Below are 212,982 nucleotides of genomic sequence, written 5' to 3'. Positions count from 1 at the left end.
AAAAAAAATGGCATTATGCAATACCCGTAATTGTGGAATCTAGTGAAATGAAGAATGAAGAATTACTTGAGGTCAACAATTTTCGTAGATAGATTGAAAACATTTATAATTCTTGCAATTGAGCGTGATCTATGTAGGACATATATAGGCCTATATATATATATATATATATATATTTTATTGATATTGATACTGTATGACTTCGCTACATGCAAGGCTCGTAACGTAATTCTGTACGTAGTAAAGAATGAATAAAATGCAAAGACGAATTTATTTTCTAATGCGAACTATTAATTTTCACTTATTATCCATATCCGTACCCACACTTGGCCCCGCGAAATCCGTTTCGCATAGGCCCCACAAGGTTAAGTCCAGCCCTGCTATTTAGTGACGGGTGAAGAGGCTCCTACTTGTTCTCCCCCCCCCCCTTCTTTTTCTTTCGCCTCTAAAATTACGTGGGATAACTCTAGTCCGTCCGACTTGCAGAAATAAAAGAGTGATCTTTCCATTATACTTGGTGTCCAAACTCTTGAGCGATGAAGAGAATTATATATATATATAAATAAGGCTTGTCTTCGAGCCCGAAGATTAAAGAGGAATGCAGTTTTTCCCATGGCTGCGCAGCCCCAGCAGTGACCTACATATTTTTCCACATCCAGAGCAAGCATAACCATTGTCCGCAGGTGGTCGATTTAGATTTTCTTTTCGCCGTCTGCATTTGTCCTCGGCAGCGATTTTCTTTTGGTCTCAAATGTGTATCCCGCGGCCTTTGTGAGTGACATCCAGCTGTCTCGTTCTGAGGCCGCATGCAAACAGGTGCCCTATCTATGTCAGCCTAAGCAAGTTGACGCCTAAGCTGGTCTTTGAAGCGTTTCCGTGGGGCGCATCTGTTACTCTATATGCCTATAAATAGACAGCAGTGCACTTGATCCACTATATATCTTCTTTGGGTAATGTCGATTCAAATGAGGTAGCGTTAGAACTAAGGCATCTACGTCAGGTTCCGCTCAGACGACAAAATGTTCAATCTTCGGCGCCAACTTTCACATACAAAGGACATGGCCGTAAGATTTTCTCTATGCCGACGATTGTGCCCTACTTCCCGCTCACTGTCAACGCTTCTTTTGGTTTAACATAATAAACCTCGGAAAAACAGCAATCATGTTTCAGAAGTCAACCCCCAAAAATCTACTTAGAACCCATCTAATGAAAAAATGCGACCCATGTATTGCATGTTGCTGAATTTCGCTCTATGAGATGACGCATTATATTAATACATTCTAGTAGGGCTACAATAATTAATTTCTTTCCCTTGTTCGAGATACCAAACAAAAAAAAATACCATTAGCTAATTAAAGCTAATAAAGACAGTGAGTTAATACAAGCTTTGTAAAAATATAGCGATTCATTGACACTGGTAGCTAGGCTACTTCAGTTTATTGGTATTTGGTGCATAAAGTGGTTTGCAGTTTTTTAAACTTGGATATTAACGTTATTGATAACTTTATCTTTAACTAAACCTGAACTTTTTCCGCGTAGGCCAAAGTTTTTTGCTAATCAAACATATTTTTGATGTTCAAAATAATCATTCTACAATAAAATTATAAGACATAAACTTATCACAGATAAAGTCTACTTGACTATAAATTAGTAATAGAAAGCCAAATATAGACCCTTAGCCCGATAGACAGAACTGTATTTGCATTCGATAATAGGCATCATGGGCGTAGCTAGGGGGGGGGGGGTTTGGGGTTCAAACCCCCCCCCCCCCCCGAAATGAAATCGGAATTAAGTGAATGATTTTTTGCTTTGATTTTGTTTATTTTAGGTGAGATTTGAATACTAAACCATCACTTGTCCCAGCACAACCAATGGGGTTTTGATTTTAAAACCCCCTACCAGGGGGTTTTTAGTTTTAAACCCCCTACCAGGGTGTTCCAGTTTAAAAAACCCTACCAGGAGTTTTGAGTTTAAAACCCCCCAACTAGGGGTTTTGAGTTTTAAACCGCTTACTTGGGGTTTTTGCATTTAACCCCCCCCCCTCTTCTATAAAACAAAACAAAAAAAAAATGCAAACGAAAATCCCCTAATTCCAAGAGCACAGTTAAGGGAGATTTTGATTTTAAAACCCCCTCCAAAATTTACGATAAACCCCCTCTTCAATATAAAAAAAAAAGCTAATTAGGCAATCAAAATGTTATGAGCGTAGCTAAATGGGTTTTGACATAGTTTTAAGTTTAAACCCCACTTAAGCGGGGTTTGAAGATAAAAAATACCTCTTTAATAATAAAAACAAAGCAAATTATACATTTAAAATGTTATGAGTGTAGTCAAAGGGGTTTTAAGTTTAAACTCCCCGCCAGTGGAGTTTGAAGCTAAAAAGTACCTCTGCAATATAAATAAAAGCAAATTACTCACTCTAAAATCTATGAGCGCAGCCAAAGGGGTTTTGAGTTTAACCCCCCCCCCCCGTCGCAGCCAAAGGGGTTTTGAGTTTAACCCCCCCCCCCCCGCTAGGGGGGTTTGAGGCTAAAAAATACATCTTCAGCGTAAGAAAAAAGCAAATTACGAACTCAAAATGTTATGAGCGTTGCCAAAAGAATTTGAGTTTAAACCCCCATTCAGAGGGGTTTAATGCTAAAAAATACATCTTCAATATAAAAAAAAAGCAAATTACACTAAAATTATTTGAGCGTAGCCAATCCAATCGGGGGTTTTGAGTTTAAACCCCTCTTCCACAGATGGAGTTTGTTTAAACTTTAAAACCCCTCCAGATGGTTTTGAGTTTAAGATCCCCCTACAGACACTGGCGGATCCAGGGGGGGGGGGGCGGTAGGGGCGATCGCCCCCCCCACTCGGCCGACCCCCCCCCGGGGGTGGGGCGGACGAATTTTAGTATAGAATTCACAAAATTTGTATACGAATTTATTTCTTATGTTAATAATATATACCAATTATTTATATTTCGACCTATTTTTCGATTATTTCGCCTCCCCCCCTTCTAGTATTTTTGCCGATTTCGTAGGGTCGGGAGGGGGAGATGGCATCAATCCGCCGCCCCCCCCCCCGCCACCATAAACTTTCGAGTGGGGGGGGGGTGCGGTACCCTATTTATTTGCAGAAATCACAGCTTGGTAACAGAATCAATTAAATATCTATATGATTAAAACTTGTTATTGGTATTTTAACCGGTCTTTATATTATGTTGTTCATCTTTGGCCGATTGGAAGGGGAGGATCGAATACCTCTACTGCCCTTCCCATCTAAACCCTTTGAGTGGGGGGCGGTCCTACTTTTATGGAGAAATCATAGTATGTGAACAAACTTAGTCGAATATCTATATAATATAAACAGGTGGAAGTGCGATACATGCAATTATCTTCCCCCCCCCCCCAATCGGACAAACCAATACTTTTTCTTTTTGTATTATAGTAAGAAATTACAAAATTTAAAAAAAATCTGTCACTAATATAATTTATATATGCCAGTGATGCTCAACCTAATTTGACCTGCGGGCCAATTTTAATTTCTGACACTCTTGTCTCGGGCCACATGAACGAAAAAGTTCAAAAATGAAATTGACCTGAAACTATGTGTAATAGAAGCCTGTGAATCTAGTACTTAATTCATGGGATATTTGAAGTTAACCTTCATTTAAGCTTCAGAGAAAGGCTTCATTTCTCTACTTAAAATGTGAGCAATATTGTATCTAGCTTCACCATTGACTCATTTTCTTGTCTCTTTTTGGTGAATATTCCCATCTATCTTCCAATCTCTAGGCGTAGTTGAACGAATCAAGAATACCGTCATATTTTTATGTCAATAATCTGTTTATATATTGTTTGTTTTTAAAACAGCCACACTTTCTTTTCAAATCAAATATGTTGGTTTATTATCATTTTCTACAAAAAGTAAAAATCCGTTCACTTCTCCTGGTAGATTCCACATTCAGGGTCCCATTTTAGAAATGCACAAATGTTAAAGGTCATGGTACCAATCCGTTAGAGAAAGATTGAAGCCCTAATGAAGGTAAATATACATTTTTCAACCTTTTTTTCTTTTTGTAGGGTGATTTTATACAATTTGTGCCGACATATCGGCGGGCCGGATGGAACCACCTCGCGGGCCGGATGTGGCCCGCGGGCCGTATTTTGGGCATCACTGATATCTATATTATAAAGTAGAATGTGAGGTGTATGTATGTATGTATGTTACTTATAGACATCAAAACCGCTTGACCAATCTTGATAAAACTAGGCAGGAATGTTCCTTGGGTACCAACTTAGACCGTAGTGTATGTATTTAAGCCCTAAAACAAACTTAAGACCCTCAAAAAAAATAAAGTTGTCCGACTCTATTACAGCTATAGTATTTTATGGATCTAGGCCATGTCTACAATGTTGACATGAGAAAAGATAGAAAGGATTTAGACCTAGATCTAATTTTAAGAAATACACTTTGCGCAGATAGTTTTTTACTTTGACACATGAAAATACAAAAGAAGATCCATTGATTTCATTATATAATAAAATTAACCTTCAATTTTGTGTTTCAAAAGCATTTTTTACATTAATTAGTTCCTTATATCTGTGATTACAGATTTCCTGACGAACATTCTTTCATTAGACAATTCAGTAATGAATCGCGTACTAAATATTAATTCGTTTAATTGTTTACTTTATAATCCCATCCCTAGATCTAAAACTCTAATTCAACTCTAAGATGATAAAACTTCTCTTCGCACAGATAGTTTTATACTTTAACACATAAACATGTTAATTAAAGTCCATTCATTTCATATTTTGATCAAATAAACATTCAAATTTGGTTTTCTAAAGCTACATTCGTTTACGAAAGCTGCGAAGCCGAGTTAAAGGCCTAGATCTATATTCATTCATGAATCGCGTACTAAAAATTATTTCGTTTTATTGTTACTTTATAATCCCATCCCTAGATCTAAAACTCTAATTCAACACCAAGATGATAAAACTTCTCTTCGCACAGATAGTCTTATACTTTAACACATAAACATATTAATGAAAGTCCATTCATTTCATATTTTGATCAAATAAACATTCAAATTTGGTTTTCTAAAGCTACATTCGTTTACGAAAGCTGCGAAGCCGAGTTGAGATAGTCCTAGATCTATATTCATTCATGACTCGCGTACTAAAAATTATTTCGTTTAATTGTTCACTTTATAATCCCATTTATTTAACAAAGCTATCGCTCTTTTCGTTTTTAATAGATAAGAATGTATCGACTTCGGGTAAACCATTTTCGCAAAACTAATTTTATTTTCGTAGAGAAAGAGAAATAACGTGAAAGGATCATTAGCTACGTTTAACATACATCTAAATCCAATCCACTAGATTATTCAAAAGCAAATGTTTTAATTTAAAAAAAAAATGGATTTAAGCCTATTAGCTATTTTTACATTGACACATTCGCTTTACTTATTACATTATTATTTCGTTTAATTGTTTACAAAACACTCTCAGTGACTATATCGACAGTAATGCGCAAATAAAGACCCGCGGGTCGCGGGTAACATATGTCTAGTATGCTATAAAGTCGCCCAACCTCTATTCGTTAATGCAAAATGCAATCATTAGCAGAAATTATAAAAAGGAGCGAGGATTAATCGTTTTCATTTTACCGCCCTTCCCCTTTCCAGACAGAGTTTGTGTAATTTCACATGAATTTATCATAACTATTTTAAGAAAGACTTTGCTTTGGAAAAGTTATAATTCAAACAAAATCTTTCAATAAAACAGTCATGGTTGAGATGAGTTCAAAAGCCAGATAATCTTTTCCTAGTCGACTTTTTCCAACCTTTACTCTATCTCATATTTTTCAAGTTAAATAAATTTAGGACTATAACTCACAATTTATACTTTTATTCAATATTATTAATCGGATTTTTTTTTCGGCGGCGATCCTCAAAACCTTAATCTAAATATGGTTTGTATCTAATCTTTTCAAAGAACAAATCGGTTGTATTTGCAATGTATTTAAGGGACTATAAATTCATATTAGAATATTTTTCCACATTATTCAAATGGTCCTTTATAATAGAATGAATAATGAGCTGTAGGTCAGGAGAATGCGTTACTGCAGTGAAGAATGCCAAAAAACGCTCTTAGCGTCGAGGCTTCACCCCGAACCCCACTAATAATTAATGAGCTGTAGATGTCAGGAAAATGCCCAAAATGCGTTTCAGCCGTGAAAAATTCAAGGAAACGCTGTTGGCGTTGGGGCTTCGCCCTGAACCCCATTTATAAACAATGAGCTGTAGATGTCAGGAGAATGCGTTTCTGCAGTGAAAAATGCAAGAAAACGCTTTTGGGTGTCGGGGCTTTGCCCCGAACCCCACTGAGGAAACTTGCAGCGCTTTCCCATACCCCCAAGCTTGCAAGAGAAAGGCCTCAACATTACTTTTTTTTCTGTTGTTTTTTTTCGCCGAAGATTGAGAAACAGTCTTATTTTTTTCTCACATATCGAATATATATATATATATATATATATATATATATGCTGTACGCACGTTTATGCATAGGGTTAGGGTTTACTAGGCGTTAGGGTTAGGGTTTGGAAAAAAATCGCCCCCCCCCCCCCACTCCAAAGTTTTGGATCCGCCAGTGCCTACAGAGCATTTTGAGTTGGAAAACCCCCAACAGATGATTTTGACGATAAAACTTCTATTTTCGTTATAAAATCTAAAGCAAACTACAGTCACTTAATTCCAAGAGCGTATTCAAGAGAGGTTACACATTTTTACAAGTGGCAGGGCTCCCTTAATAAACTGCAGTGAATAGTCTGCCGAAATTGAAAAACACTAAATGTGGCTCAACAAAGATGGCTAAAACAGATTTTAGGAGTCAGTTATAGAGATCGGGTTTAAATCAAAGAAATCCTATGCCGAACTGGGAGTTGACCCCTTAGTAAGATTGTGAGAGAGCGACGCATGAGGTTTGCGGGACATGTTCTCCGACAAAATGAATTACGCATAAGAAGAGTTGCAATGATATCCTAGTACAACTTGACGCCACTCATTCATTGAGGTCCTCATGGCAGTTGGGAAGAGGCTTCAGACATTACAAGTGACAGATTTTTATGGAAACAGTTTATCGTCAAATGCTCCGAACGGCGCGGTAGGGTCTAAGTCAGTAAGAATAGCACATTAGGTTTTTGAAATAAAACTTTTTAATAGCAGGAAAATGCACTGTAGATACCTCAGAACATGCATTTTGTTGGCTTTCAAGACCAGAAATAATGCTTGGCGGCGGGGCTTCGCCCCGCGCTAGGGGAGCTCCTAGCGCTCCCCCAGACCCCATTGCTAGTAATAGCTGGGAATCTACAATTTTATGGTTTTAGCTTGACTACAAATGCGCCGAACGTCGCGGGAGGGTCTAAGTCAGTAAGAATAGCACATTAGGTATTTGAAATAAAACTTTTTAATAGCAGGAAAATGCACTGTAGATACCTCAGAATATGCATTTTGTTGGCTTTCAATATCAGAAATAGTGCTTGGCGGCGGGGCTTAGCCCCGCGCTAGGGGAGCTCCTAGCGCTCCCCCAGACCCCCTTGATAGTATTGGCGGGGAATCTACAATTTTCCCACTAACTCATGGAAGAATGATGGGTCAGAATACAATAAAGATTATGTACACACACACACACACATAAATATATATTTAAAAAAAAATTCGCGGGGGGGGGGGGGTAAAAAAAATCCCCCCCAAACCCCCCCCCCCAAAAAAAAAATAAATCATGGCTACGCCCATGATAGGCATATAGGTATTATAAGCATACTACAAACACAGTGCAGATCACATTTAAGCCATAGGATTATAGGTGTATATTTATGCCCATTTAAGCATATAACAGTCAACTAGCTAGGCCTACTCATAGTCACAACGCCATTCCAGACTGGAAACATTTAGGAATAATACTAGTGTTCCATTAATAAACACTTTAAACTAGTTTAAACTGGCATTCCCTAGTTCATTTTCCTTTTTACTGAATTCGGTGATCTAATTTACAAGCTTTCATTACAGAGTGTGGATTAGGATTAGGGCCTACTCCTTACAACGGTCGCGTTAAAAATATCCACAAAAGAACGAATGTTTACATTGATCGAATTAAGTTCAAACTTCCGTAAAATTCAATTTAAATATTCCTTTTGTGAAATTATTTTATTTAATTTTATAAATATACCGCCAAACCAACATTTTTAGTGCAAAAATGTTTAACATACTAGCGCTATTCTTAACTAAAGCCAATAGATTATAAGACCAGAAAGACATTACAGATATAAAAAAAAAGCTTATATTAATTTTCATTGAATCAATTAGTTTGGGTCAGTCTTAATTTGTAATAGATCTAGACTAATACTAATCTGTGCGATTAGAAATATTTTTACCAATTGCTTTTTCTTTAGCACAATTTCATACGTTTAGCTTTCTCAGTGGGCTATGATCCTATCACCTGTCTGAACCAGTTCGAAAAAGGAAGGCGGACGTAAAGGGATCTGTGTGAATGATGCCGTAATCGCTTTTTAAATTCATTGAAAAAACACACAATTGATCGACTTGAATTCGTACTCGAGTGCGCAAGCCTCTTCAAGGAAACAAATTCAACTTATACCACCACACATGTCAAGTACTATTTCATCATTTTGTTCGATCGATAATAATAATTTAATTACCGATACTTGGTTAATAATTTTTTAAATTTATTCATGTTTTGTCAGGTGTAAGAAATAATTGTGCACAATTTTCACTTGATACGAGATTGGGTGTGGGGGAAATAACGAGATAGTTGAAAAATAGATTTGAAAAAAAGATTTATAACAGTAAAGGATTTAAAACAAAAAAGAATAAAACAATGTTTATCTCATTATTTTATTTACCAAATAGACTTTATTTTTTAAATCCTTTATGTGTGCGGTCATTTAGACATAACGAACGATTACATTAGGTGACACTCTCATCATTTTTTTTTTAATGTTTCGTAATTTAAATCTTTCGAACTAGCATGCCTACAGAGTTCGTCTTGTTGTCACTGTTTCTGTTGTATCTGTCATTCAAACACGGTGAATGTCACTATAAGCGCTATGACCAGAATCACGACGAAAATAAACAAAATCGTCAGAAGTACATTGTTGGAGATGAAGGTCGGCGGCTTTGGGGGCGGCGAGAACTTGGTGGGCCGCAGAGATCTCAGCGATCCCCTGTGCGTGGAGGAGCCACTTTCGTTAGGCACGCCGAGTTGGTCAGGTAATTCTTCGCCGCTGCTGATGCCCCCTGTCGGATCACTAACGTTTGGCCATTCCGCTCTGACCTGCGAGTGTACAGGAGGAGACTGATCCACGGTGGAAGTCAAACTGAAACAGAAAGAAAGAAAAAGTCATTCCTTAAAGTGTTCATGACAATGAAGACTTATAAGCGGGGACGAAGTTTTAATAAAAAAAAACGCATGCTAACAAGACAAAGTGACATTCCCATGGATCAAGTTTGATTGACACACCCATGCTAACAAGACAAAGTGACATTCCCATGGATCAAGTTTGATTGACACACCCATGCTAACAAGAAACAGTGACATTCCCATGGATCAAGTTTGATTGACACACCCATGCTAACAAGACAAAGTGACATTCCCATGGATCAAGTTTGATTGACACACCCATGCTAACAAGAAACAGTGACATTCCCATGGATCAAGTTTGATTGACACACCCATGCTAACAAGACAAAGTGACATTCCCATGGATCAAGTTTGATTGACACACCCATGCTAACAAGACAAAGTGACATTCCCATGGATCAAGTTTGATTGACACACCCATGCTAACAAGAAAAAGTGACATTCCCATGGATCAAGTTTGATTGACACACCCATGCTAACAAGACAAAGTGACATTCCCATGGATCAAGTTTGATTGACACACCCATGCTAACAAGAAAAAGTGACATTTCCATGGATCAAGTTTGATTGACACACCCATGCTAACAAGACAAAGTGACATTCCCATGGATCAAGTTTGATTGACACACCCATGCTAACAAGACAAAGTGACATTCCCATGGATCAAGTTTGATTGACACACCCATGCTAACAAGACAAAGTGACATTCCCATGGATCAAGTTTGATTGACACACCCATGCTAACAAGAAAAAGTGACATTTCCATGGATCAAGTTTGATTGACACACCCATGCTAACAAGACAAAGTGACATTCCCATGGATCAAGTTTGATTGACACACCCATGCTAACAAGAAAAAGTGACATTTCCATGGATCAAGTTTGATTGACACACCCATGCTAACAAGAAAAAGTGACATTTCCATGGATCAAGTTTGATTGACACACCCATGCTAACAAGAAAAAGTGACATTCCCATGGATCAAGTTTGATTGACACACCCATGCCAATAAAGAAAAAGTGACATTTCCATGGATCAAGTTTGATTGACACACCCATGCTAACAAGACAAAGTGACATTCCCATGGATCAAGTTTGATTGACACACCCATGCTAACAAGAAACAGTGACATTCCCATGGATCAAGTTTGATTGACACACCCATGCTAACAAGACAAAGTGACATTCCCATGGATCAAGTTTGATTGACACACCCATGCTAACAAGACAAAGTGACATTCCCATGGATCAAGTTTGATTGACACACCCATGCTAACAAGAAAAAGTGACATTCCCATGGATCAAGTTTGATTGACACACCCATGCTAACAAGACAAAGTGACATTCCCATGGATCAAGTTTGATTGACACACCCATGCTAACAAGAAAAAGTGACATTTCCATGGATCAAGTTTGATTGACACACCCATGCTAACAAGACAAAGTGACATTCCCATGGATCAAGTTTGATTGACACACCCATGCTAACAAGACAAAGTGACATTCCCATGGATCAAGTTTGATTGACACACCCATGCTAACAAGACAAAGTGACATTCCCATGGATCAAGTTTGATTGACACACCCATGCTAACAAGAAAAAGTGACATTTCCATGGATCAAGTTTGATTGACACACCCATGCTAACAAGACAAAGTGACATTCCCATGGATCAAGTTTGATTGACACACCCATGCTAACAAGAAAAAGTGACATTTCCATGGATCAAGTTTGATTGACACACCCATGCTAACAAGAAAAAGTGACATTTCCATGGATCAAGTTTGATTGACACACCCATGCTAACAAGAAAAAGTGACATTCCCATGGATCAAGTTTGATTGACACACCCATGCCAATAAAGAAAAAGTGACATTTCCATGGATCAAGTTTGATTGACACACCCATGCTAACAAGAAAAAGTGACATTCCCATGGATCAAGTTTGATTGACACACCCATGCCAATAAAGAAAAAGTGACATTCCCATGGATCATGTTTGAATGACACACCCAAGCCAATAAAGAAAAAGTGACATTCCCATGGATCAAGTTTGATTGACACACCCATGCCAATAAAGAAAAGTGACATTTCCATGGATCAAGTTTGAATGACACACCCATGCTAACAAGAAAAAGTGACATTTCCATGGATCAAATTTGAATGACACACCCATGCTAACAAGAAAAAGTGACATTCCCATGGATCAAGTTCGAATGACACACCCATGCTAACAAGAAAAAGTGACATTTCCATGGATCAAGTTTGAATGACACACCCATGCTAACAAGAAAAAGTGACATTTCCATGGATCAAGTTTGAATGACAAACCCATGCCAATAAAGAAAAAGTGACATTTCCATGGATCAAGTTTGAATGACACACCCATGCCAATAAAGAAAAAGTGACATTCCCATGGATCAAGTTTGAATGACACACCCATGCTAACAAGAAAAAGTGACATTTCCACGGATCAAGTTTGAAAGACACACCCATGCCAACACACGTTGCCAAGAGCCTTTGGGGGGGGGGGGGGGAAGAGACGAAGGAATAAACTTGTGTTGATACACAAACTAGGGCACGCGGGCTATATTCTACCAGTGGCGCTATGATAACTATCCCCTCTAAACGTCTGATCAAAGAGCATAATAAAGTTTCCATTTGACAATTTACGCCAAAGCCTGCACAACAGAGGACACGACCCCAAAAAGGAGAATATGTCCTACTTTTTCGAACGACTGGAAACCCTACATATGAGGTGATAATTATTTAAATCAACGTATTGTGAGCTAGATAATTAGTCACTATCAAATTCTTAATTTCAGTCATTGTTTTGTCTTTACGGTGGCTTATCGTTAAACCGCCTGTTCTTCCGAACCGGAGGTCCCGGATTCGAATCCTGGTGAAGACTGGGATTTTTAATTGCGGGATATTTTTGGCGCCTTTGAGTCTGTTCAGCTCTAATGGGTACCTGCCACTAGTTGGGGAAAACTAAAGGCGTTTGGTCGTTGTGCTGGCCTCATGACACCCTCGTTAACCGTGAGCTATAGAAACAGATGATCTTTACATCATCTGCCCGATAGATCGCAAGGTCTGAAAGGGGAACTTGACTTACGTGTACTACTTTACATCTGTGTAAAACCTAGTTAGGTTTGGAAACTTCGCTATGCCGCCGCTATTCTTGGCTATTCTTGTGATTGACGAACGTTAAAGTAGTTCATCCTTGCAACAGTCAATGATGCATTCATGAAGGTGGCGGAGCGACAGAATAGAAAGTGATGTATTAGAACTTGGCCGTTGATTGAATAAGAATGCCAATTTATGGTATGCGTGTCAACCAAACTGCCGGAGGATTTCCAGCTACCCGTCGCCTCAGCGTGGCGCCTCCGGTGGAAACGTCTAGTAGTGGAACCAGGCCTTCTAGCAGATCTCCCTGGGTGATATTTTTTTTTTTATATCTCACTCGGGGTGGGGATGGAACAAGTAACCTGCACCCCAGTCCAAAAAGTCCGCCACACCGTTCTACAAAGGGTGTCGTCATCAGAACCGGATTGCTGTAGTGGCGACCCTCGCACGGAACAGTGGCTGCCACAGTATAGGAATATGAGACAAGCTCCCCGCGCGCTGTTCTCGGCCACTTATAGGGGGAGTAAGTATCGGGGACGGTGCGCTGTGTACGCATGTTTTACACATATGTGTCCAATCCAGCCGCATTAGCTGTAGCGTCTTTTCATTTCTTGCTTTATTGGTTTCAGACAAGCTGTAGTTACAAACTTTATTCGGTTATCTAAGTTCTATAGGATAGATCTGTTAAGATCATCTGTTTCTATGGCTCGCGGTTAAAGAGCGGGGTGTCAAGTGGCCAACATCGACCAACCGCCTTTACTTTCCCCAAATAAAGGCAGGTACCCATTAGAGTTAGGTAGACTCAGGGGCGCCCTAAAAATCCCGAAATTCAGTCTTCACCGAGATTCGAACCCAGTACCCCAGGTTTGTAAGCCAAGCGCTTAACCACTCAGCCACCGCGCCCTCTGTTCGGTTATCCAACAGCTATTATAAGCTTTTTGTTGTGAATATACAATGATCATTTTTATTGAATCCTTTAAATGGGGGTAAAGGGGGCCTTCATAAAAACCCTGTATAGGCTACATCCTCCACGTACTTCAATCCTGTCCTTATTAAGCCCTTCAATGTATAATGACAGATATAGCGCATAAAACATTCAATACGAATCACTAATATCACTAATCACTTTTTTTTTCCTCGCTGAAACTATTTTAACATGGACCACGCCCTAACTAGTTATGAAAAAAAAACAAGAATGGGAAGACAAAAAGAAGGGTTCAGGTGTCTCTAATTTACATATTTGGAATAACTGGGAAAGATAGTAGGACTTTGGCAGCCCACACTATTCACAAAAACATAGCATAGACCTATACCTATACATATACACTAATACAGTTAATACAGTAAGACATAAAACATCCAAAATGATCTAGATACGTCTAATAACATACGTTCCGTTTCGGACCAGTCTTGGTTGCATATCTTACTCAACCTCACGTCCTACATGACCGTTGGACACTTCAATTTTAGGATATCAAGAATATTACAAATTATGTCAACAAGTTGTTTATCTAGTTATGAATGAATAACTTCAATGCAAATCTCTACGATAGGGAATTTTAAGATTCCGTTCTAGCGAGGTGCAAAGCTGTGTGACGATAGTTTTGTACATGTTGCTTTCCATAAGAACGCACAATTTATAACATTTGATTATTTATAATTATTTTCTAGTTGATATAATGGTGTTTTTATAAATGGATTATCCGGTGTTTACAATACAAAAGTATCTATAAGCTAATATATTTTAAAACTGCATTTAGGAGAAAGATAAGCTGGTTTGGTCATACTGTAAGATATAGATATGTGGGACATGTAGAGCACAATGATCATCCACTGCACCCCAAGCCAGCTCCAGTTGTCTGGACTCTGTTCTGCCACTGGATCCGACTGGCAAGGGGCGAGAGAGTGAGGCTGATGCAGCGCAAATCTCCCTCACTTGAATAAATTTTCATCGCGCAAGCCACATTCTCATTTCCCTTGTTCATCAATCAAAAAGCCCTGCGGCGATAGGCAAGTGGCAAAACGGTTGCCGGTGTGGATACACTGACAGCTATAGCTACAAACCTACACGTAGGCGGCCCAGACCATGTGGTCGCTTGCCAGTGACTTGGACAGCACTGGAACTCGGCAGCCGTCTGAGCGTCTAAGCAGACCTTTTTAGGAATGCACTGCTTACCTCCTAAGCATGAGGAACGGGCTAGAAAAGGTACCCTAATCATTGCCTGTCCTCCATGACCCTGGCCAGTCTCCAGCGACTGGAGGGGATCCCACTAATGCGGGAGAAACAAATCAAACACAAACCTCAAGAAAAAACAAATCAAAACACATGAACTCACACTCTGCGCCTGGAATGTCCGCACTCTACTTGACCGTACTGAATCAAACCGTCCTGAATGTCGTGCTGCTCTCGTGGCAAGAGAACTAGCCAGAAGATATAACTAACTGTCAGAAGTCATCCTTTGTGGTAGGTCTACAGTGGAGGAGAGCGAAAACAAAAAAGGGTCGTCAAAAAAAAAAAAGAAAAGCTGGCTGGACAACGTAAAAGAATGGATCGACCTCTCTCTTGATATCCTGCTAAGAACAGCAGCTGTCCGGTAGAAGTGGAGGGATTCTTTTTTACACGCACTGTCACAGCACCCTTACGACGAAAGTCAAGGAACAGATGAGATAAGAAGAGATGATAGGAGAATCTCATATAACCTGATTTTTGTTCATATTGTTACAAATGAACAGTGATAGGTAGAGGTCAACGTATGACCCCAGCGAGATGACACAGCAGCGAGTGTTCTCTGGAATCTACATGTAAAAACAAAGACAGGATGTGACGTGTCCTCACGTGTTGTTCCAGGGGACGAACAGATCTACTAATGGACAGTGACAGATAGATGTCACTATGTGTGACCGCGGCTTGATGACACTGCAGCGGGAGTTCTCTGGAATCTACATGTATAAATAAAGACAGGATGTGACGTTTCCTCACGTGTTGTTCCAGAAGATACAAACAGTGTTTGTGGAACTTTGGAGGAGCGATTAGGGACTCGATATAAGCCAGAGAGTTAATGTAAAAAGTCAGTCGTGAGTGAGTCGTATGGAGCTAGTCGTAGGTAGATTCGTCGGTACAGTCTTCGTTACTGTTGTCTACTGTGCGAGACAGTCGAAGAGAAATGTGTACGACTCGATGCAAGTTAACTAGGGTAGAGTGTCGTTAAAGTCTATACAGCGAACTACAGTGGACTTGAGCCGTTACAGTCGATACAGTCGATGTAAGACGTGTACGGCTCTGATTCGGTAGACTTGAGTACGACTTGGTTCAGCTTTGGGACACCTGGAGCGACACTGGGAAGTGTGTCGTTGGTCTGTTCTGTGGAATACGGCTCGATTCAAGTTGAGAAGAGATGAATTGCAACGAAGTATAGCTAACTGTAAACTGACAGATATTGTACAGTCTTCTACGCTACATGTTACAGTGACGAATTGTTAGAGTTAATTGTCAATAAAGTTATATGAAGCTGGAAGTTGAGTCGTCAAGTTCTTTGCAGTGTTTTTATTTGTATACCTACTAGTACATTTAGCCAGAAGATTCAGAAATACGTAACAATGTATTGTTCTTTATGGATTCTTTCTATATTATGTAACTATCTAATAATCAAGCCAACTTTTTTTCACTTTTTTAGCACTAACAGGATCATAGTCTATTTACTAAATCAAAGGGTGCCCCCGTCAGACTTGGCGAGTCAGAGCTTGAAGAGGTGGACACGTTCACATTCATAGGCAGCATCATAACAAACGATGGGGCCTATGGAGGCCTATTTGGAAAAACCAAGTTATTGGACTTGAGATGAAAATACACCTGCTTAACACAATCGTCATCCCAACAGCAATGTATGCACGTGAGACATGGAAGTCATGTGTCGAAATTGAGAATGGGTCAATAAAATGGCTAAGACAGATTTTAGTCAGTTACAGAGATCGGATCTCAAACAAGGAAAGAGTTGCGATGACATGGAGGTCAATACGGGGATAGCGCAAACAGGGTTCGACGTCCTCGTATAATTTGGCACCACACTTTCATGGGGGGAGAGTAGTGGACACCTGGTGGGAAGAGGCTTCAGACATTGCCAGTGAAAGATCTTCTTATGGAGACTACTTGTCGCCTAATGCACCGAATGACGAGGGGGAGCTAAGTGCAGAATCAAATTTCTAGGGTGGTTTGCTATTTGTCCACTTTAAGCTTCCAATATTACTTATTTGACATTGTATATACACAATTGAGAACCCGTAGTTACTGTTTTTTACTAGGCCTTTAAAGGCCCTGCAAATTTGCTGTAACTATTTATAGGCCAATATTTAGCATCCATGTTGGCAGCTCCTTCACCAGAGAAAATTCGTACATCTCAAATCTATCGACCTGGAAGTTCTAGAATATTTGCAATTAAAAAAAAAAAAATAATAATAAAATAAACCAAACTCTGGCGTGCACCATTAACTGTTAGAGGCCCTAGACGGTCACCTAGTTTTCCAATCCTGACGTCCCTCTCAATGAGTAAAATCGTTTTTAACTCTTAAGTTAAAATGGATGGAGAAATTCAGGATCAATTTACAATTTGCACCTTATATGTTTTTTTTTTGTGCACACACAAGGGAAAAAACTTACAACTCACACAAAGACGCCGTGTTGTCATAAGCCAATAGTTATGAACCGTCGTCTTTCACGGAAGGAATATCGCCATGTTACAATTGTTACGTCTTAAGCAAACACAAACATGTGACTGGCCGAACGTTATCAAAGCAAATCAGTTCAATTTTAGCCCGAGATATCTGTGTAGAAAATAATAGGGCCTACTATAGCCAGCGTGCATTTAAAAAAAAAAATGTATAACAGAATTAAGACATTGGTTTGAACACTACTCTGTACACCGGATACACGATGGATTTGTTTCCATGTATACAAGTCAGTCTCCAATACTTATTCGGCTATTAGGTGTATAGATCTAGTCAACGATACAATGTTTTTCAAAAAGGGATTCTATATCATTCTAATTTTCTAGCGCTGGGCCTAATCATCAAAATAATGCAGTGTTTTAGATTCTAAGGCCTAGTCCGCCTAGTATCTGTCCTAAATATGTCTGCCCCGAGGGGACATTGGGTAGGATATGTAATAATCGCCCGACATTTATAAAACTAAAATATAAAACAAGTGAGAGAAATTAAAAACTCGGAAAATTAGAGTATTTTATACAGTGGCGTAGCTAGGGTGGGGGAGGAGGGGGGAGAATTTTAAGATCCCCCGGGCCCCCACTTGAGGTGGGGCCCAAACGAGTGTCCGAAATTTGTTGTTAAATAAATTAAATATTACGTCACTGTCATGTAATCTTGCTTTTCGCGTTGTTAAATAAGCTAGTGATCCTGTTGTATGTATCACACAGAGTATTAACTCTTTCCGTGGTGCGAGGTCACTTTCAATTTCAATAACTTCCATAGCGCTGACTATTGCCGTATTACTCTTAGGAAGTAACTTATAAAGTGTAGTTTATTTCATCATCCTTATCATTTAAGAAGAAACATTACAAAAGCACTGAAAACAAAGGAGACCACGAACGGGTCGAATACAAGTATCGCTATTCAGATGATTCATACAAAGATACAGCAGTCGAAGAAGGGAAAATGTCTCTTGATGAGAGAAGTAGTTGTGAAAAGACTCCAAGGTTAACACAGTCAGAGAAAACATCTGAAGTAATTGCTACAAATAATGAGTCAAGTGATGGTCACCCAAAATCACTTTCTCCAGAAGTGGAAGAAGCTGTAATTAAGTACAAATACTTCGGATATATCCAGCCTGGAATTTTATCTGAGGAACTGCTAGCATAAATTCTGTTAAAGGGTAGCTTATTTTTTCCAAAAGTTGAGTTCTGATGTAGGACTGTCAATAGAACTGCAATTCAAACGTGTTGCGACAGAAGTGCTGGACAGACTTCATATGGAGATGAAGGACAGATTCCAACGCCGGAAAACCATGTGGACACCTTTGGGTTTCTTCTTGGACCAAGACACCTCTTTAAGTCTATGGATGATTATTGATGATTACGCTGATGAAAAACTGTGTTACTTTTTCCTGTTTGTTGAAATACAGGTAAATCTCTTGTTTAATGATGTCATTGATCATTGATGCACGAGCACTTTTTATCAACAAACCAGTGCCACAATCACCAATTGACATATTAAGGAAGCTGGTAATGGTGTGTGCTCAAACCTAGTAACATCCATTCGAATACTGCTAACTCAGGTCACTTCCATTGCTTCATGTGAGAGCTCATTCTCAAAGCTCAAGTTCGTCAAAAACTATCTCAGGAGCACAATGACGAAAGAAAGACTTAGCATGGCTTTAATGTCAGTGGAGTCACAAATACTAGACACTATTGATGTAGATCAGGGGTGGGCAAATTACGAACAGCGGGCCACATGCAGCCCGCCAGAGTCTTTTATGCGGCCCGCGAACACCTACAGAGTTCAGGTGTGCCCACAGATTAAACATATAATAACGGGAAAAAAATATATCTTCTTATCTCTTATGATGAGGAGCGTAAATAAAAAGTGTCTCTGCATTCATTCTAAAAAGTTTAAAACAAATGAAGATGATGCTTGTTTGTAATATTTCAAACCATTTAGTCAAAGACATTAACTCAAGCCTGTATTTATTCAATGCTATGAAGAACTGGGTTGAAAGTGTTGGTTTGGCTTGGAACAAGATGGCAAGTGTAACAACTAATGGAGCCCGTGCTTTGAACGAGTAAAGCGTTTTTAAAAAAAATAAATTAAAGAACAATATCCCAACTATAAACTCTACATGGGAAAGTTTGCACAAAAACTGCATTGAATGGCAAACATGTTATTGACCCAATTATCAGCGATCAAACTTATCAGAGCTAGGGGACTTAACCACACGCAGTTCCGAGAAATAGGCTACTTGAAGGTGTGAAAACAAAACATTCCGATGTTCGGTACCACAGTAGTATCCGCTGGGTCAGCATGGGCAAGGTATTGAGAAGATTATGGGATCTCAAGGAAGAAATTGTTATGTTCTTTGAGGGACATCGACTGTGAGTTTGTTACTAATATTTCTAATGAGGAGTGAAAGACAGACTTCATGTTTTTCATCATATGTATTGTAATGTGTTGCTTGTATGTAGGCTACATCTTTCCAAACAAAACTTTTCCATTTCTCCAGGCAAGCAAATGAAAACAGGTTTAATCATTTTCCTTTGCTGAAAAGTTTCTAGTAAAATGTTTGAAAAGTACAAGACTTGTTGAATTTGCAATGCAAATTTTAAGACATCAAGATCTTGAAACCAGTTTTCAATATCCTCACTTCACCATTTAGTGCAGAAGCTAATTCAGCTCCAGACGAAATAGGGCCTACCTCCAAGCAAATTAAGACCTTCCACGGGAGTTGTATGGGTGCCAGAAGCTGTATTTCCACACTTTAAAAAAAACTTGATGCTAATTTTTTTTTCATTATTTGGCTTCACATAAATCGTGAACAAGCCTTTTTTTGTTTGAAAAAAAAAAACAAACAAGTGTAAGACTAACTCGATGCTGACAGACTGTAATTTGACAGCAGTCACAAGGATAACAACTAGTTAGCTAGTTCCACCACAGTCCAGAACATCATGCATGAGTGTAAAATTAAATATTTTACATTATGTAAAACAGCACAACCGAATTGTTGTGATGAATTATTGTGATGTAAAAAGGCAATATCAAAATTTATAAAAATATTCGTAAAATTAGTTTCAGAAAGAGCTAGATCTTGTTGTAATTCTTCAATTGGTAGTGTAAAAAAAAAAGATGCAAATGTTTAATACAGTATAATATACATGTATATTTTCTAAGTTGTAAATACATATTATAGGCCTATATGTATGCGCCCCCCCCCCATTCCTAAAAATCTTTTAATGCGGCCCTCTATAGAAAAAGGTTGCCCACCCCTGATGTAGATGATGTTATAGGTGCCTTTGCTGTACAGAAAGCACGACGTGAAGTCATATGAATTGAGATTAGTCCCTTTTGCATTATTTCGCCAATAAACAACGTTATTATTCATTAAAAGGAGTCTTAATGATTATTTCTTGTTAAGTTTACTGATATACTGTACCTATTGGAATCTATGATTATTCCGATTATATATTTATTTAGTACATTATCTCATGTCATGACGTCGATTGCAAGGGGCCCCCAAAGAGGTCAATCCCCCGGGGCCCCAAATCCCTAGCTACGCCCCTGATTTTATATGTAAAGGCGTTATTTTTGTTGTTTGACCATGAAACTATACTAATAGGGCCTAGTTTTATGGTTAAAATAATGTGGGAATATTTTCTTTCTCAAATGGAAGTTATAGCTACCCTTATTAGTTACCCTTAGTTATACCCTTTTCGTTAGAGCGGAAACAGTTCGAATACCAACTATATCATAGACTACATATAATATAGTCTATGATCTATATTAATCTATAATATCTATATATGCATCATTCTAAATCTAGATATGTATGTTTTTTTTATTTTGATATATTAATATGTAGAAGAAAGTAACCGAATTCTTTTTTTCAAGCTGTGTCATTCTGTCACGTGACTTTTGGTCACATGGCATAGCGTCTATATCACATGACAAACAACTGCTGTTATTCAGATATTGCTGATCATATAGGTACTGAGCCTACGCTGTTAGTGTTAGATCTATAAAAGAGAGAAGGGACTCACAAACGATTGATTGTGGATCATTCATTGCACACAACAATGCTGAGTTTAAAAATATCTGTTCTAAGCTTAATGCTGGTGTACATCAGCGCAGATACACCAGCCAATTGTACATATGAAGATGTTGCTGGTCAATGGATATTTGACTTAGGATCAGGAAATAATGATAGAACAATTGACTGCTCAAGTTTTGGAGGTACATTTATGAATTTTATGATTTACTGATTTAGAATAATTTAGTTTTAACATGATCTAATTATTAGACATTTACTAGAAAAATTAAATTATTATTATCTAGAATGATTAGATTCTATTCTTGATGTAGTCAATTTACAATATGAATATTATGTCTTATGATCAAGTGGGAAACAGTACTCGGCTCAGACATGTTCGCTGGATGGATGACAATAGGTTGAATAGGTGATTAGCATCCCATAAGTCATTCTCTACTGGTAACTAGCATCTAGCTCTAAAAATATTGGTTGCCCCCACCACCTTTATGTGGATGCAATAAAACTGGACCTCAAAACAGTGACCATTTTATTGATATACTGGCCATTGGGAAGACATAGCCATAGTAGACCATACGAGATGGAAATATATAGGGCATATATAACATGGGCATCAGCTCTGGAAGAAAAGCGTGCCATACGAAAAATGGCTGGCTCCTCTACCACCAAAGCGAAAGCTACCTTAACCTGCAATATATATGCCGGACATGAATGTCTCCAAAATAGGGCTCCACTGTCACTTGAAAAAATGTTCGAGATGAACCATAGTATAGTCTTTCTACAACTGAAGGAGGCCTGAAAACAGTCATAATATGATCAGTCCATGTGATACTACAGTGACTAGATCTGTATCATTATACCACAATGCATGACACTCAAATCATTACTATTTAAATGTGTCAAACTGGATGGCTGCCTGATCATGTGTGGTATATATGCATTCTGGACTGTTGCCTTGATGGTCCCGAGTTTGAACCCTGGTTGCTACTGTCCTGTGGGAAGTTAGGGTAGGAAGTAGATCTCTAATAAGTTTTAATAATCTTCAATCAATTCTGAAGAAACATTTAAACTTTAGGAGAAAATAGATCTAGATTACAATCTAGATCAACAGTCAAAAGTCTTTACTTTAGATCTACATGTACTTTTTTAAAAATCTAGCTTTGATTTTAGACCTAGAAAATATATAGATTTAAGATAACCATCCATGCATATATATAGTAAAGTTCCCCTTTCAGATCTTGTGGTCTATATATTATAGGCTTGTAAATATATATTTAAAAAAAAATTTATTATACATATCCCTAGATATATTAGTTTAGATTAGTTGCTGTTTCTGAATTTCCTTCGAAATGACATAGCATAGCACATAGTATTAGAGGTAATGATTATTATTCATTAACTTTCTTGCCCTAATTGACTTCCTATAAGAGGTCAGGTGATGGCAGCACACAGAGCTCTAACTCATAAAAATGTTACAACACAATGTATATTATGTTATTATTAGCAACAAGCCACATGTCTTATATAATCTATATATCTTATATATATATCTATATATTTATCATTTATTTCTTATTTCATGAAACAGTGCAGAACAGAATCAAAATTAATCTGATTTATCCGGATGTTGCTGTTGATGAGTTCAACAATAAAGGTTTCTGGACAATGATCTACAATCAGGTAATTACATTTTAATAACAGTTAAAAAGACAAGAAAAAATATTCTACAGAATTTTTTTTAACGTTAAAATAAAACTTAAACCATATTTTGTTTTTATGATCTAGAACAAAGTGTGTATAAATTTATTGGAAACATTTTTATCCTCTTTGAAATATTCTATTATAATGCATATTTCCAAAAAGAAAAAGAAAAAAATCCTTTTTTCAAAAAGACAATTCCACCTTTATACATCTTATAGAGCTAAGGAACAATGAGCTGAATGCCTTCAGAAAATTTTATACAATTTTTGCATTCTTGATATTCTTTAGCCTTCTTTGAGTAAATGGTCCTACTTATACCTACTATTTAGTAATTTCACTTTAGTAGGATTAAATATGACTTTCTTTTTTATTTAGGGTTTTGAAGTTGTTGTGGCAGGTCGAAAATATTTTGGGTTCTCCTACTTTGAAGGTAATGTCAGTTTTTGTGACACTATCAAAGGAGGTTGGTCACATGATGTTCTTGGTCGAGACTGGGCATGCTACAATGGTAAAAAGACTCAGAATGTTAGGAAAGTCTTGAAAACATCTGATTTAGACAACAGCCTCAGATATGGCCATGGGTAGGTTTGTTGTTTAGGGATATTATATCTATAGAGAAAACATTTAATATAGAATCTTAAATAAATGGCAAAATTTGGAAACTTATTTATTTGGTGTATAATTTATATGTTTTTCTAAAACCCACAACAACAAAAAAATTGTTTGAATCTATTGTTTTTTTTCCCCAAATTTTTGTTTTAGTCCAATATTTACATAAGTTTGGAATATTTTGCATGCCATTTGAAAGTAAATAAATATTATTAAATCTTTTAACTATTTTTTTTCTTTGAATGTTATAACTTGTCTAGATTGAATTCCAATGCTAAGGTGTGGGCTATCAACCATGCTCAGTCTTCCTGGAAAGCAACAACTTATAAACAATTTGAAGGATTCACCGTTGAGGACTATTTAAATCTGGCTGGTGGTAGAGGTTCACGACTCCATACGTAAGTTATTGGATAAACAAACAAAAATATGTCTTTTTTTTTTTTTAAAGATAAATGTGGATTACGGGTAATTGAATAGATACACTATAGCCTAAACAACCTATCATTTTTTTGAAAAGAATATGCACAAGATTTTTATTTCATAGTTTACAATAAGTTGGGCATGGTGGCTGAGTGGTTCAGCTTCCAAACCAAGGTGTTTTGATTTTGAATCCTGATTAAGACTGGAATTTTTAACTTCAAGATTTTTAGGACACCCCTCAGTTCACCAAATCTAAAAAGTAAAAGCTGTTGGTCATTGTGCTGGCCACATGAATTCCTAGTTAACCATCGCCATTCAAACAGATGAGCTTTATGTTACTGCCCTCATAGATTGCAAGCTCTGAATGGCACACCAACCTACCATATTTATAATGAATGTGTTAGGTATGGGCTTGATAATGGTAATGCCACAAACTTTAACATATACTACAAAAAACTTAGAAAACTATACCTAAATTGCATTTACATTATTTTATTTTGTCTGAAATACTGTAATCTTATTGAAACAATAATACTGTGTTTAGATATCAACTAGGTTTATTTACATATCTTAATTAGGCTCTTAAATTAAGTGCTGTACTCTTGACATCATGGTTTTGTTTGTTGTTTGAAGTCTTAGCTTATTTGAATATCTTAAACTTTGGTATCACTTTATCGAGACAAATTTAAAGATAAGTTTTTTAATTATGTTGATTTAAGATATCTTTGTTCAAATTACATTAGAGGGCACATTGAACATTTAAGCTGCCTTTTTAGAACTCCTTACTCAGCTTTTTCAAAAGAATTTCAATGAATATAAAGAATCAGTGTCTTTAGTTGGGAGAAAAAAATGTAACGTACTTGTTTTGTTTATTATTTCTTCTCAACCCCCATTACCCCACTGTCATCTGTCAAAGATTGACATTTCAATCAAGTTGAATTTATGAACTTGTTTTTTGAAGTTTAACTCTCTTGTACTGAATTCTTTGTGTCTGTTTTTTTAAGTAAAAGAAAGTTTCTAATTTAATTTTAATCTAATTCTTCATCTGTATTCTGATTAAAGTTCAAGTTGACAACTGTTATTCTCTGACATGCTATATAACTAGAAGATATTGTTATTCTATAAATGCTTTAACATATTTGGCCAATTACAAAAATGTTTCAGTGTATGAATAAGGCTAGATTGTTATATGGATAAGCGTAGGATGTAATTGTTGTCTTCTTTAAGGAACATGTGTAATGTATAAGATAGAATAGATGATAGTTAACATTTGTATGAGGTTTCTATTACAAAGTATTGTTTGTAGCTCACTGAGACCCCACCCAAATCTTTACATGCATTTTAGAATGACTATGAAAGGGAATATCATTTACTAATCTTCCTTCTAATTTCTTTTTTACTCCTAAAGCAAATATATCTTCATACATGATATTTAAAATCCTTGAAGAAAGTTCTTTTAATAGCTCATGTAGCAGGAAGTACTTTTTCTAATGATTACTTTAAGGAAAGTCATGCACATTTTTTGTTGTAATATGTATGAAGCCCTTGATACCCAGTGTACACCAAACAAATGTCTATGATTTTTATAAACAGGCGTCCAAAGCCAGCGCCAATTACAGCCGAGCAAAAGAGACTAATGGCTACTCTACCAGAGAGTTTTGATTGGAGAAATATTGATGGCACCAACTTCGTTTCACCAGTTAGAAATCAAGGTAGATTATACTTAATCAATATTTATATTTTATGATTCAATAAGTTTAGACTCTAAATTTATTGAGAATTAGATCTAGATGCTCAACCTGCGTCTTCAGCTGTGTATCAAGGATTGGCCTCTTTAGTCACGCAAGAAGTTGCAAAAAGGGAAAAGGTCTCTCGAGATGTTTAATGCAGCAGGATAGGTTTAAGAAAATAGCAACATATAAAACACAAGACTTATGAATGCTGAAAATCTGTTGCAAACATTCACAAGTATTAACACTAATAGGCCTAGAATTATTATTTTTACAACCATTTATGTTTATTACATGTGTAACATTTTGTCAAGGAAAGTTTTGGGAGTGCCAGGATAAGATGATATATTTGATGAAAAATAGCAATGTAGTAAAGTATGAATAAATTGTTGTAAGTTTAGGGAAACAAATCTCTTATTAGTGAAATGAAAGATATAAATAACTGACAAAATAAGGGGGGGGGGGGAAATTTCTAACATACAGGGGAGATAACCAATGATATTCTGAATTAAAAAAAAATTATGACCCTTTTTAAGTTATAAAAAAATCATTTCACATAGTTTCCGAATAGCACAAAGCATCTAGAAATGAGAAAAATTTTTTTTTTGAGGATGATTTTTTCATTAGAGTAACTGTGCATCTTTGGTTTTCTTTTAGCATCTTGTGGTAGTTGTTATGCTTTTGGATCTCTCGGTATGGATGAGGCAAGAGTCAGAATTCAAACCAACAACACACAGCAGCCAGTATTTTCAACTCAAGATATTGTAGAGTGCAGTCCCTACTCTCAAGGTACAGTCTTTTTTTTTGTTTTTAAATAAGAATATATATAGATATATATATATTTTTTTTTTTATATAAATTTATTTATCATCTCTTATTTCATAAAATATTAAAGATGATTATCTTCAATGTGAGTCCCTAGGTCAATCTAGTCATGCATGTTTATCAATGACTTAAATTCTGCCAAGTCTTTGGTTTTCCTGGCTGACTCAGGCAACCCATTTCATGCTCTAATAGCACTAGGGAAAAAGAAGCATTTGTACAAATTTGGAACAATTTGGAATGTGCCTTTATCTTTGTCTTTACTGAAAGAACAGTGGCTTATTCTCAGTTGTATGGTTTGCTCATACATTTATTGTATTCTATTTAGATGTAAACACACTATTTAAAATGTCTATATCTAATATTGACCCTTGTCTAATACAAACCACACATGCAATGTTATAGTGTTTTGTTATTCCAAAGTAAATGTATTTTTTTTTTTTTTTGCAGTATTCTCTATGCTCATTCTTCTCATATAGACATAAGATGCATTTACTTGTCCTGATTTAGCTTTTTCTCAAACCAAAGGTTGTATGCTAAATAAAATGTTACACAAAAAAATGATTTTCACAAATATTTTCTACTTAGGATGCAATGGTGGCTTCCCTTATCTCATCAGTGGTAAATATGCCGAAGACTATGGTCTTGTTTTGGAAGAATGCAACCCTTATAAAGGTGTTGATGGGAAATGCCAGACCAATCAAAAGTGTCCCCGACACTACTTTACCAGCTACAAATATGTAGGAGGCTATTATGGAGCGTAAGTATAACTTACATATTGTTAAATAGCTTGATAGATATGCATTTAAAAATATTAGCACATTTTCTGTTTGTTTGTTGTTTTTTTTTGCATGGGGCTTTGGCAGGCTATTTTTTTTTTTATATAATGTAAATAAACTATCAAACATGATGCTATAAACTGAATCATGCAAGGGCGGCCCTATATTGTATTATAAAATGCTATGAGTTAGGACTTGTTAATAAATCAACATATTTATCAGTTTAAATGTCATTATAATGTTTTTCTGGGAAGCATGGTGTTGTGTTAAAGCCTTAGCTCATTTGCCCGGGCCCCTGACATTCAACAGGCACCTTCATGCTTGCAATAAACAGTCAACGAGATATTAATATAAATGTTTAATGAGATGAATAGACTCTATGATGACAATGTGATGAAGTAATATCCTTGTAGTTACACGTTTTACAACTTAATAGTTATATTACTTAAATAATCATTCTCCACCTTGCTGTCCCACTACGTAGCACATTAATATTCACAATCACAGCACAACACACTGCTGACTAAACTCTAGTATGATAAGTATATAGTGTAGACTTCGAATCCCATACTAACTCCCTGTAGAGACAAGAGTAAAGACAAACTAAAAAGGTCTAGTATACTATGGCATCGAAACAACTGTGAAATGCAGTCATGCCTTAGATACTCACCCTAAACAGGGGAACACAGAAGAATCTCAATAAACGTTACACCAGCATAACAAAACCACTCCATAAACTTACAAGCAAAGCAACAAAGAGAGTGCGTTAAAAAATTGTGCACTTAATAAACATTGGTGCTATAATACTATAACCTACGCACTGACATCAAGTATCCCATAACTTTCAGTAATCTTGGTTTCGTTAAACCTAGAGTATGGGAATTTTGATATGGAAACATATGATATGACTGTATTATCCATTAGGAATTGGAATGTTAAAGGTCCCCTTTTAAAAAACAAGATCTTGTTACATTCATAAAGTATTAATTGCTACAATTCTATCTATATTTGGGGAATAAATGAAAACATCCCAAAGGGAAATTGTTTTTTAGTTTATTTCCCGTAAATTTATCTTGTCCCTCCTTGTTTCTATCAACTGTACAAAACCAAAATGGCCAAGTTTTGTTGTGTCCCATACTTCAGCTGCAACGAGTACCTTATGATGGAGGCCATCTACAACCGTGGACCCATCGCTGTCAGTTTTGAAGTCTACAGTGACTTTATGAATTACCAGTCCGGGATATACCACCACATCACTGAGGAAAACCTCTTAGGTGGACGGTTCAATCCTTTTGAGATCACCAATCATGTTGTTGTTGTTGTGGGCTGGGGCGTGGACTCAGCCAATGGGGAAAAATATTGGATTGTGAAAAACAGTTGGGGTGAATCTTGGGGCTTGAAGGGATTTTTCTGGATTAGACGAGGAACAGATGAGTGCAGTATTGAAAGTATTGCTGCAGAATCCACACCAATATACACTTATAATAACTAAACTTAATTATTGTAGAGGCCCACATTTTTTAAAATAGTTGTTTATCACTTTATGACAAAGTTTATGTAAGAGATCAATTTTTTTTTAGTGGTCTTCATTGTTTTTACATCTATTTAATAATAATTCTATGATAAGTTTTTCTTATTGCATTAAATTGTTTTTCTGTTCATTTGTATAACTTAATAGGGACTTTTTTTTGTGTGAACGGTATTATTTTACATTTTTTTTAAAGGTATTGGAATAAATAATTAAACAATACTTAAGGACAAGCATTTATAGCTGTAAATATGATGTTAATTAGTTTGTTGAACGAATGAAAGTACTGTGATTGCTACAGTATGCTGATTCGAATATTAATATATATGTAAATTGTTCTACGTAGTTAAAGAATATTTGTGTGGTGTTCTTATATTACTATGGCTGCTATATCTTTTTTTTGTTGTTGTAACTCTTTCTCTACTGTCATGTTTTTTGCTTCATAAACTTTGATTTGTGTTATATAAAAAGGGCATGCATTTATCTCTACCAATTATAACATTGTCTGATTAAAAGAAAAACGTTTTTGAAGTTTGACCCTAACAGGCTAGTGAAATACAAATGGGAAAAATGAAAAATTACTTCGAGCATGGTAAATAATTATGGAGAGATAGTTAACATTATATGCAGGCTACTAAAGTGAAAGGGAGGCATGGTGGCTGAGTGGTAAATCACTTGGCTTCCAAACCGAGGATTCAGGGTTCAAATGCTGTTGAAGATAGGATTTTTAATTTTGGGATCTTTAGGGCGCCTCTGAGTCCATCCAGTTTTTCTTCATCTTAATGTCAAATTATTATTATTTCTATTTTTATATTTTCTTATGAACTTTTAAAATCTTTTAGTTGTAACGAAGCTGCCATGATGGAGGCTGTTTATAACAGAGGACCTATTGGTGTTGCCTTTGAAGTTTACGATGATTTCTTCAACTACCGCTCAGGAGTTTACCACCACAATTATGCCTCCCAGCTCAACAAATTCAACCCATTCCAGCTGACCAATCACGCTGTCCTGCTTGTCGGCTGGGGGGTCGACAATGCCTCTGGGGAAAAATACTGGATTGTGAAAAACAGCTGGGGTGAAGAGTGGGGCCAGCAGGGCTATTTCTGGATCAGACGAGGCACTGACGAGTGTGCTATAGAAAGTATAGCTGTTGAATCAACACCTATCTATTCCACAAACTAGAACTTTCCTTGTTGCCAAAGCTTTGATATAAACTTTACACAACGATTGTGCTGTGTATTATGAATAGATGTTCATAGTGTTTTGTATGAATGATGCTATTAAAAGTTGCTGCTTTTTCATTATATAAATAGATAGTATACAATTTTTGCCTTTATTATTGAAAAACGTTATATTGTATGATCTATGATGTTTTTATTCCATGGAATACAAAATTCATCTGTTTCACATGCCTTTTTTTTTTGTTTTCTAATATTGTTAAATGTGTTAGTATTGTAAGAGACATCATTTCAGTACTACCTTCTGCCATTTCTTTTGATCCTTGGTTGCCTTCCTTAGGCCTTAGAGATGAGTTGGTTCAACCTTATCTTGTTTAATTCTAAGATAGCCGGGCTGGGTATTTGCCTATTTCTATTGGCAGGTAGCTATGTCTAATCAATTAATTAGAAAACTAAAAAAAAAACTCAGTTGGTTTTGAATTAAATATAGTAAAATAAAATTTGTTATAATAAAAAAATGTAACTGCTAATATAGTGTCCATCGCGACACATCTGTAGGCCCCTTTATATTTAAATATTTTATCCTGGAGCTTCCTGCTATTTCAAGTGGACCATGCCGGCCCACCTGGCATTTTCCAAAATATTCACACAGCCAGTCCACCTCTGCCTGTTATTGTTTTTGTTAGTTGACAATGGCACAAAACTGATCGAAGATGCCAACTAGATCTACCCGTCTGACGTTAAAAAGCTTCACTGATACATGGATTAGAACCATGATACTGATGTTATTTATGTGTAAAGTCTCTATCTAGTTAGGAATGGAGGAATGGATTGTTCGTTTGGAACAAGAGTTTATTAGAGAAACTTTGGACGTTAATTATTTTAGTTCCCCACTTTTAGACTCCCTACACCTTTTTTTTGTTTTACTTTTCTTGGTCATCAAACATTCACAGATAACATTCGATATTTATCTTCTAAAATGTCGCTATATAGGTCTAGAGAAGTTTATGCTATTCGGACACCTATAGGCCAAAATTTCAAAGTTTGACTTTGACAGCGCATTATTTGATAATGGTTTGGCATAGAAAAGAAATGAAGTATCAAAATCTTCTTTACTTTAAGGACAACAAGGATAACTAGCCTACTTATATTTGTACCCCTACCTTATATTTGTTATTATATTTTAGGTCAAAGAGGGCATGTGTTTTCATTTAATTCAAATAAATTTGACACACATTGATTCCAGACACCATAATTTATTTCAGAGTCAATATATTTTGGCATCAATAAACTCAGATTTTAATTCTATATTATTATTAACTATATTCTAAAATCCCCAGGCATAACCCCTCACATGAAATCATTAAGATGTTTTCAAATTATGCATAAATACGAACACAAAAAATAAAAATATGAACACACTTATTCTACCAAAATTAGGTCACTGGGATAGTGACTCCTACATAGACTTTTAGACTTATTTTATGTTTGCATGATTAGATATGTGTGGAATGTTTGTGTTGTTTTATTTATTCATTTAATAAATTTCTAATACAGATGATCTTTTGTAGTATAGTACGGGCTAGGATAGCCATTTTAGCCTAAATAGCTGAATCCTCTATAGTCTCTCTATATAAATCTAGATCTATCTAGTAGGTCTAGATCTAGGCATTTAACTTCATTCAATGTACCAAGCTCACTCCAAACATTTGTCCATTTATTATCTATATAAAAAATCAGCAAACAAACAAATATCATATAAGATCATTAACACTGGTGTCCAAAACTGGCTGTTAGAAATAAATTTTGGTAAGAAAATCGTAATTTAATACACGCACCCTATTCATTTTTAGCGGCCCCCGTAAGGGGAAAAAGCCGCTATTAGGTTTGTGCAAAATGTCCGTCTGTCACACTCAGATCTCGAAAACTAGAAGAGCTATGAAAAATATTATTTCATCATTAAATCCGGCTTGAAAAGTTTAGGTGCAACGGCTACTTTTGGTTTTCTAAAAGCAAACCGTTTAATTTATAAAATTAATTATGCAAGCGATTTTTTCATAAAAATACACCAATTCTAAAACAATTACGTAAATGTAAGGGAGGCAATGTTACAATATGCTAACAAAGATGGACAATTTTTGTGTATTTTCAGTATCACTAAGTCAAATATATTATTAAAATGTACAGGAAATGTTTACAACAAATACAAATAATAGTTAAAGACGTTTTTTCTGGTTAACTAGCTGCTAAAATTAAAAGAAAACATTTCTGTTTGTTTATAAAGGCTAATAATGCACTTTGTATGTAAATATCACGCACATTTTTTTAAATGGACTTTTTATGCAGCGATTTTCGTGCAGTAGCGTAACGTCGCAACATGATCAGGAGCTAAACCAATTCCTTAAACTTTTTTTAAAAATCAGATTTTATTTATTTTTTGTTTAGTGCCCCATCCGAATAAAAGAAGCTTATTTTTGTGCGTTTTGTCTGTTGGTCGGTCTGTCCGTCACGATTAGATTTAAAAAACTAGAACTCTAAAAGCTATTGAAAATCTGATTTACCCTTTAATGTTCCTCCCATAACATCTCAATAGTTTTAAGTATCTAAAATTGATTGTTCCGGATTTTTTTGTGCAAAACTAATCAACGCCAACAAATGTTTGTTTGCTCTTCTAACTTATATTACATTCAATTTCCATGCTTAAACGTTGCAAAAACACATTATCAATAATATGTTGTTCCGTTTTTTATGTAAATAGCATACTAATGCTAAATCATAATCTCTATACTGACTTATATTTCATTAAGTGTAAAAATGTTCCGGATATTGTTTTATAAAACATGAATTATGCCTAATGATTGTTTGAAATCGCATAAGGCTTTTAAAAAAAGTAATTTACTAGAATTGATTACTGAAAATTACTTTTTAGACATTTAATTTTCTTGTAAAACATAACATAGAAGTTTTGTAATCGATAAAGAAAGTTCCGGATTTTGTTTCTTACAAATCGTCGCCAGAAATTTCCGAATTTATTTAAAAATGTACTAACGCCAAATAATTGTTTGAACTCCCTCTTCTAATTAATAAACAAATAATCTTCTCATTTACGAAATAATGTTTTTACGGATTTTTATGAAAAATATTTTAACTCACTACTCTCTTACAGTACATTTAACTTTCTTCCTAAAACATTAAAAAATCTAATTATCGTTAATATTATGTTCCGATTTTTAAGGAAAACAGAATCCAAACACCAAAGTAAGGTATGAAAATCTCTCCACGTGGCTGTAGTACATCTAATTTTTATACGAGACCATCCAAAAAATTTAATTAACGGTATTACATTTATCTGAAATTCTCTTTTTCTTTTACTATTTATACAAACATCCGGAACAATCTATTATATAAACTTTTCAATTGTGTTCATACCTAAAAATTATTGCGATGTTTTGAAACGTAAAATAAAGGTTAATCAATTTTTAATAACTTTTAGTTGTTTTTTTTATATCAAGATAACGGACAGACCGACTGACAGACAAAACGCAAAAACAAAGTGGCTTTGATCCTTTTTAAATAATATCTATTAGAACTCAGTGCACCAATGTCTATGAACCCTCGTTAAATATCTCGTGTAAATAAAGACATTTTTTTTTATGGTACCGGTACTAGCCTATTGCGAGGTAATGGAATTTTTTTTCTTTGACGTCATATGAATGGACTCTTTAAATGTAATGTTAAAAGAACGCACTCTGTGCACCAATGTCTATTAACCCTCGAAAAAATTGCTTGTATTAATGAAAACATATTTTAGTCTAACTAAGCCGTGTGACGTAGTGTTTTTTTTTCCTTTGACGTCACATGGAATGAATTCTTTAAATGAAATGCTAAAAGAACGCACTCGGTGCACCAATGTCTATGAACACTTGAGAAATGGCTCGTGTTGATAAAGGTGATTTTTAGTCTAGCTAGGCCTTGTGACGTAGTGTTTTTTTTTTTCCTTTGACGTCATATGGAATGAATTCTTTAAATGAAATGCTAAAAGAACGCACTCGGTGCACCAATGTCTATGAACACTCGATAAAAGGCTCGTAATGATGAAGGCGATTTTTATTCTAGCTAGGCCGTGTGACGTAGTGTTTTTTTTCCTTTGACGTCATATGGAATGAATTCTTTAAATGAAATGCTAAAAGAACGCACTCGGTGCACCAAAGTCTATGAACACTCGATAAATGGCTCTTATAGATGAAGGCGATTTTTAGTCTAGCTAGGCCGTGTGACGTAGTGTTTTTTTTTCCCTCTGACGTTATATGGAATTAATTCTTCAAATGAAATGAAAAAAGAACTCGGTATAGTAATGTTTATTAAGCCTCGTTATGTGACTCGCGTTTAAAAAAGGAATGATATCTTGATTTAGATCTAATCTAGATTTTTTAAACTAGATCTAGATTTTTATTACAGTATATCTAGATCTGGATTTATATTCTAATTAAAATTATTTTAGAGTCTAGATCTAGAATTTCTAGATCTAGTTTAGACTAAAATAGACTAGATTAAGATGTAGAATTTCAATTTCTAAACTTAAAGTGTAAAAAAAAAGTGTAGATTTTCATTTCCAAACGTTTTGATCAATATTGTAATGTTTTAATATACTAAAACTAATCTACTATTTTTTTAATTAAATTTAAATTTACGGCAAATGAATCTTTGAAACATTATTACTTTTGACCATCGGATGGCTGCCTGGTCGTGCGGTTTGCGCGCTGGACTGTCGTTCAGATTTATGGATGGCCCAGGGTTCAAACCCTGCCCGCTCCCATCCCCCGTCGTCCTGCGGGAGGTTTGGACTAGGAAGTAATTATCTTCATCTCTGAAGGAACATCCGAAACGTGTAAAACATTTTACATCAAAATTAAATCACCTCTTGAATATTATTTGCGAATATGCAGATCCGACAGGGATCCGACTTCGACGGGGGCCGCCTCTGAGTTTGTGTAACACAAACTCTCTTTGTAATCTTGTTTTGTTGTTATATGGAGTCAAACAACTTGGCTTATGAATCAAATAAATCAGCTCCAAAAACAGAATAAATATTGCCGGGCTCATTAGCACAGACTTAGCCAACCAAAAAAAAAAAAAGTTTTAACCCTAGGAAGAGATAAAGTCATCCTGGACAACAACCTGACTTAGATATTTGAAATTCTTTTTTCTTACATAAAAAGACAATTAAATGGAAGGAAATTGAGTCAGAATAATTGGAAAATGGACAAGCGCATTATACAACACGCTAGTTTCATATTAAATATGAAAATAAAGATTTAATGACCACAAAAACAGCGAATTCATGTAATGATCGGATTAAATAAACTACTCTATATATGGATATGCACGAACAAATAGTGGGCCTATCCATACTATCGATACGTTTTTAAAGTCCTACATTCACTGCAGAATTGTTTTACTACCTATAAGAGTTGATCAGACTCTTGAAACTCTAGGCACGTAAGCCTGATTGAACAAAGCGCTCTGTCTGGAAGAGGTCCAAGAAAATTACCTTATTTAACACTATTTCCAAATGGTCGGACACACCAGACGCACGCACTAGAATTCGTGACCGAAGGCCGAGCACACCGGGAACCTCCATTTCCCTACATTTTTACCAAACTAACCTTGCAGGAGTTGCCGTTGATGAAACGGTTCCTTGAGGAACGGCGCCTGGATTTTGACAAGGTCGTGGAAGCTCTCTTTGCAATAGCAATGCTCTCGAACTCCCTTAGACACTCCCACAGAAGTCTTGTGTTACTCATCTTTGGTCAGTATATCTGCTTTGTCATTGACTTCCATGTGTGCCCAAATTCTAGTTTTATAACAGCTAGGCTTTTAACGTGTGTAAAATTGAGATTTTTAACGTGAACAATACAAATTGATGTACATGAAGAAATCAACAAAAACTCAATATTACATCAAAACTTAGTTCTTAGTTCTTCATTGTAAAACTTGTTATAAATAAACACAGCGACGGAATAAAACATCATATAAATACATTGCCAATAGCTTAAAAAAAACACACACACATAGTGTTGTTCTAAATGTTAACAAATGCTAAATGTCTATATAAATATTTATAGTTCATTAAAATGAAAACAAAGGTACATCAAGATTTCTTATGTCAATCAGTCATAGAGTCCTTATATTCTTATGTTAATCAGTCAGTCATAGAGTCCTTATATTCGTGTTTCAATTAAAAACAATTGGTATTACGTTTTCATCATCAATCGTGAGCTTTGACTAAAGTGTTCAAATGTTTACATGTAAGAAAAACAATTCTATGCCTGGAGGGACAGCTATGTCTCAAATTTACATCTGTTTGCAAAAGACTGCAATAGTCTGCTCCAAGGCCAAAGTCTTCCCTGAGTGTTCACATTGCATAAGCCTGGTTTGTTTTCTATAGATGGCTTCGTGGATGAAGTCTTTCCAGAGAATATTTACACTGCATTCGCCAGGTTTGCTTTCTATAGATGGCTCCATGGCCGATGTTTTCCCTGAGAATGTCCACACCGCATTAGACTAGACTGCTTTACTTTCTATAGATGATTCCGTGGCCGAAGTCTTCCCTGAGTGCTCGCATCGAAATAGACTGCTCTGATAAATTCAAACTTCTCTAATAACTTTATAATTATCCGTGGTTGAAGTTCTTTCCTGAGTGCTCACACTGTGCTCGATTATTTTGGTAACTTTAGACTTTTATGATAATTTTAGAGGGCTCTAATAACTATACTGCTATGTGGCCGATGTCCGCCCTGAGTTCTCACATTGTAATAGGTTGCTCTGAATGCACGATACCGCATTTATCACAATAAGCTACGACAACAGATATTATATGAACCTTACTTCTCCGATTCTACCCGAATGGTCGAACTTTAAAAGGATTTAGATATGTTGACAAAGATGGTTAGGTCGAAACAATTGAGTTGACTAGTTTAGACACATTCTTTTCAGTTGCTTGGACATTGATGTTACATTTTATTTCTTGCACTTTGCTTTGAGATTTCAGTTATATTGTAGATTTTTTCCTGATGGTCTCACAATAATCACTTGATCTAGTAACGGCTCGATCATTTAATTTGTAGCTCTCGCCAGCCAGTGTGAGAAACAACAAGTCATCTTCTCAGATGATACTTCATTGTCAATAACTCTTTATCAAATTCTGTTTAGATAAACCAAACGACATTGGGAGACGCAATAATTCGGTTTTGTCTTTCTTAAAAGCATTATAACTTCTTTCTTTTCTTCATATTAATTGTGCAGTTCACGAATATGCCACGTCTTCATACGTAGGAGGGGGGTATGTTGGAGGATAAGCAAGACGTTTATGGCTACGCCATCTATCGAAGTCATTTCTGTGTGGATTTCTGTTCACGTGATGCTTGTATTCCACTAAATTCCTCGGCGACCTGGTTTCGTGATCTCTGCAGACTTCTCTGTATATTTGGGGCTTACACTGTCCGTCCACCATACCTGGCCGAACGTGAATGACTGTTTCCTTTGGTTTTGGAGTCGCTTTAGTTTTCTTCAAAATGCTTTTGATCTGTTTGTACTCTCCACAATTAGAGTCCATGTTCTTAGATTTGTCGGTATAGGTCCCAATGAAGCGCCTAGAGCTCTCATCGTCCTCTGGTTCGTCATTCAAACGCTCAAAGCTTTGTCCGCCTCCTTCGTCGGTCCATTCCATCATCGGTCTCTGACCAGACATATGTTGCCTTTTTTGTTGCCGGGCTCTGTAGTTTTGGCCAGCAATCTCTGTGCACAAATGCATGCTCTGCGGGTCCCTGCACCTGCCACCAGCGTCGCTCTCTGACAACCTGCTTGTGGAGATGTAGCCGTCATCGTCAAACTGCAGGTTCGTGGCGTGGTTTTCATCCTCCGAACTTTCGCCCATGTTCTCGTCTGTGTCTCCGCAAGCGGCTGAATATTCGCTTTGATCCATATCTAAGTTATCTATGCAAGGTTGGCGATTCGTATTCTCCCACCAGGTCGACTGCCTAGGGCGAAAAGGAAACTGCGGGCTCAAGGCCCTGGAGTGTTTGGTCTTGATGACTCGCCTGTTCTCACGGATTGCCGGCACGCTCTTGGAGATGTAGTGCGTTGGCGGTTTCCGAGGCTTTTTATCTGGGGTGACTCTCTGGAATCCAGGCAGGAGTCCCCTGGGGGCCTTTTTGAATGCTGTGTATTCATCATCCGTGTCTTCGTCACTGTCTTCGTCACTGTCATCATCATCGAAGTCGTCGTCGTAGTTGATGGGTATCAACTGTTTCTTTTTGTAAATGTAACGCCGCCCGGAGGATTTCCGTGAAGTCTGCTGCTGTCTAAGGAATTGCCTCGGCTCCCTGCCTACTTTGTACTTGTAATTTCTGTTGTAGTTTTTATACATTTTGTTTTCGTTCACATTTGGAGTTGTATTCGGCGAAAGTCTTGGATCGTTGGGATCTTCAAAGGCGTAAAATTCTTTACCATGAACAGGGCTGGGGGTGTACAAAGCAGTAGGTTCTGGAGAATCTGTAAATCCTATTAAAAAAAAAAGAAAAAAAAGGCCTCCCTAAATTTTGAATCAAAATGTTTATTTTTTTATGTTTTACATGTTTCGGATGTTCCTTCAGATTTAAAGATAATGACATCCTAGCCCAAACCTTCCACATGACGACCGGGGATGGCAGTGGACAGGGTTCGAACCCGGGACCATCGAGTCAGCCGAATGACAGTCCAGAGCGCATACCATACAACCAGACAGCCAACCATGAAAGACAAAGTTCTTCTTGTTTATATATATATATATATATATATATATATATATATTACATAATTTAGATATTACGTTAACAAGATGTTTTAGGCTAAACCTGGACACAATTGTTAGATCAAATTTCCTGAAGTTGGGAATCAAGGTAAAAGAGAAATTCTCAAATCTGGTGATAATATTGTTATAACTCTCTACACATCTCTATCCAAATAGTGCATTCTAAGCAAACAAATCTCCCCAATGTGCCTCAAAGTAATCAGATCTCTGCAATGTGCCTCTAAGTAATCAGATCTCTGCAATGTGCCTCTAAGTAATCAGATCTCCCCAATTTGCCTCTAAGTAATCAGATCTCCCCAATGTGCCTCTAAGTAATAAGATCTCCCTAATGTGCCTCTTAGTAATAAGATCTCCCTAATGTGCCTCTTAGTAATAAGATCTCCCTAATGTGCCTCTTAGTAATAAGATCTCCCTAATGTGCCTCTTAGTATTTTTGAGGCTCAAAACGAAGGACTCGCTTGCTAGAAGAAGGGGGAAACCTGTCTCTCAAATATTTCCTCTGAAAGAACTTTTTTTTTTTCGTTTGGGGGGACGCCACCAGTAAAAGTTTGAGAATCACTAGATTAAAGGAACGATCAGCGCCCCTATTCCACACTAGCCTTTTTGTACACTCAAGGTTTCTCCTGTGAAACCATTTTTTTTTAGTGTAGTAAGATACTGTAGCACCCTCTTAACATTGTTGATTCAACTGGAGCAATATCTATGAAACCTACATTACTTTGAATACTTTCTTTTGCCATCAAAGAAATTTAAGTCTTCATCCAGTCCAACCAATGCTAATTATACCACTTACGTGTTCGGTGTGAGTAGGGCGAATGACGCTCTCGGTCATGAGGTGTGAGGGGCGAATGGCGCTCTCGCTCATGAGGTGTGAGGGGCGAATCGCGCTCTCGGTCATGAGATGTGAAGTGGGTACTGTGCGCACGATCGCTAGATGTATAGGGTAGGTCGTACTCTCGGTCACGGGATGTGAAGTGCGTTTTATGATCTCGGTCGCTAGACGTATAGGGTAGGTCGTAATCACGGTCTCGTGATGCGTAAGACACGAGCTCTCTGTCCTGTGATGTGAAGGTCTGATTGTCCACTAGGTTACGTTCTCTGATAGCTGTGTCTCTCTCAGGGGCTGAAATGAAGCTCGGTATTAGAATGAAATAGCCAGAGCAGGACACACATTTAGAACCAAAAGTCATGAAATATAATTATATCAAGTAATTTGACGTTGACGAGAATAGTATGCGACGTTTTAGTGTGTCCATATTGGCGCGGCTATTTTGACGCGGGCCGTTTTGGCGCTAGAAGGTTTGATAAAACACAAAAACATTTTTTTTTTGTAATATTAAAAAAAGTAAAGTTCCCCTTTCATACCATGCGGTCTAAAAGGCAGATGATGTTAAGGTCATCTGTTGCTTAAGCCAGTGGTTAACGAGCAGGGTGCCATGTGGCCACCACAACTACCAACCGCCTTTACTTTCGTCAATTTAAGTCAGGTAACCATTTAGAGTTAGGTGGACTCAAGGGCGCCATAAAAGGCGCCACAAAAATCCCGAAATTCAAAATCCCAGTATTAATCAAGTTTTTCACCCAGGACCTCAGGTTCGGAAGTCAAGCACTTCACTTCTCAGCCACCGCGCCAACCTTTTTGTTATTGTAAATTATAATATACATGATCCCTCCCCCAACCAAAACAAATGATGACCTCTTTATAAATGCATAGTGCGAACCATGAATGGCAGCTTGGTTGTGTGTTATGTTCTCACGACTGTCGTCTCTATTGAGCCGGGTTCGAACCTTGCCCTCAGTTTTCCCCCGTCCTGTGGGAAAGTTTAGGTTAGGAAGAATAACCAGTTCTGTAGAAAGATCCAGAACATTTAAAGCATACAAACTATGAAAGATCAGACTCCTACCTAAGACCATGATTGTGACAATATCACCCCCCCCCCCCCAATAAAAAAATAAAATCCTAAACTCGCAGTGCACAACGCACATCATGACATTCAGTGTTTTCTTTTGAATCATTTTCTTTTAGTTGATAATACCAGAATTTAAATAAACCATTTTAGTGTACACAAATATTGTATCCTTGTTTCTTTTCCATGTTGTTTTTGGACCCCCCCCCCACTCAACACACGCTTTGTGTGGTAGTGATATAACAATTATTACACATCAAACTTAAATCCCAAATCTAATGAACAAAACTAAACGATTGATCTTTACACGAAACATACATTAGAAGCTATTTAAGCACAAACTGACACAAATAACATAGATATGCATCATTGATTTAATTAAATAATAAAAATGAACACATATATATAATGTGTCTAAAACATTTTGCGCCAAAACGTTCCACGTCAAAACGGCTGCACCAAAACGACCATAGCGTCAAAATGGTCGCGCCAAAAAAGTTCTGCTGTGTTTAGAAAAAAAAATCATACATTTTATTTTGCTAAGTCAATTTTTAAATTTCCAACTCGGTGTATCATTGCAAACACGCCCATTAGTGCTTTAAGGTGAGAGACGTCGTTAGAATTCTCTTAGGCATTTACAAAGCTAACTACCATACTACCAATAACAAAGTATGGCATAGCTTGCAATGTAATAATAAAGGACTCCGAATCAACATCTGAAACAGTACATCCAGGTGTACACCAAGGAGCGGTATTAGGTTTATTTATTGTTTCTAATTTACACAAATGACCCATCTAATTGCATTAGCTTAAGAGCTAGGCTATTTACAGATGATTGCCTAAACAACAAAAGATGGTGACATTGTATCAAGTGAGCTAGAAGAAAGACATAAATGAGAATCGAATTACATCATGTCTTTTCATTCATAATTATTAAGAGTAACAAAAACAACAACAACAACAAAGAAACAACTATGTATCTTATTCATGGTCAACCAGATACACAGACCAAAAGCCATAAAAATATCTAAATGTTATAATAAATGAAAAGTTATCATAATAATAATAATAATAATAATAATAATCTTTATTGTCCGTAAGGAAATTTGTCTTACAATTTGTGCATTACACCAAACAAAAAACATTATAACTATAAGAAACCAAAATGTATATTCACACCAGACGCACTCATAATTTACATGTGACAAAGTTTATATCAGATTGTTCTTATTTAATGATTTGATTGCCAGGGGAACAAAAGAGTGTTTGTGTCTGTTTGTCTTTGCTATCGGTGTCTTGTATTTTTTTTGTGATGGTAAAATCACAAAATCCTGACACAAAGTGTGATTCTTTATTTCAAGGATCTTGTTAGCTTTTTTATATAGATGTTTGTCAAACAACTGCCCAAACGGAGTGTGGAATTCACATTATTGATAACATTTTTAAAAATCAAAGAAAGCATTATTGTTTATAAAAGAAATATTTGAAAATCAAACCGGAACATACAATTAAAATGCTTTTTAACCATAACTACACCAATATTAAAATATGCATCTTCTGTTCGGCACTTCTCAAATCAAGAAACCACTAAGAAACTAGAATAGCAGCAAAATACAGCCGTGATATTTATAACTTAGGAATAGTCACAGTAACACAATTAGTAAAATCATTAAACTAAAAAACACTTCAAGATAAAAGACTTAAAAAGTAAAGTAGCTATAAAACATAAACCATAATTTACCAATTATAAAAACACAGCTTAATAAAACACTTAGACAGACACAAAGATACAAAGGCACATTTCTTATACGATATAGGACAAATTCGTACAAATGCTGCTTCTCCATTAGTGTGATTAGATCATGGAACGGGTTGCCTGAATCAGCCAGGAAAACCAATGACTTAAAGAGTGTAAGTCACCGATTAACATGAACGACTAGACAGCCCCATGGATACACGCAATTATCCTCTGTTATAAAAGAACGTCTGTAATTTTAAAGATAATATAATTATAATAGTAGTAATTAAAATAATATTAGTCCCCTGTAATCAATATTGGTTTAAGAAGACTATTGCCATTTGAAAAAGGGAACTCACTCAGGCAGAGATAACACATGCATTCATTACACAACTTGTTACTTGTCTCAAGCCATCCAGGCAGCGGGGGTTGTGGAAGGCCAGCAGCCCTACGAGCTTTCTGTGCAAACATAGACAAAACAAGAAAACTATTTTAAAATACTTTTATATAAAGTGTAATTGTATCAATTAGTCATGTAATTACATTTCTAATACATCTAGACTTAACAATAATAAATCTGTTTGATTAGAAATATTTTACTATTTTTGTTTAGCGCAATTTCATTCTTTTAGTTTTCTCGATAGGCTATGATTCTAACACTTGTCTCTAAAATTGTAAGCATAACAATACACCCTCTGTTTTATGATTTTAACATTTTAGCATGACAAAGGAGATATAAGACACCTATCACAACAATACAGAAAGACACAAGAACTCTTCTGTTCCTTAGGCGCTTAAGTCGTTGAACAAAATGCTTGTTGTTAACTAGAAAATGAAGGTAAGAATGTATATTTTGTGTGCTAACGTATCAATTATATGCTAATATTGTATTGTTATTTGTAATGGACAATTGTAAAACAAATTTCCTCCTGGATAATAAAGATCACTATTACAAAGCTTATATTAATTCAAGATGTCTGTCTGGCAAAAGGTCTAGTAGACGTTATTTCTCCCACTCCCATTCTCGGATCAAATGAAACTTTGGTCAAATATTCATTGACATAGAAAATACATTAATAAAAAAGGATTAACCAATTAGTCATTGAACTACCGCTAATGAATTATTTTGTTTGGTACTGAAGACAAAAAATAATCCTTCAGTATTCAGATATAGCTAAATATGTAGGCTTTGGTCCCCTAATATTATTGTTTCTATTATTTTTTCTCATGCCCATTCTCGGATCAAATTGAAATAATTTTAAATAGTTATTCATTGTACCTAACCAAAAAAAAACGAATCAATTTAAGAAAAACAACAACAACCTATAATTCAATTAATTATTAGTAATTAATAATTTTGTTTGATATCGAATTAAGGAAATTACATTTACATTATTGATAGAAATTGTTTTGTGTGTTGCGTTCTTCCCCTTAGATAATCTTGTTTTATATATCTTTCGCTTGTTGTTATTATTTGTTCCACTTTTAATTAAGTGTTTCTTATGAATTTTAAATTACCCAAAACAGAATCGTCCTCTAAATTATTGTGACAAATTCATGCCAAAGGATAAAAATGTTGGAACCTAAAGCTGTGTAACATAATATACGATTGAGTTAAAATGTAAATAAGTAAAATATATTATATAGATATTGAACAAATTTTGTTCACAAACTGGCAATCTCCGTCTATAGAAAATTAGACCGTCCCGCCTCACACAGAGGTTTAGGTAGATGCAACCATCCCGCCCCCACCCAATCCATCGGTCAACATACTAGAGAAGGAGGCGACGTAATATGAAATCAATGGAGTATTGATGGAGTAGTGGGTGGCGATCACTTGTACCACTCCCCCCCCCCCCACCTTTGACTGGAAGTTCTTTGTTGAAGTCCGGTAGGGAATCGGCGCCGAAGGAGCCGTTATCCTCAATGATCGATAGAGAGGCTTTTATCCAACGAACAGGCTTGGGCACGGAGTTCTTCACCCCATGTCCTGTCTGAGGGCCCCCAGCAGTGACGGCCATTTACCAAGTAAGGGTGACTTAGGCCTCCGCGCCTCGGTCCTGGGTCTACTCACTATAAGTGGCCGAGGGCAGCGCTGACCATGGGGAGTTTACCTCATATTCCTATACTGTAACCACCACGTTCGGTGCAACGACCGTTACTCCAGCTAACGGGACACTGATGTCGGCCCCCTTTGTGGAATGGTGTGGCGGACTTTTTGGACTGGGTTGCTGGCAATTTGTTCCATCCCCACCCCGAGTGAGATAAGAAAAAATAAAAAAAACTCACCCAAGGTATCCTGCAGGGGCCTTGTTCACGTCCCGTTCTTAGCCTTTCTACTAGACGTATCCACAGAGGCGCCACGCTGAGGCGACGGGAGCTGAATCTTGCGTGACTGGGGGTTAGTTATGTTCCCTATCCGCTCTCACTGACGGACGTTTTCATAAGGGTGCCACCATGAAGCTACATAACATGGGATTCCTCTGCCCTTAAACCCAGACTTAATTTTTGAATCAAGGATGACTTTTAACTTTATTAGACTCGATGGAAAAGCAAATAATTGAGGGGGGGGGGAGTGGACTTTGGGTATACACACACACAAACATAAATTAGAGGTAATGATCAATGACAACAGAGCCAAGGTAACAGCATGACTGGGGGGTCAAGGACATCACATCTTCTCACGCGCTCTTCACGTGCCTTCCACTCACCCGAACGTTGACGATCTTGGTCCTCCGTTTGTAAACTCTGGAGCAGTGTATGCACAGTAAGAGCAGCACCACTACGAACAATAGGAAGAGGACAAAGAGAGAGATGAGCATGTTCCGGATGTCCCAGGTCGCCTTCTCGTCCACCGCGGCAGCAGCCGATGGTTTGTCGCCATCTTCGGCCTCCTTGGCTTCAGCCTGACCGGTTGATAGAAGAAAGATCAAACAACAAGAAGGCAGTAGATCAATTAATTTTTGCATGTGTGTGTGTGCTTTTATATATATATATATATATATATATATATATATATATATATATATATATATATATATATATATATATATATATATATATATATATATATATATAAACACTCATCTCTAAAGTAACTCCTGCCATGTTCATGTATTCAAACCAGCTAGTTATTAAAGTCTACAATAATTGTTTTAATAACTGCAGCTATTCAATCATTTTCAAGTGTGGATACTAAAGTTAGGGGTGGAGTTGATTTTATTATTTTTTCAGTTTACTGTGGCAATATAGATCAAAATTATAAAATGTATTCAGCTTATATTTCTTCATCCAGGCTTTATACGGGTCCAGCTATTAACTAAATGGCAACCAGTCCAACTCTTGGCATTCATGTATAACTCAAATATTGGGTCCGGCGGAACAGTTATCACTGACAAGAGATGGGGCAAAAGCGAGCGATCGGCGTCCAAACCAATAACATTCATGCAGGAGGGGCTCGTCAGCCTTTGCTGGCTACCCAGAAAGAAAACTGTAATCCAAACTTCAACTACCAGCAGCTTTACCAAAGAAGGGGAAATCCTTCGGGGGTATAACCTGAGGAACGGCAGGAGCCAGCGACTCTTAGGCATCTTGCAGCACAGTGCTACACCCTTGCAGAGCCAGCGATTCAGCTGATCCTAAACTGTATCAGCACTTGCCGTTCCATTGGATACATCAATGCGTTGAGATGGGGGAACTGCTGTGTAGGCAACATCGTTCCGACCATAGCTGATGCCTAGACATTCATCTCTTTTTTTATGAGATCATCCATGACATATATTATTTGTATAATCAATAATATATTTGTAAATACCACTGACTCACTCACTGATTCATTGATCAAGAAATCTCATCAACTGTCGAACGGATCAGTATGAAATTTAGTACTCAGGTTTACCTCCTAGACGCTTGCTACGAACCGGTTGAGACAGATTCGCAATCTGACGACTGCTATTCACGAAAACCCGCAAGCTTTCTATCAAACCTTTGTATTTTACTTTCGGTATTTCCCCAAAAGGCTACGAAGGACTAACTGCGTTTGTGGAGGAAGCGGATAAGTAAAAGTGATACTGGAGTCAATGGGCCCAAACTATGAGTGCGCATTATGAAACGGGTCTTTCCAAATAAAGTTAAAAGTCTATGTCGGAGAAATTGCGAAGCGCAGATTTAAAACAAAAATGGGGTCCCTGAGAGAGAGAGGGAGAGAGAGAGAGAGAGAGAGAGAGAGAGAGGGTAAGAGAGAGCGGGTCGTGAAATTCAATTGTAACATAAACTAATTCACTGTCTAAAAAAATTATGTTAGGTTGATCATTAAATTGTGGCCCGTCTAATAGAATTCTAAAAAAAAAAATAAAAAAATTGAAGGAAGGGTGTACCGACCAAAAAAACAATACAAAGCCTGCGTGAAAATCAACGGGTGTAGCCGCTGTGTATTTGTGTAATGTATAAAATTATGTTTTATATCTCACCAAAATCTTTCTTAACGTTAGAGAACTAGTTGCTTCGTGTATACATTGTACAACAGTTTTGAGATATATGAGAAGGCTAATTCGAGGTAAAAATCTTCACATTAAAAAGTGTATTATTTAGAGAAAAATGTTTATTACATACTTTTGTTTTAAAGCATTTGTAAAGGAATCTTGATTAAAGTCAATTAAACGAATACAAACTTATGATCATGGATAGCTACAGTGCACATTTTATTCTAGTGTTTAAATAAAATCAACAGTACAGAAATAATACGATGGAGCAGAGGTTCTCAAATTTTTTCGACCCGGGGACCACATTATATAGTCAAAGTCTCCCACGGACCCCTAAGTGAAAAAAGCTACATAAATGCTTATTATCTAATACAAATTAAAACTGTAAAAGAAAAAGAATTGTTGAAGGATATTTAAATTGAAAATATAACTTTTGTTTCAAATAAAATTGATAACAAAAAATAAAGACTTTGATAAACTGATGAGATTTCGGATATTTCAAAAACTGCTTCTCTATTAGTATGGAGTCATATTTGATTGGAATATGAGTATACCCACGCACATAAGGGTTCAAAATCCAAGTCAGAAATATCCAAGTAAATAATATCTTCAAATCTTTGGTTTAGTTCCTCATTAAATAGTTCTTAATAGACATAGCCTATTAAACAATAATAAGGAGCGAGTTGATTAGTCTTCAAATTATCCGATCGGATAAACTGGCTTTTAGCGAAGAAATTATTTTAATTGTAAACAATTTTTATCTTTTTTCGGACCCCCTACGGTCTTCTCGCGGACCCCTGTAGGGACCGCGTACCACAGTTTGAGAACCACTGCGATATATATGATAGTCCAGAAAAGGTAAGGCAGACGTTAGAAGTCAGCAGAAGTACGCAAAAGTTTGCAGAAGTCAGCCGAAGTTTGCAGAAGTCAACATATGCTAGCATTAGTCAGCAAAAGTTAGTAGGAGTCAAAAAAATTTGCAGAAGTCATCAGAAGTCAGTAGAGGTTAGCAGAAGTTGTCGAAGGCTAGAATAAGTCAGCAGACGACAGCTTAAGAAACGTGAGTAGAAGTCAAGTAGATGTCTTGGATGATGTATGAAATATCTACTTGGGCTTCTACTTCAGGGTCGGCCTTCTCACACCTAGGCCCCTGGTACCCGGGGAAACACTCACAAATAAAATCATCATTGACCATTTCGCACACCCCGTGAGCACCGCAAGGTTTGTCGCTGCATGTCTCCTTGACGAACTTCGATGTGTCGCAGTTTTTACCTGAGGAGTGGAAGAACGGTTGCATGTGAGCTTTATTTAGAGATACTCTGGAATGTGAACATTATGATGTTATCAAAGTGTGAAAGATAAATTATACCAATAGAAAACTTGGTAATGATGGACTATACATTTTATAGTACCGTAGGCATGTGACCTCAAAACTTAAAATGAACAAAAGTCTGTGAATGGAAATGAAATAAATGACTTTGCTATTATTGAATACATTTAGCATTGATTACTATTATTGTAATCTCCCCTTTTCATTCTCTCCCCCGCCGCCTTTGTTCTACCCATCCTACCCCTCCCACATTTCCAACAGAAAAAAATAGCTAATTTCAGGCTCGAAGACCCTGATTGAGCAAGATAATAAGTTGATAAATTAAGCTCTATGGGAGACGACTCAATATTCTAATAATCAGGGCTTTCAACATTTTCCATATGTTAGTGACTTCAACTTCTTACAAAGATTATATCAACTCTGTCTGTCTGTCTGTCTGTCTGTCTGAAAAGAATTTCATACACGTTATTTCTCCCATTCTCGGATCAAGTGGAAAGTTTGCACAATTATTCGTTGTCAACACATGAATCAATAAAAAATTGACCAATTATTTGATCAATTAAACGTAATTAATTGTGTTTTATGCGAGACAGAATTAGCTAAGAGGAGATAAGCCTGTTGTAGAAAATTAGTTCGTCACCTAAAAATTTGAAACTAAACAAAAGATAACAATAAAGCCTTTTATTTTCAGAAGCACTTGTTTAGCTAAGTGACTAATATATCAGCTTTCCACCAAGGAGGCTTTAACCTTCTCGTTAGAATTCAAATCCACACAAGTTATTTGACCTTAGCGCACTAAGCATACTAAAAGCATGAAATTGCACTAAACAAAAACAAAATGGTAAGAATATTTTCTATTGCACAAAATTATTATTGTTATTCTAGATTTATTTCAAAGCAATTACACGATTGAGTCAAAATAATTGAGACAAATACTCTTAATACTCCGGCATACTTTATAACTTTTTTTTTTTAGTTTGACCATATCAATAAAAAAAATCCCCCCCCCCTCCCTGGCCTAAATCAAACAATAACATTTGCATTGTCTGTATTTGAGATATTTTTTTTAGTTTTCCTAAATTGTTAATTTGTCCAGACATATTAACTGATAATTTTAGGATTCCTATGATTCAATGCAAACAACAAGAACAGGTATTATTCAAACAAGTTTCGGCCCACCTTCGAAGTTTTCTTTACAAACGCAGTGATAGTGTTCCCCATTGGGTACGCAAGAGCCGCCGTTGAAGCAAGGTTCTTCTGCGCAAGGTTCGATTCGCTTCTGACAAGTCAAACCTCTAAAACCTTCTCGACAAGAACATTTGAACTGGAGGAAGAAAGAGTAGTGAGGATTTGATAAACATTTGAACTGGAGGAAGAAAGAGTAGTGAGGATTTGATAAACATTTGAAGCTCAGTTGATTGGTAGGGACATTCTCAATGACAGGTTGGGACATTCTCAATGACCGGTAGGGACATTCTTAATGACAGGTTGGGGCATTCTCAATGACCGGTAGGGACATTCTTAATGACTGGTTGGGACATTCTCAATGACCAGTAGGGACATTCTCAATGACTGGTAGGGACATTCTTAATGACAGGTTGGGACATTCTCAATGACCGGTAGGGACATTCTTAATGACAGGTTGGGACATTCTCAATGACCGGTAGGGACATTCTCAATGACTGGTAGGGACATTCTCAATGACCGGTAGGGACATTCTTAATGACCGGTAGGGACATTCTTAATGACAGTTGGGACATTCTCAATGACCGGTAGGGACATTCTTAATGACAGGTTGGGACATTCTCAATGACCGGTAGGGACATTCTCAATGACAGGTTGGGACATTCTCAATGACAGGTTGGGACATTATCAATGACTGGTAGGGACATTCTCAATGACTGGAAGGGACGTTTTTAAAGACTGGCAGGGACGTTTTTAATGACTGGCAGGGACGTTTTTAATGACCGGTAGGGACATCTTAAATGACCGGTAGGGACGTCTTCAATGACTAGCAGGGACGTTTTTAATGACCGGTAAGGACGTTTTTAATAACTGGCAGGGACGTTTTTAATGACCGGTAGGGAAATCTTTAATGACAGGTAGGGACGTTTTTAATTACCGGTAGGTACGTCTTCAATGACTGGCAGGGACGTTTTTAATGACCGGTAGGGACGTCTTTAATGACTGGCAGGGACGTTTTTAATGACCGGTAGGGACGTCTTTAATGACTGACAGGAACGTCTTCAATGACTGGCAATGACGTCTTTAATGACTTGCAGGAACGTTTCTTATGACCGGTAGGGACGTCTTTAATGACTTGCAGGGACGTTTCTTGTGACATATATGTGTGGTTAAGTGAATATTCTTTTATATTGGATTTACTTTATTAACATGGGAATAAACCTTTCGGTAAGTTGGATTTTTACTTCATTTTTTCGAAAAAAAATTTTTTTGACACACTTCAAATTGATATAAAAAATATTTTATTGAATTTTTATTTATCTAATACTTTAGCGTTTTACACATTCATTTACACATACCAAATCTATTCATATATTTTGAGAAATAAAAAAGTTATAGTAGTTTTTGTAGCGCCACCCTCTCTCCCATTTTGGTTCTTCCTGAAAAAACTCCATTTTTTCAGTGAAAAAAATTCGCACTCAAAGAGTTAATGAATGGTAGGGACGTCTTCAATGACTTGCAGGGACGTCTCTTATGACCGGTAGGGACGTCTTTAATGCTTAGTAGGGACGCCCTCATCACTAAGACAAGTTTAGTATCAGCGATTCTCAATTGATGGGGTGCCTTCATTAAGTGGTGCGATGTGCTATTAAGTTATGCTCAAATTCAATCATTTTTTTGTTCATTACTTTTGTTTGGGTTGGGGGCGGGGAGGAGTGGAGGTAGTTGTATTCGTTTTGTTGTTCTATTATTTATCAATGTATCAAAAATGAAATGAAACATAGTTCCACCTTCCGGGTGAGCGTGTTTTAAAATCTCTCACAATTTCGTATTGGTCAGTCTCATCTCTTGTTTTTTTTTCACTCTATTTCACCTGCACTCCTGTTAACAATATGAAGTGTACACTGCAGACGCCAGGAGAATGCGTTTAAAAAAAAATCTTTTTATCACTCCCCCTTCCCTTTTTAAAATCTGGCTAATGTCTGGGGAAAACGTTTTTGACACTCTGCCTTATGTTATTGTTCTAAAAAGAAATGTCCCCGTTTTTCTGATTGCAAAGCAATTTTCTTCAAACAATCTTTAAGCTACTCACCTTTTGTAAATTTGAAACTTAACTATATAATAATGTTGTGTCTAGTATTCTAATAATTGTCTAGCAAGTGTAAACAAATCGTGCAATGGAAAAGGACAAAGTTCAATTGATAATATTGTGATACTTAAAACTAAACAAAAACTAAGGGAAAAACCCCAGCAATCTAAAGAAAATGGGATGACGCATAGGCAGAGCGTTCTGCTGGTGAACTCAAGGTCTGGGGTCAAGTTCTATATAATGAATAGTCAATTTGTTTTAAAACCCTGAATGTATGAAAGTTCTTGATTTCCGCTAGCTGTTCCTAAGTATTACTGATACCTTTGTCAACGTAGCAGTGGAGCTGGCAAGTAAAACGTTGAAAGATGTTTGGTCGATCAAACTGCATTCTGGTTAGACCGTTACTATCAAAATCTGGTTATTTTTTTTTTTTACTGATTGACCATAAAGACACATATCTGACCGTGATAGCTGACAAATAAACCGTAAAATCTCATATCCGACTGATTCATCATATAATTGTCTAATAATAATAACAATAATAATAATAATAATAATAATAATAATAATAATAAGTTCTCACATATGGCTGAATGAGCATAAGGTCTCATATGAGACTTATTGAACATAAAGTTTATACATGACTGATTGAACGTAAGGTCTTCTACATGACTAATAGAACATATGGTTTCATATATGACTGATTGAACATAAGGTCCCATATAGAACTAATTGAACATAAGGTCTCCTATGTGACTGATAGAACATAAAGTCTGCTATATGACTGATAGAACATAGCTGTTATATCTGATTGATTGAACATATTTCTAAACGACCATAAAAGGCTTCATATCTGACTGATTGACCAGCCAACCCATAGGCTTTATTTTCACCAAATACACTTTCACATGTTTCTTGCAAACGAAAACAACGTACATTAGTGCGGTCAATACCTCTTGAGGTCCTCCAGGATAGCTTAGGTCAATGCACTGTCCTCCGTTTAGACAAGGAGTGTCGTCACAGACTCCTTCTTCTCCTCGTACTGTCACGTGGTCGGAAACGATCATGACGACAACCAGGCACAATATGGCGCCTGTGATGTCCATCTGAAGTAGAGGAAAACATGGCGAGTCAATCAATTCGGAATTAAGGGCAAACTGAAATCCAAATATCTCACGAGAATCAAAGAAAACATTAACATTGACGGACGCTGTGCAACGCAAAAAGTAGTCCATCCTCTAAAATAACAAAGAAAAAAAAACACCCCGTGGAAGATATCCACATGTGGAGATTCAATAGGGATCAATAGCAATTTATTAGTATTAATGGTACATTTTCTTTTCTCCACTTTTCTTTAAACTAAAGAATAAAAAGAAATTGAATTGAAATTAGAAAATGAAGTCCTGAGGCTAAAATCAAAAGAGTTGCTTGAAGCGTAGACATTTCAAAACTAACAATCAGTAGGGCGACATTATAATGGGCCTGTTTTCGTTGGACAGCTGTTATTGAATCTCGGAACTACTTTTTTTTTGTCTTTCATGCGCTACATCAGTGAACTAAAATTGAATCTAAAGTTTACCGCCTTAAAAATAATTTTTTATAAGCCAGTGTTTCTCAAACCTTCATTAGTGAATCCCCCTCTATCCATATCCAGAAAAATTACATTTGTGAACCCTCACCCCCCAAATCTCAGCTAGCTAGCGCTAGCTAGGGGTCTGTGAGCTTCACTAATGGGATCTGGAGCGGAGCCCCGGCGCCAAATGTTTTACCTGCATCCTCAGCTTTAAGAATTTCCTTTTTCTCTGTCAACAACGCACTGACCCTCTAGTGGAAAGCGCCGGTCAATAAAAGTTAAACTAAGTAGAGTTGTGGGTACGGGCCGATGTTAAAGTGTGAGAAACATTCAAGGTAGTTAATCATAAGTACATTTGTGATGGAGGTGATTGTTGTAAGAACATCAACAAGTCGTCTTGTAGCGGGCCTGTTTTGTTCACGTAAACAGAACGATGGTATGTCGCCGCTCGGTAGAAGTTTTACCGTTTTAGAGACTATAGAATCGCATTGGTAGCGACGTATTACAGTGTATTCTTAACAAACACAACTTTGATTTGGTTTTGTTGGAGATAAAAGGGGCCTCCATTGAAGATGAAATAATGTCACTTTAAATCTTTAAATATGGGTAATGATTTCGATTTGACTTGACGAATGAACTCTTAGAAATGCATGTAAATACAAGAGATTTAAAAAAAACGCTTTCAAGCTTCCCTTATTAGCTTGTCGCGCGCCCCTGGGGTCGCCCTACAGTTTGAGAAACACTGGTAGACGCCCATACACTCAACAAAAACAAAATCATTATTATTTATCTTTTTGAGGTCGAATTTAACATGGGGATGGCCTTTTGGTGACTTTTCACATCTGTGACTAAATTTAACATTCTTCGTCTTTGGAGTCTTAATCTTATTCAAACCTCATTGGGACCCCTCAACTCAAGAAAACACAAAGAAGCTAGAACAAATACAAAATAGAACAGTGAGATTTATAAGTAACGAATATTCCAATTTGATTAGAGTAACACCATTAATAAAATCACTAAACCTAGAGACTCTTCAGGGGAGAAGAATAAAAAGTAAAGTAGCTATAAATGCTATAATGCATAAAACACCTAACCATAATTTACAAATAGAAAAACTAAATGAAATACTCAGATAGCCACAAAGATAGAGGCGCAACTCATATTCCATACGATAGAACAAATTCGTACAAGAGCTCCTTCTTCCCTGGTGCCATTAGAGAATGTAAAGAGTTGCCTGAATCAGCCACGAATACCAACAACTTGGCAAAGTTTAAGTCATTGATTTACAAGTATGACTAGATTGACACATGAAATGCGTAGAGTGTAAGTTTTTTTTAAAGTAACGTCTGTAATATATAAGATAAGATATTAGATATAATTATTCTTTTTAAAATCTCTTTTTGAAATCATTTTTTAAAAAATCTTATACTAAAAACACTTTACATTTAGATCTAGACTGGATTTGTAAGATATAGATCTACACTGAAACATTGTTTTGTTTAGTATCACTGTGACTGTTCTCAGCTAACGAGCCTCAATGTATTTTAAGACTCACAAGTTATGCAGTGTGACTTGTTCCCAGCAGCGACAACATCGTGGAGAGACTGGGGAACGTTGGACTACAGCCGGGAATAACATTGAAACTAGTGAGCTTGCAAGGAAGATAAACCCATAAAAACATATCTCAGTCATTTTTGAACTGGGTTATCGGCCATTTTGCTTGCACATCTTGATGCTTTCAACGGAAGTGCGTTTCAGAGCATTAAATAAAATGTTGCTGACACGCCTTAAAAGAGTGTATCTCAAACCTTTACCTGTCATCCCGCCACCCCAAGACGAATGAAATTTTCCCTTCTGTATATATTTACAATATGTTTGGAATCAAAATTTACGTTATAGTTCTAGATCTAGATCTATTTTTAGATCTATACCTAGACTAAAGACTCTAGATCAAGATTTAGATCTAGTCTAGAGTTTGGTAATTCGATAAAAATTTCAAACTAAAAATACAGTGATAAAACCTATAATGCTATATGGTTGAAAAGGGCTTGAAAAATATTTCCAACCACTCTAAATTTATCACTTATGGAAAGGGAGATATTAATTTTTATTTGCGAGGGGGAATGTCGAAATGTGTGCTCTAGCTCACTACCGGAAATTAAATTGGGAAGTAGGGAAGTAGGTCAATAATAGTTTTTTTTATTGTTTCGCCAATTTATCTAATTCTTTTGTTAAGTTTCTCTTTGTTACATGTAACATTTTATTACTTTCGAATGTATAGATAAGGTTAATAATTATTATTTAAAGAAATATAAGTGCACGGTAAATAAATTTATAGAAGGCGCGGTGGCTGAGTGATAAAGCGTTGGCTTCAGGGCGCCATCCTGCCCTAATGGGTACCTGACATTAGTTGGGGAAAAAGTAAAGGTGGTTGTTCGTTGTGCTGGCAATATGACACCCTCGTTAACCATGAACCTTTATATCATCTGCCCCATAAATCACTTGGTCTGAAAGGGGAACTTTACTTAATGAATATATTTAGAAAAAAACAAAAAGAAATTGAAATTGAAAAAGTACTTTTGTTTGATAAAAATTCATTTTGAAAGAGTTAAACTTTAAAAGATTTTATTACTTTAAACAATCAAAACAAGACTATGGTTTGAATATTCCTGGTCCATTGGTGAATTCGATGGGGGCCGCCTCACACAAACTCTCTTTGTAATCTTGTTGTTTTTTTAAGTTTTGATCTTTTTGTAGACGCGTCTAGCTAGAAAAATAAAATACATTCTACCAAAAAGGTGAAACGGTCTTTAAAGTATTTCCATTTCTTCAACGTTGATTTGAACACGGATTTTTAACTTCGCCACCCCCCCCCCCCTCACTACAACCTGCGGTAAAATCTGTAGAAAGCATTGGTTGACAAAAAGATATAAATAAAAGGTCTCTTTGACCACACATAATATTTCTATCAATATAATGCGAAAATACTTTGGAACTAAAATTTAGCCAAGATGGGTCAGGCTGACCAATCAACGCCCACACCTCTCATGCACCTGTCTTTTCAGAAGCTCGCCAACATCAAAGTGTAAATAATGAATACACATACAGATTGATATACACAAAGTTAACAAACTAGAAGACAAAAAACCCACACATAAACACACACACTCTCTAACTCTCACTCACCTAGCACCTCTCTCTCTCTCTCTCCTTCTCTATCTTTATTCTCTTTTTCTCATCTCTTTTTTTCTCTCCCTCTCTCTCTCCCCTTCTCTCTCTCTCTCTCTCATGCATCCAGTCTTCATCGACTTGTCTAGAATATTCAAATGTTTGTATTTCCCCTTTCCACACTCAATGAGAAATAAGTTTATGAACAGAAGTGTTTCATTTTCACACACCCCCTTCCTCCCCACAACACCTCCATCAACCATGACCTACTTCACCGAGTTTTGTAGATAATTACCTTGTCTTTCCGTCGAAATGAAAACATTTTGTCCAGAACAAAATAACAAAATAAGTCGATTTGTCATGGCAGGAGGTCACGGCGCGTCTTTTTTTCTAGTTTCCTTCCCGTTGATATCATTCTATCAAATTAGTCTAACACCTAAAACATACTTACACTTTGACATCTTATGTAACTGGTCCAGGTACGCTTTACCTTCAACTGGTAACAGATTACCACGGTATTTATAGACTAATTAAAACGTCAAGTTGAAAGGACTAACACGATATATGGTAAAGCAATGGTAATACCTAGCAGATCTAGCGATACTCTTCAAAACAAAGATTAATGTACAATTTCACATACCAATGTAATCTCACTTTTTCTATTTTTAAAATGATTAAATAGCGATATTTTATGAGAAGGAGAATAGTCGGTAATAGTTTTGTGTCGTCTGTCTGTCCGCCCGTCCCGTTTAGATCACATAAACTAGAAGAGATATTGAAAATCCGACATAATGATATTTAAGATCTGTCAAAGATCTGAATCAACGGCGACATGTTTTACTTTTCTTAAAGCAAAATTTTTAATTGTTTAAAATTAAAATATGCAAGCAGATTCTCATAAAATATAGGCCTGCCATTTTTACAACTATTCAATATGAATTGTTAAATACAAAGGACACTATATTAATAAGGACTTCCTTTTTCTTTTTTCTTTTTTTTTTTTTTAAACAGTATTTCGCATTGATTTGACCATTTAACAAAAGACCATTTTAAATAGACACTTCAATTACTAAAATAATCCTTCAATAACATCAATTAAGGCCAGGCTTACATTGAAGTATATCTTCTTTGTAAACAGTTGATTGAATACGTAACAATATTAACAATGTAAAATTATAACATTAACCCTTCTCTGGTACCATGCACTCCAGCCCTCTTTGGACCAACTTTAAAAAAATAAATTCTAATGTTTAGTGACCTCACGTGCCATTTATTTTGTTGGCAAAGCCTTCCCGTTACGTTACACATGTTGGATAAGATCAAAGTATTGCCGGTTATTTATTATTACAAAGATTATATCAACTCACTCTGTCTGTCTGTTTGTCTGAATGTCTGTCTGGTAAAAGTTTGTACACGTTATTTTTCCCACACATGAAGTTAAAACTTTGCCTAATTATTTATTGGCATCGACAAAACATGAATCAATATTTAAAAAAAAAATATATATAGTTCGTCCATCGTGGTTCGATGATGACCACTTTGTCATCCAGGGGGCTGAGGGCTTTGCACTGGGGTTTTATGCCTCCTCGTGTGGCTGGTGAGACCTATGTGAGCCCGGAATATTCGGCCGCACACTGGGCAGGTTATTCCAGCTGGAGCTAGTGTCGTTTGCCTTGCTTTTCTTTTCTGGCGTTTTTCTTCTGCCAGCGTTGTTCTTTTTTCCTCAGCAACCTGTGCGCCAGTTTTCACAGCGTGACGCCATGATGCTCTGTCATGTGCCTCTGTCTCCCAGGTGCCTGGGTCTATGCTGAACGCCTTCAGAGAAGCTTTGAGGGTGTCCCTGAAGCGCTTTCTTTGACCACCTTGCGAGCGCTTTTCTTCGCTTAGTTGGCCATACAAGAGTCGTTTAGGGATGCGGTGGTCTTCCATTCTATAGACGTGACCTGCCCATCGCAGCTGGGACTGCATCAGGATTGTGTGGATGCTTTGCAGACACGCTCTTCGAAGAACTTCTGTATCTGGTATTTTGTCTTGCCATTTGACATTTACTATTTTTCTCAGACATGTCATGTGGAAGTGGTTCAGTTTTTTTGCATGTTTACTGTACACTGTCCATGTTTCTGAGGCATAGAGCAATGTAGGGAGGATGACGGCTCTATAGATCCCTAGCTTTGTGTTTGTGGTGATGCCACGTCTGTTCCAGACAGTTTTAGACAGTCTGCCATAGGATGCACTGGCCTTGGCGATACGCAGGTCGATTTCACTATCGATTTTTCCATTTCTGGAGAGTGTGCTGCAAAGATATGTGAATTTGTCCACTGCGTTTATATCCTGTCCATTTATAGAGATGCTTGGATCCGAGTAGGCTTTCCCAGGAGCAGGTAGATATGAGACTTCAGTCTTGTTCGTATTGATGGTAAGGCCAAAGTCTGAGCATGCTCTTGAGAAGTCACTGACGACTCAGAAGTATTGTTTATTGAGGGACAGAATGTCAGTGCTCTTGAAGTAGCTTCTGCTTTTGATGACTTGGTTCAGAAATGCTCGAAAAGAAGCAATAAATAAGTTTCTTCCCAAAGCAGCACACATGCGACTTATTATTTTGGATGTTAGAAAAAGTAATGTAGAAACGACAGGTTTTAACTGCTACGAAAATAGTACAGAAGCGACCTATTTGACAGTCTGAACGCTTTCAAATGGATCGCAGTGAAAGATGTTCTATCTTGGAAAAACGTTTCAGAAAGCCTGCAGTTATTTAAATTATTGAGTGTGTACATTGTGTGTACATTGTGTGTACGTTGTGTGTACATTGTGTGTACGTTGTGTGTACATTGTGATGTAATAAAGACTAAGTTGTTGAAGGCTCGAAACAAACTCTAAGTCATGTCTTTTTTACGTGCCATGATTGAACACGTGTCCCGCATTCGCTCCCCAAATATCTGGTCACCTTTGTTAAAGGGAGATAAGCATTGTGTACAGAAGAGGATTAGGCAATAAGAAATGAAAGATAGCTAGAGTAAAATAAAATAATGAAATTGTAATGTAAAGATTATCTAAGACTCTATGTATATTCATTAATTATAAAAAGAACTTTGTAACGAATTTGTTATTTAACATTGTCTTACTTACCATTCACAAATCAATTCCCTTCTACAAAATATATTTTTTCTTCTTCTTCTTCGTTCTCATCAATATGTAAGAGTACTCCACAGGGTAGACCAATACATGAGATAAACTGCGCAGTGGTTTCCAAATCAGGGAGCTCTCCATATAGTATTCTTTCTATTGGGGTGATTTGGGGCCAATGTCTTATACGGGCCTCTTGGTAAAGAGAGCAGTTTTGGAGGACGTGGTTGGCATTCTCTGGTGATACTCCACATGGGTAGATTTTACTGGTTCCAATTTTGATCTTCCGGTACATGTGTTGTCGCATTCTGTTGTGTCCGGTCCTGAGTCGAAAGATTAGACGTTGGTCTTGTCGGGATAGCTTATAGTAAGCGTCATCTTTCTTGTGATTTGGATGAGAGCTCGTCCATTTCTCATTTATTTTATTTACAATTAATTTCTTCAATTCTTCTGGATAGAGTGCAGAGTTTATTAGTGAGTTAGTTCTCCCACTCTTGGCGAGTGTGTCAGCCTTCTCATTTCCTTCTAGTTCTATATGAGCTGGGAACCATTGAATAACAGTTTTTTTGCTTTTGTTGTTGAGCTTTGTAAAATATAATGACTTACAAGACTCTTAGCATATGATATGTACATCATGCAATGTTATGATACAATTAAGAGACTCTGAAACAGACGAGCATCAATTCTGATCCCATAAACAGGCACTGTTCGCAGAAGAATGTTGCATTGTCTATGAACTTAAAAGGAGGAATATTTATTTTAATACAGGCCTTAAAAAAGGGAGACTTAATTTTTCTGTGTTTATATGTGTGTGTATGAGAAAGACTATATGTTTTTGAAAACAAAATTTACTCCAAATCCGAAAGTTAAAACCAGCTAATAGATGGTCTTCTAGAGTTGTATATTGAAAGTTATACACAAGAAAGACAACCTAATTACCACGCAGCTTTTATATTGTGGTCTTTTTAAATGGAGTCTGCGTGCAGTGTCGTAAAATATGTCGGCCATGGTTAGGTCTGCACGTCCGCATGAAATCCATATAATTTCTAGCATTAATTAAGATTGTCATGGCTTTAATTGATTAGACACAGGTCGGGTGAAAGCTTCGCTAATGACGACACAATGGCTTCTTTAAAATGGAGTTTTGTGTTTGGTCGTTCTAAGGAATTGAACATTGAAACGTCTCTGTCCATCTAGAATGTAGCATCACTACAGCAAGCAGCTTTTAATGTTCTTTCTTTCCCCTCTGGACACTGGTCACCCACCTGGTCACCACCAAAATGTTTCAACATGTAATACTTGAGGTGGTGGAATAGCCCGTCACGTTCATAGCCACTATACAAACAATGTTCCGTAGTGAACGGCAATGAAAAAAAGTATTTGAAAAACGCAAGGGCATTAATTAGGAGTATGCTACTCCAAAATGTCAACTTTTTGTACTGAATGTAAAAAAAAAAATTTGTTTACATTTAAAATTTTATTGTTATTGAAATTATCAATTATTTTCAGATTTGAAATAATCATCTAAGGCCATTGTGAGCATTAATTATCCTAATGTAAACCTACAAGAAAAAAAAATTCTTAACAAATACTTAAATATTTTTGGGATCTACATAACACGAAAATGTATATCATAACACTAGTGGATATTTTCGAAGCCCCTACCGTCGGTGGTGTTAAAGACCCCTCGTAGGTGTAAAAGACCTGTCGGTGGTGTAAGAGACCTGTCGGTGGTGTAAAAGACCTCTCGGTGGTGTAAAAGACCTCTCGGTGGTGCAAGAGACCTGTCGGTGGTGTAAAAGACCTCTCGGTAGTGTAAGAGAACTCTCGCTGGTGTAAAAGACCTCTCGGTGGTGTAAGAGAACTCTCGGTGGTGTAAGAGGTGTAAGAGAACTCTCGGTGGTGTAAGAGACCTGTCGGTGGTGTAAAAGACCTCTCGGTGGTGTAAGAGGTGTAAGAGAACTCTCGGTGGTGTAAGAGACCTGTAAGTGGTGTAAGAGACCTGTCGGTGGTGTAAGAGACCTGTCGATGGTGTAAGAGACCTGTCGATGGTGTAAGAGAACTCTCGGTGGTGTAAGAGACCTGTCGATGGTGTAAGAGAACTCTCGGTGGTGTAAGAGACCTGTCGATGGTGTAAGAGAACTCTCGGTGGTGTAAAAGACCTCTCGATGGTGTAATAAGTGAACTCTCGGTGGTGTAAGAGACCTGTCGATGGTGTAAGAGAACTCTCGGTGGTGTAAAAGACCTGTCGAAGGTGTAAGAGAACTCTCGGTGGTGTAAGAGACCTGTCGGTTTTGTAATAAGAGAACTCTCGGTGGCAATAAAAGAAATTCATCAAAAGTAACGAAACCATTAAGTAGCCAGTAGACTACATTTCTTAGTTCTGTTTACTAATGATCATTTCATTTCAGCCACAGAAGGGGAAACTTCGCACTTCCTTTGACACCTTTCTTTTCTACCTTACATATATTCATTTCATATACTATTGACAACAAGCGTGACTTCAAATAAACTGTACCTATTTGTACTAGTATGTGTGTATATGTTTTATGTATAAGTGTGTATGTGTGTGTGTGCGCGTGCCTTCCAGCGTGTTACTTTCCAAAGAAAACAAAGGCAATTAGTTCTAATAAAAGTGGATATATTGGGAGGAAGTACTATCTGAAACTGTTTTGTTTCCTTTAGTTTCCGATACGTTTTCTTGGTGTGTGAGCTCTTTCTTTCGTTCGTGAGTTACATCATTGCTCCTTACATTTTGTTTGATGAATGGCTGGCTTAAAATAGTCTTTCAAAAACACGTTGAAGTTGACACTTTGCTACGTTGGTAGAAACAGACAAATTTGTATGTTGATAGAAATAGACAAATTTGTATATTGGTAGAAACAGACAAATTTGTATGTTGGTAGAAACAGACAAATTTGTATGTTGGTAGAAATAGACAAATTTGTATGTTGGTAGAAACAGACAAATTTGTATGTTGGTAGAAATAGACAAATTTGTATGTTGGTAGAAACAGACAAATTTGTATGTTGGTAGAAACAGACAAATTTGTATGTTGATAGAAATAGACAAATTTGTATGTTGATAGAAACAGACAAATTTGTATGTTGATAGAAATAGACAAATTTGTATGTTGATAGAAATAGACAAATTTGTATGTTGATAGAAATAGACAAATTTGTATGGTGATAGAAATAGACAAATTTGTATGTTGATAGAAATAGACACTTTGGTATGTTGATAGAAACAGACAAATTTGTATGTTGATAGAAATAGACACTTTGGTACGTTGATAGAAATAGACAAATTTGTATGTTGATAGAAATAGACAAATTTGTATGTTGATAGAAATAGACACTTTGGTACGTTGATAGAAATAGACAAATTTGTATGTTGATAGAAATAGACACTTTGGTACGTTGATAGAAATAGACAAATTTGTATGTTGATAGAAATAGACAAATTTGTATGTTGATAGAAATAGACACTTTGGTACGTTGATAGAAATAGACAAATTTGTATGTTGATAGAAATAGACACTTTGGTACGTTGATAGAAATAGACAAATTTGTATGTTGATAGAAATAGACAAATTTGTATGTTGATAGAAATAGACACTTTGCTACGTTGGCTATAATCTAAATCTTTCTACTAATACTCTAAGTACTTAATTTGCAAGATCCCCAATTCCACGATTAAGTAGTCACTATAGATGTACAAAGAATACAGACAACTGTTCTCGACTCAGACAACCACATATTATGGGAACAGTTCATTTCCAGTTCATTAAGAATCGCTGGTTTCAAGGGTCATAAATAGTGGAGGAAAATAGAGCAGCGGGAGATAATGTGACGTGACGGAACGCTGGGTAGAACTAAAGGAAAGAGTTGCTGGGTTTGATTCAAGAACATTTCTTAAGGGAGAGCTTGAACAGACGACGGTAACACAAGGATTATAGGAGAATGATTGAACATAGTTCAAAGTAAAGCGCTTGGTTTCCTAACCTAGGGGTCTCTAGTTCAACTTCCGGTGAAGACTGAAGAATTTCGGGATTTTTAGGATGCCCCTGAGTCCACCCAACTTTAATGGGTAACTGAGGAAGCAAAAGCGGTTGGCCGTTGTGTTTACCACACGACACCCTCGTTAACCCTGACCAAAGAAAAAGATGAGCAATACGTCATCTGCCCACCATAGAGTGCAAGGTCTGAAAAAGGTATATTTACTTTACTTTCACTTTCCCGTACGAAAACTATAAAAACATTTATTCCCATTTAGCATACAGTGGTTAGGGGGCGCGGTGGCTGAGTGGTTAGGCGCTTGGCTTCCGAACCTGGGGTCCTGAGCTAGAATCTCTGTGAAGATTGGGATTTTAGACTTTGGTACTCTAATGGGTACCTGACTCTAGTTGGGGAAAGTAAAAGCGGTTGGTCGTTGTGCTGGCTACATGACACCCTGCTCGTTAACCGTTGGCCAAAAAAACAGATGACCTTTACATAATCTGCCCTATAGATCGCAAGGTCTGATGGGGGAACTTTACTTTTTTACTTTTAGGATACAGTGGTTACATCCTAATTAAGAGGAAGATTCAGATTTTATAAAAAGACAGATTTATAATCTTTAGCGACTCACAGACCGACATTTAAGTAGCAACGCTGTAATACAACATCATCAAACAAATGTGGCACAACAACACACAGTGGTTGTAGTCTTAGCTCAATGCATCAGAAACAACAAATTACTCTTGGTACTGAATGATTCGTTTTTCTCAATCTTTTTTTTTTCTTCTCCTGACGGCAAAGCAAACATACGCTCCGTCTAAAGACTTGTTGGAAGAAACTCTTCACAGCGACTATCCCTTTGTATTTTTATTGCTATTTGCCAGTGTCTTTATGTGGGCGCCCCCTAGATCAGCACGGGAAAGAAACAAAGCCTTTTTAATGATGGACATTATTCGAAAAGTTGAACCTTTTCTTCTCTTTTGTGTTTTGTTTCGATAAACTTTTGGATCCAGCAATTCCTTTTTTTTAAATATCCGCCATTTCTTATCAGTGTTTTTTTTAACTGAGTTCCTTTAACTATTTTCTTGGCAAAGAAATGTTTCTGGGTTTTTTTTTAGTCATTTTTTTTTCTTTCGTTCTTTTTCCCCCCGCAAGTTAATGTGATCAGAAAATTTAATGCTTAGAATAAAGGAGAAGACTGGTAGATGTTTGGTTCGATGTTGGATTAGTACACTGGCTTGTATGAGCAGACAGGATGTACACAATGATTCCATGAAGTGGGAGAGAAGCTTTGATAAGTTACTCGTTGAATCAAACTTAGGCTTCACTTAGCGTCATTTCTTTACCATCAGACAGAATCAAATAATGATGCATCTACAATCTGTGTGTCTCACTAACGCTATCTCTTCATAAAAACCAAGTGATGTTTGACATCCTAGACCTGAAGCGAGAACAACAGTGAATGATGTGCACATCTCTGTGACAACCACTTAGTGTCAGGCGGAAGGAACAGAGCCGACGATGTAGACAGAACGCCCGCGACCTGGATTTATAATGGTGAATTTTCTCACTGACTGGATCATTAAAATGTAAGTAGTTTTCAGTTTGCTTGTATACTAAAAAAAAATTGTTTTTGAAGACAAAAAATTGTATGCTTTTTTTCCCTTCTTGTAACTCTCTCTTTTCTTTAATATGTTTTGTTAGGCGATATGTTGTGCTACACGCGAAACAGACACATTGATTCTACAGTGCTGAAAAGTGTACACAAATTATTTTAATGTTTCTTAAATTACCTCGCTTCCTATTATTTACACCAGATACAAAAAATAGTTCTATTTATAGATTTGCCTCCATGTTTGAAAATCTCAACAGAACCATATCCGTGTATACTTCCGCTTCTAACACAAAGTAATGTAACTATTTATTTGACGACAATGCTTTGTTAATATGGCGTCTTCGACATTGTTTATTTTGGTCTATTTCTTTCAAAAAAAATGTTTCACAACATTCCATATTTTCTCTAGATTCTTTTACATCGCCACCACATTTCTAAAAATCGCTTTATATTTTTTTGTTCACTTACTGAATTCTATTGCTCAGAAGCACAAACAAAATGTTCATGATGAGCGACGGAAAATTAATTTGAAAATGTGGTAAAAATTGGCGATGGAATACTGCGATTTCAATTTATATCATTGCTATATGGAACAAACCTAAGTAATATTCAAACGTTTAAAACCATTAGGGGGGACAATTACATTGACTCTTGTTGATGAGACAAAGTGCACCCTTCACCTCCCTCCAGCTCATATATCACTGACCTATGTGACAGGTAGGCTGTTCATCTGTACAATAGGTAGACTCTTGCCAGGTAGAGGGAGTGTTAGGGAAAGTGGGGTATTCAGAATGGGGTAATTGATGGCTTTGAGTGTCTCTCTCTCTCTGTTTATTTTTTTTTTGTTCAAGAATTTGTAGATCTTTGCCTTTGAGCTGAAGTACTCTTGTAGTCAAACAAATTTATAATTATGTCAAAACATTCCATCTCTATATTGACAACAAAACACTCGTCCAATAATGTCTATACAATTTGTTTAATGAGCTTCTACAGGTAGAAACACATAACAGTAAGTCAGAATGTCAGAACCTTGAAATATAGGCAGGTTCTGTATTGAGGTCTATAACGATTCATCTCGCCCAGTACGGCCTGTGACTGTCGCAAGACGTAATAGAGTATGTGGCCAGATCTCACTGAAGCCAGTGACAAAATGCTTTTATTGTTTTTTTCGAATAATTCCCCCCCCCCCATTTAGTATTTAAAAAATCGCTAAACGCTGTCCTATAAAAGTTATAAAAATCATATTGAATACAATTTCTGTACATAGAGAAAAAAAAAAAGAAAACTAATATATATTGTTGTAACTTTGCTCCCGCGCCACACTGATGGTGCGCATCAGAACACCATTCAACACAAGTAGGAGAAGACATGTTGATTCTACAGGAAGAAGGACTGTGGTAGATCCGGCTGGAGTTATGGGAGTCTGAACAGTCTGGGGCTAAGTGCTGTCCTGTGTGATACTAGTCCTAGGGAGCCTGGAGCGACACTGGGAAGTGTGTCGGTGGTCTGTTCTGCTGTTCTGGTATAAAGTTGGACTCTTAGAACTTATAGTCATATACCATTACTCCCTATGACTTGATAGCGAATGTCCAAGTCTAACAATTTGTTGATAGCTGTAAATAAATACATCGATTATTGTTACCTCCTACCTTTCGTTGAGTGATTGCCTTGGATTTACAACAATATATATAGGCTATATATATATATATATAAGAGAGAAAGAGAACTGGACATTTACTGCAATATATCTAAATAATGCAATATTTATCTACCTTTTGTCTATATAACCAAACCGTAGAACAAGAGTAAGAATATAATTATCTAGGTACAACCATCAACAACAAACTGAAACGGAATGAACACTGTCAAAACCTTAACAAAAATTCATAAACATCTTTTCTATCTTAGAAAGCTAAGGAAGTTTAACATCGACAAAATAATAATTAAACTTTTTATACAGCAACCATCAGCAGTCTAACTTTGCCATCACCTGCTGGTATAGTAATACTTCACTTGCACAAAGACTTAGACTAAATAGACTAATTAAAAAAGCATCGTATATCACTCGAACACAGCTACCATCTCTTGAAGATCTTTTTCATGAAAGATGCCTTCCCAAAACTCTCACGATTCTTAAAGACAACCTGCACCCATTAAACCACTGTTACATAAGATCTGAACGAAGTGGTCGTCTCCTTTCCATTAGGACTAAAACAGAAAGATTTAAAAACTCCTTCATCCCACTGTCGGTCAGAGTGTTACAAGATCATCTGTCGTCATCGAGAAGTTCATAGAAGTCTAATTCATAAAGCGCTGTGAGTGTGTATATGTTTCGTATGTGAATGTTGTTCGTATTTGCATCTATAATGTTATTGTTACAGTAGTTAAGCTGAGGTTGTCAATTGTCGTCAAACTGAATTTCCATTTGATTGGATCAATAAAAATTATCTTATCTTATCTTATTAAAAAAAATACCAAAAACAATACCACTTATAAATGAACTTATTAATTAATGTTTGATGAATTCATGTATTGTTTTCGACGATGCTGTTTCACCTCCGAGAATAAGAAGTTTGAGAAATAACCTCTAAAAGATTTGAACCAGACAGTTGATATAGGCTTTATAAAAAGCTTTTCGGGCACTTAGGAAAATAATCTCGAGGGCCTCTTCGGCTTCGAGACCCTGTGCTGTCCTACAGTTCGTACATCCCTAGACTGCATCCTAGCACCCATCCAGGAAGTTGTTTTATTTTCAGGTAGCCCTTCTCCCGTCTCGGATCAGTTTGCGATAATTCCCTTTAAAAGATGTTTCAACTTTAGACCATTACCTGAATGAAAATCTGAAGCTATTCGATTATTATCCCATTGGTACTGTTAATCCAAGTTGAGAAACACTGTATTAGGGATTGTTACAAGAAACGTAGACCCGAAATTGTGATTTTTTTTTTTGTTACATGGGACACAACTCCATCAAGGAAGGAAAAAAATCACCGATTTGTAAATATTTCTTACTTCCCTTTGACAATAAAATAACAACTGGAACATAATTTATGTTTTTCTGCTCTTCTGTGGAGAACATCAATAAAGCTATGAAAATGGACGCCATCTGCTGAAGCAGAAACAGGACTGATCATGGCAGGGGAAGTAATATCAAAAAGATTCGGGGGAGAAGGGGGGCGTTGTCAATGAAAACGTGAAGTACTTGTTTATTAAAGGACAGCGCAGCATAAAAGGGGTTTTGAAGATAAAAAGAAAGCTTGCTCGCCCACTGGGCAGTTTAATTAAGAACTTTAACACTGGATTAGGCTGTTTACTGAAGAAACGTGCGTTGGAGTGCCGTGGTGTAGTAATAATACAAGTGATGGCGCCTGGGGGAAAAAACTTGACGGTAACGTGAGAAATAAACGATTTCTTGAGATATAAACACAAACTTGAATAAGAAACTTAAGACATTACAGTAAATACTGTTTATGTATTGCAATTCTCTAAGCACCAATATTATCATACTGTTATGACTTTGCCATGCGCACCGCCATCCAAGATAGTGCAGAAAGAAGGTGCGCACTATCAGTGACCAGACAAGTCGGATGTTGACATAAGAGACTAACGATTTCCGCCCAAGTAGAGAGCCAATATGGAGATGCTGTGCTCAAGGCAGATGTCCTTTGTGTTTGTCATGTCTCCGTGTAAATAAACGTCTATGTCCTCGTTGAGTTGCCTCACTTAAGTTATTACAATTGGTCTCAGAAGTGGGATTATAGGCAACTCAACGAGAGGAGGTAGGATTTACAATGGCAGCTTTGAAACGATTAGACCAACTCTCAGTTAGAGAGCTTAGGAAGGAACTTCGTAACCGATATGAGATAATTGGTGGTACCAAGGAGGTGCTTACAGCTCGTCTCCGGCAAGCCTTGATAGATGAAGACGAAGATCCAGATACCTACTTATTTGAAATTGAACCGGAGATTTATGAGCTTATTGGCAAGATAAATGAAGCAATGTGTGAACAAATTAACAGTATGGGGAACAAGGTAGATAAAATGGTGTCTCGAATGAAAGAAGGGGTAGACTCGTTGGTAAAGGAGCAGTTGCCTGTAGACTCGTTGGTCAAGAAGTTGCGTGGTCAAGACTGTGGTTGCACAAACAGTGGTGACGGAGACGCTGGGGATTTGAGCGCCGTCTGTGTCTGTGTTGTGGGCAAGTCTTGTGGTTGCGACTTTCAAGACGAGAAACGTGATGGCGATTGCTGTGATGATCTCAACGGGATGTACCGAGTCGAACGGAAGGAGACAAATGAAGTATTTGTTCCTGTTGTACCTGTTACCAGTACCTTAACTGAAGTTTGTTATGTGCCTGAAGCGTTTGTTCCTGTTGTACCTGTTACCAATACCTCAATGAGCCGGACAGATCAAGACAACGTTGGGTCTGCGTTCGAGCCTGTTGCTGTGGACTTTAAAGACCTCTGCCTATCTGCCGGTGCTCACGAGGGAAATTCGAAGCTTGACAACAGCATCCAGAAGTTTAGCATGAACTGTACGTGCGGCGCTTCACACATAGAATTTAGATGCCAAGAAAACCACCAACAGCGCATATGTACTTCTACCATCATCATCGACATTGGCATAGATGAATGTCAATCAAATCACTCTAAATCTGAGCTGTCAAGAGAAAGACATTTTCCACTTGAACCTGAAGAGACCTATCTTCTGGACGTAAGACTGTTGTCTGAGGATGACTTCGGTGCATTGGACTTTGCTTGCAACGTGGCTGCAAGCGAACCTGAAGCTCCCTTGAGAGGCGTCTGTCGGGAAGGTCTGCTGAGACAGCGTGTCCGATCAACGGCTGTGCTGAAGAAAACAGTGCTCGACCCTATCTCTTTGTGTGGCAAACGGCCACGTCATTATCGCAACAACAGCCTGGTCAACTGGAGAAAGAGAAAGCGGCACTGGAAGAAAACAATGCGGATGGCCTCGTGGGGAACACGCTCCCTGCCGCCTGTGGCTCCCACTGATCGACCTCCACCTGAACTGTCAAACCTCAGCTGCAGTGTTTCTTTTCGGGACGAAAAGTGCTAAGACGGGGGCAATGTTATGACTTTGCCATGCGCACCGCCATCCAAGATAGTGCAGAAAGAAGGTGCGCACTATCAGTGACCAGACAAGTCGGATGTTGACATAAGAGACTAACGATTTCCGCCCAAGTGAGAGCCAATATGGAGATGCTGTGCTCAAGGCAGATGTCCTTTGTGTTTGTCATGTCTCCGTATAAATAAACGTCTATGCCTCGTTGAGTTGCCTCCCTTCAGTTATTACAATACACAACAGTGCCAAAACTCATTGTAATCAAAGATAAATCAAGTAACAGTTCCCCCCTTTCAGACCTTGCGTTCTATAGGGCAGATGAGATAAAGATCATCTGTTTCTATGACCCAAGGTTAACGACCAACAGCCTTTATTTTCCCCAACTATGTCAGGTATCCGTTAGAGTTTGGGTGGACTCGAGTCCTAAAATTCCATAAATTCAAAATCCCAGTCTTCACCAAGATTCAAACTCAAAACCTCTTGATTCAGAAGTCAAGCGCTTTACCACTAAGCCATCACGTTGCCCTCAAGATTGAAAGATTTTCATCCAAGCGTGAAAGCAGAGAAGATCTAGCGCTGCACGAGAGAGGAGGACCGCTATGTGTATGCGCCTGTTGTCAGTCATCTCATGATTCTCATTAGTAAATAAATATCCTAATCTACACTGATTCCATTTCGTTAGGTAGCTGGCTTAGCTCGACCTGCAACGTCACAACCTGTTGGCAGTTTAGACCAATAGCCCTTTACCACGTCGTGGTGACGTGGCAACAAGCTATTGGTCTAAACTACACACAGGTTGTGACGTTGCAGGTCAGTGTTCAGGCCTTCTAACGATTGGTCTCACTTAACTCCTACAACAGTATGGCAAGCGATTCAACCAAAGTTACGGACGATGAGTTATTTATTGATGAGTTATTTATTGACGAGTTATTTATTGATGAGTTATTTATTGATGAGTTATTTATTGACGAGTTATTGATGAGTTATTTATTGATGAGTTATTTATTGATGAATTATTTATTGACGAGTTATTTATTATTGAGTTATTTATTGATGAGTTATTTATTGATGAGTTATTTATTGATGAGTTATTTATTGATGAGTTATTTATTGATGAGTTATTTATTGATGAATTATTTATTGATGAATTATTTATTGACCCAAAATAAAGCCGAAAAGAGGAAAACACAAACATACAAACTAGTCCGGCTTAGACGCCAACATTTCTTCTTAGCTACCATCCCAGCTATCATCCCAGCTACCATACTTGGACGGCCGTTGACACGCAAAACATTCCATATTAGTCACGGCGCCTTTAGTGCACAAGATGGCGCTCACATTCAGCATTATGTGGATGGCGGTGGCGAGTTATAACATTATACCAAAAAAAAAAAAAAAACTAAACTAAAAATTGTTTAAACGTCCACGCTGTTTTTTTTTTGTTCGTAGTCAAACAACTAGTTGGGGAATCCTTAAATATTAGACCTAATTACCGGAAGTCCAATCACATGAAAGCGACCTGTTTTACGACATGATTTTTCAAAACATAATCATCTGAAACAAATATATATGGCTTTGATGGAGATCAACCAAATTTTATTATATTGACAGTCTTCAGTGGGAATTACCGCACTTCTTTCACTAATGAAACCTTACATGAAATAAATAAAATGAGAAAAGATGGACTGGGGATTTATTCAGTTAAAGAAGGAAGGAATTTATTTATAATGTAAGGTTTAGAAATGGTAAAAGAAAATAAAAAAAAATGTTTTGAAATAGTTCTTTACAATCAACCTTTTTAGAATCGAAAATTTTTGGGGGCTCTAAAAAGAGCCATGAAAAAGTGGTTTGGTTTATAAGCCAGGGTGGTGGAGCTTAACGCCTCCTTCGCCTTCGCCTTCGACTTCTCCTCCTTCCTCTTCGCCTTCGACTTCGTCTTCGTCTTCTCCTACGGCTCCTTCGTCTCCGGCTCCTTCGCCTTCGGCTCCTGCGTCTTCGCCTTCGGCTCCTCCTCCTCCGACGAGAGCGCCTTCTACGTCTTGGTCTAAGGTCGTCGTCATCATCGTTTCGCCTGCGTCTCCTCTTCTTACTGCCTTCGTCGTCGTCTTTCATGCTCAAAGCGTACTTGTAGCCGCTGACTTTGGAAATCTGGCCATCCTTGAGGCCTTTCTTGAGTGCCATATTGACCTGTTTGGTGATATCCGACTTGTTCAACTGCTCTTTGAAGTTGGACGCGATGTACTTCTTCAGAGAGGTGACAGTGCAGCCCTTGGCTTCCTTCAGACCTTTGATAGCTTCCACGACATTCTCCACGGTGATGCGTGACGGTTTAGCCGCCTGCTCATTTTCCGATTCAGATTCAGAGGCCATGGTGTCCTGATCTAGTCCAGGACCTGTTTACACAAGGTCCAGACTTTCCTTATTCTCTGATGCGCGAACGTCAAAGTAGAAATAAATTTGTACGAAAATAGAATACGTAAAACTAAACGAAGTTCACTTCACGCCTACCGAATCACGCACAACAAATAGATGTTACCTCCTGATACCCTCTTCTCGAAGTGTCTTAACAAAGCTTATAGCAACGTACTCTATGTGGTGTAAGACGTTTGTACACGTGATTTCTCCAACACCATTCTCAGATCAAACTGAAATTTCGCTCAATGATTTCTTTTACCAGACAACACAAGAATCAATTAATCAATAGTTAACTAACTGTTAGTAATTCATTGTTTTGTTTGCTATCTCGAACAGGGAAGGATGCTTTACTTTGCTGAAGTGGTGGTATAGGCTGAGTTAGTCCCCTTAATAAGTGGCCGTTCTAAATTGTAATGAACAATATATAACTTTACAATCTTCTCTAGTCATAAGTATAACTTTACAATCTTCTCTAGTCATAAGTATAACTTTACAATCTTCTCTAGTCATAAGTATAACTTTACAATCTTCTCTAGTCTTAAGTATAACTTTACAATCTTCTCTAATCATAAGTATAACTACAATCTTCTCTAGTCATAAGTATAACTTTACAATCTTCTCTAGTCATAAGTATAACTTTACAATCTTCCTAGTCATAAGTATAACTTTACAATCTTCTCTAGTCATAAGTATAACTTTACAATCTTTTCTAGTCATAAGAACCTCATTAGCAGAATGGTTAACAATTGCTCTCCCAATTAACGGTACCATCGTTGATTTGACCCCCATCAAATTAAATTAATTTTTGGTTTTATAAATTTATATTTGTGTTATATAAGTTCTCCTATAATTCTATAACAAAAGTAACGTTTGCTGATTACAAACAAAATGTTTTTGAAGTTTAAAGATAACAGGGTAGAATGGACAAATGTGAAAATCGAACCATTCTGTCACAACGTGGAAAATAGTTACAGATATCAAGAGTTAAACTGTTTAATGGCTATATTATACTCTTGCACTATTTTCAAAACAAGATTGAAGTCTTACTTATCTAAAGAGTAAAAAGTATAGAACCCCTTTCAGAACTTGCGATCTGTAGGTCAGATGTTTCTATGGTTAACGAGAATGTCATGTGACCAGAACAACGACCAACCTCTTTCCTTTCCCCAGGTAATGTCAGGTATCCATTAGAGTTTTGTTGACTTACGAGCGCCCTTAAAATCCCTAGATAAAAATTCCTTTCTTCTCCAAGATTCGAACCCGGGACCCCTCGGAAGCTAGCGCTTTACCACTAGGTCGCCACGCACAATATCTTCTAGTAGTGCTCTAGTTGATTTGATTTGATCTATACGTTTCGTACGTACTTTTTTTAAAAATGGTTTTTATGAAGTGAAACTTTTCACTCTTAGTGCTATTTGCTTTTGTGGACCAGTGGGAGGGGAGGGGGTGGAGGGGGAATCTGGGAGATAGTTTCCGTGCTGCCTTTAGGCGTTCAGAAAACACAACTCTGCACGAGTCTTACATTGGATTGGATTGTTACGTCCTAGACCAGACGTCCTGCAGGAGGGCAAAGGTTAGGGCTTGGAAAGCCTAAAACACTTGGCACACGACAAAACACACATTTCTGAAGGAAAACTGTCCAACAATTGTGTCTTAGTCTGCTACTTGGTAACACGGGACGCTTCCGATAGGGGCCGAGAGCTTCATAAGCAGTTGAGTAGACCAGACCGAAAGGACGCATGATGAGAGCTCAGCCTTGAGGATCAGGCCATCCTAGCCCAGTTCCGAGTCGGACACTGTCCAATTGGCGTGTACTTCGGACGGTTAAGGGAGAGCTACGACACACGGTGCCGCCACTGCGTCGAGTAAACCACATTCTTTACGAATGTCGCTTTTTTAGGGACGATCGGGACAAGGAAATGAGAGAGATATAACTGGTCTATGTGCCAGCTTCCTATTCCGTGCTCTAAGGGAGTAATTCTCAGCATGGTTAACTACCAATGGGATTTCTGATTCAGTATTTGTTAACGAAGGTATATTTAAGGCTTTAACGGGGGTATGGTCCAGGCCTCAGCTTGGCTTCACCGTGGAAACGTCAGTAAGAACAGACAGGTAGGCTACATTGGTTAGAACACTGCCTCCATTGGTTTCCTACAGCACTCCCTAGCGTACAAGCAGAGCGCGGGAGAAGGAGAAAAGTATTTCGACGCTTACCCGTAACATCCGGTAAGCCGTTCCTCACGAGTGCCATACGCTTTGGCGATTGCTCTTTCGTTGTCAGTGGCGGTACTGTATCGAAACCTCTTCCGTGCTCTAAGGAGCAGTAGGAATCCCTCAGGCACGGGAACCCAGGCTGTGGCTCAAGGGACTGTGTCTCACAACAATAAAAGGATTGGTGAAGAGCCATCTTATTCATATCTTATCAAACAGAGATGTTACTTCAACGAAAAGATGATTACGTCCTATGCGTTTTCCCAGGCCACTCTAGGCATGTTAATCCATGACTTAAATTCTGCCAAGTCATTGGTTTTTCTGCCTAACTCAGGTAGCCAATTCCATGTTCTAATAGCACTAGGGAAGAAGGAGTATTTGTACAAATTTGTCCTAGCATATGGTACAAGGAATTAATTTCCATCTTTGTGTCTTTATCAGTATTGTTATGACTCTACATTGCACGTTGTCATTAGGTGTGAGACTGCGCACCATGAGACACGGGACAGAGACAAGAAATAAGTGTGGAAGTCAAAAGATGGCTGATGTAAACAAGTGTTGTTATTATTCGAATGTGTAATTGTTATCCGACTATTAGTCTATTATTAAATTGCTGTTTTTACCTATCACTTTCGTTGAGGTTCTTTGGGCTCGCTGTAGGCAGAGTTACAACAGTATTTTATTAGGTTATGCTTTTGTATTTGAACATTATGGCTCGGTGTTTTATGTATAATTTTCTACTTTACTTTTAAGTCTTCTACCCTGAAGGGTTTCTACATTTATTAATTTTACGAAATCTCTTACTCCTTGCTTCTTTTTAAAAATAATTTGAAGGAAAAAACAACAACAAAACGTACATGTAATTTCGTGTGCACTTTGATTAAAATACGTAAGTATGTATATAGTGCACCACCACATATCTGTTACATTGTTCATCTGAAGACACAATCTTTTCCGTTTGTGACTAAAGAAGACAAAAGTAGATAATTGCATTCAATCACTTGACTTTGTAAGCACATTTACTCTTCTGTCTGTCGTCTGCAATCCAGGACCCTTCCTTTATACTTACTCTCCAACAGGGTCTATTTTGAAGAGCGCGAGTCTAAAACCAAAGGGTTTTGAGGTAATAACTCCTCTCTTGAATGGTCGCAGCGCTCCTCAGACTGGCAAGGGAAAGGTATCTACGGTCGTTCCACTAGCTTTAGAAAGAGCCTCAATAGTATGTGTGTGTCTGATATATGTGCGTGTTCAGATAAAAGTTTTACAAAAATATCCTCAATAGTATGTGTGTGTCTGATATATGTGCGTGTTCAGATAAAAGTTTTACAAAAATATCCTCAATAGTATGTGTGTGTCTGATATATGTGCGTGTTCAGATAAAAGTTTTACAAAAATATCCTCAATAGTATGTGTGTGTCTGATATATGTGCGTGTTCAGATAAAAGTTGTACAAAAATATCCTCGATAGTATGTGTGTGTCTGATATATTTATGTGTTTAGATAAATTCACTCCTCCCCCCCCCCCCCCAAAAAAAAAAATCTCCTGGCTAAGCCCAACTTTCAATGTCTGTACTCACACCTGGCAGAGTCATTGAGCGAGAGAGGATGAGAGGCTGGCAGCTGTCTCTGATATTTCGTAATTTTCAAAGCGATAACTCTGGAAACAATTAGTCTACAGGACAAACGCCTGACACGGCTATTAGTCAATATGACCTATGTAGTTGCTGAAGTTTGTATTGTTCATGAACTTTAGAAGACTTTCAATTCAACATTACCATTTAGTGTGGGGTTTTTTTTGTTCAGAAGAATAAAAGAGAAATGAAATTTAGAAAAATAGAATAATTCTTTAGATTAGATAGATTAAATAGATAGATTAGATAAATTATTTAGATTAGTTAGATAGATAGATAGATAGATAGATAGATAGATTAGATAGATAGATTGATTGATTGATTGATTGATTGATTGATTGATTGATATATTGATTGATGATAGATAGATACATAGATAGATGGATAAATAGATAGATAGATAACCTAACCCTAACCACAAACTAGTAACAGTATTAAGGGTGAAAAGGCTTTTAAAAAATTTCAAGACATACCATACCAACTACAAAACGTCTCCTCTCTCTCAAAAGCTCATTGATTCTACCCCCGATTGTCTCTGAACAAGTTTATGATAAGAGGTCCGATAATTTTGTAGTTACCAAACCTTGCAAATAATTCTTTCTATAAAAGATTACTTTAAAGTAAAATTGTTTCTTGATCTAGTAAATTATAATTTCCTTCATGCGCGCAAATATACAAATATGTAACCCATAGTAACATATTGACATTATCTATTTACAGTTGCTCACTAGCGCGTCTGTCCAACACCGCTTCTGTTCACGTAATAAATGTAGTTCTTAATATGTCTTCCCTCATCAACACTTGTTTGTTATTTTGTATAACACAAATATTTTACATCCATTGATTTAAAAAAACAACAGCATCAAAGTTTCGAAAACTGAACAGAAGGAACTGCGACTTAACGACTTAACACTAATCTATCAAAAGTTTCAATTTTCCTTCTTTTTTTTTAATATATATTTTAGGACACGTCAATTGTACCATTATTATTTCCTGCAAAATTGGCAATCATGTATCTGATGTATTCTCTCTATTCGCCTGAAGTGTTTCCTTATTTCTGTATATTTTTTTCTTTTCGCTTTTTCTTTTCTAACTAAAAAGTCGGCAGCCAACATGGTAGTTAAAACACGTCTTTTCCCATATTAATAATCTTACCGCCCCCCCCCCCCTTTTTTTTTCTTTACCAAAAAGAAAAAAAAAGTTAATAGTTAACCTTTTCGTAACACGCAAGTAGCTCTAGACATGTCACCGATACATTTAACAGTGCTTTGAAACATACAAACGAACGAGAGGAAAAAAAAAAGTCTGTAGAATTGAAAATTAACAATAAATGACTCAACAAAACACCATACTTTGTAGGACTTTGAAAATACGCCAGACTTTCTCACCACACAGAGCGCGACTGTAATCTATGACATACACATGTTGCCACTTAAGAAATTCTTCTCCAGTCATTAATATTCTCAGTTTTTCTTTTTTAGTAAATTGCGAGGTCCATTTGAAATATTGGCGCGTCTGCTCCTGAATGTTTCCTCGGTGCCCATGGGTTCTGTTGTTTCTAATCAGCGTTTAGAGTGTTTAGATATAAGAATGGTTAATGTTGTTTCTAATAAGCTTTTTTGAGTGTTTAGATATAAGAATGGTTAATGTTGTTTCTAATAAGCTTTTTTGAGTGTTTATATATAAGAATGGTTGATGTTGTTTCTAAAAAGCTTTTTTCAGTGTTTAGATATAAGAATGGGTACTGTTGTTTCTAACCTGCTTTGAGAGTGTTTAGATATAAGAATGGCTAGTGGTTGTCGACTAGAAGTAGAAGTAGATGCAGTGACTGTCAAAGTGAATGTTTTGGGCTCGAAAACAAGCTAAAAACTGATATACATTTTTGGTCGTTCCTGAATGTAGCAACGTGTAACGGAATTTTTGTAGCGCTTAATAAATATTGTAATAGCTCTTGAGACGCTTATGGTGCGCAGAGTTCAATACAGAAGATGGACGCATTGTTTCGATGCGCAAGGAACACAGCCTAAGAGCCCTCCTTCATGCCTTAGAACTGGACTAGGGACCTGGAGCGTCGAGGCGAAGGGCGTCGATAAAGGTTTCTTAAGACGTTATATGTAAGCTAGGGTCTTTATATCGAAGGATGACTTCATGGAGCGATGGTCGTTTCGGCGCAGGACGTTGAGGCCCAAAAATGCTTTAGTCTCATTTTGTCTGCTCGTTTGATTTTGTCTTTATAAGGAAAGATTTATATTTATGTTTTGAATGTGTGTTGGTGTTCAAACGTATTTTTATGTAAAAAGCAAACAAACAGAAGTTTAGTTTCGTCTATTAGATTTGGGATTTAATTTTCTTTTGTCATTATTATTCTGCCACTTACATTATAATATTGTAATAAATCGACAGGAAGGCGACTCGGCGTACACAGAACTTTATTCACGGGGCATCACAAACACTTCCTCAGTGGCTCTAGACTTGGGAGGAGCTTCGTTATCTTCTATCTTAATGTCACCTTCCTTCTCACTCTAGTCTCTAGCAGTGCGCACCTAATGCACGGCTTGGATGGCGGTGTGCATCACAGGGTTATTGTTCTGTTGTCACCGTTAAATAAATTACTGTAGACATTGATAATAACAATAATAATAATAATAACAACAGAGACTTTGGGTTTATACAAGTAGACATAGAAGACTATCTTTTTTATTTCTCACACCCTGTTACGTATTTTCTCACAAAACATTCGCAACAAACAATGACGTAATATACACATATTAGCACACTTATCTTCTATACTATAAAGCAGAAAGTAAGGCGTATGTATGTGTGTATGTCCCTCATAGAAATCAAAGCCGTTTGACCAATCTTGATAAAACTTGGCATGCATGTTGTTTGGATACTCACTGGGTCCGTAACGTATGTATTGGCCTAATAGCCCTAAAACAAACTTAAGTTGCCCAACTCTATGAAAGTATTACTATTTCATGGATCTAGGCCATGTTTACATGAGACAAGATCGAAAAGATCTAGATCTAATTTTAAGAATTACACTTTGCACAGATAGTTTTTTACTTTGACACATGAAAATTCCAAATTTAGTCAATTGATTTCATTATTTTATAAAATCAACCTTCATATTTGTGTTTCAAAAGCATTTTACATAAATTCGTTCCTTATATCTGCGAATTTAGACGTACTGACGTACTTTATTATCCCATTCTTTGAAGAAATCGGGTAAACCCGTTTTAATTGTACTTTATAGCCCATTCACCTCGTGCGTCTTTCATTTTAATAGCTAAATTTATCTCTATTAAAGAAGCTTTTAACAAATGGGGTAAACCCGTTCCATATATTTTATATTTGATATGGATATATCGGCTTAACCAGTTAAACCCGATTTCGCAAAACTACTTCAATTTTCGTGGCGAAAGAGAAAAACTTGAAAGTAACATTATCTAAGTTTGACAGATATAAATCTAACCCACTAGATTAGTAATACACAAACTAAGGCCCGCGGATCGCGGGTAATGTCCGGCTAGTAACAATATATTGGAAATTTATTATTCTGCATTTCTTAAAAGTACACACATGTACACAAAAGAGGCTGCCTACGAGTTTTTTGTGAAAGCACTAACTCCCTTTTTTTTAAAAATTCGTCTTGTATAAATTATTAAAATCTTTAACACTAATCCGTTTTTTTTTTGCAAATTCAACCTGAGCAGTTAAAGTAGAACATGATCCTCAACACGTCTGCTAATCCTTCCAGTGTCTTCTCAGACTACCGGACGTTCAGATGTAATGACGATAAAGGTGAAAGGTTAATTAGCTACAGTGACACTAAAAAAAAAAAAATAAAACAAATGAATGACGTTTGGCTGGTGAAACTGAGCCAGCGCAGCGACGTGGCGAAGCGCTGATACTCGCGAGTCTCTCACCATGCAAACAACATACCAACTGTCCCAACTGGCAATTAATAAAATGATGTGAAACAACAAGAGAAATGCGTTGGCCAGATTTACTGCTAAGCCGAGACACATTATTCTGTCCACTTCCGCCAAAAGTTTAAAAAAAAAAAAAAAAAAGAAAAACACGATTTCGCCGTAATGGCGGAGCGGAATATCTGAGCAGGCGAAGTCCTCCCTGGTCATTCGTTTGCTTTGGTCGTTTTGACGGCAGCCGAGACAATTACATCCCTTTACGATAATTGGAAAGCTTTGTTTTTGGAGAACAGCTGTGATAGGACTGTAACGAATGTCAGACGACATGTTAGTAATGTGAGAACATAGGTTCAGTCTACTTGGAACTACATTTAGTTGCCAGATAAACACAATCGTGGGACACGCACATTCGCCATATTGCTTGTAAAACGTCAGTTCAGGGTTTCTCAACCTTTTTTTCTCTTTATTATCCAGTGGCGTAGCAATTATGTCGTGCATCAGAGCTCAAAGCCATTAGGGCCTACCAGATCATCGAAAGAAAAAAACAACAACATTATGACTGTACTTGTATAAATGCATCAAATATATTATCCTCTATTTGAATATGGGAGGCGCGATGGCTGAGTGGTAAAAAGCTTGGCTTCTGAACCAGGGGTCCCGGGATCAAATATTGGTGAAGACTATGGATTTTTTATTTCAGGATCCTTAGAGCGCATTTGAGTCCATCCAACTCTAATGGATACCTGAAAAAGACACGGGAAAAAGGAAAGGTATCTGGTCGTTAACACAGAAACAGATGACCTTTACATCATCTGGCCTAAAGCATCCACACAATCCTGATGCAGTCCCAGCTGCGATGGGCAGGTCACGTCTACAGAATGGAAGACCACCGCATCCCTAAACGACTCTTGTATGGCCAACTAAGCGAAGGAAAGCGCTCGCAAGGTGGTCAAAGAAAGCGCTTCAGGGACACCCTCAAAGCTTCTCTGAAGGCGTTCAGCATAGACCCAGGCACCTGGGAGACAGAGGCACATGACAGAGCATCATGGCGTCGCGCTGTGAAAACTGGCGCACGGGTTGCTGAGGAAAAAGAACAACGCTGGCAGAAGAAAAACGCCAGAAAAGAAAAGCAAGACAAACGACACTAGCTCCAGCGGGAATAACCTGCCCAGTGTGCGGCCGAACATTCCGGGCTCACATAGGTCTCACCAGCCACATGAGTAGGCATAAAACCCCAGTGCAAAGCCCTCAGCCCCCTGGATGACAAAGTGGTCATCATCGAACCACGATGGACGAACTATATAGCTCGCACCTATAGATTGCCGGATAAGACCCACGGGCCTTAGTTTGTATATCACTTATCAAGTGCGTTGGAATTAGAGGTATGTCAAAATGTCAAACATGGCGAGATGTTCCCTTAAATCTTTTAAATGTTCACACGAAGTGGACTGTGGAAAGGGGGTAAATTTAAGGTTTTTATTTTAGGGGCCTTTCTTGGGGGGGGGGGAGGGGGTCGGGGGGAGAGACATTTAACATACATTACGGGCTCCGCCATATTCTAAAGAACATTAATGCCATGATTGGTCAAACGGTTTTGATTTTATTTCTATAAGTAACATACATACCCACATACATACATTCTGCTTACATTGTACTTTATATATTAGATATTACTTGTTAGAAGTTGAGCTCAATGCCGTCAGGCCATGGAGTGCAAATGTACTGGCCATAAAGGATGACTCAATTGGGCTTTCATCATCATCACTCCTTTGAGTTCCTCATAGAACATAGGACCTCGACAAAAACACGCCGATCTCCACGGTCTCTTGCTAGTTCCTCATGGAACATAGGACCTCGACAAAAACACGCCACTCTCCACGGTCTCTTGCTAGTTTCTCATGGAACATAGGACCTCGACAAAAACACGCCACTCTCCACGGTCTCTTGCTAGTTCCTCATTGAACATAGGACCTCGACAAAAACACGCCACTCTCCACGGTCTCTTGCTAGTTCCTCATGGAACATAGGACCTCGACAAAAACACGCCACTCTCCACGGTCTCTTGCTAGTTCCTCATGGAACATAGGACCTCGACAAAAACACGCCACTCTCCACGGTCTCTTGCTAGTTCCTCATGGAACATAGGACCTCGACAAAAACACGCCACTCTCCACAGTCTCTTGCTAGTTCCTCATAGAACATAGGACCTCGACAAAAACACGCCACTCTCCACGGTCTCTTGCTAGTTCCTCATGGAACATAGGACCTCGACAAAAACACGCCACTCTCCACGGTCTCTTGCTAGTTCCTCATGGAACATAGGACCTCGACAAAAACACGCCACTCTCCACGGTCTCTTGCTAGTTCCTCATGGAACATAGGACCTCGACAAAAACACGCCACTCTCCACGGTCTCTTGCTAGTTTTTTTTTATGGTTCCCATCTCTTTCCTGTCTTCTCGGCTTCTTCAAATACACTGCGTCGCCATGTTCTTTTTGGTCTTCCTCTGCGTCTTGTTCCCTGGGGGTTCCACTCTAAGGCCTGCCTAGCTCTCTTGCTGGTAACTTTTCTAAAGGTATGACCAATCCATCTCCACTTCCTCTCTACGATCTGCACTTCTATATTTTTCTGTCCACTATCTCCCACAGTTTGGTGTTTTCTACTTTTTCATACCAGTGTATTTTTAGGATATTTCTCAGGCATCTGTCGATGCAGGTCTGTACTTTTTTTTTGTTGTCGCTTCAGTTGTTCTCCATGTTTCAGAACCATACAGTAGGACAGCCTTGACATTAGAGTTAAAGATTCTCAGTTTAATCTTGTTTGAGATGTGAGGAGATTTCCAGGTTGGTTTTAGCTGTGTAAATGTCTGACGCGCTAGATTTATACGGCGTTTAATGTCTTCATCTGTTCCACCTGATATACTGACTACACTCCCAAGGTATAAAAAATTTTCTACATGGTCTATTGTCTGAGAATCCAGTTCTATGTCTCCAATTTGTTTGTTGTTTACTTTAAGTACTTTTTTTTTTTTTTTGGTGGTTTATTTTGAGGCCTACTCTTTTTCCTAATTCGCTTTAAGCTGTGACCTTTTCTTGCATATCCTGTAGTCTGTGTGATAATAGGGCTATATCATCGGCGAATTCCAGATATTCCAGCTTTTGTGGGCTTTAGTTGCACTTAAATTCGGGCACCGTTTTATTCTTAAACCTATCTACGTTTCTAAATCGGCCCCCCCGACCCCAAAACATTGACTCATAGAAGGACCCTTGTCAGAGACAGGCACATTAGATGATAAGACAACCTTCCCCCCCCCCCCAGACAACCGCTTTTTCTGCATTAGATGTGACAAAATATGCAGGTCGCAACAGGGTTTGCGTAATCTTAAAGAACTCAATTATTTAAGATTCGGAATAAAAGACAATGCCATTTATTAAAAAAAAAGTCTTCAAATTTTAGCCATGTACTGAGGAGCACTAGCGTACCCTTATGTACTGAGGAGCACTAGCGTACCCTTATGTACTGTGGAGCACTAGCGTACCCTTATGTACTGAGGAGCACTAGCGTACCCTTATGTACTGAGGAGCACTAGCGTACCCTTATGTACCGAGGAGCACTAGCTTACCCATATGTACTGAGGAGCACTAGCGTACCCTTATGTACTGTGGAGCACTAGCGTACCCTTATGTACTTTTTTTTTTCAAGAAGAGCGCCTCCCTTCGAACAAGATTCTCAAAAAGAAATAATTAATATTTAAATTCATTTCTTATCTCGCCGCGACACACTGCGTCTTGAGAGATCATCTTTCTGACTCCTTAGGAAGAACATTGAGCTGTTACTCTTCTGCCTGGGAAATTAGTTTCTCATCTGTTAAAAATCAATCTAAATCTTCTTATCTTATGCTATACAGACGTTACTTCAACGAAGAAGATAATTACTTCCTACGCATTTCTTGTCTCAATTTAGTCACGTATGTTAATTAATGACTTAAAATCTGGCAAGTCGTTGGTTTTCTTGGCTGATTCAGGCAACACGTTCCATTCTCAAATGGCTCTAGGGAAGAAGGAGCACTTGTACGAATTTGGTCTAGCGTATGGAATAAGAAATGTGCCTTCAGATTTGTATCTTTCTATAATAGATAAGATCTGTTAATTTCATTGTAAAAAACATTGTTGCTTTTGAAGAGCAATTTAGAAGTGGAGGTTCTAGTGGATGCCCCTATCTCGTCAAAAAGTAAGTAAAGTTTCCATTTCAGACCTTGCGATCTATGGGGCAGATGATGTTAAGGTCATCTGTTTCTATGGCCAACGGTTAACGAGCAGGGTGTCATATGGCCAGCACAACGACCAACTGCTTTTAGTTAACCCAACTAAAGTCAGGTACCCATTAGAGTTGGGTGGACTCAGGGGCACCGTAAAAATCCCGTAATTTAAAAGCGCAGTCTTCAGCGATATTCGAACCCAGGACCCCAGGTTTGGAAGCCGAGCGCTTAACCAGAGCTCAGCCACCACGCCCCATCTAACTCTTCAAGGTATAATACAAATGTAGTTTACAATTTCAATCAATCCAAGAGCATGTTATCTATGTGATGAAAGAAATAGAGAACTTGTGGAGTTATCTCGTTTCCTGTTTTTTTTAAATACTTAATATGCATAATTATTTCAAACGATACATTTTTTCAAATGCTTGAACCCCTGTAAGGGTGAGGTCCAGTGCGGATGTACAGTATTGCACTAGGGTAACTCTGGCTTTGCTTATTACTTACCATTTTGTTGAGTTTGTGCCCCTTTTCTTTATCTTTGAAATGTTGTAGTCAATACAGTATTTTCTTTTACATAGCTTATGTCTACTCGCTCTGTCTGTCTGTCTGTTTAAAAGTTTGAGCATGTTTTTTTTCTCCCATTTTACATTCTTGGATCAAGTTGGAACTTTGCACACGTATTCATTGAATCTGACAAGACAGGAATCAATTAAAAACAACAAAAAAATAATTAATTAGTGAACTGATTATTGATGATTAATTATATTTTGACATCAAGATAAGGCGAATAAATGCTACTTAAATGAGAGATGTTGATTTAAATATGGATTTAATCCTCTTATTACATTTTGACACGTTTTTTCTCCCACTTCCATTCTTGGATGAAGTTGAAATTTTGCACAATTATTCCTAGTCGATAACAATACTCAAATCGATCCTAAAATTAACCGATCAGTAGGCCTACTAATTAACTAATATTGTTTTATATAGCAGAAAGAGAGCTAAACCCTGCCATTTTCAGATAAATTTCAGTAATTAGCGGTTCTTTCCCTTAGAATGACTTTATTTCTCTTTCTAATGCTTGTAATATTTTATTTACATAACTGTATGCTGCTGAAAAGAAACCTGTTATCCAAAACCACTAATTTTCAGTGATTTTTTTTTTGGTTGCATTCCAGAGCGTAATGCTATGGTTGTTACTTCCAAACAAATGACACTTACATCCTAAGCGTATCAGGTCTCAAACTAATCCTGCATGATAATCATAGACTTAAAACTCTGTCAAGTTTTGGTTTTCCTGGTTTATTTAGGCTACCCATTCCGTGCTACAATGGCAGCTTTAGCGGATCCAAAGCTTTGGAGTGGGGGGGGGGCGATTTTTTTCCAAACCCTAACTCTAAAACCCAGTAAACCCTAACCCTAAGCATATACGCGCGTACAGCATATATATTGTTATGACTCTACATTGCGCACTGTCCTTTGGCGCGACATTGTGTACCAGAGGACACGATAGAGAACAGAGGAAGGAAGATGGCCGATGATTAGAGATGTAAACAAGAAGGCCCGAGATATGACTCTGGGTTTGGCTCTAGATCCAGTTTATAATTGATTATTAAACGTTCTGTTTTATATCACTTTCGTTGAGGTTAATTGCTAAGTTATAGCAATTGGTGTCAGAAGTGGGATGGCGTCAACGAAAACACATGATCAGCTTTCGTTGATAGAACTTAGACGAGAACTCAGATGCAGAGAACTGAAGGTAAGCGGCAACAAAGAGGCGCTCATGGAGCGTCTGAAGCAAAGCATCATAGATGATGAACAGGATCCGGACACCTATTTATTCGAAATAGAACCCGATACGGGGGAGATTTGGAAATCGATGAAAGAGCAAATAAAGGAAGACCTGAAATTGGTGAAGGATGAACTTAAAAATGAATTAGGTAATAAACTTAGCTCTATAGCATCCTTTGTGTCTGAATTGAAAAATGACATAGACAGTTTCAAACAACAATTAAGAAATGAGGTAGCTAAATTAAGGTCCCAAATGGTGGGAGATGTTGATTCTAAAATTCAACAATTACGAAATGAAATGAAGGCGGAGCTGCAAAAGAAACAAGATGCGGGTGCCACTGTGACTGAAATGACGGGGAAGATTAAACCACCGGTGTTTGACGGCTCTGTGTCTTGGTCGGTGTATCGATTACAATTCGAGGCGGCGGCGCAAATCAACAGATGGGATACCCAGGCAGAGAAAGCAACTGGTCTTATGTTGGCACTCAGAGAAAAGGCAGCCGAATTGTTACAAACTATGACGGATCGGACGAACTACGATGCCATGGTCAAAACAATGGAACTACTATACGGCAATGAACACCTGCAGGAAGTTTTCAGGATGCAATTAAAGAATCGGAAACAGAAGAGCGGAGAGACATTACAGGAATTAGCAGCAGACATAGAACGTCTCACCCATCTTGCTTATCCATCGGCAACACAGGAACTTTTGGATGTTCTGGTCACAGATGCCTTTATAGATAGAATGCGAGATTCGGAACTTAAGAAGGCCATCCGAATAAGCGGAAAACGGAAAATCAACGAAGCCCTCATCTATGCCATGACCTACGATGCGGCCGAAGTTTCAGCGAGGAACATACCCTATTGTCGGATGTTAAATGTGGCGGAAGAGGAGGATCTGCCGAGGCTGATTCGAAGAATGGTGGAAAAGGCTTTAAATGAATGGGAACATTATCAGACCTCAAGGCGTAGTAGAAAGACTTTTCGTTGTTGGAATTTACGGAGGAATTGTAACATGTTGTTCCAAGGCCAAGGTTGTGCATCAGAACGTCAACCGCTACGATTCTACGGGCTTAGGGAGCAAGGACTGGCAACCCAGAAAATCGAAACTCCGAGAATAAAGACTCCTTTCAGAGTGTTAGAACAAAGCAGAACCTTGAGAGTGCAGGGAAAGATTGGCGCTGGTTCTTATAGGTTCCTCTTGGACACAGGGGCTACGCGGTCGATAGTTGGACCCAGTCTGATTGGTGATCAGGAAATAATACGAGTGAATGGCTACACTCTTAAAACGGCAGGTGGCGAACTGTTACCTATACTAGGACAGGTACGGCTTAATTTTGAAATAGGAAGTCAACCATTTAGTCATGATTTTCTGATCGCAATGTTGTCGACGATTGCATCCTTGGTCTGGATTTTATGCAGGAATTCGGTTTATCTCTAAACATTGGAAGTGGAACTGTACAATATGGACACATAGAGTTCCCATTGCTTGATGATGGTGTGGAAGGCGTTCAGGTGAAACGAATCGAACATACGACCATACCAAAATGGTCTAATCTGTCAGTAAACAGGTATCATAAAAGGGACAAACTGAAGTGGAACAAACTGGAAGGCCAGCTACATCCTAGAAGAGCGGAGATTGAAACATTAACCAATCATTGTTGTGGCTATACGGGTAGTTACAAGGAAAGTGTTGGTGGTGGCAGCGCCGTCGATGATCATAATGACAAATCAGATGCGTCTAGCTTTCAAGATAAAGAAAGTGGCAACCTTTTTAACGATAAGCGCAGACCCGAAAAGAAAACGCTAGATGAAGAAACTAGAGGAGTGACCTATAGGCAGAGTGAAACTATTGCTTTCGATGTCCGTGATATGAGTGCTTCAATGGGCATGACCAAATTAGACAACGTTGGGTCTGCGTCCAATACACCTGTCCAGTACTAACTGCAGACAGAAATCTAATAAGAACTGTACGGGCGGCACCTCGAATGAACAATACAAATACCAGAAAAACCATCAACAGGTCTGGACTTGACAAACGTGTGTACGCCTTCACAAAACAGAGTAAAAGATGAATCAATTTCAGTGGAAACTGGACACTGATAATGTGGTTAATGGACATGTGTGGAAAGGCCTACCTTCTGGAGATAGCGGGAAATGACTGTGTGTTTTATGGCCTGGCCTCCAGTGGGATTATAACTTTCTTGCCAGAACTTCATCTGCACTGACAATTCTGCTGCCCTGTCGAAAATCTGGTCATGTTCGGGACGAACATAACTAAGGAGGGGGCAGTGTTATGACTCTACATTGCGCACTGTCCTTTGGCGCGACATTGTGTACCAGAGGATACGATAGAGAACAGAGAAAAATAAGATGGCCGATGATTAGCGATGTAAACAAGAAGGCCTGAGATGTGATTCTAAGTTTGGCTCTAGATGTAGTTTATAATTGATTATTAAACGTTCTGTTTTATATCACTTTCGTTGAGGTTAATTGCTAAGTTATAGCAATATATATAAGATATTTTTTTATAAAAAAAAGTGTTTCTCAAAATTTGGCGACAAAAAATAAAGAAACAAAAAAAAAACAGCCATGTTGAGGTCTTTCTCTTGACAGCTAGGGAGTCTGGGGGAGCGTTGCAATCTCCCCCAGTGGGGTCCGGGTCCGGTCCATCTACAGCTCATTATTTATTCTATTCAAAAAGGACCTTTTGAAAATGTTTTACTTGAAAAATATTGTTATAACTTTGCAATGCGCACCGCCATCCAGGCTAGTTCTAGAAGGTGCGTACAGTGATAGACTAGACCTAAAAGGATGTCATTATTAGTAAGAGAACCATTTCCGCCCAAGTAGAGAGCCAATATAGAGAGATTGTGCGTAAGATAGATGTTGTATTGTGTACCTGTGATGTATAAATAAACATGTCTCGTTGAGTTGCCTCACTTAAGTTATTACAATATTTTAATATGAATTTACAGGCCCTTACTACATTGCAACTACAACCGATTTGATAAGATACCCAACATATCTAGATTAAGAATTTGAGGATCGCCGCCGAAAAAAAAATATTCGAAAAATAATATTGAAAAGAAAAGATAATTTGTAAGTGATACATTTTGTTCCATAGGCATGTTTGTAGCTTTGTTTTGTTACAGAACTATAATTCAAAGCTTTAAACAAAACAAATTCGGAAGTGGCAAAAGAAATTAAGTAGACCAATTAGATTCTACTCAAAATTTTTTGCATATTTAGGATTCAAGTGTATATTGAAAGTTATAGTCTCAAAATTTTTTATACAATAGAAAAATATCAGTTTGAGTAAAGGTTGGAAAAATGTGATTAGGAACATAATATCCAGAATCAGAAGTCATCTCAATTGTTACTCTTATTATGAAAAATTTCGTATGAATTCTAAATTTTCCAAAACAAAGTCTTTCTTAAAATAACTAAGATAAATTTGTGTGAAATTATATAAACTCTGTCACCATTTTTGACTATTCTGTTTTAAAACGTCATGTTTTCGTCTGGAAAGGGGAGAGCGCGGTATAGTGAAAACGTTACTCCGCGCTCCTTCTTATAATTTCTGCTAATGATTGCGTTTGGCATTAAAGAATAGGGGGTGGGGCGACTCGATGTAAGAATTTAATTTATATATAAATTATATTTGTGACAATGTTTTATTATTTTTGTGTATTATTAGCGGCCCCCGTAAGGGAAAAAGTCGCTATAAGGTTTGTGCAAAATGTCCGTCTGCCCGTCTGTCCTTCTGTCACACTCAGATCGCGAAAACTAGAAGAGAAATGAACAATATTTTTTCACCATGCGATGCAGCTTGAAAAGTTTAGGTGCAATGGCTACTTTTGGTTTTCTAAAAGCAAACCGTTTAATTTATAAAACTAATTATGCAAGCAATTTTTTCATAAAAATAAACCAATTCTAAAACAATTACGTAAATGAAAAGGAGGCAATGTTACAATATATTAACAGAGAAAATGGCTAACTATGTATTTTCAGTATCACCAAGTCAAAATGTAAAATGTACAAGAAATGTTCACAACAAATTTAAATATTAGTTAAAGGTGTTTTTTTCTGGTCAACTAGATGCTAAAATTAAAAGAAAACATTTATGTTTGTTTATAAAGGCTAAGTATGTAAAATGGACTTTTTATGCAGCGACTTTCGTGCAGTTGCGTAAACGAAGCGGCAAAACACGGTACTAATCAGTTCCCTGAACATTTTTTAAATAATCAGATTTTATTTATTTTTTGTTTAGTGCCCACATCAGGATAAAAGACGCATATTTTTGTGCGTTTTGTTTGCCGGTCGGTTTGTCTGTCACGTTTAGATAACAAAAAAAAACAAACAAAAAAAACAACTCTAAAAGCCATTGAAAATCTTTTTTAATCTTTTATATCTCAAAAGTTTTAAGTATCTATAATAGATTGTTAGGATATTTTTGTGAAAAACAAATCAATGCCAACCAATGTTTGTTTGCTCTTATAACTTATATCACATTTAATTTCCATGCTTAAACGTTGCAAAAACATATGATCAATAAAATGTTGTTCCGTTTTTTTTTAATGTAAATAGCATATAAATGCTAAATGAAAAACTCTATACTGACCTATATTTCATTAACTATAAGTTGTTCCGAATATTGTTTTATAAAAAATAAATTATGTCACTTGATTGTTTGAAATCGCATAATTGAGTAATATTACACTTATATTCTCAACAATACGTCACTATAGTTTATTTATCGATATAAAATTGTTCCGTATTTTCAATTTAAAACAAATAAAGTTGTTCAGGGTTTTAAAATAAGAAAGTAATTTACCACAAACGATTATTGAAAATCACTTTTTTAGACTTATTTTAAGTATAATTTTCTTGCAGAAACATAACAAAAGTTGTTTAATCGGTAAAGAATGTTCCGGATTTTGTTTTGAAAAAGAAATCGACCTACAATACTTTAATTTTCTTACAAATCGTCGCCAAAAATGTTCCGAGGGAAAATTGAAGCACACGGACGAGGAGAATGAAAATGTAGAATGTGTGTTTTGGCTGGTGCACTGTTGGAGACTAGACTTAGATGTTGTGGAGGATTCCAACTCCCGTCGCCTCATCGTGGCACCTCCGTGGAAACGTCCGCCCAGTGTAGTGGATAGGCCAAGAACGAGAGCAAACATGTCTCCCAGTGAGCTACCACTGTATGCTCTAGCCAGTGTACCTGCACGTGGTGGGGATGAGACATTGCTCCCAGTGAGCTACCACTGTATGCTCTAGCCAGTGTACCTGCACGTGGTGGGGATGTGAGACATGGCTCCCAGTGAGCTACCACTGTATGCTCTAGCGAGTGTACCTGCACCTGGTGGGGATGTGAGACATGGCTCCCAGTGAGCTACCACTGTATGCTCTAGCGAGTGTACCTGCACGTGGTGGGGATGTGAGACATGGCTCCCAGTGAGCTACCACTGTATGCTCTAGCGAGTGTACCTGCACGTGGTGGGGATGTGAGACATGTCTCCCAGTGAGCTACCACTGTATGCTCTAGCCAGTGTACCTGCACGTGGTGGGGATGTGAGACATGGCTCCCAGTGAGCTACCACTGTATGCTCTAGCCAGTGTACCTGCACGTGGTGGGGATGTGAGACATGGCTCCCAGTGAGCTACCACTGTATGTTCTAGCGAGTGTACCTGCACGTAGTGGGGATGTGAGACATGTCTCCCAGTGAGCTACCACTGTATGTTCTAGCCAGTGTACCTGCACGTGGTGGGGATGTGAGACATGTCTCCCAGTGAGCTACCACTGTATGTTCTAGCGAGTGTACCTGCACGTAGTGGGGATGTGAGACATGTCTCCCAGTGAGCTACCACTGTATGCTCTAGCCAGTGTACCTGCACGTGGTGGGGATGTGAGACATGGCTCCCAGTGAGCTACCACTGTATGCTCTAGCGAGTGTACTTGCACCTGGTGGGGATGTGAGACATTGCTCCCAGTGAGCTACCACTGTATGCTCTAGCCAGTGTACCTGCACGTGGTGGGGATGTGAGACATTGCTCCCAGTGAGCTACCACTGTATGCTCTAGCCAGTGTACCTGCACGTGGTGGGGATGTGAGACATGTCTCCCAGTGAGCTACCACTGTATGCTCTAGCCAGTGTACTTGCACCTGGTGGGGATGTGAGACATGGCTCCCAGTGAGCTACCACTGTATGTTCTAGCGAGTGTACCTGCACGTGGTGGGGATGTGAGACATGGCTCCCAGTGAGCTACCACTGTATGTTCTAGCGAGTGTACCTGCACGTGGTGGGGATGTGAGACATGGCTCCCAGTGAGCTACCACTGTATGCTCTAGCGAGTGTACCTGCACGTGGTGGGGATGTGAGACATGGCTCCCAGTGAGCTACCACTGTATGTTCTAGCGAGTGTACTTGCACGTGGTGGGGATGTGAGACATGGCTCCCAGTGAGCTACCACTGTATGTTCTAGCGAGTGTACCTACACCTGGTGGGGATGTGAGACATGGCTCCCAGTGAGCTACCACTGTATGCTCTAGCCAGTGTACTTGCACGTGGTGTGGATGTGAGACATGGCTCCCAGTGAGCTACCACTGTATGCTCTAGCCAGTGTACTTGCACCTGGTGGGGATGTGAGACATGGCTCCCAGTGAGCTACCACTGTATGTTCTAGCGAGTGTACCTGCACGTGGTGGGGATGTGAGACATGGCTCCCAGTGAGCTACCACTGTATGCTCTAGCGAGTGTACCTGCACGTGGTGGGGATGTGAGACATGGCTCCCAGTGAGCTACCACTGTATGCTCTAGCGAGTGTACCTGCACGTGGTGGGGATGTGAGACATGTCTCCCAGTGAGCTACCACTGTATGCTCTAGCCAGTTTACCTGCACGTGGTGGGGATGTGAGACATGTCTCCCAGTGAGCTACCACTGTATGCTCTAGCCAGTTTACCTGCACGTGGTGGGGATGTGAGACATGTCTCCCAGTGAGCTACCACTGTATGCTCTAGCCAGTTTACCTGCACGTGGTGGGGATGTGAGACATGTCTCCCAGTGAGCTACCACTGTATGCTCTAGCGAGTGTACTTGCACGTGGTGGGGATGTGAGACATGGCTCCCAGTGAGCTACCACTGTATGTTCTAGCGAGTGTACCTGCACGTGGTGGGGATGTGAGACATGGCTCCCAGTGAGCTACCACTGTATGTTCTAGCGAGTGTACCTGCACGTGGTGGGGATGTGAGACATGGCTCCCAGTGAGCTACCACTGTATGCTCTAGCGAGTGTACCTGCACGTGGTGGGGATGTGAGACATGGCTCCCAGTGAGCTACCACTGTATGTTCTAGCGAGTGTACTTGCACGTGGTGGGGATGTGAGACATGGCTCCCAGTGAGCTACCACTGTATGTTCTAGCGAGTGTACCTACACCTGGTGGGGATGTGAGACATGGCTCCCAGTGAGCTACCACTGTATGCTCTAGCCAGTGTACTTGCACGTGGTGTGGATGTGAGACATGGCTCCCAGTGAGCTACCACTGTATGCTCTAGCCAGTGTACTTGTATGTAGTGGGGATGTGAGACATGGCTCCCAGTGAGCTACCACTGTATGTTCTAGCGAGTGTACCTACACCTGGTGGGGATGTGAGACATGGCTCCCAGTGAGCTACCACTGTATGCTCTAGCGAGTGTACCTGCACGTGGTGGGGATGTGAGACATGTCTCCCAGTGAGCTACCACTGTATGCTCTAGCCAGTTTACCTGCACGTGGTGGGGATGTGAGACATGTCTCCCAGTGAGCTACCACTGTATGCTCTAGCCAGTTTACCTGCACGTGGTGGGGATGTGAGACATGTCTCCCAGTGAGCTACCACTGTATGCTCTAGCCAGTTTACCTGCACGTGGTGGGGATGTGAGACATGTCTCCCAGTGAGCTACCACTGTATGCTCTAGCGAGTGTACTTGCACGTGGTGGGGATGTGAGACATGGCTCCCAGTGAGCTACCACTGTATGTTCTAGCGAGTGTACCTGCACGTGGTGGGGATGTGAGACATGGCTCCCAGTGAGCTACCACTGTATGTTCTAGCGAGTGTACCTGCACGTGGTGGGGATGTGAGACATGGCTCCCAGTGAGCTACCACTGTATGCTCTAGCGAGTGTACCTGCACGTGGTGGGGATGTGAGACATGGCTCCCAGTGAGCTACCACTGTATGTTCTAGCGAGTGTACTTGCACGTGGTGGGGATGTGAGACATGGCTCCCAGTGAGCTACCACTGTATGTTCTAGCGAGTGTACCTACACCTGGTGGGGATGTGAGACATGGCTCCCAGTGAGCTACCACTGTATGCTCTAGCCAGTGTACTTGCACGTGGTGTGGATGTGAGACATGGCTCCCAGTGAGCTACCACTGTATGCTCTAGCCAGTGTACTTGTATGTAGTGGGGATGTGAGACATGGCTCCCAGTGAGCTACCACTGTATGTTCTAGCGAGTGTACCTACACCTGGTGGGGATGTGAGACATGGCTCCCAGTGAGCTACCACTGTATGCTCTAGCGAGTGTACCTGCACGTGGTGGGGATGTGAGACATGTCTCCCAGTGAGCTACCACTGTATGCTCTAGCCAGTTTACCTGCACGTGGTGGGGATGTGAGACATGTCTCCCAGTGAGCTACCACTGTATGCTCTAGCCAGTTTACCTGCACGTGGTGGGGATGTGAGACATGTCTCCCAGTGAGCTACCACTGTATGCTCTAGCGAGTGTACTTGCACGTGGTGGGGATGTGAGACATGGCTCCCAGTGAGCTACCACTGTATGTTCTAGCGAGTGTACCTGCACGTGGTGGGGATGTGAGACATGGCTCCCAGTGAGCTACCACTGTATGTTCTAGCGAGTGTACCTGCACGTGGTGGGGATGTGAGACATGGCTCCCAGTGAGCTACCACTGTATGCTCTAGCGAGTGTACCTGCACGTGGTGGGGATGTGAGACATGGCTCCCAGTGAGCTACCACTGTATGTTCTAGCGAGTGTACTTGCACGTGGTGGGGATGTGAGACATGGCTCCCAGTGAGCTACCACTGTATGTTCTAGCGAGTGTACCTACACCTGGTGGGGATGTGAGACATGGCTCCCAGTGAGCTACCACTGTATGCTCTAGCCAGTGTACTTGCACGTGGTGTGGATGTGAGACATGGCTCCCAGTGAGCTACCACTGTATGCTCTAGCCAGTGTACTTGTATGTAGTGGGGATGTGCTAACCAGTCCGAAACGCACCGCTTCATTCCCCAACGGGAGTCATACGGATGGTGATGGTCCCACCACGGGAGCGGTGGCACATTATAGGCATATGAAGGGCTTCCGTTTTATTTTCATAGTTTTTATGTTTGTAGCTTTGTCATTGAAGCATTTGTGCTTTGTGGCGAAAAATACAATTAAATTGTTAATAATTAAGGATCAGTGCAAGCAAGGGTTAAATTAAAATGGTTGACATGATTAAGAACCAGAAAGGGGTTGGGCTGTTCAAAAAGTTGTTGTTGATTGAATCTATGGAGATGATGTATACATAGCGTTCTGATTTATACTAATGGATATTTGTTTGACATGTAGAGAATGTTTCAGTCTAGTCATTAAGCATAGTGAGACTATATGAAAAGACTGTGTTATTGTATTGTTGTAAATCCAAGGCAGTCACTCAACGAAAGGTAGGAGGTCATAACAAACGATGTATTTATTTACAGCTATCAACAAATAGTTAGACTTGGACATTCGCTATCAAGTCATAGGGAGTAATGCCTTAAGTTCTAAAAGTCCTACTTAATACCAGAACAGCAGAACAGACCACCGACCCACTTCCCAGTGTTGGTCCAGGTCTTCCCAAACAGTTCACTAGTATCACACTGGAGTGCACTTAGCCCCAGACTGTTCAGACTCCCATAACTCCAGCCGGATCTACAAAATCCTTCTTCCTGTATCAACATGTCTTCTCCTACTTGTGTTGAATGGTGCTCTCATGCGCACCATCAGTGTGGCGCGGGAGCTGAGTTACAACAATATTTTGTACATTTTAATGTGAATAAACATGGTATCCGTGGATCAGACTTGTATGTAAGAAGTTAGTGAGTGTATGAAATGTCGTCTACATAATGGTGTCAATGAGATATTTAACCCCTTTGTGCACTTGTTGATTTATTATTGACTTGGCTAGGTATTGATGCGGATTGTTCAGTGTAGCTGATGGTTAAAGCTAAAATATGTTTGACTACTTGTATGATGAATACTTCTATTTAAGGGCCTACTTAATCTAGTGTGAAAAAGGCATAATGAAGTTGATATTACTTTTTTAAACTTCAAGTATAACAAAAAAAAAGTATAAAAAAAAAGTTTCTTTTCTTTTTTTTTTTTTCTTTTTTTTTTTTTCTTCAAATCAAACCTTTAATAGAATTTAAAATATTTGGGGCCCTGAAAAGGGCCAGAAAGAAAATTCTGATTTTTTAGAAAATCAGTTTGGGAAATTAATTATCTCCTTCGTCGGCGACTTCTTCGCCTTCGTCTTCGGCTTCTCCTTCTTCGGCTTCTTCTCCTTCTTCGCCTTCGACTCCTCCGCCTTCGACTCCTCCTCCTCCTGCGCCTTCGACTTCTCCTTCGCCTTCGACTCCTCCTCCTTCGACTCCTCCTCCTCCGCGAGCGTCTTCTTCGGCGTGGCCGTAGATCATCATCGTCGTCTTTACGTCGGCGTCGTTTCTTCTTGCTGCCTTCGTCGTCATCGCCGAAGATGAGGAACCTGCTTTGCCCAGCCCTGGCCAGCTGCTTTTCCTTGAGTCCTTTGGCGATCACCTTTTTCAGCACGCCGCTAACATCTGTACCCTTCAGCTGCCCAGATGAGTTGGAGACGATGTATCTCTTCAGGTCGGATAAGGTACATCCTTTAGCCTCCTTGGTATTCCGAATAGCTTCTATCACAGTCTCCAGTGTGACCACGGCTTGAGCATCACTCGTTGAACTTGACTTTGAAGCCATGATGTCCTGATTTGTGGCAGGACTTGTCTGAGCGAGAACAAAACCTAGGGGAAGTCGTTTTGCTCGAACGTCCAAGAAATTTGACCTATAAGATTCTCGCGTTGTTTCGCGTCTTATTATGTACTATTCCTTGTCTAATTTTTTCACTAAAGTAAATGCTTCTTTTTTACAAAGCTTATTTCTACGCACTCTGTCCGTCTGTCTGTCTGACGTTTGTACACGTTATTTCTCTCAAACCCAATCTTAGATCAAGCGGAAATTTCGCACAATTATTTCTGTTACCTGACAACACAAGAATCAATTACAAAATTTTAACCAATTAGTTAATTGACAATTGATAATTAATTATTTTGTTTGGAATGTCGAACAAGGGAAAGAAAATTTACTTGACTGATTAAGTGGTATAAGTTGAATTAGTTACATTTATTGTTTGAAGAAAAAAGTGTGTAAATAAATATAACTATAAAAGCTATTTCCATAAGCAGCCCCCTGGCACAGTGGTTACCGTATTGGCTTGAGGAACCTTAGACCTCGAGTTCGAAGTCAGGGTGCTCACTTTTTTTTTTTTATAAATACATTTAAAAAGCGATGACCCAGATACCCCCTTCTTTCTGTCCCCCCCCCTACCCTTTACAACTGATCCACTTATAGGATCATATCGTATTGAGAAAGCAAAAAGCACGAAAACAAATGGTTAAAAAAATATATCTAATCGCACAGATTTAGTATTGTTAGTCTAGATCTATTACTAATTTAAAGACATGACCAAACTAATTGATATAACTACACTAAGTATAAGCTTTTATCTTTTTTTTTTTTTTGTATTTTGCTTGTATCTACACTAAATCTTGACGGGAATGTCTTTCCAGAATAGGGCTTTACATGGACAAAAGTGCTCACCCAGACTAAAGGAGGCCAACAATAAAGATTATTTATATTTCATCCCGTTTTGTCTCTTAGCATTTAATTACTTATAAAAAAAAAGAGATTAATTTGACTAAAATACTTCATAAGGATATCATACGTTTCACATCAAACAGTTTTTCAATCAACCTTTTTAGAACTAACAGTTTTGGGGGGCTCTAAGTGAGCCATGAAAAAAGTGTTTCTTTAATCAGGTTATTTCAGGTTACTGGTGCTAGTGGAGAAGCTCAACATCTCCTACGCCTTCGGCTTCTTCTCCTTCGCCTTCGGCTTCTTCTCCTTCGCCTTCGGCTTCTTCTGCGTCGCCTTCGGCTTCTTCTCTGTCGGCTTCTTCTCCGTCGCCTTCGGCTTCTTCTCCTTCGCCTTCGGCTTCTTCTTCGTCGCCTTCGGCTTCTTCTTCTTCGAGTACGTCTCCTTCGACGAGAGCGTCTTCTCGATCGTCTTCGGCGAGGTCTTAAGTCATCGTCGTCGTTTCTTCTTCGGCGTCTTTTCTTGCTACCTTCCTCATCGTCTAAGCTAACTACGTACTTGAAACTCTTGATCTTCATAATCTGACCATTCTGGACACCTCTTTTGAGAGCTTGTTTGACCTGGCTGGTTACTGATGAGCTTTCTTCAGGTTCCGAGGAGTTGGCGACGATGTACTTCTTGACAGCGGCGAGAGTACAGCCCTTGGCTTCCTTGAGACTTCGAATAGCTTCCACAACATTGTCTACAGTCACACGTAACCGTTCCGTGTTTCGCTCCGTCACAGGTTCGGATTCCATGATGTCCTGCTGCTGTGCAGGACCTATAGATAGATCCAAATAGTTTGAGCATCAAAGTTTAGCTCCGACCTACAGGAAAACTTGGTCTACTTTATTTTTAAAAAAGAGAAAAAGCTCTACAAGTAAATTATGACTAAAACCAAGCAAAATATAAAATAAAACAATCTTTAAAAAGAACATCATCTATGGAAAAGAACTCCTCACTTACAGCTATATCTATCAATAATGTAAAAGTTATTCCCTTGTTCGTTATCAAACAAAAACATTAATTACCACTACTAATTGACTAATCTGTTAATGTTTTTAAAAATTAATTAATGTCTTGTAACTTTTCACTTTATCTGAGAATGGGTGTGGGGAAGAATAACGTGCAGGGGCGGACTGGGTATCAAAATCGGCCCGGGCATTTACATATAAACCGGCCCACAAATGGCATGTCATATATTTTCAGTGTGTGGGGATTTTTATTTCACTCCTCAATATATATATATATATCATCATGGGTGTAGCCAGTTTTTTTTCCGGGGGGGGGGGGGGAATCCCCCCCATGCCTCCCTCCCGAACAAAAAAATATTTATATGTATGTATGTATGTATGTGTGTGTACATAATTTTTATTAAATTCTGACCCTTCATTTTTTCGGAAGACGCTTATTGTGCCCAAGAATAGATTCTTCCTGGAGTTAGTGGGAAAATTGTAGACTTCCCGACATTGCCAGCAAGGGGGTCTGGGGGAGCGCTAGGAGCTCCCCCAGCGCGGGGAGGAGCCCCGCCGTCAAGCACTATGTCTGGTATTGAAAGCCAACAAAATGCCTATTCGGAGGTATCTACAGTGCATTATCCTGCTATTAATAAGTTTTATTTTAAAAACCTAATGTGCTATTCTTACTGACTTAGACCTTCCCGCGCCGTTCGGCGCATTTGTCGTCAAGCTGTTTCCACAAAAATCTGTCACTGGTAGTGTCTGAAGCCTTTTCCCACCTGCCATGAGGACCACCATGAATGTGTATCGCCAAGTTCTACAAGGATATTATCGCAACTCTTATTATACGTAATTCATTTTGTCGGAGAACATGTCCCGCAAACCTCATGCGACGCTCTGTCACAATCTTACTAAAGGGTCGACTCCCAGTTCGGCAAAGGATTTCCTTGATTTACACCCGATCTCTATTACTGACTCCTTAAATCTGTCTTAGCCATCTTTGTTGAGCCACATTTAGTGTTTTTCAATTTCGGCAGATGACTATTCACTGCACTTTATTAATGGAGCCCTGCCACTGGTATAAATGTGTAACCTCTCTTGAATACGCTCTTGGAATTAGGTGACTGTAGTTTGCTTTAGATTTTATATCGAAAAGGGAAGTTTTATCGTCAAAATCATCTGTTGGGGGGTTTAAACTAAAAAATCTGTGGAGTTGGATTTTTTAAAATTCAAAACCCCATTTAGCTACGGTTATAGAATTCCTGACTTTAGATTTTATATCGAAAAGGGAAGTTTTATCGTCAAAATCATCTGTTGGGGGTTTTAAACTAAAAAATCTCTGGAGTTGGATTTTTTAAAATTCAAAACCCCATTAGCTACGGTTATATAATTCTTGACTGACTCATGCAACCCATTCCATTAAAAGATAAGAGAAAGCAGAACGGTTAAAGAGGTACTTACTTAATGTGAAAAGCTTTTGCTTCGTCCTAGTACATTCTCAAAAACACGATTTGTATATATATGAATATACCTTGAGCCATTATTTAAAATATAAAATAAATCTCTTTTCCTTAAATATCGGATGGGACAGCGCTATATAAATTATTGAGCTGTGAATTAGTTGGGCGGTTTGCAATTTCGCGGCTGTGTGTGTGTGTTCAAGTTCATTTCTATAAAGTATTGTAAAAGAGCTAATTGTAGCCTCTAATTGCTCTGTTATATCAATGTTTTCTAACTTAACCTCTCTCATCCCTCTTTTTCGTTAACTGACAATGGAACCATCAGAAGACGGGGGAGGGAAGGAGCAAAAATATGGGAGTGTCATCAAAGGCCCTTGCCGACCATCAATAATTAGGCCAAACACAACTTCGAAGACATCAAAGCAGTCCATGCCGCTCGTGCATAGCAGAAAGCAGGGTCTAACGTTTTGCAAATGATCATAATACGTACAGTGTATAATGTATTTTTTTAAATATTCTTTGTTGAGTTTCAAAAAAAAATTAATTGTAATAAAAATAAATAAAAAAACAACAAGAAAACGTGTTCGGGCCTTAGTGTCTTGCTGCTATCACTTTATTTTTAAGTTGTCTGCATTGAAATTTTTTTTCTTTGGTCGCGACCAGACCGGCCCATTTGGTACCGGCCCACCGGGCATTTGCCCGTTTGACCATATAGCCAGTCCGCCCCTGATAACGTGTACACAATTGTACACACTTTCTTGATCCAACTTGCTAGGAATATATAGGGTAGTGATTCCTTAGTTATTTGTTTTTTTATTACAAAGCTGATATCCATTATATTTGTCTGTCTGTCTGAGTGGTTAAAAGAACTTGTTCTGTTTCATCTGATATTTTCACACAAAGAGAGCGCTATGGTCCAATCTCGTTTGATGCCCAGTAGGGGAAGGGGGTATATAAAAGAAATGTTTTCCGTGCGGACTTTAGGCGCTCAGTAAACACAACTCGAGTCGGGTGTCTTATCTTATCTTATATAATACAGACGTTACTTTAAAAAAGAAGACTACTACGTCCCACGCGTCATGCATTTAGTCATGCATATTAACCAATGACTTAAATTCTGCCAAGTCACGGGTTTTCCTGGCTAGCTCAGGCAACCCATTCCATGCTCTTATTGCACTACGGAAGAAGGAGTATTTGTACAAATTTGTCCTAGCATATGGAACGAGGAATGTGCCTTTATCTTTGTGTCTTTCAGAGTATTTTATTAAATTGTTGAACCAATTATTGCGTTTCAAATTCCATTTTGTACACTGGATAAACCCAAAAGTTTTCTATTTATAAAGCAATTCATGACGTTGAAAATCTCAGAGTTCATGATGTGATAAGTTTATGTTCTACTCAGTAGTGGGCAGTAGTGGGCAGTAGTGGGCAACTTGATCCCCGACTTATTCTAGTCGTGATCTTTTGTTCTTTATTGAAAATAAAATTAAAACTAATTTGCATGAACAAAACATACATTATTACCTTTTAGGTACCAAACATCTTACACTTACAAAACATATTGTAATAACTCGGCCACAGCGGCGGCGCTTACCGTACGCACCAACGCAGTATTTAATAAGTGATAAAGTCATGACTGTTTAAAAGCGCGAGAAGCCTCCAGGAATAATAGTTCAGTTCCCAGAGTCCAGTGAGCAAAGAACTAGAGAAAGAGAGCCATCTGGACCTGGAACAGCATTGTGGAGACTTTGTCTATCTGGAAAGAGGTGTTACGTTCGGTGCGCAGCGTAGTGTGAATGTAGAATGGTGCGAATGTGTGTTGAAAGAGGTGTTACGGTCGGTGCGCAGCGTAGTGTGAATGTAGAATGGTGCGAATGTGTGTTGAAAGAGGTGTTACGGTCGGTGCGCAGCGTAGTGTGAATGTAGAATGGTGCGAATGTGTGTTGAAAGAGGTGTTACGGTCGGTGCGCAGCGTAGTGTGAATGTAGAATGGTGCGAATGTGTGTTGAAAGAGGTGTTACGGTCTGTGCGCAGCGTAGTGTGAATGTAGAATGGTGCTAATGTGTGTTGAAAGAGGTGTTACGGTCGGTGCGCAGCGTAGTGTGAATGTAGAACGGTGCGAATGTGTGTTGAAAGAGGTTCCAAGGAATAAAAGGTAAGTCGGAAAAAGGAATGAACATAAAATGATATATATACATCACTAGAGTTGTGTTTTCATGAACATTAAATGATATATATACACATCACTAGAGTTGTGTTCTCATGAACATGAAATGATATATATACATCACAAGAGTTGTGTTTTCTGTAAACAGATTTAAATAACTATAAAAGTAAAGAAAATAATAGTTGCATGTTGTTTAAATGATGTAAGCGTTATGTTTTTCTAACAAGCGGCGCCCAACGTTAAGGTAAAACCCATAATTTAAAAAACTTTGAATTTGTTGATCTCCTGTCAACAGACAGTCGAGAAATGAAAGCCTAATTTTACAAAGCTGATATTAGTATTAACAAATCTTGTTAACGCTATCTTTGCAGTTTTATTGTAATAATTAAAATGATACTTTAAACAATTATTGATCATCGTACCTTACAAAACATGAATGAATACAAAATTTGACAATTATTCGATTTCATCCAACCATCTCAGTGGCGCTACAGCCCATGGAGAGTTCTGGCCTGCTTTAGCACATCTCTCACTTTCTGATCTATCCTGGGCTTTACGTCTCCATGCCTGGACCTGTTGTAGCTCCACCTCTACGTCATCAAGCAACTGTACTCGTGGTCTCCCTTTGGGGCGCCTGCTTCTTTGTTCGTGTGGTGAACTCTCTTTGCGTCTCTGTTCTCAGGCATTCTTTCGAGGTTCATTATTTCCTTTGATATCGCATAAGGGAAATAACTTCTACATTATCGATAGATAATCTTAAGGGAGGAGTTCTTCACCTTAGTTTTTTTTTTAAAGGATACTTGTATTTTTCTTGTTCCAGTATTGGTAATACAAAGCTGAGGAGAAAGGAAAGTGTGCACAAACCTGGATAATTATCACCTGGAGTATGAACAGACACTTATTACATTTTGAAAACAACAACAACATTGGCTTTTTATAGCCAGAATTTTATGAACCGTGATGACCTGCAGACATTCCCTGGACACAATGACCAGCCATTTTTATAATTGGACAGAAATCGCTAAAATAGAAAAATCCTTTGACTATCTAAAGATATTTATGATACTGGACAAAGCGAGTCACGAATGCCAAGAGTACCTAAATGTTTATCTCTTAGAGAAAAAAAAAAAAAAACGAAATCTATTGAGTAAAATTAATAAGTACTCACCATGTGGCTAGAGGTAGTAATGCCAAGTTGAAGTTTGTCACTTGGTAGCTCCATCCTAGTTGGGTCAGGTTAATCTAAGGGGCGGGCAGCCACGGAGCCAAGTATTTATTCTCCTAAGTACTCTATCAATGGAGAGTCCAGCATTTTTGGACAAAGTAACCGCTAATTATAAGAAAGATCGAATTTGTATGCAATGTTTTCCCTCCACTGATTGACACGAGTCGAACTCCGCCTAGAGATATTTTTTGGAAAGCATCCTGCGGGTCCTAAGCCCTGGTAGAGAGAGAAGAGTTGGGAGTATTAAAAAAAATGTAACACACTACAGAAATGACGACAGCTCAAAGCCAACAAAACCTTGGTCATGGTTATTTCTCTCAAGAAGAGCTCTTGACGCATGCCAGTGTGAGAACCCATGAAAAAGCTGGCGGGTCGACAAATCTACTGATGACCAAATCTAAAACCAAAAGGAACCTAAAAAATTAGAACTTTAATTAAGTTTGGAAAAGCTCATTCAGTCGCAAAGGAGATAGGGAGATACAATATTAATGTTCTTGGACTAGCTGAGACAAAATGGAGTGGTAGTGGGTAGGAGAGATCAACTTCTACTCAGGTCATGAAGACCAAGACACAGAAAGAGTTGCCAAAATTATGGCAAAATTGGCAACAAGAGCACTGCTGGAATGAGAATCAATCTCACCATGCCTCATGTCCGCCAGGTTTCATGGAAAAAGTAGGACAACTGCTATCATTCAATGCTATGCGCCAACAAACGCTGCAACAACAAAGAGAGAAAGACGAATTTTACAGTACAAGCATTAATAGACTGTGCATCTAGAAGAGATGTAAACACTGTAAAGGGTGACTCAAACGGTGAAGTTGGACAAGACACGAGGGCTCCTGCAATGAAAATGGAGATCTCTTTGTGGATTTGTGTGCCTTTAATGAGCTTGTAATTGGTGGTACAGTATTTTCACACACACAAAAAATACACAAAACAACTGGAATTTCACCCGATGGACTGATAAACCACCAAATAGACAACATAACAGTTGCAGGAACTTTCATATAAAATTAAAAGCAACAAATGACTCAGTAAACGCACGAAACCAAAAGTTCAACACACAATTTCTAAAAAGTGAATAGATAAATGAAATGTATAACTTTGAAGCAAACGACGATTCACCACCCTCACAAGGTCACCACCCTCACAAGGTCACCACCCTCACAAGGTTATCGAAGAAAGAGTGAAAGAATTCATTAATTCGTTTCCAATTGGGACCAATACGCTTTATGATCATCGCTACTGACGTGGTTGACGACCCAACATATTGCCCGGAATAGAGGCCATGTGGTCCGAGGCTGACGCTAGTCTGGTTGACGACCCAACCTATTGCCCGGAATAGAGGCCATGTGGTCCGAGGCTGACGTTAGTCTGGTTGACGACCCAACCTATTGCCCGGAATAGAGGCCATGTGGTCCGAGGCTGACGTTAGTCTGGTTGACGACCCAACCTATTGCCCGGAATAGAGGCCATGTGGTCCGAGGCTGACGTTAGTCTGGTTGACGACCCAACCTATTGCCCGGAATAGAGGCCATGTGGTCCGAGGCTGACGCTAGTCTGGTTGACGACCCAACCTATTGCCCGGAATAGAGGCCATGTGGTCCGAGGCTGACGCTAGTCTGGTTGACGACCCAACATATTGCCCGGAATAGAGGCCATGTGGTCCGAGACTGACGCTAGTCTGGTTGACGACCCAACCTATTGCCCGGAATAGAGGCCATGTGGTCCGAGGCTGACGTTAGTCTGGTTGACGACCCAACCTATTGCCCGGAATAGAGGCCATGTGGTCCGAGGCTGACGTTAGTCTGGTTGACGACCCAACCTATTGCCCGGAATAGAGGCCATGTGGTCCGAGACTGACGTTAGTCTGGTTGACGACCCAACCTATTGCCCGGAATAGAGGCCATGTGGTCCGAGACTGACGTTAGTCTGGTTGACGACCCAACCTATTGCCCGGAATAGAGGCCATGTGGTCCGAGGCTGACGTTAGTCTGGTTGACGACCCAACCTATTGCCCGGAATAGAGGCCATGTGGTCCGAGACTGACGTTAGTCTGGTTGACGACCCAACCTATTGCCCGGAATAGAGGCCATGTGGTCCGAGACTGACGTTAGTCTGGTTGACGACCCAACCTATTGCCCGGAATAGAGGCCATGTGGTCCGAGACTGACGTTAGTCTGGTTGACGACCCAACCTATTGCCCGGAATAGAGGCCATGTGGTCCGAGACTGACGTTAGTCTGGTTGACGACCCAACCTATTGCCCGGAATAGAGGCCATGTGGTCCGAGACTGACGTTAGTCTGGTTGACGACCCAACATATTGCCCGGAATAGAGGCCATGTGGTCCGAGACTGACGTTAGTCTGGTTGACGACCCAACCTATTGCCCGGAATAGAGGCCATGTGGTCCGAGACTGACGTTAGTCTGGTTGACGACCCAACCTATTGCCCGGAATAGAGGCCATGTGGTCCGAGACTGACGTTAGTCTGGTTGACGACCCAACATATTGCCCGGAATAGAGGCCATGTGGTCCGAGACTGACGTTAGTCTGGTTGACGACCCAACCTATTGCCCGGAATAGAGGCCATGTGGTCCGAGACTGACGTTAGTCTGGTTGACGACCCAACCTATTGCCCGGAATAGAGGCCATGTGGTCCGAGACTGACGTTAGTCTGGTTGACGACCCAACATATTGCCCGGAATAGAGGCCATGTGGTCCGAGACTGACGTTAGTCTGGTTGACGACCCAACCTATTGCCCGGAATAGAGGCCATGTGGTCCGAGACTGACGTTAGTCTGGTTGACGACCCAACCTATTGCCCGGAATAGAGGCCATGTGGTCCGAGACTGACGTTAGTCTGGTTGACGACCCAACCTATTGCCCGGAATAGAGGCCATGTGGTCCGAGACTGACGTTAGTCTGGTTGACGACCCAACCTATTGCCCGGAATAGAGGCCATGTGGTCCGAGACTGACGTTAGTCTGGTTGACGACCCAACCTATTGCCCGGAATAGAGGCCATGTGGTCCGAGACTGACGTTAGTCTGGTTGACGACCCAACATATTGCCCGGAATAGAGGCCATGTGGTCCGAGGCTGACGTTAGTCTGGTTGACGACCCAACATATTGCCCGGAATAGAGGCCATGTGGTCCGAGGCTGACGTTAGTCTGGTTGACGACCCAACATATTGCCCGGAATAGAGGCCATGTGGTCCGAGGCTGACGTTAGTCTGGTTGACGACCCAACATATTGCCCGGAATAGAGGCCATGTGGTCCGAGGCTGACGTTAGTCTGGTTGACGACCCAACATATTGCCCGGAATAGAGGCCATGTGGTCCGAGGCTGACGTTAGTCTGGTTGACGACCCAACATATTGCCCGGAATAGAGGCCATGTGGTCCGAGGCTGACGTTAGTCTGGTTGACGACCCAACCTATTGCCCGGAATAGAGGCCATGTGGTCCGAGGCTGACGTTAGTCTGGTTGACGACCCAACATATTGCCCGGAATAGAGGCCATGTGGTCCGAGGCTGACGCTAGTCTGGTTGACGACCCAACCTATTGCCCGGAATAGAGGCCATGTGGTCCGAGGCTGACGTTAGTCTGGTTGACGACCCAACATATTGCCCGGAATAGAGGCCATGTGGTCCGAGGCTGACGCTAGTCTGGTTGACGACCCAACATATTGCCCGGAATAGAGGCCACGTGGTCCGAGGCTGACGTTAGTCTGGTTGACGACCCAACATATTGCCCGGAATAGAGGCCATGTGGTCCGAGGCTGACGCTAGTCTGGTTGACGACCCAACATATTGCCCGGAATAGAGGCCATGTGGTCCGAGGCTGACGCCCGTTATCAGGGAGACAAGGCCTGGTCATTCTCGTGTTAATTTGTAAACGATTATAAATGTTATTGTTATTGAAAGTTTGAAGTAGAGCTATCAATGTGTACGTGTGTAAGATTCTTGTACATTACTACACTATAGCTCTTGATGTTACTGAGAGCTTACAATTTGGAACAGTATATTAGTCATTTGTCTATCGGACTTTTGATAAACATAGTTGGGATGTTGGAGTCGTTGTGCAGCGCAGTGTGAACGTGGAATGGGAATGCGTGTTGAAAGAGGATATAAAGTGTTATATCATCAATTGTGATGTAATAACAACACTGACGTCTAAAAGTTACAACTCCATTTTATTGACGTGAACAAGAAGATGAAAAACAAACAGGAGACACCATTGCACACTAATAACATACTTAAGAGAAAGCGGTGAACACTTGTAAAGAGACTACAAGAAGAAAAAAAAACACACACACTCACAAATATATAAACATAATGTTATGACCTTGCCATGCGCACCGCCATCCAAGATAGTGCAGAAAGAAGGTGCGCACTATCTGTGACTAAACAAGTCGGATGTTGACATTAGGGAGAAACGATTTCCGCCCAAGTAGAGAGCCAATATGGAGATGCTGTACTCAAGGCAGATGCTCCATTGTGTTTGTCTGTCTCCGTGTAAATAAACGTCTATGTCCTCGTTGAGTTGCCTCACTTAAGTTATTACAATAACTAAACATATAAATGTAACATAAGAGAAGAGAGAGAACCCGGAAAGGGGATGGACCTAAAGAAAGGAGGATTAAAAAAAATATTTCTAATCTTTTTCTTGTAGTTGAGTTGCTTACCTCTAAGTTACAATATTTCGATGTATTATTAGTTGCCTATTGCTTAATTCTGCTGAGCACACTCTACTAATAAAAAAAATACTTTATAAAAAAACAAAGGTTAGAAAGGGAAATCACAGCACAATCACTGTCATAACTCTAAATACTTTCCTATATAAAATGAAGATTAATTAGTTACCCATTCGGACATGCGCTCTACAAGGCAGATAATGTAAATATTGTTATAGACACCTGAAGCTTGGTGGTAGCAAGGAGGCGCTCACAGCTTGTCTCTGGCAAGCCCTAATTGATGAAGAAGAAGATCCGGAGAACTATCTATTTGAAATTGAGCCGGAGATTGTTGAGCTCATTGGCAAGATACAGGAAGGTATTGATATTTTGTGTGAACAAATTAACAGGATGGAGAACAAGGTAGACAAAATGGTGTCGCAAGGGAAAGAAGCAATAAACTCGTGGGTAAAGGAGCAGTTACCTTTAGACTCGTTGGTGAAAGAGAAGTTGCCTGGTTAGGACTGTGGTTGCACAAACAGCCACAGACGGTGCTCCAATCCCCAGCGTCTCCGTCACCACTGTTTGTGCAGCCACAGTATTTTCTAATGTAAACTCTTAATTTTCATTTATAATCCTTATCCCAACCCAAACTGGGCCACGCGAATTTGGGCATCACTGAATTATAAGCAATCGAATAATGTGCCGATCTTATTCTCTCTCTGAGATCCAGGAAAGTGCAGAAGGTTCGCACTAGACGAAGTGGATGTTGACATGAGAGAGAGAACGATTTCCGCCCAAGTGAGAGCTGATGTAAAGATGTTGTGCTCAAGACATGTTGTTCTACCTGTATTTGTGATGTCCTGTAAATAAACATCTATGTCTGGTTGAGTTTGCCTCCCTTCACTTATTACAATACTGTAAAAACTGAAGGGAGGCAACTCAACGAGACATAGATGTTAATTTACATGGAGACATGAGAAACACATAGGACACCTGCGTTGAACACGTCTAGCATCTTCATATCGGCTCTAGACTTAGGCGGAAATCGTTCTCTTCTCTCTAATGTCCACGTCCTTCCTAGTCTGGTCTCTAAAATTGCGAACCTTCTGAACTATCTTGGTTGGCAGTGTGCATGTCGAGGTTATGACAATACAAACGAACATTTTATGCATCAGTGTAGGAATAAACAACAAACAAACGAATACAAAAAATAATGAATAAGATCGGTACATTATTCGATTGCTAATAATTCAGTGATGCCCAAATTACGGCCCGCGGGCCACATCCGGCCCGCGACGTTGTTCTATCCGGCCCGCCGAAACGTCAGAACAAAGTATAGAAAATGCATCTTTTCCTACTTTAGGGCCCTCACTATTAACCTTTAATACTTGTGCGTTTCTGTAATGGGACTCTGAATGTAGAATCTAGCAGGAGAAGTGTGGAACATGATAATTAGCCAACATATTTAATTTGTAAAGAAAGTCTGGTTGTTTAAAAAAACATATATAAAGGCCTTAGAAAACAAATATGACGGCATTCTTGACTCGCAAATAAAAGATTGTTAAACTACGCATAGAGATTAGAGGATTGATGACAATATTAAGTAAAAAAAATTAAAGTTCCCCTTTCAGACCTTGTGAGAATATTTACACAAAATAATACTAATAATAACAAATAGGTCGGTGGTAACGCTAGCTCTAATGTTTCTCATGATTTCAATAGAGAAATGAAACCACTATCCGACGCGTAAAAAAAAAAGATAAACTTCCAATGTCTCATTAATTAATGTAAGTTCCTAATGAAATAGTTTCAGGCCGCTTTCATTTCGTTTTTGGAAACTTTTCGGTCTTGTGGCCAGCCGACACGTGTGTTGGAAATGAAAATGGCCCGCAGGTCGAATTAGGTTGGCCATCACTGCCTTATATTAATATATGGTATTTTTTTTATTTTTTTTTTACAACAAAAAGGTAATTCTTTTTTTTTTTTTTTGTTGTCGTTGACAAATTTCCATTTTCATAGTGCCTCGTGACTAGTTTAAATTTTATTTAATGTTTTATTCAATTTTAGTTGTTTTTTTTTGTTTTGGTATTTAGTATATAGAAAAAGGAAAAAAATATAAATATAAATAGTTTTTATTTTTTTAAAACAACTTTTTTTAGTATTTATGATTTAGAAAATGATAAAAAAAAAATATAAACTTTTTTTTTTTTTGGAACTAATACTTTACAATCAACCTTTTTAGAATCGAAAAATTTGGGGGCTCTAAAAAGAGCCATGAAAAAGTGGTTTGGTTTATAAGCCAGGGTGGTGGAGCTTAACGCCTCCTTCGCCTTCGGCTTCGCCTACGCCTTCGACTTCTCCTCCTTCCTCTTCGCCTTCGACTTCGTCTTCGTCTTCTCCTACGGCTCCTTCGTCTCCGGCTCCTTCGTCTCCGGCTCCTGCGTCTTCGCCTTCGGCTCCTCCTCCGACGAGAGCGTCTTCTACGTTGAGGTCTCAGGTCATCATCATCGTTTCGCCTGCGTCGCCTCTTCTTACTGCCTAGGTCGTCGTCTTCCAAGCTCAAAGCGTACTTGTAGCCGCTGACCTTGGAAATCTGGCCATCCTTGATGCCTTTCTTGAGTGCTATATTGACCTGTTTGGTGATATCCGACTTGTTCAACTGCTCTTTGAAGTTGGACGCGATGTACTTCTTGAGAGAGGTGACAGTGCAGCCCTTGGCTTCCTTCAGACCTTTGATAGCTTCCACGACTTTGTCCACGGTGATGCGTGACGGTGTAGCCTGCTCACGGTTCTCATGGTCCGATTCGGATTCGGAGGCCATGGTGTCCTGATAAGTCCAGGACATGTCTAACCGTGTCAAATTTCTCCTTGATCAAAGCCGACTCGAACCTCCGAGAGAACATAATTTGTTTATAAGATGATAAAATAATAATGGAATTTATTATTTATTTTTTTTTACATTGTCTCTATTAAGAAGATTAAAAAATATTTGAGCAGGAAATACTTCTTCGGGTATTTCCGTATGAGTTTAATAAATTAATGTTCATTACCTTTTGCACACCACCTTCTTAGTCTAGATCATTGGCTATATATAGTCTATGGTCTAGATCCATTATAAGGGTATTATAAAGTCTAGTAAAGTTATACATTAGCTTCTCGAGGATTTTTCTTCTCAAGAAAGGGAAGGGGGTGTGGTGGGGAAATATTGTTCCATTATTTTCTGCTCATAAAACTATAATTGCAATAGTGCGTACTCATTGTCGACGTCGTGTCGGTTAAATAGAATTGCCTTTTTATTATTTTTTAAGTGCTGTTTTTTTTTTTTAAATAAATATAAAATTTAAAAGTTGTTGAAAACTTTGTCGTTATAAAATCTTTCAATAATGTTTCACTATTCTAAATGTTGGTATAGTTAGGAACCCTAAGTTAGACTTTAACTAGTGAGCGTTCAAACTTAACGTTAGCCGATGTAACTACTGGCAATGTCCCGATTCTGGCTAAATGATCGTGACCTAGAGTAATAAGCTAGAAACAAGTAAAAATATAACAAGATTACAAAGACAGTTTGTGTGGAAACACAAGCTCAAAATCGGCCCCCAAAGTGGTCCACCCAGGCAGGCTTCAATATTTTCAGAAAGAACATCCAAATGAAATTATATCAAAGACAAATGAGAGATAAGAATGGCGAAAGAAGGTTGACAGATCTTGTGTAGTGCCCCAACGGTACAGCAGATCAAAGTATAGGTGCAAGTGAATGCAAAGTTAGATGTGAACCTGGCCTAACTTGTGGTCTATAGGGCAGATGATATAAAGTTCATCTGTTTTTGTGGCCTACGGTTAACGAGGGTGTCATGTAGCCAGCACAACGACCAACCGCCTTTACTTTTCCCCAACTAATATCAGGTACCCATTGGAGCTGGGTGGACTCAGAGGCACCTAAGGATTCCGAAGTTGAAAATCCCAGTCTTCACCAGGATGCGAACCCGGGGCCCCCGGTTTGGAAGCCAAGCGCTTTACCGCTCAGCTACCGAGCCTCTCCTGGCCTAACTGAAGTCTTATAATAGATGTAATTGTTTTGAAAAGGATCAATCTCTTATTCGAATGCTCAAAAAAAAAAAAAGGAAATAACTCTACAATATAAGAAATTGTTCACGAAAATGACGTTTACAAGATTACTATTCTTTTTAATTTAGGTCTAACTTATAATGCATACTAATTAGCTTTTTCTCTTTAAAAAACTTCTTGCATAAGTGATTTTAAAAATGAGATTTTTTCGCTTTCAGAAAAAAAAAAGTAGCCGTTGCATCAGAACTTTGAATGGTCTAAAATATTGTGATGTCGGATTTTCAATATCTTTTCTAGTTTACGAGATCTAAACGGGACGGACGGACAGACGGACAGACATTTCGCACAAAACTAATAGCGTCTTTTCCCCTTTCGGGGTCCGCTAAAAAGTACTTTTAAAAAAAAGACAATTCCTCCCTTCTACATCTCATAGGGCGATTATGTAGCTCTTAAGTACTCATGAATTTGACCATTTGTTTTTTTTCTTGATTCATGCTTACAATACATAATTATTTAAAGTATCAACTTGATCGAAGAATGCGTGAGGGGAAAATTGCGTTAACAATTATGGGTGTCACAGCATTGTTTGAGAGCCACTGTGACATGCGGTAGTCAAGGTTCACTGAGAACACTTAATTTTCATATTTCACGAGAAAATCGAAGTCTCGTTATTAGCACGGGCAAGCCTGGTGTTGGATCTGGCCACATGGTTTAGACAGTTAATGGTTATAGAGTCCACGCAGGGAATGGACATATGATTTTGTTCTAGGAGAATAGAAGATTTATACTTGGTATATTTGGTGTAGAATATTATTATTGATTCTTGAAATATTGTTTGTTTATTCACTGATTTGGATTTGTCTGTGTATTTCATTTCATACTTAATAAATATACATTGTGGACCTCACCAAGGCTTTCGACATGGGCAGTCGCGATGGTTTGTGGAGGATTTTGGCCAGGCTGGGATGCCCACCTACGTTCCTTTCCATTCTCAAGCAGATCAGACACAATGGTGACCTGTCTGATCACTTCCCAATAGAAAATGGCGTGAAGAAGGGCTGTGTACTTTCTCCTATTTCTGTTTGCTATCTTCTTTGGCGTAATGCTGGGTCAAATGAGGCAGAAATTGTTTCGTTCTGACGGCAATGTGTTCAATCTTCGACGTCTACTATCCCATACAAAAACAAAGGAGATTGTCATAATGAAGCTTCTCTATGCCGATGATTGCGCCCTGCTAGCTCACAACGAACATGATCTCCTGAACGCGGTCAACGAATTTGCATACGCTGCCGCCTCTTTCGGTTTATCTATAAACCTCGTGAAAACTGAAGTCATGTTCCAGAAGTCACCCAACAAAACCTACTCAGCCTCAAAGATCACCGTAAAAGGACAGCCCCCTTAACGTGGTAGACCACTTCACATATCTGGCTAGTATAGTATCAAATGACGCCTCGCTTTCAAGGGAAGTTGATAACCATCTGACCAGGGTCAGTAGCGCTTTTGGATGCCTTCAGGCGAGAGTTTGGCGGAATAAATCGCTCGCCTGCCTTCAAAAATCAATGTCTACCAGGCGGTAGATCTGAGATATGGACACTATACAGAAAGCTACTAGGACTACTTGAGTGCTTTCACCAAAGATGCATGCGCTCCATCATGGACATAGGGTGGCAAGAACGTACTACAAACAGCGATGTCCTTGCGAACGCCGGTATGGACAGTATAGAGGGACTTCTTATGGTCCGACAGTTACGCTGGGCAGGGCACTTATCCTGTATGGTAGACGAACGTATGCCAATGGCAGTCTTTTTTGGTGAGCTAAAAGGTGGTCGAAGTAACAGAGGCTTCAAAGACCAGCTTAGGCGCCAACTTGTCTTAGCTGACATAGAAGAGAGCACCTGGTTGCATGCACCCTCAGAACGAGACAGCTGGAGGTCACTGACAAAGGCCGCGGGATACACATTTGAGACCAAAAGAAAATCCTCTGCCGAGGACAGACGTAGACGGCGAAAAGAAAATCTAAATCGACCAACTGCGAGCAATGGTTATGCTTGCCTTGCGTGTGGCGTGTGGCAAAATATGTAGGTCACAGCTGGGGCTGCTCAGCCAAGGGAACTACTGCATTCCTCACTAATCTTCGGACTCAAAAACAAGCCTTATTATTAATAAATGTACATCATCTGCTAAACAATGAATTAACTTATGAATGTCTGTTGTGCTACTCTAGTTATAGTACACATTCGCGACGATAGAAGTGCAACAATTCAAGAGAAGAGCGGAACTGTCTAGTTAGTATACAGCAGATACTTTAATAAGCACCAGAAGAGGTGTTACGTAATTGGTGGCCAATTGTATGTGTGTATTAATGACACACAGATCATCGCAAATTTTATACACATCAAGTAGAGTCTAGTACAGTCTACATGTCGCGTAAGGATACAGAACTTTTTTTTTTCAAACATGGAAACCAGAGGTGTTATTTAGATCGTGAAGTCTAAGCTTTGTTCTCCTACAAGTTATTGAAGGTGACTATATTGCAACTTAAGTCTGATTTTATTCTAAATTTCCTTTTCTAAATCGTAGTCAGTCATTATCACGGCATTATTAAAGACTAAACAAATTTAGCCATATTCCATAAAGGTGTTCAAGAAACGAGTATCAGTAGTTCCATAGCACATATTTGCGCAGATGCAGTAGGGGCGCGGTGGCTGAGTGGTTAAGTGCTTTTCTTCCGAATCTAATCTCCTGGGTTTGAATCTCGGTGTAAACTGGTATTTTGAATTTAGGGATTTTTTTGGGGGCGCAACTGAGTCCACTTAACTCATAATGGGTACCTGAATTTATTGGGGGGGGGGGGGGGAGTAAAGGCGGTTAGTCGTTGTGCTGGCCACACGACGACTTGCTCGTTAACCGTTGGCAAAAGAAACAGATGAACTTAATATCATCTGTCCCATAAATCGCAAGGTTTGAAACGGAAACTTTACTTCGCTTAACTTTTATTTATGTTTCAATAATGTCTATGTCGTGGTCATAGTGCAGACAGGCTGAAAGACATTTAAATACAGACCATGTTAACAGCAAAGGAAGTAACCCACACTTGAAGTTATGAGGAAATGAAATAAGTTCACAAAAGATGAAGTTTTTAAAAAAATCAATTCCTCTTTTATGAAGCTGATTGTGCTCTCTTATTCCTCATTCTATTTATTTCTTGTAATGCTTCAATAGTGTAAGGAGTCTTTCCGGTGAGCACTGCATTTCTTTTACAAACAGTCCTGCTATTGATTTCTACTTAAGACAGCGCAAAATGTTCATGTAGGTCTATTTATTTAGTCAGTTTTTTTTACTGGATACAAAGAAACATTGGAGTTGAGTGCGGGAATACCCGCTAAAAACGTGTTCAGAAATAAAAAGAAGTAAGCCCATTCTAATTTTTAGATAATTATATTTTGAAAAAACTATGATGGTCAAGCCATAGTTTTCACTGTTTGGCTGAGCTGTAACTGTACATTGGCCTTTCAGGTAGTTATTTGTTTCTCAAAGATATACATTACCTGTCAAATACAAATATTTGAGCCGTTTCGAAAATACCCGCCAAGTTTTCACTCTGATTCCTGAAACCATAAATTGTTGTAGGTTATCAGGAGCAATTGTATCAAGCGTTTCTGAAATCCTGCAAACTCGCATGAGCTCTTTCTTTTTGAAAGATGATTTATTTTATAGCGCGTCTTTCATTTTGATATACGCATGCTCCCTGCGCTTTGGTCAAGTCTCTTTAATGTGCGTGTACGGGAAAGTATTGTGCTGGGAGTAGGTTTCCGTATTGTTGTGGATCTCTTAGAAAAACAAATTCAGCTCTAGCTGTTGTACCTTTGATATTGTAACGAATCTAGGGCAAACACTCAGCGAAGGACCAAGATAAAGAGTTGATTGATGTTTATTACATGTGATAAAAGATGTGTGACGATCATAATGAACATAAATGTCTATGTTGGAAATGAGTTCATTTAGATCTGGCCTGCAGAGTTCACTGTCGCCGCCACTGCATTCCATTAACATACAAGGTTCACTGTTGCCGCCTACAGAGTTCACTATATTGCCACTAACACAGGATCAGAGTACGTGACACTCTCTAGCTTCTCGTTGTCTCAAGATCGACAGTCTGCATAAACTTATAGGAATGACTTCCACTAACAGGAACGACCCTTTCCTTCCTCGCAAGACTTCTTCCTGACCACTGTTAGGCGCGGTGTCTTATGCAGAGAAACCAAACGGAGGTAATACTCAACGTAATCCAATAACACCGGCAAAGACCCAACAATCAATATAATTTAGTCGACGCTGATACTGAATAAGAAGTTTAATAGCAATGAAGGAAACCGTCGAATGTCAGCTCTCTATGCTCAAAGCAAGCTTCCTATCTCTAAGGCCTCCTGGAAGTAGTCTGTTTAAATCGTCTGATATTTCGCTCTGCCTAAAACCTTGTCTTGTTTTTTTCAAGTCACGTCACTGTCTCCAAGTCAAAACTTTCCCTCTTTCCGAAACTAATAATTAATTCCTAATCGTGCCAAAACACCAGACAACCAACACTGCTTCTCACCTGCTGACCACACTGCTTCTCACCTGCTGACCACACTGCTTCTCACCTGCTGACCACACTGGCAATGATCCCTTCAACAACTAAGGCGGTTCTAACCTTTCTCTAGTTCTAGTTCTCCATCTACTTAGCCGGAATCGACAACCAACTTTTTTCATCACATCTCTTAAACAGTGCACTGGTGCGCACCAGCGTAGGAGCAGAGATATAACAATATGTAACAAAGCGGTTCAACCCTTCAACCATACATGCCACAAGTCAAGATTTACCTTATAGTTTCACGATGTACGCACCTAGTAGACAAGGCAGTCGAGAACAGCAATACTTCACATATTGTTATAACTCTGCTCCCGCAGTGATGCATAGGTTGCGCACCAGCGCACTATTCAGCACGACATGAAAAGACAAAGTTACAACGAAGGCGTATTGTCGTATTAGTGTATGAGTTTGGAATTATGAATTAACGTTCTCTGAATTTCAATTCCTGGAATTGTTCTTCGTTTGGTTAATGCCCCAAAAAGTTTGTAAAGTAGCATAGAAACAAATAAGTGACATTCTTTTCTCGAAAGACATATATTTAATGAAATACAAATACCTTGACAAAAACAATACATTTTGATTGAAGGAACTCGTGTCAAGTACAAGATCTAGATTAAATTAATCCAAAAACTTTAATCAACCTTTACAGAATTCTGACATACTGAGAGGCCCTTAAAAGGGCCGAAAAAATCGGTTTGAAATCCTTATCTATCTTTGTCGGCTTCCTCGTCTCCGTTTTCGGCTTCTTCCTCGACTTCTTCTTCGAACTCTTCTGCGTGTAGGCGAACTGCTGCTTGTACTAGAAGGTCGGCTTATTTCTCTGCGTCGCCTCTTCGGACTCGATGATCTGGACACGTCATAGCTGCTCGTTTTTCTGCGTCGCCTCTTCTTGCTCACTTTCTTTTTCTCGTCATCCGAAGCCAACGTGTTCCCGTCCACCGGGGCGATCTGACCATTTCTGATAGCCTTCTTGACCAATTGCTGGATCTGCTGCTCCACTTCTTTGCCACTGAGCTTGACTGTAGAGCTGGAGACGATGTACTTCTTTAGGGCGCTTAGAGTGGAGCCTTTGTTGTCCCCAAGACTCTCCAATGCTTCCAGAATATCGTCGAGAGTAATCCGGGAGTTGCTAGCCATGCTATGATCTGAGCTTGACGCTGAAGTCATGAGTTCTGCCAATCTGCCACTTTGCAGAGCTTGGGGATTTAAAAAAAAATTAAGAAAATGTGTTTAGAAGCTGCGCTAACGTCAAAGAACTAAAAGAGCTTATTTTTGTCTCCAGACGTTTTACTTTCTTACTCCAAACCTTGCTAGAATCCAAAACTTTAAAATATTATGTAACATTGAAATAATTGGGAAGCGTGGTCGAGAGGCTAAGTTCGATTGAACTTGGCTTGGCTTGGCTACCTATGAAGAGGGTTCGAGGTTCGACACCCGACTCGAGCAGCATTGTGTTTACTGAGCGCCTGAAGGCAGCACAGAAAAACCTTTTCCTAGATACCCCTCCCCCCCCCCCCCCCCACCATTGGTCCACAACTGAGATTGGACCAAAGCGCATAAGCATGAAAGTAGCGCTATATAAAAGCCATAATTTATTATTTATTTATTTTTTTTTTCTTCGAAAATGAAGATTTTGGCGACTATAAGTTAAAAAGGGAAACAACGAACAGACTAAAATACAAAATAAGAGAGTTTTTTGTTTTTACACAAACTGGAACTATTGGCCCGCTGTTTGGAAAGCAATGTAGGCCAAAATGCAGGTTTTGATTAAAATTGCGCCTTTTTTTGTGTTCTTGTAACACCTGCATGTGTTACTAATGGCCTATTGTAGTAGTGTTGTTAATATTAGCTACTAAGTATACTTTGGAGCGAAAAATGGTTCTAAGGAAATTTTCTTATGCAGATATTAGAAACTATGAGTCAGCAACGAGTACCGGCATGTGATGAATTAGACATACGAGATATAGAAGAAGAGGTCAGTATCTCTTCAAATAGTTACCTAAGCACATTGATAAGCACATTCGAATCATTCTCTTTGTTAAAATGAATAGGGGATTTTCATGAAATATTTTAATAAACCATTTAATATTTTTGCACATTTTCAGCAAATCTCTAAGCTCCTATTTTTGTAACACTATATTATGTTTATTATTTTGTTTGTAACACTGTGTTATGTTTATTATTTTGTTTGTAACACTGTGTTATGTTTATTATTTTGTTTGTAACACTATGTTATGTCTATTATTTTGTTTGTAACACTATGTTATGTCTATTATTTTGTTTGTAACACTATGTTATGTTTATTATTTTGTTTGTAACACTATGTTATGTTTATTATTTTGTTTGTAACACTATGTTATGTTTATTATTTTGTTTGTAACACTATGTTATGTTTATTATTTTGTTTGTAACACTATGTTATGTCTATTATTTTGTTTGTAACACTATGTTATGTCTATTATTTTGTTTGTAACACTATGTTATGTTTATTATTTTGTTTGTAACACTATGTTATGTCTATTATTTTGTTTGTAACACTATGTTATGTTTATTATTTTGTTTGTAACACTATGTTATGTTTATTATTTTGTTTGTAACACTATGTTATGTCTATTATTTTGTTTGTAACACTATGTTATGTTTATTATTTTGTTGGCAACAAAAACCTTCTCAACGACGTCCTTGATTTGTTTCGTTTTTCTCTTTACATTTTGTTTTCTCTTTATATTCCTCTTTTCAATATCTTTACTTTTTTTTTTTTTCGTTCCATTATATCGCCACAACATTTCTCCATATTGCTTTGTCTTTTTTTTTTTTATTTATCTCCACTCCTCTTCCTGTATTTTATTGTTTAATTAAAGAACGTTATTGGCACTTATAAATATAAATGTAAGCAAAGAAAAAAGAACTGTGGTGAGTTTGTTGTGGGAACATTCCCTTCATATTTCTTACAGGAAACCTATTTCCAGATGCTGTACACATGTAACATCTTGACAACACATGCTTCTAGACTTGTAACATCTTGACTACAGATGCTTCTAGACTTGAAACATCTTGGCTACAGATGCTTGTACACATGTAACATCTTGACTACAGATACTTGTACACATGTAACATCTTGACAACACATGCTTCTAAACTTGTAACATCTTGACTACAGATGCTTCTAGACTTGTAACATCTTAGCTACAGATGCTTGTACACATGTAACATCTAGATACTTGTACACATGTAACATCTTGACTACAGATGCTTCTAGACTTGTAACATCTTAGCTACAGATGCTTGTACACATGTAACATCTTGACTACAGATGCTTGTACACATGTAACATCTTGACTACAGATGCTTCTAGACTTGTAACATCTTAGCTACAGATGCTTGTACACATGTAACATCTTGACTACAGATGCTTGTACACATGTAACATCTTGACTACAGATGCTTGTACACATGTAACATCTTAGCTACAGATGCTTGTACACATGTAACATCTTGACTACAGATGCTTGTACACATGTAACATCTTGACTACAGATGCTTGTACACATGTAACATCTTGACTACAGAAGCTTGTACACATGTAACATCTTGACTACAGATGCTTGTACACATGTAATATCTTGACTACAGATGCTTGTACACATGTAACATCTTGACTACAGATGCTTGTACACATGTAACATCTTGACTACAGATACTTCTACAAATGTAACATCTTGACTACAGATACTTGTACACATGTAACATCTTGACTACAGATGCTTGTACACATGTAACATCTTGACTACGGATGCTTCTAGACTTGTAACATCTTGACTACAGATGCTTGTACACATGTAACATCTTGACTACATATGCTTGTACACATGTAACATCTTGACTACAGATGCTTGTACACATGTAACATCTTGACTACAGATACTTGTACACATGCAACATCTTGACAACACATGCTTCTAGACTTGTAACATCCTGACAACACATGCTTCTAGACTTGTAACATCTTAACAACACATGCTTCTAGACAAGTAACATCTTGACTACAGATGCTTCTAGACTTGCAACATCTTGACAACACATGCTTCTAGACATGTAACATCTTGACAACACATGCTTCTAGACTTGTAACATCTTGACAACACATGCTTCTAGATATGTAACATCTTGACAACACATGCTTCTAGACTTGTAACATCTTGACTACAGATGCTTCTAGACTTGTAACATCTTGACTACAGATGCTTCTAGACTTGTAACATCTTAACTACAGATGCTTGTACACATGTAACATCTTGACTACAGATGCTTGTACACATGTAACATCTTGACTACAGATGCTTGTACACATGTAACATCTTGACTACAGATGCTTGTACACATGTAACATCTTGACAACACATGCTTCTAGACTTGTAACATCTTGACAACACATGCTTCTAGACTTGTAACATCTTGACAACACATGCTTCTAGACTTGTAACATCTTGACAACACATGCTTCTAGACTTGTAACATCTTGACAACACATGCTTCTAGACTTGTAACATCTTGACAACACATGCTTCTAGACTTGTAACATCTTGACAACACATGCTTCTAGACTTGTAACATCTTGACAACACATGCTTCTAGACTTGTAACATCTTGACAACACATGCTTCTAGACTTGTAACATCTTGACAACACATGCTTCTAGACTTGTAACATCTTGACAACACATGCTTCTAGACTTGTAACATCTTGACAACACATGCTTCTAGACTTGTAACATCTTGACAACACATGCTTCTAGACTTGTAACATCTTGACTACAGATACTTGTACACAATTTACATCTTGATTACAGATGCTTGTACACATGTAACATCTTGACAACACATGCTTCTAGACTTGTAACATCTTGACTACAGATACTTGTACACATGTAACATTTGACTTCAGATGCTTGTACACATGTAACATTTGACTCCAGATACGTGTACACATGTAACATTTGACAACACATGCTTCTAGACTTGTAACATCTTGACTACAGATACTTGTACACAATTTACATCTTGACTCCAGATGCTTGTACACATGTAACATCTTGACAACACATGCTTCTAGACTTGTAACATCTTGACTACAGATACTTGTACACATGTAACATTTGACTTCAGATGCTTGTACACATGTAACATTTGACTTCAGATGCTTGTACACATGTAACATTTGACTCCAGATACGTGTACACATGTAACATCTTGACAGACACAAAAAAGTCAGTTTATCTCTGAAGCAAGGAACATGTCTGCCAAGTGCGATGTGGCAGCACAAACCCAATCAGTGAGTTTAGTGGTGACATCAAGTGTACTTTAACAGACATGTAGTAACAATTGTGTTGAAAGTATTATAGGTCTATAACAAAATTCGGTGGGGGGGGGCGCGGTGGCTCAGATCCTGGGTTCGAATCTCATTGAAGACCGGGATTTTGAATTTCGCGATTTTTGAGACGCTCCTCCCACTCAGCTCTTATGGGTACCCAACTTCCGTTGGGGAAAGTATAGGCGTGACACCTCGCTCGTTAACCGTTGGCCTAAGAAACAGATGGCATTAACACCATCTGCCCTAGAGAACGCATTGTCTGAGAAGAGCAACTAGACCAGAATTGGTTATAAAGATGTATAGTCTCAGAAATAAGTCACTTTTCTGTGACTCCCTTAACAGTACCCCAACTCAAACTAAAAAAAATATTATGCTAAATCATCATCATCATCATCAAACTACATTAGAGTGAGGGCTTGAGAGGCTCAAATCCTCTCTTGCAAAAGCCCTGGACAGAAACACTGCTGTCCTGCGTAGTGCATAAATGTCGCCATACAGATCGAGAATTTTGGGTTTCCCAGACCTGTCGAGACGGAGATCAGCAAGTCTGGGGCAGTCAAACAGAATATGAGGCACGGTTTCCTGTTCTTCCCCGCAGCGGGGGCACCGTGAATCAAAATTTGGCCATAGCCGCGAGAAATATGAGCCAACAGGACAGCGGCCTGTCCTGCACTGTGCTATAATAGCTTGCTCAGGCCTGGACAGCCTTCACCACGGGGAAGTGCGGTCAGGGCGCCTCATGCGCTCCCAGACTCCAGGGGCTTTTTGGGACTTGTCCCAGCACTTTCGTGGATTAAACCCTGCCCATACGAGCGAGTGGTTGAATTATGTTAAATAGCTTTCATGGTAAATTGTTTAGTGATTTAACAATACTGTGCAGTAAGTCCTTGTTTAGGCTTAAGTGTTTTAGAATAAATCCGTCACACTCTATTGTAGTATTTATCGTATTGGTACATTAGAATGCGCACCACAGGCCCAACATGTTTGTATGATGGGGACAAACTAATCTCCTTATCACGAAGTCTCCTCAGGCGCGGCCCTTGGGGGGATCGCTCCCTTCACGCCACCCCTGCATTATTCAATGGCGTAAAATGGGTATTTAATTATTTCCCTGAGTCCTCTCTCGAGTCTATAACTTTGACTTGAGTATGCCACTGTCACCAAGTTCCCATCTAGCCAGCAACTCACTGTCTAATCAACCATAGTCGAGTTGGGCGTGGACAGGAATACAGCGGTGGCCAATGAGAAACGAGCTGACGTCGGGAGAGTGACAGGGGAAGGTCGGTGTCGCGTCCAATGATTGACATTCACAAAGTCTTCTGCTGTCCCGATCATTGTGTTGTGCTGTCAGCGTGTCTTGGCAGGAACTAGAACCATGTCTTTCTGAATGTCATCTTAATTGTCCTTTGTCAACATCTTTAAAACCAAAGGAAAAACACAGACTTTGTCTCAAATCCTCCTCCTACGTAGGGTGTCCTTATTCCCTGGTGGGTGGAGTCTGGATAAGGCAGAAACAAAGAAAAAAAATGATGGGGGAATGGGGAGGGGGGGGACGACTTTGACAAGTCGGTGGGCGTGCTGGTTTGTAAGCCTGAAGTGACAGTCCCACACGCAAATGTGCCCCTTACCCCCACCGCACACCTTTCCTTCAAGTTTGAAGCTCTTCACCGGAGAAAAAAAGGGGGGAGATTGGGTGGGGGGGGGGGGCTATTCCTTGTCCTGTTAATACCTACGCTGAAAGACGTTGTCCCCTTGGAGTACGCCATTACGATAAGAACACCCATTAAACACCAAATCTACCATTCGGGGACTAACCATAAAACCCAAACCTGCGACATAGGGGAGGACGGGCACACGGACGCCATCCAAAGGAGACAATGGGAGGACATCAAATAATAACTATTTCTCAAATTAAATGGAGGTGTTTTTTTTTCTTTCATGTGATGTGAGATTTGATTTCTGAGAAGCTTCGTGCATTCAGTGCCGATACAGTGTGTTGTTTTACTGCCGGTACCAGGCAGCACGGAGTGCTAGGAATTCTTCTTTTGAGGTGTTTCATTATTTGTTATCTTAAGTCACCTTCGAAATATTAGATCCCGCTTTTATTAGTAAGATATCATTTTACATAAAGGTTTAATGTGGATAAGGCGCTAGTTTTATAAATGTCTCTGTGGCGAATCCATTGTCCGTTACCAAATACATATGCACAATATATGTCGATATATGCCTCTAGCTTTATCTCTCTCTATCTCTCATCTATATAGATGTATGTTACAAATGTAAATACTTGCGCATACGAGTACTACAATCATTATATATGTATATATTATACGACTGCGGACATTTGATTAGACAATTAATTACTAAAAGTTTTAGCAGAAATAATTTTATTAAAGGTTTGATGGTCTCTACCTTATTGATATTGGTATATGTAAAATACTCAATATTTACTGTAAGTTATTTCATTGAACACATCTGGTGAAAGAAAATACAATTTTAATTATTTACCTTAGTCTGGTCTGTATTAGATCTTATACTAATCAACTGGCTGTACAATAAATGTGATGTAATAAATAAATGGGGCATGAGAGATCTCGAGTTACAAACTCATTGAAGACTCTGGATCTTAAATTTCGTTGCTCACATGATCTGTCTTTTGACATGATTAGGATCTTTTCCAAAGACCGGCCCATTCATTCCTTATTGTTGTCCTCCCGTCTCTTTCGTTGTCTGTCCTTCTTTTTTCCTGATACTGTTCCCTGCAGAAATGTCTTTGCGAGACCTAAGGACCTCATTATATGGTTGTATAGTCTGAATTTGCATATTTTTAAATATATTTTGTGTGCCAGTGATCAGAAGGTCATTATTGTGATCCTGATTTGGGTTTCAACTTTGTGATCTTTGAGATTTCCAGAGTTATTGTGTAACATCTCAATTCTAGGGCCAGGATCTACCTCTCTAATTCTGCAGTGAAGAGTACAAGATTCAGGAATGTCGCCTTGACCAAGGCGCGCATCAGTCTGATTTGTTTTTTTTAAATACTCTTATCTTTCTTTGCTTTAGAACTTCTAGAGCATTTTTAGATAGCAGCAAAAAGTAATTTTGGAGAATATGCCTCCTACGTCTGTCGGTTGTTTGTTAAGAAGATCAAACACTATGAATGTACGTACAAGAAATCAAACTTGTATACAAATGTTAATCGTCTTGTTTCTTTCAAAGATATTATAAAAAATAAATAAATATAATAATACAAATCTTTATTATCCGTGAGGAAATTTTTTTTTTAAATTTGGGTGCACATAAAAATACATTATAAAAAAAACAAAATGTATACGCTAGAAGCACACAAAATATTGGTTCATGTCTATGATTCTTGCATTCCACAAGAACATGTGAAGAAAAAAGTTTTAAAAATACAAAAACAAGTAGAGCCAACAAACTAACCAAGAGTAATCTCAGGGGCGTAGCTAGGAAAATCCCATCATTTAGGGGCCGGGATGGGGCTTGACCTCTTTGGGGGCTCTGCATTTTGTGTAGTATTTAATATTTAATGTAAAAAAAACACTCATTTGGGGTCCCCTTTAAGTGTGGGCCTGGGGAGATTTTCAAATTACCCCCCTCCTCCCGCCACCCTAGCTACGCCACTGAGTAATCTTCTATAAATATATGGTGGAGATTTCTTTAATCTAGATGAATGGATGATCTTTAAACAAAGAAGGAGTGTTTGAGTTGGAAAAAAGGACTTCTATCTGTGTTTTTATACTGTCAGCCGCAGTACTATTGAAAGTGGTATAATAGTTAATACATATGGCTATTATTCTATGGAAAACTTGTATAACTTTGAATACAATGTAACAAAGATACTTAACAAAAGTAACAACACAGCCATATTTATCATTTCATTGTGTTTGACAGCTAAACGTTGGAACGCCTGGTTCATCAAATCTGAACACCCTTCAAATATGTAATGGCGACTTTTGTTTGCTACGAAGACGATTGGCATATTTTGTTTCAATGAATATTTAGATTATTATTTTAAAACGTGCGGTACTGTTCCAATCAGATTAATAAATGCTACTCAGGTCATTGCGAGCAGTGGAGAAGGCGACTGGTTGTTAAAAGGGGGTGGGGGCGGGTGCTGAGATCGTCTTGAATAAGTTAGCACCAGAATAACTCTTGAGTGACACAGAATCAAATAGTTGTTATTTGGGATAGATACGAATATTAGGTATGCAGCATAATTACGTGACCAAAGAGTTTTACTTCTCTTTCTGTCTCTGTCTTGTCTTCATCTCTGTCACACCTCTCTCTGTCTCTGTCTTGTCTTCATCTCTGTCACACCTCTTTCTGTCTCTGTCTTGTCTTCATCTCTGTCACACCTCTTTCTATCTCTCTAATTTCTCTGACGCTTTTTTTCTCCCCCCCCCCCCCTCTATGTCTCTTTGTTCGCCTCTCTAGCTCTCTGTGTTTCTAATTTCAAATATCCAAAAGTTGAATGTTTATTTCGTTATGGGTACCAGACATGGTTATATCGGCTAGAAATACTTCGTTATGGGTACCAGACATGGTTCTATCGGCTAGAAAAACTTCGTTATGGGTACCAGACATGGTTATATCGGCTTGAAATACTTCGTTATGGGTACCAGACATGGTTCTATCGGCTAGAAAAACTTCGCCTAGACACGTTTTACGTCCAGTTGAAGCCTCAATAGTCTATGAATACGATTACTACAGCGTGAGAACATTTCAAAAAAGTTACTCTTACATAATAGTAGTAATAACTTCTTATTAATTGCGAATACAATTTTATATTACATTAGATCAAAACTTAGTTTAAAGAGATTGCATATTAACGGGAAAAAACTGTTCTGAACCAAATAACACAGTGACGTAAGTTTAACCCTAGACTACTGAACATTTAGTGAGCCCATTTTTTTTTTTTATTCGAGATAAAGTGAACTTAAAGCTAGATGAAGATTGTAGGTATGCTAGAGTTTATGCCCGAGGATATTTAAGCATTGCAACCAGTGTAGATGTTATTGTGTCTATCATTATAAACTTCAAAATGTTGAATTTTATCTGGTGATCGAAAAAAAAAAGTTGCTTTTAAACAAAAAAAAAAAACAAAAAAAACTTTCCTTAAAGCCTTGAAAGTTGTTATATCTGAACAAATGGTATATACATCATAATTTATCAATTATAAACCTTTCAATGAATGTAATATTCCGTAACAGTGCATACTTACGAATACAGTTTTGGGCTTCATGAACCTAGATGTAGATTTGTGTTTTGTCTATGAAAACTGTTTGACGGGAATTTTTCTTTTATTAAATATTTCGGTGGAGTTCTTCAAAAATGCAAGTCTTGATTTCTCAATGTTTTTTTGTTTTTGGTGTTAGGTTTCATTGAAACTCTTTCGTTGTGTGCTCCCAGTGATACGGCCATCTTCTTGTTCTTGTCCAGTGGTTTCCGAGCGATGTTTGCAAAGCTTATATCAACTCACTCTGTCTGCTAAAAAGTTTATACACGTTATTTCTCCCACACCCAATCTCGGATCAAGTTGAAACTTTGCACAATTATATTTTTTACCTGCCAGCACAAGAATAAAAAAAAATTAACCAATCAGTTAATTAAATATTGGTAATTAATTATTTTGTTTGGTATCTCGAACAAGGGATAGAAGCTTTTCTTAACTGAAGTGGTAATATAAGTCGCCGCTTGAAACTAAGTTTGAAGCAAACAATAGATAACTATAAAAAAATCTTCTATTTTCATTTTCACCTCACTAGCAGAGTGGTTAGTATGTCGGCTTGAGGAGGTGTGAGCCATGAGTTCGAAATAAAGATGTCCCCCACCCCTTGTTATTTTATTGTATAAAATGCTTTAAAAAAGGGATTACGGTAAAATTTACCCAGATATCCCTTTCTTTCTCCCCCTCCTTTTTTCCCAACTGGTTCAGATAAGTGATAGAATCCTATGAACTTATCATATTGTGAGAGCTAATAGCGCTAAAGAAACGAATTGGTAAACATATTAATGGCACAGATTTATTGTAGTTGGTCTAGATCTATTACAACTTTAATGACATAACTGATCCAAAGTAATTCATACAATTACACTTCCTTAAAGCTTTTTTTTTTTTTTTTAAAGTATATTTTATGTTTTTATTGTTTAAAATTAAAATCTTACTCAGTTTCACTTTTTAAAATATTTTGATATTCGCCCGTGTGTCAATATTCCCCCCTCCTCTTTTTTTTCCTATTGTGTACATGATGATATGAGATTCTATTTTGCGTCACTCATAAGTTGTTTTGTAACTGCAATGCTTGAGAAATGTATATGGATATTTGAAGAATAGCATGTATAGGTGGATAGAAAAGACAGAAAAACACAGACAGACAGACAGACAGATAGATAGTTAGATAGATAGATAGATAAATAGATAAATAGATAAATAGATAAATAGATAAATAGATATAAAAAAAACTTCCCATACCTGATAGACCCTACACATCAAGTGTGGTATCGAACCTTTCATCATTTATATCTTGCTAACCAAAAGCCTTGATATAGTCTTCCTATCGTTTCGGTCTTTGAAACTCCATACCTTCTTGTGTGTGGTCAGTGGTCGCTTCCCATAGTTAACCCGTGGTCGTAAATTTATTAGGAGTTCAGTTGACTTAAAGGTTCTGTTTCAAGCATTGTCGTAAGGACTGCAGCCTTTTTAAAATGATAGATCTTACAAGGAGCTTTCTTGAATGTGAAATTCGCCTGTTTAAAACACGCAATGAAACAAAAAATGCAATGAGTTAGCATGTGTACAGCGATCAAGTGTCACAAAACGCAGGTTGATGCTCCAGGATATACGAACAATCAGGCTATAGACAATATCATCATAGTCGTTCTTCTGGCAACGAGCTGCTCTCTTTGTACCGCCGCGAGAGAACGTCTGACACATCTGAGACACTTCAGATACGTCTGTTAAGTTGTCAGGCTCTTCAAGTCATGCTGCATTACGTCATGATTTATGATCACCCTACACACACACACACCAACATACACACACTGAAGCCTTGGTGTAAGTGTCTCTCAGTGGAAACATAAGACGCTGCATTAAATGGGAAATAAAATTATGACAGGTGACTGTGGGAGATCTTCAGGGATGAGGAGCTCACATTTCTACCAACATCTAGCACGTTCGATTTTTTCTAGACTGAAGGAGGGAGGACATTGAGGGTGTGGGGGTGGGGGAGGTTATGTAATACTTGTTGCCCTCCCATTTTTTAAAACTTTTAGTTGACATGATTTATCACCGAGACAAGGAAAGGGAGTCAAATAAGTACAGATGCCTAGGAAGTAGTGCTAGCCGTTTAGGTTGCAGTCCACCAGGTTCCAAACTAGTAGGTTTTAATGTAGCAGGTTGTAACCTACCAGGATGTAGCCTAACATTTTGTAGCCTAAAAAATAGTGCTAGCTTAATGTTAGCCTTCTAGTCTATCAGATTCCAGACTTGTAGGTTGTATTGTAGCAGGTTGTAACCTACCAGCAGTTTGTAACCTAGAAAGTAGTGCTAACGTTAAGGTTGTAGTCTCTAAGTTCCAGACTAATAGGTTTTAATGTAACAGGTTGTAACCTACCAGGCTGTAGTCTGACAGTTTGTAGTCTAGAAAGTAGTGCTAGCCGTTAAGATTGTAGTCCATCAGGTTCCAGACAAGTAGTTTTGATGTAGCAAGTTGTAACCTACCAGGATGTAGCCTAACAATTAGTAGCCTAGAAAATAGTGCTAGCTTAATGTTAGCGTTGTAGTCTAACAGGTTCCAGACTAGTAGGTTGTATCACTAGCGGATCCAGAACTTTGGAGTGGGGGGGGGCGATTTTTTTCCAAACCCTAACCCTAACCCTATGCATAAACGTGCGTACAACACACACCCACACACCACACATCCCCACACCCCACCCCACACATATATATGAGAATAAAAAAAGCAGCATTTCTCAACATTCGTCGAAAAAACAAAACAACTGGGGCAGCGCTGTAAGGTTCTCTTTTTGGGTTCGTGGCGAAGCCCCGACGACAAAAGCGTTTTCTTGCTTTTTTCACTGCAGAAACGCGTTCTCCTTACATCTACAGGTTCAGTAAAGGAGTTTGGGGCGAAGCCCTGACGCCAAAAGCGTTTTCTTGCATTCTTCACTGCAGAAACGCATTCTCCTGACATCTAAAGCTCTTTATTCATCAAAGGAGTTCGGGGCGAAGCCCTGTCGCCAAAAGCGTTTTCTTGCTTTTTTCACTGCAGAAACGCATTCTCCTTACATCTACAGGTCATTATTCATCAAAGGAGTTTGGGGCGAAGCCCCGACGCCAAAAGCGTTTTCTTGCATTCTTCACTGCAGAAACGCATTCTCCTGACATCTAAAGCTCTTTATTCATCAAAGGAGTTCGGGGCGAAGCCCTGTCGCCAAAAGCGTTTTCTTGCTTTTTTCACTGCAGAAACGCATTCTCCTTACATCTACAGGTCATTATTCAGTAAAGGAGTTTGGGGCGAAGCCCCGACGCCAAAAGCGTTTTCTTGCATTCTTCACTGCAGAAACGCATTCTCCTGACATCTAAAGCTCTTTATTCATCAAAGGAGTTCGGGGCGAAGCCCTGTCGCCAAAAGCGTTTTCTTGCTTTTTTCACTGCAGAAACGCATTCTCCTTACATCTACAGGTCATTATTCATCAAAGGAGTTTGGGGCGAAGCCCCGACTCCAAAAGCGTTTTCTTGCATTCTTCACTGCAGAAACGCATTCTCCTGACCTAAAGCTCATTATTCCTACTATTAAAAAAGGACCTTTTGAATAATGTTGTACTTGAAAAATATTCTAATATGAATTTATAGGTCCTAAATACATTGTAAATAAAACCGATTTCTTCCTTGAAAAGATAAGATACCCCACATATTTAGATTTTGGCTTTGAGGATCGCCGCCGAAATAAAAATTATTCGATAAATAGTATTCAAGAAAATGTAAGTATAAATTGTGAGTTATAGTCCCAAATTTATTTAACTAGAAAAATATCAGATTGAGTAAAGGTTGGGAAAAGGCGACTAAGAAGATATTATCTGAGTTTAGAACTCATCTCAATCATGAATCTTTTACTGAAAAATTTCGTTTGAATTCTAACTTTTCCAATGCAAAGTCTTTCTTAAAATAATTATGATAAATTCATGTGAAAATACAAAAACTTTGGAAATGGGAATGGCGGTACAGTGAAAACGATTAATCCTCGCTCCTTTAATAATTTCTGCTAAAGATTGCATTTAGCATTAAAGAATAGGGGTGGGGCAACTCGATATAAGAATTTAATTTATAGTATATATAAATTATATTAGTGACAGATTTTTTAAATTTTGTAATTTCTTAACTATAATACAAAAAGAAAAAGTATTGATTTGTCCGATGGGGAAAATTTGATTGCATGTATCGCCCCTCACACATTGTACAACCCTTTTTCATTTAGATTTACTAATGATACCATTTGAGATTAGATTGTGGTACGACATAATATACAATGGGTCACATATCAATACGTAGTTTGTATTATATAGATATTTAAGTAATTTTGTTCATAAACTATGATTCTCCACAAAAATAGGACCGCCCCCACCCCCAGCACTCAGAGGGCTAGAGTGGGGAGGGCAGTACATGCAATCGCCCTCCCCCCTACCCCGCCGAATCGGCCAAAATACCAGAAAGGGAGCGACATAATATAAAATGTATATATTAATTCAACTAATTTTGTTAACAAACTATGATTTCTTCATAAAAATGGATCGCCCCCCCCCCACTCAAAGGGTTTAGGTGGGAAGGGCAGTAGAGGTATACGCCCCCCCCCATCCCCCATCAATCGACATACAGGGAAAGACATACTATAAAGATCGGTTAAAATATCAATAACAAATTTTAATCATCTAGATATTTAATTGATTCTGTTAGCAAGCTGTGATTTCTACAAATAAATTGGACCCCCCCCCCACTCGAAAGTGTATGGGGTGCGGGGGGCGGGATTGATACCATCGCCCCCTCCCGACCCCACCAAATCGGCCAACATACTAGAGGGGGGAGCAAAATAATCTAAAAATAGGTTAAAATATAAATAATTAGTATATATTTTTAACATAAGTAATAAATTCGTATACAAATTGTGTGAATTCTATAATAAAATTCGCCCCCCCCCCCTTGTGGTCGGCCGACTGGGGGTTGTATTGTAGCAGGCTGTAACCTACCAGCAGTTTGTAGCCTAGAAAGTAGTGGCCAGGACAACGACCAACCGTCTTTACAATTCCCGAAATAACGTCAGGTGTCCATTAGAGCTGGGTGGATTCAGAGGCGACCGAAGATCCCGAAATCCCAGTCTTCACCGGGATTCGAACCCCAGACCCCGGTTCGGAAGCCAAGCGCCTCATAGAAATCATTGTAATGATGAAAAAAAATAAATATTTTACGTTATTCTTTAAGCACACTTTACTTCTCTGATATTGGAGGCGAATAGTTGGCATACGTGATCTGACCAACGCTTTCGTAGTTGTTATACGTGATCTGACCAACGCTTTCGTAGTTGTTATACGTGGTCTGACCAACGCTTTCCTAGTTGTTATACGTGGTCTGACCAACGCTTTCGTAGTTGTTATACGTGATCTGACCAACGCTTTCGTAGTTGTTATACGTGGTCTGACCAACGCTTTCGTAGTTGTTATACGTGGTCTGACCAACGCTTTCGTAGTTGTTCTACGTGGTCTGACCAACGCTTTCGTAGTTGTTCTACGTGGTCTGACCAACGCTTTCGTAGTTGTTATACGTGGTCTGACCAACGCTTTCGTAGTTGTTATACGTGGTCTGACCAACGCTTTCGTAGTTGTTATACGTGATCTGACCAACGCTTTCGTAGTTGTTATACGTGGTCTGACCAACGCTTTCGTAGTTGTTATACGTGGTCTGACCAACGCTTTCATAGTTGTTCTACGTGGTCTGACCAACGCTTTCGTAGTTGTTCTACGTGGTCTGACCAACGCTTTCGTAGTTGTTATACGTGGTCTGACCAACGCTTTCGTAATTGTTATACGTGGTCTGACCAACGCTTTCGTAGTTGTTATACGTGGTCTGACCAACGCTTTCGTAATTGTTATACGTGGTCTGACCAACGCTTTCGTAATTGTTATACGTGGTCTGACCAACGCTTTCGTAGTTGTTATACGTGGTCTGACCAACGCTTTCGTAGTTGTTATACGTTGTCTGACCAACGCTTTCGTAGTTGTTATACGTGGTCTGACCAACGCTTTCGTAATTGTTATACGTGGTCTGACCAACGCTTTCGTAATTGTTATACGTGGTCTGACCAACGCTTTCGTAGTTGCCATACGTGATCTGACCAACGCTTTCGTAATTGTTATACGTGGTCTGACCAACGCTTTCGTAATTGTTATACGTGGTCTGACCAACGCTTTCGTAGTTGTTATACGTGGTCTGACCAACGCTTTCGTAGTTGTTATACGTGGTCTGACCAACGCTTTCGTAGTTGTTATACGTGGTCTGACCAACGCTTTCCTAGTTGTTATACGTGGTCTGACCAACGCTTTCGTAGTTGTTATACGTGGTCTGACCAACGCTTTCGTAGTTGTTATACGTGGTCTGACCAACGCTTTCGTAGTTGTTATACGTGGTCTGACCAACGCTTTCGTAGTTGTTCTACGATTGTTTATTTCTTGTATATATATATATATGGCTCCTTTTTGTCTTGAAAGTCAGTGGATGCGCCCAGATCAGTCACTGGTTTTGGTTTAGTCTTGACACGGGGCACAACCTGGTGTGGCTAATCAAGCCAATTCTAGAGCTTCAGACTTTGCAACAATTCATACATGTGTATGCATCTGATTCAGATCTGGCGGACAGCACGCACAGTCTGTCTCCATGCACTCCTGGTATTTCTTCCCACATACTTTCGTTTATGCCTGTGGCTCTCATGTCTCGCTTGCAGACATCTCAATATGTTAGTCTTGGGCGGCCATCGGGTCTGCTTCCCTCCACAAGCTCAGCATATAAGACATCTTTCGGGATTCTACCATCTGGCATGCGGGTGACATGTCCGAGCCATCGTATTTTTCTTTGTGTCAGGAGAGCATACATGCTGTTCATCATATTGGCCAATCTCAAAACTTTCTGTTTGGAGACATGGTCCCACCAAGAGATGCGCATTATGCGTCTCAGGCAGCGCAAGTGGAAACTATTCAATCTGTACTCTTGGTACATGTATGTTGACCAACTTTCACTGCCATAAAGTAGAGTGCTCACAACACAGGCATTGTACACTAGGATTTTGGTTTCTGAAGTCAATTTGGCATTTTCCCAGACGTGCTTGGAGAGTTTTGCTGTAGTAGCTTTTCCTATTCTTTTTGTCAGCTCGATGTCTAAATCTAGGTTACTGGCAATTGTTGAACCCAAGTAGGTAAATTCCTGCACCACCGTAAGGGTGTGGTTCCCAATATGTATCAGAGCTATTTCTGTGACGTCTTGTGCCAGGATTCGGTCTAGGAGAGACTTATTGTAAGGCTAAAACTTAACAAGCAGCTGCCAAGGCATTCACTAGCTTTCGTAGACCTTGTGAATTAGATACGAATGCCGCGTCATCGGCGAACAGCAGCTCCATTATCAAGATACGACGTCTTTTCGTTTTGGCTTTAAGACGTGCCAGGTTAAAGAGCCTTCCATCGGATCTGCTATGGATATATATTCCGTCTTCCATGAATTTAAAAGCGCTGGTTAGTACGACTGAGAAGAAGATGCCAAATAGTGTAGGGGCCAGTACACATCCTTGTTTTACACCGCTCTTGATGAAGAATGACCTGGAGGAGGAACTTTCAAACTGTACAGTGCCCTGCATATTTTCGTGAAAAGCTGACACAAGTTTCCTTAACTTATTTAGACAGACAATTCTCTGTAGCACAGCAAACAGGCTGCTTCTGCTAACAAGGTCAAAAGTCTTGGTCTAATCAATAAATGCTATAAAGACTGGTTGCTTTTGTTCTCTGCTCTTCACCTATTGCTGCCGCAAAGAGAAAATCATATCTGTTGTCTTTCAATTCCTGGGGGACCATTCATTGTTCCCAGCACAAGCTTAGCAGTTCGTGGTGTGGTTTGATTAGGGCATGTTTTCTAGCCTGAATGACTTCAGCAGGAATGCCATCTCCTCCGGGTGCTTTCATGTGTGCAAGCATGTAGATAGCTATGCTCAGCTCCTTTACTGAGGGCGTTTCATCTAATTCCCTCAAAAACTGGAAGTGATGGGAAGTTGGAAACAGCATTTGGTGAGACAACCCGTGGCGTCCATACATTATGCCAATCAAGTTGGACTTATAATAACCCGTAACTGTTGTCTCCCGTGTTGTTTTAGCCGCTTTGCAGCAGCACCAGAGTTTCCTCTCCGGAGCGCATTCCTGGGCCTTAGATAGAGGGTTCATGGGTAGCCCATGAGTCATGGTCCCTCTCTCGACCTTGCTAATGAGATCCAAGGGAACGCTTCGCATTACATTTGGCACCAGCTTAGTTGCAGAAGCTGCCGGAGGAAATGTCATAGTTGCTATTCCCAACGCCTAAGGGGCTTAAATCCTGATTTTTCCTAGAGGTTGTCTCCTGAAGCTTCAGTACCGCAAGGCAGCGGGCGTTTGAAGTCATAGTACCCCTCTCCTAGATGAATTGCCTTATTTCTTGTAATGTACTGCAAATCTGCTCTTCTTGGCTATTTGTCCGAATGGCTTCTACCTTAAAATAAACGCAAATATATCACAACGGTTATGGGATACGTTCAGCCTAATGTCCAGGTCACTGAAGGATACGGTTCAATGACCACAAGGGACAGAGGGATGGCTGGACTTTCTACTCACAACATATGTCTCTCTTTGATACCTTTCGCCCCTTAATACTTGTCTCCCCTTGATATTCTCCATGGTTTTTGTCTCTCCTTGATACTTTTCTCCCCTTAATACTTGTCTCCCCTTTGTGTCATAAAAATTTGTCCTCCATTGTATTTTTTCCCTTTACTAATTCTTACTCAGTGATACTTGTCCCTCGTTGATATTTGTCTCATCTTGACATTTATCTCCGACACTATTGCGAGTCCGTTCTTAATTTGTCCATTTGTCGGTCTATAGTGTCTACTTCTTGTATTTATTTTAGTACAAACAATGATGAATACAATTGTAATATTCGGTACTGAATCAAACTTCATATGTGCCTTAGATGAGGTTGTTAGCACTATCGTTTCATTCAAATAGCAGTAAAATAGATGCCGAATCTCGACGATTGTAACCATTACTCCATAATTACTTTTTGGAAATTACAAATTGCTATTCTTATATTATTATTTTATGAAGCTCTTTTATTTAGATTAACCTAACATATTTTTTTCTAACTTATTATATTTGTCATTCTCGAGACAACTAATTCAATAAATAATCGAATATTGGCCCATCCTTCTCCCCAACCCATGCACTCACGTAAGTAGTTTACTGTCCACCTCGTTTGTCTTAATGTCTCATCCTATTTGAAAGTTTCGCTAGTCGTTGACCTCCAGGTGGGCTGGTGAACCTGAAATCACAAAATCTACTTAACAATCGAACTGCCTCCAGTCAAAATTTAAATTCACTTACCTCCAAAAATATATTATCTTCTAAGATCTAGGCCATTTTTAGTGTCGCGACCTTTGTGTCTACAATTAGGTTCAAACGAAACTAGACATTTATTAAGTTTGAGTTTGAAACCTTGTGTTACTTCTCTATGGACATAGTCGAGCTGCATTGCGAGGAAGTCAAGACGTTAGAAGAACACTTTCATTGTACCTACTTGATCAAATCTCATCTGTTATGACAGCTTGCCTCTTTTTAAAATGTCCAGAATCTGATGCTCTGTGTTACTTGGGTTTTTCAAATGTATTGTCTGGGTTTTGTATCTGAATTATTATAAAATAGTTTGTCTAGTTATATATATGGCTCCTTTTGTCTCGAAAGGCAATGGATGCGCCCAAGTGAGTCACTGGTTTTGGCTTAATCTTGAGACGGGGCAGAATCTGGTGTGGCTAATCAAGCCAATTCTAGAACGGCAGACTTTGCCACAATTCGTACATTTGTATGCCTCTGATTTAGGGCTAGCAGACAGGGCAGCTTTCTTTTTTTCCCTCTTGATTAAAGCCGCTTCAATTCTTTTATTCTCAGCAAGGGTTGTCCCAGCACGCACAGTCTGTCTCCATGCACTCCGGTCTTTGGCTATGTTTTCCCACATACTTTCACATATCTTTCGGTATTCTACCATCTGGCATGCGGGTGACATGTCCGAGCCAGCGTAATCTCCTTTGTGTCAGGAGAGCATACATGCTGTTCATATTGGCCAATCTCAAAACTTCCTGATTGGAGACATGGTCCCTCCAAGAGATGCCCATTATGCGTCTCAGGCAGCGCAAGTGGAAACTATTCAATCTGTGCTCTTGGTACATGTATGTTGACCAGCTTTCACTGCCATAAAGGAGAGTGCTCACAACACAGGCGTTGTAGACTAGGATTTTGGTCGCTGTGGTCAATTTACCATTTTCCCAGACGCGCTTGGATAGTTTTGCCAATGCTGTGGTAGCTTTTCCTATCCTTTTTGTCAGCTCGATGTCTAAGTCTAGGTTACTGACAATTGTTGAACCCAAGTAGGTAAATTCCTGCACCACTGAAAGGGTGTGGTTCCCAATTTGTATTATAGGTATTTCTGCAACGTCTTGTGCCAGGATTTCGGTCTTGGAGAGACTTATAGTAAGGCTAAACTCTTGACAAGCAGCTGCTAAGGCGTTCACTAGCTTCTGTAGACCTCCTTGTGAGTGAGATACGAGTGCCGCGTCATCGGCAAACAGCAGCTCCCTTATCAAGATACGACGCCTTTTCGTTTTGGCTTTAAGACGTGCCAGGTTAAAGAGCCTTCCATCGGATCTGCTATGGATGTATATTCCGTCTTCCAGGGATTTAAAAGCACTGGATAGTACGACTGAGAAGAAGATGCCAAATAGTGTAGGGGCCAGTACACATCCTTGTTTTACACCGCTCTTAATGGAGAATGGCCTGGAGGAAGAACTTTCAAACTGAACGGTGCCCTGCATATTTTCGTGAAAAGCTGACACTAGTTTTCTTAACTTATTTGGACAGCCGATTCTCTCTAGTACAGCAAACAGACCGCTTCTGCTAACAAGGTCAAAGGCCTTGGTCAAATCAATAAAAGCTATGAAGAGGGGCTGCTTTTGTTCTCTGCTCTTCTCCTGTAGCTGCCGCAGAGAGAAAATCATATCTGTTGTAGATCTTCCTGCCCTAAAGCCACACTGCGACTCTGGATAAACACGATCTGCCAGGATCTGTAATCGCTTTAGTAACACTCTAGCAAAAGCCTTTCCGACTATGCTAAGCAGTGAGATGCCTCTGTAATTGTTACAATCAGAGCGGTCGCCTTTATTTTTATAAATTGTAACAATGTTGGAGTCTTTCAATTCCTGGGGGACCATTCCTTGTTCCCAGCACAAGCTTAGCAGTTCATGGAGTGGTTTGATTAGGGCATGTTTTCCAGCCTGAATTACTTCAGCAGGAATGCCATCTCTTCCGGGTGTTTTCCCATGTGCAAGCATGTCAATGGCAATGCTCAGCTCCTTTACTGAGGGCGTTTCGTCTAATTCCGTCAAAACTGGAAGTGATGGGAAGTTGGAAACAGCATTTGGTGAGATGGCGTTTTCAATCTGGTAGAGTTCTGCATAGTGTTCTACCCATCGTTCCATTTGCAGCGCACGATCGCTGATGATTGAGCCATCTTTTGACTTGAGCGGAGCACACTTGCTGGTGTGAGGTCCAAAGGCTTTTCTCAAGCCCTCATATAGTCCTCTTATGTTACCACAGTCGGCACAAGATTGAATATCTTCGCATAGCTCCTGCCAGTATTTGTTAGCACATTGTCTCGCTACTCTTTGGGCATTGTTACGTGCAGCTCTGAGCCTTTTTAAGTTGCTTGGGGTGGGATCCTTCTTGTAGATTAGCATGGCTGCTCTCTTGTTCGTAGTGGCAGTTTCCATTTCTGGTAGACTAGCTTCAAACCAGTCTTCGCGTTTCTTGGTTTTGTTTCCAAAGTTTGTCTAGTACATCATTGACATAGGATCCAGTTGTTTTGCAGGTTGTCCACCTGTGATCAGTTTATTATATGCTAACAATCTTTTTCTGGGTCGGAGCTCATTGGTTTTCCAATTTTGTTGCTGATGCATAAAGAGATGATGAAGAGTTATGATTCTTGAACTAGTAGTTTCTTGAGTTCGGACCTATGAGGATGCTGGGATTTTTATTTTAGGAATCGTGGGGTGGCGCGGCTCCATCATCTGAAAGGTTTGGTGACATATTTTGAGGCGTTTGGGCATTATGCTGATCGTATGACAGATTTTGACTCGTTTATTTTCACATAAGTCATTGAATCCTTCATTTAGCAAGACAATTTGCCCAAGTAATTCTCATTTAGATTTTTGTTTTCAAGTCGCCCTGTTTTCACTCGACACATACTATATATTATATACTAATACTATATATTAGGAGACCTTGTTCCCATGTCTTTTCATTCGTTCGCCCTATGGTACGCATTCCTTGTTCTACTCAATGGATTTCATTTAGTTGTTTATGTTTCACATTTTATAGTAAATCTAATAAATTGTTATTATTATTTGACAATACCTCTATTCAAGTTACAAATTCATAGAGGGTGGAGGTACCTGGATTGGTGGACACGGATATCACAAAATGGCTGTAACGATTTTCCTAGAAATTTAACAGTTGATGTATATCGCTGAAAAAAAAAATTACTAGCTCGTTGGCCACACGGGGAAAAACTCTATAGTTTCAACGTTATAATTTTTCAAAGTAAAAAAAAAAAGAAATAAATTTAAATTTGGCTAGAGAACTATGTCTAGATCTACATCCAACATCGGTTTTGAAAGTACTATCGCGTTCTTGAAAGAACTGTCGCTTTCGGGAGTTTTTGAATGTAAAGCATTATTGATTCAAGAATTTAATAAATTAATGTTCAGGAAAAATGTGCGCATCGTCTTCGTTTAGATCTAAAGACCTATCTTTGAAATAGTATAAAGTTTAGTAGATCTATACATTCGTTTGACCAGGATTCTTTCTCGATGGAATGGGGGGGGGGGGGGGATGGGCGGACAAAACTAAATGCTCCATTGTTTGTAATCTAACATTCATTAGTTATTAAGAGAAAAACAATCGCTCTATAAGTTGTATATAGAAGGTATTGTTTTTTAAAGAGGACTTTTTAATGTTTTTATTATTAGTTGATATATTAAGGAAACACTGATCTCAACACATACACTGCACATTGCTTTATATTTCGATTCGGATAACAAAAATAATGAAGTGATTTCTGACGGATTACATAAAGAACTGTGACTAACTTGATTCTAAGGATAAGTGTAAATCTATCAGTGGATTGTGAAATCACAAATATTTCGGAAGGATAATTTCTTGAAGTTCATTTATTCAATAAGATCAACCCACAGCGTGTGCTAGAAGTTCCTTCCTCCGAATCAATTCTTCACATGGTGACGGCCACTCGTCTTGGCTTCACTTCGGATGCCCCATAACGCTTGTGGGGGCCTCGGACACGAGGGAGATGTACAGCCAGGATCCTAGACATGGGTATTCGGCGTCACACAAGGGTTATGCTGGGGGCCTATCTCCTCACCTGCTGCATCTACGGTAACTTCCTGTAAGTTTTGAATCAGCATACTGTACTCTAGATTTGTGTTGGTACTGTGACAATGTGGCTTGTTGTTATGTATGTATCACATTACCTATGTTTCTGTACATTCAAGTGTTGTAGTTGATTTTGTTGTAGCATGTGTTTATGTTCAATTATGTCACTATATCCTGAGCGTTCACGTTCGTAGGGCCGGCTTTAAGGGAGAGCTGGCCGGGCTTCAGCCCAGAAGACTCTACTAGAAAGGGGCCCTTAATAGAGAAAAAATCCATATTTCGAGAGGTCAGCACCTGAACAGCTTTTTATATATATATTTTTTCTCGCATTTCTACAAAAAAAAAAATTTAGATCTTACAGGTGGCCGCACTGTCATGGTTTTATAATGTCCTCCTATTCTCGTAATGTACTCCGAATTTACTAATTTGCGTAAACCCTACTAGTTTATTTTTATTTTTTTGTTACTAAAATATGCAAATTAATTTTTTTTTAGTAAATGAAGGAAAATTAAATTTAATTTACAAGTACGCTCTTTCTTTTATAATCCGACATGCTTTTAGATGTAAGTATTTTTTGTTATTAATGAGTGAATTTTTTTTAAAGCTTTCTTAAAAAGTGTAGGTGCCTCAACAAACATTCAGCCCCAGGGCCTCTCCATACTTCAATCCGGCCCTGCATGTTGGACTCATACTGTAAGATTTAACATTTGAATATACGACATATCCTTATGTCAGTAGATGTTGTTACGATTTAATATCTGTATTTGTCAATGTTGTATAAGTAGATGTTGTGCTTTTTGCAGGGCCGGATTTACTATAGTGTAAGACTATGCATTTTCCCATAGCCTCACCTTAAAAGGGGACCTCCACTTAAACATTATTTTTTAAATGCTTATAAGAAAATAAAGGAACTAAGATAGTATTCACAAGTAATTTCTTTCTTCAAAAATGTTACATGTATTTAGATTTATTCATATCATTAAGTGCATTAATATTAAAATTTCAAGAGAATAGGGCCCTCCTCAAAATACCGCTTAGGGCCTCCACTGACAAAAAATCGGCCCTAGTTTGTTGACGTGTAATAATAGGTTTTAGTTGTGTTTGATCGCGTTTTATAAATAAAATATTTGTATTGTATTTCTATTTCATTACTAATTTTTTTGGCTTTCGTAAGTAATTATTCTTGCCGAACTATTGCCGTATCTATTGAAGACATATCTTACCCAAATCTTGTGTCTTTTTTTTCTGAGCATTCTGTAGACATTTTATTTACAAACGTATTTGACGTGCAGCAGAGTTCTGGAGAACTGAATTTGTTATAATCAAATAGTGCACTACAACGATTTTCTCTTGAATTTCAATATGAACCAGTTTAACATTCTTGTATCTCATGTTATGGAAAAGATGAAGTTTAACATTCTTGTATCTCATGTTATGGAAAAGATGAAGTTTAACATTCTTGTATCTCATGTTATGGAAAAGATGAAGTTTAACATTCTTGTATCTCATGTTATGGAAAAGATGAAGTTTAACATTCTTGTATCTCATGTTATGGAAAAGATGAAGTTTAACATTCTTGTATCTCATGTTATGGAAAAGATGAAGTTTAACATTCTTGTATCTCATGTTATGGAAAAGATGAAGCTGCAAAATGTACACGTAACTCTTTCCTTATGAATCTACACAACATTCGTGTCCTCTTTAAAGTAGGTCTTAACCAAGAGTCTTACAATTTTATTCGCTGTTGACCTATTTCCATCACGCGAAATCATTGAAGACTCAGTCCTGGAGAAGCATCTCTACATTTCTTCAATATTAGTTGGTAGGCTGTCATCCTGGTGTCTACCTAATATCGATTACCTGTCATAGAAATGGCAAGATGATGGAATTGATTCTATCATTTGTTGAAAATGGCTCGTGGCAGTATTAACCTGCTCCCTGGCCTCTCAGCAAGATAGTCTTAGCCGGGACACAAGGCTATGAACATTGTCAATAAGTGTACACACTTACACCGGTTGTTTCTGCCGGGACAAAAGGCTATAAACATTGTCAATAAGTATACACACTTACACCGGTGGTCTGAAAGGTTTCTGCCCTACAATTAGCGTATATTTTTTTTCTTGCAATTAATTTCTATGTCTCTAATCTTCTCTTAAATCTATGTATTTCTTTCAACGATCCTAAAACCTTTCCAAACATAATGTACTAGTCCAAACAGTAGACCATAAGTGTCTTTCCTACACTCAAAGTTGCGCTTTGAAGTCATACGCTTTCCTCTAATAATGATTTCATCACCTTTGTAAATTACTATGTTTGTAATGTTAAGCTATTTTACCAACTCTTCCATATTTGCCTCTATCTCATCTTGAAATGACTCTTCCACCCAATTCAAACCTTATTTAATAAATCGAGGGTGAGATGTAGGATGTTTTCAATTCAATGCTTTTCCATATTAATTTTTTTTCTTCTGAGAACTGTGTTAATCTCATTACTTCTCTATCGCTTTCAATCCACCTCAATCCACTTCAATCCATCTCAATCCACTTCAATCCACCTCAATCCACTTCAATCCACCTCGATCCACTTCAATCCACTTCAATCCCCTTCACAAACTAGTTTATATTTATATTTACTGTATCGTGTTTTAAGTCATGTCCATCTAGTTTTATATTTGACTATAAACCTGATTAGTGGGCCTAACGGTTCAAAGACATAATGAGTGTTTTATAATTAAGTTGACCAAGAACTTTGATCAGCTTATCTGATCTTGAAGAGTCCATTTCAAGATGGGATAAACACAAATAGGAAAGAGTAGAGTATTACTACAAGCATGTCGCAGAGAAATGATAAAAAATATATGTAAGTTGATACTTGAATAAACCTTGGTGTAAGAAATACAAAATATGAATGGCCGGCTTTAACATCCACCAGAACCACTATTTAGTATTACATTCACTGATGGGTAATGAACAAAATGTATAATACTTAGTTGTTAAAGACTGTATCATTATATATACCAATGATTTCAACTCTCTCTTGATTTATCTACCCAAAAATTTATTCTCCAAATGATTCGTTCTCCTAATGATTCATTTTTCAAATGATTCATTCACTAATGGGCTATTCTAATAATGATGTATTCTCTAATTATTCATTCTCCTCTTCTCTTGTCCTATATAAATCCACTGCGGCCCCTCCTCCCCACCAACAAAAAAAAAAGCTTCTGGCTTGCAACTTCATTATACGATTTAACCTGCAGATTAGTTGCAATTTGTTTAGAAATTTACACTCCGCGTGCAGAAACTTTTTTAAAGTCCAACTTTATTCATTGTGGACTTGCATGGGTCAACCAGAGAGTATTAATGAGCTCAAAATGAATTCATCCTTTTTAGACCTGCACTCCCTCCCAATCCCTGAACAATGAACCATCCACGATGGATGTTGTGACTGGCAACAGACAAGAGATTTCTCTACCCGGAGATGTTTTCAGATTTGAAAGAACTTTGTGCTACGTGAAAGAATGTGAGGCGAGAGGTGATTCCGAAATAAAAGAGGGGGGAAAGAGTCGACAAGAAAAAGAGGCGCCATTCAGTAGAGGGAGAAAAATAGAGTAGCCAATACCCGGGGGGGGGGATGTTTTGGGCATCACTCCACAAATATTTAAAATAATATAAAAAAAATGGAAAAAGGAAACTGGTTTGTTTGGCTCGATTAAAGCTTCCCTTCACCAGCAACTACAAAGAACAGGGGTTAAAATCAAAGGGTCCAGGGTAAACACTACAGCCGGACTTGAAGCAGCCCCCCCCCCCCTTTCCCTTTTTGACGTTTATTAGGTGGATTTTCTCTTGAGCTTTGCCCTCCCCATTTCTTTTTGGCCCCCATCAATTTCACCAAGTGGTTATTAATAAAGACCAGCGCTATGGACGAAGGGTGATTATTGGCGTGAGGTGGACCTCTGATCTTACTCTCACTGAGTGCAATCGAAGTGGTTTTAATTCAGGGTTTAGGTGTGTGTGTGTGTAGGTGGGTTCAATATAGTGCTATTGAGTTATCTAGGGTGTCCCAGGTTAAATTTAGATTCTATTTTTATTTGTATTCGTAAGTTTAAAAAAACAAACAAATAAAAACAAAGGAATACAAAAGTGAATATATCTTTGTGTACAGAATGTTTGTGTACAGAATGTTTGTGTACAGAATGTTTGTGTACAGAATGTTTGTGTACAGAATGTTTGTGTACAGAATGTTTGTGTACAGAATGTACTAGCAGAGCGTCAAGTTGAAAACGACAATGTATGTAAAACAAATATTAGCTAATTGATTTTGTATGCGTAATACGATGTATCAGGGTATATTGATCAATAATACTAGAACTTAAACATATAGTTGTCTGTGGCATTTTACGTCTCGAGAGATAATCTTTTCCCTTTGCAACTTCTTGTGTGACTAAAGATGCCAGTCCTTGATACACAGCTGAGGTTGGGCATATATAATCTCCAGGCGGCGTTGCATTTTCACCCTTCTTTCTGCTTCTGCTTCTGTTGATCCATGCGGATCTATCCAGAGCCACTTTTTCCCAGCTGCTAGTGCCGATTTTTGTAGCGCTTCATGTCGCTTTTGCATACATCTGAATACCGTAAAAGTGGGCTACCAGCGGCTTTCCTGCCTTCTGTTAGTTCGCCATACAGAATGTCTTGTGGAAGTTGACCTACTGGCATATAGTTGTTAATGTTGTCAATTGTTGTCTTATTCGACAATTCATTCAATAAACCTTGATTTCATGATAGACATGAAAAACTTCGAGCTATGTTGTAATGTTACTTTCCTGTATTTTATGGCCTCCTTCAGTCGCGAAGCAACTCTGGATCGTTTCATGGAAATAAGATGAAAGCCTGGGCATTAGCTATGTTCGGAAAGATGTCACCCACACAGCAGTTCCCCCCTCCCCCCTCCACGCAGCTGATGTTGCTAAAGGAACGGCAAGTGCTGTTACAGTTTGAGGTCAGCGCCGTCGTAGGCTCTGCCAATGTGTAGCCCTGATTGCTATAAACTGGCTCCTGATTTTTCCTTGACTACGGAAGCGTTTCCCATGATTGGGTATAGCTGTAAGGCAGCAGAGGTTTGAATTCAGTTTTCTTTCAACTATGTGGGTAGCCAACCGTGGCTAACAAGCCCTTCTTTCCAAAAGAAAACTTGTTTAGGCGCCAGTTACTCGCCAGGATTTGGACTTGTTGCCAGAGGCTCTTTGAGGTATGCCATTAGGATGCATTTTATAAGTAATAAAGTGCTTATATCCATTACCAATCCGACAATGACAACCTTGTGTGTTTTCCCCCCGTTTTATATCTTTAATGTGTAGGTTATAGCAAACTACTGATACGTAGAACTGATACTCTACTGTTCAATGTATACTTATAACTTATTAGATCTACTAACTCTATTTACAAGAAAAAAAAAGTATTCAAAGTATTCTGAATATATCTCTATATATTTATATCTATATATCTTCGTGGCCCAAACATGCGGGACACCAAAACGAAAAATTCATGGAAAGATAACTCTTTTATTTCTGCAAGTCGGTCGAGAATTATCCCACGTAACTTTCACGGTGACAGAGAGCGAGGCTGAGAAAAAAAATGGGGTGGGGGTATCATACGCCGCCAAGACGCATCGTTAAGTGCCGCCACCGTAGCTTGCTACTAAAAAAAACCCTTGGGGAACGAAGTGGGGCATTTGAGACAAGGTGCTAAACATTTGAGACAAGGTGCTAAACATTTGAGACAAGGTGCTAAACATTTGAGACAAGGTGCTAAACAGTTGAGACAAGGCGCTAAACAGTTGATACAAGGTGCTAAACATTTGAGACAGGTGCTAAACACTTGAGACAAGGTGCTAAACACTTGAGAATAGGTGCTAAACAGTTGAGACAAGGTGCTAAACAGTTTTCCTTAATTCCCAGCACGCGCAATGTGTTGCTCGGTTGCTCACAGGAGACCATGTTGGATTTTTTGCATATCCATTTCCTCTTTATGGACGTTTCCACGAAAGGGCAACGCTGATGCCAGGAGAACTTGTAATCCTCGTAATGCACCATATGCCTATCTAAAATTGCCTTACATAGCAATAGACATGACCGTTTGATTGTCAAAAGAGCTGAGCCGAAGGCCTCTTCGAGCTCTAGACTTGTTCGATGATGATCACTTTGTCATCCATGGGGCTGAGGGCTTTGTACTGGGGTTTTATGCCTCTCATGTGGCTGGTAGGCTTGTAAGCCTGCCTGAACAACCATTCTGTCTGGAAGAGATCCAAGTCAATGCCTATGTAAAGCATTGCTATTTCCGATATATCTTGCACTCCGGGCGCATGGACTAGAATGCATGGCCGAAGACCGAGTACACCGGGAATCTCGGCCAATTTCCTAACCGTGCAGGACTCCCATTAGTGTAACGGTCCCTTGAGGAACGGCGCATGGATTATCGACGCTGCGTGGAATGGGAAAGCTCTCGCATTCCCTTGGACACTCCCACAGGAGTTTTGTTTTGCTATTCATTTAGCCTAATCACTTCCTCTAGTGATCGTTTCCACCTGTACCACGTTGAGGCAGAATAGCGTATCCGGGATAGACATGACCACACTAATGACAAGTTCGTCAACACTATTTTTTTCTCCCTTTATTCTTTCTGTCTACCTACTGGTAGACATACTAAGAACATTTATGTTTAATATTAATGTATCATCATTTGTTTCAGCACCTAGTTTCACTTCTATATTTAGGTAGACATACTAGTAGGTAGACATACTAGTAGGTAGACATACTAGTCTCCAGCCTTATTACCTTGAAGACATTGTTGAATACATCCACACAAATGACACATTAGGTCCGTCTTGATTAACACCTGTACATGTGGGGGTTGGGGAGGAGAGGGCAATGTTGGTAAGAAGTTTTTGGTAACTGGGTGGCAGACTAGCGGGGCACTGCCTGGTCGATCGTTCAACTTGGCCAGCCTCACCCCCCCCCCCTCTCCACACATTTTGGGGTGGGGGTCACTGCAGCGCATAAATTGCATGAGATAGTCAATTACTAACTCTTTCAAGCTGTGTGTGTGTGTGTATTGGTTGGGACCCGGGGGGGGGGGCGTTAAGAGAAGATCCAGACATTAAATCCGACACAGGTATTAGTTATGGCATTTATTGCAGGCTGTGTCCTGGCTATTAAATGGACCAATGGGTCTCAACCCTTAGCGGTATTGTGGTCTACATTTTAGTAAAGGACATCGAAGTAACGTTACCCCTCCCCCTTCCCCCCCCCCCCCCCGCATCACAGATGTTTGAATAGTATTTATATATGAGCAAAGAAGACTATTTCATACGCCATGCGAAGGACACAAATAGACATTGACTGGCGTAAGATTGAACATAATCAAAGGAGTTTGTGCTACTCCACAGGCAATAGCTACACAAGCTCTCTTTTGTGTTGGAACAACCGATAGCTTGATAGCTCATAAATAGCCCGCAATAAGAGTAATTCTTTCAAAATTACTTATAAAGTATGTTCATGCATATATTTATTGACCTAATCTTATACTATTGCTTTAATATTTATATATTGCTATTAAATAAACTCTGCGATGTGGGCAGTTTCCACATCGATATATATGCTGGTATAACAAATAAGACTAAAGGTAAAATTAAGTTATAAATATGTTAGCACATCAATAATCTTTATCGTCAATAAACACAATTGCAACAATACTACTAATTCATGTAACATAAATGTAAACATTTCTAACAATATGTTTTTCTTACTTCAGAGCTTTGTCGTCTGTGGTGGCGCTGAACGCCAATATCATTTGCAACAAGATCCCCACTCTGGCGCCCAAGCAGCGCCTCGTGTGCAAAAGTAGGCCAGATGCTTTCATTGCTATGGGGGAAGGTGCCAAACTCGGGGGCGCCGAGTGCCGCTTCCAGTTTATGAACATGAGGTGGAACTGTACCAGCATCAACGGAGACAAGTCCATGTTTGGATATGAAGAACTGGGTGGTGAGTACATTTTCTTGATTTTATATCATGTTATACTTACATAGATATGGCACCCGGAGGATAACGAGTTGTTCTATGTGTTCTGGCACAATCTATGCAGGACACTCGGCCTGCCTAGTAATGTGAAATACTGCACTGACCTTACTGGCCGGAAAGGAAGACACTATTTAATATTGTGATACATTTAAGGCAAGCACTCAACAAAAGGGATGAACAATTACACAAGTTTAATTATTAAACAACGAAATAAGACAGAGACCACCATCAAACAGGACACACACATCTGTCTCTCATTTCTCCCTTTGCTCATTGAAAGGTTCTGTCTATAAATCTATATACAGTGTTAAACTGTGCGCTAGAAGCTTACACCAGAATCTGCTGTGCGTAGAAATTTATCACCCAGAACAAACCAATATTTGTAAAAAAATTTCGGATCTTATTGTTGGGGTCTCGTCTCTTGTATAAATTAAATTTTATACAATGGTAAGTTTGCCATCATTTATCAAATTCATTGAGTATTTTTCTCGTCTTGTTTTTAATGTTATCTCTACGAACCAATGTCTTGAATTGTGTGTCTGTTTTGTTTGTGTTCCACATTGTTCTTAGCGAATCTATTATAAAGCATTAGCATTGACAAGGATTTTAAAGATTAAGAATGAATGCAGTATTTAGGTGACTACGAAGACCCAGGCTGCGATCTGCATATTGTGTAAGATCGGATACAGACAAAGCCGTTGTCTGCTAGGGGTCTATTTAATTTCTATTTACGTCTGTGTTAGGTAATGTCTATTATTTGGATCTATAATGTGTGCCCTGCGACTTGATATCTAATGTGTGTCCTGCGACTTGATATCTAATGTGTGTCCTGTGACTTGATATCTAATGTGTGTCCTGCGACTTGATATCTAATGTGTGTCCTGCGACTTGATATCTAATGTGTGTCCTGCGACTTGATATCTAATGTGTGTCCTGCGACTTGATATCTAATGTGTGTCCTACGACTTGATATCTAATGTGTGTCCTACGACTTGATATCTAATGTGTGTCCTGCGACTTGATATCTAATGTGTGTCCTGCGACTTGATATCTAATGTGTGTCCTACGACTTGATATCTAATGTGTGTCATGTGACTTGATAACTAATGTGTGTCCTGCGACTTGATATCTAATGTGTGTCCTGTGACTTGATATCTAATGTGTGTCCTGCGACTTGATATCTAATGTGTGTCCTACGACTTGATATCTAATGTGTGTCCTACGACTTGATATCTAATGTGTGTCCTACGACTTGATATCTAATGTGTGTCCTGCGACTTGATATCTAATGTGTGTCCTACGACTTGATATCTAATGTGTGTCATGTGACTTGATAACTAATGTGTGTCCTGTGACTTGATATCTAATGTGTGTCCTGTGACTTGATATCTAATGTGTGTCCTGCGACTTGATATCTAATGTGTGTCCTGCGACTTGATATCTAATGTGTATCCTGCGACTTGATATCTAATGTGTGTCCTGCGACTTGATATCTAATGTGTGTCCTGCGACTTGATATCTAATGTGTGCCCTGCGACTTGATATCTAATGTGTGTCCTGCGACTTGATATCTAATGTGTGTCCTGCGACTTGATATCTAATGTGTGTCCTGCGACTTGATATCTAATGTGTGTCCTGCGACTTGATATCTAATGTGTGTCCTGTGACTTGATATCTAATGTGTGTCCTGCGACTTGATATCTAATGTGTGTCCTGCGACTTGATATCTAATGTGTGTCCTGCGACTTGATATCTAATGTGTGTCCTGCGACTTGATATCTAATGTGTGTCCTGCGACTTGATATCTAATGTGTGTCCTGTGACTTGATATCTAATGTGTGTCCTGCGACTTGATATCTAATGTGTGTCCTGCGACTTGATATCTAATGTGTGTCCTGCGACTTGATATCTAATGTGTGTCCTGCGACTTGATATCTAATGTGTGTCCTGTGACTTGATATCTAATGTGTGTCCTGTGACTTGATATCTAATGTGTGTCCTACGACTTGATATCTAATGTGTGTCCTGCGACTTGAGAACTCTCAATCTGTCTCTTCCAGACACCAGCTGCAGCCAGCTGCTTTCCTCTATGACAGTTAGGGCGTCTGACTTGATCTTTAGAGCACTTCTGATGCACCACTGTTAGTAGAAGCAGAATGAACAAGTTAAAGTAATAATTTTCGGATAATAAACTTGGAAGCCTTTTTTTTTTTAAAGAAGAAAAAAACTACTAGTTAACTGTCAATCACTAGCGGATCCAGAACTTGTATGTGTGTGTATGTGTGTGTGGATCTGCTAGTGCTGTCAATGCAAATATAGTCTTGTTGCAATTCATTTTGGTTTAAGGCCTACAATTATTAACTTAATAGAGACAGTCGTGATGACCTTTACATTATCAGATTTATTTACTACATTGAAAACTCGTGCAAGGCCGGGGGACACGCATTTGAGATCCAAATGGTTGTTACGCCAAAAGAAAACGTGCAGACGGCTGAAAAATATATTAAATCCAACTCCAGCAGACGACTTTGTCTGCATTACACAAAAATATCTAGGCCACAGTTGGCACATCTCACCAATTTGAACTACTGCACATCTTCCTTACTGCATTCTTAATGACTTTGCTACATATTCTCCACAAGTTGTATGTGTAGAATTGTGTGTTTAAAATTATTAATAATTTTGTTTCTCTTATTGTAGTAAATCATAGAATCTATAGAGACAGAAAAAGCTAAAAATGAATAGCACAAATGCTGAGTTTCTAAAAAAAAATAACAACTAGGATCTTCAATTTTCATCTGTATTTTCCCAGGATATAGATTTTCTTCTTTTATGTCTGTGCTAGTGTTTTAATGATATTCTCTTTGTTCCTTACCGAATACCAAACAGTAATTCTATGAACAAAATCTGACCTATTGTTATGCAGCTAACGACCGAACATAACAATAATGAACTACAAGCTTTTTTTAAATATAGATTTAGGTCTAAATGTTCCTAACATTTAAATATCAACAAAACAGACACCAACAAATTATGCTATTAAAAATTCTATTTAATAAGTCCAGCATGTTGGTCTTTCATGAATGGTTCACTCTATAGGTCACTTAGGTCAGACAGTGTAGTATAGACAGAAAACAAAAGTGCCATTAGGAATTATACGTAACTTCATTAAGAATATTATTGACAAATTATGAGATACACAAGCTAAGGTTTGAAAATTAAATGTAATTATAAAAACAAGACAATAAAAAAATATTTTACAAATACAAAGTGTAGTATTAAGTGTAGTTGTATCAATTAGTTTGAATCAGTCATGTAATTACATTTGCAATAGATCTACACTATCGGTCGGTAATAAGTTTGTGCGATTAGAAATATTTTACCAATTGTTTTTGTTTAGCAAAATTTTATGCTTTTAGCTTTGTCACTACGCTATTATCTAATCACTTGTCTGGACCAGTTTGGGGGGGGGGGGTATCTGTGTCAATGTTACCGTGATCGTGATCGTGATTTTAAATGATTTGAATTCAAAATCAGGGCTCAAGATTACTTTAGGGGACTAATTTTCGTTATACAACCATATCTGTCAAGTACGATTTCTTTCTCTTGTTCAATTCCAAACAAAATAACTAATAACCAATAGTTAATTAACTAATTGGATTATTTTTTAAAAATTGATTCTTGTTTTGTCAGGCACTAGAAATAATTTTGAACATTTTCAACTTGATCCGAGATTGGGTGTGGGAGAAAATAATGTGTACACACTTTTTTGCCAGACAGACAGACAGACTGAGTTGATGTAAGTTTGTAGTAAAGAGAAGCGAGACGAGATCCACGCATGGTTTGGTTGAGGAGTGTGAGTCGCGTACAACAGTTCAACTTGTACAATCTCTGTGGCGAGACATTCAGAAGACATTGTGTTCTTGTGAGTCAAACTGACAAACTTGTGTGTCTCGAGACATTCAGAAGACTTTGTGTTCTTGTGAGTCAAACTGACAAACTTGTGTGTCTCGAGACATTCAGAAGACTGTGTTCTTGTGAGTCAAACTGACAAACGTGTGTGTCTCGAGACATTCAGAAGACATTGTGTTCTTGTGAGTCAAACTGACAAACTTGTGTGTCTCGAGACATTAGAATGGCAAGGGTGAGAGCGGGGGGTGGTAAAACACATAAACTTAAGGGTGTTTAGGGGACATTACTCGCAGCACGCCTGCCGTCAAAGATAGACATAGAGACAGACACAGACTGTTCACTTACAGGCACGCCAACAATAAACTTTTGTTAGGAAGAGATTTAATTTATTCAGCTATATTCTGGTTTAGACTTTTCTGGTTTAGCAAATAAATAAAAAAAAGATAACTTTGGCAATAAAAAAAAATATTTTATGATATGATGAAGCATATCATTTCTGACAATATTAGAGATTTATATAAATGGTGAAAAAAAATAGCTTCCTGTTTAGTGTATCCTGTGTACAATGCAGTGACAATATTGATAAGCTGTCTATAGTTTAAAAGTTAAATGATAATTTTCGCGCTCATTTAAGCTCTACAATTCCATTTTTTTTAAAGCTCTTCCCTTTGAAGCTAATTAAAAAAAAAAAAGTTGGCAACATTTTCCTTTATTTCAAAATAGGCGAGGACTTGAAGCTGGTTTAGATTAGCGTGAACATCTCCGATGCATTTGTTTTTTAATATAGCCGCGAATTTTATTTTTTTTTAAATATCGCGGTTCATTGAACTATTGTAAAGCGATTTTATTTGATTTCCTTTTCTTTGTAAGCTTTAAATTCTACACTCTGTTTGACATTACAGCAGACGATCCAACATATATACTTAGTTCACTCGTTATTCAATTGATCAAAGAAAAAGCAATGCAAACCTAGATAGTTAAAAAACTAATACCCAGATTAACCTACAAGTGCTACTCCAACAAGCTAACAGAAGAGCTCTCCGTTCAGGGGAAATAATGTTTTATTAAACAGCCCAGTTAAAAGAACTTAAAAAACCAACAAAGAAACGCAGTTTACAAAAAAAAATTAAAAACTAACAAAGGGAAAAAAACAGTACTTTTAGAGTTATTACTCTGTATATTAGAATGTAAAAACTACGCGAGATACGGGGTAAAAAAAAACCCAACTCTTTGAGAATTATGAAAAAATTAGCAGCAAAACACGGTTTGTTACTCGTGGTGAAAATATATTTCTCTCTCTCTCTCTCTCTCTCATATATATATATATTGTTATAACTCTGCCGTGTGCCCCACCATCCAGGCTAGTGCAGAAGTGCGCACTGTTATAGAATGGACTGAAAAAGGATGTCATCATTAGAAAGGAGAACGATTTCCGCCCAAGTAGAGAGCCAATATGGAGAGATTGTGCCTAAGAGAAGATATTGTTTTGTGTACCTGTGATGTCGTGTAAATAAACGTCTATGTCTCGTTGAGTTGCCTCACTTAAGTTATTACAATTGGTGTCAGAAATGGGATTATAGGCAACTCAACGAGAGGAGGTAGGATTCGATCTCTATGGCATCGTTGAAGCTATTACATCAGCTCTTAATTAAAGAGCTAAGACAAGAGCTTCGGGACCGAGGTTTAAAATCCCTCGGTAGCAGGGAAACGCTCACGGCTCGTCTGCGGCAAGCTCTAATCAATGAAGAAGAAGATCCGGAGACCTATCAATTTGAAATTGAACCTGGGATTGTTGATGTAATGGGCAAGATCCAAGACTGTGGGGATGCATTTAAGGAACAAATGAACACGATTAGGATCATGATGGGGAACATGAGTAGGAACATAATTTTGAACAAGGTAGATGAAAGTGTATTGCAAGTAGAAGGCCAAATAGACCAAAGTGATAAAATTGTGTCGCAAGCGAAAGAAGAAATAAACTCGTTAGGGAAGGAGCAGTTGCCTGGTCAGGACTGTGGCTGCACAAACAGTGGTGATGGAGGCGCTGGGGATTGTAGCGCAGTCTGTGTCTGTGTTGTGGGCAAGTCTGGCGGGGGTGACTTTCAAGACGAGAAACGTGACAACGATTGCTGCGACGATCTCAACGGGGTGTGCCGAATCGAAAGGAAAGAGACAAATGAAGAAACAAGAGAAGTCTGTTATGTGCCTGAAGTTTTTGTTCCTGGTGTACCTGCAACGAGTACCTCAGTAAGCCGGCGGACAGATCAAGACAACATTGGGTCTGCATCCAAGCTGGCTGCTGTGGGCCTTAAAGACCTCTGTTTTTTTCTGTCACTTTGACAGGAACCCGAACTATCAAAGCCCCAAGACCGTTTCTGATTCCTTGCCTTGGATGTCGTCGGGTGAAATTGCGAAGACGGGCCCCAACAATGGCCGAGACAGAAGCAACGAATTGGACTTTGGCAGCGGCATAAAAGAAAATTCGATGCTTGGCAACTGCCTCCAGGCGATTGACAAGATCTGTATATGCGGCGCCATGCGGGGACCGTGCCCATGCCAAGAAACCAAGCAACAAGGTCTGAACTTTACAGACATTTGTACTTCTGCCTACATCAGTGAGATGACTTGAACGGTGGTGAATTGATTCCAGCGAAATCTTATGTAGTGGTGGATGAACATTACAAGGATGCTTCATGGGCATACCTTACTGATGAGGCTGAGAAAGACTATGTGTTGGAAACCATGGCTACCAGTGGACCTACAACTGTGTCACGAGACGTCCATGGAAAAGATCCGCTGACTTGGCGTCTTAGAACAACAACCCTGGAATCTACATTGATCGCCACAACTTCCATTTGTTTTATAAGTGGCTGGCAACCCTGACCTCCACTAACTCTCCCTGTGTCAGCTGGCTGGCATCAGCGATTATCGTCAAGAGGTCGAAGCAGCGACCACGACATCGTCTCAAGCGTAGACTGGCCAACTGGAATTAGAGTAAGCGACGGCCGCGGAAAACTGTGCAGATGGCTTCGTGGGCGACAGGCACACTACCGTCTGTGGTTCCCACCGATCGACCTCCAGCTGAACTGTCAAAACTCCACCGCACTGTATCTTTTCGGGACGAAAAGCTCTAAGAAGGGGACAATGTTATAACTCTGCCGTGCGCCCCACCATCCAGGCTAGTGCAGAAGTGCGCACTGTTATAGAATGGACTGAAAAAGGATGTCAACATTAGAAAGGAGAACGATTTCCGCCCAAGTAGAGAGCCAATATGGAGAGATTGTGCCTAAGAGAAGATATTGTTTTGTGTACCTGTATTGTCGTGTAAATAAACGTGTATGTCTCGTTGAGTTACTTTTCTTTGGTTATTACAATATGATAGTTTCCATTAAAGAATTTTTACATTTTGTAAACAGTTTAAAGCTTCAGGATGAAAGACTATTGCACTTCATAGAGCTGGTCTAAATATTTATTCACATCTAGAAAACTTTGTTTCTTCACCTACTGTTTTTCTTCTAATCTGATTAGTGAAGTAAAAGTTGTGGGTTGTATATTAATTTATGTTTTCAATGAAATAACATGCTGTTCTTCTCAGGAGCTCAGCATAATGGTAATGTAAACTTGCAAGGATTATATTCGATGGTTGAAAACAATGTCCTGAATGAATAATATTGAAAATATGGAAGCTAGAAAACTGTATATATTTGTCGCCAAAATCACCAAAAAGGAAACTCTCAAAGAAGAGAAGAGTCTAACGTTCACTGTAGTTTGAGACTCCAGCGGTATCACAGCAAAATGTTTTTCACCTATTCTTTAGTCTATTGAATCGTTGACTTGTTCACTGTCTTTCTGCACTCCTTTATGTCTTTTGCCTTGAACAGAATCTCATTCCATAACAGGTCAGTCCATTCTTTAATGTTGTCTTCACTTTGATTTCTCTGTCTGCCTCCTTTTCTTTTTCCTGATACTGTTCCGTGAATGGAGGTCTTTGCGACCACTAAGGACTTTGTGATGAATTTTTAGCTTGCTTTTGTTTAATTGGTCAGCAGGTCCTCGTGGGACCCGAATGCATTGTGACCTTGTTTCGCATCTCATCATTAGTAATATGGTCTTTGTAGGTGATTCCTAGTATCCTTCTGTAGCATCTCAATGCCATTACTCTTGTCTAGTTCTGCAGTTAGCGTTCAAGATTCGTAGGCATACAAGAACGTGGCCATGACCAAGGAAGCGCATCAGTCTGATTGCAGTGCCGAGTGTCTTTTCCAGAGTGTTTTGAGCTTTGCAAGTGTTGGTGTAGACTGTGCAAGTCTGGCCAGTAGTTCAGCTTGATTCCTCGTCTGAGACGATAGTTTCGATTTATCTCAGGAAAAGTGCGTAGAAATATGTATTCCAAGTTCTCTTAATTATTTCCTCTCTGCTTGTCGTCATAAAGGGGGAAATCACTGTTTTACTACCAAATTATCAACAAGAGTTATTGGCCATTAATTCTCTATGACAATGTTGTGACATTATTGACACTAAAAGTGATTTTATTTCATGACATGATTGTGAAACATAAAACTTGGGAAGTGATTTCTTGACAATGGCACTAATTACCATAAAACCTCACTCTGAAACCAACTTCTAACACGCAATGAGGTCGGCATAGCGTTACACGCGGGTGCAAAAACTTCTTCTCTCACTCTATAACGCCTCATAACAATTATTAGATCCTCTAACAAACAGACACACATGCGCACAATATATATATATATATAGATAGATAGATAGATAGATAGATAGATAGATAGATAGATAGATAGGTAGATAGATAGATAGATAGATAGATAGATAGATAGATAGATAGATAGATAGATAGATAGATAGATAGATAGGTAGATAGATAGATAGATAGATAGATAGATAGATAGATAGATAGATAGAGATATATATTGTTATGGCAGCAATTTGCTTTTATGTAGTCAATCAAGGATTTTATAAGAAAAATGTTTGTAATATTTATAAGTGTCAAAATCTAAATGTAGTCTCTATTCTAGTCTATACTATTGTTTCAAGGTCTGAAAAAATAACTTTAAAAAAAAATATTGTTTGGCACCTGAGAAGTTTGTTATTTAAAATGAAAAAAAAAAAATAAGACCACCACTTCCTTAATATTTCATTCAAGCGCATCTAGATAGCATAAGTGAAAACTCACAAGTTTAGCTAATTAAAAATGAAAAATAATAAATACAAATTAAATTTAGAACTAACGACTAAGTCAGTGTTTCTAATTTCTATTACCAGTGACGCGCCCCCCCCCCCCCCCCCCAAAAAAAAAAAAGAAAAAAACTTACAATTTTAGAAACTCTGGACTACCGGTTGAGCGAGCGGGAAGGAGGAGTTTGACCTTACTGAACTTGGGAAGTTTTGAACTTAAGTGTTATGTGAAGACCCTCGAGATGCCTGAGGTTGTGAGTAAGGACAAGCTAAATCTGTCCAGCTCAAGACATGGAACAACATAAACAATGAAAACAACTACAAAAAAGATGGGTTAAGTTATCGTGTAAGAAAAAAAAAATCGAAACAGCTTTGAAGTGATCAGAGTCACGTGACATGACGTGTAGCGAGTGTGACAGCTTCTGAACGTCTGCTATGGACATGTTACGTAGCGGTCCTGTCGAAAGGGAGAAGAAAATTGTAGACTGAAAGGGGGCGTAGTCATGCTGGAAGGTCGCGCATGTAATCGCCTTTGATTGTCTCTTCCGGTCTGGCAGTCGTACCGGAAGTTACCCCCCCCCTCGCTATTGGATGTCCTAAAAAAATATCACATAACGCTCTATTAAGAACTAGCATTCTAAAAATAGATCTAGTACTTAAGATATCTTAACGAACGAACTAGCTTCGTTTTATTTGTATTCTTTTGTCTTCTTTTTTGATTGCCCAAAGAGTTGAGTCGAAGAAAATTTGATCTGTAAAGTGGTGAGGGGTCCAAGCAGATGTAAATTTGTTACATGCCTATTACCTATAGCTCAGATTCCAAGACTCTGGGGCTACAGCACATCGGGGAAACTCCCAGAACCTCCCGCCCCCCATATTCCTTAACTGGACCACATCAGGCGTGCGGGTATCCGCCATAAAACTGCCCCTGAGAAACAGTGTCTGCTGCTGTAGAAGGTCGTTGACTTGTAGCACCAATCTGCTGGAAGACAACTAAACCGTTGTAGGCGTATTAGATCTTATTGCAATGACTTGAATAACTTTTTTATGAAGAATGCTAAATAGAACTTTTATTACAATATAGACTAAATGAACTTGCGATAAAATGAAATAAATGTTGTAGACTTTAGTTATAATTTAAAATAGTAGTTGAACAAAATCTAACCTCACAACAATAACACGTCTTTTCAGTCTAACTATCTAGAGTCGTCTCTAATACCTAAGACGGCTGACGACAATGCCGCTTATCTATCATCCTACACTGACCTACACACTGCATAGTTAACCTCTTGCCGAAGTCACCACAGAAACACACGAGCACACACACACACACACTCCATATTATGTGGACAGTGACACGGGTGATCTTAGGCGCCCCAACATGGGCTCTGCTTCATTATTGGTCTAATCGTGTTCCACCCAGGTGCCACGTTGTGGCTAAGATGCATTGCCCAAGGAGGGGCGGAGAGCTTGAATTGCGAGCAACATCACAGCACCAAATAATTTAATGCTGCTGATTGATTACAGAACAAAATACAGCGATGTACCGGACGAGATTCGAACCCTCTAGCTCGTACAGCGTTACCACCTGCTATCAATATGAGTGTATTAACTTAACGATATTCAGTATTGGTATCTATACCGCCCCCTTCCCTCTTTCAGAGAATGTAGTGGACAACAAGCAAACAAAACAAAAACTTTAGGGGAAAAAAAAGTTTATCTAAGGTAAACAACTCCACACTCACAACCATATATCTAAATATTGTTGGAGTTATTTCCCTTATTTGATCTCAAACAAAATAATTTATCCCCATTAATTAATTGGTTAATTGGTTAAATTTTAAATTGATTTTATTTTTTGTTTCGTACAAAAAATAATTACTTAAATTTTCAACCTGATCTGCAAAACGGTGTGGGAAAAATAACGTGTTCATTTATCTAAGGAGACGAAACCCTACATATTTAGTCGTATTTGTGAATACTGAAGGATAGGATTAATTTTCCTCGTTGACATCAAACAAAATAATTAATTACCAGCAATTAATTGACTATTTTGGTAATTTTTATTTATTGATTCATGTATTGTTTATGCCTATGAATAATTGTGCAAAGTTTAAACTTGACCCAAAAATGGTTGTCTGAAAAATAAAGTGTACAAACTTTTTGACAGACAAACAGACAGACAGAGTAGTAGAAATACATGTATAATTCTTATAAAACAGTTGTAATTTTAGAATATAATAGAAGTACTGTAGTGCATGCAAAGACGTCGAGTATCAATGACATGTTTGGTCAGTCCAATGAATTCTAGTCAATCGTTTTTGTTGTTGCATGTTTAATGAACATCCTGTGTTTAAAAACATCAACCACAATGTAATTAAGTGTTGTTATAAATTTATTATTGAAGAGCTCCCATTTGTTTAAGTAGTTCCCTGCACCCCAATATAGACTGATAAGTAGACTGAATGGTAAGTAGACTGACTGATAAGTAGACTGACTGATAGATAAGTAGACTGAGTGATCATTAGACTGATTGATAGGTAGACTGACTGATAGATAAGTAGACTGACTGATAGATAAGTAGACTGACTGATAGATAAGTAGACTGACTGATAGATAAGTAGACTGACTGATAAGTAGACTGACTGATAGATAAGTAGACTGACTGATAGATAAGTAGACTGACTGATAGATAAGTAGACTGACTGATAAGTAGACTGACTGATAGATAAGTAGACTGACTGATAGATAAGTAGACTGACTGATAAGTAGTAGACTGACTGATAAGTAGACTGACTGATAGATAAGTAGACTGACTGATAGTAGTAGACTGACTGATAAGTAGACTGACTGATAGATAAGTAGACTGACTGATAGATAAGTAGACTGACTGATAAGTAGTAGACTGACTGATAAGTAGACTGACTGATAGATAAGTAGACTGACTGATAGATAAGTAGACTGACTGATAGATAAGTAGACTGACTGATAAGTAGTAGACTGACTGATAAGTAGACTGACTGATAGATAAGTAGACTGACATAGATAAGTAGACTGACTGATAGATAAGTAGACTGACTGATAGATAAGTAGACTGACTGATAGATAAGTAGACTGACTGATAAGTAGTAGACTGGCTGATAAGTAGACTGAGTCAAGTCACTTTTTCTCGAACTGAAATAAAGTCACATGTGTGGTCACGTCCCCTTCAACTCTTTTCTCTTGAATGACTCCTTCCCCCCCCCTCTCTCTCTCTCTCTCTCTCTCTTTCTCTATTTCTCGCTGTGACATCGCCTCGTTGGTCTGAGACCTGCGTGAGTTGAAAGTGACATTTTGTTCCCTTCCTTCCTCCAACGAGACACGCCCATTTCATGCGGGGACACAGCGTGTGTCTACAAGACAACAAATCCTTGTTTTTTTCTTTATACATTTATGAAAGATAATATTTGTACAATACCAGAACGAGAGAGAGAGAGAGAGAGAGAGATAGAAAGAGAGAGAGAGAGAGAGAAAGAGAGAGAGAGAAAGCGTTTGAGTAGGTTTAAAGACAGAGTGTGTATGTGTGAGTTATTAAGAGAGTTCAAATGCGAGGAAGAGATATTGAAAAGAGAGAGAGAGAGATAGAGAGAGAGAAGGATTAAGTTTGAGAGACTGAGAGACAATGACGGAAAGAGAGAGAAAGAGAGAGATGGTGAGAATAAGAGAGAAAGAACGAAAGAAAAAGATAGTATAAGAGGGAGATACATTGAAATTGATTGAATAAAAGAGAGGGGGAAGTTGAGAGCTAATGAGCTACAAAGAGTAAGCAATAGTGAGAAGGACAGAGAGACAAATAGAGAGAGAGAGAGAGACAGAGAGACAAATAAAAGAGAGAAAGTCAACGCTTCTCCTAACATGAATATGTTAACACAGTAAAGCCACTTCAAGAGAAAATAACTGTGGAGAGTACGGACAAAGCATTAAGGGTGGGCAAGAGGGGGGGGGGGGGACAACGAAAAGCTTTTCTTCTTCTCCTCAGCCAGGTCCTATTCTAAACTCGGTATCGTTTGCCAGCTCTAGGGCCCTTAGGTGCCTCTTCACGAAGCGTTTTCTCAGTTACTCGAGGACCCCACGCACAATGAAACCAAGTGAGCCGCTTTAAGAGCGCATTCAAAATAAAGCAGCCAGGCTACTGGGTATCTCCTTTCTCCTACTCCAGGCGGAAACCGAATCTTTCTCGAGATTTCAGACAAGCCAATACAGAAAAGGTTGTCTTACTTTGTACAACTCACCAGATTATATTGTGTTCATTTCGAGCTAGTTTTTTCTGGACACATTTAGCAGGTATAATGGTCTACGTTTTAAAGTCAATCCGTTTGTACAAGTTTAAATTTGTGATATAATACAAGTTTAAATTTGTGATATAATACATGTACTATCATTTTTTGTTTCTTTAGCACCTGTATGGATTGAGCAACTGTAATTATTGTGTTTGTGTTGACTGTCTGTCATACTTAAAAAAGTCCAATGTCACATTAACGTGACTTGTGGTGATTGAAAGCTACTTTTAGTCATCTGAAACATTTTGTCTCTCTTTTTGTTATTACTAAGTGTACAAAGGGTTTTTTTCTTCCATGATCTTGATTAAACATGGTAGAATAATAAAAGGTATTTCTTCTTCTGTCTAATTGCCCTAAGAGTTGAGTCTAAGACTCTTGTAACTCTAGGCCTATAGAAGATCGCCTTCATGTGACTGTCTAAACAAAATTTTGTCTGGGAAAGATCCAAGCAAATGTTAATTATTACATACATTTCATACATTATTACATCCAGGGGTTCTCAACCTTTGGGACGCGACCAGCTTAGGGGCGCCTAAAACCATCGAAAATATCGATATATTTTTCTTCTATTCCAACTTTTTAATTTGATATTGTACAAAGTTGTTTCTTTACCATTGGAACTTTCTCATTTTTTATTGTCATTCTAGGATAGGTGTCTTAGACTGAAACAGGGTGATCTCAAGCATTAGAATTGTCGCAGAATAACTATTTTTAACATTTACGAAAATAACTTTAGCGGGTGTCGCCTCAGTGTGGGGGTCGCCAAGCAAAAAAGGTTGAAAACCGCTGCTATTACCGATGGCTCATATCCCATGGAGCTCGGATAAGAATCGAGGCCAATATATATTCGGGTCCCCTGCCGCATATTCTAAAATAATATGCCATACTAACCATATCAATCTGAAGTACGCTGTGATAGAATTCTTTCGAAATCAGCACATATTACACAATCAATAAGTTTTTCCCAGCATCTTTCATGGATTACCGTGAGAATTACAACATGAAATATTTAGCTTCAAAATACTGTACCAATTAATTCCTTCACTACATTGAGTAGTGAGTCAGCGAACCAGGTTAGGCTTAGGGCTAGCTTACACTTAGAACCAGGTCGGACACTGGTTCAGGGCACCGCTACTGCTCAGGCCGCCTCTGTGGTTGTCACACAGTCTCTTGGAGAAACACGCGACCATTGTGTTCATGTAATGAACCTGTCAAATACAAGGGAGATAAACACCATATCCTTCAAGACAGAATAATGACAAGGGACTACTTTGTGTGTTTTTTTACCTCCGTCCATTCATTCTATGATGTTTGATCTGTATATAAAAGGTAGACGAATGCTAGGCCTTCAATGTAATAACGACATCCTTTACAGTTACACAAAATCTGATCAGTATTTACAAAGCTTATAACAACTCACTCTGTCTGTCTGTCCATCTGTCTGTCTGGTAAAAAATTTAAACATGTTTTTTTTCCCCATTTCCAAATTGCGGATCAAGTTGAAATTTTGCACAATTATTTATAATCAATAATAAGACACAAATCAATTTAAAAATTTAACCAAATACTTAAGCATTTAGTTTTAATTAATTAATTTTGTTTTATGTAGCAGAAAAAGGGAGATGAACCCAGCAATTTTGTACAGATAAATGGCAACACTTTTATATATATTTCCCTTTTTCAATATCAAACACAATTAATTAATTAATTACCGTTGTCAATTTACTAATACTTTTTTTTTTAAATTGCAAAATGTTTTGTTAGGTTAAATAAATAATTGTGCAAAGTTTCAACTTAATCCGAGAATGAGAAGTGATGTACACGATTTGTACCAGACAGACAGACAGAGTCGATATTTACCAGACAGACAGACATAGTCGATATTTACCATGCAGACAGACATAGTCGATATTTACCAGGCAGACAGACAGAGTCGATATTTACCAGACAGACAGAGTCGATATTTACCATGCAGACAGACATAGTCGATATTTACCAGGCAGACAGACAGAGTCGATATTTACCAGACAGACAGAGTCGATATTTACCAGACAGACAGAGTCGATATTTACCAGACAGACAGACATAGTCGATACTTACCAGGCAGACAGACATAGTCGATATTTACCAGGCAGACAGACAGAGTCGATATTTATCAGACAGACAGAGTCTATATTTACCAGACAGACAGACATAGTCGATATTTACCAGGCAGACAGACAGAGTCGATATTTACCAGGCAGACAGACAGAATCGATATTTATCAGACAGACAGACATAGTCGATATTTACCAGGCAGACAGACAGAGTTGATATTTACCAGGCAGACAGACAGAGTCGATATTTACCAGGCAGACAGACAGAGTCGATATTTACCAGGCAGACAGACAGAGTCGATATTTACCAGGCAGACAGACAGAGTCGATATTTACCAGGCAGACAGACAGAGTCGATATTTACCAGGCAGACAGACAGAGTCGATATTTACCAGACAGACAGAGTCGATATTTACCATGCAGACAGACATAGTCGATATTTACCAGGCAGACAGACAGAGTCGATATTTACCAGACAGACAGAGTCGATATTTACCAGACAGACAGAGTCGATATTTACCAGACAGACAGACATAGTCGATACTTACCAGGCAGACAGACATAGTCGATATTTACCAGGCAGACAGACAGAGTCGATATTTATCAGACAGACAGAGTCTATATTTACCAGACAGACAGACATAGTCGATATTTACCAGGCAGACAGACAGAGTCGATATTTACCAGGCAGACAGACAGAATCGATATTTATCAGACAGACAGACATAGTCGATATTTACCAGGCAGACAGACAGAGTTGATATTTACCAGGCAGACAGACAGAGTCGATATTTACCAGGCAGACAGACAGAGTCGATATTTACCAGGCAGACAGACAGAGTCGATATTTACCAGGCAGACAGACAGAGTCGATATTTACCAGGCAGACAGACAGAGTCGATATTTACCAGGCAGACAGACAGAGTCGATATTTACCAGGCAGACAGACAGAGTCGATATTTACCAGACAGACAGACAGAGTCGATATTTATGCTTATTAAAGAAAAATAAATAGCTAATGATTTAAAAAACGCAATTAAAAGGTATAGCGTGGATCAATGATATAAGTATGTTATAAGTAAAACTTAGCAGCTGCACTGGCTGTACATTCACTTTACTACCAAGACACATTTGTGTATGTTGAGGCCCCAACCGTTTGTGAAAGATCCCCAGAGGTCTCCGACTGTACCGTCCGCATTTCTTTGCAGGCATCCACAACTACTCCAGCTGTTTCTCACACTGTCCCGGGCAACAACAGACGTGCGCCCCATGGGGTCGTTGGAGGCCCCCGCTGTTCACAGACACACAGGTTAAATGGAAACGTTTTTTTTTTCCTTTGCGTGTCCTCGTGATTCTATTCAGTGTGGGAGGGGACGGGTCGTCCTTCAGGTCGGTGTGCACACTTGCAAGGGCGAAAACACGTTTCAAAAATAAACAATGTAGATTGTAGAAAACTATTATGTCTGCCCAGAGCGTTCCGTTTTCTCTTTTCAGCTTTTTTTTTTTTTTAAACGCATAGAAATAAATTGTTTCGACCTCTTTCGAGTTTATTATCATTATCCATAAGAACAACACACATTAGCACATTGTCTGTGGACAGTAGGAGATTTATATATCTTGTTCTGGTCATAGAAAAATTGTCAAAGACAATGCTCGCAAAGATTTGTTCATTTAGTTTGAAAACAGCCAAAGTATTAAATTGCTGTCCTTTTTGTTGTATTCTTGCGTTTACTTACTATAAGATCCATTGGTGTAAACTGTAGAGAAATGTCTTTTTCCTTCTATCCAGCTTTTTAAAAGATGGGATGTAAACTCTTCTACAGATAGAAATGTCTTGAAAAAGCATTTATAATACCCTCTGCCTTTATTCTGTTGGACTGCTGGGGCACCACACAAACCCTCTCTATCGTCCTTCACCACTCCTTTCTGTCTTTCTCCTTGACTGGAATCTTCCTCAATGATAGGCCGTCCGTTCTTTCACTCGTTGCTTTTTCTTTTCCCTGGTACTGTTCCTTGTAGGAAGCTTTTTTTTATGAACCCAAAAGACCTCCTTATACGGCCATACAGTTTGAGATTGTGTTTTCTGACTGTGGTCAGCAGATAACGGTGGGTCCCAATTGCCTCTCTGACTGTGGTCAGCAGATAACGGTGGGTCCCAATTGCCTCTCTGACTGTGGTCAGCAGATAACGGTGGGTCCCAATTGCCTCTCTGACTGTGGTCAGCAGATAACGGTGGGTCCCAATTGCCTCTCTGACTGTGGTCAGCAGATAACGGTGGGTCCCAATTGCCTTTCTCATCCTGTTTCGAATTTCCTCATTTGTGATGCGGGTCTTTGTTGGTGATACCCAGATACCTGGCTTATATGGGGAAGGGTAAAGTCAGTCGTTGTGCTAGCCACAAGACACCCTCGTTAACCGCCGGCCCCAATAAATCGCAAAGCCTTTCATTTATAAATGAGACTAAACTCGACAATACTAAAAGGACAGTATCTCATTCGCTTACAAACAGTGAAAACTCATTATGCAATCAAATTTTAAAAAGACAATAAAGGCAGCTTGTGTTATAGACAAACTCAAAAAGCGGCCTCTGCTGTTATGTTATACTAAAATCTAGTTGACACACACAGATGTTCATACATACCGACAAATCTATAAATAGCAAGCTCTTGATGTATCCTGTGTACAGATTGCTGGAGGATTGATATGCAAAGTATTTTAATAAACCGTAAAATATTTTTTGTACTCTTTGAAGCTCTGTAGAACACAGATATCTAAACTCTTTCACTTGTAACAAAATGGAACTTTATTATTTAGTGACGTATGTGACATTGTTTAGTTTATGTTTTCATTTTAAAATAATCTCACTATTTTCTGTTTTGATGTTTTTAAGTTTTTTTTTTGTTTTTTTTTTTTTGATGATCTCTTTATATCACCTCCACATTTCTCTTTACCGCTTTCTCTTCTTTTTTTCCCCTTTTCTCTTTTTGTAATTTACTGCTTTAATAATGTAAACAGGTGCTTAGACATCGCAAACAAAAAGCCGATCACTGTATTAACCCTTTTGACGCGTGTGGTAGTTTAGCCTGTGAACACTAGAATTGTAATTTCCATTTTGTATGCATTCATTTAAAAAAAAAAAGCTCAGCACTTTAAGGGTTAAACATTTATCGTGAAAAATTCCCAGTACACTTCTGTGTACATTTAGGCGTACATCATCAGTGCATGCTCTAAGAAGATTAAAGTTGTCTTTGTACGAATGTGTACGCTCCAAAAAGACTAAAATTCCTTTTGTTCCTTTTTTTTTTCAAACACGAAACGAGGAAAGTCGTATTTTAAACATTTTAATGTGATGGACAGAAAGACAGCACAAAACCAATAATTCAATTTTCTTACGGGTTCACACCATCGGAATTTTTCACAATCTGGGTGTGCAAGTGGGCGCCAAAAGATTAAGATTGAATCATTCCATTCACGTTGATCACCCAATGGCCCGAGGTCGGGCCGGGACGTATGCGCCATACAAGCGAAACCTGTATTTGTAGAAATTTCGCGAAGGAAATTAAATTCAATAAAAAAGTGAATGGTCTAAAATGTGAATAAATGTGTGTCTTGTTTACTCGACCGTTGATTTTAGATTGAATAAAAGAACGACCAAGTCCCAGAGTATTCATAAATGTAATATTCTAGTTCTATTCAGCCAAGTATATCAAACCGGTGTTGGACGAAACATAAAGAAGTTTAAACAAGTTTCAAAACAAGTTATTTCCCCCTGCTCATTCAAAAACTAGAATATATGTCTCGCTGTTCATTTTCAAAGTATTTATTTGATTGTTCCCCTTGGAAAGCTAACTCTGAGTTATACACGGACTAACTCTATATAGTGTCACACCGTCAAAAGGCGTAAATTAACTCGCCTTTGTGTGTGTGTACCTCAGTGTGTGTATGTGTGTATTTCGAAGTTGGAGAGGGATTCCTTCACTTAATAGTTCGCGTTACCGGTGTTTCAAAAGAATATTTCATTTCTTACACCATTCATCTCTCTCTCTCTCTCTCTCTCTCTGTCACTCCTTCCCTCTCATCTCTCTCTCTCTCTCTCTCTCTAGATATATAGAAATCTATTTTTCTACACAAGTTCATTTCATATATCTATCGTCTCTCTCTCTCTCTCTCTCTCTCTCTCTCTTTCTAATTATCCTTATTTTCTAGACCAGCTCATTTCTTAATATTATCATCTATTCCTCTCTCTCTCTTCCCCCCCCCCTCTCTATCTTTCTCTTATCGATGGGTAGAAGCAGCAAAAAAAGAAAAAAAAATATTTAAAGGGTTTAGAAAATGCTGCGCACACAAGAGATATTCATTAAACACGAATTAAGTACCTTTAATTAAATACCTTTCTATTTATCAATCGTCAGACTTTTAACTTAATAGATCAGTTTTTAAATCTTTAATGAGAAATAAAATCAGAAGAATACAACATAAATATCATCGTTGCTGATTTTAAGTTTTGCTATAACCTTGGACTTATGGTCAGTGCATGCCATAGTACTGTTTCTGTACTAGTTAAAACCAACATTAACTTGCAGCCTTCTTATCCTAGAAGTGTATATCTTTCACATGGTTTGCTAAAACGCATACCTTCGTTCTGAGTTGATAGATTTGTATGCTTCGTTGTCTTTCAATAATATTCACACTAGTTCTAGATCTAACTCCTATTTGGATAACATCGGCACAATACACGACATTTTGGCGATAGTCATTTTGGAGGCGGCCGTTTTGTCGATAGTCATTTTGGAGGCGGCCGTTTTGGCGGTGGTCATTTTGGAGACGGCTGTTTTTGGAGGTGGTCATTTTGGAGACGGCCGTTTTAGCGGTAGTAATTTTGTAGGCGGCGTTTTGGCGATGGTCATTTTAGAGGCGGCCGTTTTGGAGCTAGAGGTTCAAACAAAAATTCAAAATACACGAAAAAAAATTATAATGAACGTTTTTTTTTACTACACGAATATGTCTAGATACTTAAAATAAAAAAAAAAATAATAATAACTTATACACATACATACATACATAAACGATAAGCCACATGGGTTAATGTTAATGGAAATAATAGAACCCTATAATATTATGACGGTAAGTGACATAACAATAATTACACCATAAGCTTAAATTCACAATTCAATGGGGAAAAATTAAATTCCCCCCCCCCCCAAATATGTTTGAACACAAACACACACGCATTATGAGATTAGTTCATTTTTTTTTACAGGCAGAATAAAATGAACATTTATAATGTTTCTAAAATAGTTAAATAGCCAAAACGACCACGTCATCACTTCGTCCAGCTTTGTCATCTCCACCAGCTGAAGGGAAATACCTTCATTCAATGAAGACTCATGATTAGCCTGGTACCTGGCCTCTGTTAGAAGATGTGTCCGTTTCTGAGGTCCCCGGTTCGAGTTCTCCTCGGAGCTGAACCATTTCCTTCAAGTTTTCTATACAAAAAACAACAACACACTTTGGCTAGTATAAGTGAATGTTTGATTAAAGCTCTGCCTAGACTAGCTTTGGCATTGCTAATTGTTTTCTTTGTTAACCGATTCTTCTACTTGGAGGACTTCAATTTCTTCCAGACCCCAATTGTTGAAGTCTCGTCATATATCTTTTTTTTCTCTTTCTTTCTCTGTCCATTTCCCTTCCCACAACGACTTCTTGGCGTGTCGGATTCTAAACCACGTGATCATTATACATTTCCGCTCACCGGGGACATCAAAGACCCCCCCTCCCCTTAGCAATTAAAGTAATTTTTGGAATCAATTAATTTTTTTTTCACCTAATGATAATACGACTACGGTCTACTGTAAGGCATCCTCCTTCGCACGCTCTGGTCTGAGTCATTGTGAAGTCGAGCGATGCTAATAATCCAAATGTCGCTTTTATTTCCAGACTCTCCATTGTCGTCATATTTACAACATCTTTTAAAAAATATGATCCTATAAATTAAGAGGCCAAATAGTGGTCGGTATCCGCTTCGCTTCCTTCCCCTCTTCCAGGCGTATGCTAGTAGGGCCCATATTTTCTGGACCGAATAGAACAGTGTCGGTGGTCCATTGAAAACTGTTTTATTAAAACCCCACTGGCGATGAGACCTCCCCCCCCCCCTCACTTTTTTCCCCACCTCCCGCCTCTCCCATTTTTTAGGTACGCTCGGTTTGCCGCAGTTACGCCTGACGTATTTTACGTGCCGACTGCAGCTTAATGGGGGCGCAGGAACAAATGAAGTCAAGAATTTTTATGAGTATTTAATGGAATCGGAACTTTCGGTCGCTTCCATTGCTGGGTCTTCTGTGCTGAACAGAACCATAAATAAAATGGCTTGTTTTCTTTGACTTACGGGAAGGTGGCATTTAGAACGCTATGGTGGCAAGAATGTAACTTGTGACAAGGTGTGCTCTGTACCGTTCAAAGGCGTCAACACGAGGGAGGTGTAAGTCTGTTTGGAGGGCACAGAGAAAGTCGGTTTGCTCGGGTATCCGCTAAGCTGATGGATTAGACGTACGTCTTACTTAACCATTCAACAACGAAACAGACAAAAACAAAACAAAACAGGAGAAGCGTAAAATTTGAATTAGTTCTAGAACAGTACTATTGATGTGTGCTAGAGCCGAGTGCATTGATAAGTAGGCACAGTACCATTGATGAGTATAAAAAGACTGTACTGTTCATGAGTACTAGAGACAGTACTTTTGATGATTACTGCAATCTAGATTCTATATTGCTGTTACAATATAAAGTGTAATATATAAGTTTATTGTTGATAAAAGGATGCATATAGAATAGATTAAATTATAGTTCCTTAAGCCTTAGTGGTAATTTATATTTCTTCATGAAATTATTCTCATTTTGTCTATACCATATCGAACATTCCAGTGTTTCACAAACATTTTATTTAAAGGAATACTTAGCACATTCTGAGTATTTAGCGGAACACTTGGCTTATTTTGTTTTTAGAGAGATTAAGTCACGTGTTGGCCTACTAGTTAATTATTCTCCAGTAATTCGTGGGACACCATTTGAGACCTCGCGGTCCACTAGGGTTCCGGTGAACACAATTTGGGAAACCCTGGAATATGTCTTATGCTACTCTATTGTGTTAGAAAGGGAAAAAAAAAGAATTGAAAAAAAATATATAAGAAAAAAAAACACATTGAAGAAACTTGTCTCTTCCATCCTTTCAATTCCATTGATTTTAAACCATGTTTTCTTTTGTGTTGCAGCCACCAAAGAGGCGGCATTTATATATGCCATCACGTCTGCTGGTGTGACCTACGCCATTACCAAAGCTTGCAGCACCGGCAATCTTTCCAACTGTGGCTGCGACCAGGCCAAGAAAGACGGGGAAGTCACCTCGGCCGGGTGGAAGTGGGGCGGGTGCAGCGTGGACGTGAAGTACGGGTTGAAGATGGCCAGGAAGTTCATGGACGCCAGGGAGATCGCCAAAGATGACCGGGCACTGATGAACCTTCACAATAACCGGGCAGGCAGGAAAGTAAGTAGACATAGATGTCCAGTCGACTTCCTCCACATGTGATCTCATGGGGTCAAAAAAAGACCCCGTGACACGTGCTAAGAAATGGACCTTATATGTTAAAGCGCAATGACCTCTTGTTAAAATTGACCCTGTGTGTTTAGACATAATGACCTCGAGTTAAAATTGACCCTCTGTGTCTATAAAAAGATGAAGAATATACTTTGGTCCAAACAATGTTTTCTAGACAAACAAAGTGCTAGTTTAAAGTTAGTCTTTAACTAAACAATATTCAACTTAGCATATATTTTACTTCCTTACGTTGTCCTCTTATGACTTGTCCTGGTATTAGAGTACTCTATTCTAATATATATATATATATATATATTCATGGCTAGACTTCTTAGACACATACAGTATTGATAGGCAAGGAATGTAAATATATATATATATATATATAAATTTAAAAAAGAATGAAGGTCATAACAGAGGTGAACGTCTTGGGGAGTAAAATAGGGCGGCGGTGGTGGTGGAAGAAGTTCATTGAGACGCCCCATTTAACGTCATTGATAAAACTGCCCATGTCAGCGCCCATTAGGGCGGGCCGTGATAAAAGGTGTCGTGCGAGGGATAAATGGAACGAGGAGGGTGACAGTGGACAGGATTAAAACATCTGTCCGGCCGTCCGGCAGCGCTCATTAACATGAGAAACCAGAGCGGACGGCAGGGAGACTAAAGGTTAAACGATGTCCTTGCCTGGTGACGGTCGTGTGAGAGGGGACAGGGGAGATGGAGTCATCGTTTTAATGATACTTTAAACAGAGAAACGGCTGCGGCGTCAGTTTTTTTTTTCTCTTTCTATTTGAAAAATGAATGTGTCTTTAAAGTGATTTTTTTCTCACAATTCTAAGACACAGAGTTACATATCTGAAAACAAGGCATGAACAGAAAAGTAATAGAAGAACTTGAATGTAGTAATTGATCATTATCACAGTTTATGTGAAAACCTTCATGTATTCTTCTGTAGATCCCATTAGTCTAAACACACACATAATACACACAAACAATCACACACACTAACACACAAACTCTTTCTCTTTCTCTCTCTCTCTCTCTCTCTCTCTCTCAATGCTTCACAATTGACTTGAAAGTTTTGAAGTTATCCTCATGATGAAATAGACTTCATCATCTTCTTTGTAATTGTTCTGAGAATTGAGTCTAAGACTCTTGTGTTAATTAAAGTAAAAGGATTATTGAAGCTTGCCTCCATCTGCTTGCCTGAACAAACTTCTGTCTGGGAAAGATGCAAACAGATGTAAATTATTACAGCCCTGTTACCAATGGCTCGTATCCAAAGACGCCCGGATTAGACAGAATTTTCACTAATTGTTGGTATACATCACAGCACATGACCATCTTGGCCAATTTATTTTTCACTTGTCAGCAGGGCTGGAATTACCTGAAGGTAAAACAATCTATAGCTTAGGGCTCCAAAGAAATATTTAGCACTTACTGGACTTATAAATGGCCCCAAAGGAACCCATATCTCAAGTCTAGATACAGCACTGCAAGTCTGTAGTGCATGGCTACATGATCATTGTGGCTAAAACATGTTGCAAGTCTGTAGTGCATGGCTGCATCGTGGCTAAAACATGTTGCAAGTCTGTAGTGCATGGCTGCATCGTAGCTAAAACATGTTGCTAGTCTGTAGTGCATGGCTGCATCGTAGCTAAAACATGTTGCAAGTCTGTAGTGCATGGCTGCATCGTAGCTAAAACATGTTGCTAGTCTGTAGTGCATGGCTGCATCGTAGCTAAAACATGTTGCAAGTCTGTAGTGCATGGCTACATGATCATTGTGGCTAAAACATGTTGCAAGTCTGTAGTGCATGGCTGCATCGTAGCTAAAACATGTTGCTAGTCTGTAGTGCATGGCTGCATCGTAGCTAAAACATGTTGCAAGTCTGTAGTGCATGGCTGCATCGTAGCTAAAACATGTTGCTAGTCTGTAGTGCATGGCTACATGATCATCGTAGCTAAAACATGTTGCAAGTCTGTAGTGCATGGCTACATGATCATCGTGGCTAAAACATGTTGCAAGTCTGTAGTGCATGGCTGCATCGTAGCTAAAACATGTTGCTAGTCTGTAGTGCATGGCTACATGATCATCGTAGCTAAAACATGTTGCAAGTCTGTAGTGCATGGCTACATGATCATCGTGGCTAAAACATGTTGCTAGTCTCTAGAGCATGGCTACATGATCATCGTGGCTAAAACATGTTGCTAGTTTGTAGTGCATGGCTACATGATCATCGTGGCTAAAACATGTTGCTAGTCTCTAGAGCATGGCTACATGATCATCGTAGCTAAAACATGTTGCTAGTTTGTAGTGCATGGCTACATGATCATCGTGGCTAAAACATGTTGCTAGTCTGTAGGTAGAGCATGGCTACATGATCATTGTGGCTAAAACATGTTGCTAGTCTGTAGGTAGAGCATGGCTACATGATCATTGTGGCTAAAACATGTTGCTAGTCTGTAGGTAGAGCATGGCTACATGATCATCGTGGCTAAAACATGTTGCTAGTTTGTAGTGCATGGCTACATGATCATTGTGGCTAAAACATGTTGCTAGTCTGTAGTGCATGGCTACATGATCATCGTAGCTAAAACATGTTGCTAGTCTGTAGTGCATGGCTACATGATCATCGTAGCTAAAACATGTTGCTAGTTTGTAGTGCATGGCTACATGATCATTGTGGCTAAAACATGTTGCTAGTTTGTAGTGCATGGCTACATGATCATTGTGGCTAAAACATGTTGCTAGTCTGTAGGTAGAGCATGGCTACATGATCATTGTGGCTAAAACATGTTGCTAGTCTGTAGTGCATGGCTACATGATCATCGTAGCTAAAACATGTTGCTAGTCTGTAGTGCATGGCTACATGATCATTGTGGCTAAAACATGTTGCTAGTCTGTAGTGCATGGCTACATGATCATTGTGGCTAAAACATGTTGCTAGTCTGTAGAGCATGGCTGCATCGTAGCTAAAACATGTTGCTAGTCTGTAGAGCATGGCTGCATCGTAGCTAAAACATGTTGCTAGTCTGTAGAGCATGGCTGCATCGTAGCTAAAACATGTTGCTAGTCTGTAGTGCATGGCTACATGATCATTGTGGCTAAAACATGTTGCTAGTCTGTAGAGCATGGCTGCATCGTAGCTAAAACATGTTGCTAGTCTGTAGAGCATGGCTGCATCGTAGCTAAAACATGTTGCTAGTCTGTAGAGCATGGCTGCATGATCATTGTGGCTAAAACATGTTGCTAGTCTGTAGTGCATGGCTACATGATCATCGTAGCTAAAACATGTTGCTAGTTTGTAGTGCATGGCTACATGATCATTGTGGCTAAAACATGTTGCTAGTTTGTAGTGCATGGCTACATGATCATTGTGGCTAAAACATGTTGCTAGTCTGTAGGTAGAGCATGGCTACATGATCATTGTGGCTAAAACATGTTGCTAGTCTGTAGTGCATGGCTACATGATCATCGTAGCTAAAACATGTTGCTAGTCTGTAGTGCATGGCTACATGATCATTGTGGCTAAAACATGTTGCTAGTCTGTAGTGCATGGCTACATGATCATTGTGGCTAAAACATGTTGCTAGTCTGTAGAGCATGGCTGCATCGTAGCTAAAACATGTTGCTAGTCTGTAGAGCATGGCTGCATCGTAGCTAAAACATGTTGCTAGTCTGTAGAGCATGGCTGCATCGTAGCTAAAACATGTTGCTAGTCTGTAGTGCATGGCTACATGATCATTGTGGCTAAAACATGTTGCTAGTCTGTAGAGCATGGCTGCATCGTAGCTAAAACATGTTGCTAGTCTGTAGAGCATGGCTGCATCGTAGCTAAAACATGTTGCTAGTCTGTAGAGCATGGCTGCATGATCATTGTGGCTAAAACATGTTGCTAGTCTGCAGAGCATGGCTGCATCGTAGCTAAAACATGTTGCTAGTCTGTAGAGCATGGCTGCATCGTAGCTAAAATATGTTGCTAGTCTGTAGAGCATGGCTGCATCGTGGCTAAAACATGTTGCTAGTCTGTAGAGCATGGCTGCATCGTGGCTAAAACATGTTGCTAGTCTGTAGAGCATGGCTGCATCGTGGCTAAAACATGTTGCTAGTCTGTAGAGCATGGCTGCATCGTGGCTAAAACATGTTGCTAGTCTGTATAGCATGGCTGCATCGTGGCTAAAACATGTTGCTAGTCTGTAGAGCATGGCTGCATCGTGGCTAAAACATGTTGCTAGTCTGTAGAGCATGGCTGCATCGTGGCTAAAACATGTTGCTAGTCTGTAGAGCATGGCTGCATCGTGGCTAAAACATGTTGCTAGTCTGTAGAGCATGGCTGCATCGTGGCTAAAACATGTTGCTAGTCTGTAGAGCATGGCTGCATCGTGGCTAAAACATGTTGCTAGTCTGTAGAGTATGGCTGCATCGTGGCTAAAACATGTTGCTAGTCTGTAGAGCATGGCTGCATCGTGGCTAAAACATGTTACTAGTTTGTAGAGCATGGCTGCATCGTGGCTAAAACATGTTGCTAGTCTGTAGTGCATGGCTACATGATCATCGTGGCTAAAACATGTTGCTAGTTTGTAGAGCATGGCTGCATCGTGGCTAAAACATGTTGCTAGTCTGTAGAGCATGGCTGCATCGTGGCTAAAACATGTTGCTAGTCTGTAGTGCATGGATACATGATCATTGTGGCTAAAACATGTTGCTAGTCAGTAGGTAGAGCATGGCTACATGATCATTGTGGCTAAAACATGTTGCTAGTCTGTAGAGCATGGCTGCATCGTGGCTAAAACATGTTGCTAGTCTGTAGTGCATGGATACATGATCATTGTGGCTAAAACATGTTGCTAGTCAGTAGGTAGAGCATGGCTACATGATCATTGTGGCTAAAACATGTTGCTAGTCTGTAGAGCATGGCTGCATCGTGGCTAAAACATGTTGCTAGTCTGTAGAGCATGGATACATGATCATTGTGGCTAAAACATGTTGCTAGTCTGTAGAGCATGGCTGCATCGTGGCTAAAACATGTTGCTAGTCTGTAGAGCATGGCTGCATCGTGGCTAAAACATGTTGCTAGTCTGTAGTGCATGGATACATGATCATTGTGGCTAAAACATGTTGCTAGTCTGTAGAGCATGGCTGCATCGTGGCTAAAACATGTTGCTAGTCTGTAGAGCATGGCTGCATCGTGGCTAAAACATGTTGCTAGTCTGTAGAGCATGGCTGCATCGTGGCTAAACATGTTGCTAGTCTGTAGGTAGAGCATGGCTACATGATCATTGTGGCTAAAAACATGTTGACAACGTCATCTCTCTAAAAGTAAAAGCTCCAAATTACTTTGATTTAACATCCCTAATGACATTTATAGTTTTGACTATAAACATTTTATGTACTTTCTGAGAGATGAAATGTAGCACTCAAAAATCGTAGTGTATTGTATACGCTTTTATCGACTAAATTTCTAAGTTTATGGAGAGATTTTTTTTCTCTCTTTTTAGAGAAATTTGACTATGTGATTGGTCCATTGGACTTTCAATAATAATTCTACATCCGGTCTCGCCTGCCACGCCTACATTAAACATTGGTCTTGTATAAATTATAGGTACCTGGGCAATCGCCTCCTATGGGAAGGGGGGGGGGGAGGTCCATAGACTATTGGGACAAACTACGGTTCCTGTGTTAGAACAAGATGGCGTAAAAGAATGTGGTCAACTCGGAATTTCGTTGTTCAGGAGCGATCATTAAGCTTGCAGTTACTGGGAACATGATTCAGGGAAGAGGCGCTACCGTTGTAAAGAGACAATTAGAAGATGTCCCGGGAATACAAAGCACGGTACGGCATTGTTGCCGCGACCCGTTCCGTGTCAGAGGGTGGGCGTACACACAGGAGTCATGTACCATCTCTCTCGGTCACAAAACGATGGCCCGGAGGAGGGCGCTATTACACCCAGCCCTATAGCGTTCTGCTCACACAGGTACAAAAAAAATGAAATAAAAGAGAAAGTGAAAAGAAAGACACGTGACAGGATGGACGTGAAGGAACTGTCAGGGGTATGCTGGGATAGGGTAATTATAATTCAGACTGTTGGAGCGATACCGGGTCTATGACAGGACATGACACGAGGTAGAGGGTAGGAGCAGACCTAATTGAGCGTTTAGCATTGAAAAGTCCTTCCGGTTCATTTGTAATCTTTGGTGGACATTTGGGTTCGCTTTAGGGCACACAGTTCTTTGCCAATCTTCCTCTGTTTAGTTAGACCAAAAAAAAAAAGATGTTTTTTTTTTGTTCTTTTTTTTAAATACATGATTTTTAATTTACTGCATTGACTTAAACCTCTGGTATTTGATGATCTTTACATTAATAAGAGTCTAGAACGTTTAGAAAATTAAAGTACATTTCATTTCTTCTTCACAATTTGTCTACAAAATTACTTGCTACTTTACATGCTCTTCGCAATATTGGCAAGAGAGGGCGATGGTCTTAATAAAATCAACAAGAGTCCGGGTTACGGTCAGGGTCAGAGACTCACGGAATTGTCCCATCTAGAAGTAACATGCTTACGTGACGAAATGACAGCATGTCATCTGATCAAAGCGGCTGCCTTCCTTTACACCCTCCCAGAGGTGTTACAACACGTCAGCAGGTACCTACACGACGTAGTGAAACGTATACCCCTCCCTCCACCTCTGCCCTAATTTCGCCTTTCCTACGATTTCCCCAACGCATGCGCCCAACTCGTTCCGTCCGGAACTTTCATGTGGCAAAGGCAATATTTGTTTTGGGAAATTAACATTCTAGAAATGTGTGATGGAGTGAGTGCCTGTAAGAAAGAGAGACAAAGCCAAAGAGTGAATCGCAGGGAGTGATACAGAGAGAGAGATAGAGGCAGAAAGACAGAGTAAGAAAGAGAAAGGAAGGAGGAAGAAGAGAGCGGGAGATAAGAGAAGAAGAGTGTATACAACTTTAAAGATCTAAACAGCTGCGTAGAGTATAATTTTATGTTCAAGTAAAAATCTTTTCAAAAATATTATAATAACAGAAATCAATGAACTGTTGCTAAAATAAAATTATACTGTATCTAGACTTAGATTCCAGTGAGTCTGTTTACAGTGAGTTTAGTTTCAGTGAGTCTGTTTCCAGTGAGTTCGTTTCCAGTGAGTCTGTTTCCAGTGAGTCCGTTTCCAGTAGTTTGGTTTCAGTGAGTCTGTTTCCAGTGAGTTCGTTTCCAGTGAGTCTGTTTCCAGTGAGTCCGTTTCCAGTAGTTTGGTTTCAGTGAGTCTGTTTCCAGTGAGTTCGTTTCCAGTGAGTCTGGTTCCAGTGAGTCTGTTTCCAGTGAGTCTGGTTCCAGTGAATCCGTTTACAGTGAGTCTGGTCTCATTAAACGACATGTATCATGTGATGTATGGATATGTGGAACTGGTCGGAATTTTTATTTTAAAACTTTTGCATTTGAAAAAAAAATGCTTTAAAGTTAAAAAAAGAATAAGAAACCAACTGTAGCCACATCTCCAAGCCCGTCAAACTTATGATAGTCACATCTTCAAGTCCGTCTAACATACGATAGTCACATCTCAATCCATAAATCTTGTTCTAACCCCATCTCAATGTCATCAAAATTGTATCTTCTTGTCGCAATATAAGATTTTTGTGTTAAAGTGGCGTAAAAATGTCGAAATGGTTGTGAACTGAAGTCAGGATTGAAGTGGAGGCTTGCAGTGATGTCTGTACTACAGCTCAATTGAAGTGGAGGCAGTGGCGTAACTAAGGGGGGAGGGAGGGGGGAGAAATTTAAAATCCCCCCGGGCCCCGACCTAGGGGGGGCCCCCAAATGGGTGTCCGAAATTTATTTGTAAATACATAAATTAATATATTTGATTGACAAATAGTGTCAACGGGTGTCTTTTTTTTTCAACATTTATGGATTAAAAATTTATCACAAAGACTAAACCTAGATCTAGGTCTATCAGTACGTTGACTTTGTTGACATTTTACAAATATATTTTCCCACAGAGATCAAAGTTTGTTCTAAAGTTTCTTTTACATTTTAAACTTTGTTGCCACAAATAAAACTGCATGACATTCAGCGAATTCTAGGTATCTTGTTACCTTTACTAATAATAGATCTAAATGGCGAGTATTTTATGGCTAAACTAATTAACATTGAAGCAAAATTTACAGAATCGAGTATAACAGATCTAAAAGTTATTCTTAATAATGCAAGAATAGTCCATTATTCGGGTTTGGCGTCTATAATTTCAGAATTAAACTTCACACTCGAGTTATTACCCCTCTTTTCATTTTTCCTCAATCCAATGGAAACTCTCTTTTTATTTCCATCTAATCCTTTTGCTTTCGCACAAAACATAAACAACAAACAATGACGTAATATCATATAATATTAGCACATCCTTCCTTTTGAAGTTACTATCACACCCTTCCTTTTAAAGTTCTTAAGAGTGATATCTACTAGCAGGGCCGGCCCTAGCATTTGCGGGGCCCTATGCGAAACGGATCGCGCGGGGCCTAGTCTGGGTAGGGATGAGCATAATGTCAATATTATTTTTTTTGAATTAAAAAAATAGGCCTACTTTCGTCTTTGCAATACATTTTTATCAAATGAAATGCCACTTTTTATTTATAGGCACCCCAAAATGTCAATTTCGTCTATTCTTCAGGAGATTTGAATAAATTCAAAAAAAGTTCAGGACTTTATCGTATATTTTGCCTTTTCATGAGATTTCCTGGAGGCCCTGGGAAATCAGGAGGTCACGAAAACCCTGTTATTTTATATACGTTATAATGGTGTAATTTAATAATGTACACTTAGAATTAGCGCGTGCCCTATGAAAGCGCGGGGCCCACTGCAACCGCATAGGCTGCAGTGGAGTAAGGCCGGCCCTGTCTACTAGGAACTTTAACAATTCGTCCACTTCTGGTTGTCTTGACTGGCACAACAAGTTCTCTAGACGTTGGTCTATAACTGTCTGTTTCGTTTGTTTCAACACTTTGCAGTTCTTTGTCTTCATCGGTATCATAGTACCCAGAGATGTCTTCATCGAAACTCTTATTCAAAAAACGTTGATTTCTTCTGTATGTTTTTCCATCGTTTGTCTTTATGATGTAAGATCTGGGTCCTGAATGTTTTTATGACAACTGCTTTCTGCCATGTTTGACCTAGACGAACTCTCCGACAGAATAATCTTTAGGTAGTCTTGCTTTTGCATTGTATTTCACTTTGCTTTTTATCTGTCGTTCGTTGAGTAATGTCTCTGCATTTTCAGCTACCGATGGTTTCAATAGTTTGGGATCAGTTGGAATGATTCCCTGAGTCTTCTTCTCGTCATCAGTTGTGATGGTGAATACGGCAGTCCACTTATCGGAGTATTTCTATACTCGAGCATAACGTAGATATGGATCTTTCCCACTTTTGTATGCTCTGAATCCTTTTGCTTGCGCACAAAACATAAACAACCAACAATGACGTAATACCATATAATATTAGGACAGAATCTTCTTCATGCAGTGGAAAATTAAGATTTTTTTGCCTATCTTGAATTCTGGTCAAAGCTTGCTCCCAATTTATATTGTTCAGAAGAAACTACAAAAGTCGGGAAGCTGCTAAAGAAATTAGTACCCTTTCATGCTTTCTGCAAAATGATGAGAAACTGACAAAAACCCAATCCATTAAAAAAAGCAAAAGAAGGTAGTGAATACTATGTATTCCCTGTAATCCCTGTGGGAAGCGTGGTCAAAAGGCTAAGTGCGCTTGAACTTGGCTTGTCTTGGCTACCTAGAAGGGGGCTCGAGGTTCGACACCCGACTCGGCAGAGTTGCTTTTACTGAGCGCCAAAAGGCAGCACGGAAAACCAACTCCTAGATACCCCCCCCCCCCCCCCCCACTGGTCCACAAATGAGATTGAACCAAAGCGCTCTGAGCATGCTATAAGCATGAAAGTAACGCTATATAATATAAAAGCTATAATAATAATAATCAAAATAACCAGAAGAAAGAAAAGACTTGATGGGAAGTTGAGTTCTAATGTAGGACTGTCAATAGAACTGCAATTCAAACGTGTTGCGACAGAAGTGCTGGACAGATTTCATATGGAGATGAAGGGGCAGATTTTAAAGGCTGGAAAGAAAATGGATACCTTTGGGTTTCTTCTTGAACCAAGACACCTGTTAGATGAAGACCCGCTTATGACAAACTGTGCTACTTTTCCTGTTTGTATGATGAAATAAATGGAAAATCGCTTTTTCAATGATGTCATTGATGCACGAGCACTTTTCATCAACAAACCAGTACTACAATCACCAATAGACATATTGAGGAAACAGGCTTCATATGGTAATTACGTGTGCTCAAACTTTGCAACCTCCTCCGAATACTGCTAACTGAGGCCACTTCCATTGCGTCATGTGAGAGATCATTCTCAAAGCTCAAGTTCATCAAAAGCTATCTCAGGAGCACAATGACACAAGAAAGGCTTATCATGGTTTTAATGTTAGTGAAGTCACAAATACCAGAAAGTATCGATGTAGTTGATGTTATAGATTTCTTTGCTGCACATAATGCACGACGTGAAGCGATATCAATTGAGATTTGTCACTTGTGCATTATTTAACTAATAAACAAAGGTATTATTCATTAAAAGAGTCTTGATTACTTTTTATTAAGTTTACTGATATACTGAACCAATTTGATTTGGGGCTTATATATTTTTGCGTACATTATTACATGTCATATGTCGAATGTCAAAATGCAAGGGGCCCCCAAAGAGGTCAATCCCCCCGGGCCCCCAAATCCCTAGTTACGCCCCTGAGTGGAGGCTTGCAGTGATGTCTGTACTACAGCTCAATTGAAGTGGAGGCTTGCAGTGATGTCTGTACTACAGCTCAATTGAAGTGGAGGCTTGCAGTGATGTCTGTACTACAGCTCAATTGAAGTGGAGGCTTGCAGTGATGTCTGTACTACAGCTCAATTGAAGTGGAGGCTTGCAGTGATGTCTGTACTACAGCTCAATTGAAGTGGAGGCTTGCAGTGATGCATGTACTACAGCTCAATTGAAGTGGAGGCTTGCAGTGATGTCTGTACTACAGCTCAATTGAAGTGGAGGCTTGCAGTGATGTCTGTACTACAGCTCAATTGAAGTGGAGGCTTGCAGTGATGTCTGTACTACAGCTCAATTGAAGTGGAGGCTTGCAGTGATGCATGTACTACAGCTCAATTGAAGTGGAGGCTTGCAGTGATGTCTGTACTACAGCTCAATTGAAGTGGAGGCTTGCAGTGATGTCTGTACTACAGCTCAATTGAAGTGGAGGCTTGCAGTGATGTCTGTACTACAGCTCAATTGAAGTGGAGGCTTGCAGTGATGTCTGTACTACAGCTCAATTGAAGTGGAGGCTTGCAGTGATGTCTGTACTACAGCTCAATTGAAGTGGAGGCTTGCAGTGATGTCTGTACTACAGCTCAATTGAAGTGGAGGCTTGCAGTGATGTATGTACTACAGCTCAATTGAAGTGGAGGCTTGCAGTGATGTCTGTACTACAGCTGACGATTCATAGCGGGTCCTATACGCAATGCTTTACGTCATATTCCAACTTTCTGTCGACATTCTCAAGCCTTTAGAAGTTTGGTTTCATTCCACTAGATGGTTGTTTTTTTTTTCTGTATTGATGCGGGCTGTGACTTACGTATTGGACTTTCAATGGTTCCAGGCTGATAAAAAAGTGGACGCCATTGCCCCACAATATTGTGAATTTGAAGTAAAGTAGGCTAGTCTTTTAGTATATGGGTGTGTGTGTGTGTGATTGCGTGGGTCAAATGATACATTTTTTTTCAGGAACGGTCAAATATCTGATACTTCTATTCCAAATTCGTTTTCTCTTTAAGTTCCTAAGTCTCGTGTTGGAATTCTGTCGCGTGTTGCTTCAAAGCAGAAATTTCTTCTCGGAATACATCGATCTTTGTGTATTCGTCACAAAACATGTTAGGACAAGGCCAGCATGTTTAGATCATGCAGACAATATCTCAAGTCGGACTACACAATCTCTGAAATTTAAAACAATTATCTCCCATGATTCTTTCAACAATTTCAACATTTCAGAACCACTTCTTTACCTTAGTATACAACATTAGTCAAACTTAGCCAGCGTTACAAAACACACACAGACACAAAACTAAACAAAAATGGAGGGCTACATAGACTTAGAAGTACAAAGAAATTTACGCATTTTTTTTTCAACATTATATTCTGCTTTCCTTCAAAAATTCATTTGTCTATGCAAACAAATACTCGACATATAACTGTGTAAAGGTGTATGCTTTTAACATAAGAATCCAACAGCTACGGTCATTTCACTCACGCTTTTAGGTATCCAAAGGACAACGTGACAGAGCGAGACCATTCATCACAAAAGGCCTGAACACTGACCTGCAACGTCACAACATGTGGACAGTTTAAACCAATAGCTCGTTGCCGAGTCGTACTGTCCAGGTCAGTGTTCAGGCCTTCTTTAAAGAAGAGTTCCTGACAGATTGACAATATAGTTTTATTGATGGCTCATGCCGAGAGAACACTTAAACTTTTAAAGTGCTGAGCTGTTTTACAGTGGGTGCATACAAAATGGACTTACAATTCTAATGTTTGGAGGCCAAACTATCACACGCGCCTTAAGGGTTAAAAGACTAGAAGTCGGATGTTGGCTATTAGCTTGCTGCCTCCAAATGCGCACGAACAGTATTGGAACTTTTATGATTTGATGCTTTTCTTCGCACATATCATATTTTCTAAAATGATACATGCCATAAAATGAGCTAAATATAGTTTTTCTAATTTTTCGAATAGCTTCCCCTTGCTATATAAACCTTCTCTTGTCTCCCTTCCCTTTTCAATTGTATCAGTTTCTTTCTTGTTCCGCATTGGGTTAGTCTTTTAATGATCCCATTGTTCACCGGATAGATAACTCTGTTACACTCGCGTTAAAAGAGGACTTAAAACAGGTACCCCACTGTTCTCTCCCCTTGCATGCCATTGCACACATCTCATTAGGCCAATGGCCGGGAGGGGGGGGGGAGAGGGAAAGAGGGCGGGGCATCGATGTGATCTATAGAGCTATTGATAGAGAACGTGCCGTGAAGCAGACCACACGTACACACACGCACAATGTGTCTGATTAACCCCCACCAGGAGGTGGAATGTTTCACTTCAAAGGGGCAACAGGTCCAAATTTTTGTTCCCGATATATCAATTGGGTAAAAATCAATAATGCATAGTGGATAAAAGAAATTCCTTGTCCCTATTACAATAAACACTTAACAAGCTAAGGCTTGTGACTCTTGAACGTTTAATTGGCGTTCACTCCTAATACAATCGCTACATTTGTTGTAAATGATTGGAATAAATTACAGACGATGCGAAACTTAATTCTTTTTTTTTTCTGTCAAGTCAATTATTATTTTCACGGAATTGAGAAAAATGTAAAGGTTAAAACACGCATTTACCCCCCCCCCCCCCATCCCTCGGGCCTCTGAAAGCTTAGCAATTTTTTTACAAGCTCACTTTGTCTGTCCGTCTGTCTATCTGTCTATTTGAAATTTTGAACACGTTATTTTCCCCACACCCTTTCTCGGCATGGGATTTCTTTGATTTAGACCCGATCTCTATAACTGACTCCTAAAATCTATCTTAGCCATTTTTGCTGAGCCACATTTAGTGTTTTTCAATTTCGGCAGATGACTATTCACTGCACTTTATTAATCCGCCACTGGTAGAAATGTGTAACCTCTCTTGAATACGCTCTTGGAATTAGGTGACTGTAGTTTGCTTTAGATTTTATATCGAAAAGGGAAGTCTTATCGTCAAATTCATCTGTTGGGGGTTTTAAACTAAAAAATCTCAGGACTTTGTTTTTTTTTTTAAAATTCAAAACACCAGTTAGATACGATCATAGAATTTGGTAACTGTAGTTTGCTTTAGAATAATATTGAAGATAGAGGTTTTCCCACCTCAAAACTCTTTGTAGGGGGATTTCAAACTCAAATCCATCTGGAGGAGAGGAGTTTAAACTCAAAACCCCCAATTGGCTTGACTACGCTCAAATAATTTTAGTGTTTAATCTGCTTTTTTATATTGAAGAGGTATATCTTAGCATCAAACCTTTCTGAAGGGGGATTTAAACTCAAAACACCTTTTGGCAATGCGGAATTTGCGTAATTTGCTTTTTTTTTTTTTACATTTAAGATGTATTTTTTAGCTTCCGACCCCGCTGGTGGGGGGTTTAAACTCAAATCCCCTTTTCAAGGCTCATAGATTTTAGAGTGTGTAATTTGCTTTATTTTTATTGAAGATGTATATTTTAGCTTCAAACTCCACTGGAGGGGAGTTTAACTAAAAACTGAGTCAAAACCCATTTAGCTACGCTCATAACATTTTGAGTGTATAATTTGCTTTTTTTTTTTCATATTGAAGAGAGGGTTTATCGTACATTTTGGAGGGGGTATAAAAATCAAAATCTTCCTTAACTGTGCTATTGGAATTTGGGGATTGTCGCTTGCATTTTCTATTTGTTTTGTTTTATAGAAGAGGGGGATTTAACTGCAAAACCCCCTGGTAAGGGGTTTTAAACTCAAAACCCCCTGGTAGGGGGTTTTAAACTCAAAATCCCCTGTTAGGATGTTTTAAACTCAAAACCCCCTGGTATGGGTTTTAAACTCAAAACCCCCTTGCTGGCTGGGGCAAGTGATGGTTTAGTATTAAAATCTCACCTAAAATAAACAAAATCAAAGCAAAAAAATCAGTCACTAAAGCCCGTCTCTCCCCCCCCCATCCCGGGGGGGATTTCATTTCAGGAGGAGGTTTGAACTCCCCTTCCTGGCTACACCCATGGATACAAGATAGGCCTAATTATTTCTTCAATTTCTCTAATAATTCAGACATTACTACCATTCTCTCTACATACTAGTAGCTGGACATTACCCGCGGCCTGCGGGACTCAGTTTGTGTAGTACTAATCTAGTAGATTGGATTTATAGCTATGTCAAGATAATGTTCCTTTTCACTTTTTCTCTTTCGCCACAAAAATGCAAAAATGGGTTTACCTGTTTAACCGATACATCCATATCAAATATAATATACTATGGAAACGAAATTACCCGATTTGTTAAAATCTTCTATCTATAATAGAGATAAATTTAGCTATTAACAAGGTTACAAAGACAGTTTGTGTGGAAACAAACCGTAAATCGGCCGCCGAAGTGTCCACCCAGGCAAAAAAAAGGCAGGTTTCATTATTATCAGAATGAAATTCTATCAAAAAACAAATGACAGAGAAGAATGGAGAAAAAAGGTTAACAGATCTTGTGTGGTGCCCCAGCGGTCCAGCAGACGAAAGGATAGGTGAAAGTGAAGGTGAAGTTACATGTGAACCTGGCCTAACTGATGTCTTATAATGAATATCTAATTGATCTAATTGTTTTGTAAAGGGTCAATTTATTATTCCTAAAGAAAAAAACATTTCCGTAAAAAAAAAAAAATACCCCCCCCCCCATTTTTTGTTTCCTTTGATGGCGTGTTCTATAGAAGTTGTACGGCAATGCAGGTCACGCCATAATATGAAATACTACTTATTAATTGTTGTTTTAAATTATAATCAGATTATATAGATAGTAAACATTTGTGTGTGTGTGTGTGTATGTAAATATAGTATTTAGTATAACAGAACTTACATATATTAACAATACAAATGTAAAAAAAAAAAAATATAAAAATTGACAAAAAATTCTACAACCGTTTGCATAAATGTGTTAAAACATGTACAGGCATTGATTCCCCTAATAAAGAGCCTCCCGTGTCTGTTGCTATTAAAAGTGAAAAGTTGTAAAAGTGGTGTATTTTTATGAAAAACTGCTTGCATAAGTGATTTAAAAAATTAGATTTTTAGCTTTCAGAAAAGAAAAAAGTAGCCATTGCATCAGAACTTTGAATGGTCTAAAATATTATGATGTCGGATTTTCACTATCTTTTTTAGTTTACTAGATCTAAACGGGACGGACGGACGGAAGGACGGATGGACAGACATTCCACACAAAACTAATAGCGTCTTTTCCCCTTTCGGGGCCGCTAAAAACGAAATAAGCGCGAGATAAATGGGATATAAAGTAAAATTAAAACTGGTTTACCCGATTTGTTAATAAATGGGATTATAAAGTACGTCAGTACGTCTAAATTCGCAGGTATAAGGAACGAATTTATGTAAAAATGCTTTTGAAACACACATTTGAAGACTCTTTTTGTATTTTCATGTGTCAAAGTAAAATACTATACATGCAAAGTGCAGCTCTTAAAATTAGATCTAGATCTAGATTCTTTCGATTTTGTGTCATGTAAACATGGCCTAGATCCATGAAATAGTAATAATTTTATAGAGTTGGACAACTTTTTTTTGAGGGTTTTAAGTTTGTTTTAGGGCTACTTAACATACGCTACGGTTCCAGTTAGTACACTAGGAACATTTATGCCAAGTTTTATCAAGATTGGTCAAACGGTTTTGACTTCTATGTGGGACATACATACATACATACATACTTTCTGCTTTATATTATAGATAAAAGTGTTTTAATTATTTCTTTAAAGTTGGCTATCTTTTCCTATGTCATTAAAAGAAGATTACACGAATGTGACGATATTCATTTTAAACAAAAGTTTTCGCTTTCGGGTGATCAAATGTAGATGTTGCACTTATTTTTAACATGTTATCAAGCTTGGTGAAATCGGACGGGACGGACAGACAGACTACATACAACTGTTTATATGTGCAATATGTTCTAGTGTATGTGTTTGTTTTACCAATATGAATTTTCAAATAGAGTCTAATTGAGATACTTCTTATGAGTATGTGATACTTAAACATATTAACATTTTTTATTAATACGTATCTTTAAAAAAAAAATTAAAAGTTTATATTTAACAGCACTGATTAAATGAAATTATTTTTCTAATTGAAACGCAACATTAATTTAATCACACTGTAAATTATTATAAAAAAAAAAGATTTCTGAGTATAATTCAATCCCATTTTATATATGGAAATTCTTATTTTATTATGACATTATGTTTGCTAGAATGTAAGGACAAATGCCTTTCTCGCTTGGAGTTCGTAGAAGATACGACTGAAGAGTTGGCAGTGGGTTAAGAGACGTACACAAATCTCGCTTGATCAGTCGACAGTGAGAAACTGTGACACATTTGAATGAAGTCACCGTTTTGATATAGTTTTTCAATCTAATATATGAAGTGGGAAATGATTGTGATTTTTCGGTATTGGGCTGTGAATCGCTGGCTCTTTCAAGTGGAATAAATGATCTTATCAAATGTGAGTTGTTTCCTATTTCCTCTAATTATTTATAGATCTCGTTAGGTTGTTGTGCTTGCCACACGACACCCTCGTTAACCTTGGCCCACAGAAGACTTTTAATTCATCTGACCCATTGATCGTAAAGTCTGAAAAGGGAGCTTATAGGTCCACACTACGGACAGAGTTTTACGAATTCTTTCCTTCACCATCAAGAGAGTGCACGGCTGGGATTCAATAACCAGTTGCCGCCCCTGTAATCCTCAGGTGGGAAAGGAGATGGATGAGATTGGTTAAAGAAAATTTTGAAAAAAATGTAAATACCCCTGGAAAACAATGATTAGATGAGCAATCAATGATGTCATCGGGTACTTAATATATGCGTGCATGTGTATGTTGTTATTTGAGTCGAGATTAATTGAGCATGAGCTCATATGTTGGTGTGACGTCAACTTTCGCAAAACAAGCCTTTCTTTCTCACTCCTCAAAAATGCCTGTGTGTTCAGCCCCTTTTTTTTTTTTTTTTTTTTTTGCTAAGCTAGACGTCATTTATGAACAGTCCCTAAAGCCACAGATTACAAGGATTAACTAAAAAGCTTTAAATCACAGACTTTCGTTTCTTCTCAGAGATTTTCATTGTCTGGACTGGGTAGGTTCTTTCCCTTTATAGTTAACATAGGTTCTATGTAACGTTCCTTATTTAATTTCATTGACGGAGAAAGGAGGAGGGCGGGGAAATCTCTAATGAGGTCCACTTTCTTGAAACTATAGGGAAAAAAATTTACAACTTCTCTTAAGATCGTAAGATTTCCCGTCGAAATTAGGGAAATCTGAAACGCAGGTATAAATCACTTGTGGGAATTTCCGAAGAAACCCCCATGCCCTGGTTAACATCTCTCCCTCTACCCTTTTTTTTCCCCATATGCCGAAGCAGGCGGCCAATGGGTCTGGTCTAACCACACTTAATAAATCAATGCAATTAGGTCAGATTGACTCTGTAGATCGGGGAAATATTGGTGGCAATGCAATCATCACTTAAAGAAGCTATCAAAGAGGAGAGAACCCTCGAGCCGAGCCTTTGATCTCCTGGACTTGGGAGTTCTCTTTTCTTCCTCTTCAGTGCTCTCGGAGAATGAATTATGATTGTACGCTGCGGTTGTAAAGAAAAGAAAAATGTAATTCTCTACACAGAAAGAGAAAGAAAAGATTAGACTGTATTGGGAGGGGGGGAGAAAGCCGCGGGGGACGTAGAGGGGCGCTATATTACTGAACATTTGAGGGGATTCGGGGCGTTTACATTTCATTAGTTCCCAGCGTGGGAGGGCGTCTTCATTTCTCCCTTCTTTGTTTTACAGGTCATCTTTTTTTTTCCCTGTCTGGTTCAAGTAGCCTGGCTGAGGAAATGTCGGAGAAAAGATGGGGGGGGGGGGGGGGGCAGGTTGGAAATATACTTGAAAAGTAGTAGGCAAAATATCATTTGGGCAAATTATGGTATGCCCGTTCCCCCCCACAAGCCCTTCTCACAGTGAGTCACTTGTCTGGTTTGGACGAAATACAACCAAGATCATTTAATAAGCGATTTAATGAACGTGGACGAAGTGTCTCCTTATTCTGGTGAAATACTGCGCTCCTCTTTCATCTTCGGATTCGAAGACAAGCTCTTGTTATTATCAAGTGTCAAATAGCACCAAGTCAGATTAACTTATTAGAAAGATATGGTTCAGGAACAACAACTCATTCAAGTAGTGAAGTGTTTACTGTTCTTGACTAGACCACTTATTGTGTACCTGATTTTTTTTATTTTTTTTTACAATAGCCCTTGGCTCAACAAATAAGTATTTGTGACATTGTAAAACACTTTTTTGACATGGTCATAACAGGTTTGTTCCCTTCATGTATATTGTCTTCATTTCTGACTGTCTGGTCAAAAGTTTGTACACGTTATTTCTCCGACATTCAAACTTCAAACTCGGATCAACCTGAAACTTTGTACAATTATTTCTTTTACCTCACAACACAACAGTCTAAAACGTAGAGAGTGTACATTGTGAAGCAAAACAAATAATCGAACTATTTAACCAATTATTGGTATACATTAATACATTATTTTTGTTTGGTATCTCGAACAAGGGAAAGAAATGGTACTTGATATGTGGTGATATAAGCTGAATTAGACCCCTTTCTAGGTCGACGCTTTAAAGTTTGAAGCTAACAATATTTAACTATAAAAGATTACACTTTCATAAGCACTTCGCTAGCACAGTGGTAGAGTGTCAAATAGGGGAGGGTTCAAATCCTAGGCCAATGAGACTGGGCATTGGTAATGGTTTGATCAATGTCGCCCATACAGCGGTTCTCCCCTCTCCACACAGCTGGTGTGTACAAAGGAACGGGCTAAACACCGATACAGTTTAGGATCAGCGGCAAAGTTCTGCCAGGATGTAGCAGGCTGCAAGCTGTCTAAGAGTCAATGGCTCCTGATTTTTTCTCAGGGTTTACTCCTGAAGCCTTTTCTGTGTTTGGCTGTTTCTGCTGATTCTAACATCACATCATCGTGGTGTTAAACTTTGGATTAACACGAGAACGTTGCAAGTAAGAGTTACTTCATCTTACTATTCAAACACAGCATTGCCATAGACTCGAGAGATAACTCAATAGAGCTGAACATACTTAGATGAAGGAGAGACTACTCGTCATCACATAAGTTCACTGGATGTAAAGAAAACGAGAAGAATAAAGGAGTTAAAATTAAGAAAACAGTTTCAAAGGCCCTGTTTCTTTATCTTTTTTTTCCCTTTAGTTTTTTTTTCTCTTTTCTTAAAGCTGGTATATATTTAAATGTGTTAGCCGAAAAAAAACTGTAATGAACAACTAGCAATGTCAACATTTCCTTGTGTAAACGGTCTCTCTCTATTGAAGGGAAATTATTCGGTTTTAAAAGATTTCAACATGTTCGATTGTACTTGTATTGACTGGGTTAGGACCTTAGCGTCTGCCACGTATGTTTATTTTAGATTTACGATTTCTATAAGGTTCCCTTAAAACTTCTCCCGTAAACCTACCCCCGCGCCCCCCCCCCCCACCAGGTACTTCTGTTTTATAAAAGGCTCGCGACGCGCTATGCATCCTATATGTGTGTGTGGGGGGAAGTCAGGGCAACATAGCTTTTTTTTTTGTTTACTTGGAAATGTTTGAAAACAATTGAGAAAAAGGGAGGGTGGGGGGGGGGGAATTGTGGGTGGAAGCTTCAAAGGGTTAACATGTACCCTCGTTATTGGCATTCGCATATTTAATAAATATTGCATTCTTCCAGTCCGCCCTGAAGGTGTAGATGAGAGGGCGGTCTTAGAGAGCCCACCTCTACCTGTACGACGGTACCGCAGACTTTTAACATTGTCGGTGTTAGTTATATGTGTGTGTGTGTGTGTGTGTGCGGATGGTGAATAAACGTTTGTATTTGATTAAGGGATGTTTACCCATCAATGGGGTACATTCACGGAATGGAGAAGGGGGGGGACGAAATATAACCCACACGATAGGGTGTGCACGATGAAGTATTAAATAAAAGTCTAAATATTAAAAAAGGGTAAAAAGGGAGAAGGGAGGGGCGGGGTAGTGGGAGACAGGGAGTGGGAGGCAGGGAGTGAGAGGCAGGGAGTGGGAGGCAGGGATAGAGAGTTAAACTGAATAGAGAAACAAACGGAAAAGGGTAAAAGAAAGAGAGAAATAAAAAAAAAAATTCCATTGTAAGGTATTAGACTCTGTTTGTCCGACTATTTCCTTCTGTTTGATGGCGTCCTTTGACTGGCGTAGCCTGTGAAGTGTTTTAAACAAGAGTCTCGTTAGCCTCTTTACAGTTTGTGTCATACAAATATATAAAATTGAAAGAAGACTTTCTTCAGATATCTGTCCTCACCCGTGACTTCCTTTCATTTCCTTTCTCGTGTCTCGTGTCTCTCTCTCCTTACACGCTAACCCGATGAAAATATTGTTAAAATGTCAATAAATGGAGAACGTTCAATGCAAGCAGAGTCAAACCAATTCACAAACCAATTCACAGTCTATACAAGAGTTTATGTGTGTGTGTGTGTGTGTAGTGTATGAATGTCTAAATATGCTCGAGCGCATGCGCTGTTTACAGTAAAATGAGATGACAGAAATACGGTAGGTCTTGTAAGTGCATTCAATTTTATTCGTTCACTTTCTTTCAAGACAGAGATCTTGATTAAGTCCCACAGAATTTTAGGTTTTAAATAAAATAACACAAACTCAGAGTCGTCCCTATCAGGATCCGCCCGTGGACAAGGAATAATCAAAACATACTCTTGTTTTGATTGTCTAAAGTAAAATTAAAGTTTCTTTTTTTATCAATGGGCGTTGTTTTACAATTGGAAACAAATGAACTTATAATCAATAATGCTACTTCTGCTACTTCTGGATTAAAAAAAATTAATAATAATATAAGTCAGAAGAGCGATTTCTGAGAACCATTAGGCGTTGTTTTTCACTTGAAAACAAAATGAACTACCAGTTATCGATAATGAGCTTTATCTTATCTTATCTTATATAATACAGACGTTACTTCAAAAAAGAAGATATTTACGTCCTAAGCGTCATGCATTGAATCATGCATATTAACCAATGACTTAAAATCTGCCAAGTCACTAGTTTTCCTGGCTAGCTCAGGCAACCCATTCATGCAAATCATTCAGGTTTCTGGGCAAGAACATTAAATATATTAAAATTTAGAAGACGAGTTAAAAGTTATTACTTTTTTAGTATTATACCAAAGAAATAATTTTGAAGATGTTTTAAAGATGTTTTATTATTGATCTTTACCAGGCTGTCAAAGACAACATGAGCACAGATTGCAAATGTCACGGAGTTTCCGGATCCTGCACAGTCAAAACCTGCTGGACGACGCTTCCTCCATTCAGGAAAATCGGCGACGCCCTGAAAAAGCGCTACAAAAAAGCCAAGCTTGTGGCATCCTACGTGGGCGGCAGGTCTCGGCAGCCCATCTCACTTATTCTTAAACGTTCCAAAAGACCTCACCGGAAGCCCAGGCGAAGCCACCTGGTGTTTCTGATTCCTTCGCCTAACTATTGCGACTACGATGAGAGCGTTCGTTCTCTGGGCACGAAAGGTCGCTCCTGCAACCGGACTTCTAACGCCTCAGAAGGCTGCGACCTGATGTGCTGCGGGAGGGGATATAACACGCACCAGCACACGCGCAACTATAAGTGTTCCTGCAAGTTCCACTGGTGCTGTCAAGTGCAGTGCGAAAATTGTAGTGAAAGAACCGAGCAATATACTTGCAAGTGAGAGCGATTGACATGGAAGTTGAAGCAATACACTTGCAAGTGAGAGCTATTGACATGGAAGTTGAAGCAATATACTTGCAAGTGAGAGCTATTGACATGGAAGTTGAAGCAATATACTTTCAAGTGAGAGCTATTGACATGGAAGTTGAAGCAATATACTTTCAAGTGAGAGCTATTGACATGAAAGTTGAAGCAATATACTTTCAAGTGAGAGCTATTGACATGGAAGTTGAAGCAATATACTTTCAAGTGAGAGCTATTGACATGGAAGTTGAAGCAATATACTTTCAAGTGAGAGCTATTGACATGGAAGTTGAAGCAATATACTTGCAAGTGAGAGCTATTGACATGGAAGTTGAAGCAATATACTTGCAAGTGAGAGCTATTGACATGAAAGTTGAAGCAATATACTTGCAAGTGAGAGCAAATGGCATGTAGGTGAAAGCAATATAACTTTGCAATGAAAATTTTACGTGAAAGCATCGTGTTGGTGATTTTCACGTTAAATTTTTGATTGTGAACAATGTCAGATACACTATATTTAAAGAGCTTACGTTGCCAACTAAATATGAAAGAATACAGTTTAGAAATGGGATTTTACAGTCCTACAAAGTGCAGAAAAAATCGTATAGCTTCTAGAATGCATAGATAATCAACACTTCCTATCTTCTATGCACCGGATATATCAGATAGCTCATTATTTAGGTCATACGCCGTAGATGAAACTCTGCACTATATAAAAATCTATGACTTTCAGCTTTGTCATTGATTTGAAAACTGAAGGGTCTTCAAACACAAACTTTTAAAATCAACCACATTTATGTTGGAAGGATTTTAAGTTTATTCTGAGAAATAATTGTCACTACAAATGGAAATTTTTAGCTGCAACGAAATGTCACTTCACTGAATATTAGAAACAGTGCCTGCTCTCAGTTTGATGACACCCGCTAACCAACTCGCTTTATCACCGAGGATGATCTGATACCTAAGTTTATGTTATTAAACGATTTCACCTCAATCATAGTCATACACGGATAAGGTAGTATCAACAAGCCATTATCACGAACAGAAACCCACTGCATTGTGAAATCTGGACATTATGTAAAATAAACTAAGAAGATTGCTACCCATTATTTCCTTAGACGTGGCATTGAAAGATTGGATTTGTCTGATTGATTGAATACTACCAATGTGTGATCTATTTATAACGCTGTGTTTGTATGTTTGATAAAATGTTTACCGTTTGATATACATACCAAACCTCACGTCAATGACAGTAAATAATTTTAGCTCACTAAATAAGTCCTACTGTATATTATTTCTAGAGTTCAAAGCTAATACATTAATACCATGTACAATTCATTTGGCAACATATCGCAACTCCAGGTTATTTTGAATATAAGTATATAATAATATGCAAATTACATTTATTGCATGTAAGCATACTTTGACCTTTTCATGCTTAACATTTTATTGTATACTGAAAATTACAATTTACTATATATATATCTATTCGTATTTTTTGAAAAGGGTGCATGCATTTAAAACAGTCATTTCACAAAGCTTGCATTATAAAATGACATAAGTGCACCCGTCACTAGCAGATCCAGAACGTTTGAGGGGGGGGGGGCCCTGGATCCGCCAGTGCCACCCCTCCCCAAGGGCCAATGTAATGAACGAGTACAGCGCAATGTTAAGTAACAAAGGGCTCTGTTGAGAAAGTCTCTAGTGTACTCGGGCAATGACCTGGCTGCGCATCTATTGAGTCGACTTCTGTATATATTCTTACCTTCTCCTTGGCCAGTGTCGCGTGGATAGTGGCTGAGAAAATGTTTTATTTATTATTCTAATTTATGTGCAACATTAATTTTTTTTAAAGTGAAATGAACGAATTAGGGAGTATTGAGTGACAGATTACACAGCTGCAAACCCAAAGACCTAGTTCAAATCTTTACTCATCTTAGACGTCACAATTTAAAACAAAAATATCGCCGCAAATAGACATAAAAAGATTTTCTCTAGTAGATATTTTGTAATCCACTTTTGATACAGGCACGACCATCAGTTCATACTTTGTTAGCTCAATAATCTTTAGTTTGACCCGTGTGTTATGGTCTAATCTCACTTGGGGAAAGGAGGAGGAGTCCGTGCTGCCTTTAGGCGCTCAGCAAATAGAACTCATCTTGAATCGGGATTTGAACTCGATCCCTCTTTTTGGGTAGCCACTTAGCCACAGATCCCTCTATTTGGGTAGCCACTTAGCCACAGATCTCTCTATTTGGGTAGTCACTTAGCCACAGATCCCTCTATTTGGGTAGCCACTTAGCCACAGATCCCTCTATATGGGTAGCCACTTAGCCACAGATCCCTCTATTTGGGTAGCCACTTAGCCACAGATCCATCTTTTTGGGTAGCCACTTAGCCACAGATTCCTCTTTTGACGTTATCAAACACGGCCAAAGTAATTTCGATAATATCCATAAGTTGTGCTGACACATGTCTGGCAGATGTCAGTTCAATGCCAGTTAAGTCAGACAACTCGATCACGGATATCACACCATTCTCTGTTACAAAGCAATTTTCGTTGTGTATTTACTGCATAATGTCTATCAGTCTATCTGGTAAAATGTTTGTACACGTTATTTCTTCCACACCCAGTCTCGGATTAAGCTCAAATTTTGCATACTTATTTCTTTTACCTGACAAAACAAAAATCCATTTTTAAAACAGTTAATTAACTATTGGTAATTAATTATTTTGTTCAGTATCTCGAACAAGGGAAAGAACTTGAACTTGACTAATATGGTGGTATAAGCTGAATTAGTCCTCTTTATACTTTGCAAAGAGAAAATTTTAAAACTAACACAAAAAAACTTTTTTTTCCCATAAGCACTTCCCTGGCACAGTGGTTAACGTGAGGGTGATCAGGCTTTAGCCCTCGAGTTTGAATTCAGGTCGTTTACATTTTTTAAAAAATAAATGCATTTAAAAAGCGATCACCCAAATACCCCCTTTTTTTCTCCCCCACCCCTTTCCATTTTCCAGACACGTGATAGGATCATAGCGTAGTGAGAAAGCTAAAATCTTGAAATTATGCTAAGCAAAACAATTGGTAAAAATATTTATAATCGGCACAGAATTATTATAGTTAGCTTGCATGACAGATCCAAAGTAACTGGTAATACTACACTTAATCAAAGATTGTGTTAGTGTTTTTCTTCTCCCTGTTACATGTAGAAAGGAAATAAATTTCTTAGACTTGTCAACGTTAGCTTGGCGACTTATAAAGCTTTAGAGCAGCGGTTCTCAACCTTTTAAGCTTGGCGACCCCTTTTTACAATATACCACTCTGCCGCGACCCCCCCCCCCCCAAATAGACACACACAGCAATAGAAGAAAAGACAATAACAATCCTTATTTTTGATGTTCTTAGGCGACCCCTGGCAAATCGTCAATCGATCCCCAAGGGGGTCGCGACCCACAGGCTGAGAACCCCTGCTTTAGAGGGACCCGAAACCATTTTGTCATAAATTTGCTACAACTGAATCAATGTCTAACCATTTCACAAGGTCTAGTCCTCAGCTCTGGTACTATTCTAAACTGGTCTTTGAATACTTGTACATTTACTTACTGAGCCTAATCATATGTGATTTCTTTTCTAGGTAGTATTGGAATGATTCTAGTGTTTGTGTCCATGTATGTGTCGTTGTGTATGTACTGACAAAACTTTGTATGCAATGATAATACTATATTATCGCTGGTTTAAAAAAATCTTTGCAAATGAAAATACTTTCGAATTAGACCACACAAGATATAAGACTATACTGGTAATACCATTGTAATAAAACATATACTATAATTGTGTCATTCTAATGCTGAGTTCCTTTTATTTCTTTTAATCAGGGAGCATGAATTGTGCTTAGTTTTGTTTTAAGATTTTTAATTCAATTATGTTAATTCACGTTCAATGGTTTGTGCGTTCGATTTCCTAAAGGTAATAATCTTAAAAATCCTAAAAATATTTTTATATTTACAAATGTTTACATTTGATAAAATAGAACAAGCAATAAGGCAAATGGTTTGGTACGAAGACACTCAAATGTTGTAATAATATCCATACATTGGTACACCTAATTGTAAAATAAGCTGTTACTACACAATCAATCGCTGAAGAAGGATTTAATTCGTATTTTAAAAAAAGTATTTAAGCATTATCAATAACAAATGCATTCACAATAATGATAATTATATTATAATCACAATAGCAATAGATTCACAATAGCGATAGATTCACAATAGCAATACCTAATTAATAACAATACATTCATAATAATAATGCATAAGGATTAATCTAGCAGCCTAGGGATCACAAGTTCGACTTTTCTTTTCTGAATGCCTAACTTTTTATTTCACGCTCTTTATTAATGTTTTACTAATTCTCTTTCACACACACACTTTCTTTCATACACACACACACTCTCTCTCATTCTTACACACACACACTTTCTCTCTCTCACACTCTCTCTTAATCTCCCATCTTTAAAAAAAAAAAGAAGGAAAGAAGAAAAAAAAAGGTTTCTCGTGTAGTGAGACAGAATTGACCTCTAATCACCAGTTAATAACCTTCCACTACGCCAGTAAATCCCTACAAAGAGCCTGAACTTGGCCTAGTAATTTCCCCCAGCGTCAGTGAGAGCTCCATTACTTGGCAATCTTTGTTCTCGATCCTACAAGTCTAGTGATCACATTGAATTTGATCTTTTCAAGAGAAACGAATATTTAAGGGAGGGACAGAGGAGGGGGACACCTTTGGGCGAGTCTCACACCTTAGTTCTGCAGTGCAGACAAAACTCCTGTGCATAAAAGGTGCCGTAGTACACAGTTATTGTCATGTACACAAGAATTTATTCCAGTACATTAAAATATTATTAATGTACACACATATTACCCATGTACACCAATAATACTCCTGTACACAAGCATTATTCAAGTTCACCAATATTACCCATGTACACAAATATTACCCATGTACACGAATATTACCCATGTACACAAATATTACCCATGTACAGAAATATTACCCATGTATATCAATGTTACTCCTGTACACAAATATTACCCATGTACACGAATATTACCCATGTACACGAATATTACCCATGTACAGAAATATTACCCATGTATATCAATGTTACTCCTGTACACGAATATTACCCATGTACACGAATATTACCCATGTACACGAATATTACCCATGTATATCAATGTTACTCCTGTACACGAATATTACCCATGTACACGAATATTACCCATGTACACGAATATTAGATTCTGTGGTGCCTTTGTAAGAAACTTTGTAGTGCGGCGTGGTGCCTCATAGCTCCCGTAGAGCTCTAGTTACCCCCAAAGATGCCTCTCCCAGCTGCTCACGTTGATGAGGGTGATCTTGCAAGACGTGCACCACCGACTGACTCACCTCATTGTCTACAACGGGATAAAAATTTGTCTGGAACCGGGCAAAGTATACACTTATGGACACTGTCCAGTTCTGCACTCCTCTATTATTGTTTGTTCCGACCTTTCAAGCCTCCACCAAGAATCGTCTCTGTTTTTGAGGCGCATATGTTGCAGACTACCTTGGCTTTATCAGATTCGTCCCAGGATTTAAACCACCTATAATGAACTCACTCTCTTATGATAGTCGTAGCCTGTTGAAAAGTACTTGGTGGCCACGAAAGTGGGCAGGGCCAGCGCTCTTTCTCAGACTCATCATTGCCCCCCCCCCTTCACGCCGCAGCGCGAAGGGACCCACTGAATGAAGACCGAAGCTCCAATAAATCGGCGGATGTTTTCTGCGGCGCCGCGTGCCTAGCCCCCAAATTGTCCAGTCTGGCAGACTCGTTAATCTAGTGTCCCAGTGATCATGCTGGTCAGCCCATCACGGTTGTCTAGACTTCTGTGCGTGAAATCGTTCATTGATTGTGACGCTTGACTTCATCCAGCATCAGAATTTCTATGGCAACGCACGCAAACTTTACTGAGCATTACGGGATATTTCGTACTATCACGTTTGTGTATTATTATGAGATTAAAACATAATTTTGATAAGAAATAATAATAATAACTGATTTCAGACAGATATCAGAGTCAATGAATAATTTTTTCTCACAAGTTTAAAATTGCAATGGCAAAACAAGATTGTTTGCTGTCAGTCTAGAGTTTGGCGATTGAAAATATCTGAAAAAAAAAAAAAAAAAGGATTTTGAAGACATAAACTCTTACATTATTTATACAAATAGCAAAAGCAAAACAATACAGGGAGTTTGTGTTTTCACAAAAAACAAATATATTTTCTCATATATAAATTTATAGTAAACATTTGTTTAACTATATAGTGCCAACATGATTTCTAATAAACATCCCCTCAAACGTAAATAAAAACAGTTTAGGTAACTTTTGACATTTTTAGTGCACTTTTACTCTGAACTATTTATGACTGCCTGGTAGTGTGGCATTGTCTCGAGATAAGTGGTCTCGGAAGTTCTGGGTTCAAACCCTTCCGGCCGCAATTCCCCAACATCATTTTTGTGTTAGGATGTTATCATTATATTTTATGAGAGAACATTCGAAACATGTAAGACATACAAACTAGACTAGGTCATATTTCTACCTGGGACCATGTTATAAACATGTAAGACATACAAACTAGACTAGGTCATATTTCTACCTGGGACCATGTTATAAACATGTAAGACATACAAACTAGACTAGGTCATATTTCTACCTGGGACCATGTTATAAACATGTAAGACATACAAACTAGACTAGGTCAGATTTCTACCTGGGACCATGTTATAAACATGTAAGACATACAAACTAGACTAGGTCAGATTTCTACCTGGGACCATGTTATAAACATGTAAGACATACAAACTAGACTAGGTCAGATTTCTACCTGGGACCATGTTATAAACATGTAAGACATACAAACTAGACTAGGTCATATTTCTACCTGGGACCATGTTATAAACATGTAAGACATACAAATTAGACTAGGTCAGATTTCTACCTGGGACCATGCTACAAACATGTAAGACATACAAACTAGACTAGGTCATATTTCTACCTGGGACCATGCTACAAACATGTAAGACATACAAACTAGACTAGGTCAGATTTCTACCTGGGACCATGTAATAAACATGTAAGACATACAAACTAGACTAGGTCATATTTCTACCTGGGACCATGTTATAAACATGTAAGACATACAAACTAGACTAGGTCAGATTTCTACCTGGGACCATGTTATAAACATGTAAGACATACAAACTAGACTAGGTCATATTTCTACCTGGGACCATGCTACAAACATGTAAGACATACAAACTAGACTAGGTCAGATTTCCACCTGGGACCATGTTATAAACATGTAAGACATACAAATTAGACTAGGTCATATTTCTACCTGGGACCATGTTATAAACATGTAAGACATACAAACTAGACTAGGTCAGATTTCTACCTGGGACCATGTTATAAACATGTAAGACATACAAACTAGACTAGGTCAGATTTCTACCTGGGACCATGCTACAAACATGTAAGACATACAAACTAGACTAGGTCATATTTCTACCTGGGACCATGTTATAAACATGTAAGACATACAAACTAGACTAGGTCAGATTTCTACCTGGGACCATGTTATAAACATGTAAGACATACAAACTAGACTAGGTCAGATTTCTACCTGGGACCATGTTATAAACATGTAAGACATACAAACTAGACTAGGTCAGATTTCCACCTGGGACCATGTTATAAACATGTAAGACATACAAACTAGACTAGGTCAGATTTCCACCTGGGACCATGTTATAAACATGTAAGACATACAAACTAGACTAGGTCAGATTTCCACCTGGGACCATGTTATAAACATGTAAGACATACAAACTAGACTAGGTCAGATTTCCACCTGGGACCATGTTATAAACATGTAAGACATACAAACTAGACTAGGTCAGATTTCCACCTGGGACCATGTTATAAACATGTAAGACATACAAACTAGACTAGGTCAGATTTCCACCTGGGACCATGTTATAAACATGTAAGACATACAAACTAGACTAGGTCAGATTTCCACCTGGGACCATGTTATAAACATGTAAGACATACAAACTAGACTAGGTCAGATTTCCACCTGGGACCATGTTATAAACATGTAAGACATACAAACTAGACTAGGTCAGATTTCTACCTGGGACCATGTTATAAACATGTTTCCCTATAAACTGTACGTGAGGTAGTGCGAAACGCACAGAGTGACAGTCATCAGTTTCCCCTACTTTGGTTTAATTGGAGCTACTTTAAATTAAACCAATCATTTTCGTTTCCACTAAAACTTGCATCCATTTTGTTTCTATCGTTGTTTTAGTCTGATTTGAGCCAATGGTAAAATCCTAACTCCCGTTATCATGTAAGGGATTTAACAATAATTACATACCCAGCTTACATACCAAGCTTACATACCCAAACTTACATACCAAGCTTACATACCAAGCTTACATACCCAAACTTACATACCAAGCTTACATACCAAGCTTACATACCCAAACTTACATACCCAAACTTACATACCAAGCTTACATACCCAGCTTACATACCCAAACTTACATACCCAAGCTTACATACCCAAACTTATGGGACACAACATATCTCTGTTTTTAATACACGAAAAATACGTTAGGCACAAAGAAACATACAGAACATGGCTATGTATCATTCTTGTTTAAAGAAATAATGTAATAAACATTAATGAAATAGTTTGCGCCAAAAAGTCCCCTGCGCCCAAACCTCTGTACCAAAAGGTCCAGCTTCGCTATAAATAATAGCAGGAAAACACATGAGCCGTTTTCTAGTTGCTCAACGCCTTAGAAAATTTAATGTTTGTCAGTTTATTTCATAATATTACCTTTTTCCTTTGGTTACAGCGCCATCTAAGCCAACATTCTCCTTCTCATCTGTAAGCTAACGTGAAAAATCACGCCTTCAGTTGAACGCTTTTCAATAAAAATAAAAATGGGCGTGCTTGGGGGAGTAAGTAAAGTTCCCTTTCTGACATTGCGATCTATAGGGCAGATGATGTTTCTATGGTGTCATGTGGCCAGCACAACGACATACCACTTTTACTTTCCCAACTAATGTCAGGTACCCATTAGAGTTGGATGAACTCAGAGGCGTCCTAAGCATCCCGACAATCTCATCCAGATTCAAACCCGATAACCCAATAGCCAAACGATTTTAACACTCAGCCACCGTGCCCCCATTTGGAGAGGTTAAAAAAGGGTGGGGGAGATTTAAAATCTAATTCTCTTTTTAAAAAACTTAAGATGAGTTAAAATGACAAGAAAGACACTCGTAAACACTTCTTTGGACCTGGTAGTTTGGCTAGCTAAGAGAAGTCGCAGGGGGGCCACACGCTAGTGTCAACCTCACATCTTTAAAACAGAGCCTATCAATAAAGAAAGGCGATGAAAGACACCCCTTGGAAATGGGCTCCCCATTGTAGCTGTTCGCACGATAGAGGGCGTCGCTCCGGAAATTTCACCGCTCGCACAGGCACAGTAAAAAAAAAAAGGTCGTAGCATGGATAAAAGTGACACGGTTCTGCCGGAAATACGTCACTCACAGCAGACGAGAAAATTCATTATGGAAGCAGTTGAGCTTTTACTAGCAAAGGTGAACCTTAGAATCGAAAGCCATTATGTTCCGACACTGAACATGTATTTTAAGAGGTCAGCATTTAGAAACTAGATTAAACAATCTTTTTTTTTACAAATAATTAACGATTAATAAAACAGAAAATAATTTGCATTCAATCAATTTTTAAATAATAAAAACAAGATACTATAAAGATAGTTTGGAACAATGTGTATTGCTTGATTCTAGTTGCTTGGCGATTTTTGTTTCAGAGTTAAAAATATAATTACATATGGAAACAAAATTGTATTTTTTTCCGAATCGTGTCTCAATGCTATTTTATCAAGCATTCGCTGCTCCTAGGCCAGACTAGTTGTTATAGAAGGCCTGAACACTGACCTGCAACGTCACAACCTGTAGGCATTTTTGTTTACCTATAGCTCGTTGCCTTGACGTACTGCAGGTCAGTGTTCAGGCCTTCTCTAACGGTTGGTCTCCTTCGTGGCCATCTTAGTATCGGGAGAAAGTTTGCTTGTTAAATTGGAGTGCTCAACAAACAAAATCGAAATGATTATAAAAGTAAATTATATCATAGGGATTCGAACCCCTATTTCCTTGGATATACACGTTTTTTTTTTATTCATTTCAAAAGGCAATAGAAAGTGTCGCTCCTTCCTTCAATCTTCCTCCAACGTTCTCCATTCTGTTATCTAGGTCAGGCACGTCAAGTTTAAATGTTGACGTTTATTTTCCTATTTGTTGCCTGCCGTCTGCTCGTTCCTGGAGGGGAAGGGCACTCGTTAAATGCGAGAGTTTTCACAGGCTCACAGAAGGCAATCAGTGCTTTTCATAGAATAGAGAATGAGAAAGAGAGAAAAAGAGAGAGAGAGAGAGAAAAAGAGAGAGAGAGAGATAAAGAGAGAGAAAAAGAAAGAGAGAGAGAAAGAAAGAGGGAGAAAGAGAGAGAAAAAGAAGGAAAGAAAGAAAGAGAGAGAGAGAGAGAGAAAGAAAGAGAAAGAGGGAAACAGAGAGAGAGAGAGAGAGAAATAAAAGAGAGAGAGAGAGAAAGAGAGAGAATAGAATGATAAAAATGAAATGAAATGAGTGTCTATACTACTTCATTTATAAATTGTCAGAATGTCATTATAAATTAAAAGACACTTAGACCTTAAATTGCGGAACGTATTCAAATCTATGAGGAAAACCTACAGGCGATTGCTGGCTTCGCGATCCTTCAGTTAGTAAATGCACAAAGAAAATCTCCTTCGGAAAGGACAACTCAAGACAACTCAAGTTCTTGTTTCTTGTCTGCTTATTAGGCAAGAATCTGATTGGGCAACGTGACTTGAATTGACCAGTGTTTCTCTTGGCACGCTCTAACGTGTGATTTCTAACCGAGTGGCGGGTGTGATAGTGTCTATCACAGCGGTGAAAGTGATGCTACAATAAGAACATAATCTCTTATCAATTGATCAAAAAAAAAAAGCAACTTAATGTGAATGTTGATTTGGTTAGACAGTCTGAACACTGATCTACGAACAAAGCGTTAAACCAGTGGTTCCCAAACTTTTTTGTCTCGTAGACCCCTTGCCATGTTTTCTGGCTTTCGGTAGACCCTGCTTAACTTGCGATTTTTGCAAATTCATCAACATTTTATTTAAACTAATTTCTATCTGTAGTGAGTTGAAAAGAGAAAAAGTGATTGAAAGCTACATATTAAGATATAGAGATCTATCTTTTTTATTGACAAAATTCAAATTTAAGCCAATAAAATATCAATATTTATTGATGGAATCTCCAAACACACTATACATTTTTGTTTGTAGGTTTATCATTCGTTGCTTTGGATATTATGTTTCAGATAGGAATTTGTTGCTTTATGAAGTAGTGCTTCAAACATTAAATATAAATTAATTAATAATTTGCCTTAATTATCATTGTTAAAGTTTTTGCAAAGAACAGTTTCTCGTGTATTTCTTGATCTTTCACGTCCTGCTCAAATATTGAGTCCGCGAAGATTTTCTCACTAACAAGAGAAGAGGCAAAGGCGAGTAACTAAGCCAGGAAGCTTCAAACATGAAGGGCTCATTAGCCTTGGCTGGCTACCCCCCTAGCAGAAGTAAAACTGAATTCAAAACTCGTCTGCCTTAGAAATATACTCAAACATGGGAAAGGTTAGGTGGGTCAACCCTGAGGAAAAATAAGGAGCCGGCGACCTTAATGCAGTTTGCACCACACATCACTACATCCTGTCAGAGCCTGTGACGCCGCTGATCCCAAACTGTTTATGTCGTTTGGAAAGAATTACATAAGAAGCTTTTAATTTTATAACTCATGCTACCGATGTGACCTTGAACTGTATTGTTGTTTAAAGAAATTCTTTTCATAATGATGTAGGTTTGTGCAAAACAGTTTTTAAAACTACAACAGCTGGTAAAAATCTATCTATGGTGTTTTCCGTATTTGCTTAAAAAAAAAAAAGTAAAGTTTCCCTTTCACACCTTGTGATGATGTTAAGGTCATCTTTTTTTTTTTTTTGTTTTTTTTTTTTTTTTGGCCAACGGTTAACTAGCTGGGTGTCATGCGGGCAGCACAAAAAACCAAATGCCTTGACTTTTCTTAAGTCAGGTTCCCATTAGAGTTGGGTAGACTCGGGAGCCCTTAAAATCCTAAAATTCAAAATTCAATGAGAGTCTAACCCAGAAAACCAGGTTGGGAAGCCAAGCGCTTAACCACTACCACCGCACTCCCTATTTTGTTATAAGTAAAAAGATATTGTAAGACGTCCACAAACCATCATCTTCTCTTTATGATGTTGAAGAGAGATTTTGAACTTTATTGTTGAATGTTCGAAAGTGTTTCAAATCTTTATCTTTTTATCAGTGTGACACTTGTCTCAGATGATCCTCCAGCGCAATTAGTTTCATATATTCATAAAAAAGGCAATTGGCTTGTTTGACAAAGAAGGAATGAACAATTTTAACTAATTAACGCTACATCTCATAGACCCCCAATTTGTTTTTTCACTTTCGTAGACCCCTTGGAGGTCTTCATAGACCCCTGGGGGTCTATATAGACCACTTTGGGAATCACTGCGTTAAACCATTTATGTATAACTCCAATATCAATCCTTTAATATCTGACTTCAATATCCAGTCACAAACACTCAATATCTTAGCGCTATCACTTCATACAACAATAGTCACTATCACTTTACTATTGTTCCACTGATATCATTTCACTATTTCTTCACTCTTCTTATCACTTCATCATTCCTCCACACTTCACTTTTCAATATCGCTTCACTACCACCTCTATAGCACATGACTATCATTCCAGGCTTTCCTATAACTTCACTATCACTTAGTCACTTATCACTTAGTCACTTATCACTTAGTCACTTATCACTTAGTCATCTCTCCACGAGTTCTTTACTATCGGTTCATTATCATTTCACACTTTAATATCATTTCACTATATTTCCACTATCGCTTTACACTTGACTATTATGCCACTATTACAATCTTTTACCATTTCACAATCATTTCACTATTACTTCACCATCACTGCAATAGAACTTCAACAATTAGGCACTATCGCTTCACTACTAATTTACTATCGCTTCACTTTCACAACACTTTCACTGCACTGTTGCTGCACCGTCGCTTCAGTATGGCTTTGTAATTACTTATCATTTCACTATGAGTTCACTATTACTTATTTATCATTTCACTATTACTTATTTATCATTTCAATATTACTCCTTTATCATTTCACTATTACTGCTTTATCATTTCACTTATTTACTTATTTATCATTTCACTATTACTTATCCTGCGACTGTCTAGGCACATTATTTTAAAAGAAACCGACTCTAAACAATGACAAACAAATCAGATCTAACCAATCCAATGATCTGATCTTAAATCCTCTATGTGCCCTACTCTAAGCTTCATTCCGCCGTTAGTACAAGAGGTCTAGGCCTCTGTTGAACACGAGTCCGTCAACCTTCTTGCCCTGAAACTTTACTTCAACCCTGGAAAACGAAAATCTGTTAGATTTAAACAGGGGAGGGAATGAGGGGGGGGGGCTGGGATATATATAGAGATGAAAAGTAGACAGAAGCGTTTCATTTGTGTCTGTATAAGTGTCTCTGTCTTTGTGTGTATTGTTTCCTACTGTCGCCTGTCTGCCACAAGCTAATGCCCTGGACAAACTCAGAGAGACAGTAACCACCCGCTTGAAGACCACGTACGTGACATTCTAGGCACCGACGAGGCCCTCTTATGAACACGCCCTAATCCTTCATCCGTTTTCGGTCTCATTCAAGTTTTACCCCGCCGGGGGCCAACTTCCAGTTTAAAAAAAAAACAACAAAAAAAAACAAAAACAAGTCTGCCGACTGGGGCGTCCGCCGCCCGCTCGCGTTAAGTTCTTCTATCCGGGGCGGGCGAGACAAAGACATCGAAAGCTGGGTGTGCAAACATATCAGCGAGCAGTTTGGGTTCCAATACCAGGCTATCAAAGGCATCGAGGAGGTCAGAGGAGAAGCTTGTCCTATTTGGTTAAAGTGACCTACACAAGAGGAAGCTAAAACTGTGTGCAAGGTGTTTCTATAGACATACGTTTTTAATGCATGAATGTTGGACTATCAAATGATGGTGAGAGGGAGAGGTGCGAGGGAGGGAAAGGATGAGAGAGAGGTTGGGGAAAGAGAGAGGTGGGAAGGATAAGAGGGAGAGAGAGGGAGAAAAAAAGAGACAGTGTGGAATAGAGGCAGAGGACAAGAAGAGAGAGTTAAGAGAAAGAGGCTGGTAAAGATTCAATGACGATATTAAAGATTAAAAAAAAAACGTCTGATACTGCCTCACGTAAACAAACCTTTTGTAAAATATAAACTTTTTTTTTTGTCTCTGCAAATCAACATTAAACAATCACGTCTTGTATTCACTCTGTCCCTATGTTTCTGACGTCATTACAGTAACTGCGTCATCATAAAAAAATTTCATCGCGCCTGACCATTGAACCAGAAAAGATGCACACACTTAATGATCCAGCTTCAAAACATTGAAATGGTGTTTGAAGCTTACAAATACACTATTGACAACATCAGAGAATCTTTCCAAAGTGAATAAATGCAAGCAGGTCACTAAGCTCAGGAACTTCAGACTAAAACTGTTGATTGTGTGTGGCATTGATTGCCTTAGCTCAAATTTAAAAATCAATGCGCCTCTCCGTCTATTCATCCATTCATTCGTCCACTCATCTATCTATCCATCCATCAGTCTATCCGTCCGTCCGTCTGTCCGTCCGTCCATTCATCCATTCAAAAAGTTTCACATCCCTTGCAGATCTATTTTTTTTGCTAAGCCACCTTTTCTTTTTAACTTTCTGCTGTTTCTTGTTCTCAATGCATACTATTCACTCACACTTTCGAAGTATGGACTCCGTATCATTACTCACACTTTCCTTAGTATGGACTCTGCATTATTAACTCACACTTTCCTTAGTATGGACTCTGTATCATTAACTCACACTTTCCTTAGTATGGACTCTGTATCATTAACTCACACTTTCCTTAGTATGGACTCTGTATCATTAACTCATACTTTCTAAGTATGGACTCTGTATTATTAACCTTGGCTTGCTTTAATGCTGTTTCTATTAGAGGTTACGATCACATTCCACCAGTTTACACACCTCTTGTGTCCATCTTTAAAGATGACCTCTAGGTAGAGCAAATTCCAACAGCAGCAATTGCCATTAATTTGACCAATAATCTTAAATACAATGTTTTTAAGATAAATGATTAGGAAAAATAAAAAAAAATGTCTTTGGCACGTATGTAATTGGTGCTTTTAGATGTTTTAAAGATGTTCTTCAAATAAACGTTTGCCTCCATTGCCTTTAGGTAACTACCAATAATGACTTGCTTGCGAGGCTAATTAATCATAATAAAGATCTAGTAACAAGTTTAAAAAAAAACAAGCAATCAGGATTACACACAGGGGTCACAGGTAAAGACTATTCAACATAGGATGTTATTACTCTTAAAGAAAGATGTTTTTAAACTATCACTTTATTGGCAAGCGGTTAGCTACCAACACTAGATAAATCAGGTTCGAATCCTAATGGAGACAAAACTATTTTGTTGGAAATCTAAATGGAACAGAGGTTTTCTCTCATTAAGTCCACAAAAGAGATTTGATCCCACCTAGCAGGCCCAAATAGTATTAAGAGAAACTGTTTACAGTATAGGGGGGTGGGGGGAATTCAGGTCTGACTTTCACATTACTATAATTACTAGTTGTTTTTATTTATCCACCGAAAACGACCGTTTTTTAAATCATAATTATTAATTGTTTAGTCTGCTGTCTCCTTGCCAGTACACAGTATGAGGAATACAATGAATTGTTAACAATTAACTCATTAATCTGATCTAAAAATCACTTTATGTTCCGAGATGTGTGCACACTTTAAAACGTCATTATTTGTAGCCTACTGTTGTTCTAAAGAAAAAAAAAGTAGATTAGTATCTACATTTTTTTCCCGAAAAAAAAATTATTATTAGGGTAGGCCTACATTAATTTAATTAGCACTTAAAAAAAAAATTAAGCTTAGTCAGAATTTGTCAAAGACTGACAAAAAAATGGGTGTCTCTGTAGGTAGACGACCCTGATCTGGAGACCTGAATGAAACAAAAATTACCCACAATTCCATTGCTTCCTAAAACTATTTTTATTATCTTTTAAAGACGTGTAGCTAATGTGAATGTAATCTAATAGTTCGCTAACTCGCAAACTCGGGCAAATCATAATCATGACTTTTAACTCAAGTGTTACAAAAAAAGTAAAGCCATTAAAATTAAATGAAACGCGGTGCCGGCTCTAGCCATTGTCTGAGCCCGTTCATCGCAGCCTTCTTTCCCCCGACAACAACAAATTAGTTCACAAATTACCGTAGCTTTACGACCGGTGTTACATGTCGGCGGTGGCGATACGGGGGCAACGCGATTTCTTAATCTATGACATTTTCATGGTGGAATTTATGAGCTTAAATATGAAGTAAATACCTCACTCCTCCCCCTCCCTCTCCCGTCTCCTACTCTAATTTGAATCTCCCAGGGGCGGCACGTGGTAAGGTAATGGGGAGAAATGCGGGTACTAAGGGAAGATTGGAGGGACCGAAGTATTATCATGAAAACAAATTACAAATGTATCCATATTTAGAGTTGTGTGAATGACTGATTGAGTAACTGACTGACTGACGCCATGAATTGTCAAAATTTCCTTGTTGTCTTTTTGAAGGCTAACTTTTCCAGCAAGTTGTCATACCACTAAGTTATGATTCCAGGACATAGTCATACCAATAAGTAATGATTAGGAATGTAAAGAATAAAGACATTCCAGTGATTGCCATTGTCTCCCTCGAAGATTATAATCCAACTAAGATCAAAGGAAACTAAAGATGGACACTTTTCGTCAGGCTGAAGTAGGTCTAGATCTCAATGAGTCAGGCTGAAGTAGGTCTAGGTCTCAATGAGTCAGTTTGAAGTAGGTCTAGATCTCAATGAGTCAGGCTGAAGTAGGTCTAGGTCTCAATGAGTCAGGCTGAAGTAGGTCTAGATCT

General features: G+C 38.7%; 4 protein-coding genes across 9 annotated transcripts; 2 read left to right on the top strand and 2 right to left on the bottom strand.

Annotated features, from left to right (window-relative positions):
* Positions 1-8,891: 8,891 nt before the first annotated feature.
* Positions 8,892-14,120, bottom strand: LOC129925864 (uncharacterized). The gene is made up of 2 exons (XM_056027112.1): positions 13,947-14,120; positions 8,892-9,387 (listed from the first exon to the last, which is right to left on the bottom strand). Exons 1-2 carry the CDS (start codon positions 13,973-13,975, stop codon positions 9,084-9,086), a joined length of 333 nt encoding a protein of 110 aa, XP_055883087.1. The 5' UTR covers positions 13,976-14,120; the 3' UTR covers positions 8,892-9,083.
* A 7,079-nt stretch (positions 14,121-21,199) lies between these two features.
* On the top strand, positions 21,200-30,313 carry LOC106053063 (dipeptidyl peptidase 1-like). Of its 2 annotated transcripts, none has more exons than XM_013208532.2 (8): positions 21,200-21,504; positions 22,908-22,999; positions 23,396-23,601; positions 23,890-24,027; positions 25,643-25,761; positions 26,437-26,568; positions 27,190-27,361; positions 28,524-29,744. In XM_013208532.2, exons 1-8 carry the CDS (start codon positions 21,348-21,350, stop codon positions 28,870-28,872), a joined length of 1,365 nt encoding a protein of 454 aa, XP_013063986.2. In that variant the 5' UTR covers positions 21,200-21,347; the 3' UTR covers positions 28,873-29,744. The 2 variants fall into 2 exon arrangements, with proteins under 2 accessions (XP_013063986.2, XP_013064002.2); XM_013208548.2 differs by lacking the exon at positions 28,524-29,744 and adding an exon at positions 29,751-30,313 and having other exon boundaries at positions 21,204-21,504.
* Positions 30,314-35,773: 5,460 nt separating this feature from the next.
* LOC106053132 (uncharacterized) lies at positions 35,774-54,994 on the bottom strand. Of its 2 annotated transcripts, XM_056027900.1 has the most exons (8): positions 54,796-54,994; positions 52,621-52,773; positions 49,573-49,717; positions 48,172-48,335; positions 45,294-45,488; positions 42,942-43,041; positions 39,731-40,060; positions 35,774-38,648 (listed from the first exon to the last, which is right to left on the bottom strand). In XM_056027900.1, the coding sequence occupies exons 2-8, from the start codon at positions 52,771-52,773 to the stop codon at positions 37,393-37,395; spliced, it is 2,343 nt and encodes a 780-aa protein (XP_055883875.1). In that variant the 5' UTR covers positions 54,796-54,994; the 3' UTR covers positions 35,774-37,392. The 2 variants fall into 2 exon arrangements, with proteins under 2 accessions (XP_055883875.1, XP_055883876.1); XM_056027901.1 differs by lacking the exon at positions 54,796-54,994 and having other exon boundaries at positions 48,237-48,335; positions 52,621-52,760.
* Positions 54,995-64,665: 9,671 nt separating this feature from the next.
* Positions 64,666-199,518, top strand: LOC106053096 (protein Wnt-7b-like). Of its 4 annotated transcripts, none has more exons than XM_013208576.2 (5): positions 124,724-125,032; positions 141,357-141,790; positions 149,586-149,815; positions 172,643-172,914; positions 195,164-199,518. In XM_013208576.2, exons 2-5 carry the CDS (start codon positions 141,717-141,719, stop codon positions 195,644-195,646), a joined length of 1,059 nt encoding a protein of 352 aa, XP_013064030.2. In that variant the 5' UTR covers positions 124,724-125,032; positions 141,357-141,716; the 3' UTR covers positions 195,647-199,518. The 4 variants fall into 4 exon arrangements, with proteins under 4 accessions (XP_055882700.1, XP_013064030.2, XP_013064023.2 ...); XM_013208569.2 differs by having other exon boundaries at positions 124,724-125,090; XM_056026725.1 differs by lacking the exons at positions 124,724-125,032; positions 141,357-141,790 and adding an exon at positions 64,666-65,118.
* The last annotated feature ends 13,464 nt before the right edge of the window (positions 199,519-212,982 follow it).

The sequence above is a fragment of the Biomphalaria glabrata genome, chromosome 4 (assembly GCF_947242115.1).
Source record: "Biomphalaria glabrata chromosome 4, xgBioGlab47.1, whole genome shotgun sequence".
Taxonomy (NCBI): domain Eukaryota; kingdom Metazoa; phylum Mollusca; class Gastropoda; family Planorbidae; genus Biomphalaria; species Biomphalaria glabrata.
Note: the sequence above shows the minus strand (reverse complement) of the source record. Positions and strands in the feature narration are given on the sequence as shown.

Excerpts from the sequence above, each read along its gene's own strand:
- LOC129925864 (XM_056027112.1), bottom strand. The coding sequence starts at position 13,975 with ATGCAACCAAGACTGGTCCGAAACGGAAC. Across the intron at positions 9,388-13,946 it reads AGACTGGTCCGAAACGGAAC|TTTGACTTCCACCGTGGATC; the intron begins GTATGTTATTAG and ends TTTCTGTTTCAG.
- LOC106053063 (XM_013208532.2), top strand. The coding sequence starts at position 21,348 with ATGCTGAGTTTAAAAATATCTGTTCTAAGCTTAATGCTGGTGTACATC. Across the intron at positions 23,602-23,889 it reads AGCCTCAGATATGGCCATGG|ATTGAATTCCAATGCTAAGG; the intron begins GTAGGTTTGTTG and ends TAACTTGTCTAG. Across the intron at positions 24,028-25,642 it reads AGAGGTTCACGACTCCATAC|GCGTCCAAAGCCAGCGCCAA; the intron begins GTAAGTTATTGG and ends TTTTATAAACAG.
- LOC106053132 (XM_056027900.1), bottom strand. The coding sequence starts at position 52,773 with ATGGACATCACAGGCGCCATATTGTGCCTGGTTGTCGTCATGATCGTT. Across the intron at positions 43,042-45,293 it reads CCAAGATCGTCAACGTTCGG|AAAGCTCGTAGGGCTGCTGG; the intron begins GTGAGTGGAAGG and ends ATGTTTGCACAG. Across the intron at positions 40,061-42,941 it reads CATGTGTTATCTCTGCCTGA|CCCCTGAGAGAGACACAGCT; the intron begins GTGAGTTCCCTT and ends GCTTCATTTCAG.
- LOC106053096 (XM_013208576.2), top strand. The coding sequence starts at position 141,717 with ATGGGTATTCGGCGTCACACAAGGGTTATGCTGGGGGCCTATCTCCTC. Across the intron at positions 149,816-172,642 it reads TGGATATGAAGAACTGGGTG|CCACCAAAGAGGCGGCATTT; the intron begins GTGAGTACATTT and ends TTTGTGTTGCAG. Across the intron at positions 172,915-195,163 it reads ATAACCGGGCAGGCAGGAAA|GCTGTCAAAGACAACATGAG; the intron begins GTAAGTAGACAT and ends GATCTTTACCAG.